The sequence below is a fragment of the Ranitomeya imitator genome, chromosome 8, assembly GCF_032444005.1.
Source record: "Ranitomeya imitator isolate aRanImi1 chromosome 8, aRanImi1.pri, whole genome shotgun sequence".
In the NCBI taxonomy this organism is placed as follows: Eukaryota; Metazoa; Chordata; class Amphibia; order Anura; family Dendrobatidae; genus Ranitomeya; species Ranitomeya imitator.
Genome location: NC_091289.1, coordinates 21,894,449 through 22,180,264, shown reverse-complemented (window position 1 = coordinate 22,180,264; position 285,816 = coordinate 21,894,449).

Genomic DNA, 285,816 nt, shown 5'->3' with positions numbered 1-285,816 from the left:
AAACCAGCCACGGGGGCGCCGAATCTCGAAAATCACCGCCGCGGCTGAAAAATCTCAAAAATCAGCCCCGGGGGTGCCGAATCTTGAAAATCACCGCCACGGCTGAAAAATCTGGAAAATCAGCCCCGGGGGTGCCGAATCTCGAAAATCACCGCCACGGCTGAAAAATCTCGAAAATCAGCCCCGGGGGTGCCGAATTTTGAAAATCACCGCCGCGGCTGAAAAATCTGGAAAATCAGCCCCGGGGGTGCCGAATCTCGAAAATCACCGCCACGGCTGAAAAATCTCGAAAATCAGCCCCGGGGGTGCCGAATCTCGAAAATCACCGCCACGGCTGAAAAATCTGGAAAATCAGACCTGGGGGTGCCAAATCACCGCCGCAGCTGAAAAATCTGGAAAATCAGCCCCGGGGGTGCCGAATCTCGAAAATCACCGCCGCGGCTGAAAAATCTCGAAAATCAGCCCCGGGGGTGCCGAATCTCGAAAATCACTGCCGCGGCTGAAAAATCTGGAAAATCAGCCCCGGGGGTGCCGAATCTCGAAAATCACTGCCGCGGCTGAAAAATCTGGAAAATCAGCCCCGGGGGTGCCAAATCTCGAAAATCACCGCCGCGGCTGAAAAAAAACTCTAAAATCAGCCCTGGGGGTGCCGAATCTCGAAAATCACCGTCGCCGCTGAAAAATCTGGAAAATCAGCCCCGGGGGTGCCGAATCTCGAAAATCACCGCCGCGCCTGAAAAATCTGGAAAATCAGCCCCGGGGGTGCCAAATCTCGAAAATCACCGCCACGGCTGAAAAATCTGGAAAATCAGCCCCGGGGGTGCCGAATCTCGAAAATCACCGACGCCGCTGAAAAATCTGGAAAATCAGCCCCGGGGGTGCCAAATCTCGAAAATCACCGTCGCCGCTGAAAAATCTGGAAAATCAGCCCCGGGGGTGACCAAATCCCGAAAATCACCGCCACGGCTGAAAAATCTCGAAAATCAGCCCCGGGGGTGCCGAATTTTGAAAATCACCGCCGCGGCTGAAAAATCTCGAAAATCAGCCCCGGGGGTGCCGAATCTCGAAAATCACTGCCGCGGCTGAAAAATCTGGAAAATCAGCCCCGGGGGTGCCAAATCTCGAAAATCACCGCCGCGGCTGGAAAATCAGCCCCGGGGGTGCCAAATCTCGAAAATCACCGCCACGGCTGAAAAATCTGGAAAATCAGCCCCGGGGGTGCCGAATCTCGAAAATCACCGACGCCGCTGAAAAATCTGGAAAATCAGCCCCGGGGGTGCCAAATCTCGAAAATCACCGTCGCCGCTGAAAAATCTGGAAAATCAGTCCCGGGGGTGCCGAATCTCGAAAATCACCGTCGCCGCTAAAAAATCTCGAAAATCAGCCCCGTAGGTGCCGAATATCGAAAATCACTGCCGCAGCTGAAAAATCTGGAAAATCAGCCCCGGGGGTGCCGAATCTCGAAAATCACCGCCGCCGCTGAAAAATCTCGAAAATCAGTCCCGGGGGTGCCGAATCTCGAAAATCACCGTCGCCACTGAAAAATCTCGAAAATCAGCCCCGGGGGTGCCGAATTTTGAAAATCACCGCCGCGGCTGAAAAATCTAGAAAATCAGCCCCGGGGGTGCCGAATCTCGAAAATCACCGCCACGGCTGAAAAATCTCGAAAATCAGCCCCGGGGGTGCCGAATTTTGAAAATCACCGCCGCGGCTGAAAAATCTCGAAAATCAGCCCCGGGGGTGCCAAATCTCGAAAATCACTGCCGCGGCTGAAAAATCTGGAAAATCAGCCTCGGGGGTGCCGAATCTCGAAAATCACCGCCGCCGCTGAAAAATCTCGAAAATCAGTCCCGGGGGTGCCGAATCTCAAAAATCACCGTCGCCACTGAAAAATCTGGAAAATCAGCCCCGCGGGTGCCGAATCTCGAAAATCACTGCCGCGGTTGAAAAATCTGGAAAATCAGCCCCGGGGTGCCAAATCACCGCCGCCGCTGAAAAATCTGGAAAATCAGCCCCGGGGGTGCCAAATCTCGAAAATCACCGCCGCGGCTGAAAAAAACTCTAAAATCAGCCCTGGGGGTGCCGAATCTCGAAAATCACCGTCGCCGCTGAAAAATCTGGAAAATCAGCCCCGGGGGCGCCGAATCTCGAAAATTACCGCCGTGGCTGAAAAATCTCGAAAATCAGCCCCGGGGGTGCCGAATTTCGAAAATCACCGCCGCGGCTGAAAAATCTTGAAAATCAGCCCCGGGGGTGCCGAATCTCGAAAATCACTGCCGCGGCTGAAAAATCTGGAAAATCAGCCCCGGGGGTGCCAAATCTCGAAAATCACCGCCGCGGCTGAAAAAAAACTCTAAAATCAGCCCTGGGGGTGCCGAATCTCGAAAATCACCGTCGCCGCTGAAAAATCTGGAAAATCAGCCCCGGGGGTGCCGAATCTCGAAAATCACTGCCGCGGCTGAAAAATCTGGAAAATCAGCCCCGGGGGTGCCAAATCTCGAAAATCACCGCCGCGGCTGAAAAAAAACTCTAAAATCAGCCCTGGGGGTGCCGAATCTCGAAAATCACCGTCGCCGCTGAAAAATCTGGAAAATCAGCCCCGGGGGTGCCGAATCTCGAAAATCACCGCCGCGGCTGAAAAATCTGGAAAATCAGCCCCAGGGGTGCCAAATCTCGAAAATCACCGCCGCGGCTGAAAAAAAACTCTAAAATCAGCCCTGGGGGTGCCGAATCTCGAAAATCACCGTCGCCGCTGAAAAATCTGGAAAATCAGCCCCGGGGGTGCCGAATCTTGAAAATCACCGCCACGGCTGAAAAATCTCGAAAATCAGCCCCGGGGGTGCCGAATCTCGAAAATCACCGCCACGGCTGAAAAATCTGGAAAATCAGCCCCGGGGGTGCCGAATCTCGAAAATCACCGTCGCCGCTGAAAAATCTGGAAAATCAGCCCCAGGGGTGCCGAATCTCGAAAATCACCGCCGCGGCTGAAAAATCTGGAAAATCAGCCCCGGGGGTGCCAAATCTCGAAAATCACCGCCGCGGCTGAAAAAAAACTCTAAAATCAGCCCTGGGGGTGCCGAATCTCGAAAATCACCGTCGCCGCTGAAAAATCTGGAAAATCAGCCCCGGGGGTGCCGAATCTTGAAAATCACCGCCACGGCTGAAAAATCTCGAAAATCAGCCCCGGGGGTGCCGAATCTCGAAAATCACCGCCACGGCTGAAAAATCTCGAAAATCAGCCCCGGGGGTGCCGAATTTTGAAAATCACCGCCGCGGCTGAAAAATCTCGAAAATCAGCCCCGGGGGTGCCGAATCTCGAAAATCACCGCCACGGCTGAAAAATCTCGAAAATCAGCCCCGGGGTGCCGAATTTCGAAAATCACCGCCACGGCTGAAAAATCTGGAAAACCAGCCACGGGGGCGCCGAATCTCGAAAATCACCGCCGCGGCTGAAAAATCTCAAAAATCAGCCCCGGGGGTGCCGAATCTTGAAAATCACCGCCACGGCTGAAAAATCTGGAAAATCAGCCCCGGGGGTGCCGAATCTCGAAAATCACCGCCACGGCTGAAAAATCTCGAAAATCAGCCCCGGGGGTGCCGAATCTCGAAAATCACCGCCACGGCTGAAAAATCTGGAAAATCAGACCCGGGGGTGCCGAATCTCGAAGATCACTGCCGCGGCTGAAAAATCTGGAAAATCAGCCCCGGGGGTGCCAAATCTCGAAAATCACCGCCGCGGCTGAAAAAAAACTCTAAAATCAGCCCTGGGGGTGCCGAATCTCGAAAATCACCGTCGCCGCTGAAAAATCTGGAAAATCAGCCCCGGGGGTGCCGAATCTCGAAAATCACCGCCGCGCCTGAAAAATCTGGAAAATCAGCCCCGGGGGTGCCAAATCTCGAAAATCACCGCCACGGCTGAAAAATCTGGAAAATCAGCCCCGGGGGTGCCGAATCTCGAAAATCACCGACGCCGCTGAAAAATCTGGAAAATCAGCCCCGGGGGTGCCAAATCTCGAAAATCACCGTCGCCGCTGAAAAATCTGGAAAATCAGCCCCGGGGGTGCCGAATCTCGAAAATCACCGCCACGGCTGAAAAATCTGGAAAATCAGCCCCGGGGGTGCCAAATCTCGAAAATCACCGCCACGGCTGAAAAATCTGGAAAATCAGCCCCGGGGGTGCCGAATCTCGAAAATCACCGACGCCGCTGAAAAATCTGGAAAATCAGCCCCGGGGGTGCCGAATTTCGAAAATCACCACCGCGGCTGAAAAATCTCGAAAATCAGCCCCAGGGGTGCCAAATCACCGCCGCAGCTGAAAAATCTGGAAAATCAGCCCCGGGGGTGCCGAATCTCGAAAATCACCGCCGCGCCTGAAAAATCTGGAAAATCAGCCCCGGGGGTGCCGAATCTCGAAAATCACCGCCGCGGCTGAAAAATCTCGAAAATCAGCCCCAGGGGTGCCGAATCTCGAAAATCACTGCCGCGGCTGAAAAATCTGGAAAATCAGCCCCGGGGGTGCCAAATCTCGAAAATCACCGCCGCGGCTGAAAAAAAACTCTAAAATCAGCCCTGGGGGTGCCGAATCTCGAAAATCACCGTCGCCGCTGAAAAATCTGGAAAATCAGCCCCGGGGGTGCCAAATCTCGAAAATCACCGCCGCGGCTGAAAAAAAACTCTAAAATCAGCCCTGGGGGTGCCGAATCTCGAAAATCACCGTCGCCGCTGAAAAATCTGGAAAATCAGCCCCGGGGGTGCCGAATCTCGAAAATCACCGCCGCGGCTGAAAAATCTGGAAAATCAGCCCCGGGGGTGCCAAATCTCGAAAATCACCGCCGCGGCTGAAAAAAAACTCTAAAATCAGCCCTGGGGGTGCCGAATCTCGAAAATCACCGTCGCCGCTGAAAAATCTGGAAAATCAGCCCCGGGGGTGCCGAATCTCGAAAATCACTGCCGCGGCTGAAAAATCTGGAAAATGAGCCCCGGGGGCACCGAATCTCGAAAATTACCGCCGTGGCTGAAAAATCTCGAAAATCAGCCCCGGGGGTGCCGAATTTCGAAAATCACCGCCACGGCTGAAAAATCTGGAAAACCAGCCACGGGGGCGCCGAATCTCGAAAATCACCGCCGCGGCTGAAAAATCTCGAAAATCAGCCCCGGGGGTGCCGAATCTTGAAAATCACCGCCACGGCTGAAAAATCTCGAAAATCAGCCCCGGGGGTGCCGAATCTCGAAAATCACCGCCACGGCTGAAAAATCTCGAAAATCAGCCCCGGGGGTGCCGAATTTTGAAAATCACCGCCGCGGCTGAAAAATCTCGAAAATCAGCCCCGGGGGTGCCGAATCTCGAAAATCACCGCCACGGCTGAAAAATCTCGAAAATCAGCCCCGGGGTGCCGAATTTCGAAAATCACCGCCACGGCTGAAAAATCTGGAAAACCAGCCACGGGGGCGCCGAATCTCGAAAATCACCGCCGCGGCTGAAAAATCTCAAAAATCAGCCCCGGGGGTGCCGAATCTTGAAAATCACCGCCACGGCTGAAAAATCTCGAAAATCAGCCCCGGGGGTGCCGAATCTCGAAAATCACCGCCACGGCTGAAAAATCTCGAAAATCAGCCCCGGGGGTGCCGAATTTTGAAAATCACCGCCGCGGCTGAAAAATCTCGAAAATCAGCCCCGGGGGTGCCGAATCTCGAAAATCACTGCCGCGGCTGAAAAATCTGGAAAATCAGCCCCGGGGGTGCCAAATCTCGAAAATCACCACCGCGGCTGAAAAATCTCGAAAATCAGCCCCAGGGGTGCCAAATCACCGCCACAGCTGAAAAATCTGGAAAATCAGCCCCGGGGGTGCCGAATCTCGAAAATCACCGCCGCGCCTGAAAAATCTGGAAAATCAGCCCCGGGGGTGACCAAATCCCGAAAATCACCGCCACGGCTGAAAAATCTCGAAAATCAGCCCCGGGGGTGCCGAATTTTGAAAATCACCGCCGCGGCTGAAAAATCTCGAAAATCAGCCCCGGGGGTGCCGAATCTCGAAAATCACTGCCGCGGCTGAAAAATCTGGAAAATCAGCCCCGGGGGTGCCAAATCTCGAAAATCACCGCCGCGGCTGAAAAAAAACTCTAAAATCAGCCCTGGGGGTGCCGAATCTCGAAAATCACCGTCGCCGCTGAAAAATCTGGAAAATCAGCCCCGGGGGTGCCAAATCTCGAAAATCACCGCCACGGCTGAAAAATCTGGAAAATCAGCCCCGGGGGTGCCGAATCTCGAAAATCACTGCCGCGGCTGAAAAATCTGGAAAATGAGCCCCGGGGGCGCCGAATCTCGAAAATTACCGCCGTGGCTGAAAAATCTGGAAAATCAGCCCCGGGGGTGCCGAATTTCGAAAATCACCGCCACGGCTGAAAAATCTGGAAAACCAGCCACGGGGGTGCCGAATATCGAAAATCACTGCCGCGGCTGAAAAATCTGGAAAATCAGTCCCGGGGGTGCCGAATCTCGAAAATCACCGTCGCCGCTAAAAAATCTCGAAAATCAGCCCCGTAGGTGCCGAATATCGAAAATCACTGCCGCAGCTGAAAAATCTGGAAAATCAGCCCCGGGGGTGCCGAATCTCGAAAATCACCGCCGCCGCTGAAAAATCTCGAAAATCAGTCCCGGGGGTGCCGAATCTCGAAAATCACCGTCGCCACTGAAAAATCTCGAAAATCAGCCCCGGGGGTGCCGAATTTTGAAAATCACCGCCGCGGCTGAAAAATCTAGAAAATCAGCCCCGGGGGTGCCGAATCTCGAAAATCACCGCCACGGCTGAAAAATCTCGAAAATCAGCCCCGGGGGTGCCGAATTTTGAAAATCACCGCCGCGGCTGAAAAATCTCGAAAATCAGCCCCGCGGGTGCCAAATCTCGAAAATCACTGCCGCGGCTGAAAAATCTGGAAAATCAGCCCCGGGGGTGCCGAATCTCGAAAATCACCGCCGCCGCTGAAAAATCTCGAAAATCAGTCCCGGGGGTGCCGAATCTCAAAAATCACCGTCGCCACTGAAAAATCTGGAAAATCAGCCCCGCGGGTGCCGAATCTTGAAAATCACTGCCGCGGTTGAAAAATCTGGAAAATCAGCCCCGGGGTGCCAAATCACCGCCGCCGCTGAAAAATCTGGAAAATCAGCCCCGGGGGTGCCAAATCTCGAAAATCACCGCCGCGGCTGAAAAAAACTCTAAAATCAGCCCTGGGGGTGCCGAATCTCGAAAATCACCGTCGCCGCTGAAAAATCTGGAAAATCAGCCCCGGGGGTGCCGAATTTCGAAAATCACCGCCGCGGCTGAAAAATCTTGAAAATCAGCCCCGGGGGTGCCGAATATCGAAAATCACTGCCGCGGCTGAAAAATCTCGAAAATCAGCCCCGGGGGTGCCGAATTTCGAAAATCACCGCCGCGGCTGAAAAATCTCGAAAATCAGCCCCGGGGGTGCCAAATATCGAAAATCACTGCCGCAGCTGAAAAATCTGGAAAATCAGTCCCGGGGGTGCCGAATCTCGAAAATCACTGTCGCCGCTAAAAAATCTCGAAAATCAGCCCCGTAGGTGCCGAATATCGAAAATCACTGCCGCGGTTGAAAAATCTGGAAAATCAGCCCCGGGGGTGCCAAATCACCGCCGCCGCTGAAAAATCTCGAAAATCAGCCCCGGGGGTGCCGAATCTCGAAAATCACCGCCGCCGCTGAAAAATCTCGAAAATCAGTCCCGGGGGTGCCGAATCTCGAAAATCACCGTCGCCGCTGAAAAATCTGGAAAATCAGCCCCGGGGGTGACCAAATCCCGAAAATCACCGCCACGGCTGAAAAATCTCGAAAATCAGCCCCGGGGGTGCCGAATTTTGAAAATCACCGCCGCGGCTGAAAAATCTCGAAAATCAGCCCCGGGGGTGCCGAATCTCGAAAATCACTGCCGCGGCTGAAAAATCTGGAAAATCAGCCCCGGGGGTGCCAAATCTCGAAAATCACCGCCGCGGCTGAAAAAAAACTCTAAAATCAGCCCTGGGGGTGCCGAATCTCGAAAATCACCGTCGCCGCTGAAAAATCTGGAAAATCAGCCCCGGGGGTGCCAAATCTCGAAAATCACCGCCACGGCTGAAAAATCTGGAAAATCAGCCCCGGGGGTGCCGAATCTCGAAAATCACTGCCGCGGCTGAAAAATCTGGAAAATGAGCCCCGGGGGCGCCGAATCTCGAAAATTACCGCCGTGGCTGAAAAATCTGGAAAATCAGCCCCGGGGGTGCCGAATTTCGAAAATCACCGCCACGGCTGAAAAATCTGGAAAACCAGCCACGGGGGTGCCGAATATCGAAAATCACTGCCGCGGCTGAAAAATCTGGAAAATCAGTCCCGGGGGTGCCGAATCTCGAAAATCACCGTCGCCGCTAAAAAATCTCGAAAATCAGCCCCGTAGGTGCCGAATATCGAAAATCACTGCCGCAGCTGAAAAATCTGGAAAATCAGCCCCGGGGGTGCCGAATCTCGAAAATCACCGCCGCCGCTGAAAAATCTCGAAAATCAGTCCCGGGGGTGCCGAATCTCGAAAATCACCGTCGCCACTGAAAAATCTCGAAAATCAGCCCCGGGGGTGCCGAATTTTGAAAATCACCGCCGCGGCTGAAAAATCTAGAAAATCAGCCCCGGGGGTGCCGAATCTCGAAAATCACCGCCACGGCTGAAAAATCTCGAAAATCAGCCCCGGGGGTGCCGAATTTTGAAAATCACCGCCGCGGCTGAAAAATCTCGAAAATCAGCCCCGCGGGTGCCAAATCTCGAAAATCACTGCCGCGGCTGAAAAATCTGGAAAATCAGCCCCGGGGGTGCCGAATCTCGAAAATCACCGCCGCCGCTGAAAAATCTCGAAAATCAGTCCCGGGGGTGCCGAATCTCAAAAATCACCGTCGCCACTGAAAAATCTGGAAAATCAGCCCCGCGGGTGCCGAATCTTGAAAATCACTGCCGCGGTTGAAAAATCTGGAAAATCAGCCCCGGGGTGCCAAATCACCGCCGCCGCTGAAAAATCTGGAAAATCAGCCCCGGGGGTGCCAAATCTCGAAAATCACCGCCGCGGCTGAAAAAAACTCTAAAATCAGCCCTGGGGGTGCCGAATCTCGAAAATCACCGTCGCCGCTGAAAAATCTGGAAAATCAGCCCCGGGGGTGCCGAATTTCGAAAATCACCGCCGCGGCTGAAAAATCTTGAAAATCAGCCCCGGGGGTGCCGAATATCGAAAATCACTGCCGCGGCTGAAAAATCTCGAAAATCAGCCCCGGGGGTGCCGAATTTCGAAAATCACCGCCGCGGCTGAAAAATCTCGAAAATCAGCCCCGGGGGTGCCGAATATCGAAAATCACTGCCGCAGCTGAAAAATCTGGAAAATCAGTCCCGGGGGTGCCGAATCTCGAAAATCACTGTCGCCGCTAAAAAATCTCGAAAATCAGCCCCGTAGGTGCCGAATATCGAAAATCACTGCCGCGGTTGAAAAATCTGGAAAATCAGCCCCGGGGGTGCCAAATCACCGCCGCCGCTGAAAAATCTCGAAAATCAGCCCCGGGGGTGCCGAATCTCGAAAATCACCGCCGCCGCTGAAAAATCTCGAAAATCAGTCCCGGGGGTGCCGAATCTCGAAAATCACCGTCGCCGCTGAAAAATCTGGAAAATCAGCCCCGGGGGTGCCGAATCTCGAAAATCACCGCCGCGCCTGAAAAATCTGGAAATCAGCCCCGGGGGTGCCGAATCTCGAAAATCACCGCCGCAGCTGAAAAATCTCGAAAATCAGCCCAGGGGGTGCCGAATTTTGAAAATCACCGCCGCGGCTGAAAAATCTCGAAAATCAGCCCCGGGGGTGCCGAATATCGAAAATCACTGCCGCGGCTGAAAAATCTGGAAAATCAGTCCCGGGGGTGCCGAATCTCGAAAATCACCGTCGCCGCTGAAAAATCTCGAAAATCAGCCCCGTAGGTGCCGAATATCGAAAATCACTGCCGCAGCTGAAAAATCTGGAAAATCAGCCCCGGGGGTGCCGAATCTCGAAAATCACTGCCGCGGTTGAAAAATCTGGAAAATCAGCCCCGGGGGTGCCAAATCACCGCCGCCGCTGAAAAATCTCGAAAATCAGCCCCGGGGGTGCCGAATCTCGAAAATCACCGCCATGGCTGAAAAAAACTCTGAAATCAGCCCCGGAGGTGCCGAATGTCGAAAATTACCGTCGCCGCTGAAAAATCTGGAAAATCAGACCCGGGGGTGACCAAATCCCGAAAATCACCGCCACGGCTGAAAAATCTCGAAAATCAGCCCCGGGGGTGCCGAATTTTGAAAATCACCGCCGCGGCTGAAAAATCTCGAAAATCAGCCCCGGGGGTGCCGAATCTCGAAAATCACTGCCGCGGCTGAAAAATCTGGAAAATCAGCCCCGGGGGTGCCAAATCTCGAAAATCACCGCCGCGGCTGAAAAAAAACTCTAAAATCAGCCCTGGGGGTGCCGAATCTCGAAAATCACCGTCGCCGCTGAAAAATCTGGAAAATCAGCCCCGGGGGTGCCAAATCTCGAAAATCACCGCCACGGCTGAAAAATCTGGAAAATCAGCCCCGGGGGTGCCGAATCTCGAAAATCACTGCCGCGGCTGAAAAATCTGGAAAATGAGCCCCGGGGGCGCCGAATCTCGAAAATTACCGCCGTGGCTGAAAAATCTGGAAAATCAGCCCCGGGGGTGCCGAATTTCGAAAATCACCGCCACGGCTGAAAAATCTGGAAAACCAGCCACGGGGGTGCCGAATATCGAAAATCACTGCCGCGGCTGAAAAATCTGGAAAATCAGTCCCGGGGGTGCCGAATCTCGAAAATCACCGTCGCCGCTAAAAAATCTCGAAAATCAGCCCCGTAGGTGCCGAATATCGAAAATCACTGCCGCAGCTGAAAAATCTGGAAAATCAGCCCCGGGGGTGCCGAATCTCGAAAATCACCGCCGCCGCTGAAAAATCTCGAAAATCAGTCCCGGGGGTGCCGAATCTCGAAAATCACCGTCGCCACTGAAAAATCTCGAAAATCAGCCCCGGGGGTGCCGAATTTTGAAAATCACCGCCGCGGCTGAAAAATCTAGAAAATCAGCCCCGGGGGTGCCGAATCTCGAAAATCACCGCCGCCGCTGAAAAATCTCGAAAATCAGTCCCGGGGGTGCCGAATCTCAAAAATCACCGTCGCCACTGAAAAATCTGGAAAATCAGCCCCGCGGGTGCCGAATCTTGAAAATCACTGCCGCGGTTGAAAAATCTGGAAAATCAGCCCCGGGGTGCCAAATCACCGCCGCCGCTGAAAAATCTGGAAAATCAGCCCCGGGGGTGCCAAATCTCGAAAATCACCGCCGCGGCTGAAAAAAACTCTAAAATCAGCCCTGGGGGTGCCGAATCTCGAAAATCACCGTCGCCGCTGAAAAATCTGGAAAATCAGCCCCGGGGGTGCCGAATTTCGAAAATCACCGCCGCGGCTGAAAAATCTTGAAAATCAGCCCCGGGGGTGCCGAATATCGAAAATCACTGCCGCGGCTGAAAAATCTCAAAAATCAGCCCCGGGGGTGCCGAATTTCGAAAATCACCGCCGCGGCTGAAAAATCTCGAAAATCAGCCCCGGGGGTGCCGAATATCGAAAATCACTGCCGCAGCTGAAAAATCTGGAAAATCAGTCCCGGGGGTGCCGAATCTCGAAAATCACTGTCGCCGCTAAAAAATCTCGAAAATCAGCCCCGTAGGTGCCGAATATCGAAAATCACTGCCGCAGCTGAAAAATCTGGAAAATCAGCCCCGGGGGTGCCGAATCTCGAAAATCACCGCCGCGCCTGAAAAATCTGGAAATCAGCCCCGGGGGTGCCGAATCTCGAAAATCACCGCCGCAGCTGAAAAATCTCGAAAATCAGCCCAGGGGGTGCCGAATTTTGAAAATCACCGCCGCGGCTGAAAAATCTCGAAAATCAGCCCCGGGGGTGCCGAATATCGAAAATCACTGCCGCGGCTGAAAAATCTGGAAAATCAGTCCCGGGGGTGCCGAATCTCGAAAATCACCGTCGCCGCTGAAAAATCTCGAAAATCAGCCCCGTAGGTGCCGAATATCGAAAATCACTGCCGCAGCTGAAAAATCTGGAAAATCAGCCCCGGGGGTGCCGAATCTCGAAAATCACCGCCGCCGCTGAAAAATCTCGAAAATCAGTCCCGGGGGTGCCGAATCTCGAAAATCACCATCGCCACTGAAAAATCTCGAAAATCAGCCCTGCGGGTGCCGAATCTCGAAAATCACTGCCGCGGTTGAAAAATCTGGAAAATCAGCCCCGGGGGTGCCAAATCACCGCCGCCGCTGAAAAATCTCGAAAATCAGCCCCGGGGGTGCCGAATCTCGAAAATCACCGCCATGGCTGAAAAAAACTCTGAAATCAGCCCCGGAGGTGCCGAATGTCGAAAATTACCGTCGCCGCTGAAAAATCTGGAAAATCAGACCCGGGGGTGCCAAATCACCGCCGCATCTGAAAAATCTTGAAAATCAGCCCCGGGGGTGCCGAATATCGAAAATCACTGCCGCGGCTGAAAAATCTCGAAAATCAGCCCCGGGGGTGCCGAATTTCGAAAATCACTGCCGCGGCTGAAAAATCTCGAAAATCAGCCCCGGGGGTGCCGAATATCGAAAATCACTGCCGCAGCTGAAAAATCTGGAAAATCAGTCCCGGGGGTGCCGAATCTCGAAAATCACTGTCGCCGCTAAAAAATCTCGAAAATCAGCCCCGTAGGTGCCGAATATCGAAAATCACTGCCGCGGTTGAAAAATCTGGAAAATCAGCCCCGGGGGTGCCAAATCACCGCCGCCGCTGAAAAATCTCGAAAATCAGCCCCGGGGGTGCCGAATCTCGAAAATCACCGCCGCCGCTGAAAAATCTCGAAAATCAGTCCCGGGGGTGCCGAATCTCGAAAATCACCGTCGCCGCTGAAAAATCTGGAAAATCAGCCCCGGGGGTGCCGAATCTCGAAAATCACCGCCGCGCCTGAAAAATCTGGAAATCAGCCCCGGGGGTGCCGAATCTCGAAAATCACCGCCGCAGCTGAAAAATCTCGAAAATCAGCCCAGGGGGTGCCGAATTTTGAAAATCACCGCCGCGGCTGAAAAATCTCGAAAATCAGCCCCGGGGGTGCCGAATATCGAAAATCACTGCCGCGGCTGAAAAATCTGGAAAATCAGTCCCGGGGGTGCCGAATCTCGAAAATCACCGTCGCCGCTGAAAAATCTCGAAAATCAGCCCCGTAGGTGCCGAATATCGAAAATCACTGCCGCAGCTGAAAAATCTGGAAAATCAGCCCCGGGGGTGCCGAATCTCGAAAATCACCGCCGCCGCTGAAAAATCTCGAAAATCAGTCCCGGGGGTGCCGAATCTCGAAAATCACCATCGCCACTGAAAAATCTGGAAAATCAGCCCCGCGGGTGCCGAATCTCGAAAATCACTGCCGCGGTTGAAAAATCTGGAAAATCAGCCCCGGGGGTGCCAAATCACCGCCGCCGCTGAAAAATCTCGAAAATCAGCCCCGGGGGTGCCGAATCTCGAAAATCACCGCCATGGCTGAAAAAAACTCTGAAATCAGCCCCGGAGGTGCCGAATGTCGAAAATTACCGTCGCCGCTGAAAAATCTGGAAAATCAGACCCGGGGGTGACCAAATCCCGAAAATCACCGCCACGGCTGAAAAATCTCGAAAATCAGCCCCGGGGGTGCCGAATTTTGAAAATCACCGCCGCGGCTGAAAAATCTCGAAAATCAGCCCCGGGGGTGCCGAATCTCGAAAATCACTGCCGCGGCTGAAAAATCTGGAAAATCAGCCCCGGGGGTGCCAAATCTCGAAAATCACCGCCGCGGCTGAAAAAAAACTCTAAAATCAGCCCTGGGGGTGCCGAATCTCGAAAATCACCGTCGCCGCTGAAAAATCTGGAAAATCAGCCCCGGGGGTGCCAAATCTCGAAAATCACCGCCACGGCTGAAAAATCTGGAAAATCAGCCCCGGGGGTGCCGAATCTCGAAAATCACTGCCGCGGCTGAAAAATCTGGAAAATGAGCCCCGGGGGCGCCGAATCTCGAAAATTACCGCCGTGGCTGAAAAATCTGGAAAATCAGCCCCGGGGGTGCCGAATTTCGAAAATCACCGCCACGGCTGAAAAATCTGGAAAACCAGCCACGGGGGTGCCGAATATCGAAAATCACTGCCGCGGCTGAAAAATCTGGAAAATCAGTCCCGGGGGTGCCGAATCTCGAAAATCACCGTCGCCGCTAAAAAATCTCGAAAATCAGCCCCGTAGGTGCCGAATATCGAAAATCACTGCCGCAGCTGAAAAATCTGGAAAATCAGCCCCGGGGGTGCCGAATCTCGAAAATCACCGCCGCCGCTGAAAAATCTCGAAAATCAGTCCCGGGGGTGCCGAATCTCGAAAATCACCGTCGCCACTGAAAAATCTCGAAAATCAGCCCCGGGGGTGCCGAATTTTGAAAATCACCGCCGCGGCTGAAAAATCTAGAAAATCAGCCCCGGGGGTGCCGAATCTCGAAAATCACCGCCACGGCTGAAAAATCTCGAAAATCAGCCCCGGGGGTGCCGAATTTTGAAAATCACCGCCGCGGCTGAAAAATCTCGAAAATCAGCCCCGCGGGTGCCAAATCTCGAAAATCACTGCCGCGGCTGAAAAATCTGGAAAATCAGCCCCGGGGGTGCCGAATCTCGAAAATCACCGCCGCCGCTGAAAAATCTCGAAAATCAGTCCCGGGGGTGCCGAATCTCAAAAATCACCGTCGCCACTGAAAAATCTGGAAAATCAGCCCCGCGGGTGCCGAATCTTGAAAATCACTGCCGCGGTTGAAAAATCTGGAAAATCAGCCCCGGGGTGCCAAATCACCGCCGCCGCTGAAAAATCTGGAAAATCAGCCCCGGGGGTGCCAAATCTCGAAAATCACCGCCGCGGCTGAAAAAAACTCTAAAATCAGCCCTGGGGGTGCCGAATCTCGAAAATCACCGTCGCCGCTGAAAAATCTGGAAAATCAGCCCCGGGGGTGCCGAATTTCGGAAATCACCGCCGCGGCTGAAAAATCTTGAAAATCAGCCCCGGGGGTGCCGAATATCAAAAATCACTGCCGCGGCTGAAAAATCTCAAAAATCAGCCCCGGGGGTGCCGAATTTCGAAAATCACCGCCGCGGCTGAAAAATCTCGAAAATCAGCCCCGGGGGTGCCGAATATCGAAAATCACTGCCGCAGCTGAAAAATCTGGAAAATCAGTCCCGGGGGTGCCGAATCTCGAAAATCACTGTCGCCGCTAAAAAATCTCGAAAATCAGCCCCGTAGGTGCCGAATATCGAAAATCACTGCCGCAGCTGAAAAATCTGGAAAATCAGCCCCGGGGGTGCCGAATCTCGAAAATCACCGCCGCGCCTGAAAAATCTGGAAATCAGCCCCGGGGGTGCCGAATCTCGAAAATCACCGCCGCAGCTGAAAAATCTCGAAAATCAGCCCAGGGGGTGCCGAATTTTGAAAATCACCGCCGCGGCTGAAAAATCTCGAAAATCAGCCCCGGGGGTGCCGAATATCGAAAATCACTGCCGCGGCTGAAAAATCTGGAAAATCAGTCCCGGGGGTGCCGAATCTCGAAAATCACCGTCGCCGCTGAAAAATCTCGAAAATCAGCCCCGTAGGTGCCGAATATCGAAAATCACTGCCGCAGCTGAAAAATCTGGAAAATCAGCCCCGGGGGTGCCGAATCTCGAAAATCACCGCCGCCGCTGAAAAATCTCGAAAATCAGTCCCGGGGGTGCCGAATCTCGAAAATCACCATCGCCACTGAAAAATCTCGAAAATCAGCCCTGCGGGTGCCGAATCTCGAAAATCACTGCCGCGGTTGAAAAATCTGGAAAATCAGCCCCGGGGGTGCCAAATCACCGCCGCCGCTGAAAAATCTCGAAAATCAGCCCCGGGGGTGCCGAATCTCGAAAATCACCGCCATGGCTGAAAAAAACTCTGAAATCAGCCCCGGAGGTGCCGAATGTCGAAAATTACCGTCGCCGCTGAAAAATCTGGAAAATCAGACCCGGGGGTGCCAAATCACCGCCGCATCTGAAAAATCTGGAAAATCAGCCCCGGGGGTGCCGAATCTTGAAAATCACCGCCACGGCTGAAAAATCTCGAAAATCAGCCCCGGGGGTGCCGAATCTTGAAAATCACCGCCACGGCTGAAAAATCTCGAAAATCAGCCCCGGGGGTGCCGAATCTCGAAAATCACCGCCACGGCTGAAAAATCTCGAAAATCAGCCCCGGGGGTGCCGAATCTCGAAAATCACCGCCACGGCTGAAAAATCTGGAAAATCAGACCCGGGGTGCCAAATCACCGCCGCAGCTGAAAAATCTGGAAAATCAGCCCCGGGGGTGCCGAATCTCGAAAACCACCGCCGCAGCTGAAAAATCTGGAAAATCAGCCCCGGGAGTGCCGAATCTCGAAAATCACCACCGCGGCTGAAAAATCTCGAAAATCAGCCCCAGGGGTGCCAAATCACCGCCGCAGCTGAAAAATCTGGAAAATCAGCCCCGGGTGTGCCGAATCTCGAAAATCACCGCCGCGCCTGAAAAATCTGGAAAATCAGCCCCGGGGGTGACCAAATCTCGAAAATCACCGCCACGGCTGAAAAATCTCGAAAATCAGCCCTGGGGGTGCCGAATTTTGAAAATCACCGCCGCGGCTGAAAAATCTCGAAAATCAGCCCCGGGGGTGCCGAATCTCGAAAATCACTGCCGCGGCTGAAAAATCTGGAAAATCAGCCCCGGGGGTGCCAAATCTCGAAAATCACCGCCGCGGCTGAAAAAAACTCTAAAATCAGCCCTGGGGGTGCCGAATCTCGAAAATCACCGTCGCCGCTGGAAAATCTGGAAAATCAGCCCCGGGGGTGCCAAATCTCGAAAATCACCGCCACGGCTGAAAAATCTGGAAAATCAGCCCCGGGGGTGCCGAATCTCAAAAATCACCGACGCCGCTGAAAAATCTGGAAAATCAGCCCCGGGGGCACCGAATCTCGAAAATTACCGCCGTGGCTGAAAAATCTCGAAAATCAGCCCCGGGGGCGCCGAATCTCGAAAATTACCGCCGTGGCTGAAAAATCTCGAAAATCAGCCCCGGGGGTGCCGAATCTCGAAAATCACCGCCACGGCTGAAAAATCTGGAAAATCAGACCCGGGGTGCCAAATCACCGCCGCAGCTGAAAATTCTGGAAAATCAGCCCCGGGGGTGCCGAATCTCGAAAACCACCGCCGCAGCTGAAAAATCTGGAAAATCAGCCCCGGGAGTGCCGAATCTCGAAAATCACCACCGCGGCTGAAAAATCTCGAAAATCAGCCCCAGGGGTGCCAAATCACCGCCGCAGCTGAAAAATCTGGAAAATCAGCCCCGGGTGTGCCGAATCTCGAAAATCACCGCCGCGCCTGAAAAATCTGGAAAATCAGCCCCGGGGGTGACCAAATCTCGAAAATCACCGCCACGGCTGAAAAATCTCGAAAATCAGCCCCGGGGGTGCCGAATTTTGAAAATCACCGCCGCGCCTGAAAAATCTGGAAAATCAGCCCAGGGGGTGCCGAATCTCAAAAATCACCGACGCCGCTGAAAAATCTGGAAAATCAGCCCCGGGGGTGCCAAATCTCGAAAATCACCGTCGCCGCTGAAAAATCTGGAAATTCAGCCCCGGGGGTGCCGAATCTCGAAAATCACTGCCGCGGCTGAAAAATCTGGAAAATGAGCCCCGGGGGCACCGAATCTCGAAAATTACCGCCGTGGCTGAAAAATCTCGAAAATCAGCCCCGGGGGTGCCAAATCACCGCCGCAGCTGAAAAATCTGGAAAATCAGCCCCGGGTGTGCCGAATCTCGAAAATCACCGCCGCGCCTGAAAAATCTGGAAAATCAGCCCCGGGGGTGCCGAATCTCAAAAATCACCGACGCCGCTGAAAAATCTGGAAAATCAGCCCCGGGGGTGCCAAATCTCGAAAATCACCGTCGCCGCTGAAAAATCTGGAAATTCAGCCCCGGGGGTGCCGAATCTCGAAAATCACCGCCATGGCTGAAAAAAACTCTGAAATCAGCCCCGGAGGTGCCGAATGTCGAAAATTACCGTCGCCGCTGAAAAATCTGGAAAATCAGACCCGGGGGTGCCAAATCACCGCCGCATCTGAAAAATCTGGAAAATCAGCCCCGGGGGTGCCGAATCTTGAAAATCACCGCCACGGCTGAAAAATCTCGAAAATCAGCCCCGGGGGTGCCGAATCTTGAAAATCACCGCCACGGCTGAAAAATCTCGAAAATCAGCCCCGGGGGTGCCGAATCTCGAAAATCACCGCCACGGCTGAAAAATCTCGAAAATCAGCCCCGGGGGTGCCGAATCTCGAAAATCACCGCCACGGCTGAAAAATCTGGAAAATCAGACCCGGGGTGCCAAATCACCGCCGCAGCTGAAAAATCTGGAAAATCAGCCGCGGGGGTGCCGAATCTCGAAAACCACCGCCGCAGCTGAAAAATCTGGAAAATCAGCCCCGGGAGTGCCGAATCTCGAAAATCACCACTGCGGCTGAAAAATCTCGAAAATCAGCCCCAGGGGTGCCAAATCACCGCCGCAGCTGAAAAATCTGGAAAATCAGCCCCGGGTGTGCCGAATCTCGAAAATCACCGCCGCGCCTGAAAAATCTGGAAAATCAGCCCCGGGGGTGCCGAATCTCAAAAATCACCGACGCCGCTGAAAAATCTGGAAAATCAGCCCCGGGGGTGCCAAATCTCGAAAATCACCGTCGCCGCTGAAAAATCTGGAAATTCAGCCCCGGGGGTGCTGAATCTCGAAAATCACTGCCGCGGCTGAAAAATCTGGAAAATGAGCCCCGGGGGCACCGAATCTCGAAAATTACCGCCGTGGCTGAAAAATCTGGAAAATCAGCCCCGGGGGTGCCGAATCTCGAAAATCACCGCCACGGCTGAAAAATCTGGAAAATCAGACCCGGGGTGCCAAATCACCGCCGCAGCTGAAAAATCTGGAAAATCAGCCCCGGGGGTGCCGAATCTCGAAAACCACCGCCGCAGCTGAAAAATCTGGAAAATCAGCCCCGGGAGTTCCGAATCTCGAAAATCACCACCGCGGCTGAAAAATCTCGAAAATCAGCCCCAGGGGTGCCAAATCACCGCCGCAGCTGAAAAATCTGGAAAATCAGCCCCGGGTGTGCCGAATCTCGAAAATCACCGCCGCGCCTGAAAAATCTGGAAAATCAGCCCCGGGGGTGACCAAATCTCGAAAATCACTGCCACGGCTGAAAAATCTCGAAAATCAGCCCCGGGGGTGCCGAATTTTGAAAATCACCGCCGCGGCTGAAAAATCTGGAAAATCAGCCCCGGGGGTGCCAAATCTCGAAAATCACCGCCACGGCTGAAAAATCTGGAAAATCAGCCCCGGGGGTGCCGAATCTCAAAAATCACCGATGCCGCTGAAAAATCTGGAAAATCAGCCACGGGGGTGCCAAATCTCGAAAATCACCGTCGCCGCTGAAAAATCTGGAAATTCAGCCCCGGGGGTGCCGAATCTCGAAAATCACTGCCGCGGCTTAAAAATCTGGAAAATGAGCCCCGGGGGCACCGAATCTCGAAAATTACCGCCGTGGCTGAAAAATCTCGAAAATCAGCCCCGGGGGTGCCGAATTTCGAAAATCACCGCCACGGCTGAAAAATCTGGAAAACCAGCCACGGGGGCGCCGAATCTCGAAAATCACCGCCGCGGCTGAAAAATCTCGAAAATCAGCCCCGGTGGTGCCGAATCTCGAAAATCACTGCCGCGGCTGAAAAATCTGGAAAATCAGCCCCGGGGGTGCCAAATCTCGAAAATCACCACCACGGCTGAAAAATCTCGAAAATCAGCCCCAGGGGTGCCAAATCACCGCCGCAGCTGAAAAATCTGGAAAATCAGCCCCGGGGGTGCCGAATCTCGAAAATCACCGCCGCGCCTGAAAAATCTGGAAAATCAGCCCCGGGGGTGACCAAATCTCGAAAATCACCGCCACGGCTGAAAAATCTCGAAAATCAGCCCCGGGGGTGCCGAATTTTGAAAATCACCGCCGCGGCTGAAAAATCTCGAAAATCAGCCCCGGGGGTGCCGAATCTCGAAAATCACTGCCGCGGCTGAAAAATCTGGAAAATCAGCCCCGGCGGTGCCGAATCTCGAAAATCACCGTCGCCGCTGAAAAATCTGGAAAATCAGCCCCGGGGGTGCCGAATCTCGAAAATCACCGCCGCGCCTGAAAAATCTGGAAATCAGCCCCAGGGGTGCCGAATCTCGAAAATCACCGTCGCCACTGAAAAATTTGGAAAATCAGCCCCGCGGGTGCCGAATCTCGAAAATCACTGCCGCGGTTGAAAAATCTGGAAAATGAGCCCCGGGGGCACCGAATCTCGAAAATTACCGCCGTGGCTGAAAAATCTCGAAAATCAGCCCCGGGGGTGCCGAATTTCGAAAATCACCGCCACGGCTGAAAAATCTGGAAAACCAGCCACGGGGGCGCCGAATCTCGAAAATCACCGCCGCGGCTGAAAAATCTCGAAAATCAGCCCCGGGGGTGCCGAATCTTGAAAATCACCGCCACGGCTGAAAAATCTCGAAAATCAGCCCCGGGGGTGCCGAATCTCGAAAATCACCGCCACGGCTGAAAAATCTCGAAAATCAGCCCCGGGGGTGCCGAATTTTGAAAATCACCGCCGCGGCTGAAAAATCTCGAAAATCAGCCCCGGGGGTGCCGAATCTCGAAAATCACTGCCGCGGCTGAAAAATCTGGAAAATCAGCCCCGGGGGTGCCAAATCTCGAAAATCACCACCGCGGCTGAAAAATCTCGAAAATCAGCCCCAGGGGTGCCAAATCACCGCCGCAGCTGAAAAATCTGGAAAATCAGCCCCGGGGGTGCCGAATCTCGAAAATCACCGCCGCGCCTGAAAAATCTGGAAAATCAGCCCCGGGGGTGACCAAATCTCGAAAATCACCGCCACGGCTGAAAAATCTCGAAAATCAGCCCCGGGGGTGCCGAATTTTGAAAATCACCGCCGCGGCTGAAAAATCTCGAAAATCAGCCCCGGGGGTGCCGAATCTCGAAAATCACTGCCGCGGCTGAAAAATCTGGAAAATCAGCCCCGGGGGTGCCAAATCTCGAAAATCACCGCCGCGGCTGAAAAAAAACTCTAAAATCAGCCCTGGGGGTGCCGAATCTCGAAAATCACCGTCGCCGCTGAAAAATCTGGAAAATCAGCCCCGGGGGTGCCAAATCTCGAAAATCACCGCCACGGCTGAAAAATCTGGAAAATCAGCCCCGGGGGTGCCGAATCTCGAAAATCACTGCCGCGGCTGAAAAATCTGGAAAATGAGCCCCGGGGGCGCCGAATCTCGAAAATTACCGCCGTGGCTGAAAAATCTCGAAAATCAGCCCCGGGGGTGCCGAATTTCGAAAATCACCGCCACGGCTGAAAAATCTGGAAAACCAGCCACGGGGGTGCCGAATATCGAAAATCACTGCCGCGGCTGAAAAATCTCGAAAATCAGTCCCGGGGGTGCCGAATCTCGAAAATCACCGTCGCCACTGAAAAATCTGGAAAATCAGCCCCGCGGGTGCCGAATCTCGAAAATCACTGCCGCGGTTGAAAAATCTGGAAAATCAGCCCCGGGGGTGCCAAATCACCGCCGCCGCTGAAAAATCTCGAAAATCAGCCCCGGGGGTGCCGAATCTCGAAAATCACCGCCATGGCTGAAAAAAACTCTGAAATCAGCCCCGGAGGTGCCGAATGTCGAAAATTACCGTCGCCGCTGAAAAATCTGGAAAATCAGACCCGGGGGTGCCAAATCACCGCCGCATCTGAAAAATCTGGAAAATCAGCCCCGGGGGTGCCGAATCTTGAAAATCACCGCCACGGCTGAAAAATCTCGAAAATCAGCCCCGGGGGTGCCGAATCTTGAAAATCACCGCCACGGCTGAAAAATCTCAAAAATCAGCCCCGGGGGTGCCGAATCTCGAAAATCACCGCCACGGCTGAAAAATCTCGAAAATCAGCCCCGGGGGTGCCGAATCTCGAAAATCACCGCCACGGCTGAAAAATCTGGAAAATCAGACCCGGGGTGCCAAATCACTGCCGCAGCTGAAAAATCTGGAAAATCAGCCCCGGGGGTGCCGAATCTCGAAAACCACCGCCGCAGCTGAAAAATCTGGAAAATCAGCCCCGGGAGTGCCGAATCTCGAAAATCACCACCGCGGCTGAAAAATCTCGAAAATCAGCCCCAGGGGTGCCAAATCACCGCCGCAGCTGAAAAATCTGGAAAATCAGCCCCGGGTGTGCCGAATCTCGAAAATCACCGCCGCGCCTGAAAAATCTGGAAAATCAGCCCCGGGGGTGCCGAATCTCAAAAATCACCGACGCCGCTGAAAAATCTGGAAAATCAGCCCCGGGGGTGCCGAATCTCAAAAATCACCGTCGCCGCTGAAAAATCTGGAAATTCAGCCCGGGGGTGCCGAATCTCGAAAATCACTGCCGCGGCTGAAAAATCTGGAAAATCAGCCCCGGGGGCACAGAATCTCGAAAATTACCGCCGTGGCTGAAAAATCTCGAAAATCAGCCCCGGGGGTGCCGAATCTCGAAAATCACCGCCACGGCTGAAAAATCTGGAAAATCAGACCCGGGGTGCCAAATCACCGCCGCAGCTGAAAAATCTGGAAAATCAGCCCCGGGGGTGCCGAATCTCGAAAACCACCGCCGCAGCTGAAAAATCTGGAAAATCAGCCCCGGGAGTTCCGAATCTCGAAAATCACCACCGCGGCTGAAAAATCTCGAAAATCAGCCCCGGGGGTGCCGAATCTCGAAAATCACCGCCACGGCTGAAAAATCTGGAAAACCAGCCACGGGGGCGCCGAATCTCGAAAATCACCGCCGCGGCTGAAAAATCTCGAAAATCAGCCCCGGGGGTGCCGAATCTTGAAAATCACCGCCACGGCTGAAAAATCTGGAAAATCAGCCCCGGGGGTGCCGAATCTCGAAAATCACCGCCACGGCTGAAAAATCTCGAAAATCAGCCCCGGGGGTGCCGAATCACCGCCGCAGCTGAAAAATCTGGAAAATCAGCCCCGGGGGTGCCGAATCTCGAAAACCACCGCCGCAGCTGAAAAATCTCGAAAATCAGCCCCGGGAGTGCCGAATCTCGAAAATCACCGCCGCGGCTGAAAAATCTCGAAAATCAGCCCCAGGGGTGCCAAATCACCGCCGCAGCTGAAAAATCTGGAAAATCAGCCCCGGGGGTGCCGAATCTCGAAAATCACCGCCGCGCCTGAAAAATCTGGAAAATCAGCCCCGGGGGTGCCGAATCTCGAAAATCACCGCCACGGCTAAAAAATCTCGAAAATCAGCCCGGGGGTGCCGAATATCGAAAATCACCGTCGCCGCTGAAAAATCTCGAAAATCAGCCCGGGGGTGCCGAATCTCGAAAATCACCGTCGCCGCTGAAAAATCTCGAAAATCAGCCCCGGGGGTGCCGAATATCGAAAATCACTGCCGCGGCTGAAAAATCTGGAAAATCAGCCCCGGGGGTGCCGAATCTCGAAAATCACCATCGCCGCTGAAAAATCTGGAAAATCAGCCCCGGGGGTGCCGAATCTTGAAAATCACCGCCGCCGCTGAAAAATCTCGAAAATCAGTCCCGGGGGTGCCGAATCTCGAAAATCACCGCCATGGCTGAAAAAAACTCTGAAATCAGCCCCGGAGGTGCCGAATGTCGAAAATTACCGTCGCCGCTGAAAAATCTGGAAAATCAGACCCGGGGGTGCCAAATCACCGCCGCATCTGAAAAATCTGGAAAATCAGCCCCGGGGGTGCCGAATCTTGAAAATCACCGCCACGGCTGAAAAATCTCGAAAATCAGCCCCGGGGGTGCCGAATCTTGAAAATCACCGCCACGGCTGAAAAATCTCGAAAATCAGCCCCGGGGGTGCCGAATCTCGAAAATCACCGCCACGGCTGAAAAATCTCGAAAATCAGCCCCGGGGGTGCCGAATCTCGAAAATCACCGCCACGGCTGAAAAATCTGGAAAATCAGACCCGGGGTGCCAAATCACCGCCGCAGCTGAAAAATCTGGAAAATCAGCCCCGGGGGTGCCGAATCTCGAAAACCACCGCCGCAGCTGAAAAATCTGGAAAATCAGCCCCGGGAGTGCCGAATCTCGAAAATCACCACCGCGGCTGAAAAATCTCGAAAATCAGCCCCAGGGGTGCCAAATCACCGCCGCAGCTGAAAAATCTGGAAAATCAGCCCCGGGTGTGCCGAATCTCGAAAATCACCGCCGCGCCTGAAAAATCTGGAAAATCAGCCCCGGGGGTGACCAAATCTCGAAAATCACCGCCACGGCTGAAAAATCTCGAAAATCAGCCCTGGGGGTGCCGAATTTTGAAAATCACCGCCGCGGCTGAAAAATCTCGAAAATCAGCCCCGGGGGTGCCGAATCTCGAAAATCACTGCCGCGGCTGAAAAATCTGGAAAATCAGCCCCGGGGGTGCCAAATCTCGAAAATCACCGCCGCGGCTGAAAAAAACTCTAAAATCAGCCCTGGGGGTGCCGAATCTCGAAAATCACCGTCGCCGCTGAAAAATCTGGAAAATCAGCCCCGGGGGTGCCAAATCTCGAAAATCACCGCCACGGCTGAAAAATCTGGAAAATCAGCCCCGGGGGTGCCGAATCTCAAAAATCACCGACGCCGCTGAAAAATCTGGAAAATCAGCCCCGGGGGCACCGAATCTCGAAAATTACCGCCGTGGCTGAAAAATCTCGAAAATCAGCCCCGGGGGCGCCGAATCTCGAAAACCACCGCCGCAGCTGAAAAATCTGGAAAATCAGCCCCGGGAGTGCCGAATCTCGAAAATCACCACCGCGGCTGAAAAATCTCGAAAATCAGCCCCAGGGGTGCCAAATCACCGCCGCAGCTGAAAAATCTGGAAAATCAGCCCCGGGTGTGCCGAATCTCGAAAATCACCGCCGCGCCTGAAAAATCTGGAAAATCAGCCCCGGGGGTGACCAAATCTCGAAAATCACCGCCACGGCTGAAAAATCTCGAAAATCAGCCCCGGGGGTGCCGAATTTTGAAAATCACCGCCGCGGCTGAAAAATCTCGAAAATCAGCCCCGGGGGTGCCGAATCTCGAAAATCACTGCCGCGGCTGAAAAATCTGGAAAATCAGCCCCGGGGGTGCCAAATCTCGAAAATCACCGCCGCGGCTGAAAAAAACTCTAAAATCAGCCCTGGGGGTGCCGAATCTCGAAAATCACCGTCGCCGCTGAAAAATCTGGAAAATCAGCCCCGGGGGTGCCAAATCTCGAAAATCACCGCCACGGCTGAAAAATCTGGAAAATCAGCCCCGGGGGTGCCGAATCTCAAAAATCACCGATGCCGCTGAAAAATCTGGAAAATCAGCCCCGGGGGTGCCAAATCTCGAAAATCACTGCCGCGGCTTAAAAATCTGGAAAATGAGCCCCGGGGGCACCGAATCTCGAAAATTACCGCCGTGGCTGAAAAATCTCGAAAATCAGCCCCGGGGGTGCCGAATTTCGAAAATCACCGCCACGGCTGAAAAATCTGGAAAACCAGCCACGGGGGCGCCGAATCTCGAAAATCACTGCCGCGGCTGAAAAATCTGGAAAATCAGCCCCGGGGGTGCCAAATCTCGAAAATCACCACCGCGGCTGAAAAATCTCGAAAATCAGCCCCAGGGGTGCCAAATCACCGCCGCAGCTGAAAAATCTGGAAAATCAGCCCCGGGGGTGCCGAATCTCGAAAATCACCGCCGCGCCTGAAAAATCTGGAAAATCAGCCCCGGGGGTGACCAAATCTCGAAAATCACCGCCACGGCTGAAAAATCTCGAAAATCAGCCCCGGGGGTGCCGAATTTTGAAAATCACCGCCGCGGCTGAAAAATCTCGAAAATCAGCCCCGGGGGTGCCGAATCTCGAAAATCACCGTCGCCGCTGAAAAATCTCGAAAATCAGCCCCGGGGGTGCCGAATCTCGAAAATCACCGCCGCGCCTGAAAAATCTGGAAAATCAGCCCCGGGGGTGACCAAATCTCGAAAATCACCGCCACGGCTGAAAAATCTCGAAAATCAGCCCCGGGGGTGCCGAATTTTGAAAATCACCGCCGCGGCTGAAAAATCTCGAAAATCAGCCCCGGGGGTGCCGAATCTCGAAAATCACCGTCGCCACTGAAAAATCTGGAAAATCAGCCCCGCGGGTGCCGAATCTCGAAAATCACTGCCGCGGTTGAAAAATCTGGAAAATCAGCCCTGGGGGTGACGAATCTTGAAAATCACTGCCGCGGCTGAAAAATCTGGAAAATCAGCCCCGGGGGTGCTGAATCTTGAAAATCACTGCCGCGGCTGAAAAATCTGGAAAATCAGCCCCGGGGGTGCCAAATCACCGCCGCCGCTGAAAAATCTCGAAAATCAGCCCCGGGGGTGCCGAATCTCGAAAATCACCGCCATGGCTGAAAAAAACTCTGAAATCAGCCCCGGAAGTGCCGAATGTCGAAAATTACCGTCGCCGCTGAAAAATCTGGAAAATCAGACCCGGGGGTGCCAAATCACCGCCGCAGCTGAAAAATCTGGAAAATCAGCCCCGGGGGTGCCGAATCTTGAAAATCACCGCCACGGCTGAAAAATCTCGAAAATCAGCCCCGGGGGTGCCGAATCTTGAAAATCACCGCCGCGGCTGAAAAATCTCGAAAATCAGCCCCGGGGGTGCCGAATCTCGAAAATCACCGCCACGGCTGAAAAATCTGGAAAATCAGCCCCGGGGGTGCCGAATCTCAAAAATCACCGATGCCGCTGAAAAATCTGGAAAATCAGCCCCGGGGGTGCCAAATCTCGAAAATCACTGCCGCGGCTTAAAAATCTGGAAAATGAGCCCCGGGGGCACCGAATCTCGAAAATTACCGCCGTGGCTGAAAAATCTCGAAAATCAGCCCCGGGGGTGCCGAATTTCGAAAATCACCGCCACGGCTGAAAAATCTGGAAAACCAGCCACGGGGGCGCCGAATCTCGAAAATCACTGCCGCGGCTGAAAAATCTGGAAAATCAGCCCCGGGGGTGCCAAATCTCGAAAATCACCACCGCGGCTGAAAAATCTCGAAAATCAGCCCCAGGGGTGCCAAATCACCGCCGCAGCTGAAAAATCTGGAAAATCAGCCCCGGGGGTGCCGAATCTCGAAAATCACCGCCGCGCCTGAAAAATCTGGAAAATCAGCCCCGGGGGTGACCAAATCTCGAAAATCACCGCCACGGCTGAAAAATCTCGAAAATCAGCCCCGGGGGTGCCGAATTTTGAAAATCACCGCCGCGGCTGAAAAATCTCGAAAATCAGCCCCGGGGGTGCCGAATCTCGAAAATCACCGTCGCCGCTGAAAAATCTCGAAAATCAGCCCCGGGGGTGCCGAATCTCGAAAATCACCGCCGCGCCTGAAAAATCTGGAAAATCAGCCCCGGGGGTGACCAAATCTCGAAAATCACCGCCACGGCTGAAAAATCTCGAAAATCAGCCCCGGGGGTGCCGAATTTTGAAAATCACCGCCGCGGCTGAAAAATCTCGAAAATCAGCCCCGGGGGTGCCGAATCTCGAAAATCACCGTCGCCACTGAAAAATCTGGAAAATCAGCCCCGCGGGTGCCGAATCTCGAAAATCACTGCCGCGGTTGAAAAATCTGGAAAATCAGCCCTGGGGGTGACGAATCTTGAAAATCACTGCCGCGGCTGAAAAATCTGGAAAATCAGCCCCGGGGGTGCTGAATCTTGAAAATCACTGCCGCGGCTGAAAAATCTGGAAAATCAGCCCCGGGGGTGCCAAATCACCGCCGCCGCTGAAAAATCTCGAAAATCAGCCCCGGGGGTGCCGAATCTCGAAAATCACCGCCATGGCTGAAAAAAACTCTGAAATCAGCCCCGGAAGTGCCGAATGTCGAAAATTACCGTCGCCGCTGAAAAATCTGGAAAATCAGACCCGGGGGTGCCAAATCACCGCCGCAGCTGAAAAATCTGGAAAATCAGCCCCGGGGGTGCCGAATCTTGAAAATCACCGCCACGGCTGAAAAATCTCGAAAATCAGCCCCGGGGGTGCCGAATCTTGAAAATCACCGCCGCGGCTGAAAAATCTCGAAAATCAGCCCCGGGGGTGCCGAATCTCGAAAATCACCGCCACGGCTGAAAAATCTCAAAGATCAGCCCCGGGGGTGCCAAATCACCGTCGCCGCTGAAAAATCTGGAAAATCAGCCCCGGGGGTGCCAAATCTCGAAAATCACCGCCACGGCTGAAAAATCTGGAAAATCAGCCCCGGGGTGCCGAATCTCGAAAATCACCGACGCCGCTGAAAAATCTGGAAAATCAGCCCCGGGGGTGCCAAATCTCGAAAATCACCGCCACGGCTGAAAAATCTGGAAAATCAGCCCCGGGGGTGCCGAATCTCGAAAATCACCGACGCCGCTGAAAAATCTGGAAAATCAGCCCCGGGGGTGCCAAATCTCGAAAATCACCGTCGCCGCTGAAAAATCTGGAAAATCAGCCCCGGGGGTGCCGAATCTCGAAAATCACTGCCGCGGCTGAAAAATCTGGAAAATGAGCCCCGGGGGCGCCGAATCTCGAAAATTTCCGCCGTGGCTGAAAAATCTCGAAAATCAGCCCCGGGGGTGCCGAACTTCGAAAATCACCGCCACGGCTGAAAAATCTGGAAAACCAGCCACGGGGGCGCCAAATCTCGAAAATCACCGCCGCGGCTGAAAAATCTCGAAAATCAGCCTCGGGGGTGCCGAATCTTGAAAATCACCGCCACGGCTGAAAAATCTCGAAAATCAGCCTCGGGGGTGCCGAATCTCGAAAATCACCGCCACGGCTGAAAAATCTCGAAAATCAGCCCCGGGGGTGCCGAATCTCGAAAATCACCGCCACGGCTGAAAAATCTGGAAAATCAGACCCGGGGGTGCCAAATCACCGCCGCAGCTGAAAAATCTGGAAAATCAGCCCCGGGGGTGCCGAATCTCGAAAATCACCACCGCGGCTGAAAAATCTCGAAAATCAGCCCCAGGGGTGCCAAATCACCGCCGCAGCTGAAAAATCTGGAAAATCAGCCCCGGGGGTGCCGAATCTCGAAAATCACCGCCGCGCCTGAAAAATCTGGAAAATCAGCCCCGGGGGTGCCGAATCTCGAAAATCACCGCCGCGGCTGAAAAATCTCGAAAATCAGCCTCGGGGGTGCCGAATCTCGAAAATCACCGCCACGGCTGAAAAATCTCGAAAATCAGCCCGGGTGCCGAATCTCGAAAATCACCGCCGCGGCTGAAAAATCTCGAAAATCAGCCCCGGGGGTGCCAAATCTCGAAAATCACCGCCGCGGCTGAAAAAAACTCTAAAATCAGCCCTGGGGGTGCCGAATCTCGAAAATCACCGTCGCCGCTGAAAAATCTGGAAAATCAGCCCCGGGGGTGCCGAATCTCTAAAATCACCGCCGCGCCTGAAAAATCTGGAAAATCAGCCCCGGGGGTGCCAAATCTCGAAAATCACCGCCACGGCTGAAAAATCTGGAAAATCAGCCCCGGGGGTGCCGAATCTCGAAAATCACCGACGCCGCTGAAAAATCTGGAAAATCAGACCCGGGGGTGCCAAATCACCGCCGCATCTGAAAAATCTGGAAAATCAGCCCCGGGGGTGCCGAATCTTGAAAATCACCGCCACGGCTGAAAAATCTCGAAAATCAGCCCCGGGGGTGCCGAATCTTGAAAATCACCGCCACGGCTGAAAAATCTCAAAAATCAGCCCCGGGGGTGCCGAATCTCGAAAATCACCGCCACGGCTGAAAAATCTCGAAAATCAGCCCCGGGGGTGCCGAATCTCGAAAATCACCGCCACGGCTGAAAAATCTGGAAAATCAGACCCGGGGTGCCAAATCACTGCCGCAGCTGAAAAATCTGGAAAATCAGCCCCGGGGGTGCCGAATCTCGAAAACCACCGCCGCAGCTGAAAAATCTGGAAAATCAGCCCCGGGAGTGCCGAATCTCGAAAATCACCACCGCGGCTGAAAAATCTCGAAAATCAGCCCCAGGGGTGCCAAATCACCGCCGCAGCTGAAAAATCTGGAAAATCAGCCCCGGGTGTGCCGAATCTCGAAAATCACCGCCGCGCCTGAAAAATCTGGAAAATCAGCCCCGGGGGTGCCGAATCTCAAAAATCACCGACGCCGCTGAAAAATCTGGAAAATCAGCCCCGGGGGTGCCGAATCTCAAAAATCACCGTCGCCGCTGAAAAATCTGGAAATTCAGCCCGGGGGTGCCGAATCTCGAAAATCACTGCCGCGGCTGAAAAATCTGGAAAATCAGCCCCGGGGGCACCGAATCTCGAAAATTACCGCCGTGGCTGAAAAATCTCGAAAATCAGCCCCGGGGGTGCCGAATCTCGAAAATCACCGCCACGGCTGAAAAATCTGGAAAATCAGACCCGGGGTGCCAAATCACCGCCGCAGCTGAAAAATCTGGAAAATCAGCCCCGGGGGTGCCGAATCTCGAAAACCACCGCCGCAGCTGAAAAATCTGGAAAATCAGCCCCGGGAGTTCCGAATCTCGAAAATCACCACCGCGGCTGAAAAATCTCGAAAATCAGCCCCGGGGGTGCCGAATCTCGAAAATCACCGCCACGGCTGAAAAATCTGGAAAACCAGCCACGGGGGCGCCGAATCTCGAAAATCACCGCCGCGGCTGAAAAATCTCGAAAATCAGCCCCGGGGGTGCCGAATCTTGAAAATCACCGCCACGGCTGAAAAATCTGGAAAATCAGCCCCGGGGGTGCCGAATCTCGAAAATCACCGCCACGGCTGAAAAATCTCGAAAATCAGCCCCGGGGGTGCCGAATCACCGCCGCAGCTGAAAAATCTGGAAAATCAGCCCCGGGGGTGCCGAATCTCGAAAACCACCGCCGCAGCTGAAAAATCTCGAAAATCAGCCCCGGGAGTGCCGAATCTCGAAAATCACCGCCGCGGCTGAAAAATCTCGAAAATCAGCCCCAGGGGTGCCAAATCACCGCCGCAGCTGAAAAATCTGGAAAATCAGCCCCGGGGGTGCCGAATCTCGAAAATCACCGCCGCGCCTGAAAAATCTGGAAAATCAGCCCCGGGGGTGCCGAATCTCGAAAATCACCGCCACGGCTAAAAAATCTCGAAAATCAGCCCGGGGGTGCCGAATATCGAAAATCACTGCCGCGGCTGAAAAATCTGGAAAAACAGTCCCGGGGGTGCCGAATCTCGAAAATCACCGTCGCCGCTGAAAAATCTCGAAAATCAGCCCCGGGGGTGCCGAATATCGAAAATCACTGCCGCGGCTGAAAAATCTGGAAAATCAGCCCCGGGGGTGCCGAATCTCGAAAATCACCATCGCCGCTGAAAAATCTGGAAAATCAGCCCCGGGGGTGCCGAATCTTGAAAATCACCGCCGCCGCTGAAAAATCTCGAAAATCAGTCCCGGGGGTGCCGAATCTCGAAAATCACCGCCATGGCTGAAAAAAACTCTGAAATCAGCCCCGGAGGTGCCGAATGTCGAAAATTACCGTCGCCGCTGAAAAATCTGGAAAATCAGACCCGGGGGTGCCAAATCACCGCCGCATCTGAAAAATCTGGAAAATCAGCCCCGGGGGTGCCGAATCTTGAAAATCACCGCCACGGCTGAAAAATCTCGAAAATCAGCCCCGGGGGTGCCGAATCTTGAAAATCACCGCCACGGCTGAAAAATCTCGAAAATCAGCCCCGGGGGTGCCGAATCTCGAAAATCACCGCCACGGCTGAAAAATCTCGAAAATCAGCCCCGGGGGTGCCGAATCTCGAAAATCACCGCCACGGCTGAAAAATCTGGAAAATCAGACCCGGGGTGCCAAATCACCGCCGCAGCTGAAAAATCTGGAAAATCAGCCCCGGGGGTGCCGAATCTCGAAAACCACCGCCGCAGCTGAAAAATCTGGAAAATCAGCCCCGGGAGTGCCGAATCTCGAAAATCACCACCGCGGCTGAAAAATCTCGAAAATCAGCCCCAGGGGTGCCAAATCACCGCCGCAGCTGAAAAATCTGGAAAATCAGCCCCGGGTGTGCCGAATCTCGAAAATCACCGCCGCGCCTGAAAAATCTGGAAAATCAGCCCCGGGGGTGACCAAATCTCGAAAATCACCGCCACGGCTGAAAAATCTCGAAAATCAGCCCTGGGGGTGCCGAATTTTGAAAATCACCGCCGCGGCTGAAAAATCTCGAAAATCAGCCCCGGGGGTGCCGAATCTCGAAAATCACTGCCGCGGCTGAAAAATCTGGAAAATCAGCCCCGGGGGTGCCAAATCTCGAAAATCACCGCCGCGGCTGAAAAAAACTCTAAAATCAGCCCTGGGGGTGCCGAATCTCGAAAATCACCGTCGCCGCTGAAAAATCTGGAAAATCAGCCCCGGGGGTGCCAAATCTCGAAAATCACCGCCACGGCTGAAAAATCTGGAAAATCAGCCCCGGGGGTGCCGAATCTCAAAAATCACCGACGCCGCTGAAAAATCTGGAAAATCAGCCCCGGGGGCACCGAATCTCGAAAATTACCGCCGTGGCTGAAAAATCTCGAAAATCAGCCCCGGGGGTGCCGAATCTCGAAAATTACCGCCGTGGCTGAAAAATCTCGAAAATCAGCCCCGGGGGTGCCGAATCTCGAAAATCACCGCCACGGCTGAAAAATCTGGAAAATCAGACCCGGGGTGCCAAATCACCGCCGCAGCTGAAAATTCTGGAAAATCAGCCCCGGGGGTGCCGAATCTCGAAAACCACCGCCGCAGCTGAAAAATCTGGAAAATCAGCCCCGGGAGTGCCGAATCTCGAAAATCACCACCGCGGCTGAAAAATCTCGAAAATCAGCCCCAGGGGTGCCAAATCACCGCCGCAGCTGAAAAATCTGGAAAATCAGCCCCGGGTGTGCCGAATCTCGAAAATCACCGCCGCGCCTGAAAAATCTGGAAAATCAGCCCCGGGGGTGACCAAATCTCGAAAATCACCGCCACGGCTGAAAAATCTCGAAAATCAGCCCCGGGGGTGCCGAATTTTGAAAATCACCGCCGCGGCTGAAAAATCTCGAAAATCAGCCCCGGGGGTGCCGAATCTCGAAAATCACTGCCGCGGCTGAAAAATCTGGAAAATCAGCCCCGGGGGTGCCAAATCTCGAAAATCACCGCCGCGGCTGAAAAAAACTCTAAAATCAGCCCTGGGGGTGCCGAATCTCGAAAATCACCGTCGCCGCTGAAAAATCTGGAAAATCAGCCCCGGGGGTGCCAAATCTCGAAAATCACCGCCACGGCTGAAAAATCTGGAAAATCAGCCCCGGGGGTGCCGAATCTCAAAAATCACCGATGCCGCTGAAAAATCTGGAAAATCAGCCCCGGGGGTGCCAAATCTCGAAAATCACTGCCGCGGCTTAAAAATCTGGAAAATGAGCCCCGGGGGCACCGAATCTCGAAAATTACCGCCGTGGCTGAAAAATCTCGAAAATCAGCCCCGGGGGTGCCGAATTTCGAAAATCACCGCCACGGCTGAAAAATCTGGAAAACCAGCCACGGGGGCGCCGAATCTCGAAAATCACTGCCGCGGCTGAAAAATCTGGAAAATCAGCCCCGGGGGTGCCAAATCTCGAAAATCACCACCGCGGCTGAAAAATCTCGAAAATCAGCCCCAGGGGTGCCAAATCACCGCCGCAGCTGAAAAATCTGGAAAATCAGCCCCGGGGGTGCCGAATCTCGAAAATCACCGCCGCGCCTGAAAAATCTGGAAAATCAGCCCCGGGGGTGACCAAATCTCGAAAATCACCGCCACGGCTGAAAAATCTCGAAAATCAGCCCCGGGGGTGCCGAATTTTGAAAATCACCGCCGCGGCTGAAAAATCTCGAAAATCAGCCCCGGGGGTGCCGAATCTCGAAAATCACCGTCGCCGCTGAAAAATCTCGAAAATCAGCCCCGGGGGTGCCGAATCTCGAAAATCACCGCCGCGCCTGAAAAATCTGGAAAATCAGCCCCGGGGGTGACCAAATCTCGAAAATCACCGCCACGGCTGAAAAATCTCGAAAATCAGCCCCGGGGGTGCCGAATTTTGAAAATCACCGCCGCGGCTGAAAAATCTCGAAAATCAGCCCCGGGGGTGCCGAATCTCGAAAATCACCGTCGCCACTGAAAAATCTGGAAAATCAGCCCCGCGGGTGCCGAATCTCGAAAATCACTGCCGCGGTTGAAAAATCTGGAAAATCAGCCCTGGGGGTGACGAATCTTGAAAATCACTGCCGCGGCTGAAAAATCTGGAAAATCAGCCCCGGGGGTGCTGAATCTTGAAAATCACTGCCGCGGCTGAAAAATCTGGAAAATCAGCCCCGGGGGTGCCAAATCACCGCCGCCGCTGAAAAATCTCGAAAATCAGCCCCGGGGGTGCCGAATCTCGAAAATCACCGCCATGGCTGAAAAAAACTCTGAAATCAGCCCCGGAAGTGCCGAATGTCGAAAATTACCGTCGCCGCTGAAAAATCTGGAAAATCAGACCCGGGGGTGCCAAATCACCGCCGCAGCTGAAAAATCTGGAAAATCAGCCCCGGGGGTGCCGAATCTTGAAAATCACCGCCGCGGCTGAAAAATCTCGAAAATCAGCCCCGGGGGTGCCGAATCTCGAAAATCACCGCCACGGCTGAAAAATCTGGAAAATCAGCCCCGGGGGTGCCGAATCTCAAAAATCACCGATGCCGCTGAAAAATCTGGAAAATCAGCCCCGGGGGTGCCAAATCTCGAAAATCACTGCCGCGGCTTAAAAATCTGGAAAATGAGCCCCGGGGGCACCGAATCTCGAAAATTACCGCCGTGGCTGAAAAATCTCGAAAATCAGCCCCGGGGGTGCCGAATTTCGAAAATCACCGCCACGGCTGAAAAATCTGGAAAACCAGCCACGGGGGCGCCGAATCTCGAAAATCACTGCCGCGGCTGAAAAATCTGGAAAATCAGCCCCGGGGGTGCCAAATCTCGAAAATCACCACCGCGGCTGAAAAATCTCGAAAATCAGCCCCAGGGGTGCCAAATCACCGCCGCAGCTGAAAAATCTGGAAAATCAGCCCCGGGGGTGCCGAATCTCGAAAATCACCGCCGCGCCTGAAAAATCTGGAAAATCAGCCCCGGGGGTGACCAAATCTCGAAAATCACCGCCACGGCTGAAAAATCTCGAAAATCAGCCCCGGGGGTGCCGAATTTTGAAAATCACCGCCGCGGCTGAAAAATCTCGAAAATCAGCCCCGGGGGTGCCGAATCTCGAAAATCACCGTCGCCGCTGAAAAATCTCGAAAATCAGCCCCGGGGGTGCCGAATCTCGAAAATCACCGCCGCGCCTGAAAAATCTGGAAAATCAGCCCCGGGGGTGACCAAATCTCGAAAATCACCGCCACGGCTGAAAAATCTCGAAAATCAGCCCCGGGGGTGCCGAATTTTGAAAATCACCGCCGCGGCTGAAAAATCTCGAAAATCAGCCCCGGGGGTGCCGAATCTCGAAAATCACCGTCGCCACTGAAAAATCTGGAAAATCAGCCCCGCGGGTGCCGAATCTCGAAAATCACTGCCGCGGTTGAAAAATCTGGAAAATCAGCCCTGGGGGTGACGAATCTTGAAAATCACTGCCGCGGCTGAAAAATCTGGAAAATCAGCCCCGGGGGTGCTGAATCTTGAAAATCACTGCCGCGGCTGAAAAATCTGGAAAATCAGCCCCGGGGGTGCCAAATCACCGCCGCCGCTGAAAAATCTCGAAAATCAGCCCCGGGGGTGCCGAATCTCGAAAATCACCGCCATGGCTGAAAAAAACTCTGAAATCAGCCCCGGAAGTGCCGAATGTCGAAAATTACCGTCGCCGCTGAAAAATCTGGAAAATCAGACCCGGGGGTGCCAAATCACCGCCGCAGCTGAAAAATCTGGAAAATCAGCCCCGGGGGTGCCGAATCTTGAAAATCACCGCCACGGCTGAAAAATCTCGAAAATCAGCCCCGGGGGTGCCGAATCTTGAAAATCACCGCCGCGGCTGAAAAATCTCGAAAATCAGCCCCGGGGGTGCCGAATCTCGAAAATCACCGCCACGGCTGAAAAATCTCAAAGATCAGCCCCGGGGGTGCCGAATCTCGAAAATCACCGCCACGGCTGAAAAATATCGAAAATCAGCCCCGGGGGTGCCGAATCTCGAAAATCACCGCCACGGCTGAAAAATCTGGAAAATCAGACCCGGGGGTGCCAAATCACCGCCGCAGCTGAAAAATCTGGAAAATCAGCCCCGGGGGTGCCAAATCTCGAAAACCACCGCCGCAGCTGAAAAATCTTGAAAATCAGCCCCAGGGGTGCCAAATCACCGCCGCAGCTGAAAAATCTGGAAAATCAGCCCCGGGGGTGACCAAATCTCGAAAATCACCGCCACGGCTGAAAAATCTCGAAAATCAGCCCCGGGGGTGCCGAATTTTGAAAATCACCGCCGCGGCGGAAAAATCTCGAAAATCAGCCCCGGGGGTGCCGAATCTCGAAAATCACCGTCGCCGCTGAAAAATCTGGAAAATCAGCCCCGGGGGTGCCAAATCTCGAAAATCACCGCCACGGCTGAAAAATCTGGAAAATCAGCCCCGGGGTGCCGAATCTCGAAAATCACCGACGCCGCTGAAAAATCTGGAAAATCAGCCCCGGGGGTGCCAAATCTCGAAAATCACCGCCACGGCTGAAAAATCTGGAAAATCAGCCCCGGGGGTGCCGAATCTCGAAAATCACCGACGCCGCTGAAAAATCTGGAAAATCAGCCCCGGGGGTGCCAAATCTCGAAAATCACCGTCGCCGCTGAAAAATCTGGAAAATCAGCCCCGGGGGTGCCGAATCTCGAAAATCACTGCCGCGGCTGAAAAATCTGGAAAATGAGCCCCGGGGGCGCCGAATCTCGAAAATTTCCGCCGTGGCTGAAAAATCTCGAAAATCAGCCCCGGGGGTGCCGAACTTCGAAAATCACCGCCACGGCTGAAAAATCTGGAAAACCAGCCACGGGGGCGCCAAATCTCGAAAATCACCGCCGCGGCTGAAAAATCTCGAAAATCAGCCCCGGGGGTGCCGAATCTTGAAAATCACCGCCACGGCTGAAAAATCTCGAAAATCAGCCTCGGGGGTGCCGAATCTCGAAAATCACCGCCACGGCTGAAAAATCTCGAAAATCAGCCCCGGGGGTGCCGAATCTCGAAAATCACCGCCACGGCTGAAAAATCTCGAAAATCAGCCCCGGGGGTGCCGAATCTCGAAAATCACCGCCACGGCTGAAAAATCTGGAAAATCAGACCCGGGGGTGCCAAATCACCGCCGCAGCTGAAAAATCTGGAAAATCAGCCCCGGGGGTGCCGAATCTCGAAAATCACCACCGCGGCTGAAAAATCTCGAAAATCAGCCCCAGGGGTGCCAAATCACCGCCGCAGCTGAAAAATCTGGAAAATCAGCCCCGGGGGTGCCGAATCTCGAAAATCACCGCCGCGCCTGAAAAATCTGGAAAATCAGCCCCGGGGTGCCGAATCTCGAAAATCACCGACGCCGCTGAAAAATCTGGAAAATCAGCCCCGGGGGTGCCAAATCTCGAAAATCACCGCCACGGCTGAAAAATCTGGAAAATCAGCCCCGGGGGTGCCGAATCTCGAAAATCACCGACGCCGCTGAAAAATCTGGAAAATCAGCCCCGGGGGTGCCAAATCTCGAAAATCACCGTCGCCGCTGAAAAATCTGGAAAATCAGCCCCGGGGGTGCCGAATCTCGAAAATCACTGCCGCGGCTGAAAAATCTGGAAAATGAGCCCCGGGGGCGCCGAATCTCGAAAATTTCCGCCGTGGCTGAAAAATCTCGAAAATCAGCCCCGGGGGTGCCGAACTTCGAAAATCACCGCCACGGCTGAAAAATCTGGAAAACCAGCCACGGGGGCGCCAAATCTCGAAAATCACCGCCGCGGCTGAAAAATCTCGAAAATCAGCCCCGGGGGTGCCGAATCTTGAAAATCACCGCCACGGCTGAAAAATCTCGAAAATCAGCCTCGGGGGTGCCGAATCTCGAAAATCACCGCCACGGCTGAAAAATCTCGAAAATCAGCCCCGGGGGTGCCGAATCTCGAAAATCACCGCCACGGCTGAAAAATCTCGAAAATCAGCCCCGGGGGTGCCGAATCTCGAAAATCACCGCCACGGCTGAAAAATCTGGAAAATCAGACCCGGGGGTGCCAAATCACCGCCGCAGCTGAAAAATCTGGAAAATCAGCCCCGGGGGTGCCGAATCTCGAAAATCACCACCGCGGCTGAAAAATCTCGAAAATCAGCCCCAGGGGTGCCAAATCACCGCCGCAGCTGAAAAATCTGGAAAATCAGCCCCGGGGGTGCCGAATCTCGAAAATCACCGCCGCGCCTGAAAAATCTGGAAAATCAGCCCCGGGGGTGCCGAATCTCGAAAATCACCGCCGCGGCTGAAAAATCTCGAAAATCAGCCTCGGGGGTGCCGAATCTCGAAAATCACCGCCACGGCTGAAAAATCTCGAAAATCAGCCCGGGTGCCGAATCTCGAAAATCACCGCCGCGGCTGAAAAATCTCGAAAATCAGCCCCGGGGGTGCCAAATCTCGAAAATCACCGCCGCGGCTGAAAAAAAACTCTAAAATCAGCCCTGGGGGTGCCGAATCTCGAAAATCACCGTCGCCGCTGAAAAATCTGGAAAATCAGCCCCGGGGGTGCCGAATCTCTAAAATCACCGCCGCGCCTGAAAAATCTGGAAAATCAGCCCCGGGGGTGCCAAATCTCGAAAATCACCGCCACGGCTGAAAAATCTGGAAAATCAGCCCCGGGGGTGCCGAATCTCGAAAATCACCGACGCCGCTGAAAAATCTGGAAAATCAGCCCCGGGGGTGCCAAATCTCGAAAATCACCGTCGCCGCTGAAAAATCTGGAAAATCAGCCCCGGGGGTGCCGAATCTCGAAAATCACCGCCGCGCCTGAAAAATCTGGAAAATCAGCCCCGGGGGTGCCAAATCTCGAAAATCACCGCCACGGCTGAAAAATCTGGAAAATCAGCCCCGGGGGTGCCGAATCTCGAAAATCACCGACGCCACTGAAAAATCTGGAAAATCAGCCCCGGGGGTGCCAAATCTCGAAAATCACCGTCGCCGCTGAAAAATCTCGAAAATCAGCCCCGGGGGTGCCGAATCTTGAAAATCATCGCCGCGGCTGAAAAATCTCGAAAATCAGCCCCGGGGGTGCCGAATCTTGAAAATCACCGCCACGGCTGAAAAATCTCGAAAATCAGCCCCGGGGGTGCCAAATCTCGAAAATCACCGCCACGGCTGAAAAATCTGGAAAATCAGCCCCGGGGGTGCCGAATCTCGAAAATCACCGACGCCACTGAAAAATCTGGAAAATCAGCCCCGGGGGTGCCAAATCTCGAAAATCACCGTCGCCGCTGAAAAATCTCGAAAATCAGCCCCGGGGGTGCCGAATCTTGAAAATCATCGCCGCGGCTGAAAAATCTCGAAAATCAGCCCCGGGGGTGCCGAATCTTGAAAATCACCGCCACGGCTGAAAAATCTCGAAAATCAGCCCCGGGGGTGCCAAATCTCGAAAACCACCGCCGCAGCTGAAAAATCTCGAAAATCAGCCCCAGGGGTGCCAAATCACCGCCGCAGCTGAAAAATCTGGAAAATCAGCCCCGGGGGTGCCGAATTTCGAAAATCACTGCCGCGGCTGAAAAATCTGGAAAATGAGCCCCGGGGGCGCCGAATCTCGAAAATTACCGCCGTGGCTGAAAAATCTCGAAAATCAGCCCCGGGGGTGCCGAATTTCGAAAATCACCGCCACGGCTGAAAAATCTGGAAAACCAGCCACGGGGGCGCCGAATCTCGAAAATCACCGCCGCGGCAGAAAAATCTCGAAAATCAGCCCCGGGGGTGCCGAATCTTGAAAATCACCGCCACGGCTGAAAAATCTCGAAAATCAGCCCCGGGGGTGCCGAATCTTGAAAATCACCGCCACGGCTGAAAAATCTCGAAAATCAGCCCCGGGGGTGCCGAATCTCGAAAATCAACGCCGCCGCTGAAAAATCTCGAAAATCAGCCCCGGGGGTGCCGAATTTTGAAAATCACCGCCGCAGCTGAAAAATCTCGAAAATCAGCCCCGGGGGTGCCGAATCTCGAAAATCACTGCCGCGGCTGAAAAATCTGGAAAATCAGCCCCGGGGGTGCCAAATCTCGAAAATCACCGCCGCGGCTGAAAAAAACTCTAAAATCAGCCCCGGGGGTGCCGAATTTTGAAAATCACCACCGCGGCTGAAAAATCTGGAAAATCAGCCCCGGGGGTGCCGAATCTCGAAAATCACCGACGCCGCTGAAAAATCTGGAAAATCAGCCCCGGGGGTGCCGAATCTCGAAAATCACCGCCGCGCCTGAAAAATCTGGAAAATCAGCCCCGGGGGCGCCGAATCTCAAAAATTACCGCCGTGGCTGAAAAATCTCGAAAATCAGCCCCGGGGGTGCCGAATTTCGAAAATCACCGCCACGGCTGAAAAATCTGGAAAACCAGCCACGGGGGCGCCGAATCTCGAAAATCACCGCCGCGGCTGAAAAATCTCAAAAATCAGCCCCGGGGGTGCCGAATCTTGAAAATCACCGCCACGGCTGAAAAATCTCGAAAATCAGCCCCGGGGGTGCCGAATCTTGAAAATCACCGCCACGGCTGAAAAATCTCGAAAATCAGCCCCGGGGGTGCCGAATCTCGAAAATCACCGCCACGGCTGAAAAATCTCGAAAATCAGCCCCGGGGGTGCCGAATCTCGAAAATCACCGCCACGGCTGAAAAATCTGGAAAATCAGCCCCGGGGGTGCCGAATCTCGAAAATCACCACCGCGGCTGAAAAATCTCGAAAATCAGCCCCAGGGGTGCCAAATCACCGCCGCAGCTGAAAAATCTGGAAAATCAGCCCCGGGGGTGCCGAATCTCGAAAATCACCGCCGCGCCTGAAAAATCTGGAAAATCAGCCCCGGGGGTGCCAAATCTCGAAAATCACCGCCACGGCTGAAAAATCTGGAAAATCAGCCCCGGGGGTGCCGAATCTCGAAAATCACCGACGCCACTGAAAAATCTGGAAAATCAGCCCCGGGGGTGCCAAATCTCGAAAATCACCGTCGCCGCTGAAAAAACTCGAAAATCAGCCCCGGGGGTGCCGAATCTTGAAAATCATCGCCGCGGCTGAAAAATCTCGAAAATCAGCCCCGGGGGTGCCGAATCTTGAAAATCACCGCCACGGCTGAAAAATCTCAAAAATCAGCCCCGGGGGTGCCAAATCTCGAAAACCACCGCTGCAGCTGAAAAATCTCGAAAATCAGCCCCAGGGGTGCCAAATCACCGCCGCAGCTGAAAAATCTGGAAAATCAGCCCCGGGGGTGCCGAATCTCGAAAATCACCGCCGCGCCTGAAAAATCTGGAAAATCAGCCCCGGGGGTGCCGAATCTCGAAAATCACCGCCACGGCTGAAAAATCTCGAAAATCAGCCCCGGGGGTGCCGAATTTTGAAAATCACCGCCGCGGCTGAAAAATCTCGAAAATCAGCCCCGGGGGTGCCGAATCTCGAAAATCACTGACGCGGCTGAAAAATCTGGAAAATCAGCCCCGGGGGTGCCAAATCTCGAAAATCACCGCCGCGGCTGAAAAAAACTCTAAAATCAGCCCTGGGGGTGCCGAATCTCGAAAATCACCGTCGCCGCTGAAAAATCTGGAAAATCAGCCCCGGGGGTGCCGAATCTCGAAAATCACCGCCGCGCCTGAAAAATCTGGAAAATCAGCCCCGGGGGTGCCAAATCTCGAAAATCACCGCCACGGCTGAAAAATCTGGAAAATCAGCCCCGGGGGTGCCGAATCTCGAAAATCACCGACGCCGCTGAAAAATCTGGAAAATCAGCCCCGGGGGTGCCGAATCTCGAAAATCACCGCCGCGCCTGAAAAATCTGGAAAATCAGCCCCGGGGGTGCCAAATCTCGAAAATCACCGCCACGGCTGAAAAATCTGGAAAATCAGCCCCGGGGGTGCCGAATCTCTAAAATCACCGCCGCGCCTGAAAAATCTGGAAAATCAGCCCCGGGGGTGCCAAATCTCGAAAATCACCGCCACGGCTGAAAAATCTGGAAAATCAGCCCCGGGGGTGCCGAATCTCGAAAATCACCGACGCCGCTGAAAAATCTGGAAAATCAGCCCCGGGGGTGCCAAATCTCGAAAATCACCGTCGCCGCTGAAAAATCTGGAAAATCAGCCCCGGGGGTGCCGAATCTCGAAAATCACCGCCGCGCCTGAAAAATCTGGAAAATCAGCCCCGGGGGTGCCAAATCTCGAAAATCACCGCCACGGCTGAAAAATCTGGAAAATCAGCCCCGGGGGTGCCAAATCTCGAAAATCACCGTCGCCGCTGAAAAATCTCGAAAATCAGCCCCGGGGGTGCCGAATCTTGAAAATCATCGCCGCGGCTGAAAAATCTCGAAAATCAGCCCCGGGGGTGCCGAATCTTGAAAATCACCGCCACGGCTGAAAAATCTCGAAAATCAGCCCCGGGGGTGCCAAATCTCGAAAACCACCGCCGCAGCTGAAAAATCTCGAAAATCAGCCCCAGGGGTGCCAAATCACCGCCGCAGCTGAAAAATCTGGAAAATCAGCCCCGGGTGTGCCGAATCTCGAAAATCACCACCGCGCCTGAAAAATCTGGAAAATCAGCCCCGGGGGTGCCGAATCTCGAAAATCACCGACACGGCTGAAAAATCTCGAAAATCAGCCCCGGGGGTGCCGAATTTTGAAAATCACCGCCGCGGCTGAAAAATCTCGAAAATCAGCCCCGGGGGTGCCGAATCTCGAAAATCACTGCCGCGGCTGAAAAATCTGGAAAATCAGCCCCGGGGGTGCCAAATCTCGAAAATCACCGCCGCGGCTGAAAAAAACTCTAAAATCAGCCCTGGGGGTGCCGAATCTCGAAAATCACCGTCGCCGCTGAAAAATCTGGAAAATCAGCCCCGGGGGTGCCGAATCTCGAAAATCACCGCCGCGCCTGAAAAATCTGGAAAATCAGCCCCGGGGGTGCCAAATCTCGAAAATCACCGCCACGGCTGAAAAATCTGGAAAATCAGCCCCGGGGGTGCCGAATCTCGAAAATCACCGACGCCGCTGAAAAATCTGGAAAATCAGCCCCGGGGGTGCCGAATTTCGAAAATCACTGCCGCGGCTGAAAAATCTGGAAAATGAGCCCCGGGGGCGCCGAATCTCGAAAATTACCGCCGTGGCTGAAAAATCTCGAAAATCAGCCCCGGGGGTGCCGAATTTCGAAAATCACCGCCACGGCTGAAAAATCTGGAAAACCAGCCACAGGGGCGCCGAATCTCGAAAATCACCGCCGCGGCAGAAAAATCTCGAAAATCAGCCCCGGGGGTGCCGAATCTTGAAAATCACCGCCACGGCTGAAAAATCTCGAAAATCAGCCCCGGGGGTGCCGAATTTTGAAAATCACCGCCACGGCTGAAAAATCTCGAAAATCAGCCCCGGGGGTGCCGAATCTCGAAAATCACCGCCGCGGCAGAAAAATCTCGAAAATCAGCCCCGGGGGTGCCGAATCTTGAAAATCACCGCCACGGCTGAAAAATCTCGAAAATCAGCCCCGGGGGTGCCGAATTTTGAAAATCACCGCCGCGGCTGAAAAATCTCGAAAATCAGCCCCGGGTGTGCCGAATCTCGAAAATCACTGCCGCGGCTGAAAAATCTGGAAAATCAGCCCCGGGGGTGCCAAATCTCGAAAATCACCGCCGCGGCTGAAAAAAACTCTAAAATCAGCCCCGGGGGTGCCGAATTTTGAAAATCACCGCCGCGGCTGAAAAATCTGGAAAATCAGCCCCGGGGGTGCCGAATCTCGAAAATCACCGACGCCGCTGAAAAATCTGGAAAATCAGCCCCGGGGGTGCCGAATCTCGAAAATCACCGCCGCGCCTGAAAAATCTGGAAAATCAGCCCCGGGGGCGCCGAATCTCAAAAATTACCGCCGTGGCTGAAAAATCTCGAAAATCAGCCCCGGGGGTGCCGAATTTCGAAAATCACCGCCACGGCTGAAAAATCTGGAAAACCAGCCACGGGGGCGCCGAATCTCGAAAATCACCGCCGCGGCTGAAAAATCTCGAAAATCAGCCCCGGGGGTGCCGAATCTTGAAAATCACCGCCACGGCTGAAAAATCTCGAAAATCAGCCCCGGGGGTGCCGAATCTTGAAAATCACCGCCACGGCTGAAAAATCTCGAAAATCAGCCCCGGGGGTGCCGAATCTCGAAAATCACCGCCACGGCTGAAAAATCTCGAAAATCAGCCCCGGGGGTGCCGAATCTCGAAAATCACCGCCACGGCTGAAAAATCTGGAAAATCAGACCCGGGGGTGCCAAATCACCGCCGCAGCTGAAAAATCTGGAAAATCAGCCCCGGGGGTGCCGAATCTCGAAAATCACCACCGCGGCTGAAAAATCTCGAAAATCAGCCCCAGGGGTGCCAAATCACCGCCGCAGCTGAAAAATCTGGAAAATCAGCCCCGGGGGTGCCGAATCTCGAAAATCACCGCCGCGCCTGAAAAATCTGGAAAATCAGCCCCGGGGGTGCCGAATCTCGAAAATCACCGCCGCGGCTGAAAAATCTCGAAAATCAGCCTCGGGGGTGCCGAATCTCGAAAATCACCGCCACGGCTGAAAAATCTCGAAAATCAGCCCCGGGGGTGCCGAATCTCGAAAACCACCGCCGCAGCTGAAAAATCTGGAAAATCAGCCCCGGGAGTGCCGAATCTCGAAAATCACCACCGCGGCTGAAAAATCTCGAAAATCAGCCCCAGGGGTGCCAAATCACCGCCGCAGCTGAAAAATCTGGAAAATCAGCCCCGGGGGTGCCGAATCTCGAAAATCACCGCCGCGCCTGAAAAATCTGGAAAATCAGCCCCGGGGGTGCCGAATCTCGAAAATCACCGCCGCGGCTGAAAAATCTCGAAAATCAGCCCCGGGGGTGCCGAATCTCGAAAATCACTGCCGCGGCTGAAAAATCTGGAAAATCAGCCCCGGGGGTGCCAAATCTCGAAAATCACCGCCGCGGCTGAAAAAAAAACTCTAAAATCAGCCCTGGGGGTGCCGAATCTCGAAAATCACCGTCGCCGCTGAAAAATCTGGAAAATCAGCCCCGGGGGTGCCGAATCTCGAAAATCACCGCCGCGCCTGAAAAATCTGGAAAATCAACCCCGGGGGTGCCAAATCTCGAAAATCACCGCCATGGCTGAAAAATCTGGAAAATCAGCCCCGGGGGTCCCGAATCTCGAAAATCACCGACGCCGCTGAAAAATCTGGAAAATCAGCCCCGGGGGTGCCAAATCTCGAAAATCACCGTCGCCGCTGAAAAATCTGGAAAATCAGCCCCGGGGGTGCCGAATCTCGAAAATCACCGCCGCGCCTGAAAAATCTGGAAAATCAGCCCCGGGGGTGCCAAATCTCGAAAATCACCGCCACGGCTGAAAAATCTGGAAAATCAGCCCCGGGGGTGCCGAATCTCGAAAATCACCGACGCCGCTGAAAAATCTGGAAAATCAGCCCCGGGGGTGCCAAATCTCGAAAATCACCGTCGCCGCTGAAAAATCTCGAAAATCAGCCCCGGGGGTGCCGAATTTCGAAAATCACCACCGCGGCTGAAAAATCTCGAAAATCAGCCCCAGGGGTGCCAAATCACCGCCGCAGCTGAAAAATCTGGAAAATCAGCCCCGGGGGTGCCGAATCTCGAAAATTACCGCCGCGCCTGAAAAATCTGGAAAATCAGCCCCGGGGGTGCCGAATCTCGAAAATCACCGCCGCGGCTGAAAAATCTCGAAAATCAGCCCCGGGGGTGCCGAATCTCGAAAATCACTGCCGCGGCTGAAAAATCTGGAAAATCAGCCCCGGGGGTGCCAAATCTCGAAAATCACCGCCGCGGCTGAAAAAAAACTCTAAAATCAGCCCTGGGGGTGCCGAATCTCGAAAATCACCGTCGCCGCTGAAAAATCTGGAAAATCAGCCCCGGGGGTGCCGAATCTCTAAAATCACCGCCGCGCCTGAAAAATCTGGAAAATCAGCCCCGGGGGTGCCAAATCTCGAAAATCACCGCCACGGCTGAAAAATCTGGAAAATCAGCCCCGGGGGTGCCGAATCTCGAAAATCACCGACGCCGCTGAAAAATCTGGAAAATCAGCCCCGGGGGTGCCAAATCTCGAAAATCACCGTCGCCGCTGAAAAATCTGGAAAATCAGCCCCGGGGGTGCCGAATCTCGAAAATCACCACCGCGCCTTTAAAATCTGGAAAATCAGCCCCGGGGGTGCCAAATCTCGAAAATCACCGCCACGGCTGAAAAATCTGGAAAATCAGCCCCGGGGGTGCCGAATCTCGAAAATCACCGACGCCACTGAAAAATCTGGAAAATCAGCCCCGGGGGTGCCAAATCTCGAAAATCACCGTCGCCGCTGAAAAATCTCGAAAATCAGCCCCGGAGGTGCCGAATCTTGAAAATCATCGCCGCGGCTGAAAAATCTCGAAAATCAGCCCCGGGGGTGCCGAATCTTGAAAATCACCGCCACGGCTGAAAAATCTCGAAAATCAGCCCCGGGGGTGCCAAATCTCGAAAACCACCGCCGCAGCTGAAAAATCTCGAAAATCAGCCCCAGGGGTGCCAAATCACCGCCGCAGCTGAAAAATCTGGAAAATCAGCCCCGGGGGTGCCGAATCTCGAAAATCACCGCCGCGCCTGAAAAATCTGGAAAATCAGCCCCGGGGGTGCCGAATCTCGAAAATCACCGCCACGGCTGAAAAATCTCGAAAATCAGCCCCGGGGGTGCCGAATTTTGAAAATCACCGCCGCGGCTGAAAAATCTCGAAAATCAGCCCCGGGGGTGCCGAATCTCGAAAATCACTGCCGCGGCTGAAAAATCTGGAAAATCAGCCCCGGGGGTGCCAAATCTCGAAAATCACCGCCGCGGCTGAAAAAAACTCTAAAATCAGCCCTGGGGGTGCCGAATCTCGAAAATCACCGTCGCCGCTGAAAAATCTGGAAAATCAGCCCCGGGGGTGCCGAATCTCGAAAATCACCGCCGCGCCTGAAAAATCTGGAAAATCAGCCCCGGGGGTGCCAAATCTCGAAAATCACCGCCACGGCTGAAAAATCTGGAAAATCAGCCCCGGGGGTGCCGAATCTCGAAAATCACCGACGCCGCTGAAAAATCTGGAAAATCAGCCCCGGGGGTGCCGAATTTCGAAAATCACTGCCGCGGCTGAAAAATCTGGAAAATGAGCCCCGGGGGCGCCGAATCTCGAAAATTACCGCCGTGGCTGAAAAATCTCGAAAATCAGCCCCGGGGGTGCCGAATTTCGAAAATCACCGCCACGGCTGAAAAATCTGGAAAACCAGCCACGGGGGCGCCGAATCTCGAAAATCACCGCCGCGGCAGAAAAATCTCGAAAATCAGCCCCGGGGGTGCCGAATCTTGAAAATCACCGCCACGGCTGAAAAATCTCGAAAATCAGCCCCGGGGGTGCCGAATCTTGAAAATCACCGCCACGGCTGAAAAATCTCGAAAATCAGCCCCGGGGGTGCCGAATCTCGAAAATCAACGCCGCGGCTGAAAAATCTCGAAAATCAGCCCCGGGGGTGCCGAATTTTGAAAATCACCGCCGCGGCTGAAAAATCTGGAAAATCAGCCCCGGGGGTGCCGAATCTCGAAAATCACCGTCGCGGCTGAAAAAAAACTCTAAAATCAGCCCTGGGGGTGCCGAATCTCGAAAATCACCGTCGCCGCTGAAAAATCTGGAAAATCAGCCCCGGGGGTGCCGAATCTCTAAAATCACCGCCGCGCCTGAAAAATCTGGAAAATCAGCCCCGGGGGTGCCAAATCTCGAAAATCACCGCCACGGCTGAAAAATCTGGAAAATCAGCCCCGGGGGTGCCGAATCTCGAAAATCACCGACGCCGCTGAAAAATCTGGAAAATCAGCCCCGGGGGTGCCAAATCTCGAAAATCACCGTCGCCGCTGAAAAATCTGGAAAATCAGCCCCGGGGGTGCCGAATCTCGAAAATCACCACCGCGCCTTTAAAATCTGGAAAATCAGCCCCGGGGGTGCCAAATCTCGAAAATCACCGCCACGGCTGAAAAATCTGGAAAATCAGCCCCGGGGGTGCCGAATCTCGAAAATCACCGACGCCACTGAAAAATCTGGAAAATCAGCCCCGGGGGTGCCAAATCTCGAAAATCACCGTCGCCGCTGAAAAATCTCGAAAATCAGCCCCGGAGGTGCCGAATCTTGAAAATCATCGCCGCGGCTGAAAAATCTCGAAAATCAGCCCCGGGGGTGCCGAATCTTGAAAATCACCGCCACGGCTGAAAAATCTCGAAAATCAGCCCCGGGGGTGCCAAATCTCGAAAACCACCGCCGCAGCTGAAAAATCTCGAAAATCAGCCCCAGGGGTGCCAAATCACCGCCGCAGCTGAAAAATCTGGAAAATCAGCCCCGGGGGTGCCGAATCTCGAAAATCACCGCCGCGCCTGAAAAATCTGGAAAATCAGCCCCGGGGGTGCCGAATCTCGAAAATCACCGCCACGGCTGAAAAATCTCGAAAATCAGCCCCGGGGGTGCCGAATTTTGAAAATCACCGCCGCGGCTGAAAAATCTCGAAAATCAGCCCCGGGGGTGCCGAATCTCGAAAATCACTGCCGCGGCTGAAAAATCTGGAAAATCAGCCCCGGGGGTGCCAAATCTCGAAAATCACCGCCGCGGCTGAAAAAAACTCTAAAATCAGCCCTGGGGGTGCCGAATCTCGAAAATCACCGTCGCCGCTGAAAAATCTGGAAAATCAGCCCCGGGGGTGCCGAATCTCGAAAATCACCGCCGCGCCTGAAAAATCTGGAAAATCAGCCCCGGGGGTGCCAAATCTCGAAAATCACCGCCACGGCTGAAAAATCTGGAAAATCAGCCCCGGGGGTGCCGAATCTCGAAAATCACCGACGCCGCTGAAAAATCTGGAAAATCAGCCCCGGGGGTGCCGAATTTCGAAAATCACTGCCGCGGCTGAAAAATCTGGAAAATGAGCCCCGGGGGCGCCGAATCTCGAAAATTACCGCCGTGGCTGAAAAATCTCGAAAATCAGCCCCGGGGGTGCCGAATTTCGAAAATCACCGCCACGGCTGAAAAATCTGGAAAACCAGCCACGGGGGCGCCGAATCTCGAAAATCACCGCCGCGGCAGAAAAATCTCGAAAATCAGCCCCGGGGGTGCCGAATCTTGAAAATCACCGCCACGGCTGAAAAATCTCGAAAATCAGCCCCGGGGGTGCCGAATCTTGAAAATCACCGCCACGGCTGAAAAATCTCGAAAATCAGCCCCGGGGGTGCCGAATCTCGAAAATCAACGCCGCGGCTGAAAAATCTCGAAAATCAGCCCCGGGGGTGCCGAATTTTGAAAATCACCGCCGCGGCTGAAAAATCTCGAAAATCAGCCCCGGGGGTGCCGAATCTCGAAAATCACTGCCGCGGCTGAAAAATCTGGAAAATCAGCCCCGGGGGTGCCAAATCTCGAAAATCACCGCCGCGGCTGAAAAAAACTCTAAAATCAGCCCCGGGGGTGCCGAATTTTGAAAATCACCGCCGCGGCTGAAAAATCTCGAAAATCAGCCCCGGGGGTGCCGAATCTCGAAAATCACCGACGCCGCTGAAAAATCTGGAAAATCAGCCCCGGGGGTGCCGAATCTCGAAAATCACCGCCGCGCCTGAAAAATCTGGAAAATCAGCCCCGGGGGCGCCGAATCTCAAAAATTACCGCCGTGGCTGAAAAATCTCGAAAATCAGCCCCGGGGGTGCCGAATTTCGAAAATCACCGCCACGGCTGAAAAATCTGGAAAACCAGCCACGGGGGCGCCGAATCTCGAAAATCACCGCCGCGGCTGAAAAATCTCGAAAATCAGCCCCGGGGGTGCCGAATCTTGAAAATCACCGCCACGGCTGAAAAATCTCGAAAATCAGCCCCGGGGGTGCCGAATCTTGAAAATCACCGCCACGGCTGAAAAATCTCGAAAATCAGCCCCGGGGGTGCCGAATCTCGAAAATCACCGCCGCGGCTGAAAAATCTCGAAAATCAGCCCCGGGGGTGCCGAATCTCGAAAATCACCGCCACGGCTGAAAAATCTCGAAAATCAGCCCCGGGGGTGCCGAATCTCGAAAATCACCGCCACAGCTGAAAAATATCGAAAATCAGCCCCGGGAGTGCCGAATCTCGAAAATCACCGCCACGGCTGAAAAATCTGGAAAATCAGACCCGGGGGTGCCAAATCACCGCCGCAGCTGAAAAATCTGGAAAATCAGCCCCGGGGGTGCCAAATCTCGAAAACCACCGCCGCAGCTGAAAAATCTGGAAAATCTGCCCCGGGAGTGCCGAATCTCGAAAATCACCACCGCGGCTGAAAAATCTCGAAAATCAGCCCCAGGGGTGCCAAATCACCGCCGCAGCTGAAAAATCTGGAAAATCAGCCCCGGGGGTGCCGAATCTCGAAAATCACCGCCGCGCCTGAAAAATCTGGAAAATCAGCCCCGGGGGTGACCAAATCTCGAAAATCACCGCCACGGCTGAAAAATCTCGACAATCAGCCCCGGGGGTGCCGAATTTTGAAAATCACCGCCGCGGCTGAAAAATCTCGAAAATCAGCCCCGGGGGTGCCGAATCTCGAAAATCACCGTCGACGCTGAAAAATCTGGAAAATCAGCCCCGGGGGTGCCAAATCTCGAAAATCACCGCCACGGCTGAAAAATCTGGAAAATCAGCCCCGGGGGTGCCAAATCTCGAAAATCACCGCCACGGCTGAAAAATCTGGAAAATCAGCCCCGGGGGTGCCGAATCTCGAAAATCACCGACGCCGCTGAAAAATCTGGAAAATCAGCCCCGGGGGTGCCAAATCTCAAAAATCACCGTCGCCGCTGAAAAATCTGGAAAATCAGCCCCGGGGGTGCCGAATCTCGAAAATCACTGCCGCGGCTGAAAAATCTGGAAAATGAGCCCCGGGGGCGCCGAATCTCGAAAATTTCCGCCGTGGCTGAAAAATCTCGAAAATCAGCCCCGGGGGTGCCGAATTTCGAAAATCACCGCCACGGCTGAAAAATCTGGAAAACCAGCCACGGGGGCGCCAAATCTCGAAAATCACCGCCGCGGCTGAAAAATCTCGAAAATCAGCCCCGGGGGTGCCGAATCTTGAAAATCACCGCCACGGCTGAAAAATCTCGAAAATCAGCCTCGGGGGTGCCGAATCTCGAAAATCACCGCCACGGCTGAAAAATCTCGAAAATCAGCCCCGGGGGTGCCGAATCTCGAAAATCACCGCCACGGCTGAAAAATCTCGAAAATCAGCCCCGGGGGTGCCGAATCTCGAAAATCACCGCCACGGCTGAAAAATCTGGAAAATCAGACCCGGGGGTGCCAAATCACCGCCGCAGCTGAAAAATCTGGAAAATCAGCCCCGGGGGTGCCGAATCTCGATAACCACCGCCGCAGCTGAAAAATCTCGAAAATCAGCCCCGGGGGTGCCGAATCTTGAAAATCACCGCCACGGCTGAAAAATCTCGAAAATCAGCCTCGGGGGTGCCGAATCTCGAAAATCACCGCCACGGCTGAAAAATCTCGAAAATCAGCCCCGGGGGTGCCGAATCTCGAAAATCACCGCCACGGCTAAAAAATCTCGAAAATCAGCCCCGGGGGTGCCGAATCTCGAAAATCACCGCCACGGCTGAAAAATCTGGAAAATCAGACCCGGGGGTGCCAAATCACCGCCGCAGCTGAAAAATCTGGAAAATCAGCCCCGGGGGTGCCGAATCTCGAAAACCACCGCCGCAGCTGAAAAATCTGGAAAATCAGCCCCGGGAGTGCCGAATCTCGAAAATCACCACCGCGGCTGAAAAATCTCGAAAATCAGCCCCAGGGGTGCCAAATCACCGCCGCAGCTGAAAAATCTGGAAAATCAGCCCCGGGGGTGCCGAATCTCGAAAATCACCGCCGCGCCTGAAAAATCTGGAAAATCAGCCCCGGGGGTGCCGAATCTCGAAAATCACTGCCGCGGCTGAAAAATCTGGAAAATCAGCCCCGGGGGTGCCAAATCTCGAAAATCACCGCCGCGGCTGAAAAAAAACTCTAAAATCAGCCCTGGGGTTGCCGAATCTCGAAAATCACCGTCGCCGCTGAAAAATCTGGAAAATCAGCCCCGGGGGTGCCGAATCTCGAAAATCACCGCCGCGCCTGAAAAATCTGGAAAATCAGCCCCGGGGGTGCCAAATCTCGAAAATCACCGCCACGGCTGAAAAATCTGGAAAATCAGCCCCGGGGGTGCCGAATCTCGAAAATCACCGACGCCGCTGAAAAATCTGGAAAATCAGCCCCGGGGGTGCCAAATCTCGAAAATCACCGTCGCCGCTGAAAAATCTCGAAAATCAGCCCCGGGGGTGCCGAATTTCGAAAATCACCACCGCGGCTGAAAAATCTCGAAAATCAGCCCCAGGGGTGCCAAATCACCGCCGCAGCTGAAAAATCTGGAAAATCAGCCCCGGGGGTGCCGAATCTCGAAAATCACCACCGCGCCTGAAAAATCTGGAAAATCAGCCCCGGGGGTGCCAAATCTCGAAAATCACCGCCACGGCTGAAAAATCTGGAAAATCAGCCCCGGGGGTGCCGAATCTCGAAAATCACCGACGCCGCTGAAAAATCTGGAAAATCAGCCCCGGGGGTGCCAAATCTCGAAAATCACCGTCGCCGCTGAAAAATCTCGAAAATCAGCCCCGGGGGTGCCGAATTTCGAAAATCACCGCCACGGCTGAAAAATCTGGAAAACCAGCCACGGGGTCGCCGAATCTCGAAAATCACCGCCGCGGCTGAAAAATCTCGAAAATCAGCCCCGGGGGTGCCGAATCTTGAAAATCATCGCCGCGGCTGAAAAATCTCGAAAATCAGCCCCGGGGGTGCCGAATCTTGAAAATCACCGCCGCGGCTGAAAAAAAACTCTATAATCAGCCCTGGGGGTGCCGAATCTCGAAAATCACCGCCGTGGCTGAAAAATCTCGAAAATCAGCCCCGGGGGTGCCGAATTTCGAAAATCACCACCGCGGCTGAAAAAAACTCTAAAATCAGCCCTGGGGGTGCCGAATCTCGAAAATCACCGTCGCCGCTGAAAAATCTGGAAAATCAGCCCCGAGGGTGCCGAATCTCGAAAATCACCGCCGCGCCTGAAAAATCTGGAAAATCAGCCCCGGGGGTGCCAAATCTCGAAAATCACCGCCACGGCTGAAAAATCTGGAAAATCAGCCCCGGGGGTGCCGAATCTCGAAAATCACCGACGCCGCTGAAACATCTGGAAAATCAGCCCCGGGGGTGCCGAATTTCGAAAATCACTGCCGCGGCTGAAAAATCTGGAAAATGAGCCCCGGGGGCGCCGAATCTCGAAAATCACCGCCACGGCTGAAAAATCTCGAAAATCAGCCCCGGGGGTGCCGAATCTCGAAAATCAACGCCGCGGCTGAAAAATCTGGAAAATCAGCCCCGGGGGTGCCGAATTTTGAAAATCACCGCCGCGGCTGAAAAATCTCGAAAATCAGCCCCGGGGGTGCCGAATCTCGAAAATCACTGCCGCGGCTGAAAAATCTGGAAAATCAGCCCCGGGGGTGCCAAATCTCGAAAATCACCGCCACGGCTGAAAAAAACTCTAAAATCAGCCCTAGGGGTGCTGAATCTCGAAAATCACCGACGCCGCTGAAAAATCAGGAAAATCAGCCCCGGGGGTGCCGAATCTCGAAAACCACCGCCGCAAGCTGAAAAATCTGGAAAATCAGCCCCGGGGGCGCCGAATCTCGAAAATTACCGCCGTGGCTGAAAAATCTCGAAAATCAGCCCCAGGGGTGCCAAATCACCGCCGCAGCTGAAAAATCTGGAAAATCAGCCCCGGGGGTGCCGAATCTCGAAAATCACCGCCGCGGCTGAAAAATCTCGAAAATCAGCCCCGGGGGTGCCGAATCTCGAAAATCACTGCCGCGGCTGAAAAATCTGGAAAATCAGCCCCGGGGGTGCCAAATCTCGAAAATCACCGCCGCGGCTGAAAAAAACTCTAAAATCAGCCCTGGGGGTGCCGAATCTCGAAAATCACCGTCGCCGCTGAAAAATCTGGAAAATCAGCCCCGGGGGTGCCGAATCTCGAAAATCACCGCCGCGCCTGAAAAATCTGGAAAATCAGCCCCGGGGGTGCCAAATCTCGAAAATCACCGCCACGGCTGAAAAATCTGGAAAATCAGCCCCGGGGGTGCCGAATCTCGAAAATCACCGACGCCGCTGAAAAATCTGGAAAATCAGCCCCGGGGGTGCCAAATCTCGAAAATCACCGTCGCCGCTGAAAAATCTGGAAAATCAGCCCCGGGGGTGCCAAATCTCGAAAATCACCGCCACGGCTGAAAAATCTGGAAAATCAGCCCCGGGGGTGCCGAATCTCGAAAATCACCGACGCCGCTGAAAAATCTGGAAAAATCAGCCCCGGGGGTGCTAAATCTCGAAAATCACCGTCGCCGCTGAAAAATCTCGAAAATCAGCCCCGGGGGTGCCGAATTTCGAAAATCACCACTGCGGCTGAAAAATCTCGAAAATCAGCCCCAGGGGTGCCAAATCACCGCCGCAGCTGAAAAATCTGGAAAATCAGCCCCGGGGGTGCCGAATCTCGAAAATCACCGCCGCGCCTGAAAAATCTGGAAAATCAGCCCCGGGGGTGCCGAATCTCGAAAATCACCGCCGCGGCTGAAAAATCTCGAAAATCAGCCCCGGGGGTGCCGAATCTCGAAAATCACCGTCGCCGCTGAAAAATCTGGAAAATCAGCCCCGGGGGTGCCGAATCTCGAAAATCACCGCCGCGCCTGAAAAATCTGGAAAATCAGCCCCGGGGGTGCCAAATCTCGAAAATCACCGCCACGGCTGAAAAATCTGGAAAATCAGCCCCGGGGGTGCCGAATCTCGAAAATCACCGACGCCGCTGAAAAATCTGGAAAATCAGCCCCGGGGGTGCCAAATCTCGAAAATCACCGTCGCCGCTGAAAAATCTGGAAAATCAGCCCCGGGGGTGCCGAATCTCGAAAATCACCGCCGCGCCTGAAAAATCTGGAAAATCAGCCCCGGGGGTGCCAAATCTCGAAAATCACCGCCGCGGCTGAAAAATCTCGAAAATCAGCCCCGGGGGTGCCAAATCTCGAAAATCACCGTCGCCGCTGAAAAATCTGGAAAATCAGCCCCGGGGGTGCCGAATCTCGAAAATCACCGCCGTGCCTGAAAAATCTGGAAAATCAGCCCCGGGGGTGCCAAATCTCGAAAATCACCGCCACGGCTGAAAAATCTGGAAAATCAGCCCCGGGGGTGCCGAATCTCGAAAATCACCGACGCCGCTGAAAAATCTGGAAAATCAGCCCCGGGGGTGCCGAATCTCGAAAATCACCGCCGTGCCTGAAAAATCTGGAAAATCAGCCCCGGGGGTGCCAAATCTCGAAAATCACCGCCACGGCTGAAAAATCTGGAAAATCAGCCCCGGGGGTGCCGAATCTCGAAAATCACCGCCGCGCCTGAAAAATCTGGAAAATCAGCCCCGGGGGTGCAAAATCTCGAAAATCATCGCCACGGCTGAAAAATCTGGAAAATCAGCCCCGGGGGTGCCGAATCTCGAAAATCACCGACGCCGCTGAAAAATCTGGAAAATCAGCCCCGGGGGTGCCAAATCTCGAAAATCACCGTCGCCGCTGAAAAATCTGGAAAATCAGCCCCGGGGGTGCCGAATCTCGAAAATCACCGCCGTGCCTGAAAAATCTGGAAAATCAGCCCCGGGGGTGCCAAATCTCGAAAATCACCGCCACGGCTGAAAAATCTGGAAAATCAGCCCCGGGGGTGCCGAATTTCGAAAATCACCGCCACGGCTGAAAAATCTGGAAAACCAGCCACGGGGGTGCCGAATCTCGAAAATCACCGCCGCGGCTGAAAAATCTCGAAAATCAGCCCCGAGGGTGCCGAATCTTGAAAATCACCGCCACGGCTGAAAAATCTCGAAAATCAGCCCCGGGGGTGCCGAATCTTGAAAATCACCGCCACGGCTGAAAAATCTCGAAAATCAGCCCCGGGGGTGCCGAATCTCGAAAATCAACGCCGCGGCTGAAAAATCTCGAAAATCAGCCCCGGGGGTGCCGAATTTTGAAAATCACCGCCGCGGCTGAAAAATCTCGAAAATCAGCCCCGGGGGTGCCGAATCTCGAAAATCACTGCCGCGGCTGAAAAATCTGGAAAATCAGCCCCGGGGGTGCCAAATCTCGAAAATCACCGCCGCGGCTGAAAAAAACTCTAAAATCAGCCCTGGGGGTGCCGAATCTCGAAAATCACCGATGCCGCTGAAAAATCTGGAAAATCAGCCCCGGGGGTGCCGAATCTCGAAAATCACCGCCGCGCCTGAAAAATCTGGAAAATCAGCCTCGGGGGTGCCAAATCTCGAAAATCACCGCCCCGGCTGAAAAATCTGGAAAATCAGCCCCGGGGGTGCCGAATCTCGAAAATCACCGACGCCGCTGAAAAATCTGGAAAATCAGCCCCGGGGGTGCCAAATCTCGAAAATCACCGTCGCCGCTGAAAAATCTGGAAAATGAGCCCCGGGGGCGCCGAATCTCGAAAATTACCGCCGTGGCTGAAAAATCTCGAAAATCAGCCCCGGGGGTGCCGAATTTCGAAAATCACCGCCACGGCTGAAAAATCTCGAAAATCAGCCCCGGGGGTGCCGAATCTTGAAAATCACCGCCACGGCTGAAAAATCTCGAAAATCAGCCCCGGGGGTGCCGAATCTCGAAAATCACCGCCGCGGCTGAAAAATCTCGAAAATCAGCCCCAGGGGGGGTGCCAAATCACCGCCGCAGCTGAAAAATCTGGAAAATCAGCCCCGGGGGTGCCGAATCTCGAAAATCACCGCCACGGCTGAAAAATCTCGAAAATCAGCCCCGGGGGTGCCGAATCTCGAAAATCACCGCCGCGGCTGAAAAATCTCGAAAATCAGCCCCAGGGGTGCCAAATCACCGCCGCAGCTGAAAAATCTGGAAAATCAGCCCCGGGGGTGCCGAATCTCGAAAATCACCGCCACGGCTGAAAAATCTGGAAAATCAGACCCGGGGGTGCCGAATTTTGAAAATCACCGCCGCGGCTGAAAAATCTCGAAAATCAGCCCCGGGGGTGCCGAATCTCGAAAATCACCGTCGCCGCTGAAAAATCTGGAAAATCAGCCCTGGGGGTGCCGAATCTCGAAAATCACCGACGCAGCTGAAAAATCTGGAAAATCAGCCCCGGGGGTGCCAAATCTCGAAAATCACCGCCACGGCTGAAAAATCTGGAAAATCAGCCCCGGGGGTGCCGAATCTCGAAAATCACCGACGCCGCTGAAAAATCTGGAAAATCAGCCCCGGGGGTGCCGAATCTCGAAAATCACTGCCGCGGCTGAAAAATCTGGAAAATGAGCCCCGGGGGCGCCGAATCTCGAAAATTTCCGCCGTGGCTGAAAAATCTTGAAAATCAGCCCCGGGGGTGCCGAATTTCGAAAATCACCGCCACGGCTGAAAAATCTGGAAAACCAGCCACGGGGGCGCCAAATCTCGAAAATCACCGCCGCGGCTGAAAAATCTCGAAAATCAGCCCCGGGGGTGCCGAATCTTGAAAATCACCGCCACGGCTGAAAAATCTCGAAAATCAGCCTCGGGGGTGCCGAATCTCGAAAATCACCGCCGCGCCTGAAAAATCTGGAAAATCAGCCCCGGGGGTGCCGAATCTCGAAAATCACTGCCGCGGCTGAAAAATCTGGAAAATCAGCCCCGGGGGTGCCAAATCTCGAAAATCACCGCCGCGGCTGAAAAAAAACTCTAAAATCAGCCCTGGGGGTGCCGAATCTCGAAAATCACCGTCGCCGCTGAAAAATCTGGAAAATCAGCCCCGGGGGTGCCGAATCTCGAAAATCACCGCCGCGCCTGAAAAATCTGGAAAATCAGCCCCGGGGGTGCCAAATCTCGAAAATCACCGCCACGGCTGAAAAATCTGGAAAATCAGCCCCGGGGGTGCCGAATCTCGAAAATCACCGACGCCGCTGAAAAATCTGGAAAATCAGCCCCGGGGGTGCCAAATCTCGAAAATCACCGTCGCCGCTGAAAAATCTGGAAAATCAGCCCCGGGGGTGCCGAATCTCGAAAATCACCGCCGCGCCTGAAAAATCTGGAAAATCAGCCCCGGGGGTGCCAAATCTCGAAAATCACCGCCACGGCTGAAAAATCTGGAAAATCAGCCCCGGGGGTGCCAAATCTCGAAAATCACCGTCGCCGCTGTAAAATCTCGAAAATCAGCCCCGGGGGTGCCAAATCTCGAAAATCACCGTCGCCGCTGAAAAATCTCGAAAATCAGCCCCGGGGGTGCCGAATTTCGAAAATCACCACCGCGGCTGAAAAATCTCGAAAATCAGCCCCAGGGGTGCCAAATCACCGCCGCAGCTGAAAAATCTGGAAAACCAGCCACGGGGGCGCCGAATCTCGAAAATCACCGCCGCGGCTGAAAAATCTCGAAAATCAGCCCCGGGGGTGCCTAATCTTGAAAATCATCGCCGCGGCTGAAAAATCTCGAAAATCAGCCCCGGGGGTGCCGAATCTTGAAAATCACCGCCACGGCTGAAAAATCTCGAAAATCAGCCCCGGGGGTGCCGAATCTCGAAAACCACCGCCGCAGCTGAAAAATCTCGAAAATCAGCCCCAGGGGTGCCAAATCACCGCCGCAGCTGAAAAATCTGGAAAATCAGCCCCGGGGGTGCCAAATCTCGAAAATCACCGCCGCGCCTGAAAAATCTGGAAAATCAGCCCCGGGGGTGCCGAATCTCGAAAATCACCGCCACGGCTGAAAAATCTCGAAAATCAGCCCCGGGGGTGCCGAATTTTGAAAATCACCGCCGCGGCTGAAAAATCTCGAAAATCAGCCCCGGGGGTGCCGAATCTTGAAAATCATCGCCGCGGCTGAAAAATCTCGAAAATCAGCCCCGGGGGTGCCGAATCTTGAAAATCACCGCCACGGCTGAAAAATCTCGAAAATCAGCCCCGGGGGTGCCGAATCTCGAAAACCACCGCCGCAGCTGAAAAATCTCGAAAATCAGCCCCAGGGGTGCCAAATCACCGCCGCAGCTGAAAAATCTGGAAAATCAGCCCCGGGGGTGCCAAATCTCGAAAATCACCGCCACGGCTGAAAAATCTCGAAAATCAGCCCCGGGGGTGCCGAATTTTGAAAATCACCGCCGCGGCTGAAAAATCTCGAAAATCAGCCCCGGGGGTGCCGAATCTCGAAAATCACTGCCGCGGCTGAAAAATCTGGAAAATCAGCCCCGCGGGTGCCAAATCTCGAAAATCACCGCCGCGGCTGAAAAAAACTCTAAAATCAGCCCTGGGGGTGCCGAATCTCGAAAATCACCGTCGCCGCTGAAAAATCTGGAAAATCAGCCCCGGGGGTGCCAAATCTCGAAAATCACCGCCGCGCCTGAAAAATCTGGAAAATCAGCCCCGGGGGTGCCAAATCTCGAAAATCACCGCCACGGCTGAAAAATCTGGAAAATCAGCCCCGGGGGTGCCGAATCTCGAAAATCACCGACGCCGCTGAAAAATCTGGAAAATCAGCCCCGGGGGTGCCGAATTTCGAAAATCACTGCCGCGGCTGAAAAATCTGGAAAATGAGCCCCGGGGGCGCCGAATCTCGAAAATTACCGCCGTGGCTGAAAAATCTCGAAAATCAGCCCCGGGGGTGCCGAATCTCGAAAATCACTGCCGCGGCTGAAAAATCTGGAAAATCAGCCCCGGGGGTGCCAAATCTCGAAAATCACCGCCGCGGCTGAAAAAAACTCTAAAATCAGCCCTGGGGGTGCCGAATCTCGAAAATCACCGACGCCGCTGAAAAATCTGGAAAATCAGCCCCGGGGGTGCCGAATCTCGAAAATCACCGCCGCGCCTGAAAAATCTGGAAAATCAGCCCCGGGGGTGCCAAATCTCGAAAATCACCGCCACGGCTGAAAAATCTGGAAAATCAGCCCCGGGGGTGCCGAATCTCGAAAATCACCGCCGCGCCTGAAAAATCTGGAAAATCAGCCCCGGGGGTGCCGAATCTCGAAAATCACCGACGCCGCTGAAAAATCTGGAAAATCAGCCCCGGGGGTGCCGAATCTCGAAAATCACCGCCGCGCCTGAAAAATCTGGAAAATCAGCCCCGGGGGTGCCAAATCTCGAAAATCACCGTCGCCGCTGAAAAATCTGGAAAATCAGCCCCGGGGGTGCCGAATCTCGAAAATCACCGCCGCGCCTGAAAAATCTGGAAAATCAGCCCCGGGGGTGCCAAATCTCGAAAATCACCGCCACGGCTGAAAAATCTGGAAAATCAGCCCCGGGGGTGCCAAATCTCGAAAATCACCGTCGCCGCTGTAAAATCTCGAAAATCAGCCCCGGGGGTGCCAAATCTCGAAAATCACCGTCGCCGCTGAAAAATCTCGAAAATCAGCCCCGGGGGTGCCGAATTTCGAAAATCACCACCGCGGCTGAAAAATCTCGAAAATCAGCCCCAGGGGTGCCAAATCACCGCCGCAGCTGAAAAATCTGGAAAACCAGCCACGGGGGCGCCGAATCTCGAAAATCACCGCCGCGGCTGAAAAATCTCGAAAATCAGCCCCGGGGGTGCCTAATCTTGAAAATCATCGCCGCGGCTGAAAAATCTCGAAAATCAGCCCCGGGGGTGCCGAATCTTGAAAATCACCGCCACGGCTGAAAAATCTCGAAAATCAGCCCCGGGGGTGCCGAATCTCGAAAACCACCGCCGCAGCTGAAAAATCTCGAAAATCAGCCCCAGGGGTGCCAAATCACCGCCGCAGCTGAAAAATCTGGAAAATCAGCCCCGGGGGTGCCAAATCTCGAAAATCACCGCCGCGCCTGAAAAATCTGGAAAATCAGCCCCGGGGGTGCCGAATTTTGAAAATCACCGCCGCGGCTGAAAAATCTCGAAAATCAGCCCCGGGGGTGCCGAATCTCGAAAATCATCGCCGCGGCTGAAAAATCTCGAAAATCAGCCCCGGGGGTGCCGAATCTCGAAAATCACCGCCACGGCTGAAAAATCTCGAAAATCAGCCCCGGGGGTGCCGAATTTTGAAAATCACCGCCGCGGCTGAAAAATCTCGAAAATCAGCCCCGGGGGTGCCGAATCTTGAAAATCATCGCCGCGGCTGAAAAATCTCGAAAATCAGCCCCGGGGGTGCCGAATCTTGAAAATCACCGCCACGGCTGAAAAATCTCGAAAATCAGCCCCGGGGGTGCCGAATCTCGAAAACCACCGCCGCAGCTGAAAAATCTCGAAAATCAGCCCCAGGGGTGCCAAATCACCGCCGCAGCTGAAAAATCTGGAAAATCAGCCCCGGGGGTGCCAAATCTCGAAAATCACCGCCACGGCTGAAAAATCTCGAAAATCAGCCCCGGGGGTGCCGAATTTTGAAAATCACCGCCGCGGCTGAAAAATCTCGAAAATCAGCCCCGGGGGTGCCGAATCTCGAAAATCACTGCCGCGGCTGAAAAATCTGGAAAATCAGCCCCGCGGGTGCCAAATCTCGAAAATCACCGCCGCGGCTGAAAAAAACTCTAAAATCAGCCCTGGGGGTGCCGAATCTCGAAAATCACCGACGCCGCTGAAAAATCTGGAAAATCAGCCCCGGGGGTGCCGAATCTCGAAAATCACCGCCGCGCCTGAAAAATCTGGAAAATCAGCCCCGGGGGTGCCGAATTTCGAAAATCACCGCCACGGCTGAAAAATCTGGAAAACCAGCCACGGGGGCGCCGAATCTCGAAAATCACCGCCGCGGCTGAAAAATCTCGAAAATCAGCCCCGGGGGTGCCGAATCTTGAAAATCACCGCCACGGCTGAAAAATCTCGAAAATCAGCCCCGGGGGTGCCGAATCTTGATAATCACCGCCACGGCTGAAAAATCTCGAAAATCAGCCCCGGGGGTGCCGAATCTCGAAAATCACCGCCACGGCTGAAAAATATCGAAAATCAGCCCCGGGGGTGCCGAATCTCGAAAATCACCGCCACGGCTGAAAAATCTGGAAAATCAGACCCGGGGGTGCCAAATCACCGCCGCAGCTGAAAAATCTGGAAAATCAGCCCCGGGGGTGCCAAATCTCGAAAACCACCGCCGCAGCTGAAAAATCTGGAAAATCAGCCCCGGGAGTGCCGAATCTCGAAAATCACCGCCGCAGCTGAAAAAAACTCTGAAATCAGCCCCGGAGGTGCCGAATCTCGAAAATTACCGCCGTGGCTGAAAAATCTCGAAAATCAGCCCCGGGGGTGCCGAATTTCGAAAATCACCGCCACGGCTGAAAAATCTGGAAAACCAGCCACGGGGGCGCCGAATCTCGAAAATCACCGCCGCGGCTGAAAAATCTCGAAAATCAGCCCCGGGGGTGCCGAATCTTGAAAATCACCGCCACGGCTGAAAAATCTCGAAAATCAGCCCCGGGGTGCCGAATCTTGATAATCACCGCCACGGCTGAAAAATCTCGAAAATCAGCCCCGGGGGTGCCGAATCTCGAAAATCACCGCCACGGCTGAAAAATATCGAAAATCAGCCCCGGGGGTGCCGAATCTCGAAAATCACCGCCACGGCTGAAAAATCTGGAAAATCAGACCCGGGGGTGCCAAATCACCGCCGCAGCTGAAAAATCTGGAAAATCAGCCCCGGGGGTGCCAAATCTCGAAAACCACCGCCGCAGCTGAAAAATCTGGAAAATCAGCCCCGGGAGTGCCGAATCTCGAAAATCACCGCCGCAGCTGAAAAAAACTCTGAAATCAGCCCCGGAGGTGCCGAATCTCGAAAATCACCGCCGCGGCTGAAAAATCTGGAAAATCAGCCCCGGGGGTGCCGAATCTCGAAAATCACCGCCACGGCTGAAAAATCTGGAAAATCAGCCCCGGGGGTGCCGAATCTCGAAAATCACCGCCACGGCTGAAAAATCTCGAAAATCAGCCCCGGGGGTGCCGAATCTTGAAAATCACCGCCGCGGCTGAAAAATCTCGAAAATCAGCCCCGGGGGTGCCGAATCTCGAAAATCACCGCCACGGCTGAAAAATCTGGAAAATCAGACCCCCCGTGCCAAATCACCGCCGCAGCTGAAAAATCTGGAAAATCAGCCCCGGGGGTGCCGAATCTCGAAAATCACCGCCACGGCTGAAGAATCTGGAAAATCAGCCCCGGGAGTGCCGAATCTCGAAAATCACCGCCGCGGCTGAAAAATCTCGAAAATCAGCCCATGGGGTGCCAAATCACCGCCGCAGCTGAAAAATCTGGAAAATCAGCCCCGGGGGTGCCGAGTTCCGAAAATCACCGCCGCAGCTGAAAAATCTGGAAAATCAACCCCGGGGGTGCCGAATCTCGAAAATCACCGCCACAGCTGAAAAAAACTCTAAAATCAGCCCCGGAGGTGCCGAATGTCGAAAATCACCGTCGCCGCTGAAAAATCTGGAAAATCAGCCCCGGGGGTGCCAAATCTCGAAAATCACCGCCGCGCCTGAAAAATCTCGAAAATCAGCCCAGGGGGTGCCGAATTTTGAAAATCACCGCCACGGCTGAAAAATCTGGAAAATCAGCCCCGGGGGTGCCGAATCTCGAAAATCACCGACGCCGCTGAAAAATCTGGAAAATCAGCCCCGGGGGTGCCAAATCTCAAAAATCACCGCCGCGGCTGAAAAATCTCGAAAATCAGCCCCGGGGGTGCCGAATCTTGAAAATCACCGCCACGGCTGAAAAATCTCGAAAATCAGCCCCGGGGGTGCCGAATTTTGAAAATCACCGCCGCGCCTGAAAAATCTCGAAAATCAGCCCCGGGGGTGCCGAATCTCGAAAATCACTGCCGCGGCTGAAAAATCTGGAAAATCAGCCCCGCGGGTGCCAAATCTCGAAAATCACCGCCGCGGCTGAAAAAAAACTCTAAAATCAGCCCTGGGGGTGCCGAATCTCGAAAATCACCGTCGCCGCTGAAAAATCTGGAAAATCAGCCCCGGGGGTGCCAAATCTCGAAAATCACCGCCGCGCCTGAAAAATCTGGAAAATCAGCCCCGGGGGTGCCAAATCTCGAAAATCACCGCCACGGCTGAAAAATCTGGAAAATCAGCCCCGGGGGTGCCGAATCTCGAAAATCACCGACGCCGCTGAAAAATCTGGAAAATCAGCCCCGGGGGTGCCGAATTTCGAAAATCACTGCCGCGGCTGAAAAATCTGGAAAATGAGCCCCGGGGGCGCCGAATCTCGAAAATTACCGCCGTGGCTGAAAAATCTCGAAAATCAGCCCCGGGGGTGCCGAATCTCGAAAATCACTGCCGCGGCTGAAAAATCTGGAAAATCAGCCCCGGGGGTGCCAAATCTCGAAAATCACTGCCGCGGCTGAAAAAAACTCTAAAATCAGCCCTGGGGGTGCCGAATCTCGAAAATCACCGCCGCGCCTGAAAAATCTGGAAAATCAGCCCCGGGGGTGCCAAATCTCGAAAATCACCGCCACGGCTGAAAAATCTGGAAAATCAGCCCCGGGGGTGCCGAATTTCGAAAATCACCGACGCCGCTGAAAAATCTGGAAAATCAGCCCCGGGGGTGCCAAATCTCGAAAATCACCGTCGCCGCTGAAAAATCTGGAAAATCAACCCCGGGGGTGCCGAATCTCGAAAATCACTGCCGCGGCTGAAAAATCTGGAAAATGAGCCCCGGGGGCGCCGAATCTCGAAAATTACCGCCGTGGCTGAAAAATCTCGAAAATCAGCCCCGGGGGTGCCGAATTTCGAAAATCACCGCCACGGCTGAAAAATCTGGAAAACCAGCCACGGGGGCGCCGAATCTCGAAAATCACCGCCGCGGCTGAAAAATCTCGAAAATCAGCCCCGGGGGTGCCGAATCTTGAAAATCACCGCCACGGCTGAAAAATCTCGAAAATCAGCCCCGGGGGTGCCGAATCTTGATAATCACCGCCACGGCTGAAAAATCTCGAAAATCAGCCCCGGGGGTGCCGAATCTCGAAAATCACCGCCACGGCTGAAAAATATCGAAAATCAGCCCCGGGGGTGCCGAATCTCGAAAATCACCGCCACGGCTGAAAAATCTGGAAAATCAGACCCGGGGGTGCCAAATCACCGCCGCAGCTGAAAAATCTGGAAAATCAGCCCCGGGGGTGCCAAATCTCGAAAACCACCGCCGCAGCTGAAAAAAACTCTGAAATCAGCCCCGGAGGTGCCGAATCTCGAAAATTACCGCCGTGGCTGAAAAATCTCGAAAATCAGCCCCGGGGGTGCCGAATTTCGAAAATCACCGCCACGGCTGAAAAATCTGGAAAACCAGCCACGGGGGCGCCGAATCTCGAAAATCACCGCCGCGGCTGAAAAATCTCGAAAATCAGCCCCGGGGGTGCCGAATCTTGAAAATCACCGCCACGGCTGAAAAATCTCGAAAATCAGCCTCGGGGGTGCCGAATCTTGATAATCACCGCCACGGCTGAAAAATCTCGAAAATAAGCCCCGGGGGTGCCGAATCTCGAAAATCACCGCCACGGCTGAAAAATATCGAAAATCAGCCCCGGGGGTGTCGAATCTCGAAAATCACCGCCACGGCTGAAAAATCTGGAAAATCAGACCCGGGGGTGCCGAATCTTGAAAATCACCGCCACGGCTGAAAAATCTCGAAAATCAGCCCCGGGGGTGCCGAATCTTGATAATCACCGCCACGGCTGAAAAATCTCGAAAATCAGCCCCGGGGGTGCCGAATCTCGAAAATCACCGCCACGGCTGAAAAATATCGAAAATCAGCCCCGGGGGTGCCGAATCTCGAAAATCACCGCCACGGCTGAAAAATCTCGAAAATCAGCCCCGGGGGTGCCGAATCTTGATAATCACCGCCACGGCTGAAAAATATCGAAAATCAGCCCCGGGGGTGCCGAATCTCGAAAATCACCGCCACGGCTGAAAAATCTGGAAAATCAGACCCGGGGGTGCCAAATCACCGCCGCAGCTGAAAAATCTGGAAAATGAGCCCCGGGGGCGCCGAATCTCGAAAATTACCGCCGTGGCTGAAAAATCTCGAAAATCAGCCCCGGGGGTGCCGAATTTCGAAAATCACCGCCACGGCTGAAACATCTGGAAAACCAGCCACGGGGGCGCCGAATCTCGAAAATCACCGCCGCGGCTGAAAAATCTCGAAAATCAGCCCCGGGGGTGCCGAATCTTGAAAATCACCGCCACGGCTGAAAAATCTCGAAAATCAGCCCCGGGGGTGCCGAATCTTGATAATCACCGCCACGGCTGAAAAATCTCGAAAATCAGCCCCGGGGGTGCCGAATCTCGAAAATCACCGCCACGGCTGAAAAATCTGGAAAATCAGACCCGGGGGTGCCAAATCACCGCCGCAGCTGAAAAATCTGGAAAATCAGCCCCGGGGGTGCCAAATCTCGAAAACCACCGCCGCAGCTGAAAAATCTGGAAAATCAGCCCCGGGAGTGCCGAATCTCGAAAATCACCGCCGCAGCTGAAAAAAACTCTGAAATCAGCCCCGGAGGTGCCGAATCTCGAAAATTACCGCCGTGGCTGAAAAATCTCGAAAATCAGCCCCGGGGGTGCCGAATCTTGATAATCACCGCCACGGCTGAAAAATCTCGAAAATCAGCCCCGGGGGTGCCGAATCTCGAAAATCACCGCCACGGCTGAAAAATATCGAAAATCAGCCCCGGGGGTGCCGAATCTCGAAAATCACCGCCACGGCTGAAAAATCTGGAAAATCAGACCCGGGGGTGCCAAATCACCGCCGCAGCTGAAAAATCTGGAAAATCAGCCCCGGGGGTGCCAAATCTCGAAAACCACCGCCGCAGCTGAAAAATCTGGAAAATCAGCCCCGGGAGTGCCGAATCTCGAAAATCACCGCCGCAGCTGAAAAAAACTCTGAAATCAGCCCCGGAGGTGCCGAATCTCGAAAATCACCGCCGCGGCTGAAAAATCTGGAAAATCAGCCCCGGGGGTGCCGAATCTCGAAAATCACCGCCACGGCTGAAAAATCTGGAAAATCAGCCCCGGGGGTGCCGAATCTCGAAAATCACCGCCACGGCTGAAAAATCTCGAAAATCAGCCCCGGGGGTGCCGAATCTTGAAAATCACCGCCGCGGCTGAAAAATCTCGAAAATCAGCTCCGGGGGTGCCAAATCACCGCCGCAGCTGAAAAATCTGGAAAATCAGCCCCGGGGGTGCCGAATCTCGAAAATCACCGCCACGGCTGAAGAATCTGGAAAATCAGCCCCGGGAGTGCCGAATCTCGAAAATCACCGCCGCGGCTGAAAAATCTCGAAAATCAGCCCATGGGGTGCCAAATCACCGCCGCAGCTGAAAAATCTGGAAAATCAGCCCCGGGGGTGCCGAGTTCCGAAAATCACCGCCGCAGCTGAAAAATCTGGAAAATCAACCCCGGGGGTGCCGAATCTCGAAAATCACCGCCACAGCTGAAAAAAACTCTAAAATCAGCCCCGGAGGTGCCGAATGTCGAAAATCACCGTCGCCGCTGAAAAATCTGGAAAATCAGCCCCGGGGGTGCCAAATCTCGAAAATCACCGCCGCGCCTGAAAAATCTCGAAAATCAGCCCAGGGGGTGCCGAATTTTGAAAATCACCGCCACGGCTGAAAAATCTGGAAAATCAGCCCCGGGGGTGCCGAATCTCGAAAATCACCGACGCCGCTGAAAAATCTGGAAAATCAGCCCCGGGGGTGCCGAATCTCGAAAATCACCGCCGCGCCTGAAAAATCTGGAAAATCAGCCCCGGGGGTGCCAAATCTCGAAAATCACCGCCACGGCTGAAAAATCTGGAAAATCAGCCGCGGGGGTGCTGAATCTCGAAAATCACTGACGCCGCTGAAAAATCTGGAAAATCAGCCCCGGGGGTGCCAAATCTCGAAAATCACCGTCGCCGCTGAAAAATCTCGAAAATCAGCCCCGGGGGTGCCGAATTTCGAAAATCACCGCCACGGCTGAAAAATCTGGAAAACCAGCCACGGGAGCGCCGAATCTCGAAAATCACCGCCGCGGCTGAAAAATCTCGAAAATCAGCCCCGGGGGTGCCGAATCTTGAAAATCATCGCTGCGGCTGAAAAATCTCGAAAATCAGCCCCGGGGGTGCCGAATCTTGAAAATCACCGCCACGGCTGAAAAATCTGGAAAACCAGCCACGGGGGCGCCGAATCTCGAAAATCACCGCCGCGGCTGAAAAATCTCGAAAATCAGCCCCGGGGGTGCCGAATCTTGAAAATCACCGCCACGGCTGAAAAATCTCGAAAATCAGCCCCGGGGGTGCCGAATCTTGATAATCACCGCCACGGCTGAAAAATCTCGAAAATCAGCCCCGGGGGTGCCGAATCTCGAAAATCACCGCCACGGCTGAAAAATATCGAAAATCAGCCCCGGGGGTGCCGAATCTCGAAAATCACCGCCACGGCTGAAAAATCTGGAAAATCAGACCCGGGGGTGCCAAATCACCGCCGCAGCTGAAAAATCTGGAAAATCAGCCCCGGGGGTGCCAAATCTCGAAAATCACCGCCGCGGCTGAAAAATCTCGAAAATCAGCCCCGGGGGTGCCGAATCTTGAAAATCACCGCCACGGCTGAAAAATCTCGAAAATCAGCCCCGGGGGTGCCGAATCTTGATAATCACCGCCACGGCTGAAAAATCTCGAAAATCAGCCCCGGGGGTGCCGAATCTCGAAAATCACCGCCACGGCTGAAAAATATCGAAAATCAGCCCCGGGGGTGCCGAATCTCGAAAATCACCGCCACGGCTGAAAAATCTGGAAAATCAGACCCGGGGGTGCCAAATCACCGCCGCAGCTGAAAAATCTGGAAAATCAGCCCCGGGGGTGCCAAATCTCGAAAACCACCGCCGCAGCTGAAAAATCTGGAAAATCAGCCCCGGGAGTGCCGAATCTCGAAAATCACCGCCGCAGCTGAAAAAAACTCTGAAATCAGCCCCGGAGGTGCCGAATCTCGAAAATTACCGCCGTGGCTGAAAAATCTCGAAAATCAGCCCCGGGGGTGCCGAATTTCGAAAATCACCGCCACGGCTGAAAAATCTGGAAAACCAGCCACGGGGGCGCCGAATCTCGAAAATCACCGCCGCGGCTGAAAAATCTCGAAAATCAGCCCCGGGGGTGCCGAATCTTGATAATCACCGCCACGGCTGAAAAATCTCGAAAATCAGCCCCGGGGGTGCCGAATCTTGATAATCACCGCCACGGCTGAAAAATCTCGAAAATCAGCCCCGGGGGTGCCGAATCTCGAAAATCACCGCCACGGCTGAAAAATATCGAAAATCAGCCCCGGGGGTGCCGAATCTCGAAAATCACCGCCACGGCTGAAAAATCTGGAAAATCAGACCCGGGGGTGCCAAATCACCGCCGCAGCTGAAAAATCTGGAAAATCAGCCCCGGGGGTGCCAAATCTCGAAAACCACCGCCGCAGCTGAAAAATCTGGAAAATCAGCCCCGGGAGTGCCGAATCTCGAAAATCACCGCCGCAGCTGAAAAAAACTCTGAAATCAGCCCCGGAGGTGCCGAATCTCGAAAATCACCGCCGCGGCTGAAAAATCTGGAAAATCAGCCCCGGGGGTGCCGAATCTCGAAAATCACCGCCACGGCTGAAAAATCTGGAAAATCAGCCCCGGGGGGGCCGAATCTCGAAAATCACCGCCACGGCTGAAAAATCTCGAAAATCAGCCCCGGGGGTGCCGAATCTTGAAAATCACCGCCGCGGCTGAAAAATCTCGAAAATCAGCCCCGGGGGTGCCGAATCTCGAAAATCACCGCCACGGCTGAAAAATCTGGAAAATCAGACCCGGGGGTGCCAAATCACCGCCGCAGCTGAAAAATCTGGAAAATCAGCCCCGGGGGTGCCGAATCTCGAAAATCACCGCCACGGCTGAAGAATCTGGAAAATCAGCCCCGGGAGTGCCGAATCTCGAAAATCACCGCCGCGGCTGAAAAATCTCGAAAATCAGCCCATGGGGTGCCAAATCACCGCCGCAGCTGAAAAATCTGGAAAATCAGCCCCGGGGGTGCCGAGTTCCGAAAATCACCGCCGCAGCTGAAAAATCTGGAAAATCAACCCCGGGGGTGCCGAATCTCGAAAATCACCGCCACAGCTGAAAAAAACTCTAAAATCAGCCCCGGAGGTGCCGAATGTCGAAAATCACCGTCGCCGCTGAAAAATCTGGAAAATCAGCCCCGGGGGTGCCAAATCTCGAAAATCACCGCCGCGCCTGAAAAATCTCGAAAATCAGCCCCGGGGGTGCCGAATTTTGAAAATCACCGCCACGGCTGAAAAATCTGGAAAACCAGCCACGGGGGCGCCGAATCTCGAAAATCACCGCCGCGGCTGAAAAATCTCGAAAATCAGCCCCGGGGGTGCCGAATCTTGATAATCACCGCCACGGCTGAAAAATCTCGAAAATCAGCCCCGGGGGTGCCGAATCTTGATAATCACCGCCACGGCTGAAAAATCTCGAAAATCAGCCCCGGGGGTGCCGAATCTCGAAAATCACCGCCACGGCTGAAAAATATCGAAAATCAGCCCCGGGGGTGCCGAATCTCGAAAATCACCGCCACGGCTGAAAAATCTGGAAAATCAGACCCGGGGGTGCCAAATCACCGCCGCAGCTGAAAAATCTGGAAAATCAGCCCCGGGGGTGCCAAATCTCGAAAACCACCGCCGCAGCTGAAAAATCTGGAAAATCAGCCCCGGGAGTGCCGAATCTCGAAAATCACCGCCGCAGCTGAAAAAAACTCTGAAATCAGCCCCGGAGGTGCCGAATCTCGAAAATCACCGCCGCGGCTGAAAAATCTGGAAAATCAGCCCCGGGGGTGCCGAATCTCGAAAATCACCGCCACGGCTGAAAAATCTGGAAAATCAGCCCCGGGGGGGCCGAATCTCGAAAATCACCGCCACGGCTGAAAAATCTCGAAAATCAGCCCCGGGGGTGCCGAATCTTGAAAATCACCGCCGCGGCTGAAAAATCTCGAAAATCAGCCCCGGGGGTGCCGAATCTCGAAAATCACCGCCACGGCTGAAAAATCTGGAAAATCAGACCCGGGGGTGCCAAATCACCGCCGCAGCTGAAAAATCTGGAAAATCAGCCCCGGGGGTGCCGAATCTCGAAAATCACCGCCACGGCTGAAGAATCTGGAAAATCAGCCCCGGGAGTGCCGAATCTCGAAAATCACCGCCGCGGCTGAAAAATCTCGAAAATCAGCCCATGGGGTGCCAAATCACCGCCGCAGCTGAAAAATCTGGAAAATCAGCCCCGGGGGTGCCGAGTTCCGAAAATCACCGCCGCAGCTGAAAAATCTGGAAAATCAACCCCGGGGGTGCCGAATCTCGAAAATCACCGCCACAGCTGAAAAAAACTCTAAAATCAGCCCCGGAGGTGCCGAATGTCGAAAATCACCGTCGCCGCTGAAAAATCTGGAAAATCAGCCCCGGGGGTGCCAAATCTCGAAAATCACCGCCGCGCCTGAAAAATCTCGAAAATCAGCCCAGGGGGTGCCGAATTTTGAAAATCACCGCCACGGCTGAAAAATCTGGAAAATCAGCCCCGGGGGTGCCGAATCTCGAAAATCACCGACGCCGCTGAAAAATCTGGAAAATCAGCCCCGGGGGTGCCAAATCTCGAAAATCACCGTCGCCGCTGAAAAATCTCGAAAATCAGCCCCGGGGGTGCCGAATTTCGAAAATCACCGCCACGGCTGAAAAATCTGGAAAACCAGCCACGGGGGCGCCGAATCTCGAAAATCACCGCCGCGGCTGAAAAATCTCGAAAATCAGCCCCGGGGGTGCCGAATCTTGAAAATCATCGCCGCGGCTGAAAAATCTCGAAAATCAGCCCCGGGGGTGCCGAATCTTGAAAATCACCGCCACGGCTGAAAAATCTCGAAAATCAGCCCCGGGGGTGCCGAATCTCGAAAACCACCGCCGCAGCTGAAAAATCTCGAAAATCAGCCCCAGGGGTGCCAAATCACCGCCGCAGCTGAAAAATCTGGAAAATCAGCCCCGGGGGTGCCGAATCTCGAAAATCACCGCCGCGCCTGAAAAATCTGGAAAATCAGCCCCGGGGGTGCCGAATCTCGAAAATCACCGCCACGGCTGAAAAATCTCGAAAATCAGCCCCGGGGGTGCCGAATTTTGAAAATCACCGCCGCGGCTGAAAAATCTCGAAAATCAGCCCCGGGGGTGCCGAATCTCGAAAATCACTGCCGCGGCTGAAAAATCTGGAAAATCAGCCCCGGGGGTGCCAAATCTCGAAAATCACCGCCGCGGCTGAAAAAAACTCTAAAATCAGCCCTGGGGGTGCCGAATCTCGAAAATCACCGTCGCCGCTGAAAAATCTGGAAAATCAGCCCCGGGGGTGCCGAATTTCGAAAATCACCGCCACGGCTGAAAAATCTGGAAAACCAGCCACGGGGGTGCCGAATCTCGAAAATCACCGCCACGGCTGAAAAATCTCGAAAATCAGCCCCGGGGGTGCCGAATCTCGAAAACCACCGCCGCAGCTGAAAAATCTCGAAAATCAGCCCCAGGGGTGCCAAATCACCGCCGCAGCTGAAAAATCTGGAAAATCAGCCCCGGGGGTGCCAAATCTCGAAAATCACCGCCACGGCTGAAAAATCTCGAAAATCAGCCCCGGGGGTGCCGAATTTTGAAAATCACCGCCGCGGCTGAAAAATCTCGAAAATCAGCCCCGGGGGTGCCGAATCTCGAAAATCACTGCCGCGGCTGAAAAATCTGGAAAATCAGCCCCGCGGGTGCCAAATCTCGAAAATCACCGCCGCGGCTGAAAAAAACTCTAAAATCAGCCCTGGGGGTGCCGAATCTCGAAAATCACCGTCGCCGCTGAAAAATCTGGAAAATCAGCCCCGGGGGTGCCAAATCTCGAAAATCACCGCCGCGCCTGAAAAATCTGGAAAATCAGCCCCGGGGGTGCCAAATCTCGAAAATCACCGCCACGGCTGAAAAATCTGGAAAATCAGCCCCGGGGGTGCCGAATCTCGAAAATCACCGACGCCGCTGAAAAATCTGGAAAATCAGCCCCGGGGGTGCCGAATTTCGAAAATCACTGCCGCGGCTGAAAAATCTGGAAAATGAGCCCCGGGGGCGCCGAATCTCGAAAATTACCGCCGTGGCTGAAAAAAACTCTAAAATCAGCCCTGGGGGTGCCGAATCTCGAAAATCACCGACGCCGCTGAAAAATCTGGAAAATCAGCCCCGGGGGTGCCGAATCTCGAAAATCACCGCCGCGCCTGAAAAATCTGGAAAATCAGCCCCGGGGGTGCCAAATCTCGAAAATCACCGTCGCCGCTGAAAAATCTGGAAAATCAGCCCCGGGGGTGCCGAATTTCGAAAATCACCGACGCCGCTGAAAAATCTGGAAAATCAGCCCCGGGGGTGCCAAATCTCGAAAATCACCGACGCCGCTGAAAAATCTGGAAAATCAGCCCCGGGGGTGCCAAATCTCGAAAATCACCGTCGCCGCTGAAAAATCTGGAAAATCAACCCCGGGGGTGCCGAATCTCGAAAATCACTGCCGCGGCTGAAAAATCTGGAAAATGAGCCCCGGGGGCGCCGAATCTCGAAAATTACCGCCGTGGCTGAAAAATCTCGAAAATCAGCCCCGGGGGTGCCGAATTTCGAAAATCACCGCCACGGCTGAAAAATCTGGAAAACCAGCCACGGGGGCGCCGAATCTCGAAAATCACCGCCGCGGCTGAAAAATCTCGAAAATCAGCCCCGGGGGTGCCGAATCTTGAAAATCACCGCCACGGCTGAAAAATCTCGAAAATCAGCCCCGGGGGTGCCGAATCTTGATAATCACCGCCACGGCTGAAAAATCTCGAAAATCAGCCCCGGGGGTGCCGAATCTCGAAAATCACCGCCACGGCTGAAAAATATCGAAAATCAGCCCCGGGGGTGCCGAATCTCGAAAATCACCGCCACGGCTGAAAAATCTGGAAAATCAGACCCGGGGGTGCCAAATCACCGCCGCAGCTGAAAAATCTGGAAAATCAGCCCCGGGGGTGCCAAATCTCGAAAACCACCGCCGCAGCTGAAAAATCTGGAAAATCAGCCCCGGGAGTGCCGAATCTCGAAAATCACCGCCGCAGCTGAAAAAAACTCTGAAATCAGCCCCGGAGGTGCCGAATCTCGAAAATTACCGCCGTGGCTGAAAAATCTCGAAAATCAGCCCCGGGGGTGCCGAATTTCGAAAATCACCGCCACGGCTGAAAAATCTGGAAAACCAGCCACGGGGGCGCCGAATCTCGAAAATCACCGCCGCGGCTGAAAAATCTCGAAAATCAGCCCCGGGGGTGCCGAATCTTGAAAATCACCGCCACGGCTGAAAAATCTCGAAAATCAGCCCCGGGGGTGCCGAATCTTTATAATCACCGCCACGGCTGAAAAATCTCGAAAATCAGCCCCGGGGGTGCCGAATCTCGAAAATCACCGCCACGGCTGAAAAATCTCGAAAATCAGCCCCGGGGGTGCCGAATCTCGAAAATCACCGCCACGGCTGAAAAATATCGAAAATCAGCCCCGGGGGTGCCGAATCTCGAAAATCACCGCCACGGCTGAAAAATCTGGAAAATCAGAGCCGGGGGTGCCAAATCACCGCCGCAGCTGAAAAATCTGGAAAATCAGCCCCGGGGGTGCCAAATCTCGAAAACCACCGCCGCAGCTGAAAAATCTGGAAAATCAGCCCCGGGAGTGCCGAATCTCGAAAATCACCGCCGCAGCTGAAAAAAACTCTGAAATCAGCCCCGGAGGTGCCGAATCTCGAAAATCACCGCCGCGGCTGAAAAATCTGGAAAATCAGCCCCGGGGGTGCCGAATCTCGAAAATCACCGCCACGGCTGAAAAATCTGGAAAATCAGCCCCGGGGGTGCCGAATCTCGAAAATCACCGCCACGGCTGAAAAATCTCGAAAATCAGCCCCGGGGGTGCCGAATCTTGAAAATCACCGCCGCGGCTGAAAAATCTCGAAAATCAGCCCCGGGGGTGCCGAATCTCGAAAATCACCGCCACGGCTGAAAAATCTGGAAAATCAGACCCGGGGGTGCCAAATCACCGCCGCAGCTGAAAAATCTGGAAAATCAGCCCCGGGGGTGCCGAATCTCGAAAATCACCGCCACGGCTGAAGAATCTGGAAAATCAGCCCCGGGAGTGCCGAATCTCGAAAATCACCGCCGCGGCTGAAAAATCTCGAAAATCAGCCCATGGGGTGCCAAATCACCGCCGCAGCTGAAAAATCTGGAAAATCAGCCCCGGGGGTGCCGAGTTCCGAAAATCACCGCCGCAGCTGAAAAATCTGGAAAATCAACCCCGGGGGTGCCGAATCTCGAAAATCACCGCCACAGCTGAAAAAAACTCTAAAATCAGCCCCGGAGGTGCCGAATGTCGAAAATCACCGTCGCCGCTGAAAAATCTGGAAAATCAGCCCCGGGGGTGCCAAATCTCGAAAATCACCGCCGCGCCTGAAAAATCTCGAAAATCAGCCCAGGGGGTGCCGAATTTTGAAAATCACCGCCACGGCTGAAAAATCTGGAAAATCAGCCCCGGGGGTGCCGAATCTCGAAAATCACCGACGCCGCTGAAAAATCTGGAAAATCAGCCCCGGGGGTGCCAAATCTCGAAAATCACCGTCGCCGCTGAAAAATCTGGAAAATCAGCCCCGGGGGTGCCGAATCTCGAAAATCACCGCCGCGCCTGAAAAATCTGGAAAATCAGCCCCGGGGGTGCCAAATCTCGAAAATCACCGCCACGGCTGAAAAATCTGGAAAATCAGCCCCGGGGGTGCCGAATCTCGAAAATCACCGACGCCGCTGAAAAATCTGGAAAATCAGCCCCGGGGGTGCCAAATCTCGAAAATCACCGTCGCCGCTGAAAAATCTCGAAAATCAGCCCCGGGGGTGCCGAATTTCGAAAATCACCGCCACGGCTGAAAAATCTGGAAAACCAGCCACGGGGGCGCCGAATCTCGAAAATCACCGCCGCGGCTGAAAAATCTCGAAAATCAGCCCCGGGGGTGCCGAATCTTGAAAATCATCGCCGCGGCTGAAAAATCTCGAAAATCAGCCCCGGGGGTGCCGAATCTTGAAAATCACCGCCACGGCTGAAAAATCTCGAAAATCAGCCCCGGGGGTGCCGAATCTCGAAAACCACCGCCGCAGCTGAAAAATCTCGAAAATCAGCCCCAGGGGTGCCAAATCACCGCCGCAGCTGAAAAATCTGGAAAATCAGCCCCGGGGGTGCCGAATCTCGAAAATCACCGCCGCGCCTGAAAAATCTGGAAAATCAGCCCCGGGGGTGCCGAATCTCGAAAATCACCGCCACGGCTGAAAAATCTCGAAAATCAGCCCCGGGGGTGCCGAATTTTGAAAATCACCGCCGCGGCTGAAAAATCTCGAAAATCAGCCCCGGGGGTGCCGAATCTCGAAAATCACTGCCGCGGCTGAAAAATCTGGAAAATCAGCCCCGGGGGTGCCAAATCTCGAAAATCACCGCCGCGGCTGAAAAAAACTCTAAAATCAGCCCTGGGGGTGCCGAATCTCGAAAATCACCGTCGCCGCTGAAAAATCTGGAAAATCAGCCCCGGGGGTGCCGAATTTCGAAAATCACCGCCACGGCTGAAAAATCTGGAAAACCAGCCACGGGGGTGCCGAATCTCGAAAATCACCGCCGCGGCTGAAAAATCTCGAAAATCAGCCCCGGGGGTGCCGAATCTTGAAAATCACCGCCGCGGCTGAAAAATCTCGAAAATCAGCCCCGGGGGTGCCGAATCTTGAAAATCACCGCCACGGCTGAAAAATCTCGAAAATCAGCCCCGGGGGTGCCGAATCTCGAAAATCAACGCCGCGGCTGAAAAATCTCGAAAATCAGCCCCGGGGGTGCCGAATTTTGAAAATCACCGCCGCGGCTGAAAAATCTCGAAAATCAGCACCGGGGGTGCCGAATCTCGAAAATCACTGCCGCGGCTGAAAAATCTGGAAAATCAGCCCCGGGGGTGCCAAATCTCGAAAATCACCGCCGCGGCTGAAAAAAACTCTAAAATCAGCCCTGGGGGTGCCGAATCTCGAAAATCACCGACGCCGCTGAAAAATCTGGAAAATCAGCCCCGGGGGTGCCGAATCTCGAAAATCACCGCCGCGCCTGAAAAATCTGGAAAATCAGCCCCGGGGGTGCCAAATCTCGAAAATCACCGCCACGGCTGAAAAATCTGGAAAATCAGCCCCGGGGGTGCCGAATCTCGAAAATCACCGACGCCGCTGAAAAATCTGGAAAATCAGCCCCGGGGGTGCCAAATCTCGAAAATCACCGTCGCCGCTGAAAAATCTGGAAAATCAGACCCGGGGGTGCCAAATCTCGAAAATCACTGCCGCGGCTGAAAAATCTCGAAAATCAGCCCCGGGGGTGCCGAATTTCGAAAATCACCGCCACGGCTGAAAAATCTGGAAAACCAGCCACGGGGGCGCCGAATCTCGAAAATCACCGCCGCGGCTGAAAAATCTCGAAAATCAGCCCCGGGGGTGCCGAATCTTGAAAATCACCGCCACGGCTGAAAAATCTCGAAAATCAGCCCCGGGGGTGCCGAATCTTGAAAATCACCGCCACGGCTGAAAAATCTCGAAAATCAGCCCCGGGGGTGCCGAATCTCGAAAATCACCGCCGCGGCTGAAAAATCTCGAAAATCAGCCCCGGGGGTGCCGAATCTCGAAAATCACCGCCGCGGCTGAAAAATCTCGAAAATCAGCCCCGGGGGTGCCGAATCTCGAAAATCACCGACGCCGCTGAAAAATCTGGAAAATCAGCCCCGGGGGTGCCGAATTTCGAAAATCACTACCGCGGCTGAAAAATCTGGAAAATGAGCCCCGGGGCGCCGAATCTCGAAAATTACCGCCGTGGCTGAAAAATCTCGAAAATCAGCCCCGGGGGTGCCGAATTTCGAAAATCACCGCCACGGCTGAAAAATCTGGAAAACCAGCCACGGGGGCGCCGAATCTCGAAAATCACCGCCGCGGCTGAAAAATCTGGAAAATCAGCCCCGGGGGTGCCGAATCTTGAAAATCACCGCCACGGCTGAAAAATCTCGAAAATCAGCCCCGGGGGTGCCGAATCTTGAAAATCACCGCCACGGCTGAAAAATCTCGAAAATCAGCCCCGGGGGTGCCGAATCTCGAAAATCAACGCCGCGGCTGAAAAATCTCGAAAATCAGCCCCGGGGGTGCCGAATTTTGAAAATCACCGCCGCGGCTGAAAAATCTCGAAAATCAGCCCCGGGGGTGCCGAATCTCGAAAATCACTGCCGCGGCTGAAAAATCTGGAAAATCAGCCCCGGGGGTGCCAAATCTCGAAAATCACCGCCGCGTCTGAAAAAAACTCTAAAATCAGCCCTGGGGGTGCCGAATCTCGAAAATCACTGACGCCGCTGAAAAATCTGGAAAATCAGCCCCGGGGGTGCCGAATCTCGAAAATCACCGCCGCGCCTGAAAAATCTGGAAAATCAGCCCCGGGGGTGCCGAATCTCGAAAATCACTGACGCCGCTGAAAAATCTGGAAAATCAGCCCCGGGGGTGCCAAATCTCGAAAATCACCGTCGCCGCTGAAAAATCTGGAAAATCAACCCCGGGGGTGCCGAATCTCGAAAATCACCGCCACGGCTGAAAAATCTGGAAAATCAGCCCCGGGGGTGCCGAATCTCGAAAATCACCGACGCCGCTGAAAAATCTGGAAAATCAGCCCCGGGGGTGCCAAATCTCGAAAATCACCGTCGCCGCTGAAAAATCTGGAAAATGAGCCCCGGGGGCGCCGAATCTCGAAAATTACCGCCGTGGCTGAAAAATCTCGAAAATCAGCCCCGGGGGTGCCGAATTTCGAAAATCACCGCCACGGCTGAAAAATCTGGAAAACCAGCCACGGGGGCGCCGAATTTCGAAAATCACCGCCGCGGCTGAAAAATCTCGAAAATCAGCCCCGGGGGTGCCGAATCTTGAAAATCACCGCCACGGCTGAAAAATCTCGAAAATCAGCCCCGGGGGTGCCGAATCTTGAAAATCACCGCCACGGCTGAAAAATCTCGAAAATCAGCCCCGGGGGTGCCGAATCTCGAAAATCACCGCCGCGGCTGAAAAATCTCGAAAATCAGCCCCAGGAGTGCCAAATCACCGCCGCAGCTGAAAAATCTGGAAAATCAGCCCCGGGGGTGCCGAATCTCGAAAATCACCGCCACGGCTGAAAAATCTCGAAAATCAGCCCCGGGGGTGCCGAATTTTGAAAATCACCGCCGCGGCTGAAAAATCTCGAAAATCAGCCCCGGGGGTGCCGAATCTCGAAAATCACCGTCGCCGCTGAAAAATCTGGAAAATCAGCCCCGGGGGTGCCGAATCTCGAAAATCACCGACGCAGCTGAAAAATCTGGAAAATCAGCCCCGGGGGTGCCGAATCTCGAAAATCACCGTCGCCGCTGAAAAATCTGGAAAATCAGCCCCGGGGGTGCCGAATCTCGAAAATCACCGACGCCGCTGAAAAATCTGGAAAATCAGCCCCGGGGGCGCCGAATCTCGAAAATTTCCGCCGTGGCTGAAAAATCTTGAAAATCAGCCCCGGGGGTGCCGAATTTCGAAAATCACCGCCACGGCTGAAAAATCTGGAAAACCAGCCACGGGGGCGCCAAATGTCGAAAATCACCGCCGCGGCTGAAAAATCTCGAAAATCAGCCCCGGGGGTGCCGAATCTTGGAAATCACCGCCACGGCTGAAAAATCTCGAAAATCAGCCTCGGGGGTGCCGAATCTCGAAAATCACCGCCACGGCTGAAAAATCTCGAAAATCAGCCCCGGGGGTGCCGAATCTCGAAAATCACCGCCACGGCTGAAAAATCTGGAAAATCAGACCCGGGGGTGCCAAATCACCGCCGCAGCTGAAAAATCTGGAAAATCAGCCCCGGGGGTGCCGAATCTCGAAAACCACCGCCGCAGCTGAAAAATCTGGAAAATCAGCCCCGGGAGTGCCGAATCTCGAAAATCACCACCGCGGCTGAAAAATCTCGAAAATCAGCCCCAGGGGTGCCAAATCACCGCCGCAGCTGAAAAATCTGGAAAATCAGCCCCGGGGGTGCCGAATCTCGAAAATCACCGCCGCGCCTGAAAAATCTGGAAAATCAGCCCCGGGGGTGCCGAATCTCGAAAATCACTGCCGCGGCTGAAAAATCTGGAAAATCAGCCCCGGGGGTGCCAAATCTCGAAAATCACCGCCGCGGCTGAAAAAAAACTCTAAAATCAGCCCTGGGGGTGCCGAATCTCGAAAATCACCGTCGCCGCTGAAAAATCTGGAAAATCAGCCCCGGGGGTGCCGAATCTCGAAAATCACCGCCGCGCCTGAAAAATCTGGAAAATCAGCCCCGGGGGTGCCGAATCTTGAAAATCACCGCCACGGCTGAAAAATCTCGAAAATCAGCCCCGGGGGTGCCGAATCTCGAAAACCACCGCCGCAGCTGAAAAATCTCGAAAATCAGCCCCAGGGGTGCCAAATCACCGCCGCAGCTGAAAAATCTGGAAAATCAGCCCCGGGGGTGCCAAATCTCGAAAATCACCGCCGCGCCTGAAAAATCTGGAAAATCAGCCCCGGGGGTGCCGAATCTCGAAAATCACCGCCACGGCTGAAAAATCTCGAAAATCAGCCCCGGGGGTGCCGAATTTTGAAAATCACTGCCGCGGCTGAAAAATCTCGAAAATCAGCCCCGGGGGTGCCAAATCACCGCCGCAGCTGAAAAATCTGGAAAATCAGCCCCGGGGGTGCCAAATCTCGAAAATCACCGCCGCGCCTGAAAAATCTGGAAAATCAGCCCCGGGGGTGCCGAATCTCGAAAATCACCGCCACGGGTGAAAAATCTCGAAAATCAGCCCCGGGGGTGCCGAATTTTGAAAATCACCGCCGCGGCTGAAAAATCTCGAAAATCAGCCCCGGGGGTGCCGAATCTCGAAAATCACTGCCGCGGCTGAAAAATCTGGAAAATCAGCCCCGCGGGTGCCAAATCTCGAAAATCACCGCCGCGGCTGAAAAAAACTCTAAAATCAGCCCTGGGGGTGCCGAATCTCGAAAATCACCGTCGCCGCTGAAAAATCTGGAAAATCAGCCCCGGGGGTGCCGAATCTCGAAAATCACCGCCGCGCCTGAAAAATCTGGAAAATCAGCCCCGGGGGTGCCAAATCTCGAAAATCACCGCCACGGCTGAAAAATCTGGAAAATCAGCCCCGGGGGTGCCGAATCTCGAAAATCACCGACGCCGCTGTAAAATCTGGAAAATCAGCCCCGGGGGTGCCGAATTTCGAAAATCACTGCCGCGGCTGAAAAATCTGGAAAATGAGCCCCGGGGGGCGCCGAATCTCGAAAATTACCGCCGTGGCTGAAAAATCTCGAAAATCAGCCCCGGGGGTGCCGAATTTCGAAAATCACCGCCACGACTGAAAAATCTGGAAAACCAGCCACGGGGGCGCCGAATCTCGAAAAACACCGCCACTGCTGAAAAATCTCGAAAATCAGTCCCGGGGGTGCCGAATCTCGAAAATCACCATCGCCGCTGAAAAATCTCGAAAATCAGCCCCGGGGGTGCCGAATATCGAAAATCACTGCCGCGGCTGAAAAATCTGGAAAATCAGCCCCGGGGGTGCCGAATCTCGAAAAACACCGCCACGGCTGAAAAATCTCGAAAATCAGCCCCGGGGGTGCCGAATCTCGAAAATCACCGCCGCAGCTGAAAAATCTGGAAAATCAGTTATGGGGGTGCCGAATCTCGAAAAACACCGCCACTGCTGAAAAATCTCGAAAATCAGCCCTGGGGGTGCCAAATCTCGAAAATCACCGCCGCGACTGAAAAATCTGGAAAATCAGCCCCGGGGGTGCCGAATCTCGAAAATCACCGCCACGGCTGAAAAATCTCGAAAATCAGCCCCGGGGGTGCCGAATCTTGAAAATCACCGCCGCAGCTGAAAAATCTGGAAAATCAGCCATGGGGGTGCCGAATCTCGAAAAACACCGCCACTGCTGAAAAATCTCGAAAATCAGCCCCGGGGGTGCCGAATCTCGAAAATCACCATCGCCGCTGAAAAATCTCGAAAATCAGCCCCGGGGGTGCCGAATATCGAAAATCACTGCCGCGGCTGAAAAATCTGGAAAATCAGCCCCGGGGGTGCCGAATCTCGAAAAACACCGCCACGGCTGAAAAATCTCGAAAATCAGCCCCGGGGGTGCCAAATCTCGAAAATCACCGCCACGGCTGAAAAATCTGGAAAATCAGCCCCGGGGGTGCCGAATCTCGAAAATCACCGACGCCGCTGTAAAATCTGGAAAATCAGCCCCGGGGGTGCCGAATTTCGAAAATCACTGCCGCGGCTGAAAAATCTGGAAAATGAGCCCCGGGGGGCGCCGAATCTCGAAAATTACCGCCGTGGCTGAAAAATCTCGAAAATCAGCCCCGGGGGTGCCGAATTTCGAAAATCACCGCCACGACTGAAAAATCTGGAAAACCAGCCACGGGGGCGCCGAATCTCGAAAAACACCGCCACTGCTGAAAAATCTCGAAAATCAGTCCCGGGGGTGCCGAATCTCGAAAATCACCATCGCCGCTGAAAAATCTCGAAAATCAGCCCCGGGGGTGCCGAATATCGAAAATCACTGCCGCGGCTGAAAAATCTGGAAAATCAGCCCCGGGGGTGCCGAATCTCGAAAAACACCGCCACGGCTGAAAAATCTCGAAAATCAGCCCCGGGGGTGCCGAATCTCGAAAATCACCGCCGCAGCTGAAAAATCTGGAAAATCAGTTATGGGGGTGCCGAATCTCGAAAAACACCGCCACTGCTGAAAAATCTCGAAAATCAGCCCTGGGGGTGCCAAATCTCGAAAATCACCGCCGCGACTGAAAAATCTGGAAAATCAGCCCCGGGGGTGCCGAATCTCGAAAATCACCGCCACGGCTGAAAAATCTCGAAAATCAGCCCCGGGGGTGCCGAATCTTGAAAATCACCGCCGCAGCTGAAAAATCTGGAAAATCAGCCATGGGGGTGCCGAATCTCGAAAAACACCGCCACTGCTGAAAAATCTCGAAAATCAGCCCCGGGGGTGCCGAATCTCGAAAATCACCATCGCCGCTGAAAAATCTCGAAAATCAGCCCCGGGGGTGCCGAATATCGAAAATCACTGCCGCGGCTGAAAAATCTGGAAAATCAGCCCCGGGGGTGCCGAATCTCGAAAAACACCGCCACGGCTGAAAAATCTCGAAAATCAGCCCCGGGGGTGCCGAATCTCGAAAATCACCGCCGCAGCTGAAAAATCTGGAAAATCAGTCCCGGGGGTGCCGAATCTCGAAAATCACCATCGCCGCTGAAAAATCTCGAAAATCAGCCCCGGGGGTGCCGAATATCGAAAATCACTGCCGCGGCTGAAAAATCTGGAAAATCAGCCCCGGGGGTGCCGAATCTCGAAAAACACCGCCACGGCTGAAAAATCTCGAAAATCAGCCCCGGGGGTGCCGAATCTCGAAAATCACCGCCGCAGCTGAAAAATCTGGAAAATCAGCCCCGGGGGTGCCGAATCTCGAAAATCACCGCCACGGCTGAAGAATCTCGAAAATCAGCCCCGGGGGTGCCGAATCTTGAAAATCACCGCCGCGGCTGAAAAATCTGGAAAATCAGCCCCGGGGGTGCCGAATCTCGAAAATCACCGCCACGGCTGAAAAATCTCGAAAATCAGCCCCGGGGGTGCCGAATCTCGAAAATCACCGACGCAGCTGAAAAATCTGGAAAATCAGCCCCGGGGGTGCCAAATCTCGAAAATCACCGCCACGGCTGAAAAATCTGGAAAATCAGCCCCGGGGGTGCCAAATCTCGAAAATCACCGACGCCGCTGAAAAATCTGGAAAATCAGCCCCGGGGGTGCCAAATCTCGAAAATCACCATCGCCGCTGAAAAATCTGGAAAATCAGCCCCGGGGGTGCCGAATCTCGAAAATCACTGCCGCGGCTGAAAAATCTGGAAAATGAGCCCCGGGGGCGCCGAATCTCGAAAATTTCCGCCGTGGCTGAAAAATCTTGAAAATCAGCCCCGGGGGTGCCGAATTTCGAAAATCACCGCCACGGCTGAAAAATCTGGAAAACCAGCCACGGGGGCGCCAAATTTCGAAAATCACCGCCGCGGCTGAAAAATCTCGAAAATCAGCCCCGGGGGTGCCGAATCTTGAAAATCACCGCCACGGCTGAAAAATCTCGAAAATCAGCCTCGGGGGTGCCGAATCTCGAAAATCACCGCCACGGCTGAAAAATCTCGAAAATCAGCCCCGGGGGTGCCGAATCTCGAAAATCACCGCCACGGCTGAAAAATCTCGAAAATCAGCCCCGGGGGTGCCGAATCTCGAAAATCACCGCCACGGCTGAAAAATCTGGAAAATCAGACCCGGGGGTGCCAAATCACCGCCGCAGCTGAAAAATCTGGAAAATCAGCCCCGGGGGTGCCGAATCTTGAAAATCACTGCCGCGGCTGAAAAATCTGGAAAATGAGCCCCGGGGGCGCCGAATCTCGAAAATTACCGCCGTGGCTGAAAAATCTCGAAAATCAGCCCCGGGGGTGCCGAATTTCGAAAATCACCGCCACGACTGAAAAATCTGGAAAACCAGCCACGGGGGCGCCGAATCTCGAAAAACACCGCCACTGCTGAAAAATCTCGAAAATCAGTCCCGGGGGTGCCGAATCTCGAAAATCACCATCGCCGCTGAAAAATCTCGAAAATCAGCCCCGGGGGTGCCGAATATCGAAAATCACTGCCGCGGCTGAAAAATCTGGAAAATCAGCCCCGGGGGTGCCGAATCTCGAAAAACACCGCCACGGCTGAAAAATCTCGAAAATCAGCCCCGGGGGTGCCGAATCTCGAAAATCACCGCCGCAGCTGAAAAATCTGGAAAATCAGCCATGGGGGTGCCGAATCTCGAAAAACACCGCCACTGCTGAAAAATCTCGAAAATCAGCCCTGGGGGTGCCAAATCTCGAAAATCACCGCCGCGACTGAAAAATCTGGAAAATCAGCCCCGGGGGTGCCGAATCTCGAAAATCACCGCCACGGCTGAAAAATCTCGAAAATCAGCCCCGGGGGTGCCGAATCTTGAAAATCACCGCCGCAGCTGAAAAATCTGGAAAATCAGCCATGGGGGTGCCGAATCTCGAAAAACACCGCCACTGCTGAAAAATCTCGAAAATCAGCCCCGGGGGTGCCGAATCTCGAAAATCACCATCGCCGCTGAAAAATCTCGAAAATCAGCCCCGGGGGTGCCGAATATCGAAAATCACTGCCGCGGCTGAAAAATCTCGAAAATCAGCCCCGGGGGTGCCGAATCTCGAAAAACACCGCCACGGCTGAAAAATCTCGAAAATCAGCCCCGGGGGTGCCGAATCTCGAAAATCACCGCCGCAGCTGAAAAATCTGGAAAATCAGCCCCGGGGGTGCCGAATCTCGAAAATCACCGCCACGGCTGAAGAATCTCGAAAATCAGCCCCGGGGGTGCCGAATCTTGAAAATCACCGCCGCGGCTGAAAAATCTGGAAAATCAGCCCCGGGGGTGCCGAATCTCGAAAATCACCGCCACGGCTGAAAAATCTCGAAAATCAGCCCCGGGGGTGCCGAATCTCGAAAATCACCGACGCAGCTGAAAAATCTGGAAAATCAGCCCCGGGGGTGCCAAATCTCGAAAATCACCGCCACGGCTGAAAAATCTGGAAAATCAGCCCCGGGGGTGCCAAATCTCGAAAATCACCGACGCCGCTGAAAAATCTGGAAAATCAGCCCCGGGGGTGCCAAATCTCGAAAATCACCATCGCCGCTGAAAAATCTGGAAAATCAGCCCCGGGGGTGCCGAATCTCGAAAATCACTGCCGCGGCTGAAAAATCTGGAAAATGAGCCCCGGGGGCGCCGAATCTCGAAAATTTCCGCCGTGGCTGAAAAATCTTGAAAATCAGCCCCGGGGGTGCCGAATTTCGAAAATCACCGCCACGGCTGAAAAATCTGGAAAACCAGCCACGGGGGCGCCAAATCTCGAAAATCACCGCCGCGGCTGAAAAATCTCGAAAATCAGCCCCGGGGGTGCCGAATCTTGAAAATCACCGCCACGGCTGAAAAATCTCGAAAATCAGCCTCGGGGGTGCCGAATCTCGAAAATCACCGCCACGGCTGAAAAATCTCGAAAATCAGCCCCGGGGGTGCCGAATCTCGAAAATCACCGCCACAGCTGAAAAATCTCGAAAATCAGCCCCGGGGGTGCCGAATCTCGAAAATCACCGCCACGGCTGAAAAATCTGGAAAATCAGACCCGGGGGTGCCAAATCACCGCCGCAGCTGAAAAATCTGGAAAATCAGCCCCGGGGGTGCCGAATCTCGAAAACCACCGCCGCAGCTGAAAAATCTGGAAAATCAGCCCCGGGAGTGCCGAATCTCGAAAATCACCACCGCGGCTGAAAAATCTCGAAAATCAGCCCCAGGGGTGCCAAATCACCGCCGCAGCTGAAAAATCTGGAAAATCAGCCCCGGGGGTGCCGAATCTCGAAAATCACCGCCGCGCCTGAAAAATCTGGAAAATCAGCCCCGGGGGTGCCGAATCTCGAAAATCACCGCCGCGGCTGAAAAATCTCGAAAATCAGCCCCGTGGGTGCCGAATCTCGAAAATCACTGCCGCGGCTGAAAAATCTGGAAAATCAGCCCCGGGGGTGCCAAATCTCGAAAATCACCGCCGCGGCTGAAAAAAAACTCTAAAATCAGCCCTGGGGGTGCCGAATCTCGAAAATCACCGTCGCCGCTTAAAAATCTGGAAAATCAGCCCCGGGGGTGCCGAATCTCGAAAATCACCGCCGCGCCTGAAAAATCTGAAAAATCAGCCCCGGGGGTGCCAAATCTCGAAAATCACCGCCACGGCTGAAAAATCTGGAAAATCAGCCCCGGGGGTGCCGAATCTCGAAAATCACCGACGCCGCTGAAAAATCTGGAAAATCAGCCCCGGGGGTGCCAAATCTCGAAAATCACCGTCGCCGCTGAAAAATCTGGAAAATCAGCCCCGGGGGTGCCGAATCTCGAAAATCACCGCCGCGCCTGAAAAATCTGGAAAATCAGCCCCGGGGGTGCCAAATCTCGAAAATCACCGCCACGGCTGAAAAATCTGGAAAATCAGCCCCGGGGGTGCCGAATCTCGAAAATCACCGACGCCGCTGAAAAATCTGGAAAATCAGCCCCGGGGGTGCCAAATCTCGAAAATCACCGTCGCCGCTGAAAAATCTCGAAAATCAGCCCCGGGGGTGCCGAATTTCGAAAATCACCACCGCGGCTGAAAAATCTCGAAAATCAGCCCCAGGGGTGCCAAATCACCGCCGCAGCTGAAAAAACTGGAAAACCAGCCACGGGGGCGCCGAATCTCGAAAATCACCGCCGCCGCTGAAAAATCTCGAAAATCAGCCCCGGGGGTGCCGAATCTTGAAAATCACCGCCACGGCTGAAAAATCTCGAAAATCAGCCCCGGGGGTGCCGAATCTCGAAAACCACCGCCGCAGCTGAAAAATCTCGAAAATCAGCCCCAGGGGTGCCAAATCACCGCCGCAGCTGAAAAAACTGGAAAACCAGCCACGGGGGTGCCGAATCTCGAAAATCACCGCCGCGCCTGAAAAATCTGGAAAATCAGCCCCGGGGGTGCCGAATCTCGAAAATCACCGCCGCGGCTGAAAAATCTCGAAAATCAGCCCCGTGGGTGCCGAATCTCGAAAATCACTGCCGCGGCTGAAAAATCTGGAAAATCAGCCCCGGGGGTGCCAAATCTCGAAAATCACCGCCGCGGCTGAAAAAAACCTCTAAAATCAGCCCTGGGGGTGCCGAATCTCGAAAATCACCGTCGCCGCTTAAAAATCTGGAAAATCAGCCCCGGGGGTGCCGAATCTCGAAAATCACCGCCGCGCCTGAAAAATCTGAAAAATCAGCCCCGGGGGTGCCAAATCTCGAAAATCACCGCTACGGCTGAAAAATCTGGAAAATCAGCCCCGGGGGTGCCGAATCTCGAAAATCACCGACGCCGCTGAAAAATCTGGAAAATCAGCCCCGGGGGTGCCAAATCTCGAAAATCACCGTCGCCGCTGAAAAATCTGGAAAATCAGCCCCGGGGGTGCCGAATCTCGAAAATCACCGCCGCGCCTGAAAAATCTGGAAAATCAGCCCCGGGGGTGCCAAATCTCGAAAATCACCGCCACGGCTGAAAAATCTGGAAAATCAGCCCCGGGGGTGCCGAATCTCGAAAATCACCGACGCCGCTGAAAAATCTGGAAAATCAGCCCCGGGGGTGCCAAATCTCGAAAATCACCGTCGCCGCTGAAAAATCTCGAAAATCAGCCCCGGGGGTGCCGAATTTCGAAAATCACCACCGCGGCTGAAAAATCTCGAAAATCAGCCCCAGGGGTGCCAAATCACCGCCGCAGCTGAAAAATCTGGAAAACCAGCCACGGGGGCGCCGAATCTTGAAAATCACCGCCGCGGCTGAAAAATCTCGAAAATCAGCCCCGGGGGTGCCGAATCTTGAAAATCACCGCCACGGCTGAAAAATCTCGAAAATCAGCCCCGGGGGTGCCGAATCTCGAAAACCACCGCCGCAGCTGAAAAATCTCGAAAATCAGCCCCAGGGGTGCCAAATCACCGCCGCAGCTGAAAAATCTGGAAAATCAGCCCCGGGGGTGCCAAATCTCGAAAATCACCGCCGCGCCTGAAAAATCTGGAAAATCAGCCCCGGGGGTGCCGAATCTCGAAAATCACCGACGCCGCTGAAAAATCTGGAAAATCAGCCCCGGGGGTGCCAAATCTCGAAAATCACCGTCGCCGCTGAAAAATCTCGAAAATCAGCCCCGGGGGTGCCGAATTTCGAAAATCACCACCGCGGCTGAAAAATCTCGAAAATCAGCCCCAGGGGTGCCAAATCACCGCCGCAGCTGAAAAATCTGGAAAACCAGCCACGGGGGCGCCGAATCTCGAAAATCACCGCCGCGGCTGAAAAATCTCGAAAATCAGCCCCGGGGGTGCCGAATCTTGAAAATCACCGCCACGGCTGAAAAATCTCGAAAATCAGCCCCGGGGGTGCCGAATCTCGAAAACCACCGCCGCAGCTGAAAAATCTCGAAAATCAGCCCCAGGGGTGCCAAATCACCGCCGCAGCTGAAAAATCTGGAAAATCAGCCCCGGGGGTGCCAAATCTTGAAAATCACCGCCGCGCCTGAAAAATCTGGAAAATCAGCCCCGGGGGTGCCGAATCTCGAAAATCACCGCCACGGCTGAAAAATCTCGAAAATCAGCCCCGGGGGTGCCGAATTTTGAAAATCACCGCCGCGGCTGAAAAATCTCGAAAATCAGCCCCGGGGGTGCCGAATCTCGAAAATCACTGCCGCGGCTGAAAAATCTGGAAAATCAGCCCCGCGGGTGCCAAGTCTCGAAAATCACCGCCGCGGCTGAAAAAAACTCTAAAATCAGCCCTGGGGGTGCCGAATCTCGAAAATCACCGTCGCCGCTGAAAAATCTGGAAAATCAGCCCCGGGGGTGCCGAATCTCGAAAATCACCGCCGCGCCTGAAAAATCTGGAAAATCAGCCCCGGGGGTGCCAAATCTCGAAAATCACCGCCACGGCTGAAAAATCTGGAAAATCAGCCCCGGGGGTGCCGAATCTCGAAAATCACCGACGCCGCTGTAAAATCTGGAAAATCAGCCCCGGGGGTGCCGAATTTCGAAAATCACTGCCGCGGCTCAAAAATCTGGAAAATGAGCCCCGGGGGCGCCGAATCTCGAAAATTACCGCCGTGGCTGAAAAATCTCGAAAATCAGCCCCGGGGGTGCCGAATTTCGAAAATCACCGCCACGGCTGAAAAATCTGGAAAACCAGCCACGGGGGCGCCGAATCTCGAAAATCACCGCCGCGGCTGAAAAATCTCGAAAATCAGCCCCGGGGGTGCCGAATCTTGAAAATCACCGCCACGGCTGAAAAATCTCGAAAATCAGCCCCGGGGGTGCCGAATCTTGAAAATCACCGCCACGGCTGAAAAATCTCGAAAATCAGCCCCGGGGGTGCCGAATCCCGAAAATCAACGCCGCGGCTGAAAAATCTCGAAAATCAGCCCCGGGGGTGCCGAATTTTGAAAATCACCGCCGCGGCTGAAAAATCTCGAAAATCAGCCCCGGGGGTGCCGAATCTCGAAAATCACTGCCGCGGCTGAAAAATCTGGAAAATCAGCCCCGGGGGTGCCAAATCTCGAAAATCACCGCCGCGGCTGAAAAAAACTCTAAAATCAGCCCTGGGGGTGCCGAATCTCGAAAATCACCGACGCCGCTGAAAAATCTGGAAAATCAGCCCCGGGGGTGCCGAATCTCGAAAATCACCGCCGCGCCTGAAAAATCTGGAAAATCAGCCCCGGGGGTGCCAAATCTCGAAAATCACCGCCGCGGCTGAAAAAAACTCTAAAATCAGCCCTGGGGGTGCCGAATCTCGAAAATCACCGACGCCGCTGAAAAATCTGGAAAATCAGCCCCGGGGGTGCCGAATCTCGAAAATCACCGCCGCGCCTGAAAAATCTGGAAAATCAGCCCCGGGGGTGCCAAATCTCGAAAATCACCGCCACGGCTGAAAAATCTGGAAAATCAGCCCCGGGGGTGCCGAATTTCGAAAATCACCGACGCCGCTGAAAAATCTGGAAAATCAGCCCCGGGGGTGCCAAATCTCGAAAATCACCGCCACGGCTGAAAAATCTGGAAAATCAGACCCGGGGGTGCCAAATCACCGCCGCAGCTGAAAAATCTGGAAAATCAGCCCCGGGGGTGCCAAATCTCGAAAACCACCGCCGCAGCTGAAAAATCTGGAAAATCAGCCCCGGAGGTGCCGAATGTCGAAAATCACCGTCGCCGCTGAAAAATCTGGAAAATCAGCCCCGGGGGTGCCAAATCTCGAAAATCACCGCCGCGCCTGAAAAATCTCGAAAATCAGCCCAGGGGGTGCCGAATTTTGAAAATCACCGCCACGGCTGAAAAATCTCGAAAATCAGCCCCGGGGGTGCCGAATCTTGATAATCACCGCCACGGCTGAAAAATCTCGAAAATCAGCCCCGGGGGTGCCGAATCCCGAAAATCAACGCCGCGGCTGAAAAATCTCGAAAATCAGCCCCGGGGGTGCCGAATTTTGAAAATCACCGCCGCGGCTGAAAAATCTCGAAAATCAGCCCCGGGGGTGCCGAATCTCGAAAATCACTGCCGCGGCTGAAAAATCTGGAAAATCAGCCCCGGGGGTGCCAAATCTCGAAAATCACCGCCGCGGCTGAAAAAAACTCTAAAATCAGCCCTGGGGGTGCCGAATCTCGAAAATCACCGACGCCGCTGAAAAATCTGGAAAATCAGCCCCGGGGGTGCCGAATCTCGAAAATCACCGCCGCGCCTGAAAAATCTGGAAAATCAGCCCCGGGGGTGCCAAATCTCGAAAATCACCGCCGCGGCTGAAAAAAACTCTAAAATCAGCCCTGGGGGTGCCGAATCTCGAAAATCACCGACGCCGCTGAAAAATCTGGAAAATCAGCCCCGGGGGTGCCGAATCTCGAAAATCACCGCCGCGCCTGAAAAATCTGGAAAATCAGCCCCGGGGGTGCCAAATCTCGAAAATCACCGCCTCGGCTGAAAAATCTGGAAAATCAGCCCCGGGGGTGCCGAATTTCGAAAATCACCGACGCCGCTGAAAAATCTGGAAAATCAGCCCCGGGGGTGCCAAATCTCGAAAATCACCGTCGCCGCTGAAAAATCTGGAAAATCAACCCCGGGGGTGCCGAATCTCGAAAATCACTGCCGCGGCTGAAAAATCTGGAAAATGAGCCCCGGGGGCGCCGAATCTCGAAAATTACCGCCGTGGCTGAAAAATCTCGAAAATCAGCCCCGGGGGTGCCGAATCTTGAAAATCACCGCCACGGCTGAAAAATCTCGAAAATCAGCCCCGGGGGTGCCGAATCTTGATAATCACCGCCACGGCTGAAAAATCTCGAAAATCAGCCCCGGGGGTGCCGAATCTCGAAAATCACCGCCGCGGCTGAAAAATCTCGAAAATCAGCCCCGGGGGTGCCGAATCTCGAAAATCACCGCCACGGCTGAAAAATCTCGAAAATCAGCCCCGGGGGTGCCGAATCTCGAAAATCACCGCCACGGCTGAAAAATATCGAAAATCAGCCCCGGGGGTGCCGAATCTCGAAAATCACCGCCACGGCTGAAAAATCTGGAAAATCAGACCCGGGGGTGCCAAATCACCGCCGCAGCTGAAAAATCTGGAAAATCAGCCCCGGGGGTGCCAAATCTCGAAAACCACCGCCGCAGCTGAAAAATCTGGAAAATCAGCCCCGGAGGTGCCGAATGTCGAAAATCACCGTCGCCGCTGAAAAATCTGGAAAATCAGCCCCGGGGGTGCCAAATCTCGAAAATCACCGCCGCGCCTGAAAAATCTCGAAAATCAGCCCAGGGGGTGCCGAATTTTGAAAATCACCGCCGCGGCTGAAAAATCTGGAAAATCAGTCCCGGGGGTGCCGAATCTCGAAAATCACCGTCGCCGCTGAAAAATCTCGAAAATCAGCCCCGTAGGTGCCGAATATCGAAAATCACTGCCGCGGCTGAAAAATCTGGAAAATCAGCCCCGGGGGTGCCGAATCTCGAAAATCACCGCCGCCGCTGAAAAATCTCGAAAATCAGTCCCGGGGGTGCCGAATCTCGAAAATCACCGTCGCCACTGAAAAATCTGGAAAATCAGCCCCGGGGGTGCCGAATCTCGAAAATCACTGCCGCGGCTGAAAAATCTGGAAAATCAGCCCCGGGGGTGCCGAATCTCGAAAATCACCGCCGCGCCTGAAAAATCTGGAAATCAGCCCCGGGGGTGCCGAATCTCGAAAATCACCATCGCCACTGAAAAATCTGGAAAATCAGCCCCGCGGGTGCCGAATCTCGAAAATCACTGCCGCGGTTGAAAAATCTGGAAAATCAGCCCCGGGGGTGCCGAATCTTGAAAATTACTGCCGCGGCTGAAAAATCTGGAAAATCAGCCCCGGGGGTGCCAAATCACCGCCGCCGCTGAAAAATCTCGAAAATCAGCCCCGGGGGTGCCGAATCTCGAAAATCACCGCCATGGCTGAAAAAAACTCTGAAATCAGCCCCGGAGGTGCTGAATGTCGAAAATTACCGTCGCCGCTGAAAAATCTGGAAAATCAGCCCCGGGGGTGCCGAATCTTGAAAATCACCGCCACGGCTGAAAAATCTCGAAAATCAGCCCCGGGGGTGCCGAATCTTGAAAATCACCGACACGGCTGAAAAATCTCGAAAATCAGCCCCGGGGGTGCCGAATCTCGAAAATCACCGCCACGGCTGAAAAATCTGGAAAATCAGACCCGGGGGTGCCAAATCACCGCCGCAGCTGAAAAATCTGGAAAATCAGCCCCGGGGGTGCCGAATCTCGAAAATCACCGCCACGGCTGAAGAATCTGGAAAATCAGCCCCGGGAGTGCCGAATCTCGAAAATCACCGCCGCGGCTGAAAAATCTCGAAAATCAGCCCATGGGGTGCCAAATCACCGCCGCAGCTGAAAAATCTGGAAAATCAGCCCCGGGGGTGCCGAGTTCCGAAAATCACCGCCGCAGCTGAAAAATCTGGAAAATCAACCCCGGGGGTGCCGAATCTCGAAAATCACCGCCGCAGCTGAAAAAAACTCTAAAATCAGCCCCGGAGGTGCCGAATGTCGAAAATCACCGTCGCCGCTGAAAAATCTGGAAAATCAGCCCCGGGGGTGCCAAATCTCGAAAATCACCGCCGCGCCTGAAAAATCTCGAAAATCAGCCCAGGGGGTGCCGAATTTTGAAAATCACCGCCGCGGCTGAAAAATCTCGAAAATCAGCCCCGGGGGTGCCGAATATCAAAAATCACTGCCGCGGCTGAAAAATCTGGAAATACAGTCCCGGGGGTGCCGAATCTCGAAAATCACCGTCGCCGCTGAAAAATCTCGAAAATCAGCCCCGGGGGTGCCGAATATCGAAAATCACTGCCGCGGCTGAAAAATCTGGAAAATCAGCCCCGGGGGTGCCGAATCTCGAAAATCACCGTCGCCGCTGAAAAATCTGGAAAATCAGCCCAGGGGGTGCCGAATTTTGAAAATCACCGCCGCGGCTGAAAAATCTCGAAAATCAGCCCCGGGGGTGCCGAATATCAAAAATCACTGCCGCGGCTGAAAAATCTGGAAAATCAGTCCCGGGGGTGCCGAATCTCGAAAATCACCGTCGCCGCTGAAAAATCTCGAAAATCAGCCCCGTAGGTGCCGAATATAGAAAATCACTGCCGCGGCTGAAAAATCTGGAAAATCAGCCCCGGGGGTGCCGAATCTCGAAAATCACCGCCGCCGCTGAAAAATCTCGAAAATCAGTCCCGGGGGTGCCGAATCTCGAAAATCACCGTCGCCACTGAAAAATCTGGAAAATCAGCCCCGGGGGTGCCGAATCTCGAAAATCACTGCCGCGGCTGAAAAATCTGGAAAATCAGCCCCGGGGGTGCCGAATCTCGAAAATCACCGCCGCGCCTGAAAAATCTGGAAATCAGCCCCGGGGGTGCCGAATCTCGAAAATCACCATCGCCACTGAAAAATCTGGAAACTCAGCCCCGTGGGTGCCGAATCTCGAAAATCACTGCCGCGGTTGAAAAATCTGGAAAATCAGCCCCGGGGGTGCCAAATCACCGCCGCCACTGAAAAATCTCGAAAATCAGCCCCGGGGGTGCCGAATCTCGAAAATCACCGCCATGGCTGAAAAAAACTCTGAAATCAGCCCCGGAGGTGCCGAATGTCGAAAATTACCGCCGCAGCTGAAAAATCTGGAAAATCAGCCCCGGGGGTGCCGAATCTTGAAAATCACCGCCACGGCTGAAAAATCTCGAAAATCAGCCCCGGGGGTGCCGAATCTTGAAAATCACCGCCACGGCTGAAAAATCTGGAAAATCAGCCCCGGGGGTGCCAAATCTCGAAAATCACCGTCGCCGCTGAAAAATCTGGAAAATCAACCCCGGGGGTGCCGAATCTCGAAAATCACTGCCGCGGCTGAAAAATCTGGAAAATCAGCCCCGGGGGTGCCGAATATCAAAAATCACTGCCGCGGCTGAAAAATCTGGAAATACAGTCCCGGGGGTGCCGAATCTCGAAAATCACCGTCGCCGCTGAAAAATCTCGAAAATCAGCCCCGGGGGTGCCGCATATCGAAAATCACTGCCGCGGCTGAAAAATCTGGAAAATCAGCCCCGGGGGTGCCGAATCTCGAAAATCACCGTCGTCGCTGAAAAATCTGGAAAATCAGCCCAGGGGGTGCCGAATTTTGAAAATCACCGCCGCGGCTGAAAAATCTCGAAAATCAGCCCCGGGGGTGCCGAATATCGAAAATCACTGCCGCGGCTGAAAAATCTGGAAAATCAGTCCCGGGGGTGCCGAATCTCGAAAATCACCGTCGCCGCTGAAAAATCTCGAAAATCAGCCCCGTAGGTGCCGAATATCGAAAATCACTGCCGCGGCTGAAAAATCTGGAAAATCAGCCCCGGTGGTGCCGAATCTCGAAAATCACCGCCGCCGCTGAAAAATCTCAAAAATCAGTCCTGGGGGTGCCGAATCTCGAAAATCACCGTCGCCACTGAAAAATCTGGAAAATCAGCCCCGGGGGTGCCGAATCTCGAAAATCACTGCCGCGGCTGAAAAATCTGGAAAATCAGCCCCGGGGGTGCCGAATCTCGAAAATCACCGCCGCGCCTGAAAAATCTGGAAATCAGCCCCGGGGGTGCCGAATCTCGAAAATCACCATCGCCACTGAAAAATCTGGAAAATCAGCCCCGTGGGTGCCGAATCTCGAAAATCACTGCCGCGGTTGAAAAATCTGGAAAATCAGCCCCGGGGGTGCCAAATCACCGCCGCCGCTGAAAAATCTCGAAAATCAGCCCCGGGGGTGCCGAATCTCGAAAATCACCGCCATGGCTGAAAAAAACTCTGAAATCAGCCCCGGAGGTGCCGAATGTCGAAAATTACCGTCGCCGCTGAAAAATCTGGAAAATCAGACCCGGGGGTGCCAAATCACCGCCGCAGCTGAAAAATCTGGAAAATCAGCCCCGGGGGTGCCGAATCTTGAAAATCACCGCCACGGCTGAAAAATCTCGAAAATCAGCCCCGGGGGTGCCGAATCTCGAAAACCACCGCCGCAGCTGAAAAATCTGGAAAATCAGCCCCGGGAGTGCCGAATCTCGAAAATCACCACCGCGGCTGAAAAATCTCGAAAATCAGCCCCAGGGGTGCCAAATCACCGCCGCAGCTGAAAAATCTGGAAAATCAGCCCCGGGGGTGCCGAATCTCGAAAATCACCGCCGCGCCTGAAAAATCTGGAAAATCAGCCCCGGGGGTGACCAAATCTCGAAAATCAGCCCCGGGGGTGCCGAATCTCGAAAATCACCGTCGCCACTGAAAAATCTGGAAAATCAGCCCCGCGGGTGCCGAATCTCGAAAATCACTGCCGCGGTTGAAAAATCTGGAAAATCAGCCCCGGGGGTGCCGAATCTTGAAAATTACTGCCGCGCTGAAAAATCTGGAAAATCAGCCCCGGGGGTGCCAAATCACCGCCGCCGCTGAAAAATCTCGAAAATCAGCCCCGGGGGTGCCGAATCTCGAAAATCACCGCCATGGCTGAAAAAAACTCTGAAATCAGCCCCGGAGGTGCCGAATGTCGAAAATTACCGTCGCCGCTGAAAAATCTGGAAAATCAGACCCAGGGGTGCCAAATCACCGCCGCAGCTGAAAAATCTGGAAAATCAGCCCCGGGGGTGCCGAATCTTGAAAATCACCGCCACGGCTGAAAAATCTCGAAAATCAGCCCCGGGGGTGCCGAATCTTGAAAATCACCGCCACGGCTGAAAAATCTCAAAAATCAGCCCCGGGGGTGCCGAATCTCGAAAATCACCGCCACGGCTGAAAAATCTCGAAAATCAGCCCCGGGGGTGCCGAATCTCGAAAATCACCGCCACGGCTGAAAAATCTCGAAAATCAGCCCCGGGGGTGCCGAATCTCGAAAATCACCGCCACGGCTGAAAAATCTGGAAAATCAGACCCGGGGGTGCCAAATCACCGCCGCAGCTGAAAAATCTGGAAAATCAGCCCCGGGGGTGCCAAATCTCGAAAACCACCGCCGCAGCTGAAAAATCTGGAAAATCAGCCCCGGGAGTGCCGAATCTCGAAAATCACCACCGCAGCTGAAAAATCTCGAAAATCAGCCCCAGGGGTGCCAAATCACCGCCGCAGCTGAAAAATCTGGAAAATCAGCCCCGGGGGTGCCGAATCTCGAAAATCACCGCCGCGCCTGAAAAATCTGGAAAATCAGCCCCGGGGGTGACCAAATCTCAAAAATCACCGCCACGGCTGAAAAATCTCGAAAATCAGCCCCGGGGGTGCCGAATTTTGAAAATCACCGCCGCGGCTGAAAAATCTCGAAAATCAGCCCCGGGGGTGCCGAATCTCGAAAATCACCGTCGCCGCTGAAAAATCTGGAAAATCAGCCCCGGGGGTGCCAAATCTCGAAAATCACCGCCACGGCTGAAAAATCTGGAAAATCAGCCCCGGGGGTGCCGAATCTCGAAAATCACCGTCGCCGCTGAAAAATCTGGAAAATCAGCCCCGGGGGTGCCAAATCTCGAAAATCACCGCCACGGCTGAAAAATCTGGAAAATCAGCCCCGGGGGTGCCGAATCTCGAAAATCACCGACGCCGCTGAAAAATCTGGAAAATCAGCCCCGGGGGTGCCAAATCTCGAAAATCACCGCCACGGCTGAAAAATCTGAAAAATCAGCCCCGGGGGTGCCAAATCTCGAAAATCACTGCCGCGGCTGAAAAATCTGGAAAACCAGCCACGGGGGCGCCAAATCTCGAAAATCACCGCCGCGGCTGAAAAATCTCGAAAATCAGCCTCGGGGGTGCCGAATCTCGAAAATCACCGCCACGGCTGAAAAATCTCGAAAATCAGCCCCGGGGGTGCCGAATCTCGAAAATCACCGCCACGGCTGAAAAATCTCGAAAATCAGCCCCGGGGGTGCCGAATCTCGAAAATCACCGCCACGGCTGAAAAATCTGGAAAATCAGACCCGGGGGTGCCAAATCACCGCCGCAGCTGAAAAATCTGGAAAATCAGCCCCGGGGGTGCCGAATCTCGAAAACCACCGCCGCAGCTGAAAAATCTGGAAAATCAGCCCCGGGAGTGCCGAATCTCGAAAATCACCACCGCGGCTGAAAAATCTCGAAAATCAGCCCCAGGGGTGCCAAATCACCGCCGCAGCTGAAAAATCTGGAAAATCAGCCCCGGGGGTGCCGAATCTCGAAAATCACCGCCGCGCCTGAAAAATCTGGAAAATCAGCCCCGGGGGTGCCGAATCTCGAAAATCACCGCCGCGGCTGAAAAATCTCGAAAATCAGCCCCGGGGGTGCCGAATCTCGAAAATCACTGCCGCGGCTGAAAAATCTGGAAAATCAGCCCCGGGGGTGCCAAATCTCGAAAATCACCGCCGCGGCTGAAAAAAAACTCTAAAATCAGCCCTGGGGGTGCCGAATCTCGAAAATCACCGTCGCCGCTGAAAAATCTGGAAAATCAGCCCCGGGGGTGCCGAATCTCGAAAATCACCGCCGCGCCTGAAAAATCTGGAAAATCAGCCCCGGGGGTGCCAAATCTCGAAAATCACCGCCACGGCTGAAAAATCTGGAAAATCAGCCCCGGGGGTGCCGAATCTCGAAAATCACCGACGCCGCTGAAAAATCTGGAAAATCAGCCCCGGGGGTGCCAAATCTCGAAAATCACCGTCGCCGCTGAAAAATCTGGAAAATCAGCCCCGGGGGTGCCGAATCTCGAAAATCACCGCCGCGCCTGAAAAATCTGGAAAATCAACCCCGGGGGTGCCAAATCTCGAAAATCACCGCCACGGCTGAAAAATCTGGAAAATCAGCCCCGGGGGTGCCGAATCTCGAAAATCACCGCCACGGCTGAAAAATCTGGAAAACCAGCCACGGGGGCGCCGAATCTCGAAAATCACCGCCGCGGCTGAAAAATCTCGAAAATCAGCCCCGGGGGTGCCGAATCTTGAAAATCACCGCCACCGCTGAAAAATCTCGAAAATCAGCCCCGGGGGTGCCGAATCTCGAAAACCACCGCCGCAGCTGAAAAATCTCGAAAATCAGCCCCAGGGGTGCCAAATCACCGCCGCAGCTGAAAAATCTGGAAAATCAGCCCCGGGGGTGCCGAATCTCGAAAATCACCGCCGCGCCTGAAAAATCTGGAAAATCAGCCCCGGGGGTGCCGAGTCTCGAAAATCACCGCCACGGCTGAAAAATCTCGAAAATCAGCCCCGGGGGTGCCGAATTTTGAAAATCACCGCCGCGGCTGAAAAATCTCGAAAATCAGCCCCGGGGGTGCCGAATCTCGAAAATCACTGCCGCGGCTGAAAAATCTGGAAAATCAGCCCCGGGGGTGCCGAATCTCGAAAATCACCGACGCCGCTGAAAAATCTGGAAAATCAGCCCTGGGGGTGCCGAATTTCGAAAATCACTGCCGCGGCTGAAAAATCTGGAAAATGAGCCCCGGGGGTGCCGAATCTCGAAAATCACCGCCGTGGCTGAAAAATCTCGAAAATCAGCCCCGGGGGTGCCGAATTTCGAAAATCACCGCCACGGCTGAAAAATCTGGAAAACCAGCCACGGGGGCGCCGAATCTCGAAAATCACCGCCGCGGCTGAAAAATCTCGAAAATCAGCCCCGGGGGTGCCGAATCTTGAAAATCACCGCCACGGCTGAAAAATCTCGAAAATCAGCCCCGGGGGTGCCGAATCTTGAAAATCACCGCCACGGCTGAAAAATCTCGAAAATCAGCCCCGGGGGTGCCGAATCTCGAAAATCAACGCCGCGGCTGAAAAATCTCGAAAATCAGCCCCGGGGGTGCCGAATTTTGAAAATCACTGCCGCGGCTGAAAAATCTCGAAAATCAGCCCCGGGGGTGCCGAATCTCGAAAATCAATGCCGCGGCTGAAAAATCTGGAAAATCAGCCCCGGGGGTGCCGAATCTCGAAAATCACCGACGCCGCTGAAAAATCTGGAAAATCAGCCCCGGGGGTGCCGAATCTCGAAAATCACCGTCGCCGCTGAAAAATCTGGAAAATCAGCCCCGGGAGTGCCGAATCTCGAAAATCACTGCCGCGGCTGAAAAATCTGGAAAATGAGCCCCGGGGGCGCCGAATCTCGAAAATTACCGCCGTGGCTGAAAAATCTCGAAAATCAGCCCCGGGGGTGCCGAATTTCGAAAATCACCGCCACGGCTGAAAAATCTGGAAAACCAGCCACGGGGGCGCCGAATCTCGAAAATCACCGCCACGGCTGAAAAAAACTCTAAAATCAGCCCTGGGGGTGCCGAATCTCGAAAATCACCGTCGCCGCTGAAAAATCTGGAAAATCAGCCCCGGGGGTGCCGAATCTCGAAAATCACCGCCGCGCCTGAAAAATCTGGAAAATCAGCCCCGGGGGTGCCAAATCTCGAAAATCACCGCCACGGCTGAAAAATCTGGAAAATCAGCCCCGGGGGTGCCGAATCTCGAAAATCACTGATTCCGCTGAAAAATCTGGAAAATCAGCCCCGGGGGTGCCGAATTTCGAAAATCACCGCCGCGGCTGAAAAATCTCGAAAATCAGCCCCGGGGGTGCCGATTCTCGAAAATCACTGCCGCGGCTGAAAAATCTGGAAAATCAGCCCCGCGGGTGCCAAATCTCGAAAATCACCGCCGCGGCTGAAAAAAACTCTAAAATCAGCCCTGGGGGTGCCGAATCTCGAAAATCACCATCGCCGCTGAAAAATCTGGAAAATCAGCCCCGGGGGTGCCGAATCTCGAAAATCACCGCCGCGCCTGAAAAATCTGGAAAATCAGCCCCGGGGGTGCCGAATCTTGAAAATCACCGCCACGGCTGAAAAATCTCGAAAATCAGCCCCGGGGGTGCCGAATCTTGAAAATCACCGCCACGGCTGAAAAATCTCGAAAATCAGCCCCGGGGTGCCGAATCTCGAAAATCAACGCCGCGGCTGAAAAATCTCGAAAATCAGCCCCGGGGGTGCCGAATTTTGAAAATCACCGCCGCGGCTGAAAAATCTCGAAAATCAGCCCCGGGGGTGCCGAATCTCGAAAATCAACGCCGCGGCTGAAAAATCTGGAAAATCAGCCCCGGGGGTGCCGAATCTCGAAAATCACCGACGCTGCTGAAAAATCTGGAAAATCAGCCCCGGGGGTGCCGAATCTCGAAAATCACCGTCGCCGCTGAAAAATCTGGAAAATCAGCCCCGGGAGTGCCGAATCTCGAAAATCACTGCCGCGGCTGAAAAATCTGGAAAATGAGCCCCGGGGGCGCCGAATCTCGAAAATTACCGCCGTGGCTGAAAAATCTCGAAAATCAGCCCCGGGGGTGCCGAATTTCGAAAATCACCGCCACGGCTGAAAAATCTGGAAAACCAGCCACGTGGGCGCCGAATCTCGAAAATCACCGCCACGGCTGAAAAAAACTCTAAAATCAGCCCTGGGGGTGCCGAATCTCGAAAATCACCGTCGCCGCTGAAAAATCTGGAAAATCAGCCCCGGGGGTGCCGAATCTCGAAAATCACCGCCGCGCCTGAAAAATCTGGAAAATCAGCCCCGGGGGTGCCAAATCTCGAAAATCACCGCCACGGCTGAAAAATCTGGAAAATCAGCCCCGGGGGTGCCGAATCTCGAAAATCACCGACGCCGCTGAAAAATCTGGAAAATCAGCCCCGGGGGTGCCGAATTTCGAAATTCACTGCCGCGGCTGAAAAATCTGGAAAATGAGCCCCGGGGGCGCCGAATCTCGAAAATTACCGCCGTGGCTGAAAAATCTGGAAAATCAGCCCCAGGGGTGCCGAATTTTGAAAATCACCGCCGCGGCTGAAAAATCTCGAAAATCAGCCCCGGGGGTGCCGAATCTCGAAAATCACTGCCGCGGCTGAAAAATCTGGAAAATCAGCCCCGCGGGTGCCAAATCTCGAAAATCACCGCCGCGGCTGAAAAAAACTCTAAAATCAGCCCTGGGGGTGCCGAATCTCGAAAATCACCATCGCCGCTGAAAAATCTGGAAAATCAGCCCCGGGGGTGCCGAATCTCGAAAATCACCGCCGCGGCTGAAAAATCTCAAAAATCAGCTCCGGGGGTGCCAAATCACCGCCGCCGCTGAAAAATCTCGAAAATCAGCCCCGGGGGTGCCGAATCTCGAAAAATCACCGCCGCGGCTGAAAAATCTCGAAAATCAGCCCCGGGGGTGACGAATCTTGAAAATCACCGCCGCGGCTGAAAAATCTCGAAAATCAGCCCCGGGGGTGCCGAATCTCGAAAATCACCACCGCAGCTGAAAAAAACTCTGAAATCAGCCCTGGAGGTGCCGAATCTCGAAAATCACCGTCGCCGCAGAAAAATCTGGAAAATCAGCCCTGGGGGTGCCAAATCTCGAAAATCACCGCCGCGACTGAAAAATCTGGAAAATCAGCCCCGGGGGTGCCGAATCTCGAAAATCACCGCCACGGCTGAAAAATCTCGAAAATCAGCCCCGGGGGTGCCGAATCTTGAAAATCACCGCCGCAGCTGAAAAATCTGGAAAATCAGCCATGGGGGTGCCGAATCTCGAAAAACACCGCCACTGCTGAAAAATCTCGAAAATCAGCCCTGGGGGTGCCGAATCTCGAAAATCACCGTCGCCGCTGAAAAATCTCGAAAATCAGCCCCGGGGGTGCCGAATATCGAAAATCACTGCCGCGGCTGAAAAATCTGGAAAATCAGCCCCGGGGGTGCCGAATCTCGAAAAACACCGCCACGGCTGAAAAATCTCGAAAATCAGCCCCGGGGGTGCCGATACTCGAAAATCACCGCCGCAGCTGAAAAATCTGGAAAATCAGCCCCGGGGGTGCCGAATCTCGAAAATCACCGCCACGGCTGAAAAATCTCGAAAATCAGCCCCGGAGTTGCCGAATCTCGAAAATCACCGCCACGGCTGAAAAATCTCGAAAATCAGCCCCGGGGGTGCCGAATCTTGAAAATCACCGCCGCGGCTGAAAAATCTGGAAAATCAGCCCCGGGGGTGCCGAATCTCGAAAATCACCGCCACGGCTGAAAAATCTCGAAAATCAGCCCCGGGTGTGCCGAATCTTGAAAATCACCGCCGCGGCTGAAAAATCTGGAAAATCAGCCCCGGGGGTGCCGAATCTCGAAAATCACCGCCACGGCTGAAGAATCTGGAAAATCAGCCCCGGGAGTGCCGAATCTCGAAAATCACCGCCGCAGCTGAAAAAAACTCTAAAATCAGCTCCGGAGGTGCCGAATGTCGAAAATCACCGTCGCCGCTGAAAAATCTGGAAAATCAGCCCCGGGGGTGCCAAATCTCGAAAATCACCGCCGCGCCTGAAAAATCTCGAAAATCAGCCCAGGGGGTGCCGAATTTTGAAAATCACCGCCGCGGCTGAAAAATCTCGAAAATCAGCCCCGGGGGTGCCAAATATCGAAAATCACTGCCGCGGCTGAAAAATCTGGAAAATCAGCCCCGGGGGTGCCGAATCTCGAAAATCACCGCCGCCGCTGAAAAATCTCGAAACTCAGTCCCGGGGGTGCCGAATCTCGAAAATCACCGTCGCCGCTGAAAAATCTGGAAAATCAGCCCCGGGGGTGCCGAATCTCGAAAATCACCGCCACGGCTGAAAAATCTCGAAAATCAGCCCCGGGGGTGCCGAATCTCGAAAATAACCGCCACGGCTGAAAAATCTGGAACATCAGACCCGGGGGTGCCAAATCACCGCCGCAGCTGAAAAATCTGGAAATCAGCCCCGGGGGTGCCGAATCTCGAAAATCACCGTCGCCGCTGAAAAATCTCGAAAATCAGCCCAGGGGGTGCCGAATTTTGAAAATCACCGTCGCGGCTGAAAAATCTGGAAAATCAGTCCCGGGGGTGCCGAATCTCGAAAATCACCGTCGCCGCTGAAAAATCTCGAAAATCAGCCCCGTAGGTGCCGAATATCGAAAATCACTGCCGCGGCTGAAAAATCTGGAAAATCAGCCCCGGGGGTGCCGAATCTCGAAAATCACCGCCGCCGCTGAAAAATCTCGAAAATCAGTCCCGGGGGTGCCGAATCTCGAAAATCACCGTCGCCACTGAAAAATCTGGAAAATCAGCCCCGGGGGTGCCGAATCTCGAAAATCACTGCCGCGGTTGAAAAATCTGGAAAATCAGCCCCGGGGGTGCCAAATCACCGCCGCCGCTGAAAAATCTCGAAAATCAGCCCCGGGGGTGCCGAATCTCGAAAATCACCGCCATGGCTGAAAAAAACTCTGAACTCTGAAATCAGCCCCAGGGGTGCCAAATCACCGCCGCCGCTGAAAAATCTCGAAAATCAGCCCCGGGGGTGCCGAATCTCGAAAATCACCGCCATGGCTGAAAAAAACTCTGAAATCAGCCCCAGGGGTGCCGAATGTCGAAAATTACCGTCGCCGCTGAAAAATCTGGAAAATCAAACCCGGGGGTGCCAAATCACCGCCGCAGCTGAAAAATCTGGAAAATCAGCCCCGGGGGTGCCGAATCTTGAAAATCACCGCCACGGCTGAAAAATCTCGAAAATCAGCCCCGGGGGTGCCGAATCTCGAAAATCACCGCCACGGCTGAAAAATCTCGAAAATCAGCCCCGGGGGTGCCGAATCTCGAAAATCACCGCCACGGCTGAAAAATCTGGAAAATCAGACCCGGGGGTGCCAAATCACCGCCGCAGCTGAAAAATCTGGAAAATCAGCCCCGGGGGTGCCGAATCTCGAAAACCACCGCCGCAGCTGAAAAATCTCGAAAATCAGCCCCGGGAGTGCCGAATCTCGAAAATCACCGCCGCAGCTGAAAAATCTCGAAAATCAGCCCCGGGGGTGCCAAATCACCGCCGCAGCTGAAAAATCTGGAAAATCAGCCCCGGGGGTGCCGAATCTCAAAAATCACCGCCGCGCCTGAAAAATCTGGAAAATCAGCCCCGGGGGTGCCGAATCTCGACAACCACCGCCGCGGCTGAAAAATCTCGAAAATCAGCCCCGGGGGTGCCGAATCTCGAAAATCACTGCCGCGGCTGAAAAATCTGGAAAATCAGCCCCGGGGGTGCCAAATCTCGAGAATCACCGCCGCGGCTGAAAAAAACTCTAAAATCAGCAGTGGGGGTGCCGAATCTCGAAAATCACCGTCGCCGCTGAAAAGTCTGGAAAATCAGCCCCGGGGGTGCCGAATCTCGAAAATCACCGCCGCGCCTGAAAAATCTGGAAAATCAGCCCCGGGGGTGCCAAATCTCGAAAATCACCACCACGGCTGAAAAATCTGGAAAATCAGCCCCGGGGGTGCCGAATCTCGAAAATCACCGACGCCGCTGAAAAATCTGGAAAATCAGCCCCGGGGGTGCCGAATCTCGACAACCACCGCCGCGGCTGAAAAATCTCGAAAATCAGCCCCGGGGGTGCCGAATCTCGAAAATCACTGCCGCGGCTGAAAAATCTGGAAAATCAGCCCCGGGGGTGCCAAATCTCGAGAATCACCGCCGCGGCTGAAAAAAACTCTAAAATCAGCAGTGGGGGTGCCGAATCTCGAAAATCACCGTCGCCGCTGAAAAGTCTGGAAAATCAGCCCCGGGGGTGCCGAATCTCGAAAATCACCGCCGCGCCTGAAAAATCTGGAAAATCAGCCCCGGGGGTGCCAAATCTCGAAAATCACCACCACGGCTGAAAAATCTGGAAAATCAGCCCCGGGGGTGCCGAATCTCGAAAATCACCGACGCCGCTGAAAAATCTGGAAAATCAGCCCCGGGGGTGCCAAATCTCGAAAATCACCGTCGCCGCTGAAAAATCTGGAAAATCAGCCCCGGGGGCGCCGAATCTCGAAAATTACCCCCGTGGCTGAAAAATCTCGAAAATCAGCCCCGGGGGTGCCGAATCTTGAAAATCACCGCCACGGCTGAAAAATCTGGAAAATCAGCCCCGGGGGTGCCAAATCTCGAAAATCACCACCACGGCTGAAAAATCTGGAAAATCAGCCCCGGGGGTGCCGAATCTCGAAAATCACCGACGCCGCTGAAAAATCTGGAAAATCAGCCCCGGGGGTGCCGAATCTCGACAACCACCGCCGCGGCTGACAAATCTCGAAAATCAGCCCCGGGGGTGCCGAATCTCGAAAATCACTGCCGCGGCTGAAAAATCTGGAAAATCAGCCCCGGGGGTGCCAAATCTCGAGAATCACCGCCGCGGCTGAAAAAAACTCTAAAATCAGCAGTGGGGGTGCCGAATCTCGAAAATCACCGTCGCCGCTGAAAAGTCTGGAAAATCAGCCCCGGGGGTGCCGAATCTCGAAAATCACCGCCGCGCCTGAAAAATCTGGAAAATCAGCCCCGGGGGTGCCAAATCTCGAAAATCACCACCACGGCTGAAAAATCTGGAAAATCAGCCCCGGGGGTGCCGAATCTCGAAAATCACCGACGCCGCTGAAAAATCTGGAAAATCAGCCCCGGGGGTGCCAAATCTCGAAAATCACCGTCGCCGCTGAAAAATCTGGAAAATCAGCCCCGGGGGCGCCGAATCTCGAAAATTACCCCCGTGGCTGAAAAATCTCGAAAATCAGCCCCGGGGGTGCCGAATCTTGAAAATCACCGCCACGGCTGAAAAATCTGGAAAATCAGCCCCGGGGGTGCCGAATCTCGAAAATCACCGCCACGGCTGAAAAATCTCGAAAATCAGCCCCGGGGGTGCCGAATCACCGCCGCAGCTGAAAAATCTGGAAAATCAGCCCCGGGGGTGCCGAATCTCGAAAACCACCGCCGCAGCTGAAAAATCTCGAAAATCAGCCCCGGGAGTGCCGAATCTCGAAAATCAGCGCCGCGGCTGAAAAATCTCGAAAATCAGCCCCAGGGGTGCCAAATCACCGCCGCAGCTGAAAAATCTGGAAAATCAGCCCCGGGGGTGCCGAATCTCGAAAATCACCACCGCGCCTGAAAAATCTGGAAAATCAGCCCCGGGGGTGCCGAATCTCGAAAATCACCGCCACAGCTGAAAAATCTCGAAAATCAGCCCCGGGGGTGCCGAATTTCGAAAATCACCGCCACGGCTGAAAAATCTGGAAAACCAGCCACGGGGGCGCCAAATCTCGAAAATCACCGCCGCGGCTGAAAAATCTCGAAAATCAGCCCCGGGGGTGCCGAATCTTGAAAATCACCGCCACGGCTGAAAAATCTCGAAAATCAGCCCCGGGGGTGCCGAATCTCGAAAACCACCGCCGCAGCTGAAAAATCTGGAAAATCAGCCCCGGGGGTGCCGAATCTCGAAAATCACCGCCGCGCCTGAAAAATCTGGAAAATCAGCCCCGGGGGTGCCGAGTCTCGAAAATCACCGCCACGGCTGAAAAATCTCGAAAATCAGCCCCGGGGGTGCCGAATTTTGAAAATCACCACCGCGGCTGAAAAATCTCGAAAATCAGCCCCGGGGGTGCCGAATCTCGAAAATCACTGCCGCGGCTGAAAAATCTGGAAAATCAGCCCCGGGGGTGCCGAATCTCGAAAATCACCGCCGTGGCTGAAAAATCTCGAAAATCAGCCCCGGGGGTGCCGAATTTCGAAAATCACCGCCACGGCTGAAAAATCTGGAAAACCAGCCACGGGGGCGCCGAATCTCGAAAATCACCGCCGCGGCTGAAAAATCTCGAAAATCAGCCCCGGGGGTGCCGAATCTTGAAAATCACCGCCACGGCTGAAAAATCTCGAAAATCAGCCCAGGGGGTGCCAAATCTTGAAAATCACCGCTACGGCTGAAAAATCTCGAAAATCAGCCCCGGGGGTGCCGAATCTCGAAAATCAACGCCGCGGCTGAAAAATCTCGAAAATCAGCCCCGGGGGTGCCGAATTTTGAAAATCACCGCCGCGGCTGAAAAATCTCGAAAATCAGCCCCGGGGGTGCCGAATCCCGAAAATCAATGCCGCGGCTGAAAAATCTGGAAAATCAGCCCCGGGGGTGCCGAATCTCGAAAATCACCGACGCCGCTGAAAAATCTGGAAAATCAGCCTCGGGGGTGCCGAATCTCGAAAATCACCGTCGCCGCTGAAAAATCTGGAAAATCAGCCCCGGGAGTGCCGAATCTCGAAAATCACTGCCGCGGCTGAAAAATCTGGAAAATGAGCCCCGGGGGCGCCGAATCTCGAAAATTACCGCCGTGGCTGAAAAATCTCGAAAATCAGCCCCGGGGGTGCCGAATTTCGAAAATCACCGCCACGGCTGAAAAATCTGGAAAACCAGCCACGGGGGCGCCGAATCTCGAAAATCACCGCCACGGCTGAAAAAACTCTAAAATCAGCCCTGGGGGTGCCGAATCTCGAAAATCACCGTCGCCGCTGAAAAATCTGGAAAATCAGCCCCGGGGGTGCCGAATCTCGAAAATCACCGCCGCGCCTGAAAAATCTGGAAAATCAGCCCCGGGGGTGCCAAATCTCGAAAATCACCGCCACGGCTGAAAAATCTGGAAAATCAGCCCCGGGGGTGCCGAATCTCGAAAATCACCGACGCCGCTGAAAAATCTGGAAAATCAGCCCCGGGGGTGCCGAATTTCGAAAATCACTGCCGCGGCTGAAAAATCTGGAAAATGAGCCCCGGGGGCGCCAAATCTCGAAAATCACCGCCACGGCTGAAAAATCTGGAAAATCAGCCCCGGGGGTGCCGAATCTCGAAAATCACCGACGCCGCTGAAAAATCTGGAAAATCAGCCCCGGGGGTGCCGAATTTCGAAAATCACTGCCGCGGCTGAAAAATCTGGAAAATGAGCCCCGGGGGCGCCGAATCTCGAAAATTACCGCCGTGGCTGAAAAATCTGGAAAATCAGCCCCAGGGGTGCCGAATTTTGAAAATCACTGCCGCGGCTGAAAAATCTGGAAAATCAGCCCCGCGGGTGCCAAATCTCGAAAATCACCGCCGCGGCTGAAAAAAACTCTAAAATCAGCCCTGGGGGTGCCGAATCTCGAAAATCACCATCGCCGCTGAAAAATCTGGAAAATCAGCCCCGGGGGTGCCGAATCTCGAAAATCACCGCCGCGCCTGAAAAATCTGGAAAATCAGCCCCGGGGGTGCCAAATCTCGAAAATCACCGCCGCGGCTGAAAAATCTCGAAAATCAGCCCCGCGGCTGCCAAATTTCAAAAATCACCGCCGCGGCTGAAAAATCTCAAAAATCAGCTCCGGGGGTGCCAAATCACCGCCGCCGCTGAAAAATCTCGAAAATCAGCCCCGGGGGTGCCGAATCTCGAAAAATCACCGCCGCGGCTGAAAAATCTGGAAAATCAGCCCTGGGGGTGCTAAATCTCGAAAATCACCGCCGCGACTGAAAAATCTGGAAAATCAGCCCCGGGGGTGCCGAATCTCGAAAATCACCGCCACGGCTGAAAAATCTCGAAAATCAGCCCCGGGGGTGCCGAATCTTGAAAATCACCGCCGCAGCTGAAAAATCTGGAAAATCAGCCATGGGGGTGCCGAATCTCGAAAAACACCGCCACTGCTGAAAAATCTCGAAAATCAGCCCTGGGGGTGCCGTATCTCGAAAATCACCGTCGCCGCTGAAAAATCTCGAAAATCAGCCCTGGGGGTGCCGAATATCGAAAATCACTGCCGCGGCTGAAAAATCTGGAAAATCAGCCCCGGGGGTGCCGAATCTCGAAAATCACCGCCACGGCTGAAAAATCTCGAAAATCAGCCCCGGAGGTGCCGAATCTCGAAAATCACCGCCACGGCTGAAAAATCTCGAAAATCAGCCCCGGGGGTGCCGAATCTTGAAAATCACCGCCGCGGCTGAAAAATCTGGAAAATCAGCCCCGGGGGTGCCGAATCTCGAAAATCACCGCCACGGCTGAAAAATCTCGAAAATCAGCCCCGGGTGTGCCGAATCTTGAAAATCACCGCCGCGGCTGAAAAATCTGGAAAATCAGCCCCGGGGGTGCCGAATCTCGAAAATCACCGCCACGGCTGAAAAATCTGGAAAATCAGCCCCGGGGGTGCCGAATCTCGAAAATCACCGCCACGGCTGAAAAATCTCGAAAATCAGCCCCAGGGGTGCCGAATCTTGAAAATCACCGCCGCGGCTGAAAAATCTGGAAAATCAGACCCGGGGGTGCCAAATCTCGAAAATCACCGCCACGGCTGAAGAATCTGGAAAATCAGCCCCGGGAGTGCCGAATCTCGAAAATCACCGCCGCGGCTGAAAAATCTCGAAAATCAGCCCATGGGGTGCCAAATCACCGCCGCAGCTGAAAAATCTGGAAAATCAGCCCCGGGGGTGCCGAATCTCGAAAATCACCGCCGCAGCTGAAAAAAACTCTAAAATCAGCCCCGGAGGTGCCGAATGTCAAAAATCACCGTCGCCGCTGAAAAATCTGGAAAATCAGCCCCGGGGGTGCCAAATCTCGAAAATCACCGCCGCGCCTGAAAAATCTCGAAAATCAGCCCAGGGGGTGCCGAATTTTGAAAATCACCGCCGCGGCTGAAAAATCTCGAAAATCAGCCCCGGGGGTGCCGAATATCAAAAATCACTGCCGCGATTGAAAAATCTGGAAATACAGTCCCGGGGGTGCCGAATCTCGAAAATCACCGTCGCCGCTGAAAAATCTCGAAAATCAGCCCCGGGGGTGCCAAATATCGAAAATCACTGCCGCGGCTGAAAAATCTGGAAAATCAGCCCCGGGGGTGCCGAATCTCGAAAATCACCGCCGCCGCTGAAAAATCTCGAAACTCAGTCCCGGGGGTGCCGAATCTCGAAAATCACCGTCGCCGCTGAAAAATCTGGAAAATCAGCCCCGGGGGTGCCGAATCTCGAAAATCACCGCCACGGCTGAAAAATCTCGAAAATCAGCCCCGGGGGTGCCGAATCTCGAAAATAACCGCCACGGCTGAAAAATCTGGAAAATCAGACCCGGGGGTGCCAAATCACCGCCGCAGCTGAAAAATCTGGAAATCAGCCCCGGGGGTGCCGAATCTCGAAAATCACCGTCGCCGCTGAAAAATCTCGAAAATCAGCCCAGGGGGTGCCGAATTTTGAAAATCACCGCTGCGGCTGAAAAATCTCGAAAATCAGCCCCGGGGGTGCCGAATATCGAAAATCACTGCCGCGGCTGAAAAATCTGGAAAATCAGTCCCGGGGGTGCCGAATCTCGAAAATCACCGTCGCCGCTGAAAAATCTCGAAAATCAGCCCCGTAGGTGCCGAATATCGAAAATCACTGCCGCGGCTGAAAAATCTGGAAAATCAGCCCCGGGGGTGCCGAATCTCGAAAATCACCGCCGCCACTGAAAAATCTGGAAAATCAGCCCCGGGGGTGCCGAATCTCGAAAATCACTGCCGCGGTTGAAAAATCTGGAAAATCAGCCCCGGGGGTGACGAATCTTGAAAATCACTGCCGCGGCTGAAAAATCTGGAAAATCAGCCCCGGGGGTGCCGAATCTTGAAAATCACTGCCGCGGCTGAAAAATCTGGAAAATCAGCCCCGGGGGTGCCAAATCACCGCCGCCGCTGAAAAATCTCGAAAATCAGCCCCGGGGGTGCCGAATCTCGAAAATCACCGCCATGGCTGAAAAAAACTCTGAAATCAGCCCCAGGGGTGCCGAATGTCGAAAATTACCGTCGCCGCTGAAAAATCTGGAAAATCAAACCCGGGGGTGCCAAATCACCGCCGCAGCTGAAAAATCTGGAAAATCAGCCCCGGGGGTGCCGAATCTTGAAAATCACCGCCACGGCTGAAAAATCTCGAAAATCAGCCCCGGGGGTGCCGAATCTCGAAAATCACCGCCACGGCTGAAAAATCTCGAAAATCAGCCCCGGGGGTGCCGAATCTCGAAAATCACCGCCACGGCTGAAAAATCTGGAAAATCAGACCCGGGGGTGCCAAATCACCGCCGCAGCTGAAAAATCTGGAAAATCAGCCCCGGGGGTGCCGAATCTCGAAAACCACCGCCGCAGCTGAAAAATCTCGAAAATCTGCCCCGGGAGTTCCGAATCTCGAAAATCACCGCCGCAGCTGAAAAATCTCGAAAATCAGCCCCAGGGGTGCCAAATCACCGCCGCAGCTGAAAAATCTGGAAAATCAGCCCCGGGGGTGCCGAATCTCGAAAATCACCGCCACGGCTGAAAAATCTCGAAAATCAGCCCCGGGGGTGCCGAATTTTGAAAATCACCGCCGCGGCTGAAAAATCTCGAAAATCAGCCCCGGGGGTGCCGAATCTCGAAAATCACTGCCGCGGCTGAAAAATCTGGAAAATCAGCCCCGGGGGTGCCAAATCTCGAGAATCACCGCCGCGGCTGAAAAAAACTCTAAAATCAGCAGTGGGGGTGCCGAATCTCGAAAATCACCGTCGCCGCTGAAAAGTCTGGAAAATCAGCCCCGGGGGTGCCGAATCTCGAAAATCACCGCCACGGCTGAAAAATCTCGAAAATCAGCCCCGGGGGTGCCGAATTTTGAAAATCACCGCCGCGGCTGAAAAATCTCGAAAATCAGCCCCGGGGGTGCCGAATCTCGAAAATCACTGCCGCGGCTGAAAAATCTGGAAAATCAGCCCCGGGGGTGCCAAATCTCGAGAATCACCGCCGCGGCTGAAAAAAACTCTAAAATCAGCAGTGGGGGTGCCGAATCTCGAAAATCACCGTCGCCGCTGAAAAGTCTGGAAAATCAGCCCCGGGGGTGCCGAATCTCGAAAATCACCGCCACGGCTGAAAAATCTCGAAAATCAGCACCGGGGGTGCCGAATTTTGAAAATCACCGCCGCGGCTGAAAAATCTCGAAAATCAGCCCCGGGGGTGCCGAATCTCGAAAATCACTGCCGCGGCTGAAAAATCTGGAAAATCAGCCCCGGGGGTGCCAAATCTCGAGAATCACCGCCGCGGCTGAAAAAAACTCTAAAATCAGCAGTGGGGGTGCCGAATCTCGAAAATCACCGTCGCCGCTGAAAAGTCTGGAAAATCAGCCCCGGGGGTGCCGAATCTCGAAAATCACCGCCGCGCCTGAAAAATCTGGAAAATCAGCCCCGGGGGTGCCAAATCTCGAAAATCACCACCACGGCTGAAAAATCTGGAAAATCAGCCCCGGGGGTGCCGAATCTCGAAAATCACCGACGCCGCTGAAAAATCTGGAAAATCAGCCCCGGGGGTGCCAAATCTCGAAAATCACCGTCGCCGCTGAAAAATCTGGAAAATCAGCCCCGGGGGTGCCGAATCTCGAAAATCACTGCCGCGGCTGAAAAATCTGGAAAATGAGCCCCGGGGGCGCCGAATCTCGAAAATTACCCCCTTGGCTGAAAAATCTCGAAAATCAGCCCCGGGGGTGCCGAATCTCGAAAATCACCGCCACGGCTGAAAAATCTGGAAAACCAGCCCCGGGGGCGCCGAATCTTGAAAATCACCGCCACGGCTGAAAAATCTCGAAAATCAGCCCCGGGGGTGCCAAATCACCGCCGCCGCTGAAAAATCTCGAAAATCAGCCCCAGGGGGTGCCGAATCTCGAAAATCACCGTCGCCGCTGAAAAATCTGGAAAATCAGCCCCGGGGGTGCCGAATCTCGAAAATCACCGCCGCGACTGAAAAATCTGGAAAATCAGCCCCGGGGGTGCCGAATCTCGAAATTCACCGCCACGGCTGAAAAATCTGGAAAATCAGACCCGGGGGTGCCAAATCACCGCCGCAGCTGAAAAATCTGGAAAATCAGCCCCGGGGGTGCCGAATCTCGAAAACCACCGCCGCAGCTGAAAAATCTCGAAAATCAGCCCCGGGAGTGCCGAATCTCGAAAATCACCGCCGCGGCTGAAAAATCTCGAAAATCAGCCCCAGGGGTGCCAAATCACCGCCGCAGCTGAAAAATCTGGAAAATCAGCCCCGGGGGTGCCGAATCTCGAAAATCACCGCCGCGCCTGAAAAATCTGGAAAATCAGCCCCGGGGGTGCCGAATCTCGAAAATCATCGCCACGGCTGAAAAATCTCGAAAATCAGCCCCGGGGGTGCCGAATTTTGAAAATCACCGCCGCGGCTGAAAAATCTCGAAAATCAGCCCCGGGGGTGCCAAATCTCGAAAATCAGCCCCAGGGGTGCCAAATCACCGCCGCAGCTGAAAAATCTGGAAAATCAGCCCCGGGGGTGCCGAATCTCGAAAATCACCGCCGCGCCTGAAAAATCTGGAAAATCAGCCCCGGGGGTGCCGAATCTCGAAAATCATCGCCACGGCTGAAAAATCTCGAAAATCAGCCCCGGGGGTGCCGAATTTTGAAAATCACCGCCGCGGCTGAAAAATCTCGAAAATCAGCCCCGGGGGTGCCAAATCTCGAAAATCACTGCCGCGGCTGAAAAATCTGGAAAATCAGCCAAATCTCGAGAATCACCGCCGCGGCTGAAAAAAACTCTAAAATCAGCCCTGGGGGTGCCGAATCTCGAAAATTACCATCGCCGCTGAAAAGTCTGGAAAATCAGCCCCGGGGGTGCCGAATCTCGAAAATCACCGCCGCGCCTGAAAAATCTGGAAAATCAGCCCCGGGGGTGCCAAATCTCGAAAATCACTGCCACGGCTGAAAAATCTGGAAAATCAGCCCCGGGGGTGCCGAATCTCGAAAATCACCGACGCCGCTGAAAAATCTGGAAAATCAGCCCCGGGGGTGCCAAATCTCGAAAATCACCGTCGCCGCTGAAAAATCTGGAAAATCAGCCCCGGGGGTGCCGAATCTCGAAAATCACTGCCGCGGCTGAAAAATCTGGAAAATGAGCCCCGGGGGCGCCGAATCTCGAAAATTACCCCCGTGGCTGAAAAATCTCGAAAATCAGCCCCGGGGGTGCCGAATTTCGAAAATTACCCCCGTGGCTGAAAAATCTGGAAAATCAGCCCCGGGGGTGCCGAATCTCGAAAATCACCGCCGCGCCTGAAAAATCTGGAAATCAGCCCCGGGGGTGCCGAATCTCGAAAATCACCATCGCCACTGAAAAATCTGGAAAATCAGCCCCGTGGGTGCCGAATCTCGAAAATCACTGCCGCGGTTGAAAAATCTGGAAAATCAGCCCCGGGGGTGCCAAATCACCGCCGCCGCTGAAAAATCTCGAAAATCAGCCCCGGGGGTGCCGAATCTCGAAAATCACCGCCATGGCTGAAAAAAACTCTGAAATCAGCCCCGGAGGTGCCGAATGTCGAAAATTACCGTCGCCGCTGAAAAATCTGGAAAATCAGACCCGGGGGTGCCAAATCACCGCCGCAGCTGAAAAATCTGGAAAATCAGCCCCGGGGGTGCCGAATCTTGAAAATCACCGCCACGGCTGAAAAATCTCGAAAATCAGCCCCGGGGGTGCCGAATCTCGAAAACCACCGCCGCAGCTGAAAAATCTGGAAAATCAGCCCCGGGAGTGCCGAATCTCGAAAATCACCACCGCGGCTGAAAAATCTCGAAAATCAGCCCCAGGGGTGCCAAATCACCGCCGCAGCTGAAAAATCTGGAAAATCAGCCCCGGGGGTGCCGAATCTCGAAAATCACCGCCGCGCCTGAAAAATCTGGAAAATCAGCCCCGGGGGTGACCAAATCTCGAAAATCAGCCCCGGGGGTGCCGAATCTCGAAAATCACTGCCGCGGTTGAAAAATCTGGAAAATCAGCCCCGGGGGTGCCGAATCTTGAAAATTACTGCCGCGGCTGAAAAATCTGGAAAATCAGCCCCGGGGGTGACCAAATCTCGAAAATCAGCCCCGGGGGTGCCGAATCTCGAAAATCACTGCCGCGGTTGAAAAATCTGGAAAATCAGCCCCGGGGGTGCCGAATCTCGAAAATCACTGCCGCGGTTGAAAAATCTGGAAAATCAGCCCCGGGGGTGCCGAATCTTGAAAATTACTGCCGCGGCTGAAAAATCTCGAAAATCAGCCCCGGGGGTGCCGAATCTCGAAAATCACCGCCATGGCTGAAAAAAACTCTGAAATCAGCCCCGGAGGTGCCGAATGTCGAAAATTACCGTCGCCGCTGAAAAATCTGGAAAATCAGACCCAGGGGTGCCAAATCACCGCCGCAGCTGAAAAATCTGGAAAATCAGCCCCGGGGGTGCCGAATCTTGAAAATCACCGCCACGGCTGAAAAATCTCGAAAATCAGCCCCGGGGGTGCCGAATCTTGAAAATCACCGCCACGGCTGAAAAATCTCAAAAATCAGCCCCGGGGGTGCCGAATCTCGAAAATCACCGCCACGGCTGAAAAATCTCGAAAATCAGCCCCGGGGGTGCCGAATCTCGAAAATCACCGCCACGGCTGAAAAATCTCGAAAATCAGCCCCGGGGGTGCCGAATCTCGAAAATCACCGCCACGGCTGAAAAATCTGGAAAATCAGACCCGGGGGTGCCAAATCACAGCCGCAGCTGAAAAATCTGGAAAATCAGCCCCGGGGGTGCCAAATCTCGAAAACCACCGCCGCAGCTGAAAAATCTGGAAAATCAGCCCCGGGAGTGCCGAATCTCGAAAATCACCACCGCGGCTGAAAAATCTCGAAAATCAGCCCCAGGGGTGCCAAATCACCGCCGCAGCTGAAAAATCTGGAAAATCAGCCCCGGGGGTGCCGAATCTCGAAAATCACCGCCGCGCCTGAAAAATCTGGAAAATCAGCCCCGGGGGTGACCAAATCTCAAAAATCACCGCCACGGCTGAAAAATCTCGAAAATCAGCCCCGGGGGTGCCGAATTTTGAAAATCACCGCCGCGGCTGAAAAATCTCGAAAATCAGCCCCGGGGGTGCCGAATCTCGAAAATCACCGTCGCCGCTGAAAAATCTGGAAAATCAGCCCCGGGGGTGCCAAATCTCGAAAATCACCGCCACGGCTGAAAAATCTGGAAAATCAGCCCCGGGGGTGCCGAATCTCGAAAATCACCGTCGCCGCTGAAAAATCTGGAAAATCAGCCCCGGGGGTGCCAAATCTCGAAAATCACCGCCACGGCTGAAAAATCTGGAAAATCAGCCCCGGGGGTGCCGAATCTCGAAAATCACCGACGCCGCTGAAAAATCTGGAAAATCAGCCCCGGGGGTGCCAAATCTCGAAAATCACCGCCACGGCTGAAAAATCTGAAAAATCAGCCCCGGGGGTGCCAAATCTCGAAAATCACTGCCGCGGCTGAAAAATCTGGAAAACCAGCCACGGGGGCGCCAAATCTCGAAAATCACCGCCGCGGCTGAAAAATCTCGAAAATCAGCCTCGGGGGTGCCGAATCTCGAAAATCACCGCCACGGCTGAAAAATCTCGAAAATCAGCCCCGGGGGTGCCGAATCTCGAAAATCACCGCCACGGCTGAAAAATCTCGAAAATCAGCCCCGGGGGTGCCGAATCTCGAAAATCACCGCCACGGCTGAAAAATCTGGAAAATCAGACCCGGGGGTGCCAAATCACCGCCGCAGCTGAAAAATCTGGAAAATCAGCCCCGGGGGTGCCGAATCTCGAAAACCACCGCCGCAGCTGAAAAATCTGGAAAATCAGCCCCGGGAGTGCCGAATCTCGAAAATCACCACCGCGGCTGAAAAATCTCGAAAATCAGCCCCAGGGGTGCCAAATCACCGCCGCAGCTGAAAAATCTGGAAAATCAGCCCCGGGGGTGCCGAATCTCGAAAATCACCGCCGCGCCTGAAAAATCTGGAAAATCAGCCCCGGGGGTGCCGAATCTCGAAAATCACCGCCGCGGCTGAAAAATCTCGAAAATCAGCCCCGGGGGTGCCGAATCTCGAAAATCACTGCCGCGGCTGAAAAATCTGGAAAATCAGCCCCGGGGGTGCCAAATCTCGAAAATCACCGCCGCGGCTGAAAAAAAACTCTAAAATCAGCCCTGGGGGTGCCGAATCTCGAAAATCACCGTCGCCGCTGAAAAATCTGGAAAATCAGCCCCGGGGGTGCCGAATCTCGAAAATCACCGCCGCGCCTGAAAAATCTGGAAAATCAGCCCCGGGGGTGCCAAATCTCGAAAATCACCGCCACGGCTGAAAAATCTGGAAAATCAGCCCCGGGGGTGCCGAATCTCGAAAATCACCGACGCCGCTGAAAAATCTGGAAAATCAGCCCCGGGGGTGCCAAATCTCGAAAATCACCGTCGCCGCTGAAAAATCTGGAAAATCAGCCCCGGGGGTGCCGAATCTCGAAAATCACCGCCGCGCCTGAAAAATCTGGAAAATCAACCCCGGGGGTGCCAAATCTCGAAAATCACCGCCACGGCTGAAAAATCTGGAAAATCAGCCCCGGGGGTGCCGAATCTCGAAAATCACCGCCACGGCTGAAAAATCTGGAAAACCAGCCACGGGGGCGCCGAATCTCGAAAATCACCGCCGCGGCTGAAAAATCTCGAAAATCAGCCCCGGGGGTGCCGAATCTTGAAAATCACCGCCACCGCTGAAAAATCTCGAAAATCAGCCCCGGGGGTGCCGAATCTCGAAAACCACCGCCGCAGCTGAAAAATCTCGAAAATCAGCCCCAGGGGTGCCAAATCACCGCCGCAGCTGAAAAATCTGGAAAATCAGCCCCGGGGGTGCCGAATCTCGAAAATCACCGCCGCGCCTGAAAAATCTGGAAAATCAGCCCCGGGGGTGCCGAGTCTCGAAAATCACCGCCACGGCTGAAAAATCTCGAAAATCAGCCCCGGGGGTGCCGAATTTTGAAAATCACCGCCGCGGCTGAAAAATCTCGAAAATCAGCCCCGGGGGTGCCGAATCTCGAAAATCACTGCCGCGGCTGAAAAATCTGGAAAATCAGCCCCGGGGGTGCCGAATCTCGAAAATCACCGACGCCGCTGAAAAATCTGGAAAATCAGCCCTGGGGGTGCCGAATTTCGAAAATCACTGCCGCGGCTGAAAAATCTGGAAAATGAGCCCCGGGGGTGCCGAATCTCGAAAATCACCGCCGTGGCTGAAAAATCTCGAAAATCAGCCCCGGGGGTGCCGAATTTCGAAAATCACCGCCACGGCTGAAAAATCTGGAAAACCAGCCACGGGGGCGCCGAATCTCGAAAATCACCGCCGCGGCTGAAAAATCTCGAAAATCAGCCCCGGGGGTGCCGAATCTTGAAAATCACCGCCACGGCTGAAAAATCTCGAAAATCAGCCCCGGGGGTGCCGAATCTTGAAAATCACCGCCACGGCTGAAAAATCTCGAAAATCAGCCCCGGGGGTGCCGAATCTCGAAAATCAACGCCGCGGCTGAAAAATCTCGAAAATCAGCCCCGGGGGTGCCGAATTTTGAAAATCACCGCCGCGGCTGAAAAATCTCGAAAATCAGCCCCGGGGGTGCCGAATCTCGAAAATCAATGCCGCGGCTGAAAAATCTGGAAAATCAGCCCCGGGGGTGCCGAATCTCGAAAATCACCGACGCCGCTGAAAAATCTGGAAAATCAGCCCCGGGGGTGCCGAATCTCGAAAATCACCGTCGCCGCTGAAAAATCTGGAAAATCAGCCCCGGGAGTGCCGAATCTCGAAAATCACTGCCGCGGCTGAAAAATCTGGAAAATGAGCCCCGGGGGCGCCGAATCTCGAAAATTACCGCCGTGGCTGAAAAATCTCGAAAATCAGCCCCGGGGGTGCCGAATTTCGAAAATCACCGCCACGGCTGAAAAATCTGGAAAACCAGCCACGGGGGCGCCGAATCTCGAAAATCACCGCCACGGCTGAAAAAAACTCTAAAATCAGCCCTGGGGGTGCCGAATCTCGAAAATCACCGTCGCCGCTGAAAAATCTGGAAAATCAGCCCCGGGGGTGCCGAATCTCGAAAATCACCGCCGCGCCTGAAAAATCTGGAAAATCAGCCCCGGGGGTGCCAAATCTCGAAAATCACCGCCACGGCTGAAAAATCTGGAAAATCAGCCCCGGGGGTGCCGAATCTCGAAAATCACTGATTCCGCTGAAAAATCTGGAAAATCAGCCCCGGGGGTGCCGAATTTCGAAAATCACTGCCGCGGCTGAAAAATCTGGAAAATGAGCCCCGGGGGCGCCGAATCTCGAAAATTACCGCCGTGGCTGAAAAATCTGGAAAATCAGCCCCAGGGGTGCCGAATTTTGAAAATCACCGCCGCGGCTGAAAAATCTCGAAAATCAGCCCCGGGGGTGCCGAATCTCGAAAATCACTGCCGCGGCTGAAAAATCTGGAAAATCAGCCCCGCGGGTGCCAAATCTCGAAAATCACCGCCGCGGCTGAAAAAAACTCTAAAATCAGCCCTGGGGGTGCCGAATCTCGAAAATCACCATCGCCGCTGAAAAATCTGGAAAATCAGCCCCGGGGGTGCCGAATCTCGAAAATCACCGCCGCGCCTGAAAAATCTGGAAAATCAGCCCCGGGGGTGCCGAATCTTGAAAATCACCGCCACGGCTGAAAAATCTCGAAAATCAGCCCCGGGGGTGCCGAATCTTGAAAATCACCGCCACGGCTGAAAAATCTCGAAAATCAGCCCCGGGGTGCCGAATCTCGAAAATCAACGCCGCGGCTGAAAAATCTCGAAAATCAGCCCCGGGGGTGCCGAATTTTGAAAATCACCGCCGCGGCTGAAAAATCTCGAAAATCAGCCCCGGGGGTGCCGAATCTCGAAAATCAACGCCGCGGCTGAAAAATCTGGAAAATCAGCCCCGGGGGTGCCGAATCTCGAAAATCACCGACGCTGCTGAAAAATCTGGAAAATCAGCCCCGGGGGTGCCGAATCTCGAAAATCACCGTCGCCGCTGAAAAATCTGGAAAATCAGCCCCGGGAGTGCCGAATCTCGAAAATCACTGCCGCGGCTGAAAAATCTGGAAAATGAGCCCCGGGGGCGCCGAATCTCGAAAATTACCGCCGTGGCTGAAAAATCTCGAAAATCAGCCCCGGGGGTGCCGAATTTCGAAAATCACCGCCACGGCTGAAAAATCTGGAAAACCAGCCACGGGGGCGCCGAATCTCGAAAATCACCGCCACGGCTGAAAAAAACTCTAAAATCAGCCCTGGGGGTGCCGAATCTCGAAAATCACCGTCGCCGCTGAAAAATCTGGAAAATCAGCCCCGGGGGTGCCGAATCTCGAAAATCACCGCCGCGCCTGAAAAATCTGGAAAATCAGCCCCGGGGGTGCCAAATCTCGAAAATCACCGCCACGGCTGAAAAATCTGGAAAATCAGCCCCGGGGGTGCCGAATCTCGAAAATCACCGACGCCGCTGAAAAATCTGGAAAATCAGCCCCGGGGGTGCCGAATTTCGAAATTCACTGCCGCGGCTGAAAAATCTGGAAAATGAGCCCCGGGGGCGCCGAATCTCGAAAATTACCGCCGTGGCTGAAAAATCTGGAAAATCAGCCCCAGGGGTGCCGAATTTTGAAAATCACCGCCGCGGCTGAAAAATCTCGAAAATCAGCCCCGGGGGTGCCGAATCTCGAAAATCACTGCCGCGGCTGAAAAATCTGGAAAATCAGCCCCGCGGGTGCCAAATCTCGAAAATCACCGCCGCGGCTGAAAAAAACTCTAAAATCAGCCCTGGGGGTGCCGAATCTCGAAAATCACCATCGCCGCTGAAAAATCTGGAAAATCAGCCCCGGGGGTGCCGAATCTCGAAAATCACCGCCGCGGCTGAAAAATCTCAAAAATCAGCTCCGGGGGTGCCAAATCACCGCCGCCGCTGAAAAATCTCGAAAATCAGCCCCGGGGGTGCCGAATCTCGAAAAATCACCGCCGCGGCTGAAAAATCTCGAAAATCAGCCCCGGGGGTGACGAATCTTGAAAATCACCGCCGCGGCTGAAAAATCTCGAAAATCAGCCCCGGGGGTGCCGAATCTCGAAAATCACCACCGCAGCTGAAAAAAACTCTGAAATCAGCCCTGGAGGTGCCGAATCTCGAAAATCACCGTCGCCGCAGAAAAATCTGGAAAATCAGCCCTGGGGGTGCCAAATCTCGAAAATCACCGCCGCGACTGAAAAATCTGGAAAATCAGCCCCGGGGGTGCCGAATCTCGAAAATCACCGCCACGGCTGAAAAATCTCGAAAATCAGCCCCGGGGGTGCCGAATCTTGAAAATCACCGCCGCAGCTGAAAAATCTGGAAAATCAGCCATGGGGGTGCCGAATCTCGAAAAACACCGCCACTGCTGAAAAATCTCGAAAATCAGCCCTGGGGGTGCCGAATCTCGAAAATCACCGTCGCCGCTGAAAAATCTCGAAAATCAGCCCCGGGGGTGCCGAATATCGAAAATCACTGCCGCGGCTGAAAAATCTGGAAAATCAGCCCCGGGGGTGCCGAATCTCGAAAAACACCGCCACGGCTGAAAAATCTCGAAAATCAGCCCCGGGGGTGCCGATACTCGAAAATCACCGCCGCAGCTGAAAAATCTGGAAAATCAGCCCCGGGGGTGCCGAATCTCGAAAATCACCGCCACGGCTGAAAAATCTCGAAAATCAGCCCCGGAGTTGCCGAATCTCGAAAATCACCGCCACGGCTGAAAAATCTCGAAAATCAGCCCCGGGGGTGCCGAATCTTGAAAATCACCGCCGCGGCTGAAAAATCTGGAAAATCAGCCCCGGGGGTGCCGAATCTCGAAAATCACCGCCACGGCTGAAAAATCTCGAAAATCAGCCCCGGGTGTGCCGAATCTTGAAAATCACCGCCGCGGCTGAAAAATCTGGAAAATCAGCCCCGGGGGTGCCGAATCTCGAAAATCACCGCCACGGCTGAAGAATCTGGAAAATCAGCCCCGGGAGTGCCGAATCTCGAAAATCACCGCCGCAGCTGAAAAAAACTCTAAAATCAGCTCCGGAGGTGCCGAATGTCGAAAATCACCGTCGCCGCTGAAAAATCTGGAAAATCAGCCCCGGGGGTGCCAAATCTCGAAAATCACCGCCGCGCCTGAAAAATCTCGAAAATCAGCCCAGGGGGTGCCGAATTTTGAAAATCACCGCCGCGGCTGAAAAATCTCGAAAATCAGCCCCGGGGGTGCCAAATATCGAAAATCACTGCCGCGGCTGAAAAATCTGGAAAATCAGCCCCGGGGGTGCCGAATCTCGAAAATCACCGCCGCCGCTGAAAAATCTCGAAACTCAGTCCCGGGGGTGCCGAATCTCGAAAATCACCGTCGCCGCTGAAAAATCTGGAAAATCAGCCCCGGGGGTGCCGAATCTCGAAAATCACCGCCACGGCTGAAAAATCTCGAAAATCAGCCCCGGGGGTGCCGAATCTCGAAAATAACCGCCACGGCTGAAAAATCTGGAACATCAGACCCGGGGGTGCCAAATCACCGCCGCAGCTGAAAAATCTGGAAATCAGCCCCGGGGGTGCCGAATCTCGAAAATCACCGTCGCCGCTGAAAAATCTCGAAAATCAGCCCAGGGGGTGCCGAATTTTGAAAATCACCGTCGCGGCTGAAAAATCTCGAAAATCAGCCCCGGGGGTGCCGAATATCGAAAATCACTGCCGCGGCTGAAAAATCTGGAAAATCAGTCCCGGGGGTGCCGAATCTCGAAAATCACCGTCGCCGCTGAAAAATCTCGAAAATCAGCCCCGTAGGTGCCGAATATCGAAAATCACTGCCGCGGCTGAAAAATCTGGAAAATCAGCCCCGGGGGTGCCGAATCTCGAAAATCACCGCCGCCGCTGAAAAATCTCGAAAATCAGTCCCGGGGGTGCCGAATCTCGAAAATCACCGTCGCCACTGAAAAATCTGGAAAATCAGCCCCGGGGGTGCCGAATCTCGAAAATCACTGCCGCGGTTGAAAAATCTGGAAAATCAGCCCCGGGGGTGCCAAATCACCGCCGCCGCTGAAAAATCTCGAAAATCAGCCCCGGGGGTGCCGAATCTCGAAAATCACCGCCATGGCTGAAAAAAACTCTGAACTCTGAAATCAGCCCCAGGGGTGCCAAATCACCGCCGCCGCTGAAAAATCTCGAAAATCAGCCCCGGGGGTGCCGAATCTCGAAAATCACCGCCATGGCTGAAAAAAACTCTGAAATCAGCCCCAGGGGTGCCGAATGTCGAAAATTACCGTCGCCGCTGAAAAATCTGGAAAATCAAACCCGGGGGTGCCAAATCACCGCCGCAGCTGAAAAATCTGGAAAATCAGCCCCGGGGGTGCCGAATCTTGAAAATCACCGCCACGGCTGAAAAATCTCGAAAATCAGCCCCGGGGGTGCCGAATCTCGAAAATCACCGCCACGGCTGAAAAATCTCGAAAATCAGCCCCGGGGGTGCCGAATCTCGAAAATCACCGCCACGGCTGAAAAATCTGGAAAATCAGACCCGGGGGTGCCAAATCACCGCCGCAGCTGAAAAATCTGGAAAATCAGCCCCGGGGGTGCCGAATCTCGAAAACCACCGCCGCAGCTGAAAAATCTCGAAAATCAGCCCCGGGAGTGCCGAATCTCGAAAATCACCGCCGCAGCTGAAAAATCTCGAAAATCAGCCCCGGGGGTGCCAAATCACCGCCGCAGCTGAAAAATCTGGAAAATCAGCCCCGGGGGTGCCGAATCTCAAAAATCACCGCCGCGCCTGAAAAATCTGGAAAATCAGCCCCGGGGGTGCCGAATCTCGACAACCACCGCCGCGGCTGAAAAATCTCGAAAATCAGCCCCGGGGGTGCCGAATCTCGAAAATCACTGCCGCGGCTGAAAAATCTGGAAAATCAGCCCCGGGGGTGCCAAATCTCGAGAATCACCGCCGCGGCTGAAAAAAACTCTAAAATCAGCAGTGGGGGTGCCGAATCTCGAAAATCACCGTCGCCGCTGAAAAGTCTGGAAAATCAGCCCCGGGGGTGCCGAATCTCGAAAATCACCGCCGCGCCTGAAAAATCTGGAAAATCAGCCCCGGGGGTGCCAAATCTCGAAAATCACCACCACGGCTGAAAAATCTGGAAAATCAGCCCCGGGGGTGCCGAATCTCGAAAATCACCGACGCCGCTGAAAAATCTGGAAAATCAGCCCCGGGGGTGCCGAATCTCGACAACCACCGCCGCGGCTGAAAAATCTCGAAAATCAGCCCCGGGGGTGCCGAATCTCGAAAATCACTGCCGCGGCTGAAAAATCTGGAAAATCAGCCCCGGGGGTGCCAAATCTCGAGAATCACCGCCGCGGCTGAAAAAAACTCTAAAATCAGCAGTGGGGGTGCCGAATCTCGAAAATCACCGTCGCCGCTGAAAAGTCTGGAAAATCAGCCCCGGGGGTGCCGAATCTCGAAAATCACCGCCGCGCCTGAAAAATCTGGAAAATCAGCCCCGGGGGTGCCAAATCTCGAAAATCACCACCACGGCTGAAAAATCTGGAAAATCAGCCCCGGGGGTGCCGAATCTCGAAAATCACCGACGCCGCTGAAAAATCTGGAAAATCAGCCCCGGGGGTGCCAAATCTCGAAAATCACCGTCGCCGCTGAAAAATCTGGAAAATCAGCCCCGGGGGCGCCGAATCTCGAAAATTACCCCCGTGGCTGAAAAATCTCGAAAATCAGCCCCGGGGGTGCCGAATCTTGAAAATCACCGCCACGGCTGAAAAATCTGGAAAATCAGCCCCGGGGGTGCCAAATCTCGAAAATCACCACCACGGCTGAAAAATCTGGAAAATCAGCCCCGGGGGTGCCGAATCTCGAAAATCACCGACGCCGCTGAAAAATCTGGAAAATCAGCCCCGGGGGTGCCGAATCTCGACAACCACCGCCGCGGCTGAAAAATCTCGAAAATCAGCCCCGGGGGTGCCGAATCTCGAAAATCACTGCCGCGGCTGAAAAATCTGGAAAATCAGCCCCGGGGGTGCCAAATCTCGAGAATCACCGCCGCGGCTGAAAAAAACTCTAAAATCAGCAGTGGGGGTGCCGAATCTCGAAAATCACCGTCGCCGCTGAAAAGTCTGGAAAATCAGCCCCGGGGGTGCCGAATCTCGAAAATCACCGCCGCGCCTGAAAAATCTGGAAAATCAGCCCCGGGGGTGCCAAATCTCGAAAATCACCACCACGGCTGAAAAATCTGGAAAATCAGCCCCGGGGGTGCCGAATCTCGAAAATCACCGACGCCGCTGAAAAATCTGGAAAATCAGCCCCGGGGGTGCCAAATCTCGAAAATCACCGTCGCCGCTGAAAAATCTGGAAAATCAGCCCCGGGGGCGCCGAATCTCGAAAATTACCCCCGTGGCTGAAAAATCTCGAAAATCAGCCCCGGGGGTGCCGAATCTTGAAAATCACCGCCACGGCTGAAAAATCTGGAAAATCAGCCCCGGGGGTGCCGAATCTCGAAAATCACCGCCACGGCTGAAAAATCTCGAAAATCAGCCCCGGGGGTGCCGAATCACCGCCGCAGCTGAAAAATCTGGAAAATCAGCCCCGGGGGTGCCGAATCTCGAAAACCACCGCCGCAGCTGAAAAATCTCGAAAATCAGCCCCGGGAGTGCCGAATCTCGAAAATCAGCGCCGCGGCTGAAAAATCTCGAAAATCAGCCCCAGGGGTGCCAAATCACCGCCGCAGCTGAAAAATCTGGAAAATCAGCCCCGGGGGTGCCGAATCTCGAAAATCACCACCGCGCCTGAAAAATCTGGAAAATCAGCCCCGGGGGTGCCGAATCTCGAAAATCACCGCCACAGCTGAAAAATCTCGAAAATCAGCCCCGGGGGTGCCGAATTTCGAAAATCACCGCCACGGCTGAAAAATCTGGAAAACCAGCCACGGGGGCGCCAAATCTCGAAAATCACCGCCGCGGCTGAAAAATCTCGAAAATCAGCCCCGGGGGTGCCGAATCTTGAAAATCACCGCCACGGCTGAAAAATCTCGAAAATCAGCCCCGGGGGTGCCGAATCTCGAAAACCACCGCCGCAGCTGAAAAATCTGGAAAATCAGCCCCGGGGGTGCCGAATCTCGAAAATCACCGCCGCGCCTGAAAAATCTGGAAAATCAGCCCCGGGGGTGCCGAGTCTCGAAAATCACCGCCACGGCTGAAAAATCTCGAAAATCAGCCCCGGGGGTGCCGAATTTTGAAAATCACCACCGCGGCTGAAAAATCTCGAAAATCAGCCCCGGGGGTGCCGAATCTCGAAAATCACTGCCGCGGCTGAAAAATCTGGAAAATCAGCCCCGGGGGTGCCGAATCTCGAAAATCACCGCCGTGGCTGAAAAATCTCGAAAATCAGCCCCGGGGGTGCCGAATTTCGAAAATCACCGCCACGGCTGAAAAATCTGGAAAACCAGCCACGGGGGCGCCGAATCTCGAAAATCACCGCCGCGGCTGAAAAATCTCGAAAATCAGCCCCGGGGGTGCCGAATCTTGAAAATCACCGCCACGGCTGAAAAATCTCGAAAATCAGCCCAGGGGGTGCCGAATCTTGAAAATCACCGCTACGGCTGAAAAATCTCGAAAATCAGCCCCGGGGGTGCCGAATCTCGAAAATCAACGCCGCGGCTGAAAAATCTCGAAAATCAGCCCCGGGGGTGCCGAATTTTGAAAATCACCGCCGCGGCTGAAAAATCTCGAAAATCAGCCCCGGGGGTGCCGAATCCCGAAAATCAATGCCGCGGCTGAAAAATCTGGAAAATCAGCCCCGGGGGTGCCGAATCTCGAAAATCACCGACGCCGCTGAAAAATCTGGAAAATCAGCCCCGGGGGTGCCGAATCTCGAAAATCACCGTCGCCGCTGAAAAATCTGGAAAATCAGCCCCGGGAGTGCCGAATCTCGAAAATCACTGCCGCGGCTGAAAAATCTGGAAAATGAGCCCCGGGGGCGCCGAATCTCGAAAATTACCGCCGTGGCTGAAAAATCTCGAAAATCAGCCCCGGGGGTGCCGAATTTCGAAAATCACCGCCACGGCTGAAAAATCTGGAAAACCAGCCACGGGGGCGCCGAATCTCGAAAATCACCGCCACGGCTGAAAAAACTCTAAAATCAGCCCTGGGGGTGCCGAATCTCGAAAATCACCGTCGCCGCTGAAAAATCTGGAAAATCAGCCCCGGGGGTGCCGAATCTCGAAAATCACCGCCGCGCCTGAAAAATCTGGAAAATCAGCCCCGGGGGTGCCAAATCTCGAAAATCACCGCCACGGCTGAAAAATCTGGAAAATCAGCCCCGGGGGTGCCGAATCTCGAAAATCACCGACGCCGCTGAAAAATCTGGAAAATCAGCCCCGGGGGTGCCGAATTTCGAAAATCACTGCCGCGGCTGAAAAATCTGGAAAATGAGCCCCGGGGGCGCCAAATCTCGAAAATCACCGCCACGGCTGAAAAATCTGGAAAATCAGCCCCGGGGGTGCCGAATCTCGAAAATCACCGACGCCGCTGAAAAATCTGGAAAATCAGCCCCGGGGGTGCCGAATTTCGAAAATCACTGCCGCGGCTGAAAAATCTGGAAAATGAGCCCCGGGGGCGCCGAATCTCGAAAATTACCGCCGTGGCTGAAAAATCTGGAAAATCAGCCCCAGGGGTGCCGAATTTTGAAAATCACTGCCGCGGCTGAAAAATCTGGAAAATCAGCCCCGCGGGTGCCAAATCTCGAAAATCACCGCCGCGGCTGAAAAAAACTCTAAAATCAGCCCTGGGGGTGCCGAATCTCGAAAATCACCATCGCCGCTGAAAAATCTGGAAAATCAGCCCCGGGGGTGCCGAATCTCGAAAATCACCGCCGCGCCTGAAAAATCTGGAAAATCAGCCCCGGGGGTGCCAAATCACCGCCGCCGCTGAAAAATCTCGAAAATCAGCCCCGGGGGTGCCGAATCTCGAAAAATCACCGCTGCGGCTGAAAAATCTGGAAAATCAGCCCTGGGGGTGCTAAATCTCGAAAATCACCGCCGCGACTGAAAAATCTGGAAAATCAGCCCCGGGGGTGCCGAATCTCGAAAATCACCGCCACGGCTGAAAAATCTCGAAAATCAGCCCCGGGGGTGCCGAATCTTGAAAATCACCGCCGCAGCTGAAAAATCTGGAAAATCAGCCATGGGGGTGCCGAATCTCGAAAAACACCGCCACTGCTGAAAAATCTCGAAAATCAGCCCTGGGGGTGCCGTATCTCGAAAATCACCGTCGCCGCTGAAAAATCTCGAAAATCAGCCCTGGGGGTGCCGAATATCGAAAATCACTGCCGCGGCTGAAAAATCTGGAAAATCAGCCCCGGGGGTGCCGAATCTCGAAAATCACCGCCACGGCTGAAAAATCTCGAAAATCAGCCCCGGAGGTGCCGAATCTCGAAAATCACCGCCACGGCTGAAAAATCTCGAAAATCAGCCCCGGGGGTGGCGAATCTTGAAAATCACCGCCGCGGCTGAAAAATCTGGAAAATCAGCCCCGGGGGTGCCGAATCTCGAAAATCGCCGCCACGGCTGAAAAATCTCGAAAATCAGCCCCGGGTGTGCCGAATCTTGAAAATCACCGCCGCGGCTGAAAAATCTGGAAAATCAGCCCCGGGGGTGCCGAATCTCGAAAATCACCGCCACGGCTGAAAAATCTGGAAAATCAGCCCCGGGGGTGCCGAATCTCGAAAATCACCGCCACGGCTGAAAAATCTCGAAAATCAGCCCCAGGGGTGCCGAATCTTGAAAATCACCGCCGCGGCTGAAAAATCTGGAAAATCAGACCCGGGGGTGCCAAATCTCGAAAATCACCGCCACGGCTGAAGAATCTGGAAAATCAGCCCCGGGAGTGCCGAATCTCGAAAATCACCGCCGCGGCTGAAAAATCTCGAAAATCAGCCCATGGGGTGCCAAATCACCGCCGCAGCTGAAAAATCTGGAAAATCAGCCCCGGGGGTGCCGAATCTCGAAAATCACCGCCGCAGCTGAAAAAAACTCTAAAATCAGCCCCGGAGGTGCCGAATGTCAAAAATCACCGTCGCCGCTGAAAAATCTGGAAAATCAGCCCCGGGGGTGCCAAATCTCGAAAATCACCGCCGCGCCTGAAAAATCTCGAAAATCAGCCCAGGGGGTGCCGAATTTTGAAAATCACCGCCGCGGCTGAAAAATCTCGAAAATCAGCCCCGGGGGTGCCGAATATCAAAAATCACTGCCGCGATTGAAAAATCTGGAAATACAGTCCCGGGGGTGCCGAATCTCGAAAATCACCGTCGCCGCTGAAAAATCTCGAAAATCAGCCCCGGGGGTGCCAAATATCGAAAATCACTGCCGCGGCTGAAAAATCTGGAAAATCAGCCCCGGGGGTGCCGAATCTCGAAAATCACCGCCGCCGCTGAAAAATCTCGAAACTCAGTCCCGGGGGTGCCGAATCTCGAAAATCACCGTCGCCGCTGAAAAATCTGGAAAATCAGCCCCGGGGGTGCCGAATCTCGAAAATCACCGCCACGGCTGAAAAATCTCGAAAATCAGCCCCGGGGGTGCCGAATCTCGAAAATAACCGCCACGGCTGAAAAATCTGGAAAATCAGACCCGGGGGTGCCAAATCACCGCCGCAGCTGAAAAATCTGGAAATCAGCCCCGGGGGTGCCGAATCTCGAAAATCACCGTCGCCGCTGAAAAATCTCGAAAATCAGCCCAGGGGGTGCCGAATTTTGAAAATCACCGCTGCGGCTGAAAAATCTCGAAAATCAGCCCCGGGGGTGCCGAATATCGAAAATCACTGCCGCGGCTGAAAAATCTGGAAAATCAGTCCCGGGGGTGCCGAATCTCGAAAATCACCGTCGCCGCTGAAAAATCTCGAAAATCAGCCCCGTAGGTGCCGAATATCGAAAATCACTGCCGCGGCTGAAAAATCTGGAAAATCAGCCCCGGGGGTGCCGAATCTCGAAAATCACCGCCGCCACTGAAAAATCTGGAAAATCAGCCCCGGGGGTGCCGAATCTCGAAAATCACTGCCGCGGTTGAAAAATCTGGAAAATCAGCCCCGGGGGTGACGAATCTTGAAAATCACTGCCGCGGCTGAAAAATCTGGAAAATCAGCCCCGGGGGTGCCGAATCTTGAAAATCACTGCCGCGGCTGAAAAATCTGGAAAATCAGCCCCGGGGGTGCCAAATCACCGCCGCCGCTGAAAAATCTCGAAAATCAGCCCCGGGGGTGCCGAATCTCGAAAATCACCGCCATGGCTGAAAAAAACTCTGAAATCAGCCCCAGGGGTGCCGAATGTCGAAAATTACCGTCGCCGCTGAAAAATCTGGAAAATCAAACCCGGGGGTGCCAAATCACCGCCGCAGCTGAAAAATCTGGAAAATCAGCCCCGGGGGTGCCGAATCTTGAAAATCACCGCCACGGCTGAAAAATCTCGAAAATCAGCCCCGGGGGTGCCGAATCTCGAAAATCACCGCCACGGCTGAAAAATCTCGAAAATCAGCCCCGGGGGTGCCGAATCTCGAAAATCACCGCCACGGCTGAAAAATCTGGAAAATCAGACCCGGGGGTGCCAAATCACCGCCGCAGCTGAAAAATCTGGAAAATCAGCCCCGGGGGTGCCGAATCTCGAAAACCACCGCCGCAGCTGAAAAATCTCGAAAATCTGCCCCGGGAGTTCCGAATCTCGAAAATCACCGCCGCAGCTGAAAAATCTCGAAAATCAGCCCCAGGGGTGCCAAATCACCGCCGCAGCTGAAAAATCTGGAAAATCAGCCCCGGGGGTGCCGAATTTTGAAAATCACCGCCGCGGCTGAAAAATCTCGAAAATCAGCCCCGGGGGTGCCGAATCTCGAAAATCACTGCCGCGGCTGAAAAATCTGGAAAATCAGCCCCGGGGGTGCCAAATCTCGAGAATCACCGCCGCGGCTGAAAAAAACTCTAAAATCAGCAGTGGGGGTGCCGAATCTCGAAAATCACCGTCGCCGCTGAAAAGTCTGGAAAATCAGCCCCGGGGGTGCCGAATCTCGAAAATCACCGCCACGGCTGAAAAATCTCGAAAATCAGCCCCGGGGGTGCCGAATTTTGAAAATCACCGCCGCGGCTGAAAAATCTCGAAAATCAGCCCCGGGGGTGCCGAATCTCGAAAATCACTGCCGCGGCTGAAAAATCTGGAAAATCAGCCCCGGGGGTGCCAAATCTCGAGAATCACCGCCGCGGCTGAAAAAAACTCTAAAATCAGCAGTGGGGGTGCCGAATCTCGAAAATCACCGTCGCCGCTGAAAAGTCTGGAAAATCAGCCCCGGGGGTGCCGAATCTCGAAAATCACCGCCACGGCTGAAAAATCTTGAAAATCAGCACCGGGGGTGCCGAATTTTGAAAATCACCGCCGCGGCTGAAAAATCTCGAAAATCAGCCCCGGGGGTGCCGAATCTCGAAAATCACTGCCGCGGCTGAAAAATCTGGAAAATCAGCCCCGGGGGTGCCAAATCTCGAGAATCACCGCCGCGGCTGAAAAAAACTCTAAAATCAGCAGTGGGGGTGCCGAATCTCGAAAATCACCGTCGCCGCTGAAAAGTCTGGAAAATCAGCCCCGGGGGTGCCGAATCTCGAAAATCACCGCCGCGCCTGAAAAATCTGGAAAATCAGCCCCGGGGGTGCCAAATCTCGAAAATCACCACCACGGCTGAAAAATCTGGAAAATCAGCCCCGGGGGTGCCGAATCTCGAAAATCACCGACGCCGCTGAAAAATCTGGAAAATCAGCCCCGGGGGTGCCAAATCTCGAAAATCACCGTCGCCGCTGAAAAATCTGGAAAATCAGCCCCGGGGGTGCCGAATCTCGAAAATCACTGCCGCGGCTGAAAAATCTGGAAAATGAGCCCCGGGGGCGCCGAATCTCGAAAATTACCCCCTTGGCTGAAAAATCTCGAAAATCAGCCCCGGGGGTGCCGAATCTCGAAAATCACCGCCACGGCTGAAAAATCTGGAAAACCAGCCCCGGGGGCGCCGAATCTTGAAAATCACCGCCACGGCTGAAAAATCTCGAAAATCAGCCCCGGGGGTGCCAAATCACCGCCGCCGCTGAAAAATCTCGAAAATCAGCCCCAGGGGGTGCCGAATCTCGAAAATCACCGTCGCCGCTGAAAAATCTGGAAAATCAGCCCCGGGGGTGCCGAATCTCGAAAATCACCGCCGCGACTGAAAAATCTGGAAAATCAGCCCCGGGGGTGCCGAATCTCGAAATTCACCGCCACGGCTGAAAAATCTGGAAAATCAGACCCGGGGGTGCCAAATCACCGCCGCAGCTGAAAAATCTGGAAAATCAGCCCCGGGGGTGCCGAATCTCGAAAACCACCGCCGCAGCTGAAAAATCTCGAAAATCAGCCCCGGGAGTGCCGAATCTCGAAAATCACCGCCGCGGCTGAAAAATCTCGAAAATCAGCCCCAGGGGTGCCAAATCACCGCCGCAGCTGAAAAATCTGGAAAATCAGCCCCGGGGGTGCCGAATCTCGAAAATCACCGCCGCGCCTGAAAAATCTGGAAAATCAGCCCCGGGGGTGCCGAATCTCGAAAATCATCGCCACGGCTGAAAAATCTCGAAAATCAGCCCCGGGGGTGCCGAATTTTGAAAATCACCGCCGCGGCTGAAAAATCTCGAAAATCAGCCCCGGGGGTGCCAAATCTCGAAAATCAGCCCCAGGGGTGCCAAATCACCGCCGCAGCTGAAAAATCTGGAAAATCAGCCCCGGGGGTGCCGAATCTCGAAAATCACCGCCGCGCCTGAAAAATCTGGAAAATCAGCCCCGGGGGTGCCGAATCTCGAAAATCATCGCCACGGCTGAAAAATCTCGAAAATCAGCCCCGGGGGTGCCGAATTTTGAAAATCACCGCCGCGGCTGAAAAATCTCGAAAATCAGCCCCGGGGGTGCCAAATCTCGAAAATCACTGCCGCGGCTGAAAAATCTGGAAAATCAGCCAAATCTCGAGAATCACCGCCGCGGCTGAAAAAAACTCTAAAATCAGCCCTGGGGGTGCCGAATCTCGAAAATCACCGTCGCCGCTGAAAAGTCTGGAAAATCAGCCCCGGGGGTGTCGAATCTCGAAAATCACCGCCGCGCCTGAAAAATCTGGAAAATCAGCCCCGGGGGTGCCAAATCTCGAAAATCACTGCCACGGCTGAAAAATCTGGAAAATCAGCCCCGGGGGTGCCGAATCTCGAAAATCACCGACGCCGCTGAAAAATCTGGAAAATCAGCCCCGGGGGTGCCAAATCTCGAAAATCACCGTCGCCGCTGAAAAATCTGGAAAATCAGCCCCGGGGGTGCCGAATCTCGAAAATCACTGCCGCGGCTGAAAAATCTGGAAAATGAGCCCCGGGGGCGCCGAATCTCGAAAATTACCCCCGTGGCTGAAAAATCTCGAAAATCAGCCCCGGGGGTGCCGAATTTCGAAAATCACCGCCACGGCTGAAAAATCAGGAAAACCAGCCACGGGGGCGCCGAATCTCGAAAATCACCGCCGCGGCTGAAAAATCTCGAAAATCAGCCCCGGGGGTGCCGAATCTTGAAAATCACCGCCACGGCTGAAAAATCTGGAAAATCAGCCCCGGGGGTGCCGAATCTCGAAAATCACCGCCACGGCTGAAAAATCTCGAAAATCAGCCCCGGGGGTGCCGAATCACCGCCGCAGCTGAAAAATCTGGAAAATCAGCCCCGGGGGTGCCGAATCTCGAAAACCACCGCCGCAGCTGAAAAATCTCGAAAATCAGCCCCGGGAGTGCCGAATCTCGAAAATCAGCGCCGCGGCTGAAAAATCTCGAAAATCAGCCCCAGGGGTGCCAAATCACCGCCGCAGCTGAAAAATCTGGAAAATCAGCCCCGGGGGTGCCGAATCTCGAAAATCACCACCGCGCCTGAAAAATCTGGAAAATCAGCCCCGGGGGTGCCGAATCTCGAAAATCACCGCCACAGCTGAAAAATCTCGAAAATCAGCACCGGGGGTGCCGAATTTTGAAAATCACCGCCGCGGCTGAAAAATCTCGAAAATCAGCCCCGGGGGTGCCGAATCTCGAAAATCACCGCCGCGGCTGAAAAATCTGGAAAATCAGCCCCGGGGGTGCTGATTCTCGAAAATCACCGCCGCGACTGAAAAATCTGGAAAATCAGCCCCGGGGGTGCCGAATCTCGAAAATCACCGCCACGGCTGAAAAATCTCGAAAATCAGCCCCGGGGGTGCCGAATCTTGAAAATCAATGCCGCGGCTGAAAAATCTGGAAAATCAGCCCCGGGGGTGCCGAATCTTGAAAATCACCGCCGCGGCTGAAAAATCTCGAAAATCAGCCCCGGGGGTGCCGAATCTCGAAAATCACCGCCTCGGCTGAAAAATCTGGAAAATCAGACCCGGGGGTGCCAAATCACCGCCGCAGCTGAAAAATCTGGAAAATCAGCCCCGGGGGTGCCGAATCTCGAAAATCACCGCCACGGCTGAAGAATCTGGAAAATCAGCCCCGGGAGTGCCGAATCTCGAAAATCACCGCCGCGGCTGAAAAATCTAGAAAATCAGCCCATCGGGTGCCAAATCACCGCCGCAGCTGAAAAATCTGGAAAATCAGCCCCGGGGGTGCCGAGTTCCGAAAATCTCCGCCGCAGCTGAAAAATCTGGAAAATCAACCCCGAGGGTGCCGAATCTCGAAAATCACCGCCGCAGCTAAAAAAAACCTCTAAAATCAGCCCCGGAGGTGCCGAATGTCGAAAATCACCGTCGCCGCTGAAAAATCTGGAAAATCAGCCCCGGGGGTGCCAAATCTCGAAAATCACTGCCGCGCCTGAAAAATCTCGAAAATCAGCCCAGGGGGTGCCGAATTTTGAAAATCACCGCCGCGGCTGAAAAATCTCGAAAATCAGCCCCGGGGGTGCCGAATATCGAAAATCACTGCCGCGGCTGAAAAATCTGGAAAAACAGTCCCGGGGGTGCCGAATCTCGAAAATCACCGTCGCCGCTGAAAAATCTCGAAAATCAGCCCCGGGGGTGCCGAATATCGAAAATCACGGCCGCGGCTGAAAAATCTGGAAAATCAGCCCCGGGGGTGCCGAATCTCGAAAATCACCGTCGCCGCTGAAAAATCTGGAAAATCAGCCCCGGGGGTGCCGAATCTCGAAAATCACCGCCGCGCCTGAAAAATCTGGAAATCAGCCCCGGGGGTGCCGAATCTCGAAAATCACCGCCGCAGCTGAAAAATCTCGAAAATCAGCCCAGGGGGTGCCGAATTTTGAAAATCACCGCCGCGGCTGAAAAATCTCGAAAATCAGCCCCGGGGGTGCCGAATCTCGAAAATCACCGCCGCGGCTGAAAAATCTGGAAAATCAGCCCCGGGGGTGCTGATTCTCGAAAATCACCGCCGCGACTGAAAAATCTGGAAAATCAGCCCCGGGGGTGCCGAATCTCGAAAATCACCGCCACGGCTGAAAAATCTCGAAAATCAGCCCCGGGGGTGCCGAATCTTGAAAATCAATGCCGCGGCTGAAAAATCTGGAAAATCAGCCCCGGGGGTGCCGAATCTTGAAAATCACCGCCGCGGCTGAAAAATCTCGAAAATCAGCCCCGGGGGTGCCGAATCTCGAAAATCACCGCCTCGGCTGAAAAATCTGGAAAATCAGACCCGGGGGTGCCAAATCACCGCCGCAGCTGAAAAATCTGGAAAATCAGCCCCGGGGGTGCCGAATCTCGAAAATCACCGCCACGGCTGAAGAATCTGGAAAATCAGCCCCGGGAGTGCCGAATCTCGAAAATCACCGCCGCGGCTGAAAAATCTAGAAAATCAGCCCATCGGGTGCCAAATCACCGCCGCAGCTGAAAAATCTGGAAAATCAGCCCCGGGGGTGCCGAGTTCCGAAAATCTCCGCCGCAGCTGAAAAATCTGGAAAATCAACCCCGAGGGTGCCGAATCTCGAAAATCACCGCCGCAGCTAAAAAAAACCTCTAAAATCAGCCCCGGAGGTGCCGAATGTCGAAAATCACCGTCGCCGCTGAAAAATCTGGAAAATCAGCCCCGGGGGTGCCAAATCTCGAAAATCACTGCCGCGCCTGAAAAATCTCGAAAATCAGCCCAGGGGGTGCCGAATTTTGAAAATCACCGCCGCGGCTGAAAAATCTCGAAAATCAGCCCCGGGGGTGCCGAATATCGAAAATCACTGCCGCGGCTGAAAAATCTGGAAAAACAGTCCCGGGGGTGCCGAATCTCGAAAATCACCGTCGCCGCTGAAAAATCTCGAAAATCAGCCCCGGGGGTGCCGAATATCGAAAATCACGGCCGCGGCTGAAAAATCTGGAAAATCAGCCCCGGGGGTGCCGAATCTCGAAAATCACCGTCGCCGCTGAAAAATCTGGAAAATCAGCCCCGGGGGTGCCGAATCTCGAAAATCACCGCCGCGCCTGAAAAATCTGGAAATCAGCCCCGGGGGTGCCGAATCTCGAAAATCACCGCCGCAGCTGAAAAATCTCGAAAATCAGCCCAGGGGGTGCCGAATTTTGAAAATCACCGCCGCGGCTGAAAAATCTCTAAAATCAGCCCCGGGGGTGCCGAATATCGAAAATCACTGCCGCGGCTGAAAAATCTGGAAAATCAGTCCCGGGGGTGCCGAATCTCGAAAATCACCGTCGCCGCTGAAAAATCTCGAAAATCAGTCCCGGGGGTGCCGAATCTCGAAAATCACCGTCGCCACTGAAAAATCTGGAAAATCAGCCCCGGGGGTGCCGAATCTCGAAAATCACTGCCGCGGTTGAAAAATCTGGAAAATCAGCCCCGGGGGTGACGAATCTTGAAAATCACTGCCGCGGCAGAAAAATCTGGAAAATCAGCCCCGGGGGTGCCGAATCTTGAAAATCACTGTCGCGGCTGAAAAATCTGGAAAATCAGCCCCGGGGGTGCCAAATCACCGTCGCCGCTGAAAAATCTCGAAAATCAGCCCCGGGGGTGCCGAATCTCGAAAATCACCGCCATGGCTGAAAAAAACTCTGAAATCAGCCCCGGGGGTGCCGAATGTCGAAAATTACCGTCGCCGCTGAAAAATCTGGAAAATCAGACCCGGGGGTGCCAAATCACCGCCGCAGCTGAAAAATCTGGAAAATCAGCCCCGGGGGTGCCGAATCTCGAAAACCACCGCCGCGGCTGAACAATCTCGAAAATCAGCCCCGGGAGTGCCGAATCTCGAAAATCACCGCCGCGGCTGAAAAATCTCGAAAATCAGCCCCAGGGGTGCCAAATCACCGCCGCAGCTGAAAAATCTGGAAAATCAGCCCCGGGGGTGCCGAATCTCGAAAATCACCGCCGCGCCTGAAAAATCGGGAAAATCAGCCCCGGGGGTGCCGAATCTCGAAAATCACCACCACGGCTGAAAAATCTCGAAAATCAGCCCCGGGGGTGCCGAATTTTGAAAATCACCGCCGCGACTGAAAAATCTCGAAAATCAGCCCCGGGGGTGCCGAATCTCGAAAATCACTGCCGCGGCTGAAAAATCTGGAAAATCAGCCCCGGGGGTGCCAAATCTCGAGAATCACCGCCGCGGCTGAAAAAAACTCTAAAATCAGCCCTGGGGGTGCCGAATCTCAAAAATCACCGTCGCCGCTGAAAAGTCTGGAAAATCAGCCCCGGGGGTGCCAAATCTCGAAAATCACCGCCACGGCTGAAAAATCTGGAAAATCAGCCCCGGGGGTGCCGAATCTCGAAAATCACCGACGCCGCTGAAAAATCTGGAAAATCAGCCCCGGGGGTGCCAAATCTCGAAAATCACCGTCGCCGCTGAAAAATCTGGAAAATCAGCCCCGGGGGTGCCGAATCTCGAAAATCACCGCCACGGCTGAAAAATCTGGAAAACCAGCCACGGGGGCGCCGAATCTCGAAAATCACCGCCGCGGCTGAAAAATCTCGAAAATCAGCCCCGGGGGTGCCGAATCTTGAAAATCACCGCCACGGCTGAAAAATCTGGAAAATCAGCCCCGGGGGTGCCGAATCTCGAAAATCACCGCCACGGCTGAAAAATCTCGAAAATCAGCCCCGGGGGTGCCGAATCACCGCCGCAGCTGAAAAATCTGGAAAATCAGCCCCGGGGGTGCCGAATCTCGAAAACCACCGCCGCAGCTGAAAAATCTCGAAAATCAGCCCCGGGAGTGCCGAATCTCGAAAATCACCGCCGCGGCTGAAAAATCTGGAAAATCAGCCCCGGGGGTGCCGAATCTCGAAAATCACTGCCGCGGTTGAAAAATCTGGAAAATCAGCCCCGGGGGTGACGAATCTTGAAAATTACTGCCGCGGCAGAAAAATCTGGAAAATCAGCCCCGGGGGTGCCGAATCTTGAAAATCACCGCCATGGCTGAAAAAAACTCTGAAATCAGCCCCGGGGGTGCCGAATGTCGAAAATTACCGTCGCCGCTGAAAAATCTGGAAAATCAGACCCGGGGGTGCCAAATCACTGCCGCAGCTGAAAAATCTGGAAAATCAGCCCCGGGGGTGCCGAATCTCGAAAACCACCGCCGCGGCTGAAAAATCTCGAAAATCAGCCCCGGGAGTGCCGAATCTCGAAAATCACCGCCGCGGCTGAAAAATCTCGAAAATCAGCCCCAGGGGTGCCAAATCACCGCCGCAGCTGAAAAATCTGGAAAATCAGCCCCGGGGGTGCCGAATCTCGAAAATCACCGCCGCGCCTGAAAAATCTGGAAAATCAGCCCCGGGGGTGCCGAATCTCGAAAATCACCACCACGGCTGAAAAATCTCGAAAATCAGCCCCGGGGGTGCCGAATTTTGAAAATCACCGCCGCGGCTGAAAAATCTCGAAAATCAGCCCCGGGGGTGCCGAATCTCGAAAATCACTGCCGCGGCTGAAAAATCTGGAAAATCAGCCCCGGGGGTGCCAAATCTCGAGAATCACCGCCGCGGCTGAAAAAAACTCTAAAATCAGCCCTGGGGGTGCCGAATCTCGAAAATCACCGTCGCCGCTGAAAAGTCTGGAAAATCAGCCCCGGGGGTGCCAAATCTCGAAAATCACCGCCACGGCTGAAAAATCTGGAAAATCAGCCCCGGGGGTGCCGAATCTCGAAAATCACCGACGCCGCTGAAAAATCTGGAAAATCAGCCCCGGGGGTGCCAAATCTCGAAAATCACCGTCGCCGCTGAAAAATCTGGAAAATCAGCCTCGGGGGTGCCGAATCTCGAAAATCACCGCCACGGCTGAAAAATCTGGAAAACCAGCCACGGGGGCGCCGAATCTCGAAAATCACCGCCGCGGCTGAAAAATCTCGAAAATCAGCCCCGGGGGTGCCGAATCTTGAAAATCACCGCCACGGCTGAAAAATCTGGAAAATCAGCCCCGGGGGTGCCGAATCTCGAAAATCACCGCCACGGCTGAAAAATCTCGAAAATCAGCCCCGGGGGTGCCGAATCACCGCCGCAGCTGAAAAATCTGGAAAATCAGCCCCGGGGGTGCCGAATCTCGAAAACCACCGCCGCAGCTGAAAAATCTGGAAAATCAGCCCCGGGGGTGCCGAATCTTGAAAATCACTGTCGCGGCTGAAAAATCTGGAAAATCAGCCCCGGGGGTGCCAAATCACCGTCGCCGCTGAAAAATCTCGAAAATCAGCCCCGGGGGTGCCGAATCTCGAAAATCACCGCCATGGCTGAAAAAAACTCTGAAATCAGCCCCGGGGGTGCCGAATTTTGAAAATCACCGCCGCGACTGAAAAATCTCGAAAATCAGCCCCGGGGGTGCCGAATCTCGAAAATCACTGCCGCGGCTGAAAAATCTGGAAAATCAGCCCCGGGGGTGCCAAATCTCGAGAATCACCGCCGCGGCTGAAAAAAACTCTAAAATCAGCCCTGGGGGTGCCGAATCTCAAAAATCACCGTCGCCGCTGAAAAGTCTGGAAAATCAGCCCCGGGGGTGCCAAATCTCGAAAATCACCGCCACGGCTGAAAAATCTGGAAAATCAGCCCCGGGGGTGCCGAATCTCGAAAATCACCGACGCCGCTGAAAAATCTGGAAAATCAGCCCCGGGGGTGCCAAATCTCGAAAATCACCGTCGCCGCTGAAAAATCTGGAAAATCAGCCCCGGGGGTGCCGAATCTCGAAAATCACCGCCACGGCTGAAAAATCTGGAAAACCAGCCACGGGGGCGCCGAATCTCGAAAATCACCGCCGCGGCTGAAAAATCTCGAAAATCAGCCCCGGGGGTGCCGAATCTTGAAAATCACCGCCACGGCTGAAAAATCTGGAAAATCAGCCCCGGGGGTGCCGAATCTCGAAAATCACCGCCACGGCTGAAAAATCTCGAAAATCAGCCCCGGGGGTGACGAATCTTGAAAATCACCGCCGCGGCTGAAAAATCTCGAAAATTAGCCCCGGGGGTGCCAAATCACCGCCGCGGCTGAAAAATCTCGAAAATCAGCCCCGGAGGTGCCGAATCTCGAAAATCACCGTCGCCGCTGAAAAATCTGGAAAATCAGCCCTGGGGGTGCCGAATCTCGAAAATCACCGCCGCGACTGAAAAATCTGGAAAATCAGCCCCGGGGGTGACGAATCTTGAAAATCACCGCCGCAGCTGAAAAATCTGGAAAATCAGCCCCGGGGGTGCCGAATCTCGAAAATCACCGCCACGGCTGAAAAACCTGGAAAATCAGCCCCGGGGGTGCCGAATCTCGAAAATCACCGCCACGGCTGAAAAATCTCGAAAATCAGCCACTGGGGTGCCGAATCTTGAAAATCACCGCCGCGGCTGAAAAATCTGGAAAATCAGCCATGGGGGTGCCGAATCTCGAAAAACACCGCCACGGCTGAAAAATCTCGAAAATCAGCCCCGGGGGTGCCGAATCTTGAAAATCACCGCCGCAGCTGAAAAATCTGGAAAATCAGCCCCGGGGGTGCCGAATCTCGAAAATCACCGCCGCGGCTGAAAAATCTGGAAAATCAGCCCCGGGGGTGCCGAGTTCCGAAAATCACCGCCGCAGTTGAAAAATCTGGAAAATCAGCCCCGGGGGTGCCGAATCTTGAAAATCACCGCCACGGCTGAAAAATCTCGAAAATCAGCCCCGGGGGTGCCGAATCTCGAAAATCACCCTCGCCGCTGAAAAAAACTCTGAAATCAGCCCCGGAGGTGCCGAATCTCGAAAATCACCGCCACGGCTGAAAAATCTCGAAAATCAGCCCTGGGGGTGCCGAATCTCGAAAATCATCGCCGCGGCTGAAAAATCTCGAAAATCAGCCCCGGGGGTGCCGAATCTTGAAAATCACCGCCACGGCTGAAAAATCTCGAAAATCAGCCCCGGGGGTGCCGAATCTTGAAAATCACCGCCACGGCTGAAAAATCTCGAAAATCATCCCCGGGGGTGCCAAAATCACTGCCGCCGCTGAAAAATCTCGAAAATCAGCCCCGGGGGTGCCGAATCTCAAAAAATCACCGCCGCGGCTGAAAAATCTGGAAAATCAGCCCCGGGGGTGCCGAATCTCGAAAATCACCGCCACGGCTGAAAAATCTCGAAAATCAGCCCCGGGGGTGACGAATCTTGAAAATCACCGCCGCGGCTGAAAAATCTCGAAAATTAGCCCCGGGGGTGCCAAATCACCGCCGCGGCTGAAAAATCTCGAAAATCAGCCCCGGGGGTGCCGAATCTCGAAAATCACCACCGCAGCTGAAAAAAACTCTGAAATCAGCCCCGGAGGTGCCGAATCTCGAAAATCACCGTCGCCGCTGAAAAATCTGGAAAATCAGCCCTGGGGGTGCCGAATCTCGAAAATCACCGCCGCGACTGAAAAATCTGGAAAATCAGCCCCGGGGGTGCCGAATCTCGAAAATCACCGCCACGGCTGAAAAATCTCGAAAATCAGCCCCGGGCGTGCCGAATCTTGAAAATCACCGCCGCAGCTGAAAAATCTGGAAAATCAGCCCCGGGGGTGCCGAATCTCGAAAATCACCGCCACGGCTGAAAAACCTGGAAAATCAGCCCCGGGGGTGCCGAATCTCGAAAATCACCGCCACGGCTGAAAAATCTCGAAAATCAGCCACTGGGGTGCCGAATCTTGAAAATCACCGACGCGGCTGAAAAATCTGGAAAATCAGCCATGGGGGTGCCGAATCTCGAAAAACACCGCCACGGCTGAAAAATCTCGAAAATCAGCCCCGGGGGTGCCGAATCTTGAAAATCACCGCCGCGGCTGAAAAATCTCGAAAATCAGCCCCGGGGGTGCCGAATCTCGAAAATCACCGCCGCGGCTGAAAAATCTCGAAAATCAGACCCGGGGATGCCAAATCACCGCCGCAGCTGAAAAATCTGGAAGATCAGCCCCGGGGGTGCCGAATCTCGAAAATCACCGCCACGGCTGAAAAACCTGGAAAATCAGCCCCGGGGGTGCCGAATCTCGAAAATCACCGCCACGGCTGAAAAATCTCGAAGATCAGCCACTGGGGTGCCGAATCTTGAAAATCACCGCCGCGGCTGAAAAATCTGGAAAATCAGCCATGGGGGTGCCGAATCTCGAAAAACACCGCCACGGCTGAAAAATCTCGAAAATCAGCCCCGGGGGTGCCGAATCTTGAAAATCACCGCCGCGGCTGAAAAATCTCGAAAATCAGCCCCGGGAGTGCCGAATCTCGAAAATCACCGCCGCAGCTGAAAAATCTGGAAAATCAGCCCCGGGGGTGCCGAGTTCCGAAAATCACCGCCGCAGCTGAAAAATCTGGAAAATCAACCCCGGAGGTGCCGAATCTCGAAAATCACCGCCGCGGCTGAAAAATCTCGAAAATCAGCCCCGGGGGTGCCGAATCTTGAAAATCACCGCCACGGCTGAAAAATCTCGAAAATCAGCCCCGGGGGTGCCGAATCTCGAAAATCACCGCCGCGGCTGAAAAATCTCGAAAATCAGCCCCGGGGGTGCCGAATCTTGAAAATCACCGCCACGGCTGAAAAATCTCGAAAATCAGCCACTGGGGTGCCGAATCTTGAAAATCACCGCCGCGGCTGAAAAATCTGGAAAATCAGCCATGGGGGTGCCGAATCTCGAAAAACACCGCCACGGCTGAAAAATCTCGAAAATCAGCCCCGGGGGTGCCGAATCTTGAAAATCACCGCCGCGGCTGAAAAATCTCGAAAATCAGCCCCGGGAGTGCCGAATCTCGAAAATCACCGCCGCAGCTGAAAAATCTGGAAAATCAGCCCCGGGGGTGCCGAGTTCCGAAAATCACCGCCGCAGCTGAAAAATCTGGAAAATCAACCCCGGGGGTGCCGAATCTCGAAAATCACCGCCGCGGCTGAAAAATCTCGAAAATCAGCCCCGGGGGTGCCGAATCTTGAAAATCACCGCCACGGCTGAAAAATCTCGAAAATCAGCCCCGGGGGTGCCGAATCTCGAAAATCATCGCCGCGGCTGAAAAATCTCGAAAATCAGCCCCGCGGCTGCCAAATTTCAAAAATCACCGCCGCGGCTGAAATATCTGGAAAATCAACCCCGGGGGTGCCGAATCTCGAAAATCACCGCCGTAGCTGAAAAAAACTCTAAAATCAGCCCCGGAGGTGCCGAATCTCGAAAATCACCGCCGCGGCTGAAAAATCTCGAAAATCAGCCCCTGGGGTGCCGAATCTCGAAAATCACCGCCGCGGCTGAAAAATCTCGAAAATCAGCCCCGGGGGTGCCGAATCTCGAAAATCACCGTCGCCGCTGAAAAATCTGGAAAATCAGCCCCGTGGTTGCCGAATCTCGAAAATCACCGCCACGGCTGAAAAATCTCGAAAATCAGCCCCGGGGGTGCCGAATCTCGAAAATCACCGCCACGGCTGAAAAATCTCGAAAATCAGCCCCGGGGGTGCCGAATCTCGAAAATCACCGCCGCGGCTGCCAAATCTCAAACATCACCGCCGCGGCTGAAAAATCTCGAAAATCAGCCCCGGGGGTGCCGAATCTCGAAAATCACCGCCGCGGCTGAAAAAAACTCTGAAATCAGCCCCGGAGGTGCCAAATCTCGAAAATCCCCGCCACGGCTGAAATATCTGGAAAATCAGCCCCGGGGGTGCCGAATTTCGAAAATCACCGCCACGGCTGAAAAATCTCGAAAATCAGCCCCGGGGGTGCCGAATCTTGAAAATCACCGCCACGGCTGAAAAATCTCGAAAATCAGCCCAGGGGGTGCCGAATCTCGAAAATCACCACCGCGGCTGAAAAATCTCGAAAATCAGCCCCGCGGCAGCCAAATTTCAAAAATCACCGCCGCGGCTGAAAAATCTCGAAAATCAGCCCCGGGGGTGCCGAATCTCGAAAATCACCGTCGCCGCTGAAAAATCTGGAAAATCAGCCCCGTGGTTGCCGAATCTCGAAAATCACCGCCACGGCTGAAAAATCTCGAAAATCAGCCCCGGGGGTGCCGAATCTCGAAAATCACCGCCACGGCTGAAAAATCTCGAAAATCAGCCCCGGGGGTGCCGAATCTCGGAAATCACCGCCGCGGCTGCCAAATCTCAAACATCACCGCCGCGGCTGAAAAATCTCGAAAATCAGCCCCGGGGGTGCCGAATCTCGAAAATCACCGCCGCGGCTGAAAAAAACTCTGAAATCAGCCCCGGGGGTGCCGAATTTCGAAAATCACCGCCACGGCTGAAAAATCTCGAAAATCAGCCCCGGGGGTGCCGAATCTTGAAAATCACCGCCACGGCTGAAAAATCTCGAAAATCAGCCCAGGGGGTGCCGAATCTCGAAAATCACCACCGCGGCTGAAAAATCTCGAAAATCAGCCCCGCGGCAGCCAAATTTCAAAAATCACCGCCGCGGCTGAAAAATCTCGAAAATCAGCCCCGGGGGTGCCAAATCACCGCCGCCGCTGAAAAATCTCGAAAATCAGCCCCGGGGGTGCCGAATCTCGAAAAATCACCGCCGCGGCTGAAAAATCTGGAAAATCAGCCCCTGGGGTGCCGAATCTCGAAAATCACAGACGCCGCTGAAAAATCTGGAAAATCAGCCCCGGGGGTGCCAAATCTCGAAAATCACCGTCGCCGCTGAAAAATCTGGAAAATCAGCCCCGGGGGTGCCGAATCTCGAAAATCACCGCCACGGCTGAAAAATCTGGAAAACCAGCCACGGGGGCGCCGAATCTCGAAAATCACCGCCGCGGCTGAAAAATCTCGAAAATCAGCCCCGGGGGTGCCGAATCTCGAAAATCACCGCCGCAGCTGAAAAAAACTCTGAAATCAGCCCCGGAGGTGCCGAATCTCGAAAATCACCGTCGCCGCTGAAAAATCTGGAAAATCAGCCCCGGGGGTGCCGAATCTCGAAAATCACCGCCGCGACTGAAAAATCTGGAAAATCAGCTCCGGGGGTGCCGAATCTCGAAAAATCACCGCCGCGGCTGAAAAATCTCGAAAATCAGCCCCGGGGGTGCCGAATCTCGAAAATCACCGCCGCAGCTGAAAAAAACTCTGAAATCAGCCACGGAGGTGACGAATCTCGAAAATCACCGTCGCTGCTGAAAAATCTCGAAAATCAGTCCCGGGGGTGCCGAATCTCGAAAATCACCGTCGCCGCTGAAAAATCTGGAAAATCAGCTCCGGGGGTGCCGAATCTTGAAAATCACTGCCGCTGCTGAAAAATCTGGAAACTCAGCCCCGGGGGTGCCAAATCACCGCCGCCGCTGAAAAATCTCGAAAATCAGCCCCGGGGGTGCCGAATCTCGAAAATCACCGCCATGGCTGAAAAAAACTCTGAAATCAGCCCCGGGGGTGCCGAATGTCGAAAATTACCGTCGCCGCTGAAAAATCTGGAAAATCAGACCCGGGGGTGCCAAATCACCGCCGCAGCTGAAAAATCTGGAAAATCAGCCCCGGGGGTGCCGAATCTTGAAAATCACCGCCACGGCTGAAAAATCTCGAAAATCAGCCCCGGGGTTGCCGAATCTTGAAAATCACCGCCACGGCTGAAAAATCTCGAAAATCAGCCCCGGGGGTGCCGAATTTCGAAAATCACCGCCACGGCTGAAAAATCTGGAAAACCAGCCCCGGGGGCGCCGAATCTTGAAAATCACCGCCACGGCTGAAAAATCTCGAAAATCAGCCCCGGGGGTGCCAAATCACCGCCGCCGCTGAAAAATCTCGAAAATCAGCCCCGGGGGTGCCGAATCTCGAAAAATCACCGCCGCGGCTGAAAAATCTGGAAAATCAGCCCCGGGGGTGCCGAATCTCGAAAATCACCGCCACGGCTGAAAAATGTCAAAAATCAGCCCCGGGGGTGCCGAATTTCGAAAATCACCGCCGCAGCTGAAAAAAACTCTGAAATCAGCCCCGGAGGTGCCGAATCTCGAAAATCACCGTCGCCGCTGAAAAATCTGGAAAATCAGCCCCGGGGGTGCCGAATCTCGAAAATCACCGCCGCGACTGAAAAATCTGGAAAATCAGCCCCGGGGGTGCCGAATCTCGAAAATCACCGCCACGGCTGAAAAATCTCGAAAATCAGCCCCGGGGGTGCCGAATCTTGAAAATCACCGCCGCGGCTGAAAAATCTGGAAAATCAGCCCCGGGGGTGCCGAATCTTGAAAATCACCGCCGCGGCTGAAAAATCTGGAAAATCAGCCCCGGGGGTGCCGAATCTCGAAAATCACCGCCACAGCTGAAAAATCTGGAAAATCAGCCCCGGGGGTGCCGAATCTCGAAAATCACCGCCACGGCTGAAAAATCTCGAAAATCAGCCCCGGGGGTGCCGAATCTTGAAAATCACCGCCGCGGCTGAAAAATCTGGAAAATCAGCCATGGGGGTGCCAAATCTCGAAAAACACCGCCACGGCTGAAAAATCTCGAAAATCAGCCCCGGGGGTGCCGAATCTTGAAAATCACCGCCGCGCCTGTAAAATCTCGAAAATCAGCCCCGGGGGTGCCGAATCTCGAAAATCACCGCCACGGCTGAAAAATCTGGAAAATCAGACCCGGGGGTGCCAAATCACCGCCGCAGCTGAAAAATCTGGAAAATCAGCCCCGGGGGTGCCGAATCTCGAAAATCACCGCCACGGCTGAAGAATCTGGAAAATCAGCCCCGGGAGTGCCGAATCTCGAACATCACCGCCGCGGCTGAAAAACCTCGAAAATCAGCCCATGGGGTGCCAAATCACCGCCGCAGCTGAAAAATCTGGAAAATCAGCCCCGGGGGTGCCGAGTTCCGAAAATCACCGCCGCAGCTGAAAAATCTGGAAAATCAACCCCGGGGGTGCCGAATCTCGAAAATCACCGCCGCAGCTGAAAAAAACTCTAAAATCAGCCCCGGAGGTGCCGAATCTCGAAAATCACCGTCGCCGCTGAAAAATCTGGAAAATCAGCCCCGGGGGTGCCGAATATCGAAAATCACCACCGCGCCTGAAAAATCTCGAAAATCAGCCCAGGGGGTGCCGAATATCGAAAATCACTGCCGCGGCTGAAAAATCTGGAAAATCAGTCCCGGGGGTGCCGAATCTCGAAAATCACCATCGCCGCTGAAAAATCTGGAAAATCAGCCCCGGGGGTGCTGAATCTCGAAAATCACCGTCGCGCCTGAAAAATCTGGAAATCAGCCCCGGGGGTGCCGAATCTCGAAAATCACCGCCGCAGCTGAAAAATCTCGAAAATCAGCCCAGGGGGTGCCGAATTTTGAAAATCACCGCCGCGGCTGAAAAATCTCGAAAATCAGCCCCGGGGGTGCCGAATATCGAAAATCACTGCCGCGGCTGAAAAATCTGGAAAATCAGTCCCGGGGGTGCCGAATCTCGAAAATCACCGTCGCCGCTGAAAAATCTCGAAAATCAGCCCCGTAGGTGCCGAATATCGAAAATCACTGCCGCGGCTGAAAAATCTCGAAAATCAGCCCCGGGGGTGCCGAATCTCGAAAATCACCGCCGCGGCTGAAAAATCTCGAAAATCAGCCCCGGGGGTGCCGAATCTCGAAAATCACCGCCGCAGCTGAAAAAAACTCTGAAATCAGCCCCGGAGGTGCCGAATCTCGAAAATCACCGTCGCCGCTGAAAAATCTGGAAAATCAGCCCCGGGGGTGCCGAATCTCGAAAATCACCGCCGCGACTGAAAAATCTGGAAAATCAGCACCGGGGGTGCCGAATCTCGAAAAATCACCGCCGCGGCTGAAAAATCTCGAAAATCAGCCCCGGGGGTGCCGAATCTCGAAAATCACCGTCGCAGCTGAAAAAAACTCTGAAATCAGCCACGGAGGTGACGAATCTCGAAAATCACCGTCGCCGCTGAAAAATCTCGTAAATCAGTCCCGGGGGTGCCGAATCTCGAAAATCACCGTCGCCGCTGAAAAATCTGGAAAATCAGCTCCGGGGTTGCCGAATCTCGAAAATCACCGCCGCGGTTGAAAAATCTGGAAAATCAGCCCCGGGGGTGCCGAATCTTGAAAATCACTGCCGCAGCTGAAAAATCTGGAAAATCAGCCCCGGGGGTGCCGAATCTTGAAAATCACTGCCGCTGCTGAAAAATCTGGAAACTCAGCCCCGGGGGTGCCAAATCGCCGCCGCTGAAAAATCTCCAAAATCAACCCCGGGGGTGCCGAATCTCGAAAATCACCGCCACGGCTGAAAAATCTGGAAAACCAGCCCCGGGGGCGCCGAATCTTGAAAATCACCGCCACGGCTGAAAAATCTCGAAAATCAGCCCCGGGGGTGCCGAATCTCGAAAAATCACCGCCGCGGCTGAAAAATCTGGAAAATCAGCCCCGGGGGTGCCGAATCTCGAAAATCACCGCCACGGCTGAAAAATGTCAAAAATCAGCCCCGGGGGTGCCGAATCTCGAAAATCACCGCCGCAGCTGAAAAAAACTCTGAAATCAGCCCCGGAGGTGCCGAATCTCGAAAATCACCGTCGCCGCTGAAAAATCTGGAAAATCAGCCCCGGGGGTGCCGAATCTCGAAAATCACCGCCGCGACTGAAAAATCTGGAAAATCAGCCCCGGGGGTGCCGAATCTCGAAAATCACCGCCACGGCTGAAAAATCTCGAAAATCAGCCCCGGGGGTGCCGAATCTTGAAAATCACCGCCGCAGCTGAAAAATCTGGAAAATCAGCCCCGGGGGTGCCGAATCTCGAAAATCACCGCCACAGCTGAAAAATCTGGAAAATCAGCCCCGGGGGTGCCGAATCTCGAAAATCACCGCCACGGCTGAAAAATCTCGAAAATCAGCCCCGGGGGTGCCGAATCTTGAAAATCACCGCCGCGGCTGAAAAATCTGGAAAATCAGCCATGGGGGTGCCGAATCTCGAAAAACACCGCCACGGCTGAAAAATCTCGAAAATCAGCCCCGGGGGTGCCGAATCTTGAAAATCACCGCCGCGCCTGAAAAATCTCGAAAATCAGCCCCGGGGGTGCCGAATCTCAAAAATCACCGCCACGGCTGAAAAATCTGGAAAATCAGACCCGGGGGTGCCAAATCACCGCCGCAGCTGAAAAAACTGGAAAATCAGCCCCGGGGGTGCCGAATCTCGAAAATCACCGCCACGGCTGAAGAATCTGGAAAATCAGCCCCGGGAGTGCCGAATCTCGAACATCACCGCCGCGGCTGAAAAACCTCGAAAATCAGCCCATGGGGTGCCAAATCACCGCCGCAGCTGAAAAATCTGGAAAATCAGCCCCGGGGGTGCCGAGTTCCGAAAATCACCGCCGCCGCTGAAAAATCTGGAAAATCAGCCCCGGGGGTGCCGAATATCGAAAATCACCACCGCGTCTGAAAAATCTCGAAAATCAGCCCAGGGGGTGCCGAATATCGAAAATCACTGCCGCGGCTGAAAAATCTGGAAAATCAGTCCCGGGGGTGCCGAATCTCGAAAATCACCATCGCCGCTGAAAAATCTGGAAAATCAGCCCCGGGGGTGCTGAATCTCGAAAATCACCGTCGCGCCTGAAAAATCTGGAAATCAGCCCCGGGGGTGCCGAATCTCGAAAATCACCGCCGCAGCTGAAAAATCTCGAAAATCAGCCCAGGGGGTGCCGAATTTTGAAAATCACCGCCGCGGCTGAAAAATCTCGAAAATCAGCCCCGGGGGTGCCGAATATCGAAAATCACTGCCGCGGCTGAAAAATCTGGAAAATCAGTCCCGGGGGTGCCGAATCTCGAAAATCACCGTCGCCGCTGAAAAATCTCGAAAATCAGCCCCGTAGGTGCCGAATATCGAAAATCACTGCCGCGGCTGAAAAATCTCGAAAATCAGCCCCGGGGGTGCCGAATCTTGAAAATCACCGCCACCGCTGAAAAATCTCGAAAATCAGTCCCGGGGGTGCCGAATCTCGAAAATCACTGTCGCCGCTGAAAAATCTGGAAAATCAGCCCCGGGGGTGCCGAATCTCGAAAATCACCGCCGCGGTTGAAAAATCTGGAAAATCAGCCCCGGGGGTGCCGAATCTTGAAAATCACTGCCGCGGCTGAAAAATCTGGAAAATCAGCCCCGGGGGTGCCGAATCTTGAAAATCACTGCCGCGGCTGAAAAATCTGGAAAATCAGCCCCGGGGGTGCCAAATCACCGCCGCCGCTGAAAAATCTCGAAAATCAGCCCCGGGGGTGCCGAATCTCGAAAATCACCGCCATGACTGAAAAAAACTCTGAAATCAGCCCCGGGGGTGCCGAATGTCGAAAATTACCATTGCCGCTGAAAAACCTGGAAAATCAGACCCGGGGGTGCCAAATCACCGCCGCAGCTGAAAAATCTGGAAAATCAGCCCCGGGGGTGCCGAATCTTGAAAATCACCGCCACGGTTGAAAAATCTCGAAAATCAGCCCCAGGGGTGCCGAATCTTGAAAATCACCGCCACGGCTGAAAAATCTCGAAAATCAGCCCCGGGGGTGCCGAATCTCGAAAATCACCGCCGCGCCTGAAAAATCTGGAAAATCAGCCCCGGGGGTGCCGAATCTCGAAAATCACCGCCACGGCTGAAAAATCTCGAAAATCAGCCCCGGGGGTGCCGAATTTTGAAAATCACCGCCGCGGCTGAAAAAAACTCTAAAATCAGCCCTGGGGGTGCCGAATCTCGAAAATCACCGTCGCCGCTGAAAAATCTGGAAAATCAGCCCCGGGGGTGCCGAATCTCGAAAATCACCGCCATGACTGAAAAAAACTCTGAAATCAGCCCCGGGGGTGCCGAATGTCGAAAATTACCGTTGCCGCTGAAAAATCTGGAAAATCAGACCCGGGGGTGCCAAATCACCGCCGCAGCTGAAAAATCTGGAAAATCAGCCCCGGGGGTGCCGAATCTTGAAAATCACCGCCACGGTTGAAAAATCTCGAAAATCAGCCCCAGGGGTGCCGAATCTTGAAAATCACCGCCACGGCTGAAAAATCTCGAAAATCAGCCCCGGGGGTGCCGAATCTCGAAAATCACCGCCGCGCCTGAAAAATCTGGAAAATCAGCCCCGGGGGTGCCGAATCTCGAAAATCACCGCCGCGCCTGAAAAATCTGGAAAATCAGCCCCGGGGGTGCCGAATCTCAAAAATCACCGTCGCCGCTGAAAAATCTCGAAAATCAGCCCCGTAGGTGCCGAATATCGAAAATCACTGCCGCGGCTAAAAAATCTCGAAAATCAGCCCCGGGGGTGCCGAATCTCGAAAATCACCGCCGCCGCTGAAAAATCTCGAAAATCAGTCCCGGGGGTGCCGAATCTCGAAAATCACCGTCGCCGCTGAAAAATCTGGAAAATCAGCCCCGGGGGTGCCGAATCTCGAAAATCACCGCCGCGGTTGAAAAATCTGGAAAATCAGCCCCGGGGGTGCCGAATCTTGAAAATCACTGCCGCGGCTGAAAAATCTGGAAAATCAGCCCCGGGGGTGCCAAATCACCGCCGCCGCTGAAAAATCTCGAAAATCAGCCCCGGGGGTGCCGAATCTCGAAAATCACCGCCATGACTGAAAAAAACTCTGAAATCAGCCCCGGGGGTGCCGAATGTCGAAAATTACCGTCGCCGCTGAAAAATCTGGAAAATCAGACCCGGGGGTGCCAAATCACCGCCGCAGCTGAAAAATCTGGAAAATCAGCCCCGGGGGTGCCGAATCTTGAAAATCACCGCCACGGCTGAAAAATCTCGAAAATCAGCCCCAGGGGTGCCGAATCTTGAAAATCACCGCCACGGCTGAAAAATCTCGAAAATCAGCCCCGGGGGTGCCGAATATCGAAAATCACCGTCGCCGCTGAAAAATCTGGAAAATCAGCCCCGGGGGTGCCGAATATCGAAAATCACCACCGCGCCTGAAAAATCTCGAAAATCAGCCCAGGGGGTGCCGAATATCGAAAATCACTGCCGCGGCTGAAAAATCTGGAAAATCAGTCCCGGGGGTGCCGAATCTCGAAAATCACCATCGCCGCTGAAAAATCTGGAAAATCAGCCCCGGGGGTGCTGAATCTCGAAAATCACCGTCGCGCCTGAAAAATCTGGAAATCAGCCCCGGGGGTGCCGAATCTCGAAAATCACCGCCGCAGCTGAAAAATCTCGAAAATCAGCCCAGGGGGTGCCGAATTTTGAAAATCACCGCCGCGGCTGAAAAATCTCGAAAATCAGCCCCGGGGGTGCCGAATATCGAAAATCACTGCCGCGGCTGAAAAATCTGGAAAATCAGTCCCGGGGGTGCCGAATCTCGAAAATCACCGTCGCCGCTGAAAAATCTCGAAAATCAGCCCCGTAGGTGCCGAATATCGAAAATCACTGCCGCGGCTGAAAAATCTCGAAAATCAGCCCCGGGGGTGCCGAATCTCGAAAATCACCGCCGCCGCTGAAAAATCTCGAAAATCAGTCCCGGGGGTGCCGAATCTCGAAAATCACCGTCGCCGCTGAAAAATCTGGAAAATCAGCCCCGGGGGTGCCGAATCTCGAAAATCACCGCCGCGGTTGAAAAATCTGGAAAATCAGCCCCGGGGGTGCCGAATCTTGAAAATCACTGCCGCGGCTGAAAAATCTGGAAAATCAGCCCCGGGGGTGCCGAATCTTGAAAATCACTGCCGCGGCTGAAAAATCTGGAAAATCAGCCCCAGGGGTGCCAAATCACCGTCGCCGCTGAAAAATCTGGAAAATCAGCCCCGGGGGTGCCGAATCTCGAAAATCACCGCCATGACTGAAAAAAACTCTGAAATCAGCCCCGGGGGTGCCGAATGTCGAAAATTACCGTTGCCGCTGAAAAATCTGGAAAATCAGACCCGGGGGTGCCATATCACCGCCGCAGCTGAAAAATCTGGAAAATCAGCCCCGGGGGTGCCGAATCTTGAAAATCACCGCCACGGTTGAAAAATCTCGAAAATCAGCCCCAGGGGTGCCGAATCTTGAAAATCACCGCCACGGCTGAAAAATCTCGAAAATCAGCCCCGGGGGTGCCGAATCTCGAAAATCACCGCCGCGCCTGAAAAATCTGGAAAATCAGCCCCGGGGGTGCCGAATCTCGAAAATCACCGCCACGGCTGAAAAATCTCGAAAATCAGCCCCGGGGGTGCCGAATTTTGAAAATCACCGCCGCGGCTGAAAAAAACTCTAAAATCAGCCCTGGGGGTGCCGAATCTCGAAAATCACCGTCGCCGCTGAAAAATCCGGAAAATCAGCCCCGGGGGTGCCGAATCTCGAAAATCACCGCCGCGCCTGAAAAATCTGGAAAATCAGCCCCGGGGGTGCCGAATCTCGAAAATCACCGTCGCCGCTGAAAAATCTGGAAAATCAGCCCCGTAGGTGCCGAATATCGAAAATCACTGCCGCGGCTAAAAAATCTCGAAAATCAGCCCCGGGGGTGCCGAATCTCGAAAATCACCGCCGCCGCTGAAAAATCTCGAAAATCAGTCCCGGGGGTGCCGAATCTCGAAAATCACCGTCGCCGCTGAAAAATCTGGAAAATCAGCCCCGGGGGTGCCGAATCTCGAAAATCACCGCCGCGGTTGAAAAATCTGGAAAATCAGCCCCGGGGGTGCCGAATCTTGAAAATCACTGCCGCGGCTGAAAAATCTGGAAAATCAGCCCCGGGGGTGCCAAATCACCGCCGCCGCTGAAAAATCTCGAAAATCAGCCCCGGGGGTGCCGAATCTCGAAAATCACCGCCATGACTGAAAAAAACTCTGAAATCAGCCCCGGGGGTGCCGAATGTCGAAAATTACCGTCGCCGCTGAAAAATCTGGAAAATCAGACCCGGGGGTGCCAAATCACCGCCGCAGCTGAAAAATCTGGAAAATCAGCCCCGGGGGTGCCGAATCTTGAAAATCACCGCCACGGCTGAAAAATCTCGAAAATCAGCCCCAGGGGTGCCGAATCTTGAAAATCACCGCCACGGCTGAAAAATCTCGAAAATCAGCCCCGGGGGTGCCGAATATCGAAAATCACCGTCGCCGCTGAAAAATCTGGAAAATCAGCCCCGGGGGTGCCGAATATCGAAAATCACCACCGCGCCTGAAAAATCTCGAAAATCAGCCCAGGGGGTGCCGAATATCGAAAATCACTGCCGCGGCTGAAAAATCTGGAAAATCAGTCCCGGGGGTGCCGAATCTCGAAAATCACCATCGCCGCTGAAAAATCTGGAAAATCAGCCCCGGGGGTGCTGAATCTCGAAAATCACCGTCGCGCCTGAAAAATCTGGAAATCAGCCCCGGGGGTGCCGAATCTCGAAAATCACCGCCGCAGCTGAAAAATCTCGAAAATCAGCCCAGGGGGTGCCGAATTTTGAAAATCACCGCCGCGGCTGAAAAATCTCGAAAATCAGCCCCGGGGGTGCCGAATATCGAAAATCACTGCCGCGGCTGAAAAATCTGGAAAATCAGTCCCGGGGGTGCCGAATCTCGAAAATCACCGTCGCCGCTGAAAAATCTCGAAAATCAGCCCCGTAGGTGCCGAATATCGAAAATCACTGCCGCGGCTGAAAAATCTCGAAAATCAGCCCCGGGGGTGCCGAATCTCGAAAATCACCGCCGCCGCTGAAAAATCTCGAAAATCAGTCCCGGGGGTGCCGAATCTCGAAAATCACCGTCGCCGCTGAAAAATCTGGAAAATCAGCCCCGGGGGTGCCGAATCTCGAAAATCACCGCCGCGGTTGAAAAATCTGGAAAATCAGCCCCGGGGGTGACGAATCTTGAAAATCACTGCCGCGGCTGAAAAATCTGGAAAATCAGCCCCGGGGGTGCCGAATCTCGAAAATCACCGCCATGACTGAAAAAAACTCTGAAATCAGCCCCGGGGGTGCCGAATGTCGAAAATTACCGTTGCCGCTGAAAAATCTGGAAAATCAGACCCGGGGGTGCCATATCACCGCCGCAGCTGAAAAATCTGGAAAATCAGCCCCGGGGGTGCCGAATCTTGAAAATCACCGCCACGGTTGAAAAATCTCGAAAATCAGCCCCAGGGGTGCCGAATCTTGAAAATCACCGCCACGGCTGAAAAATCTCGAAAATCAGCCCCGGGGGTGCCGAATCTCGAAAATCACCGCCGCGCCTGAAAAATCTCGAAAATCAGCCCCGGGGGTGCCGAATCTCGAAAATCACCGTCGCCACTGAAAAATCTCGAAAATCAGCCCCGTAGGTGCCGAATATCAAAAATCACTGCCGCGGCTAAAAAATCTCGAAAATCAGCCCCGGGGGTGCCGAATCTCGAAAATCACCGCCGCCGCTGAAAAATCTCGAAAATCAGTCCCGGGGGTGCCGAATCTCGAAAATCACCGTCGCCGCTGAAAAATCTGGAAAATCAGCCCCGGGGGTGCCGAATCTTGAAAATCACTGCCGCGGCTGAAAAATCTGGAAAATCAGCCCCGGGGGTGCCAAATCACCGCCGCCGCTGAAAAATCTCGAAAATCAGCCCCGGGGGTGCCGAATCTCGAAAATCACCGCCATGACTGAAAAAAACTCTGAAATCAGCCCCGGGGGTGCCGAATGTCGAAAATTACCGTCGCCGCTGAAAAATCTGGAAAATCAGACCCGGGGGTGCCAAATCACCGCCGCAGCTGAAAAATCTGGAAAATCAGCCCCGGGGGTGCCGAATCTCGAAAACCACCGCCGCAGCTGAAAAATCTCGAAAATCAGCCCCGGGAGTGCCGAATCTCGAAAATCACCGCCGCGGCTGAAAAATCTCGAAAATCAGCCCCAGGGGTGCCGAATCTTGAAAATCACCGCCACGGCTGAAAAATCTCGAAAATCAGCCCCGGGGGTGCCGAATCTCGAAAATCACCGCCACGGCTGAAAAATCTCGAAAATCAGCCCCGGGGGTGCCGAATCCCGAAAATCACCGCCACGGCTGAAAAATCTGGAAAATCAGACCCGGGGGTGCCAAATCTCGAAAATCACCGCCGCGCCTGAAAAATCTGGAAAATCAGCCCCGGGGGTGCCGAATTTTGAAATTCACCGCCGCGACTGAAAAATCTCGAAAATCAGCCCTGGGGGTGCAGAATCTCGAAAATCACCGCCACGGCTGAAAAATCTCGAAAATCAGCCCCAGGGGTGCCGAATCTCGAAAATCACCGCCATGGCTGAAAAAAACTCTGAAGTCAGCCCCGGGGGTGCCGAATGTCGAAAATAACCGTCGCCGCTGAAAAATCTGGAAAATCAGACCCGGGGGTGCCAAATCACCGCCGCAGCTGAAAAATCTGGAAAATCAGCCCCGGGGGTGCCGAATCTCGAAAACCACCGCCGCAGCTGAAAAATCTCGAAAATCAGCCCCGGGAGTGCCGAATCTCGAAAATCACCGCCGCGGCTGAAAAATCTCGAAAATCAGCCCCAGGGGTGCCAAATCACCGCCGCAGCTGAAAAATCTGGAAAATCAGCCCCGGGGGTGCCGAATCTCGAAAATCACCGCCGCGCCTGAAAAATCTGGAAAATCAGCCCCGGGGGTGCCGAATCTCGAAAATCACCGCCACGGCTGAAAAATCTCGAAAATCAGCCCCGGGGGTGCCGAATCTCGAAAATCACTGCCGCGGCTGAAAAATCTGGAAAATGAGCCCCGGGGGTGCCGAATCTCGAAAATCACCGCCGCCGCTGAAAAATCTCGAAAATCAGTCCCGGGGGTGCCGAATCTCGAAAATCACCGTCGCCGCTGAAAAATCTGGAAAATCAGCCCCGGGGGTGCCGAATCTTGAAAATCACTGCCGCGGCTGAAAAATCTGGAAAATCAGCCCCGGGGGTGCCAAATCACCGCCGCCGCTGAAAAATCTCGAAAATCAGCCCCGGGGGTGCCGAATCTCGAAAATCACCGCCATGACTGAAAAAAACTCTGAAATCAGCCCCGGGGGTGCCGAATGTCGAAAATTACCGTCGCCGCTGAAAAATCTGGAAAATCAGACCCGGGGGTGCCAAATCACCGCCGCAGCTGAAAAATCTGGAAAATCAGCCCCGGGGGTGCCGAATCTTGAAAATCACCGCCACGGCTGAAAAATCTCGAAAATCAGCCCCAGGGGTGCCGAATCTTGAAAATCACCGCCACGGCTGAAAAATCTCGAAAATCAGCCCCGGGGGTGCCGAATCTCGAAAATCACCGCCACGGCTGAAAAATCTCGAAAATCAGCCCCGGGGGTGCCGAATCCCGAAAATCACCGCCACGGCTGAAAAATCTGGAAAATCAGACCCGGGGGTGCCAAATCTCGAAAATCACCGCCGCGCCTGAAAAATCTGGAAAATCAGCCCCGGGGGTGCCGAATTTTGAAATTCACCGCCGCGACTGAAAAATCTCGAAAATCAGCCCTGGGGGTGCAGAATCTCGAAAATCACCGCCACGGCTGAAAAATCTCGAAAATCAGCCCCAGGGGTGCCGAATCTCGAAAATCACCGCCACGGCTGAAAAATCTGGAAAATCAGACCCGGGGGTGCCGAATCTCGAAAATCACCGCCGCGCCTGAAAAATCTGGAAATCAGCCTCGGGGGTGCCGAATCTCGAAAATCACCGCCGCAGCTGAAAAATCTCGAAAATCAGCCCAGGGGGTGCCGAATTTTGAAAATCACCGCCGCGGCTGAAAAATCTCGAAAATCAGCCCCGGGGGTGCCGAATATCGAAAATCACTGCCGCGGCTGAAAAATCTGGAAAATCAGTCCCAGGGGTGCCGAATCTCGAAAATCACCGTCGCCGCTGAAAAATCTTGAAAATCAGCCCCGTAGGTGCCGAATATCGAAAATCACTGCCGCGGCTGAAAAATCTGGAAAATCAGCCCCGGGGGTGCCGAATCTCGAAAATCACCGCCGCCGCTGAAAAATCTCGAAAATCAGTCCCGGGGGTGCCGAATCTCGAAAATCACCGTCGCCACTGAAAAATCTGGAAAATCAGCCCCGGGGGTGCCGAATCTCGAAAATCACTGCCGCGGTTGAAAAATCTGGAAAATCAGCCCCGGGGGTGACGAATCTTGAAAATCACTGCCGCGGCTGAAAAATCTGGAAAATCAGCCCCGGGGGTGCCAAATCACCGCCGCCGCTGAAAAATCTCGAAAATCAGCCCCGGGGGTGCCGAATCTCGAAAATCACCGCCATGGCTGAAAAAAACTCTGAAGTCAGCCCCGGGGGTGCCGAATGTCGAAAATAACCGTCGCCGCTGAAAAATCTGGAAAATCAGACCCGGGGGTGCCAAATCACCGCCGCAGCTGAAAAATCTGGAAAATCAGCCCCGGGGGTGCCGAATCTCGAAAACCACCGCCGCAGCTGAAAAATCTCGAAAATCAGCCCCGGGAGTGCCGAATCTCGAAAATCACCGCCGCGGCTGAAAAATCTCGAAAATCAGCCCCAGGGGTGCCAAATCACCGCCGCAGCTGAAAAATCTGGAAAATCAGCCCCGGGGGTGCCGAATCTCGAAAATCACCGCCGCGCCTGAAAAATCTGGAAAATCAGCCCCGGGGGTGCCGAATCTCGAAAATCACCGCCACGGCTGAAAAATCTCGAAAATCAGCCCCGGGGGTGCCGAATCTCGAAAATCACTGCCGCGGCTGAAAAATCTGGAAAATGAGCCCCGGGGGCGCCGAATCTCGAAAATTACCCCCGTGGCTGAAAAATCTCGAAAATCAGCCCCGGGGGTGCCGAATTTCGAAAATCACCGCCACGGCTGAAAAATCTGGAAAACCAGCCACGGGGGCGCCGAATCTCGAAAATCACCGCCGCGGCTGAAAAATCTCGAAAATCAGCCCCGGGGGTGCCGAATCACCGCCGCAGCTGAAAAATCTGGAAAATCAGCCCCGGGGGTGCCGAATCTCGAAAACCACCGCCGCAGCTAAAAAATCTCGAAAATCAGCCCCGGGAGTGCCGAATCTCGAAAATCACCGCCGCAGCTGAAAAATCTGGAAAATCAGCCCCGGGGGTGCCGAATCTCGAAAATCACCGCCACGGCTGAAAAATCTCGAAAATCAGCCCCGGGGGTGCCGAATTTTGAAAATCACCGCCGCGGCTGAAAAAAACTCTAAAATCAGCCCTGGGGGTGCCGAATCTCGAAAATCACCGTCGCCGCTGAAAAATCTGGAAAATCAGCCCCGGGGGTGCCGAATCTCGAAAATCACCGCCGCGCCTGAAAAATCTGGAAAATCAGCCCCGGGGGTGCCGAATCTCGAAAATCACCGTCGCCGCTGAAAAATCTCGAAAATCAGCCCCGTAGGTGGCGAATATCGAAAATCACTGCCGCGGCTAAAAAATCTCGAAAATCAGCCCCGGGGGTGCCGAATCTCGAAAATCACCGCCGCCGCTGAAAAATCTCGAAAATCAGTCCCGGGGGTGCCGAATCTCGAAAATCACCGTCGCCGCTGAAAAATCTGGAAAATCAGCCCCGGGGGTGCCGAATCTCGAAAATCACCGCCGCGGTTGAAAAATCTGGAAAATCAGCCCCGGGGGTGCCGAATCTTGAAAATCACTGCCGCGGCTGAAAAATCTGGAAAATCAGCCCCGGGGGTGCCAAATCACCGCCGCCGCTGAAAAATCTCGAAAATCAGCCCCGGGGGTGCCGAATCTCGAAAATCACCGCCATGACTGAAAAAAACTCTGAAATCAGCCCCGGGGGTGCCGAATGTCGAAAATTACCGTCGCCGCTGAAAAATCTGGAAAATCAGACTCGGGGGTGCCAAATCACCGCCGCAGCTGAAAAATCTGGAAAATCAGCCCCGGGGGTGCCGAATCTTGAAAATCACCGCCACGGCTGAAAAATCTCGAAAATCAGCCCCAGGGGTGCCGAATCTTGAAAATCACCGCCACGGCTGAAAAATCTCGAAAATCAGCCCCGGGGGTGCCGAATCTCGAAAATCACCGCCACGGCTGAAAAATCTCGAAAATCAGCCCCGGGGGTGCCGAATCCCGAAAATCACCGCCACGGCTGAAAAATCTGGAAAATCAGACCCGGGGGTGCCAAATCTCGAAAATCACCGCCGCGCCTGAAAAATCTGGAAAATCAGCCCCGGGGGTGCCGAATTTTGAAATTCACCGCCGCGACTGAAAAATCTCGAAAATCAGCCCTGGGGGTGCAGAATCTCGAAAATCACCGCCACGGCTGAAAAATCTCGAAAATCAGCCCCAGGGGTGCCGAATCTCGAAAATCACCGCCACGGCTGAAAAATCTGGAAAATCAGACCCGGGGGTGCCGAATCTCGAAAATCACCGCCGCGCCTGAAAAATCTGGAAATCAGCCTCGGGGGTGCCGAATCTCGAAAATCACCGCCGCAGCTGAAAAATCTCGAAAATCAGCCCAGGGGGTGCCGAATTTTGAAAATCACCGCCGCGGCTGAAAAATCTCGAAAATCAGCCCCGGGGGTGCCGAATATCGAAAATCACTGCCGCGGCTGAAAAATCTGGAAAATCAGTCCCGGGGGTGCCGAATCTCGAAAATCACCGTCGCCGCTGAAAAATCTTGAAAATCAGCCCCGTAGGTGCCGAATATCGAAAATCACTGCCGCGGCTGAAAAATCTGGAAAATCAGCCCCGGGGGTGCCGAATCTCGAAAATCACCGCCGCCGCTGAAAAATCTCGAAAATCAGTCCCGGGGGTGCCGAATCTCGAAAATCACCGTCGCCACTGAAAAATCTGGGAAATCAGCCCCGGGGGTGCCGAATCTCGAAAATCACTGCCGCGGTTGAAAAATCTGGAAAATCAGCCCCGGGGGTGACGAATCTTGAAAATCACTGCCGCGGCTGAAAAATCTGGAAAATCAGCCCCGGGGGTGCCGAATCTTGAAAATCACTGCCGCGGCTGAAAAATCTGGAAAATCAGCCCCGGGGGTGCCAAATCACCGCCGCCGCTGAAAAATCTCGAAAATCAGCCCCGGGGGTGCCGAATCTCGAAAATCACCGCCATGGCTGAAAAAAACTCTGAAGTCAGCCCCGGGGGTGCCGAATGTCGAAAATTACCGTCGCCGCTGAAAAATCTGGAAAATCAGACCCGGGGGTGCCAAATCACCGCCGCAGCTGAAAAATCTGGAAAATCAGCCCCGGGGGTGCCGAATCTCGAAAACCACCGCCGCAGCGGAAAAATCTCGAAAATCAGCCCCGGGAGTGCCGAATCTCGAAAATCAGCCCCAGGGGTGCCAAATCACCGCCGCAGCTGAAAAATCTGGAAAATCAGCCCCGGGGGTGCCGAATCTCGAAAATCACCGCCGCGCCTGAAAAATCTGGAAAATCAGCCCCGGGGGTGCCGAATCTCGAAAATCACCGCCACGGCTGAAAAATCTCGAAAATCAGCCCAGGGGGTGCCGAATTTTGAAAATCACCGCCGCGGCTGAAAAATCTCGAAAATCAGCCCCGGGGGTGCCGAATCTCGAAAATCACTGCCGCGGCTGAAAAATCTGGAAAATCAGCCCCGGGGGTGCCAAATCTCGAGAATCACCGCCGCGGCTGAAAAAAACTCTAAAATCAGCCCTGGGGGTGCCGAATCTCGAAAATCACCGTCGCCGCTGAAAAGTCTGGAAAATCAGCCCCAGGGGTGCCGAATCTCGAAAATCACCGCCGCGCCTGAAAAATCTGGAAAATCAGCCCCGGGGGTGCCGAATCTCGAAAATCACCGACGCCGCTGAAAAATCTGGAAAATCAGCCCCGGGGGTGCCAAATCTCGAAAATCACCGTCGCCGCTGAAAAATCTGGAAAATCAGCCCCGGGGGTGCCGAATCTCGAAAATCACTGCAGCGGCTGAAAAATCTGGAAAATGAGCCCCGGGGGCGCCGAATCTCGAAAATTACCCCCGTGGCTGAAAAATCTCGAAAATCACCGCCACGGCTGAAAAATCTGGAAAACCAGCCACGGGGGCGCCGAATCTCGAAAATCACCGCCGCGGCTGAAAAATCTCGAAAATCAGCCCCGGGGGTGCCGAATCTTGAAAATCACCGCCACGGCTGAAAAATCTGGAAAATCAGCCCCCGGGGTGCCGAATCACCGCCGCAGCTGAAAAATCTGGAAAATCAGCCCCGGGGGTGCCGAATCTCGAAAACCACCGCCGCAGCTAAAAAATCTCGAAAATCAGCCCCGGGAGTGCCGAATCTCGAAAATCACCGCCGCGGCTGAAAAATCTCGAAAATCAGCCCCAGGGGTGCCAAATCACCGCCGCAGCTGAAAAATCTGGAAAATCAGCCCCGGGGGTGCCGAATCTCGAAAATCACCGCCGCGCCTGAAAAATCTGGAAAATCAGCCCCTGGGGTGTCGAATCTCGAAAATCACCGCCACGGCTGAAAAATCTCAAAAATCAGCCCCGGGGGTGCCGAATTTTGAAAATCACCGCCGCGGCTGAAAAATCTCAAAAATCAGCCCCGGGGGTGCCGAATCTCGAAAATCACTGCCGCGGCTGAAAAATCTGGAAAATGAGCCCCGGGGGCGCCGAATCTCGAAAATTACCGCCGTGGCTGAAAAATCTCGAAAATCAGCCCCGGGGGTGCCGAATTTCGAAAATCACCGCCACGGCTGAAAAATCTGGAAAACCAGCCACGGGGGCGCTGAATCTCGAAAATCACCGCCGCGGCTGAAAAATCTCGAAAATCAGCCCCGGGGGTGCCGAATTTTGAAAATCACCGCCACGGCTGAAAAATCTGGAAAATCAGCCCCGGGGGTGCCGAATCTTGAAAATCACCGCCACGGCTGAAAAATCTCGAAAATCAGCCCCGGGGGTGCCGAATCTCGAAAAATCACCGCCGCGGCTGAAAAATCTGGAAAATCAGCCCCGGGGGTGCCGAATCTCGAAAATCACCGCCACGGCTGAAAAATCTCGAAAATCAGCCCCGGGGGTGACGAATCTTGAAAATCACCGCCGCGGCTGAAAAATCTCGAAAATTAGCCCCGGGGGTGCCAAATCACCGCCGCGGCTGAAAAATCTCGAAAATCAGCCACGGGGGCGCCGAATCTCGAAAATCACCGCCGCGGCTGAAAAATCTCGAAAATCAGCCCCGGGGGTGCCGAATCTTGAAAATCACCGCCACGGCTGAAAAATCTCGAAAATCAGCCCCGGGGGTGCCGAATCTCGAAAATCACCACCGCAGCTGAAAAAAACTCTGAAATCAGCCCCGGAGGTGCCGAATCTCGAAAATCACCGTCGCTGCTGAAAAATCTGGAAAACAAGCCCCGGGGGTGCCGAATCTCGAAAATCACCGCCGCGACTGAAAAATCTGGAAAATCAGCCCCGGGGGTGCCGAATCTCGAAAATCACCGCCACGGCTGAAAAATCTGGAAAATCAGCCCCGGGGGTGCCGAATCTCGAAAATCACCGCCACGGCTGAAAAATCTCGAAAATCAGCCCCGGGGGTGCCGAATCTTGAAAATCACCGCCGCAGCTGAAACATTTGGAAAATCAGCCTTGGGGGTGCCGAGTTCCGAAAATCACCGCCGCAGCTGAAAAATCTGGAAAATCAGCCCCGGGGGTGCCGAATCTCGAAAATCACCGCCGCGACTGAAAAATCTGGAAAATCAGCCCCGGGGGTGCCGAATCTCGAAAATCACCGCCGCGGCTGAAAAATCTCGAAAATCAGCCCCGGGGGTGCCGAATCTTGAAAATCACCGCCACGGCTGAAAAATCTCGAAAATCAGCCCCGGGGGTGCCGAATCTCGAAAATCACCCTCGCCGCTGAAAAAAACTCTGAAATCAGCCCCGGAGGTGCCGAATCTCGAAAATCACCGTCGCCGCTGAAAAATCTGGAAAATCAGCCCTGGGGGTGCCGAATATCAAAAATCACCGCCGCGGCTGAAAAATCTTGAAAATCAGCCCCGGGGGTGCCGAATGTTGAAAATCACCGCCACGGCTGAAAAATCTCGAAAATCAGCCCCGGGGGTGCCGAATCTCGAAAATCATCGCCGCGGCTGAAAAATCTCGAAAATCAGCCCCGCGGCTGCCAAATTTCAAAAATCACCGCCGCGGCTGAAAAATCTGGAAAATCAACCCCGGGGGTGCCGAATCTCGAAAATCACCGCCGTAGCTGAAAAAAACTCTAAAATCAGCCCCGGAGGTGCCGAATCTCGAAAATCACCGTCGCCGCTGAAAAATCTGGAAAATCAGCCCCGGGGGTGCCGAATCTCGAAAATCACCGCCGCGCCTGAAAAATCTGGAAATCAGCCCCGGGGGTGCCGAATCTCGAAAATCACCGCCGCGGCTGAAAAATCTCGAAAATCAGCCCCGGGGGTGCCGAATCTTGAAAATCACCGCCACGGCTGAAAAATCTCGAAAATCAGCCCCGGGGGTGCCGAATCTCGAAAATCACCCTCGCCGCTGAAAAAAACTCTGAAATCAGCCCCGGAGGTGCCGAATCTCGAAAATCACCGTCGCCGCTGAAAAATCTGGAAAATCAGCCCTGGGGGTGCCGAATATCAAAAATCACCGCCGCGGCTGAAAAATCTTGAAAATCAGCCCCGGGGGTGCCGAATCTTGAAAATCACCGCCACGGCTGAAAAATCTCGAAAATCAGCCCCGGGGGTGCCGAATCTCGAAAATCATCGCCGCGGCTGAAAAATCTCGAAAATCAGCCCCGCGGCTGCCAAATTTCAAAAATCACCGCCGCGGCTGAAAAATCTCGAAAATCAGCCCCGGGGGTACCGAATCTCGAAAATCACCGCCGTGGCTGAAAAAAACTCTGAAATCAGCCCCGGGGGTGCCGAATCTCGAAAATCACCGTCGCCGCTGAAAAATCTGGAAAATCAGCCCCGTGGTTGCCGAATCTCGAAAATCACCGCCACGGCTGAAAAATCTCGAAAATCAGCCCCGGGGGTGCCGAATCTCGAAAATCACCGCCACGGCTGAAAAATCTCGAAAATCAGCCCCGGGGGTGCCGAATCTCGAAAATCACCGCCGCGGCTGCCAAATCTCAAACATCACCGCCGCGGCTGAAAAATCTCGAAAATTAGCCCCGGGGGTGCCAAATCACCGCCGCGGCTGAAAAATCTCGAAAATCAGCCCCGGGGGTGCCGAATCTCGAAAATCACCGCCGCGGCTGAAAAAAACTCTGAAATCAGCCCCGGAGGTGCCGAATCTCGAAAATCACCGTCGCCGCTGAAAAATCTGGAAAATCAGCCCCGTGGGTGCCAAATCTCGAAAATCACCGCCACGGCTGAAAAATCTGGAAAATCAGCCCCGGGGGTGCCAAATCTCGAAAATCACCGACGCCGCTGAAAAATCTCGAAAATCAGCCCCGGGGGTGCCAAATCTCGAAAATCACCGCCACGGCTGAAAAATCTGGAATATCAGCCCCGGGGGTGCCGAGTCTCGAAAATCACCGCCGCAGCTGAAAAATCTCGAAAATCAGCCCCGGGGGTGCCAAATCTCGAAAATCCCCGCCACGGCTGAAAAATCTGGAAAATCAGCCCCCGGGGGTGCCGAATCTCGAAAATCACCGACGCCGCTGAAAAATCTGGTAAATCAGCCCCGGGGGTGCCGAATCTCGAAAATCACCGTCGCCGCTGAAAAATCTGGAAAATCAGCCCCGGGGGTAGCTAATCTCGAAAATCACTGCTGCGGCTGAAAAATCTGGAAAATGAGCCCCGGGGGCGCCGAATCTCGAAAAATACCGCCGTGGCTGAAAAATCTCGAAAATCAGCCCCGGGGGTACCGAATTTCGAAAATCACCGCCACGGCTGAAAAATCTCGAAAATCAGCCCTGGGGGTGCCGAATCTTGAAAATCACCGCCACGGCTGAAAAATCTCGAAAATCAGCCCAGGGGGTGCCGAATCTCGAAAATCACCACCGCGGCTGAAAAATCTCGAAAATCAGCCCCGGGGGTGCCAAATCACGGCCGCTGCTGAAAAATCTCGAAAATCAGCCCCGAGGGTGCCGAATCTCGAAAATCACCGTCGCCGCTGAAAAATCTGGAAAATCAGCCCCGGGGGTGCCGAATCTCGAAAATCACCGCCACGACTGAAAAATCTGGAAAATCAGCCCCGGGGGTGCCGAATCTCGAAAAATCACCGCCGCGGCTGAAAAATCTCGAAAATCAGCCCCGGGGGTGCCGAATCTCGAAAATCACCGCCGCAGCTGAAAAAAACTCTGAAATCAGCCACGGAGGTGCCGAATCTCGAAAATCACCGTCGCCGCTGAAAAATCTCGAAAATCAGTCCCGGGGGTGCCGAATCTCGAAAATCTCCGTCGCCGCTGAAAAATCTGGAAAATCAGCTCCGGGGGTGCCGAATCTCGAAAATCACCGCCGCGGTTGAAAAATCTGGAAAATCAGCCCCGGGGGTGCCAAATCACGGCCGCTGCTGAAAAATCTCGAAAATCAGCCCCGAGGGTGCCGAATCTCGAAAATCACCGTCGCCGCTGAAAAATCTTGAAAATCAGCCCCGTAGGTGCCGAATATCGAAAATCACTGCCGCGGCTGAAAAATCTGGAAAATCAGCCCGGGGGTGCCGAATCTCGAAAATCACCGTCGCCACTGAAAAATCTGGGAAATCAGCCCCGGGGGTGCCGAATCTCGAAAATCACTGCCGCGGTTGAAAAATCTGGAAAATCAGCCCCGGGGGTGACGAATCTTGAAAATCACTGCCGCGGCTGAAAAATCTGGAAAATCAACCCCGGGGGTGCCGAATCTTGAAAATCACTGCCGCGGCTGAAAAATCTGGAAAATCAGCCCCGGGGGTGCCAAATCACCGCCGCCGCTGAAAAATCTCGAAAATCAGCCCCGGGGGTGCCGAATCTCGAAAATCACCGCCATGGCTGAAAAAAACTCTGAAGTCAGCCCCGGGGGTGCCGAATGTCGAAAATTACCGTCGCCGCTGAAAAATCTGGAAAATCAGACCCGGGGGTGCCAAATCACCGCCGCAGCTGAAAAATCTGGAAAATCAGCCCCGGGGGTGCCGAATCTCGAAAACCACCGCCGCAGCTGAAAAATCTCGAAAATCAGCCCCGGGAGTGCCGAATCTCGAAAATCACCGCCGCGGCTGAAAAATCTCGAAAATCAGCCCCAGGGGTGCCAAATCACCGCCGCAGCTGAAAAATCTGGAAAATCAGCCCCGGGGGTGCCGAATCTCGAAAATCACCGCCGCGCCTGAAAAATCTGGAAAATCAGCCCCGGGGGTGCCGAATCTTGAAAATCACCGCCACGGCTGAAAAATCTCGAAAATCAGCCCCGGGGGTGCCGAATCTCGAAAATCACCACCGCAGCTGAAAAAAACTCTGAAATCAGCCCCGGAGGTGCCGAATCTCGAAAATCACCGTCGCCGCTGAAAAATCTGGAAAACAAGCCCCGGGGGTGCCGAATCTCGAAAATCACCGCCGCGACTGAAAAATCTGGAAAATCAGCCCCGGGGGTGCCGAATCTCGAAAATCACCGCCACGGCTGAAAAATCTGGAAAATCAGCCCCGGGGGTGCCGAATCTCGAAAATCACCGCCACGGCTGAAAAATCTCGAAAATCAGCCCCGGGGGTGCCGAATCTTGAAAATCACCGCCGCAGCTGAAACATTTGGAAAATCAGCCTTGGGGGTGCCGAGTTCCGAAAATCACCGCCGCAGCTGAAAAATCTGGAAAATCAGCCCCGGGGGTGCCGAATCTCGAAAATCACCGCCGCGACTGAAAAATCTGGAAAATCAGCCCCGGGGGTGCCGAATCTCGAAAATCACCGCCGCGGCTGAAAAATCTCGAAAATCAGCCCCGGGGGTGCCGAATCTTGAAAATCACCGCCACGGCTGAAAAATCTCGAAAATCAGCCCCGGGGGTGCCGAATCTCGAAAATCACCCTCGCCGCTGAAAAAAACTCTGAAATCAGCCCCGGAGGTGCCGAATCTCGAAAATCACCGTCGCCGCTGAAAAATCTGGAAAATCAGCCCTGGGGGTGCCGAATATCAAAAATCACCGCCGCGGCTGAAAAATCTCGAAAATCAGCCCCGGGGGTGCCGAATCTCGAAAATCATCGCCGCGGCTGAAAAATCTCGAAAATCAGCCCCGCGGCTGCCAAATTTCAAAAATCACCGCCGCGGCTGAAAAATCTGGAAAATCAACCCCGGGGGTGCCGAATCTCGAAAATCACCGCCGTAGCTGAAAAAAACTCTAAAATCAGCCCCGGAGGTGCCGAATCTCGAAAATCACCGTCGCCGCTGAAAAATCTGGAAAATCAGCCCCGGGGGTGCCGAATCTCGAAAATCACCGCCGCGCCTGAAAAATCTGGAAATCAGCCCCGGGGGTGCCGAATCTCGAAAATCACCGCCGCGGCTGAAAAATCTCGAAAATCAGCCCCGGGGGTGCCGAATCTTGAAAATCACCGCCACGGCTGAAAAATCTCGAAAATCAGCCCCGGGGGTGCCGAATCTCGAAAATCACCCTCGCCGCTGAAAAAAACTCTGAAATCAGCCCCGGAGGTGCCGAATCTCGAAAATCACCGTCGCCGCTGAAAAATCTGGAAAATCAGCCCTGGGGGTGCCGAATATCAAAAATCACCGCCGCGGCTGAAAAATCTTGAAAATCAGCCCCGGGGGTGCCGAATCTTGAAAATCACCGCCACGGCTGAAAAATCTCGAAAATCAGCCCCGGGGGTGCCGAATCTCGAAAATCATCGCCGCGGCTGAAAAATCTCGAAAATCAGCCCCGCGGCTGCCAAATTTCAAAAATCACCGCCGCGGCTGAAAAATCTCGAAAATCAGCCCCGGGGGTACCGAATCTCGAAAATCACCGCCGTGGCTGAAAAAAACTCTGAAATCAGCCCCGGGGGTGCCGAATCTCGAAAATCACCGTCGCCGCTGAAAAATCTGGAAAATCAGCCCCGTGGTTGCCGAATCTCGAAAATCACCGCCACGGCTGAAAAATCTCGAAAATCAGCCCCGGGGGTGCCGAATCTCGAAAATCACCGCCACGGCTGAAAAATCTCGAAAATCAGCCCCGGGGGTGCCGAATCTCGAAAATCACCGCCGCGGCTGCCAAATCTCAAACATCACCGCCGCGGCTGAAAAATCTCGAAAATTAGCCCCGGGGGTGCCAAATCACCGCCGCGGCTGAAAAATCTCGAAAATCAGCCCCGGGGGTGCCGAATCTCGAAAATCACCGCCGCGGCTGAAAAAAACTCTGAAATCAGCCCCGGAGGTGCCGAATCTCGAAAATCACCGTCGCCGCTGAAAAATCTGGAAAATCAGCCCCGTGGGTGCCAAATCTCGAAAATCACCGCCACGGCTGAAAAATCTGGAAAATCAGCCCCGGGGGTGCCAAATCTCGAAAATCACCGACGCCGCTGAAAAATCTCAAAAATCAGCCCCGGGGGTGCCAAATCTCGAAAATCACCGCCACGGCTGAAAAATCTGGAATATCAGCCCCGGGGGTGCCGAGTCTCGAAAATCACCGCCGCAGCTGAAAAATCTCGAAAATCAGCCCCGGGGGTGCCAAATCTCGAAAATCCCCGCCACGGCTGAAAAATCTGGAAAATCAGCCCCCGGGGGTGCCGAATCTCGAAAATCACCGACGCCGCTGAAAAATCTGGTAAATCAGCCCCGGGGGTGCCGAATCTCGAAAATCACCGTCGCCGCTGAAAAATCTGGAAAATCAGCCCCGGGGGTAGCTAATCTCGAAAATCACTGCTGCGGCTGAAAAATCTGGAAAATGAGCCCCGGGGGCGCCGAATCTCGAAAAATACCGCCGTGGCTGAAAAATCTCGAAAATCAGCCCCGGGGGTGCCGAATTTCGAAAATCACCGCCACGGCTGAAAAATCTCGAAAATCAGCCCTGGGGGTGCCGAATCTTGAAAATCACCGCCACGGCTGAAAAATCTCGAAAATCAGCCCAGGGGGTGCCGAATCTCGAAAATCACCACCGCGGCTGAAAAATCTCGAAAATCAGCCCTGCGGCAGCCAAATTTCAAAAATCACCGCCGCGGCTGAAAAATCTCGAAAATCAGCCCCGGGGGTGCCAAATCACGGCCGCTGCTGAAAAATCTCGAAAATCAGCCCCGAGGGTGCCGAATCTCGAAAATCACCGTCGCCGCTGAAAAATCTGGAAAATCAGCCCCGGGGGTGCCGAATCTCGAAAATCACCGCCACGACTGAAAAATCTGGAAAATCAGCCCCGGGGGTGCCGAATCTCGAAAAATCACCGCCGCGGCTGAAAAATCTCAAAAATCAGCCCCGGGGGTGCCGAATCTCGAAAATCACCGCCGCAGCTGAAAAAAACTCTGAAATCAGCCACGGAGGTGCCGAATCTCGAAAATCACCGTCGCCGCTGAAAAATCTCGAAAATCAGTCCCGGGGGTGCCGAATCTCGAAAATCTCCGTCGCCGCTGAAAAATCTGGAAAATCAGCTCCGGGGGTGCCGAATCTCGAAAATCACCGCCGCGGTTGAAAAATCTGGAAAATCAGCCCCGGGGGTGCCGAATCTTGAAAATCACTGCCGCAGCTGAAAAATCTGGAAAATCAGCCCCGGGGGTGCCGAATCTTGAAAATCACTGCCGCTGCTGAAAAATCTGGAAACTCAGCCCCGGGGGTGCCAAATCACCGCCTCCGCTGAAAAATCTCGAAAATCAGCCCCGGGGGTGCCGAATCTCGAAAATCACCGCCATGGCTGAAAAAAACTCTGAAATCAGCCCCGGGGGTGCCGAATCTTGAAAATCACTGCCGCTGCTGAAAAATCTGGAAAATCAGACCCGGGGGTGCCAAATCACCGCCGCAGCTGAAAATCTGGAAAATCAGCCCCGGGGGTGCCGAATCTTGAAAATCACCGCCACAGCTGAAAAATCTCGAAAATCAGCCCCGGGGGTGCCGAATCTTGAAAATCACCGCCACGGCTGAAAAATCTCGAAAATCAGCCCCGTGGGTGCCGAATTTCGAAAATCACCGCCACGGCTGAAAAATCTGGAAAACCAGCCCCGGGGGCGCTGAATCTTGAAAATCACCGCCACGGCTGAAAAATCTCGAAAATCAGCCCCGGGGGTGCCAAATCACCGCCGCCGCTGAAAAATCTGGAAAATCAGCCCCGGGGGTGCCGAATCTCGAAAATCACTGCCGCGGTTGAAAAATCTGGAAAATCAGCCCCGGGGGTGACGAATCTTGAAAATCACTGCCGCGGCTGAAAAATCTGGAAAATCAGCCCCGGGGGTGCCGAATCTTGAAAATCACTGCCGCGGCTGAAAAATCTGGAAAATCAGCCCCGGGGGTGCCAAATCACCGCCGCCGCTGAAAAATCTCGAAAATCAGCCCCGGGGGTGCCGAATCTCGAAAATCACCGCCATGGCTGAAAAAAACTCTGAAGTCAACCCCGGGGGTGCCGAATGTCGAAAATTACCGTCGCCGCTGAAAAATCTGGAAAATCAGACCCGGGGGTGCCAAATCACCGCCGCAGCTGAAAAATCTGGAAAATCAGCCCCGGGGGTGCCGAATCTCGAAAACCACCGCCGCAGCTGAAAAATCTCGAAAATCAGCCCCGGGAGTGCCGAATCTCGAAAATCACCGCCGCGGCTGAAAAATCTCGAAAATCAGCCCCAGGGGTGCCAAATCACCGCCGCAGCTGAAAAATCTGGAAAATCAGCCCCGGGGGTGCCGAATCTCGAAAATCACCGCCGCGCCTGAAAAATCTGGAAAATCAGCCCCGGGGGTGCCGAATCTCGAAAATCACCGCCACGGCTGAAAAATCTCGAAAATCAGCCCCGGGGGTGCCGAATTTTGAAAATCACCGCCGCGGCTGAAAAATCTCGAAAATCAGCCCCGGGGGTGCCGAATCTCGAAAATCACTGCCGCGGCTGAAAAATCTGGAAAATCAGCCCCGGGGGTGCCAAATCTCGAAAATCACTGCCACGGCCGAAAAATCTGGAAAATCAGCCCCGGGGGTGCCGAATCTCGAAAATCACCGACGCCGCTGAAAAATCTGGAAAATCAGCCCCGGGGGTGCCAAATCTCGAAAATCACCGTCGCCGCTGAAAAATCTGGAAAATCAGCCCCGGGGGTGCCGAATCTCGAAAATCACTGCCGCGGCTGAAAAATCTGGAAAATGAGCCCCGGGGGCGCCGAATCTCGAAAATTACCCCCGTGGCTGAAAAATCTCGAAAATCAGCCCCGGGGGTGCCGAATTTCGAAAATCACCGCCACGGCTGAAAAATCTGGAAAACCAGCCACGGGGGCGCCGAATCTCGAAAATCACCGCCGCGGCTGAAAAATCTCGAAAATCAGCCCCGGGGGTGCCGAATCTTGAAAATCACCGCCACGGCTAAAAAATATGGAAAATCAGCCCCCGGGGTGCCGAATCACCGCCGCAGCTGAAAAATCTGGAAAATCAGCCCCGGGGGTGCCGAATCTCGAAAACCACCGCCGCAGCTAAAAAATCTCGAAAATCAGCCCCGGGAGTGCCGAATCTCGAAAATCACCGCCGCGGCTGAAAAATCTCGAAAATCAGCCCCAGGGGTGCCAAATCACCGCCGCAGCTGAAAAATCTGGAAAATCAGCCCCGGGGGTGCCGAATCTCGAAAATCACCGCCGCGCCTGAAAAATCTGGAAAATCAGCCCCGGGGGTGCCGAATCTCGAAAATCACCGCCACGGCTGAAAAATCTCAAAAATCAGCCCCGGGGGTGCCGAATTTTGAAAATCACCGCCGCGGCTGAAAAATCTCAAAAATCAGCCCCGGGGGTGCCGAATCTCGAAAATCACTGCCGCGGCTGAAAAATCTGGAAAATGAGCCCCGGGGGCGCCGAATCCCGAAAATTACCGCCGTGGCTGAAAAATCTCGAAAATCAGCCCCGGGGGTGCCGAATTTCGAAAATCACCGCCACGGCTGAAAAATCTGGAAAACCAGCCACGGGGGCGCCGAATCTCGAAAATCACCGCCGCGGCTGAAAAATCTCGAAAATCAGCCCCGGGGGTGCCGAATCTTGAAAATCACCGCCACGGCTGAAAAATCTCGAAAATCAGCCCCGGGGGTGCCGAATCTTGAAAATCACCGCCACGGCTGAAAAATCTCGAAAATCAGCCCCGGGGGTGCCGAATCTCGAAAAATCACAGCCGCGGCTGAAAAATCTGGAAAATCAGCCCCGGGGGTGCCGAATCTCGAAAATCACCGCCACGGCTGAAAAATCTCGAAAATCAGCCCCGGGGGTGACGAATCTTGAAAATCACCGCCGCGGCTGAAAAATCTCGAAAATTAGCCCCGGGGGTGCCAAATCACCGCCGCGGCTGAAAAATCTCGAAAATCAGCCACGGGGGCGCGGAATCTCGAAAATCACCGCCGCGGCTGAAAAATCTCGAAAATCAGCCCCGGGGGTGCCGAATCTTGAAAATCACCGCCACGGCTGAAAAATCTCGAAAATCAGCCCCGGGGGTGCCGAATCTTGAAAATCACCGCCACGGCTGAAAAATCTCGAAAATCAGCCCCGGGGGTGCCGAATCTCGAAAATCACCACCGCAGCTGAAAAAAACTCTGAAATCAGCCCCGGAGGTGCCGAATCTCGAAAATCACCGACGCCGCTGAAAAATCTGGAAAACCAGCCCCGGGGGTGCCGAATCTCGAAAATCACCGCCGCGACTGAAAAATCTGGAAAATCAGCCCCGGGGGTGCCGAATCTCGAAAATCACCGCCACGGCTGAAAAATCTGGAAAATCAGCCCCGGGGGTGCCGAATCTCGAAAATCACCGCCACGGCTGAAAAATCTCGAAAATCAGCCCCGGGGGTGCCGAATCTTGAAAATCACCGCCGCAGCTGAAACATTTGGAAAATCAGCCTTGGGGGTGCCGAGTTCCAAAAATCACCGCCGCAGCTGAAAAATCTGGAAAATCAACCCCGGGGGTGCCGAATCTCGAAAATCACCGCCGCGGCTGAAAAATCTCGAAAATCAGCCCCGGGGGTGCCGAATCTTGAAAATCACCGCCACGGCTGAAAAATCTCGAAAATCAGCCCCGGGGGTGCCGAATCTCGAAAATCACCCTCGCCGCTGAAAAAAACTCTGAAATCAGCCCCGGAGGTGCCGAATCTCGAAAATCACCGTCGCCGCTGAAAAATCTGGAAAATCAGCCCTGGGGGTGCCGAATATCAAAAATCACCGCCGCGGCTGAAAAATCTTGAAAATCAGCCCCGGGGGTGCCGAATGTTGAAAATCACCGCCACGGCTGAAAAATCTCGAAAATCAGCCCCGGGGGTGCCGAATCTCGAAAATCATCGCCGCGGCTGAAAAATCTCGAAAATCAGCCCCGCGGCTGCCAAATTTAAAAAATCACCGCCGCGGCTGAAAAATCTGGAAAATCAACCCCGGGGGTGCCGAATCTCGAAAATCACCGCTGTAGCTGAAAAAAACTCTAAAATCAGCCCCGGAGGTGCCGAATCTCGAAAATCACCGTCGCCGCTGAAAAATCTGGAAAATCAGCCCCGGGGGTGCCGAATCTCGAAAATCACCGCCGCGCCTGAAAAATCTGGAAATCAGCCCCGGGGGTGCCGAATCTCGAAAATCACCGCCGCGGCTGAAAAATCTCGAAAATCAGCCCCGGGGGTGCCGAATCTTGAAAATCACCGCCACGGCTGAAAAATCTCGAAAATCAGCCCCGGGGGTGCCGAATCTCGAAAATCACCCTCGCCGCTGAAAAAAACTCTGAAATCAGCCCCGGAGGTGCCGAATCTCGAAAATCACCGTCGCCGCTGAAAAATCTGGAAAATCAGCCCTGGGGGTGCCGAATATCAAAAATCACCGCCGCGGCTGAAAAATCTTGAAAATCAGCCCCAGGGGTGCCGAATCTTGAAAATCACCGCCACGGCTGAAAAATCTCGAAAATCAGCCCCGGGGGTGCCGAATCTCGAAAATCATCGCCGCGGCTGAAAAATCTCGAAAATCAGCCCCGCGGCTGCCAAATTTCAAAAATCACCGCCGCGGCTGAAAAATCTCGAAAATCAGCCCCGGGGGTACCGAATCTCGAAAATCACCGCCGTGGCTGAAAAAAACTCTGAAATCAGCCCCGGGGGTGCCGAATCTCGAAAATCACCGTCGCCGCTGAAAAATCTGGAAAATCAGCCCCGTGGTTGCCGAATCTCGAAAATCACCGCCACGGCTGAAAAATCTCGAAAATCAGCCCCGGGGGTGCCGAATCTCGAAAATCACCGCCACGGCTGAAAAATCTCGAAAATCAGCCCCGGGGGTGCCGAATCTCGAAAATCACCGCCGCGGCTGCCAAATCTCAAACATCACCGCCGCGGCTGAAAAATCTCGAAAATTAGCCCCGGGGGTGCCAAATCACCGCCGCGGCTGAAAAATCTCGAAAATCAGCCCCGGGGGTGCCGAATCTCGAAAATCACCGCCGCGGCTGAAAAAAACTCTGAAATCAGCCCCGGAGGTGCCGAATCTCGAAAATCACCGTCGCCGCTGAAAAATCTGGAAAATCAGCCCCGTGGGTGCCAAATCTCGAAAATCACCGCCACGGCTGAAAAATCTGGAAAATCAGCCCCGGGGGTGCCAAATCTCGAAAATCACCGACGCCGCTGAAAAATCTCGAAAATCAGCCCCGGGGGTGCCAAATCTCGAAAATCACCGCCAAGGCTGAAAAATATGGAATATCAGCCCCGGGGGTGCCGAGTCTCGAAAATCACCGCCGCAGCTGAAAAATCTCGAAAATCAGCCCCGGGGGTGCCAAATCTCGAAAATCCCCGCCACGGCTGAAAAATCTGGAAAATCAGCCCCGGGGGTGCCGAATCTCGAAAATCACCGACGCCGCTGAAAAATCTGGTAAATTAGCCCCGGGGGTGCCGAATCTCGAAAATCACCGTCGCCGCTGAAAAATCTGGAAAATCAGCCCCGTGGGTGCCAAATCTCGAAAATCACCGCCACGGCTGAAAAATCTGGAAAATCAGCCCCGGGGGTGCCAAATCTCGAAAATCACCGACGCCGCTGAAAAATCTCGAAAATCAGCCCCGGGGGTGCCAAATCTCGAAAATCACCGCCAAGGCTGAAAAATATGGAATATCAGCCCCGGGGGTGCCGAGTCTCGAAAATCACCGCCGCAGCTGAAAAATCTCGAAAATCAGCCCCGGGGGTGCCAAATCTCGAAAATCCCCGCCACGGCTGAAAAATCTGGAAAATCAGCCCCGGGGGTGCCGAATCTCGAAAATCACCGACGCCGCTGAAAAATCTGGTAAATTAGCCCCGGGGGTGCCGAATCTCGAAAATCACCGTCGCCGCTGAAAAATCTGGAAAATCAGCCCCGGGGGTAGCTAATCTCGAAAATCACTGCTGCGGCTGAAAAATCTGGAAAATGAGCCCCGGGGGCGCCGAATCTCGAAAAATACCGCCGTGGCTGAAAAATCTCGAAAATCAGCCCCGGGGGTGCCGAATTTCGAAAATCACCGCCACGGCTGAAAAATCTCGAAAATCAGCCCCGGGGGTGCCGAATCTTGAAAATCACCGCCACGGCTGAAAAATCTCGAAAATCAGCCCAGGGGGTGCCGAATCTCGAAAATCACCACCGCGGCTGAAAAATCTCGAAAATCAGCCCCGCGGCAGCCAAATTTCAAAAATCACCGCCGCGGCTGAAAAATCTCGAAAATCAGCCCCGGGGGTGCCAAATCACGGCCGCTGCTGAAAAATCTCGAAAATCAGCCCCGAGGGTGCCGAATCTCGAAAATCACCGTCGCCGCTGAAAAATCTGGAAAATCAGCCCCGGGGGTGCCGAATCTCGAAAATCACCGCCACGACTGAAAAATCTGGAAAATCAGCCCCGGGGGTGCCGAATCTCGAAAAATCACCGCCGCGGCTGAAAAATCTCGAAAATCAGCCCCGGGGGTGCCGAATCTCGAAAATCACCGCCGCAGCTGAAAAAAACTCTGAAATCAGCCACGGAGGTGCCGAATCTCGAAAATCACCGTCGCCGCTGAAAAATCTCGAAAATCAGTCCCGGGGGTGCCGAATCTCGAAAATCTCCGTCGCCGCTGAAAAATCTGGAAAATCAGCTCCGGGGGTGCCGAATCTCGAAAATCACCGCCGCGGTTGAAAAATCTGGAAAATCAGCCCCGGGGGTGCCGAATCTTGAAAATCACTGCCGCAGCTGAAAAATCTGGAAAATCAGCCCCGGGGGTGCCGAATCTTGAAAATCACTGCCGCTGCTGAAAAATCTGGAAACTCAGCCCCGGGGGTGCCAAATCACCGCCTCCGCTGAAAAATCTCGAAAATCAGCCCCGGGGGGGCCGAATCTCGAAAATCACCGCCATGGCTGAAAAAAACTCTGAAATCAGCCCCGGGGGTGCCGAATGTCGAAAATTACCGTCGCTGCTGAAAAATCTGGAAAATCAGACCCGGGGGTGCCAAATCACCGCCGCAGCTGAAAATCTGGAAAATCAGCCCCGGGGGTGCCGAATCTTGAAAATCACCGCCACAGCTGAAAAATCTCGAAAATCAGCCCCGGGGGTGCCGAATCTTGAAAATCACCGCCACGGCTGAAAAATCTCGAAAATCAGCCCCGTGGGTGCCGAATTTCGAAAATCACCGCCACGGCTGAAAAATCTGGAAAACCAGCCCCGGGGGCGCCGAATCTTGAAAATCACCGCCACGGCTGAAAAATCTCGAAAATCAGCCCCGGGGGTGCCAAATCACCGCCGCCGCTGAAAAATCTCGAAAATCAGCCCCGGGGGTGCCGAATCTCGAAAATCACCGTCGCCGCTGAAAAATCTGGAAAATCAGCCCCGGGGGTGCCGAATCTCGAAAATCACCGCCGCGACTGAAAAATCTGGAAAATCAGCCCCGGGGGTGCCGAATCTCGAAATTCACCGCCACGGCTGAAAAATCTGGAAAATCAGACCCGGGGGTGCCAAATCACCGCCGCAGCTGAAAAATCTGGAAAATCAGCCCCGGGGGTGCCGAATCTCGAAAACCACCGCCGCAGCTGAAAAATCTCGAAAATCAGCCCCGGGAGTGCCGAATCTCGAAAATCACCGCCGCGGCTGAAAAATCTCGAAAATCAGCCCCAGGGGTGCCAAATCACCGCCGCAGCTGAAAAATCTGGAAAATCAGCCCCGGGGGTGCCGAATCTCGAAAATCACCGCCGCGCCTGAAAAATCTGGAAAATCAGCCCCGGGGGTGCCGAATCTCGAAAATCATCGCCACGGCTGAAAAATCTCGAAAATCAGCCCCGGGGGTGCCGAATTTTGAAAATCACCGCCGCGGCTGAAAAATCTGGAAAATCAGCCCCGGGGGTGCCGAATCTCGAAAATCATCGCCACGGCTGAAAAATCTCGAAAATCAGCCCTGGGGGTGCCGAATCTCGAAAATCACCGTCGCCGCTGAAAAGTCTGGAAAATCAGCCCCGGGGGTGCCGAATCTCGAAAATCACCGCCGCGCCTGAAAAATCTGGAAAATCAGCCCCGGGGGTGCCAAATCTCGAAAATCACTGCCACGGCTGAAAAATCTGGAAAATCAGCCCCGGGGGTGCCGAATCTCGAAAATCACAGACGCCGCTGAAAAATCTGGAAAATCAGCCCCGGGGGTGCCAAATCTCGAAAATCACCGTCGCCGCTGAAAAATCTGGAAAATCAGCCCCGGGGGTGCCGAATCTCGAAAATCACTGCCGCGGCTGAAAAATCTGGAAAATGAGCCCCGGGGGCGCCGAATCTCGAAAATTACCCCCGTGGCTGAAAAATCTCGAAAATCAGCCCCGGGGGTGCCGAATTTCGAAAATCACCGCCACGGCTGAAAAATCAGGAAAACCAGCCACGGGGGCGCCGAATCTCGAAAATCACCGCCGCGGCTGAAAAATCTCGAAAATCAGCCCCGGGGGTGCCGAATCTTGAAAATCACCGCCACGGCTGAAAAATCTGGAAAATCAGCCCCGGGGGTGCCGAATCTCGAAAATCACCGCCACGGCTGAAAAATCTCGAAAATCAGCCCCGGGGGTGCCGAATCACCGCCGCAGCTGAAAAATCTGGAAAATCAGCCCCGGGGGTGCCGAATCTCGAAAACCACCGCCGCAGCTGAAAAATCTCGAAAATCAGCCCCGGGAGTGCCGAATCTCGAAAATCACCGCCGCGGCTGAAAAATCTCGAAAATCAGCCCCAGGGGTGCCAAATCACCGCCGCAGCTGAAAAATCTGGAAAATCAGCCCCGGGGGTGCCGAATCTCGAAAATCACCGCCGCGCCTGAAAAATCTGGAAAATCAGCCCCGGGGGTGCCGAATCTCGAAAATCACCGCCACGGCTGAAAAATCTCAAAAATCAGCCCCGGGGGTGCCGAATTTTGAAAATCACCGCCGCGGCTGAAAAATCTCGAAAATCAGCCCCGGGGGTGCCGAATCTCGAAAATTTCCGTCGCTGCTGAAAAATCTGGAAAATCAGACCCGGGGGTGCCAAATCACCGCCGCAGCTGAAAAATCTGGAAAATCAGCCCCGGGGGTGCCGAATCTTGAAAATCACCGCCACGGCTGAAAAATCTCGAAAATCAGCCCCGGGGGTGCCGAATCTTGAAAATCACCGCCACGGCTGAAAAATCTGGAAAACCAGCCCCGGGGGCGCCGAATCTCGAAAATCACCGCCACGGCTGAAAAATCTCGAAAATCAGCCCCGGGGGTGCCAAATCACCGCCGCCGCTGAAAAATCTGGAAAATCAGCCCCGGGGGTGCCGAATCTCGAAAAATCACCGCCGCGGCTGAAAAATCTGGAAAATCAGCCCCGGGGGTGCCGAATCTCGAAAATCACCGCCACTGCTGAAAAATGTCAAAAATCAGCCCCGGGGGTGCCGAATCTCGAAAATCACCGCCGCAGCTGAAAAAAACTCTGAAATCAGCCCCGGAGGTGCCGAATCTCGAAAATCACCGCCGCGACTGAAAAATCTGGAAAATCAGCCCCGGGGGTGCCGAATCTCGAAATTCACCGCCACGGCTGAAAAATCTGGAAAATCAGACCCGGGGGTGCCAAATCACCGCCGCAGCTGAAAAATCTGGAAAATCAGCCCCGGGGGTGCCGAATCTCGAAAACCACCGCCGCAGCTGAAAAATCTCGAAAATCAGCCCCGGGAGTGCCGAATCTCGAAAATCACCGCCGCGGCTGAAAAATCTCGAAAATCAGCCCCAGGGGTGCCAAATCACCGCCGCAGCTGAAAAATCTGGAAAATCAGCCCCGGGGGTGCCGAATCTCGAAAATCACCGCCGCGCCTGAAAAATCTGGAAAATCAGCCCCGGGGGTGCCGAATCTCGAAAATCATCGCCACGGCTGAAAAATCTCGAAAATCAGCCCCGGGGGTGCCGAATTTTGAAAATCACCGCCGCGGCTGAAAAATCTCGAAAATCAGCCCCGGGGGTGCCGAATTTCGAAAATCACTGCCGCGGCTGAAAAATCTGGAAAATCAGCCCCGGGGGTGCCAAATCTCGAGAATCACCGCCGCGGCTGAAAAAAACTCTAAAATCAGCCCTGGGGGTGCCAAATCTCGAAAATCACCGTCGCCGCTGAAAAGTCTGGAAAATCAGCCCCGGGGTGCCGAATCTCGAAAATCACCGCCGCGCCTGAAAAATCTGGAAAATCAGCCCCGGGGGTGCCAAATCTCGAAAATCACTGCCACGGCTGAAAAATCTGGAAAATGAGCCCCGGGGGCGTCGAATCTCGAAAATTACCCCCGTGGCTGAAAAATCTCGAAAATCAGCCCCGGGGGTGCCGAATTTCGAAAATCACCGCCACGGCTGAAAAATCTGGAAAACCAGCCACGGGGGCGCCGAATCTCGAAAATCACCGCCGCGGCTGAAAAATCTCGAAAATCAGCCCCGGGGGTGCCGAATCTTGAAAATCACCGCCACGGCTGAAAAATCTGGAAAATCAGCCCCGGGGGTGCCGAATCTCGAAAATCACCGCCACGGCTGAAAAATCTCGAAAATCAGCCCCGGGGGTGCCGAATCACCGCCGCAGCTGAAAAATCTGGAAAATCAGCCCCGGGGGTGCCGAATCTCGAAAACCACCGCCGCAGCTGAAAAATCTCGAAAATCAGCCCCGGGAGTGCCGAATCTCGAAAATCACCGCCGCGGCTGAAAAATCTCGAAAATCAGCCCCAGGGGTGCCAAATCACCGCCGCAGTTGAAAAATCTGGAAAATCAGCCCCGGGGGTGCCGAATCTCGAAAATCACCGCCGCGCCTGAAAAATCTGGAAAATCAGCCCCGGGGGTGCCGAATCTCGAAAATCACCGCCACGGCTGAAAAATCTCAAAAATCAGCCCCGGGGGTGCCGAATTTTGAAAATCACCGCCGCGGCTGAAAAATCTCGAAAATCAGCCCCGGGGGTGCCGAATCTCGAAAATCACTGCCGCGGCTGAAAAATCTGGAAAATGAGCCCCGGGGGCGCCGAATCTCGAAAATTACCGCCGTGGCTGAAAAATCTCGAAAATCAGCCCCGGGGGTGCCGAATCTTGAAAATCACCGCCACGGCTGAAAAATCTGGAAAATCAGCCCCGGGGGTGCCGAATCTCGAAAATCACCGCCACGGCTGAAAAATCTCGAAAATCAGCCCCGGGGGTGACGAATCTTGAAAATCACCGCCGCGGCTGAAAAATCTCGAAAATTAGCCCCGGGGGTGCCAAATCACCGCCGCGGCTGAAAAATCTCGAAAATCAGCCCCGGGGGTGCCGAATCTCGAAAATCACCACCGCAGCTGAAAAAAACTCTGAAATCAGCCCCGGAGGTGCCGAATCTCGAAAATCACCGTCGCCGCTGAAAAATCTGGAAAATCAGCCCTGGGGGTGCCGAATCTCGAAAATCACCGCCGCGACTGAAAAATCTGGAAAATCAGCCCCGGGGGTGCCGAATCTCGAAAATCACCGCCACGGCTGAAAAATCTGGAAAATCAGCACCGGGGGTGCCGAATCTCAAAAATCACCGCCACGGCTGAAAAATCTCGAAAATCAGCCCCGGGGGTGCCGAATCTTGAAAATCACCGCCGCAGCTGAAAAATCTGGAAAATCAGCCCCGGGGGTGCCGAATCTCGAAAATCACCGCCACGGCTGAAAAATCTGGAAAATCAGCCCCGGGGGTGCCGAATCTCGAAAATCACCGCCACGGCTGAAAAATCTGGAAAATCAGCACCGGGGGTGCCGAATCTCAAAAATCACCGCCACGGCTGAAAAATCTCGAAAATCAGCCCCGGGGGTGCCGAATCTTGAAAATCACCGCCGCAGCTGAAAAATCTGGAAAATCAGCCCCGGGGGTGCCGAATCTCGAAAATCACCGCCACGGCTGAAAAACCTGGAAAATCAGCCCCGGGGGTGCCGAATCTCGAAAATCACCGCCACGGCTGAAAAATCTCGAAAATCAGCCACTGGGGTGCTGAATCTTGAAAATCACCGCCGCGGCTGAAAAATCTGGAAAATCAGCCATGGGGGTGCCGAATCTCGAAAAACACCGCCACGGCTGAAAAATCTCGAAAATCAGCCCCGGGGGTGCCAAATCTTGAAAATCACCGCCGCGGCTGAAAAATCTTGAAAATCAGCCCCGGGGGTGCCGAATCTCGAAAATCACCGCCGCGGCTGAAAAATCTCGAAAATCAGACCCGGGGATGCCAAATCACCGCCGCAGCTGAAAAATCTGGAAGATCAGCCCCGGGGGTGCCGAATCTCGAAAATCACCGCCACGGCTGAAGAATCTGGAAAATCAGCCCCGGGAGTGCCGAATCTCGAAAATCACCGCCGCAGCTGAAAAATCTGGAAAATCAGCCCCGGGGGTGCCGAGTTCCGAAAATCACCGCCGCAGCTGAAAAATCTGGAAAATCAACCCCGGGGGTGTCGAATCTCGAAAATCACCGCCGCGGCTGAAAAATCTCGAAAATCAGCCCCGGGGGTGCCGAATCTTGAAAATCACCGCCACGGCTGAAAAATCTCGAAAATCAGCCCCGGGGGTGCCGAATCTCGAAAATCACCCTCGCCGCTGAAAAAAACTCTGAAATCAGCCCCGGAGGTGCCGAATCTCGAAAATCACCGTCGCCGCTGAAAAATCTGGAAAATCAGCCCCGGGGATGCCAAATCACCGCCGCAGCTGAAAAATCTGGAAGATCAGCCCCGGGGGTGCCGAATCTCGAAAATCACCGCCACGGCTGAAGAATCTGGAAAATCAGCCCCGGGAGTGCCGAATCTTGAAAATCACCGCCGCAGCTGAAAAATCTGGAAAATCAGCCCCGGGGGTGCCGAGTTCCGAAAATCACCGCCGCAGCTGAAAAATCTGGAAAATCAACCCCGGGGGTGCCGAATCTCGAAAATCACCGCCGCGGCTGAAAAATCTCGAAAATCAGCCCCGGGGGTGCCGAATCTTGAAAATCACCGCCACGGCTGAAAAATCTCGAAAATCAGCCCCGGGGGTGCCGAATCTCGAAAATCACCCTCGCCGCTGAAAAAAACTCTGAAATCAGCCCCGGAGGTGCCGAATCTCGAAAATCACCGTCGCCGCTGAAAAATCTGGAAAATCAGCCCTGGGGGTGCCGAATATCAAAAATCACCGCTGCGGCTGAAAAATCTCGAAAATCAGCCCCGGGGGTGCCGAATCTCAAAAATCATCGCCGCGGCTGAAAAATCTCGAAAATCAGCCCCGCGGCTGCCAAATTTCAAAAATCACCGCCGCGGCTGAAAAATCTGGAAAATCAACCCCGGGGGTGCCGAATCTCGAAAATCACCGCCGTAGCTGAAAAAAACTCTAAAATCAGCCCCGGAGGTGCCGAATCTCGAAAATCACCGTCGCCGCTGAAAAATCTGGAAAATCAGCCCCGGGGGTGCCGAATCTCGAAAATCACCGCCGCGCCTGAAAAATCTGGAAATCAGCCCCGGGGGGTGCCGAATCTCGAAAATCACCGCCGCGGCTGAAAAATCTCGAAAATCAGCCCCGGGTGTGCCGAATCTTGAAAATCACCGCCACGGCTGAAAAATCTCGAAAATCAGCCCCGGGGGTGCCGAATCTCGAAAATCACCCTCGCCGCTGAAAAAAACTCTGAAATCAGCCCCGGAGGTGCCGAATCTCGAAAATCACCGTCGCCGCTGAAAAATCTGGAAAATCAGCCCTGGGGGTGCCGAATATCAAAAATCACCGCCGCGGCTGAAAAATCTTGAAAATCAGCCCCGGGGGTGCCGAATCTCGAAAATCACCGCCGCGGCTGAAAAATCTCGAAAATCAGCCCCGGGGGTGCCGAATCTCGAAAATCACCGCCGTGGCTGAAAAAAAACTCTGAAATCAGCCCCGGGGGTGCCGAATCTCGAAAATCACCGTCGCCGCTGAAAAATCTGGAAAATCAGCCCCGTGGTTGCCGAATCTCGAAAATCACCGCCACGGCTGAAAAATCTCGAAAATCAGCCCCGGGGGTGCCGAATCTCGAAAATCACCGCCACGGCTGAAAAATCTCGAAAATCAGCCCCGGGGGTGCCGAATCTCGAAATTCACCGCCACGGCTGAAAAATCTGGAAAATCAGACCCGGGGGTGCCAAATCACCGCCGCAGCTGAAAAATCTGGAAAATCAGCCCCGGGGGTGCCGAATCTTGAAAATCACCGCCACGGCTGAAAAATCTCGAAAATCAGCCCCGGGGGTGCCGAATCTTGAAAATCACCGCCACGGCTGAAAAATCTCGAAAATCAGCCCCGGGGGTGCCGAATTTCGAAAATCACCGCCACGGCTGAAAAATCTGGAAAACCAGCCCCGGGGGCGCCGAATCTTGAAAATCACCGCCACGGCTGAAAAATCTCGAAAATCAGCCCCGGGGGTGCCAAATCACCGCCGCCGCTGAAAAATCTCGAAAATCAGCCCCGGGGGTGCCGAATCTCGAAAAATCACCGCCGCGGCTGAAAAATCTGGAAAATCAGCCCCGGGGGTGCCGAATTTCGAAAATCACCGCCACGGCTGAAAAATCTGGAAAACCAGCCACGGGGGCGCCGAATCTCGAAAATCACCGCCGCGGCTGAAAAATCTCGAAAATCAGCCCCGGGGGTGCCGAATCTTGAAAATCACCGCCACGGCTGAAAAATCTCGAAAATCAGCCCCGGGGGTGCCGAATCTCGAAAATCACCACCGCAGCTGAAAAAAACTCTGAAATCAGCCCCGGAGGTGCCGAATCTCGAAAATCACCGTCGCCGCTGAAAAATCTGGAAAATCAGCCCTGGGGGTGCCGAATCTCGAAAATCACCGCCGCGACTGAAAAATCTGGAAAATCAGCCCCGGGGGTGCCGAATCTCGAAAATCACCGCCACGGCTGAAAAATCTGGAAAATCAGCCCCGGGGGTGCCGAATCTCAAAAATCACCGCCACGGCTGAAAAATCTCGAAAATCAGCCCCGGGGGTGCCGAATCTTGAAAATCACCGCCGCAGCTGAAAAATCTGGAAAATCAGCCCCGGGGGTGCCGAATCTCGAAAATCACCGCCACGGCTGAAAAACCTGGAAAATCAGCCCCGGGGGTGCCGAATCTCGAAAATCACCGCCACGGCTGAAAAATCTCGAAAATCAGCCACTGGGGTGCTGAATCTTGAAAATCACCGCCGCGGCTGAAAAATCTGGAAAATCAGCCATGGGGGTGCCGAATCTCGAAAAACACCGCCACGGCTGAAAAATCTCGAAAATCAGCCCCGGGGGTGCCAAATCTTGAAAATCACCGCCGCGGCTGAAAAATCTCGAAAATCAGCCCCGGGGGTGCCGAATCTCGAAAATCACCGCCGCGGCTGAAAAATCTCGAAAATCAGACCCGGGGATGCCAAATCACCGCCGCAGCTGAAAAATCTGGAAGATCAGTCCCGGGGGTGCCGAATCTCGAAAATCACCGCCACGGCTGAAGAATCTGGAAAATCAGCCCCGGGAGTGCCGAATCTCGAAAATCACCGCCGCAGCTGAAAAATCTGGAAAATCAGCCCCGGGGGTGCCGAGTTCCGAAAATCACCGCCGCAGCTGAAAAATCTGGAAAATCAGCCCCGGGGGTGCCGAATCTTGAAAATCACCGCCACGGCTGAAAAATCTCGAAAATCAGCCCCGGGGGTGCCGAATCTTGAAAATCACCGCCACGGCTGAAAAATCTCGAAAATCAGCCCCGGGGGTGCCGAATTTCGAAAATCACCGCCACGGCTGAAAAATCTGGAAAACCAGCCCCGGGGGCGCCGAATCTTGAAAATCACCGCCACGGCTGAAAAATCTCGAAAATCAGCCCCGGGGGTGCCAAATCACCGCCGCCGCTGAAAAATCTCGAAAATCAGCCCCGGGGGTGCCGAATCTCGAAAAATCACCGCCGCGGCTGAAAAATCTGGAAAATCAGCCCCGGGGGTGCCGAATTTCGAAAATCACCGCCACGGCTGAAAAATCTGGAAAACCAGCCACGGGGGCGCCGAATCTCGAAAATCACCGCCGCGGCTGAAAAATCTCGAAAATCAGCCCCGGGGGTGCCGAATCTTGAAAATCACCGCCACGGCTGAAAAATCTCGAAAATCAGCCCCGGGGGTGCCGAATCTTGAAAATCACCACCACGGCTGAAAAATCTCGAAAATCAGCCCCGGGGGTGCCGAATCTCGAAAAATCACCGCCGCGGCTGAAAAATCTGGAAAATCAGCCCCGGGGGTGCCGAATCTCGAAAATCACCGCCACGGCTGAAAAATCTCGAAAATCAGCCCCGGGGGTGACGAATCTTGAAAATCACCGCCGCGGCTGAAAAATCTCGAAAATTAGCCCCGGGGGTGCCAAATCACCGCCGCGGCTGAAAAATCTCGAAAATCAGCCCCGGGGGTGCCGAATCTCGAAAATCACCACCGCAGCTGAAAAAAACTCTGAAATCAGCCCCGGAGGTGCCGAATCTCGAAAATCACCGTCGCCGCTGAAAAATCTGGAAAATCAGACCCGGGGGTGCCGAATCTTGAAAATCACCGCCACGGCTGAAAAATCTCGAAAATCAGCCCCGGGGGTGCCGAATCTTGAAAATCACCACCACGGCTGAAAAATCTCGAAAATCAGCCCCGGGGGTGCCGAATCTCGAAAAATCACCGCCGCGGCTGAAAAATCTGGAAAATCAGCCCCGGGGGTGCCGAATCTCGAAAATCACCGCCACGGCTGAAAAATCTCGAAAATCAGCCCCGGGGGTGCCGAATCTCGAAAAATCACCGCCGCGGCTGAAAAATCTGGAAAATCAGCCCCGGGGGTGCCGAATTTCGAAAATCACCGCCACGGCTGAAAAATCTGGAAAACCAGCCACGGGGGCGCCGAATCTCGAAAATCACCGCCGCGGCTGAAAAATCTCGAAAATCAGCCCCGGGGGTGCCGAATCTTGAAAATCACCGCCGCGGCTGAAAAATCTCGAAAATCAGCCCCGGGGGTGCCGAATCTTGAAAATCACCACCACGGCTGAAAAATCTCGAAAATCAGCCCCGGGGGTGCCGAATCTCGAAAAATCACCGCCGCGGCTGAAAAATCTGGAAAATCAGCCCCGGGGGTGCCGAATCTCGAAAATCACCGCCACGGCTGAAAAATCTCGAAAATCAGCCCCGGGGGTGACGAATCTTGAAAATCACCGCCGCGGCTGAAAAATCTCGAAAATTAGCCCCGGGGGTGCCAAATCACCGCCGCGGCTGAAAAATCTCGAAAATCAGCCCCGGGGGTGCCGAATCTCGAAAATCACCACCGCAGCTGAAAAAAACTCTGAAATCAGCCCCGGAGGTGCCGAATCTCGAAAATCACCGTCGCCGCTGAAAAATCTGGAAAATCAGCCCTGGGGGTGCCGAATCTCGAAAATCACCGCCGCGACTGAAAAATCTGGAAAATCAGCCCCGGGGGTGCCGAATCTCGAAAATCACCGCCACGGCTGAAAAATCTGGAAAATCAGCCCCGGGGGTGCCGAATCTCGAAAATCACCGCCACGGCTGAAAAATCTCGAAAATCAGCCCCGGGGGTGCCGAATCTTGAAAATCACCGCCGCAGCTGAAAAATCTGGAAAATCAGCCCCGGGGGTGCCGAATCTCGAAAATCACCGCCACGGCTGAAAAACCTGGAAAATCAGCCCCGGGGGTGCCGAATCTCGAAAATCACCGCCACGGCTGAAAAATCTCGAAAATCAGCCACTGGGGTGCCGAATCTTGAAAATCACCGCCGCGGCTAAAAAATCTGGAAAATCAGCCATGGGGGTGCCGAATCTTGAAAAACACCGCCACGGCTGAAAAATCTCGAAAATCAGCCCCGGGGGTTGCGAATCTTGAAAATCACCGCCGCGGCTGAAAAATCTCGAAAATCAGCCCCGGGGGTGCCGAATCTCGAAAATCACCGCCGCGGCTGAAAAATCTCGAAAATCAGACCCGGGGATGCCAAATCACCGCCGCAGCTGAAAAATCTGGAAGATCAGCCCCGGGGGTGCCGAATCTCGAAAATCACCGCCACGGCTGAAGAATCTGGAAAATCAGCCCCGGGAGTGCCGAATCTCGAAAATCACCGCCGCAGCTGAAAAATCTGGAAAATCAGCCCCGGGGGGTGCCGAGTTCCGAAAATCACCGCCGCAGCTGAAAAATCTGGAAAATCAACCCCGGGGGTGCCGAATCTCGAAAATCACCGCCGCGGCTGAAAAATCTCGAAAATCAGCCCCGGGGGTGCCGAATCTTGAAAATCACCGCCACGGCTGAAAAATCTCGAAAATCAGCCCCGGGGGTGCCGAATCTCGAAAATCACCCTCGCCGCTGAAAAAAAACTCTGAAATCAGCCCCGGAGGTGCCGAATCTCGAAAATCACCGTCGCCGCTGAAAAATCTGGAAAATCAGCCCTGGGGGTGCCGAATATCAAAAATCACCGCCGCGGCTGAAAAATCTTGAAAATCAGCCCCGGGGGTGCCGAATCTTGAAAATCACCGCCACGGCTGAAAAATCTGGAAAATCAACCCCGGGGGTGCCGAATCTCGAAAATCACCGCCGTAGCTGAAAAAAAACTCTAAAATCAGCCCCGGAGGTGCCGAATCTCGAAAATCACCGTCGCCGCTGAAAAATCTGGAAAATCAGCCCCGGGGGTGCCGAATCTCGAAAATCACCGCCGCGCCTGAAAAATCTGGAAATCAGCCCCGGGGGGTGCCGAATCTCAAAAATCACCGCCGCGGCTGAAAAATCTCGAAAATCAGCCCCGGGGGTGCCGAATCTTGAAAATCACCGCCACGGCTGAAAAATCTCGAAAATCAGCCCCGGGGGTGCCGAATCTCGAAAATCACCCTCGCCGCTGAAAAAAACTCTGAAATCAGCCCCGGAGGTGCCGAATCTCGAAAATCACCGTCGCCGCTGAAAAATCTGGAAAATCAGCCCTGGGGGTGCCGAATATCAAAAATCACCGCCGCGGCTGAAAAATCTTGAAAATCAGCCCCGGGGGTGCCGAATCTTGAAAATCACCGCCACGGCTGAAAAATCTCGAAAATCAGCCCCGGGGGTGCCGAATCTCGAAAATCATCGCCGCGGCTGAAAAATCTCGAAAATCAGCCCCGCGGCTGCCAAATTTCAAAAATCACCGCCGCGGCTGAAAAATCTCGAAAATCAGCCCCGGGGGTGCCGAATCTCGAAAATCACCGCCGTGGCTGAAAAATCTCGAAAATCAGCCCCGGGGGTGCCGAATCTCGAAATTCACCGCCACGGCTGAAAAATCTGGAAAATCAGACCCGGGGGTGCCAAATCACCGCCGCAGCTGAAAAATCTGGAAAATCAGCCCCGGGGGTGCCGAATCTTGAAAATCACCGCCACGGCTGAAAAATCTCGAAAATCAGCCCCGGGGGTGCCGAATCTCGAAAATCACCCTCGCCGCTGAAAAAAACTCTGAAATCAGCCCCGGAGGTGCCGAATCTCGAAAATCACCGTCGCCGCTGAAAAATCTGGAAAATCAGCCCTGGGGGTGCCGAATATCAAAAATCACCGCCGCGGCTGAAAAATCTTGAAAATCAGCCCCGGGGGTGCTGAATCTTGAAAATCACCGCCACGGCTGAAAAATCTCGAAAATCAGCCCCGCGGCTGCCAAATTTCAAAAATCACCGCCACGGCTGAAAAATCTGGAAAATCAGCCCCGGGGGTGCCGAATCTTGAAAATCACCGCCACGGCTGAAAAATCTCGAAAATCAGCCCCGGGGGTGCCGAATCTTGAAAATCACCGCCACGGCTGAAAAATCTCGAAAATCAGCCCCGGGGGTGCCGAATCTTGAAAATCACCGCCACGGCTGAAAAATCTGGAAAACCAGCCCCGGGGGCGCCGAATCTTGAAAATCACCGCCACGGCTGAAAAATCTCGAAAATCAGCCCCGGGGGTGCCAAATCACCGCCGCCGCTGAAAAATCTGGAAAATCAGCCCCGGGGGTGCCGAATCTCGAAAATCACCGCCACGGCTGAAAAATGTCAAAAATCAGCCCCGGGGGTGCCGAATCTCGAAAATCACCGCCGCAGCTGAAAAAAACTCTGAAATCAGCCCCGGAGGTGCCGAATCTCGAAAATCACCGTCGCCGCTGAAAAATCTGGAAAATCAGCCCCGGGGGTGCCGAATCTCGAAAATCACCGCCGCGACTGAAAAATCTGGAAAATCAGCCCCGGGGGTGCCGAATCTCGAAATTCACCGCCACGGCTGAAAAATCTGGAAAATCAGACCTGGGGGTGCCAAATCACCGCCGCAGCTGAAAAATCTGGAAAATCAGCCCCAGGGGTGCCGAATCTCGAAAACCACCGCCGCAGCTGAAAAATCTCGAAAATCAGCCCCGGGAGTGCCGAATCTCGAAAATCACCGCTGCGGCTGAAAAATCTCGAAAATCAGCCCCAGGGGTGCCAAATCACCGCCGCAGCTGAAAAATCTGGAAAATCAGCCCCGGGGGTGCCGAATCTCGAAAATCACCGCCGCGCCTGAAAAATCGGGAAAATCAGCCCCGGGGGTGCCGAATCTCGAAAATCACTGCCACGGCTGAAAAATCTCGAAAATCAGCCCCGGGGGTGCCGAATTTTGAAAATCACCGCCGCGGCTGAAAAATCTCGAAAATCAGCCCCGGGGGTGCCGAATCTCGAAAATCACTGCCGCGGCTGAAAAATCTGGAAAATCAGCCCCGGGGGTGCCAAATCTCGAGAATCACCGCCGCGGCTGAAAAAAACTCTAAAATCAGCCCTGGCGGTGCCGAATCTCGAAAATCACCGTCGCCGCTGAAAAGTCTGGAAAATCAGCCCCGGGGGTGCCGAATCTCGAAAATCACCGCCGCGCCTGAAAAATCTGGAAAATCAGCCCCGGGGGTGCCAAATCTCGAAAATCACCGTCGCCGCTGAAAAATCTGGAAAATCAGCCCCGGGGGCGCCGAATCTCGAAAATTACCCCCGTGGCTGAAAAATCTCGAAAATCAGCCCCGGGGGTGCCGAATTTCGAAAATCACCGCCACGGCTGAAAAATCTGGAAAACCAGCCACGGGGGCGCCGAATCTCGAAAATCACCGCCGCAGCTGAAAAATCTCGAAAATCAGCCCCGGGGGTGCCGAATCTTGAAAATCACCGCCACGGCTGAAAAATCTGGAAAATCAGCCCCGGGGGTGCCGAATCTCGAAAATCACCGCCACGGCTAAAAAATCTCGAAAATCAGCCCCGGGGGTGCCGAATCACCGCCGCAGCTGAAAAATCTGGAAAATCAGCCCCGGGGGTGCCGAATCTCGAAAACCACCGCCGCAGCTGAAAAATCTCGAAAATCACCCCCGGGAGTGCCGAATCTCGAAAATCACCGCCGCGGCTGAAAAATCTCGAAAATCAGCCCCAGGGGTGCCAAATCACCGCCGCAGCTGAAAAATCTGGAAAATCAGCCCCGGGGGTGCCGAATCTCAAAAATCACCGCCGCGCCTGAAAAATCTGGAAAATCAGCCCCGGGGGTGCCGAATCTCGAAAATCACCGCCACGGCTGAAAAATCTCAAAAATCAGCCCCGGGGGTGCCGAATTTTGAAAATCACCGCCGCGGCTGAAAAATCTCAAAAATCAGCCCCGGGGGTGCCGAATCTCGAAAATCACTGCCGCGGCTGAAAAATCTGGAAAATGAGCCCCGGGGGCGCCGAATCTCGAAAATTACCGCCGTGGCTGAAAAATCTCGAAAATCAGCCCCGGGGGTGACGAATCTTGAAAATCACCGCCGCGGCTGAAAAATCTCGAAAATTAGCCCCGGGGGTGCCAAATCACCGCCGCGGCTGAAAAATCTCGAAAATCAGCCCCGGGGGTGCCGAATCTCGAAAATCACCACCGCAGCTGAAAAAAACTCTGAAATCAGCCCCGGAGGTGCTGAATCTCGAAAATCACCGTCGCCGCTGAAAAATCTGGAAAATCAGCCCTGGGGGTGCCGAATCTCGAAAATCACCGCCGCGACTGAAAAATCTGGAAAATCAGCCCCGGGGGGGTGCCGAATCTCGAAAATCACCGCCACGGCTGAAAAATCTGGAAAATCAGCCCCGGGGGTGCCGAATGTCGAAAATCACCGCCACGGCTGAAAAATCTCGAAAATCAGCCCCGGGGGTGCCGAATCTTGAAAATCACCGCCGCGGCTGAAAAATCTGGAAAATCAGCCATGGGGGTGCTGAATCTCGAAAATCACCGTCGCCGCTGAAAAATCTGGAAAATCAGCCCTGGGGGTGCCGAATCTCGAAAATCACCGCCGCGACTGAAAAATCTGGAAAATCAGCCCCGGGGGGGTGCCGAATCTCGAAAATCACCGCCACGGCTGAAAAATCTGGAAAATCAGCCCCGGGGGTGCCGAATGTCGAAAATCACCGCCACGGCTGAAAAATCTCGAAAATCAGCCCCGGGGGTGCCGAATCTTGAAAATCACCGCCGCGGCTGAAAAATCTGGAAAATCAGCCATGGGGGTGCCGAATCTCGAAAAACACCGCCACGGCTGAAAAATCTCGAAAATCAGCCCCGGGGGTGCCGAAACTCGAAAATCACCGCCGCGGCTGAAAAATCTCGAAAATCAGACCCGGGGATGCCAAATCACCGCCGCAGCTGAAAAATCTGGAAGATCAGCCCCGGGGGTGCCGAATCTCGAAAATCACCGCCACGGCTGAAGAATCTGGAAAATCAGCCCCGGGAGTGCCGAATCTCGAAAATCACCGCCGCAGCTGAAAAATCTGGAAAATCAGCCCCGGGGGTGCCGAGTTCCGAAAATCACCGCCGCAGCTGAAAAATCTGGAAAATCAACCCCGGGGGTGCCGAATCTCGAAAATCACCGCCGCGGCTGAAAAATCTCGAAAATCAGCCCCGGGGGTGCCGAATCTTGAAAATCACCGCCACGGCTGAAAAATCTCGAAAATCAGCCCCGGGGGTGCCGAATCTCGAAAATCACCCTCGCCGCTGAAAAAAACTCTGAAATCAGCCCCGGAGGTGCCGAATCTCGAAAATCACCGTCGCCGCTGAAAAATCTGGAAAATCAGCCCTGGGGGTGCCGAATATCAAAAATCACCGCCGCGGCTGAAAAATCTTGAAAATCAGCCCCGGGGGTGCCGAATCTTGAAAATCACCGCCACGGCTGAAAAATCTCGAAAATCAGCCCCGGGGGTGCCGAATCTCGAAAATCATCGCCGCGGCTGAAAAATCTCGAAAATCAGCCCCGCGGCTGCCAAATTTCAAAAATCACCGCCGCGGCTGAAAAATCTGGAAAATCAACCCCGGGGGTGCCGAATCTCGAAAATCACCGCCGTAGCTGAAAAAAACTCTAAAATCAGCCCCGGAGGTGCCGAATCTCGAAAATCACCGCCGCGCCTGAAAAATCTGGAAATCAGCCCCGGGGGTGCCGAATCTCGAAAATCACCGCCGCGGCTGAAAAATCTCGAAAATCAGCCCCGGGGGTGCCGAATCTTGAAAATCACCGCCACGGCTGAAAAATCTCGAAAATCAGCCCCGGGGGTGCCGAATCTCGAAAATCACCCTCGCCGCTGAAAAAAACTCTGAAATCAGCCCCGGAGGTGCCGAATCTCGAAAATCACCGTCGCCGCTGAAAAATCTGGAAAATCAGCCGTGGGGGTGCCGAATATCAAAAATCACCGCCGCGGCTGAAAAATCTTGAAAATCAGCCCCGGGGGTGCCGAATCTTGAAAATCACCGCCACGGCTGAAAAATCTCGAAAATCAGCCCCGGGGGTGCCGAATCTCGAAAATCATCGCCGCGGCTGAAAAATCTCGAAAATCAGCCCCGCGGCTGCCAAATTTCAAAAATCACCGCCGCGGCTGAAAAATCTCGAAAATCAGCCCCGGGGGTGCCGAATCTCGAAAATTACCGCCGTGGCTGAAAAAAACTCTGAAATCAGCCCCGGGGGTGCCGAATCTCGAAAATCACCGTCGCCGCTGAAAAATCTGGAAAATCAGCCCCGTGGTTGCCGAATCTCGTAAATCACCGCCACGGCTGAAAAATCTCGAAAATCAGCCCCGGGGGTGCCGAATCTCGAAAATCACCGCCGCGGCTGCCAAATCTCAAACATCACCGCCGCGGCTGAAAAATCTCGAAAATCAGCCCCGGGGGTGCCGAATCTCGAAAATCACCGTCGCCGCTGAAAAATCTGGAAAATCAGCCCCGTGGTTGCCGAATCTCGAAAATCACCGCCACAGCTGAAAAATCTCGAAAATCAGCCCCGGGGGTGCCGAATCTCGAAAATCACCGCCGCGGCTGCCAAATCTCAAACATCACCGCCACGGCTGAAAAATCTCGAAAATTAGCCCCGGGGGTGCCAAATCACCGCCGCGGCTGAAAAATCTCGAAAATCAGCCCCGGGGGTGCCGAATCTCGAAAATCACCGCCGCGGCTGAAAAAAACTCTGAAATCAGCCCCGGAGGTGCCAAATCTCGAAAATCACCACCACGGCTGAAAAATCTGGAATATCAGCCCCGGGGGTGCCGAGTCTCGAAAATCACCGCCGCAGCTGAAAAATCTCGAAAATCAGCCCCGGGGGTGCCAAATCTCGAAAATCCCCGCCACGGCTGAAAAATCTGGAAAATCAGCCACGGGGGTGCCGAATCTCGAAAATCACCGACGCCGCTGAAAAATCTGGTAAATCAGCCCCGGGGGTGCCGAATCTCGAAAATCACCGTCGCCGCTGAAAAATCTGGAAAATCAGCCCCGGGGGTGCCGAATCTTGAAAATCACTGCCACGGCTGAAAAATCTCGAAAATCAGCCCAGGGGGTGCCGAATCTCGAAAATCACCACCGCGGCTGAAAAATCTCGAAAATCAGCCCCGCGGCAGCCAAATTTCAAAAATCACCGCCGCGGCTGAAAAATCTCGAAAATCAGCCCCGGGGGTGCCAAATCACCGCCGCCGCTGAAAAATCTCGAAAATCAGCCCCGGGGGTGCCGAATCTCGAAAATCACCGACGCCGCTGAAAAATCTGGAAAATCAGACCCGGGGATGCCAAATCACCGCCGCAGCTGAAAAATCTGGAAGATCAGCCCCGGGGGTTGCGAATCTTGAAAATCACCGCCGCGGCTGAAAAATCTCGAAAATCAGCCCCGGGGGTTGCGAATCTTGAAAATCACCGCCGCGGCTGAAAAATCTCGAAAATCAGCCCCGGGGGTGCCGAATCTCGAAAATCACCGCCGCGGCTGAAAAATCTCGAAAATCAGACCCGGGGATGCCAAATCACCGCCGCAGCTGAAAAATCTGGAAGATCAGCCCCGGGGGTGCCGAATCTCGAAAATCACCGCCACGGCTGAAGAATCTGGAAAATCAGCCCCGGGAGTGCCGAATCTCGAAAATCACCGCCGCAGCTGAAAAATCTGGAAAATCAGCCCCGGGGGGTGCCGAGTTCCGAAAATCACCGCCGCAGCTGAAAAATCTGGAAAATCAACCCCGGGGGTGCCGAATCTCGAAAATCACCGCCGCGGCTGAAAAATCTCGAAAATCAGCCCCGGGGGTGCCGAATCTTGAAAATCACCGCCACGGCTGAAAAATCTCGAAAATCAGCCCCGGGGGTGCCGAATCTCGAAAATCACCCTCGCCGCTGAAAAAAAACTCTGAAATCAGCCCCGGAGGTGCCGAATCTCGAAAATCACCGTCGCCGCTGAAAAATCTGGAAAATCAGCCCTGGGGGTGCCGAATATCAAAAATCACCGCCGCGGCTGAAAAATCTTGAAAATCAGCCCCGGGGGTGCCGAATCTTGAAAATCACCGCCACGGCTGAAAAATCTGGAAAATCAACCCCGGGGGTGCCGAATCTCGAAAATCACCGCCGTAGCTGAAAAAAAACTCTAAAATCAGCCCCGGAGGTGCCGAATCTCGAAAATCACCGTCGCCGCTGAAAAATCTGGAAAATCAGCCCCGGGGGTGCCGAATCTCGAAAATCACCGCCGCGCCTGAAAAATCTGGAAATCAGCCCCGGGGGGTGCCGAATCTCAAAAATCACCGCCGCGGCTGAAAAATCTCGAAAATCAGCCCCGGGGGTGCCGAATCTTGAAAATCACCGCCACGGCTGAAAAATCTCGAAAATCAGCCCCGGGGGTGCCGAATCTCGAAAATCACCCTCGCCGCTGAAAAAAACTCTGAAATCAGCCCCGGAGGTGCCGAATCTCGAAAATCACCGTCGCCGCTGAAAAATCTGGAAAATCAGCCCTGGGGGTGCCGAATATCAAAAATCACCGCCGCGGCTGAAAAATCTTGAAAATCAGCCCCGGGGGTGCCGAATCTTGAAAATCACCGCCACGGCTGAAAAATCTCGAAAATCAGCCCCGGGGGTGCCGAATCTCGAAAATCATCGCCGCGGCTGAAAAATCTCGAAAATCAGCCCCGCGGCTGCCAAATTTCAAAAATCACCGCCGCGGCTGAAAAATCTCGAAAATCAGCCCCGGGGGTGCCGAATCTCGAAAATCACCGCCGTGGCTGAAAAATCTCGAAAATCAGCCCCGGGGGTGCCGAATCTCGAAATTCACCGCCACGGCTGAAAAATCTGGAAAATCAGACCCGGGGGTGCCAAATCACCGCCGCAGCTGAAAAATCTGGAAAATCAGCCCCGGGGGTGCCGAATCTTGAAAATCACCGCCACGGCTGAAAAATCTCGAAAATCAGCCCCGGGGGTGCCGAATCTCGAAAATCACCCTCGCCGCTGAAAAAAACTCTGAAATCAGCCCCGGAGGTGCCGAATCTCGAAAATCACCGTCGCCGCTGAAAAATCTGGAAAATCAGCCCTGGGGGTGCCGAATATCAAAAATCACCGCCGCGGCTGAAAAATCTTGAAAATCAGCCCCGGGGGTGCTGAATCTTGAAAATCACCGCCACGGCTGAAAAATCTCGAAAATCAGCCCCGCGGCTGCCAAATTTCAAAAATCACCGCCACGGCTGAAAAATCTGGAAAATCAGCCCCGGGGGTGCCGAATCTTGAAAATCACCGCCACGGCTGAAAAATCTCGAAAATCAGCCCCGGGGGTGCCGAATCTTGAAAATCACCGCCACGGCTGAAAAATCTCGAAAATCAGCCCCGGGGGTGCCGAATCTTGAAAATCACCGCCACGGCTGAAAAATCTGGAAAACCAGCCCCGGGGGCGCCGAATCTTGAAAATCACCGCCACGGCTGAAAAATCTCGAAAATCAGCCCCGGGGGTGCCAAATCACCGCCGCCGCTGAAAAATCTGGAAAATCAGCCCCGGGGGTGCCGAATCTCGAAAATCACCGCCACGGCTGAAAAATGTCAAAAATCAGCCCCGGGGGTGCCGAATCTCGAAAATCACCGCCGCAGCTGAAAAAAACTCTGAAATCAGCCCCGGAGGTGCCGAATCTCGAAAATCAGCCCCGGGGGTGCCGAATCTTGAAAATCACCGCCACGGCTGAAAAATCTCGAAAATCAGCCCCGGGGGTGCCGAATCTCGAAAATCACCCTCGCCGCTGAAAAAAACTCTGAAATCAGCCCCGGAGGTGCCGAATCTCGAAAATCACCGTCGCCGCTGAAAAATCTGGAAAATCAGCCGTGGGGGTGCCGAATATCAAAAATCACCGCCGCGGCTGAAAAATCTTGAAAATCAGCCCCGGGGGTGCCGAATCTTGAAAATCACCGCCACGGCTGAAAAATCTCGAAAATCAGCCCCGGGGGTGCCAAATTTCAAAAATCACCGCCGCGGCTGAAAAATCTGGAAAATCAACCCCGGGGGTGCCGAATCTCGAAAATCACCGCCGTAGCTGAAAAAAACTCTAAAATCAGCCCCGGAGGTGCCGAATCTCGAAAATCACCGCCGCGCCTGAAAAATCTGGAAATCAGCCCCGGGGGTGCCGAATCTCGAAAATCACCGCCGCGGCTGAAAAATCTCGAAAATCAGCCCCGGGGGTGCCGAATCTTGAAAATCACCGCCACGGCTGAAAAATCTCGAAAATCAGCCCCGGGGGTGCCGAATCTCGAAAATCACCCTCGCCGCTGAAAAAAACTCTGAAATCAGCCCCGGAGGTGCCGAATCTCGAAAATCACCGTCGCCGCTGAAAAATCTGGAAAATCAGCCGTGGGGGTGCCGAATATCAAAAATCACCGCCGCGGCTGAAAAATCTTGAAAATCAGCCCCGGGGGTGCCGAATCTTGAAAATCACCGCCACGGCTGAAAAATCTCGAAAATCAGCCCCGGGGGTGCCGAATCTCGAAAATCATCGCCGCGGCTGAAAAATCTCGAAAATCAGCCCCGCGGCTGCCAAATTTCAAAAATCACCGCCGCGGCTGAAAAATCTCGAAAATCAGCCCCGGGGGTGCCGAATCTCGAAAATTACCGCCGTGGCTGAAAAAAACTCTGAAATCAGCCCCGGGGGTGCCGAATCTCGAAAATCACCGTCGCCGCTGAAAAATCTGGAAAATCAGCCCCGTGGTTGCCGAATCTCGTAAATCACCGCCACGGCTGAAAAATCTCGAAAATCAGCCCCGGGGGTGCCGAATCTCGAAAATCACCGCCGCGGCTGCCAAATCTCAAACATCACCGCCGCGGCTGAAAAATCTCGAAAATCAGCCCCGGGGGTGCCGAATCTCGAAAATCACCGTCGCCGCTGAAAAATCTGGAAAATCAGCCCCGTGGTTGCCGAATCTCGAAAATCACCGCCACAGCTGAAAAATCTCGAAAATCAGCCCCGGGGGTGCCGAATCTCGAAAATCACCGCCGCGGCTGCCAAATCTCAAACATCACCGCCACGGCTGAAAAATCTCGAAAATTAGCCCCGGGGGTGCCAAATCACCGCCGCGGCTGAAAAATCTCGAAAATCAGCCCCGGGGGTGCCGAATCTCGAAAATCACCGCCGCGGCTGAAAAAAACTCTGAAATCAGCCCCGGAGGTGCCAAATCTCGAAAATCACCACCACGGCTGAAAAATCTGGAATATCAGCCCCGGGGGTGCCGAGTCTCGAAAATCACCGCCGCAGCTGAAAAATCTCGAAAATCAGCCCCGGGGGTGCCAAATCTCGAAAATCCCCGCCACGGCTGAAAAATCTGGAAAATCAGCCACGGGGGTGCCGAATCTCGAAAATCACCGACGCCGCTGAAAAATCTGGTAAATCAGCCCCGGGGGTGCCGAATCTCGAAAATCACCGTCGCCGCTGAAAAATCTGGAAAATCAGCCCCGGGGGTGCCGAATCTTGAAAATCACTGCCACGGCTGAAAAATCTCGAAAATCAGCCCAGGGGGTGCCGAATCTCGAAAATCACCACCGCGGCTGAAAAATCTCGAAAATCAGCCCCGCGGCAGCCAAATTTCAAAAATCACCGCCGCGGCTGAAAAATCTCGAAAATCAGCCCCGGGGGTGCCAAATCACCGCCGCCGCTGAAAAATCTCGAAAATCAGCCCCGGGGGTGCCGAATCTCGAAAATCACCGACGCCGCTGAAAAATCTGGAAAATCAGACCCGGGGATGCCAAATCACCGCCGCAGCTGAAAAATCTGGAAGATCAGCCCCGGGGGTTGCGAATCTTGAAAATCACCGCCGCGGCTGAAAAATCTCGAAAATCAGCCCCGGGGGTTGCGAATCTTGAAAATCACCGCCGCGGCTGAAAAATCTCGAAAATCAGCCCCGGGGGTTGCGAATCTTGAAAATCACCGCCGCGGCTGAAAAATCTCGAAAATCAGCCCCGGGGGTGCCGAATCTCGAAAATCACCGCCGCGGCTGAAAAATCTCGAAAATCAGACCCGGGGATGCCAAATCACCGCCGCAGCTGAAAAATCTGGAAGATCAGCCCCGGGGGTGCCGAATCTCGAAAATCACCGCCACGGCTGAAGAATCTGGAAAATCAGCCCCGGGAGTGCCGAATCTCGAAAATCACCGCCGCAGCTGAAAAATCTGGAAAATCAGCCCCGGGGGGTGCCGAGTTCCGAAAATCACCGCCGCAGCTGAAAAATCTGGAAAATCAACCCCGGGGGTGCCGAATCTCGAAAATCACCGCCGCGGCTGAAAAATCTCGAAAATCAGCCCCGGGGGTGCCGAATCTTGAAAATCACCGCCACGGCTGAAAAATCTCGAAAATCAGCCCCGGGGGTGCCGAATCTCGAAAATCACCCTCGCCGCTGAAAAAAAACTCTGAAATCAGCCCCGGAGGTGCCGAATCTCGAAAATCACCGTCGCCGCTGAAAAATCTGGAAAATCAGCCCTGGGGGTGCCGAATATCAAAAATCACCGCCGCGGCTGAAAAATCTTGAAAATCAGCCCCGGGGGTGCCGAATCTTGAAAATCACCGCCACGGCTGAAAAATCTGGAAAATCAACCCCGGGGGTGCCGAATCTCGAAAATCACCGCCGTAGCTGAAAAAAAACTCTAAAATCAGCCCCGGAGGTGCCGAATCTCGAAAATCACCGTCGCCGCTGAAAAATCTGGAAAATCAGCCCCGGGGGTGCCGAATCTCGAAAATCACCGCCGCGCCTGAAAAATCTGGAAATCAGCCCCGGGGGGTGCCGAATCTCAAAAATCACCGCCGCGGCTGAAAAATCTCGAAAATCAGCCCCGGGGGTGCCGAATCTTGAAAATCACCGCCACGGCTGAAAAATCTCGAAAATCAGCCCCGGGGGTGCCGAATCTCGAAAATCACCCTCGCCGCTGAAAAAAACTCTGAAATCAGCCCCGGAGGTGCCGAATCTCGAAAATCACCGTCGCCGCTGAAAAATCTGGAAAATCAGCCCTGGGGGTGCCGAATATCAAAAATCACCGCCGCGGCTGAAAAATCTTGAAAATCAGCCCCGGGGGTGCCGAATCTTGAAAATCACCGCCACGGCTGAAAAATCTCGAAAATCAGCCCCGGGGGTGCCGAATCTCGAAAATCATCGCCGCGGCTGAAAAATCTCGAAAATCAGCCCCGCGGCTGCCAAATTTCAAAAATCACCGCCGCGGCTGAAAAATCTCGAAAATCAGCCCCGGGGGTGCCGAATCTCGAAAATCACCGCCGTGGCTGAAAAATCTCGAAAATCAGCCCCGGGGGTGCCGAATCTCGAAATTCACCGCCACGGCTGAAAAATCTGGAAAATCAGACCCGGGGGTGCCAAATCACCGCCGCAGCTGAAAAATCTGGAAAATCAGCCCCGGGGGTGCCGAATCTTGAAAATCACCGCCACGGCTGAAAAATCTCGAAAATCAGCCCCGGGGGTGCCGAATCTCGAAAATCACCCTCGCCGCTGAAAAAAACTCTGAAATCAGCCCCGGAGGTGCCGAATCTCGAAAATCACCGTCGCCGCTGAAAAATCTGGAAAATCAGCCCTGGGGGTGCCGAATATCAAAAATCACCGCCGCGGCTGAAAAATCTTGAAAATCAGCCCCGGGGGTGCTGAATCTTGAAAATCACCGCCACGGCTGAAAAATCTCGAAAATCAGCCCCGCGGCTGCCAAATTTCAAAAATCACCGCCACGGCTGAAAAATCTGGAAAATCAGCCCCGGGGGTGCCGAATCTTGAAAATCACCGCCACGGCTGAAAAATCTCGAAAATCAGCCCCGGGGGTGCCGAATCTTGAAAATCACCGCCACGGCTGAAAAATCTCGAAAATCAGCCCCGGGGGTGCCGAATCTTGAAAATCACCGCCACGGCTGAAAAATCTGGAAAACCAGCCCCGGGGGCGCCGAATCTTGAAAATCACCGCCACGGCTGAAAAATCTCGAAAATCAGCCCCGGGGGTGCCAAATCACCGCCGCCGCTGAAAAATCTGGAAAATCAGCCCCGGGGGTGCCGAATCTCGAAAATCACCGCCACGGCTGAAAAATGTCAAAAATCAGCCCCGGGGGTGCCGAATCTCGAAAATCACCGCCGCAGCTGAAAAAAACTCTGAAATCAGCCCCGGAGGTGCCGAATCTCGAAAATCACCGTCGCCGCTGAAAAATCTGGAAAATCAGCCCCGGGGGTGCCGAATCTCGAAAATCACCGCCGCGACTGAAAAATCTGGAAAATCAGCCCCGGGGGTGCCGAATCTCGAAATTCACCGCCACGGCTGAAAAATCTGGAAAATCAGACCTGGGGGTGCCAAATCACCGCCGCAGCTGAAAAATCTGGAAAATCAGCCCCAGGGGTGCCGAATCTCGAAAACCACCGCCGCAGCTGAAAAATCTCGAAAATCAGCCCCGGGAGTGCCGAATCTCGAAAATCACCGCTGCGGCTGAAAAATCTCGAAAATCAGCCCCAGGGGTGCCAAATCACCGCCGCAGCTGAAAAATCTGGAAAATCAGCCCCGGGGGTGCCGAATCTCGAAAATCACCGCCGCGCCTGAAAAATCGGGAAAATCAGCCCCGGGGGTGCCGAATCTCGAAAATCACTGCCACGGCTGAAAAATCTCGAAAATCAGCCCCGGGGGTGCCGAATTTTGAAAATCACCGCCGCGGCTGAAAAATCTCGAAAATCAGCCCCGGGGGTGCCGAATCTCGAAAATCACTGCCGCGGCTGAAAAATCTGGAAAATCAGCCCCGGGGGTGCCAAATCTCGAGAATCACCGCCGCGGCTGAAAAAAACTCTAAAATCAGCCCTGGCGGTGCCGAATCTCGAAAATCACCGTCGCCGCTGAAAAGTCTGGAAAATCAGCCCCGGGGGTGCCGAATCTCGAAAATCACCGCCGCGCCTGAAAAATCTGGAAAATCAGCCCCGGGGGTGCCAAATCTCGAAAATCACCGTCGCCGCTGAAAAATCTGGAAAATCAGCCCCGGGGGCGCCGAATCTCGAAAATTACCCCCGTGGCTGAAAAATCTCGAAAATCAGCCCCGGGGGTGCCGAATTTCGAAAATCACCGCCACGGCTGAAAAATCTGGAAAACCAGCCACGGGGGCGCCGAATCTCGAAAATCACCGCCGCAGCTGAAAAATCTCGAAAATCAGCCCCGGGGGTGCCGAATCTTGAAAATCACCGCCACGGCTGAAAAATCTGGAAAATCAGCCCCGGGGGTGCCGAATCTCGAAAATCACCGCCACGGCTAAAAAATCTCGAAAATCAGCCCCGGGGGTGCCGAATCACCGCCGCAGCTGAAAAATCTGGAAAATCAGCCCCGGGGGTGCCGAATCTCGAAAACCACCGCCGCAGCTGAAAAATCTCGAAAATCACCCCCGGGAGTGCCGAATCTCGAAAATCACCGCCGCGGCTGAAAAATCTCGAAAATCAGCCCCAGGGGTGCCAAATCACCGCCGCAGCTGAAAAATCTGGAAAATCAGCCCCGGGGGTGCCGAATCTCAAAAATCACCGCCGCGCCTGAAAAATCTGGAAAATCAGCCCCGGGGGTGCCGAATCTCGAAAATCACCGCCACGGCTGAAAAATCTCAAAAATCAGCCCCGGGGGTGCCGAATTTTGAAAATCACCGCCGCGGCTGAAAAATCTCAAAAATCAGCCCCGGGGGTGCCGAATCTCGAAAATCACTGCCGCGGCTGAAAAATCTGGAAAATGAGCCCCGGGGGCGCCGAATCTCGAAAATTACCGCCGTGGCTGAAAAATCTCGAAAATCAGCCCCGGGGGTGACGAATCTTGAAAATCACCGCCGCGGCTGAAAAATCTCGAAAATTAGCCCCGGGGGTGCCAAATCACCGCCGCGGCTGAAAAATCTCGAAAATCAGCCCCGGGGGTGCCGAATCTCGAAAATCACCACCGCAGCTGAAAAAAACTCTGAAATCAGCCCCGGAGGTGCTGAATCTCGAAAATCACCGTCGCCGCTGAAAAATCTGGAAAATCAGCCCCGGGGGCGCCGAATCTCGAAAATTACCCCCGTGGCTGAAAAATCTCGAAAATCAGCCCCGGGGGTGCCGAATTTCGAAAATCACCGCCACGGCTGAAAAATCTGGAAAACCAGCCACGGGGGCGCCGAATCTCGAAAATCACCGCCGCAGCTGAAAAATCTCGAAAATCAGCCCCGGGGGTGCCGAATCTTGAAAATCACCGCCACGGCTGAAAAATCTGGAAAATCAGCCCCGGGGGTGCCGAATCTCGAAAATCACCGCCACGGCTAAAAAATCTCGAAAATCAGCCCCGGGGGTGCCGAATCACCGCCGCAGCTGAAAAATCTGGAAAATCAGCCCCGGGGGTGCCGAATCTCGAAAACCACCGCCGCAGCTGAAAAATCTCGAAAATCACCCCCGGGAGTGCCGAATCTCGAAAATCACCGCCGCGGCTGAAAAATCTCGAAAATCAGCCCCAGGGGTGCCAAATCACCGCCGCAGCTGAAAAATCTGGAAAATCAGCCCCGGGGGTGCCGAATCTCAAAAATCACCGCCGCGCCTGAAAAATCTGGAAAATCAGCCCCGGGGGTGCCGAATCTCGAAAATCACCGCCACGGCTGAAAAATCTCAAAAATCAGCCCCGGGGGTGCCGAATTTTGAAAATCACCGCCGCGGCTGAAAAATCTCAAAAATCAGCCCCGGGGGTGCCGAATCTCGAAAATCACTGCCGCGGCTGAAAAATCTGGAAAATGAGCCCCGGGGGCGCCGAATCTCGAAAATTACCGCCGTGGCTGAAAAATCTCGAAAATCAGCCCCGGGGGTGACGAATCTTGAAAATCACCGCCGCGGCTGAAAAATCTCGAAAATTAGCCCCGGGGGTGCCAAATCACCGCCGCGGCTGAAAAATCTCGAAAATCAGCCCCGGGGGTGCCGAATCTCGAAAATCACCACCGCAGCTGAAAAAAACTCTGAAATCAGCCCCGGAGGTGCTGAATCTCGAAAATCACCGTCGCCGCTGAAAAATCTGGAAAATCAGCCCTGGGGGTGCCGAATCTCGAAAATCACCGCCGCGACTGAAAAATCTGGAAAATCAGCCCCGGGGGGGTGCCGAATCTCGAAAATCACCGCCACGGCTGAAAAATCTGGAAAATCAGCCCCGGGGGTGCCGAATGTCGAAAATCACCGCCACGGCTGAAAAATCTCGAAAATCAGCCCCGGGGGTGCCGAATCTTGAAAATCACCGCCGCGGCTGAAAAATCTGGAAAATCAGCCATGGGGGTGCTGAATCTCGAAAATCACCGTCGCCGCTGAAAAATCTGGAAAATCAGCCCTGGGGGTGCCGAATCTCGAAAATCACCGCCGCGACTGAAAAATCTGGAAAATCAGCCCCGGGGGGGTGCCGAATCTCGAAAATCACCGCCACGGCTGAAAAATCTGGAAAATCAGCCCCGGGGGTGCCGAATGTCGAAAATCACCGCCACGGCTGAAAAATCTCGAAAATCAGCCCCGGGGGTGCCGAATCTTGAAAATCACCGCCGCGGCTGAAAAATCTGGAAAATCAGCCATGGGGGTGCCGAATCTCGAAAAACACCGCCACGGCTGAAAAATCTCGAAAATCAGCCCCGGGGGTGCCGAAACTCGAAAATCACCGCCGCGGCTGAAAAATCTCGAAAATCAGACCCGGGGATGCCAAATCACCGCCGCAGCTGAAAAATCTGGAAGATCAGCCCCGGGGGTGCCGAATCTCGAAAATCACCGCCACGGCTGAAGAATCTGGAAAATCAGCCCCGGGAGTGCCGAATCTCGAAAATCACCGCCGCAGCTGAAAAATCTGGAAAATCAGCCCCGGGGGTGCCGAGTTCCGAAAATCACCGCCGCAGCTGAAAAATCTGGAAAATCAACCCCGGGGGTGCCGAATCTCGAAAATCACCGCCGCGGCTGAAAAATCTCGAAAATCAGCCCCGGGGGTGCCGAATCTTGAAAATCACCGCCACGGCTGAAAAATCTCGAAAATCAGCCCCGGGGGTGCCGAATCTCGAAAATCACCCTCGCCGCTGAAAAAAACTCTGAAATCAGCCCCGGAGGTGCCGAATCTCGAAAATCACCGTCGCCGCTGAAAAATCTGGAAAATCAGCCCTGGGGGTGCCGAATATCAAAAATCACCGCCGCGGCTGAAAAATCTTGAAAATCAGCCCCGGGGGTGCCGAATCTTGAAAATCACCGCCACGGCTGAAAAATCTCGAAAATCAGCCCCGGGGGTGCCGAATCTCGAAAATCATCGCCGCGGCTGAAAAATCTCGAAAATCAGCCCCGCGGCTGCCAAATTTCAAAAATCACCGCCGCGGCTGAAAAATCTCGAAAATCAACCCCGGGGGTGCCGAATCTCGAAAATCACCGCCGTAGCTGAAAAAAACTCTAAAATCAGCCCCGGAGGTGCCGAATCTCGAAAATCACCGCCGCGCCTGAAAAATCTGGAAATCAGCCCCGGGGGTGCCGAATCTCGAAAATCACCGCCGCGGCTGAAAAATCTCGAAAATCAGCCCCGGGGGTGCCGAATCTTGAAAATCACCGCCACGGCTGAAAAATCTCGAAAATCAGCCCCGGGGGTGCCGAATCTCGAAAATCACCCTCGCCGCTGAAAAAAACTCTGAAATCAGCCCCGGAGGTGCCGAATCTCGAAAATCACCGTCGCCGCTGAAAAATCTGGAAAATCAGCCGTGGGGGTGCCGAATATCAAAAATCACCGCCGCGGCTGAAAAATCTTGAAAATCAGCCCCGGGGGTGCCGAATCTTGAAAATCACCGCCACGGCTGAAAAATCTCGAAAATCAGCCCCGGGGGTGCCGAATCTCGAAAATCATCGCCGCGGCTGAAAAATCTCGAAAATCAGCCCCGCGGCTGCCAAATTTCAAAAATCACCGCCGCGGCTGAAAAATCTCGAAAATCAGCCCCGGGGGTGCCGAATCTCGAAAATTACCGCCGTGGCTGAAAAAAACTCTGAAATCAGCCCCGGGGGTGCCGAATCTCGAAAATCACCGTCGCCGCTGAAAAATCTGGAAAATCAGCCCCGTGGTTGCCGAATCTCGTAAATCACCGCCACGGCTGAAAAATCTCGAAAATCAGCCCCGGGGGTGCCGAATCTCGAAAATCACCGCCGCGGCTGCCAAATCTCAAACATCACCGCCGCGGCTGAAAAATCTCGAAAATCAGCCCCGGGGGTGCCGAATCTCGAAAATCACCGTCGCCGCTGAAAAATCTGGAAAATCAGCCCCGTGGTTGCCGAATCTCGAAAATCACCGCCACAGCTGAAAAATCTCGAAAATCAGCCCCGGGGGTGCCGAATCTCGAAAATCACCGCCGCGGCTGCCAAATCTCAAACATCACCGCCACGGCTGAAAAATCTCGAAAATTAGCCCCGGGGGTGCCAAATCACCGCCGCGGCTGAAAAATCTCGAAAATCAGCCCCGGGGGTGCCGAATCTCGAAAATCACCGCCGCGGCTGAAAAAAACTCTGAAATCAGCCCCGGAGGTGCCAAATCTCGAAAATCACCACCACGGCTGAAAAATCTGGAATATCAGCCCCGGGGGTGCCGAGTCTCGAAAATCACCGCCGCAGCTGAAAAATCTCGAAAATCAGCCCCGGGGGTGCCAAATCTCGAAAATCCCCGCCACGGCTGAAAAATCTGGAAAATCAGCCACGGGGGTGCCGAATCTCGAAAATCACCGACGCCGCTGAAAAATCTGGTAAATCAGCCCCGGGGGTGCCGAATCTCGAAAATCACCGTCGCCGCTGAAAAATCTGGAAAATCAGCCCCGGGGGTGCCGAATCTTGAAAATCACTGCCACGGCTGAAAAATCTCGAAAATCAGCCCAGGGGGTGCCGAATCTCGAAAATCACCACCGCGGCTGAAAAATCTCGAAAATCAGCCCCGCGGCAGCCAAATTTCAAAAATCACCGCCGCGGCTGAAAAATCTCGAAAATCAGCCCCGGGGGTGCCAAATCACCGCCGCCGCTGAAAAATCTCGAAAATCAGCCCCGGGGGTGCCGAATCTCGAAAATCACCGACGCCGCTGAAAAATCTGGAAAATCAGCCCCGGGGGTGCCAAATCTCGAAAATCACCGTCGCCGCTGAAAAATCTGGAAAATCAGCCCCGGGGGTGCCGAATCTCGAAAATCACCGCCACGGCTGAAAAATCTGGAAAACCAGCCACGGGGGCGCCGAATCTCGAAAATCACCGCCGCGGCTGAAAAATCTCGAAAATCAGCCCCGGGGGTGCCGAATCTCGAAAAATCACCGCCGCGGCTGAAAAATCTCGAAAATCAGCCCCGGGGGTGCCGAATCTCGAAAATCACCGCCGCAGCTGAAAAATCTCGAAAATCAGTCCCGGGGGTGCCGAATCTCGAAAATCACCGTCGCCGCTGAAAAATCTGGAAAATCAGCCCCGGGGGTGCCGAATCTCGAAAATCACCGCCGCGACTGAAAAATCTGGAAAATCAGCCCCGGGGGTGCCGAATCTCGAAAAATCACCGCCGCGGCTGAAAAATCTCGAAAATCAGCCCCGGGGGTGCCGAATCTCGAAAATCACCGCCGCAGCTGAAAAAAACTCTGAAATCAGCCACAGAGGTGCCTAATCTCGAAAATCACCGTCGCCGCTGAAAAATCTCGAAAATCAGTCCCGGGGGTGCCGAATCTCGAAAATCACCGTCGCCGCGGAAAAATCTGGAAAATCAGCTCCGGGGGTGCCGAATCTCGAAAATCACCGCCGCGGTTGAAAAATCTGGAAAATCAGCCCCGGGGGTGCCGAATCTTGAAAATCACTGCCGCAGCTGAAAAATCTGGAAAATCAGCCCCGGGGGTGCCGAATCTTGTAAATCACTGCCGCTGCTGAAAAATCTGGAAACTCAGCCCCGGGGGTGCCAAATCACCGCCGCCGCTGAAAAATCTCGAAAATCAGCCCCGGGGGTGCCGAATCTCGAAAATCACCGCCATGGCTGAAAAATCTTGAAAATCAGCCCCGGGGGTGCCGAAGTTTGAAAATCACCGCCACGGCTGAAAAATCTCGAAAATCAGCCCCGGGGGTGCCAAATCACCGCCGCCGCTGAAAAATCTCGAAAATCAGCCTCGGGGGTGCCGAATCTTGAAAATCTCCGCCGCGGCTGAAAAATCTGGAAAATCAGCCATGGGGGTGCCGAATCTCGAAAAACACCGCCACGGCTGAAAAATCTCGAAAATCAGCCCCAGGGGTGCCGAATCTTGAAAATCACCGCCGCGGCTGAAAAATCTCGAAAATCAGCCCCGGGGGTGCCGAATCTCGAAAATCACCGCCACGGCTGAAAAATCTGGAAAATCAGACCCGGGGGTGCCAAATCACCGCCGCAGCTGAAAAATCTGGAAAATCAGCCCCGGGGGTGCCGAATCTCGAAAATCACCGCCACGGCTGAAGAATCTGGAAAATCAGCCCCGGGAGTGCCGAATCTCGAAAATCACCGCCACGGCTGAAAAACCTCGAAAATCAGCCCATGGGGTGCCAAATCACCGCCGCAGCTGAAAAATCTGGAAAATCAGCCCCGGGGGTGCCGAGTTCCGAAAATCACCGCCGCAGCTGAAAAATCTGGAAAATCAACCCCGGGGGTGCCGAATCTCGAAAATCACCGCCGCAGCTGAAAAAAACTCTAAAATCAGCCCCGGAGGTGCCGAATCTCGAAAATCACCGTCGCCGCTGAAAAATCTGGAAAATCAGCCCCGGGGGTGCCGAATATCGAAAATCACCGCCGCGCCTGAAAAATCACGAAAATCAGCCCAGGGGGTGCCGAATCTCGAAAATCACCGCCGCCGCTGAAAAATCTCGAAAATCAGTCCCGGGGGTGCCGAATCTCGAAAATCACCATCGCCGCTGAAAAATCTGGAAAATCAGCCCCGGGGGTGCTGAATCTCGAAAATAACTGTCGCGCCTGAAAAATCTGTAAATCAGCCCCGGGGGTGCCGAATCTCGAAAATCACCGCCGCAGCTGAAAAATCTCGAAAATCAGCCCAGGGGGTGCCGAATTTTGAAAATCACCGCCGCGGCTGAAAAATCTCGAAAATCAGCCCCGGGGGTGCCGAATATCGAAAATCACTGCCGCGGCTGAAAAATCTGGAAAATCAGTCCCGGGGGTGCCGAATCTCGAAAATCACCGTCGCCGCTGAAAAATCTCGAAAATCAGCCCCGTAGGTGCCGAATATCGAAAATCAATGCCGCAGCTGAAAAATCTCGAAAATCAGCCCCAGGGGTGCCGAATCTCGAAAATCACCGCCGCCGCTGAAAAATCTCAAAAATCAGTCCTGGGGGTGCCGAATCTCGAAAATCACCGTCGCCGCTGAAAAATCTGGAAAATCAGCCCCGGGGGTGCCGAATCTCGAAAATCACCGCCGCGGTTGAAAAATCTGGAAAATCAGCCCCGGGGGTGCCGAATCTTGAAAATCACTGCCGCGGCTGAAAAATCTGGAATATCAGCCCCGGGGGTGCCGAATCTTGAAAATCACTGCCGCGGCTGAAAAATCTGGAAAATCAGCCCCGGGGGTGCCAAATCACCGCCGCCGCTGAAAAATCTCGAAAATCAGCCCCGGGGGTGCCGAATCTCGAAAATCACCGCCATGACTGAAAAAAAACTCTGAAATCAGCCCCGGGGGTGCCGAATGTCGAAAATTACCGTCGCCGCTGAAAAATCTGGAAAATCAGACCCGGGGGTGCCAAATCACCGCCGCAGCTGAAAAATCTGGAAAATCAGCCCCGGGGGTGCCGAATCTTGAAAATCACCGCCACGGTTGAAATATCTCGAAAATCAGCCCCGGGGGTGCCGAATCTCGAAAATCACCGCCACGGCTGAAAAATCTCGAAAATCAGCCCCGGGGGTGCCGAATCTCGAAAATCACCGCCACGGCTGAAAAATCTCGAAAATCAGCCCCGGGGGTGCCGAATCTCGAAAATCACCGCCACGGCTGAAAAATCTGGAAAATCAGACCCGGGGGTGCCAAATCTCGAAAATCACCGCCGCGCCTGAAAAATCTGGAAAATCAGCCCCGGGGGTGCCGAATTTTGAAAATCACCGCCGCGGCTGAAAAATCTCGAAAATCAGCCCCGGGGGTGCCGAATCTCGAAAATCACCGCCGCGCCTGAAAAATCTGGAAAATCAGACCCGGGGGTGCCAAATCACCGCCGCAGCTGAAAAATCTGGAAAATCAGCCCCGGGGGTGCCGAATCTCGAAAACCACCGCCGCAGCTGAAAAATCTCGAAAATCAGCCCCGGGAGTGCCGAATCTCGAAAATCACCGCCGCAGCTGAAAAAAACTCTAAAATCAGCCCCGGGGTGCCGAATCTCGAAAATCACCGCCGCACCTGAAAAATCTGGAAAATCAGCCCCGGGGGTGCCGAATCTCGAAAATCACCGCCACGGCTGAAAAATCTCAAAAATCAGCCCCGGGGGTGCCGAATTTTGAAAATCACCGCCGCGGCTGAAAAAAACTCTAAAATCAGCCCTGGGGGTGCCGAATCTCAAAAATCACCGTCGCCGCTGAAAAATCTGGAAAATCAGCCCCGGGGGTGCCGAATCTCGAAAATCACCGCCGCGCCTGAAAAATCTGGAAAATCAGCCCCGGGGGTGCCGAATCTCGAAAATCACCGTCGCCGCTGAAAAATCTCGAAAATCAGCCCCGTAGGTGCCGAATATCGAAAATCACTGCCGCGGCTGAAAAATCTGGAAAATCAGTCCCGGGGGTGCCGAATCTCGAAAATCACCGTCGCCGCTGAAAAATCTCGAAAATCAGCCCCGTGGGTGCCGAATATCGAAAATCACTGCCGCGGCTGAAAAATCTCGAAAATCAGCCCCGGGGGTGCCGAATCTCGAAAATCACCGCCGCGGTTGAAAAATCTGGAAAATCAGCCCCGGGGGTGCCGAATCTTGAAAATCACTGCCGCGGCTGAAAAATCTGGAAAATCAGCCCCGGGGGTGCCGAATCTTGAAAATCACTGCCGCGGCTGAAAAATCTGGAAAATCAGCCCCGGGGGTGCCAAATCACCGCCGCCGCTGAAAAATCTTGAAAATCAGCCCCGGGGGTGCCGAATCTCGAAAATCACCGCCATGACTGAAAAAAACTCTGAAATCAGCCCCGGGGGTGCCGAATGTCGAAAATTACCGTCGCCGCTGAAAAATCTGGAAAATCAGACCCGGGGGTGCCAAATCACCGCAGCAGCTGAAAAATCTGGAAAATCAGCCCCGGGGGTGCCGAATCTTGAAAATCACCGCCACGGCTGAAAAATCTCGAAAATCAGCCCCGGGGGTGCCGAATCTCGAAAATCACCGCCACGGCTGAAAAATCTCGAAAATCAGCCCCGGGGGTGCCGAATCTCGAAAATCACCGCCACGGCTGAAAAATCTGGAAAATCAGACCCGGGGTGCCAAATCTCGAAAATCACCGCCGCGCCCGAAAAATCTGGAAAATCAGCCCCGGGGGTGCCGAAGTTTGAAAATCACCGCCGCGGCTGAAAAATCTCGAAAATCAGCCCCGGGGGTGCCGAATCTCGAAAATCACCGCCGCACCTGAAAAATCTGGAAAATCAGACCCGGGGGTGCCAAATCACCGCCGCAGCTGAAAAATCTGGAAAATCAGCCCCGGGGGTGCCGAATCTCGAAAACCACCGCCGCAGCTGAAAAATCTCAAAAATCAGCCCCGGGAGTGCCGAATCTCGAAAATCACCGCCGCAGCTGAAAAAAACTCTAAAATCAGCCCCGGGGGTGCCGAATCTTGAAAATCACCGCCGCGCCTGAAAAATCTGGAAAATCAGCCCCGGGGGTGCCAAATCTCGAAAATCACCGCCACGGCTGAAAAATCTGGAAAATCAGCCCCGGGGGTGCCGAATCTCGAAAATCACCGACGCCGCTGAAAAATCTGGAAAATCAGCCTCGGGGGTGCCAAATCTGGAAAATCACCGTCGCCGCTGAAAAATCTGGAAAATCAGCCCCGGGGGTGCCGAATCTCGAAAATCACTGCCGCGGCTGAAAAATCTGGAAAATGAGCCCCGGGGGCGCCGAATCTCGAAAATTACCGCCGTGACTGAAAAATCTCGAAAATCAGCCCCGGGGGTGCCGAATTTCGAAAATCACCGCCACGGCTGAAAAATCTGGAAAACCAGCCACGGGGGCGCCGAATCTCAAAAATCACCGCCGCGGCTGAAAAATCTCGAAAATCAGCCCCGGGGGTGCCGAATCTTGAAAATCACCGCCACGGCTGAAAAATCTCGAAAATCAGCCCCGGGGGTGCCGAATCTTGAAAATCACCGCCACGGCTGAAAAATCTCGAAAATCAGCCCCGGGGGTGCCGAATCTCGAAAATCACCGCCGCGGCTGAAAAATCTCGAAAATCAGCCCCGCGGCTGCCAAATTTCAAAAATCACCGCCACGGCTGAAAAATCTCGAAAATCAGCCCCGGGGGTGCCGAATCTCGAAAATCACCGCCGCAGCTGAAAAAAACTCGAAAATCAGCCCCGGGAGTGCCAAATCACCGCCGCCGCTGAAAAATCTCGAAAATCAGCCCCGGGGGTGCCGAATCTCGAAAAATCACCGCCGCGGCTGAAAAATCTGGAAAATCAGCCCCGGGGGTGCCGAATCTCGAAAATCACCGCCACGGCTGAAAAATCTCGAAAATCAGCCCCGGGGGTGCCGAATCTCGAAAATCACCGCCACGGCTGAAAAATCTCGAAAATCAGCCCCGGGGGTGCCGAATCTTGAAAATCACCGCCGCGGCTGAAAAATCTCAAAAATCAGCCCCGGGGGTGCCGAATCTCGAAAATCACCACCGCAGCTGAAAAAAACTCTGAAATCAGCCCCGGAGGTGCCGAATCTCGAAAATCACCGTCGCCGCTGAAAAATCTGGAAAATCAGCCCTGGGGGTGCCGAATCTCGAAAATCACCGCCACGGCTGAAAAATCTCGAAAATCAGCCCCGGGGGTGCCGAATCTCGAAAATCACCGCCGCAGCTGAAAAAAACTCTAAAATCAGCCCCGGAGGTGCCGAATCTCGAAAATCACCGTCGCCGCTGAAAAATCTGGAAAATCAGCCCCGGGGGTGACCGAATCTCGAAAATCACCGCCGCAGCTGAAAAATCTCGAAAATCAGCCCAGGGGGTGCCGAATTTTGAAAATCACCGCCGCGGCTGAAAAATCTCGAAAATCAGCCCTAGGGGTGCCGAATATCGAAAATCACTGCCGCGGCTGAAAAATCTGGAAAATCAGTCCCGGGGCTGCCGAATCTCGAAAATCACCGTCACCGCTGAAAAATCTGGAAAATCAGCCCCGGGGGTGCCGAATATCGAAAATCACTGCCGCGGCTGAAAAATCTGGAAAATCAGCCCCGGGGTGCCGAATCTCGAAAATCACCGCCGCCGCTGAAAAATCTCGAAAATCAGTCCCGGGGGTGCCGAATCTCGAAAATCACCGTCGCCGCTGAAAAATCTGGAAAATCAGCCCCGGGGGTGCCGAATCTCGAAAATCACCGCCGCGCCTGAAACATCTGGAAATCAGCCCCGGGGGTGCCGAATTTTGAAAATCACCGCCACGGCTGAAAAATCTCGAAAATCAGCCCCGGGGGTGCCGAATCTTGAAAATCACCGCCACGGCTGAAAAATCTCGAAAATCAGCCCCGGGGGTGCCGAATCTCGAAAATCACCGCCGCGGCTGAAAAATCTCGAAAATCAGCCCCGCGGCTGCCAAATTTCAAAAATCACCGTCGCCGCTGAAAAATCTCGAAAATCAGCCCCGTAGGTGCCGAATATCGAAAATCACTGCCGCGGCTGAAAAATCTGGAAAATCAGTCCCGGGGGTGCCGAATCTCGAAAATCACCGTCGCCGCTGAAGAATCTCGAAAATCAGCCCCGTAGGTGCCGAATATCGAAAATCACTGCCGCGGCTGAAAAATCTCGAAAATCAGCCCCGGGGGTGCCGAATCTCGAAAATCACCGCCGCCGCTGAAAAATCTCGAAAATCAGCCCCGGGGGTGCCGAATCTCGAAAATCACCGCCATGACTGAAAAAAACTCTGAAATCAGCCCCGGGGGTGCCGAATGTCGAAAATTACCGTCGCCGCTGAAAAATCTGGAAAATCAGACCCGGGGGTGCCAAATCACTGCAGCAGCTGAAAAATCTGGAAAATCAGCCCCGGGGGTGCCGAATCTTGAAAATCACCGCCACGGCTGAAAAATCTCGAAAATCAGCCCCAGGGGTGCCGAATCTTGAAAATCACCGCCACGGCTGAAAAATCTCGAAAATCAGCCCCGGGGGTGCCGAATCTCGAAAATCACCGCCACGGCTGAAAAATCTCGAAAATCAGCCCCGGGGGTGCCGAATCTCGAAAATCACCGCCACGGCTGAAAAATCTGGAAAATCAGACCCGGGGTGCCAAATCTCGAAAATCACCGCCGCGCCTGAAAAATCTGGAAAATCAGCCCCGGGGGTGCCGAATTTTGAAAATCACCGCCGCGGCTGAAAAATCTCGAAAATCAGCCCCGGGGGTGCCGAATCTCGAAAATCACCGCCGCACCTGAAAAATCTGGAAAATCAGACCCGGGGGTGCCAAATCACCGCCGCAGCTGAAAAATCTGGAAAATCAGCCCCGGGGGTGCCGAATCTTGAAAATCACCGCCACGGCTGAAAAATCTCGAAAATCAGCCCCGGGGGTGCCGAATCTTGAAAATCACCGCCACGGCTGAAAAATCTCGAAAATCAGCCCCGTGGGTGCCGAATTTCGAAAATCACCGCCACGGCTGAAAAATCTGGAAAACCAGCCCCGGGGGCGCCGAATCTTGAAAATCACCGCCACGGCTGAAAAATCTCGAAAATCAGCCCCGGGGGTGCCAAATCACCGCCGCCGCTGAAAAATCTCGAAAATCAGCCCCGGGGGTGCCGAATATCGAAAATCACTGCCGCGGCTGAAAAATCTGGAAAATCAGCCCCGGGGGTGCCGAATCTCGAAAATCACCGCCGCCGCTGAAAAATCTCGAAAATCAGTCCCGGGGGTGCCGAATCTCGAAAATCACCGTCGCCACTGAAAAATCTGGAAAATCAGCCCCGGGGGTGCCGAATCTCGAAAATCACTGCCGCGGTTGAAAAATCTGGAAAATCAGCCCCGGGGGTGACGAATCTTGAAAATCACTGCCGCGGCTGAAAAATCTGGAAAATCAGCCCCGGGGGTGCCGAATCTTGAAAATCACTGCCGCGGCTGAAAAATCTGGAAAATCAGCCCCGGGGGTGCCAAATCACCGCCGCCGCTGAAAAATCTCGAAAATCAGCCCCGGGGGTGCCGAATCTCGAAAATCACCGCCATGGCTGAAAAAAACTCTGAAGTCAGCCCCGGGGGTGCCGAATGTCGAAAATTACCGTCGCCGCTGAAAAATCTGGAAAATCAGACCCGGGGGTGCCAAATCACCGCCGCAGCTGAAAAATCTGGAAAATCAGCCCCGGGGGTGCCGAATCTCGAAAACCACCGCCGCAGCTGAAAAATCTCGAAAATCAGCCCCGGGAGTGCCGAATCTCGAAAATCACCGCCGCGGCTGAAAAATCTCGAAAATCAGCCCCAGGGGTGCCAAATCACCGCCGCAGCTGAAAAATCTGGAAAATCAGCCCCGGGGGTGCCGAATCTCGAAAATCACCGCCGCGCCTGAAAAATCTGGAAAATCAGCCCCGGGGGTGCCGAATCTCGAAAATCACCGCCGCAGCTGAAAAATCTGGAAAATCAGCCCCGGGGGTGCCGAATCTCGAAAACCACCGCCGCAGCTAAAAAATCTCGAAAATCAGCCCCGGGAGTGCCGAATCTCGAAAATCACCGCCGCGGCTGAAAAATCTCGAAAATCAGCCCCAGGGGTGCCAAATCACCGCCGCAGCTGAAAAATCTGGAAAATCAGCCCCGGGGGTGCCGAATCTCGAAAATCACCGCCGCGCCTGAAAAATCTGGAAAATCAGCCCCGGGGGTGCCGAATCTCGAAAATCACCGCCACGGCTGAAAAATCTCAAAAATCAGCCCCGGGGGTGCCGAATTTTGAAAATCACCGCCGCGGCTGAAAAATCTCAAAAATCAGCCCCGGGGGTGCCGAATCTCGAAAATCACTGCCGCAGCTGAAAAATCTGGAAAATGAGCCCCGGGGGCGCCGAATCTCGAAAATTACCGCCGTGGCTGAAAAATCTCGAAAATCAGCCCCGGGGGTGCCGAATTTCGAAAATCACCGCCACGGCTGAAAAATCTGGAAAACCAGCCACGGGTGCGCCGAATCTCGAAAATCACCGCCGCGGCTGAAAAATCTCGAAAATCAGCCCCGGGGGTGCCGAATCTTGAAAATCACCGCCACGGCTGAAAAATCTCGAAAATCAGCCCCGGGGGTGCCGAATCTTGAAAATCACCGCCACGGCTGAAAAATCTCGAAAATCAGCCCCGGGGGTGCCGAATCTCGAAAAATCACCGCCGCGGCTGAAAAATCTGGAAAATCAGCCCCGGGGGTGCCGAATCTCGAAAATCACCGCCACGGCTGAAAAATCTCGAAAATCAGCCCCGGGGGTGACGAATCTTGAAAATCACCGCCGCGGCTGAAAAATCTCGAAAATTAGCCCCGGGGGTGCCAAATCACCGCCGCGGCTGAAAAATCTCGAAAATCAGCCCCGGGGGTGCCAAATCTCGAAAATCACCACCGCAGCTGAAAAAAACTCTGAAATCAGCCCCGGAGGTGCCGAATCTCGAAAATCACCGTCGCCGCTGAAAAATCTGGAAAACCAGCCCCGGGGGTGCCGAATCTCGAAAATCACCGCCGCGACTGAAAAATCTGGAAAATCAGCCCCGGGGGTGCCGAATCTCGAAAATCACCGCCACGGCTGAAAAATCTGGAAAATCAGCCCCGGGGGTGCCGAATCTCGAAAATCACCGCCACGGCTGAAAAATCTCGAAAATCAGCCCCGGGGGTGCCGAATCTTGAAAATCACCGCCGCAGCTGAAACATTTGGAAAATCAGCCTTGGGGGTGCCGAGTTCCGAAAATCACCGCCGCAGCTGAAAAATCTGGAAAATCAACCCCGGGGGTGCCGAATCTCGAAAATCACCGCCGCGGCTGAAAAATCTCGAAAATCAGCCCCGGGGGTGCCGAATCTTGAAAATCACCGCCACGGCTGAAAAATCTCGAAAATCAGCCCCGGGGGTGCCGAATCTCGAAAATCACCCTCGCCGCTGAAAAAAACTCTGAAATCAGCCCCGGAGGTGCCGAATCTCGAAAATCACCGTCGCCGCTGAAAAATCTGGAAAATCAGCCCTGGGGGTGCCGAATATCAAAAATCACCGCCGCGGCTGAAAAATCTTGAAAATCAGCCCCGGGGGTGCCGAATGTTGAAAATCACCGCCACGGCTGAAAAATCTCGAAAATCAGCCCCGGGGGTGCCGAATCTCGAAATCATCGCCGCGGCTGAAAAATCTCGAAAATCAGCCCCGCGGCTGCCAAATTTCAAAAATCACCGCCGCGGCTGAAAAATCTGGAAAATCAACCCCGAGGGTGCCGAATCTCGAAAATCACCGCCGTAGCTGAAAAAAACTCTAAAATCAGCCCCGGAGGTGCCGAATCTCGAAAATCACCGTCGCCGCTGAAAAATCTGGAAAATCAGCCCCGGGGGTGCCGAATCTCGAAAATCACCGCCGCGCCTGAAAAATCTGGAAATCAGCCCCGGGGGTGCCGAATCTCGAAAATCACTGCCGCGGCTGAAAAATCTCGAAAATCAGCCCCGGGGGTGCCGAATCTTGAAAATCACCGCCACGGCTGAAAAATCTCGAAAATCAGCCCCGGGGGTGCCGAATCTCGAAAATCACCCTCGCCGCTGAAAAAAACTCTGAAATCAGCCCCGGAGGTGCCGAATCTCGAAAATCACCGTCGCCGCTGAAAAATCTGGAAAATCAGCCCTGGGGGTGCCGAATATCAAAAATCACCGCCGCGGCTGAAAAATCTTGAAAATCAGCCCCGGGGGTGCCGAATCTTGAAAATCACCGCCACGGCTGAAAAATCTCGAAAATCAGCCCCGGGGGTGCCGAATCTCGAAAATCATCGCCGCGGCTGAAAAATCTCGAAAATCAGCCCCGCGGCTGCCAAATTTCAAAAATCACCGCCGCGGCTGAAAAATCTCGAAAATCAACCCCGAGGGTGCCGAATCTCGAAAATCACCGCCGTAGCTGAAAAAAACTCTAAAATCAGCCCCGGAGGTGCCGAATCTCGAAAATCACCGTCGCCGCTGAAAAATCTGGAAAATCAGCCCCGGGGGTGCCGAATCTCGAAAATCACCGCCGCGCCTGAAAAATCTGGAAATCAGCCCCGGGGGTGCCGAATCTCGAAAATCACTGCCGCGGCTGAAAAATCTCGAAAATCAGCCCCGGGGGTGCCGAATCTTGAAAATCACCGCCACGGCTGAAAAATCTGGAAAATCAGCCCCGGGGGTGCCGAATCTCGAAAATCACCCTCGCCGCTGAAAAAAACTCTGAAATCAGCCCCGGAGGTGCCGAATCTCGAAAATCACCGTCGCCGCTGAAAAATCTGGAAAATCAGCCCTGGGGGTGCCGAATATCAAAAATCACCGCCGCGGCTGAAAAATCTTGAAAATCAGCCCCGGGGGTGCCGAATCTTGAAAATCACCGCCACGGCTGAAAAATCTCGAAAATCAGCCCCGGGGGTGCCGAATCTCGAAAATCATCGCCGCGGCTGAAAAATCTCGAAAATCAGCCCCGCGGCTGCCAAATTTCAAAAATCACCGCCGCGGCTGAAAAATCTCAAAAATCAGCCCCGGGGGTACCGAATCTCGAAAATCACCGCCGTGGCTGAAAAAAACTCTGAAATCAGCCCCGGGGGTGCCGAATCTCGAAAATCACCGTCGCCGCTGAAAAATCTGGAAAATCAGCCCCGGGGGTGCCGAATCTCGAAAATCACCGCCGCGGCTGCCAAATCTCAAACATCACCGCCGCGGCTGAAAAATCTCGAAAATTAGCCCCGGGGGTGCCAAATCACCGCCGCGGCTGAAAAATCTCGAAAATCAGCCCCGGGGGTGCCGAATCTCGAAAATCACCGCCGCGGCTGAAAAAAACTCTGAAATCAGCCCCGGAGGTGCCGAATCTCGAAAATCACCGTCGCCGCTGAAAAATCTGGAAAATCAGCCCCGTGGGTGCCAAATCTCGAAAATCACCGCCACGGCTGAAAAATCTCGAAAATCAGCCCCGGGGGTGCCAAATCTCGAAAATCACCGACGCCGCTGAAAAATCTCGAAAATCAGCCCCGGGGGTGCCAAATCTCGAAAATCACCGCCACGGCTGAAAAATCTGGAATATCAGCCCCGGGGGTGCCGAGTCTCGAAAATCACCGCCGCAGCTGAAAAATCTCGAAAATCAGCCCCGGGGGTGCCAAATCTCGAAAATCCCCGCCACGGCTGAAAAATCTGGAAAATCAGCCCCGGGGGTGCCGAATCTCGAAAATCACCGACGCCGCTGAAAAATCTGGTAAATCAGCCCCGGGGGTGCCGAATCTCGAAAATCACCGTCGCCGCTGAAAAATCTGGAAAATCAGCCCCGGGGGTAGCTAATCTCGAAAATCACTGCTGCGGCTGAAAAATCTGGAAAATGAGCCCCGGGGGCGCCGAATCTCGAAAAATACCGCCGTGGCTGAAAAATCTCGAAAATCAGCCCCGGGGGTGCCGAATTTCGAAAATCACCGCCACGGCTGAAAAATCTCGAAAATCAGCCCCGGGGGTGCCGAATCTTGAAAATCACCGCCACGGCTGAAAAATCTCGAAAATCAGCCCAGGGGGTGCCGAATCTCGAAAATCACCACCGCGGCTGAAAAATCTCGAAAATCAGCCCCGCGGCAGCCAAATTTCAAAAATCACCGCCGCGGCTGAAAAATCTCGAAAATCAGCCCCGGGGGTGCCAAATCACGGCCGCTGCTGAAAAATCTCGAAAATCAGCCCCGAGGGTGCCGAATCTCGAAAATCACCGTCGCCGCTGAAAAATCTGGAAAATCAGCCCCGGGGGTGCCGAATCTCGAAAATCACCGCCACGACTGAAAAATCTGGAAAATCAGCCCCGGGGGTGCCGAATCTCGAAAAATCACCGCCGCGGCTGAAAAATCTCGAAAATCAGCCCCGGGGGTGCCGAATCTCGAAAATCACCGCCGCAGCTGAAAAAAACTCTGAAATCAGCCACGGAGGTGCCGAATCTCGAAAATCACCGTCGCCGCTGAAAAATCTCGAAAATCAGTCCCGGGGGTGCCGAATCTCGAAAATCTCCGTCGCCGCTGAAAAATCTGGAAAATCAGCTCCGGGGGTGCCGAATCTCGAAAATCACCGCCGCGGTTGAAAAATCTGGAAAATCAGCCCCGGGGGTGCCGAATCTTGAAAATCACTGCCGCAGCTGAAAAATCTGGAAAATCAGCCCCGGGGGTGCCGAATCTTGAAAATCACTGCCGCTGCTGAAAAATCTGGAAACTCAGCCCCGGGGGTGCCAAATCACCGCCTCCGCTGAAAAATCTCGAAAATCAGCCCCGGGGGTGCCGAATCTCGAAAATCACCGCCATGGCTGAAAAAAACTCTGAAATCAGCCCCGGGGGTGCCGAATGTCGAAAATTACCGTCGCTGCTGAAAAATCTGGAAAATCAGACCCGGGGGTGCCAAATCACCGCCGCAGCTGAAAATCTGGAAAATCAGCCCCGGGGGTGCCGAATCTTGAAAATCACCGCCACAGCTGAAAAATCTCGAAAATCAGCCCCGGGGGTGCCGAATCTTGAAAATCACCGCCACGGCTGAAAAATCTCGAAAATCAGCCCCGTGGGTGCCGAATTTCGAAAATCACCGCCACGGCTGAAAAATCTCGAAAATCAGCCCCGGGGGTGCCAAATCACCGCCGCCGCTGAAAAATCTCGAAAATCAGCCCCGGGGGTGCCGAATCTCGAAAAATCACCGCCGCGGCTGAAAAATCTGGAAAATCAGCCCCGGGGGTGCCGAATCTCAAAAATCACCGCCACGGCTGAAAAATGTCAAAAATCAGCCCCGGGGGTGCCGAATCTCGAAAATCACCGCCGCAGCTGAAAAAAACTCTGAAATCAGCCCCGGAGGTGCCGAATCTCGAAAATCACCGTCGCCGCTGAAAAATCTGGAAAATCAGCCCCGGGGGTGCCGAATCTCGAAAATCACCGCCGCGACTGAAAAATCTGGAAAATCAGCCCCGGGGGTGCCGAATCTCGAAAACCACCGCCGCAGCTGAAAAATCTCGAAAATCAGCCCCGGGAGTGCCGAATCTCGAAAATCACCGCCGCGGCTGAAAAATCTCGAAAATCAGCCCCAGGGGTGCCAAATCACCGCCGCAGCTGAAAAATCTGGAAAATCAGCCCCGGGGGTGCCGAATCTCGAAAATCACCGCCGCGCCTGAAAAATCTGGAAAATCAGCCCCGGGGGTGCCGAATCTCGAAAATCATCGCCACGGCTGAAAAATCTCGAAAATCAGCCCCGGGGGTGCCGAATTTTGAAAATCACCGCCGCGGCTGAAAAATCTCGAAAATCAGCCCCGGGGGTGCCAAATCTCGAAAATCACTGCTGCGGCTGAAAAATCTGGAAAATCAGCCAAATCTCGAAAATCACTGCCACGGCTGAAAAATCTGGAAAATCAGCCCCGGGGGTGCCGGATCTCGAAAATCACCGACGCCGCTGAAAAATCTGGAAAATCAGCCCCGGGGGTGCCAAATCTCGAAAATCACCGTCGCCGCTGAAAAATCTGGAAAATCAGCCCCGGGGGTGCCGAATCTCGAAAATCACTGCCGCGGCTGAAAAATCTGGAAAATGAGCCCCGGGGGCGCCGAATCTCGAAAATTACCCCCGTGGCTGAAAAATCTCGAAAATCAGCCCCGGGGGTGCCGAATTTCGAAAATCACCGCCACGGCTGAAAAATCAGGAAAACCAGCCACGGGGGCGCCGAATCTCGAAAATCACCGCCGCGGCTGAAAAATCTCGAAAATCAGCCCCAGGGGTGCCGAATCTTGAAAATCACCGCCACGGCTGAAAAATCTGGAAAATCAGCCCCGGGGGTGCCGAATCTCGAAAATCACCGCCACGGCTGAAAAATCTCGAAAATCAGCCCCGGGGGTGCCGAATCACCGCCGCAGCTGAAAAATCTGGAAAATCAGCCCCGGGGGTGCCGAATCTCGAAAACCACCGCCGCAGCTGAAAAATCTCGAAAATCAGCCCCGGGAGTGCCGAATCTCGAAAATCACCGCCGCGGCTGAAAAATCTCGAAAATCAGCCCCAGGGGTGCCAAATCACCGCCGCAGCTGAAAAATCTGGAAAATCAGCCCCGGGGGTGCCGAATCTCGAAAATCACCGCCGCGCCTGAAAAATCTGGAAAATCAGCCCCGGGGGTGCCGAATCTCGAAAATCACCGCCACGGCTGAAAAATCTCAAAAATCAGCCCCGGGGGTGCCGAATTTTGAAAATCACCGCCGCGGCTGAAAAATCTCGAAAATCAGCCCCGGGGGTGCCGAATCTCGAAAATTTCCGTCGCTGCTGAAAAATCTGGAAAATCAGACCCGGGGGTGCCAAATCACCGCCGCAGCTGAAAAATCTGGAAAATCAGCCCCGGGGGTGCCGAATCTTGAAAATCACCGCCACGGCTGAAAAATCTCGAAAATCAGCCCCGGGGGTGCCGAATCTTGAAAATCACCGCCACGGCTGAAAAATCTGGAAAACCAGCCCCGGGGGCGCCGAATCTTGAAAATCACCGCCACGGCTGAAAAATCTCGAAAATCAGCCCCGGGGGTGCCAAAGCACCGCCGCCGCTGAAAAATCTGGAAAATCAGCCCCGGGGGTGCCGAATCTTGAAAATCACCGCCGCAGCTGAAAAATCTGGAAAATCAGCCCCGGGGGTGCCGAATCTCGAAAATCACCGCCACGGCTGAAAAACCTGGAAAATCAGCCCCGGGGGTGCCGAATCTCGAAAATCACCGCCACGGCTGAAAAATCTCGAAAATCAGCCACTGGGGTGCTGAATCTTGAAAATCACCGCCGCGGCTGAAAAATCTGGAAAATCAGCCATGGGGGTGCCGAATCTCGAAAAACACCGCCACGGCTGAAAAATCTCGAAAATCAGCCCCGGGGGTGCCAAATCTTGAAAATCACCGCCGCGGCTGAAAAATCTCGAAAATCAGCCCCGGGGGTGCCGAATCTCGAAAATCACCGCCGCGGCTGAAACATCTCGAAAATCAGACCCGGGGATGCCAAATCACCGCCGCAGCTGAAAAATCTGGAAGATCAGCCCCGGGGGTGCCGAATCTCGAAAATCACCGCCACGGCTGAAGAATCTGGAAAATCAGCCCCGGGAGTGCCGAATCTCGAAAATCACCGCCGCAGCTGAAAAATCTGGAAAATCAGCCCCGGGGGTGCCGAGTTCCGAAAATCACCGCCGCAGCTGAAAAATCTGGAAAATCAACCCCGGGGGTGCCGAATCTCGAAAATCACCGCCGCGGCTGAAAAATCTCGAAAATCAGCCCCGGGGGTGCCGAATCTTGAAAATCACCGCCACGGCTGAAAAATCTCGAAAATCAGCCCCGGGGGTGCCGAATCTCGAAAATCACCCTCGCCGCTGAAAAAAACTCTGAAATCAGCCCCGGAGGTGCCGAATCTCGAAAATCACCGTCGCCGCTGAAAAATCTGGAAAATCAGCCCCGGGGATGCCAAATCACCGCCGCAGCTGAAAAATCTGGAAGATCAGCCCCGGGGGTGCCGAATCTCGAAAATCACCGCCACGGCTGAAGATTCTGGAAAATCAGCCCCGGGAGTGCCGAATCTCGAAAATCACCGCCGCAGCTGAAAAATCTGGAAAATCAGCCCCGGGGGTGCCGAGTTCCGAAAATCACCGCCGCAGCTGAAAAATCTGGAAAATCAACCCCGGGGGTGCCGAATCTCGAAAATCACCGCCGCGGCTGAAAAATCTCGAAAATCAGCCCCGGGGGTGCCGAATCTTGAAAATCACCGCCACGGCTGAAAAATCTCGAAAATCAGCCCCGGGGGTGCCAAATCTCGAAAATCACCCTCGCCGCTGAAAAAAACTCTGAAATCAGCCCCGGAGGTGCCGAATCTCGAAAATCACCGTCGCCGCTGAAAAATCTGGAAAATCAGCCCTGGGGGTGCCGAATATCAAAAATCACCGCCGCGGCTGAAAAATCTCGAAAATCAGCCCCGGGGGTGCCGAATCTCGAAAATCACCGCCACGGCTGAAGAATCTGGAAAATCAGCCCCGGGAGTGCCGAATCTCGAAAATCACCGCCGCAGCTGAAAAATCTGGAAAATCAGCCCCGGGGGTGCCGAGTTCCGAAAATCACCGCCGCAGCTGAAAAATCTGGAAAATCAACCCCGGGGGTGCCGAATCTCGAAAATCACCGCCGCGGCTGAAAAATCTCGAAAATCAGCCCCGGGGGTGCCGAATCTTGAAAATCACCGCCACGGCTGAAAAATCTCGAAAATCAGCCCCGGGGGTGCCGAATCTCGAAAATCACCCTCGCCGCTGAAAAAAACTCTGAAATCAGCCCCGGAGGTGCCGAATCTCGAAAATCACCGTCGCCGCTGAAAAATCTGGAAAATCAGCCCCGGGGATGCCAAATCACCGCCGCAGCTGAAAAATCTGGAAGATCAGCCCCGGGGGTGCCGAATCTCGAAAATCACCGCCACGGCTGAAGAATCTGGAAAATCAGCCCCGGGAGTGCCGAATCTCGAAAATCACCGCCGCAGCTGAAAAATCTGGAAAATCAGCCCCGGGGGTGCCGAGTTCCGAAAATCACCGCCGCAGCTGAAAAATCTGGAAAATCAACCCCGGGGGTGCCGAATCTCGAAAATCACCGCCGCGGCTGAAAAATCTCGAAAATCAGCCCCGGGGGTGCCGAATCTTGAAAATCACCGCCACGGCTGAAAAATCTCGAAAATCAGCCCCGTGGGGTGCCAAATCTCGAAAATCACCCTCGCCGCTGAAAAAAACTCTGAAATCAGCCCCGGAGGTGCCGAATCTCGAAAATCACCGTCGCCGCTGAAAAATCTGGAAAATCAGCCCTGGGGGTGCCGAATATCAAAAATCACCGCCGCGGCTGAAAAATCTCGAAAATCAGCCCCGGGGGTGCCGAATCTCAAAAATCACCGCCGCGGCTGAAAAATCTGGAAAATCAACCCCGGGGGTGCCGAATCTCGAAAATCACCGCCGTAGCTGAAAAAAACTCTAAAATCAGCCCCGGAGGTGCCGAATCTCGAAAATCACCGTCGCCGCTGAAAAATCTGGAAAATCAGCCCCGGGGGTGCCGAATCTCGAAAATCACCGCCGCGCCTGAAAAATCTGGAAATCAGCCCCGGGGGGTGCCGAATCTCGAAAATCACCGCCGCGGCTGAAAAATCTCGAAAATCAGCCCCGGGTGTGCCGAATCTTGAAAATCACCGCCACGGCTGAAAAATCTCGAAAATCAGCCCCGGGGGTGCCGAATCTCAAAAATCACCGCCGCGGCTGAAAAATCTGGAAAATCAACCCCGGGGGTGCCGAATCTCGAAAATCACCGCCGTAGCTGAAAAAAACTCTAAAATCAGCCCCGGAGGTGCCGAATCTCGAAAATCACCGTCGCCGCTGAAAAATCTGGAAAATCAGCCCCGGGGGTGCCGAATATCAAAAATCACCGCCGCGGCTGAAAAATCTTGAAAATCAGCCCCGGGGGTGCCGAATCTCGAAAATCACCGCCGCGGCTGAAAAATCTCGAAAATCAGCCCCGGGGGTGCCGAATCTCGAAAATCACCGCCGTGGCTGAAAAAAAACTCTGAAATCAGCCCCGGGGGTGCCGAATCTCGAAAATCACCGTCGCCGCTGAAAAATCTGGAAAATCAGCCCCGTGGTTGCCGAATCTCGAAAATCACCGCCACGGCTGAAAAATCTCGAAAATCAGCCCCGGGGGTGCCGAATCTCGAAAATCACCGCCACGGCTGAAAAATCTCGAAAATCAGCCCCGGGGGTGCCGAATCTCGAAATTCACCGCCACGGCTGAAAAATCTGGAAAATCAGACCCGGGGGTGCCAAATCACCGCCGCAGCTGAAAAATCTGGAAAATCAGCCCTGGGGGTGCCGAATATCAAAAATCACCGCCGCGGCTGAAAAATCTCGAAAATCAGCCCCGGGGGTGCCGAATCTCAAAAATCACCGCCGTAGCTGAAAAAAACACTAAAATCAGCCCCGGAGGTGCCGAATCTCGAAAATCACCGTCGCCGCTGAAAAATCTGGAAAATCAGCCCCGGGGGTGCCGAATCTCGAAAATCACCGCCGCGCCTGAAAAATCTGGAAATCAGCCCCGGGGGGTGCCGAATCTCGAAAATCACCGCCGCGGCTGAAAAATCTCGAAAATCAGCCCCGGGTGTGCCGAATCTTGAAAATCACCGCCACGGCTGAAAAATCTCGAAAATCAGCCCCGGGGGTGCCGAATCTCAAAAATCACCGCCGCGGCTGAAAAATCTGGAAAATCAACCCCGGGGGTGCCGAATCTCGAAAATCACCGCCGTGGCTGAAAAAAAACTCTGAAATCAGCCCCGGGGGTGCCGAATCTCGAAAATCACCGTCGCCGCTGAAAAATCTGGAAAATCAGCCCCGTGGTTGCCGAATCTCGAAAATCACCGCCACGGCTGAAAAATCTCGAAAATCAGCCCCGGGGGTGCCGAATCTCGAAAATCACCGCCACGGCTGAAAAATCTCGAAAATCAGCCCCGGGGGTGCCGAATCTCGAAATTCACCGCCACGGCTGAAAAATCTGGAAAATCAGACCCGGGGGTGCCAAATCTTGAAAATCACCGCCACGGCTGAAAAATCTCGAAAATCAGCCCCGGGGGTGCCGAATCTTGAAAATCACCGCCACGGCTGAAAAATCTCGAAAATCAGCCCCGGGGGTGCCGAATTTCGAAAATCACCGCCACGGCTGAAAAATCTGGAAAACCAGCCCCGGGGGCGCCGAATCTTGAAAATCACCGCCACGGCTGAAAAATCTCGAAAATCAGCCCCGGGGGTGCCAAATCACCGCCGCCGCTGAAAAATCTCGAAAATCAGCCCCGGGGGTGCCGAATCTCGAAAAATCACCGCCGCGGCTGAAAAATCTGGAAAATCAGCCCCGGGGGTGCCGAATTTCGAAAATCACCGCCACGGCTGAAAAATCTGGAAAACCAGCCACGGGGGCGCCGAATCTCGAAAATCACCGCCGCGGCTGAAAAATCTCGAAAATCAGCCCCGGGGGTGCCGAATCTTGAAAATCACCGCCACGGCTGAAAAATCTCGAAAATCAGCCCCGGGGGTGCCGAATCTCGAAAATCACCACCGCAGCTGAAAAAAACTCTGAAATCAGCCCCGGAGGTGCCGAATCTCGAAAATCACCGTCGCCGCTGAAAAATCTGGAAAATCAGCCCTGGGGGTGCCGAATCTCGAAAATCACCGCCGCGACTGAAAAATCTGGAAAATCAGCCCCGGGGGTGCCGAATCTCGAAAATCACCGCCACGGCTGAAAAATCTGGAAAATCAGCCCCGGGGGTGCCGAATCTCAAAAATCACCGCCACGGCTGAAAAATCTCGAAAATCAGCCCCGGGGGTGCCGAATCTTGAAAATCACCGCCGCAGCTGAAAAATCTGGAAAATCAGCCCCGGGGGTGCCGAATCTCGAAAATCACCGCCACGGCTGAAAAACCTGGAAAATCAGCCCCGGGGGTGCCGAATCTCGAAAATCACCGCCACGGCTGAAAAATCTCGAAAATCAGCCACTGGGGTGCTGAATCTTGAAAATCACCGCCGCGGCTGAAAAATCTCGAAAATCAGCCCCGGGGGTGCCGAATCTCGAAAATCACCGCCGCGGCTGAAAAATCTCGAAAATCAGACCCGGGGATGCCAAATCACCGCCGCAGCTGAAAAATCTGGAAGATCAGCCCCGGGGGTGCCGAATCTCGAAAATCACCGCCACGGCTGAAGAATCTGGAAAATCAGCCCCGGGAGTGCCGAATCTCGAAAATCACCGCCGCAGCTGAAAAATCTGGAAAATCAGCCCCGGGGGTGCCGAGTTCCGAAAATCACCGCTGCAGCTGAAAAATCTGGAAAATCAACCCCGGGGGTGCCGAATCTCGAAAATCACCGCCGCGGCTGAAAAATCTCGAAAATCAGCCCCGGGGGTGCCGAATCTTGAAAATCACCGCCACGGCTGAAAAATCTCGAAAATCAGACCCGGGGATGCCAAATCACCGCCGCAGCTGAAAAATCTGGAAGATCAGCCCCGGGGGTGCCGAATCTCGAAAATCACCGCCACGGCTGAAGAATCTGGAAAATCAGCCCCGGGAGTGCCGAATCTCGAAAATCACCGCCGCAGCTGAAAAATCTGGAAAATCAGCCCCGGGGGTGCCGAGTTCCGAAAATCACCGCCGCAGCTGAAAAATCTGGAAAATCAACCCCGGGGGTGCCGAATCTTGAAAATCACCGCCACGGCTGAAAAATCTCGAAAATCAGCCCCGGGGGTGCCGAATCTCGAAAATCACCCTCGCCGCTGAAAAAAACTCTGAAATCAGCCCCGGAGGTGCCGAATCTCGAAAATCACCGTCGCCGCTGAAAAATCTGGAAAATCAGCCCTGGGGGTGCCGAATATCAAAAATCACCGCCGCGGCTGAAAAATCTCGAAAATCAGCCCCGGGGGTGCCGAATCTCGAAAATCACCCTCGCCGCTGAAAAAAACTCTGAAATCAGCCCCGGAGGTGCCGAATCTCGAAAATCACCGCCGCAGCTGAAAAATCTGGAAAATCAGCCCCGGGGGTGCCGAATCTCGAAAATCACCGCCACGGCTGAAAAATCTCGAAAATCAGCCCCGGGGGTGCCGAATCTTGAAAATCACCGCCACGGCTGAAAAATCTCGAAAATCAGCCCCGGGGGTGCCGAATCTCGAAAATCACCCTCGCCGCTGAAAAAAACTCTGAAATCAGCCCCGGAGGTGCCGAATCTCGAAAATCACCGTCGCCGCTGAAAAATCTGGAAAATCAGCCCTGGGGGTGCCGAATATCAAAAATCACCGCCGCGGCTGAAAAATCTCGAAAATCAGCCCCGGGGGTGCCGAATCTCAAAAATCATCGCCGCGGCTGAAAAATCTCGAAAATCAGCCCCGCGGCTGCCAAATTTCAAAAATCACCGCCGCGGCTGAAAAATCTGGAAAATCAACCCCGGGGGTGCCGAATCTCGAAAATCACCGCCGTAGCTGAAAAAAACTCTAAAATCAGCCCCGGAGGTGCCGAATCTCGAAAATCACCGTCGCCGCTGAAAAATCTGGAAAATCAGCCCCGGGGGTGCCGAATCTCGAAAATCACCGCCGCGCCTGAAAAATCTGGAAATCAGCCCCGGGGGGTGCCGAATCTCGAAAATCACCGCCGCGGCTGAAAAATCTCGAAAATCAGCCCCGGGTGTGCCGAATCTTGAAAATCACCGCCACGGCTGAAAAATCTCGAAAATCAGCCCCGGGGGTGCCGAATCTCAAAAATCACCGCCGCGGCTGAAAAATCTGGAAAATCAACCCCGGGGGTGCCGAATCTCGAAAATCACCGCCGTAGCTGAAAAAAACTCTAAAATCAGCCCCGGAGGTGCCGAATCTCGAAAATCACCGTCGCCGCTGAAAAATCTGGAAAATCAGCCCCGGGGGTGCCGAATATCAAAAATCACCGCCGCGGCTGAAAAATCTTGAAAATCAGCCCCGGGGGTGCCGAATCTCGAAAATCACCGCCGCGGCTGAAAAATCTCGAAAATCAGCCCCGGGGGTGCCGAATCTCGAAAATCACCGCCGTGGCTGAAAAAAAACTCTGAAATCAGCCCCGGGGTGCCGAATCTCGAAAATCACCGTCGCCGCTGAAAAATCTGGAAAATCAGCCCCGTGGTTGCCGAATCTCGAAAATCACCGCCACGGCTGAAAAATCTCGAAAATCAGCCCCGGGGGTGCCGAATCTCGAAAATCACCGCCACGGCTGAAAAATCTCGAAAATCAGCCCCGGGGGTGCCGAATCTCGAAATTCACCGCCACGGCTGAAAAATCTGGAAAATCAGACCCGGGGGTGCCAAATCACCGCCGCAGCTGAAAAATCTGGAAAATCAGCCCTGGGGGTGCCGAATATCAAAAATCACCGCCGCGGCTGAAAAATCTCGAAAATCAGCCCCGGGGGTGCCGAATCTCAAAAATCACCGCCGTAGCTGAAAAAAACTCTAAAATCAGCCCCGGAGGTGCCGAATCTCGAAAATCACCGTCGCCGCTGAAAAATCTGGAAAATCAGCCCCGGGGGTGCCGAATCTCGAAAATCACCGCCGCGCCTGAAAAATCTGGAAATCAGCCCCGGGGGGTGCCGAATCTCGAAAATCACCGCCGCGGCTGAAAAATCTCGAAAATCAGCCCCGGGTGTGCCGAATCTTGAAAATCACCGCCACGGCTGAAAAATCTCGAAAATCAGCCCCGGGGGTGCCGAATCTCAAAAATCACCGCCGCGGCTGAAAAATCTGGAAAATCAACCCCGGGGGTGCCGAATCTCGAAAATCACCGCCGTGGCTGAAAAAAAACTCTGAAATCAGCCCCGGGGGTGCCGAATCTCGAAAATCACCGTCGCCGCTGAAAAATCTGGAAAATCAGCCCCGTGGTTGCCGAATCTCGAAAATCACCGCCACGGCTGAAAAATCTCGAAAATCAGCCCCGGGGGTGCCGAATCTCGAAAATCACCGCCACGGCTGAAAAATCTCGAAAATCAGCCCCGGGGGTGCCGAATCTCGAAATTCACCGCCACGGCTGAAAAATCTGGAAAATCAGACCCGGGGGTGCCAAATCTTGAAAATCACCGCCACGGCTGAAAAATCTTGAAAATCAGCCCCGGGGGTGCCGAATCTTGAAAATCACCGCCACGGCTGAAAAATCTCGAAAATCAGCCCCGGGGGTGCCGAATTTCGAAAATCACCGCCACGGCTGAAAAATCTGGAAAACCAGCCCCGGGGGCGCCGAATCTTGAAAATCACCGCCACGGCTGAAAAATCTCGAAAATCAGCCCCGGGGGTGCCAAATCACCGCCGCCGCTGAAAAATCTCGAAAATCAGCCCCGGGGGTGCCGAATCTCGAAAAATCACCGCCGCGGCTGAAAAATCTGGAAAATCAGCCCCGGGGGTGCCGAATTTCGAAAATCACCGCCACGGCTGAAAAATCTGGAAAACCAGCCACGGGGGCGCCGAATCTCGAAAATCACCGCCGCGGCTGAAAAATCTCGAAAATCAGCCCCGGGGGTGCCGAATCTTGAAAATCACCGCCACGGCTGAAAAATCTCGAAAATCAGCCCCGGGGGTGCCGAATCTCGAAAATCACCACCGCAGCTGAAAAAAACTCTGAAATCAGCCCCGGAGGTGCCGAATCTCGAAAATCACCGTCGCCGCTGAAAAATCTGGAAAATCAGCCCTGGGGGTGCCGAATCTCGAAAATCACCGCCGCGACTGAAAAATCTGGAAAATCAGCCCCGGGGGTGCCGAATCTCGAAAATCACCGCCACGGCTGAAAAATCTGGAAAATCAGCCCCGGGGGTGCCGAATCTCAAAAATCACCGCCACGGCTGAAAAATCTCGAAAATCAGCCACTGGGGTGCTGAATCTTGAAAATCACCGCCACGGCTGAAAAATCTCGAAAATCAGCCCCGGGGGTGCCGAATCTCAAAAATCACCGCCACGGCTGAAGAATCTGGAAAATCAGACCCGGGAGTGCCGAATCTCGAAAATCACCGCCGCAGCTGAAAAATCTGGAAAATCAGCCCCGGGGGTGCCGAGTTCCGAAAATCACCGCCGCAGCTGAAAAATCTGGAAAATCAACCCCGGGGGTGCCGAATCTCGAAAATCACCGCCGCGGCTGAAAAATCTCGAAAATCAGCCCCGGGGGTGCCGAATCTTGAAAATCACCGCCACGGCTGAAAAATCTCGAAAATCAGACCCGGGGATGCCAAATCACCGCCGCAGCTGAAAAATCTGGAAGATCAGCCCCGGGGGTGCCGAATCTCGAAAATCACCGCCACGGCTGAAGAATCTGGAAAATCAGCCCCGGGAGTGCCGAATCTCGAAAATCACCGCCGCAGCTGAAAAATCTGGAAAATCAGCCCCGGGGGTGCCGAGTTCCGAAAATCACCGCCGCAGCTGAAAAATCTGGAAAATCAACCCCGGGGGTGCCGAATCTTGAAAATCACCGCCACGGCTGAAAAATCTCGAAAATCAGCCCCGGGGGTGCCGAATCTCGAAAATCACCCTCGCCGCTGAAAAAAACTCTGAAATCAGCCCCGGAGGTGCCGAATCTCGAAAATCACCGTCGCCGCTGAAAAATCTGGAAAATCAGCCCTGGGGGTGCCGAATATCAAAAATCACCGCCGCGGCTGAAAAATCTCGAAAATCAGCCCCGGGGGTGCCGAATCTCGAAAATCACCCTCGCCGCTGAAAAAAACTCTGAAATCAGCCCCGGAGGTGCCGAATCTCGAAAATCACCGCCGCAGCTGAAAAATCTGGAAAATCAGCCCCGGGGGTGCCGAATCTCGAAAATCACCGCCGCGGCTGAAAAATCTCGAAAATCAGCCCCGGGGGTGCCGAATCTTGAAAATCACCGCCACGGCTGAAAAATCTCGAAAATCAGCCCCGGGGGTGCCGAATCTCGAAAATCACCCTCGCCGCTGAAAAAAACTCTGAAATCAGCCCCGGAGGTGCCGAATCTCGAAAATCACCGTCGCCGCTGAAAAATCTGGAAAATCAGCCCTGGGGGTGCCGAATATCAAAAATCACCGCCGCGGCTGAAAAATCTCGAAAATCAGCCCCGGGGGTGCCGAATCTCAAAAATCATCGCCGCGGCTGAAAAATCTCGAAAATCAGCCCCGCGGCTGCCAAATTTCAAAAATCACCGCCGCGGCTGAAAAATCTGGAAAATCAACCCCGGGGGTGCCGAATCTCGAAAATCACCGCCGTAGCTGAAAAAAACTCTAAAATCAGCCCCGGAGGTGCCGAATCTCGAAAATCACCGTCGCCGCTGAAAAATCTGGAAAATCAGCCCCGGGGGTGCCGAATCTCGAAAATCACCGCCGCGCCTGAAAAATCTGGAAATCAGCCCCGGGGGGTGCCGAATCTCGAAAATCACCGCCGCGGCTGAAAAATCTCGAAAATCAGCCCCGGGTGTGCCGAATCTTGAAAATCACCGCCACGGCTGAAAAATCTCGAAAATCAGCCCCGGGGGTGCCGAATCTCGAAAATCACCCTCGCCGCTGAAAAAAACTCTGAAATCAGCCCCGGAGGTGCCGAATCTCGAAAATCACCGTCGCCGCTGAAAAATCTGGAAAATCAGCCCTGGGGGTGCCGAATATCAAAAATCACCGCCGCGGCTGAAAAATCTCGAAAATCAGCCCCGGGGGTGCCGAATCTCAAAAATCATCGCCGCGGCTGAAAAATCTCGAAAATCAGCCCCGCGGCTGCCAAATTTCAAAAATCACCGCCGCGGCTGAAAAATCTGGAAAATCAACCCCGGGGGTGCCGAATCTCGAAAATCACCGCCGTAGCTGAAAAAAACTCTAAAATCAGCCCCGGAGGTGCCGAATCTCGAAAATCACCGTCGCCGCTGAAAAATCTGGAAAATCAGCCCCGGGGGTGCCGAATCTCGAAAATCACCGCCGCGCCTGAAAAATCTGGAAATCAGCCCCGGGGGGTGCCGAATCTCGAAAATCACCGCCGCGGCTGAAAAATCTCGAAAATCAGCCCCGGGTGTGCCGAATCTTGAAAATCACCGCCACGGCTGAAAAATCTCGAAAATCAGCCCCGGGGGTGCCGAATCTCGAAAATCACCCTCGCCGCTGAAAAAAACTCTGAAATCAGCCCCGGAGGTGCCGAATCTCGAAAATCACCGTCGCCGCTGAAAAATCTGGAAAATCAGCCCTGGGGGTGCCGAATATCAAAAATCACCGCCGCGGCTGAAAAATCTTGAAAATCAGCCCCGGGGGTGCCGAATCTCGAAAATCACCGCCGCGGCTGAAAAATCTCGAAAATCAGCCCCGGGGGTGCCGAATCTCGAAAATCACCGCCGTGGCTGAAAAAAAACTCTGAAATCAGCCCCGGGGGTGCCGAATCTCGAAAATCACCGTCGCCGCTGAAAAATCTGGAAAATCAGCCCCGTGGTTGCCGAATCTCGAAAATCACCGCCCCGGCTGAAAAATCTCGAAAATCAGCCCCGGGGGTGCCGAATCTCGAAAATCACCGCCACGGCTGAAAAATCTCGAAAATCAGCCCCGGGGGTGCCGAATCTCGAAATTCACCGCCACGGCTGAAAAATCTGGAAAATCAGACCCGGGGGTGCCAAATCACCGCCGCAGCTGAAAAATCTGGAAAATCAGCCCCGGGGGTGCCGAATCTTGAAAATCACCGCCACGGCTGAAAAATCTCGAAAATCAGCCCCGGGGGTGCCGAATCTTGAAAATCACCGCCACGGCTGAAAAATCTCGAAAATCAGCCCCGGGGGTGCCGAATTTCGAAAATCACCGCCACGGCTGAAAAATCTGGAAAACCAGCCCCGGGGGCGCCGAATCTTGAAAATCACCGCCACGGCTGAAAAATCTCGAAAATCAGCCCCGGGGGTGCCAAATCACCGCCGCCGCTGAAAAATCTCGAAAATCAGCCCCGGGGGTGCCGAATTTCGAAAATCACCGCCACGGCTGAAAAATCTGGAAAACCAGCCCCGGGGGCGCCGAATCTTGAAAATCACCGCCACGGCTGAAAAATCTCGAAAATCAGCCCCGGGGGTGCCAAATCACCGCCGCCGCTGAAAAATCTCGAAAATCAGCCCCGGGGGTGCCGAATCTCGAAAAATCACCGCCGCGGCTGAAAAATCTGGAAAATCAGCCCCGGGGGTGCCGAATTTCGAAAATCACCGCCACGGCTGAAAAATCTGGAAAACCAGCCACGGGGGCGCCGAATCTCGAAAATCACCGCCGCGGCTGAAAAATCTCGAAAATCAGCCCCGGGGGTGCCGAATCTTGAAAATCGCCGCCACGGCTGAAAAATCTCGAAAATCAGCCCCGGGGGTGCCGAATCTTGAAAATCACCGCCACGGCTGAAAAATCTCGAAAATCAGCCCCGGGGGTGCCGAATCTCGAAAAATCACCGCCGCGGCTGAAAAATCTGGAAAATCAGCCCCGGGGGTGCCGAATCTCGAAAATCACCGCCACGGCTGAAAAATCTCGAAAATCAGCCCCGGGGGTGACGAATCTTGAAAATCACCGCCGCGGCTGAAAAATCTCAAAAATTAGCCCCGGGGGTGCCAAATCACCGCCGCGGCTGAAAAATCTCGAAAATCAGCCCCGGGGGTGCCGAATCTCGAAAATCACCACCGCAGCTGAAAAAAACTCTGAAATCAGCCCCGGAGGTGCGGAATCTCGAAAATCACCGTCGCCGCTGAAAAATCTGGAAAATCAGCCCTGGGGGTGCCGAATCTCGAAAATCACCGCCGCGACTGAAAAATCTGGAAAATCAGCCCCGGGGGTGCCGAATCTCGAAAATCACCGCCACGGCTGAAAAATCTGGAAAATCAGCCCCGGGGGTGCCGAATCTCGAAAATCACCGCCACGGCTGAAAAATCTCGAAAATCAGCCCCGGGGGTGCCGAATCTTGAAAATCACCGCCGCAGCTGAAAAATCTGGAAAATCAGCCCCGGGGGTGCCGAATCTCGAAAATCACCGCCACGGCTGAAAAACCTGGAAAATCAGCCCCGGGGGTGCCGAATCTCGAAAATCACCGCCACGGCTGAAAAATCTCGAAAATCAGCCACTGGGGTGCCGAATCTTGAAAATCACCGCCGCGGCTAAAAAATCTGGAAAATCAGCCATGGGGGTGCCGAATCTTGAAAAACACCGCCACGGCTGAAAAATCTCGAAAATCAGCCCCGGGGGTTGCGAATCTTGAAAATCACCGCCGCGGCTGAAAAATCTCGAAAATCAGCCCCGGGGGTGCCGAATCTCGAAAATCACCGCCGCGGCTGAAAAATCTCGAAAATCAGACCCGGGGATGCCAAATCACCGCCGCAGCTGAAAAATCTGGAAGATCAGCCCCGGGGGTGCCGAATCTCGAAAATCACCGCCACGGCTGAAGAATCTGGAAAATCAGCCCCGGGAGTGCCGAATCTCGAAAATCACCGCCGCAGCTGAAAAATCTGGAAAATCAGCCCCGGGGGGTGCCGAGTTCCGAAAATCACTGCCGCAGCTGAAAAATCTGGAAAATCAACCCCGGGGGTGCCGAATCTCGAAAATCACCGCCGCGGCTGAAAAATCTCGAAAATCAGCCCCGGGGGTGCCGAATCTTGAAAATCACCGCCACGGCTGAAAAATCTCGAAAATCAGCCCCGGGGGTGCCGAATCTCGAAAATCACCCTCGCCGCTGAAAAAAAACTCTGAAATCAGCCCCGGAGGTGCCGAATCTCGAAAATCACCGTCGCCGCTGAAAAATCTGGAAAATCAGCCCTGGGGGTGCCGAATATCAAAAATCACCGCCGCGGCTGAAAAATCTTGAAAATCAGCCCCGGGGGTGCCGAATCTTGAAAATCACCGCCACAGCTGAAAAATCTGGAAAATCAGCCCCGGGGGTGCCGAATCTCGAAAATCACCGCCGTAGCTGAAAAAAACTCTAAAATCAGCCCCGGAGGTGCCGAATCTCGAAAATCACCGTCGCCGCTGAAAAATCTGGAAAATCAGCCCCGGGGGTGCCGAATCTCGAAAATCACCGCCGCGCCTGAAAAATCTGGAAATCAGCCCCGGGGGGTGCCGAATCTCAAAAATCACCGCCGCGGCTGAAAAATCTCGAAAATCAGCCCCGGGGGTGCCGAATCTTGAAAATCACCGCCACGGCTGAAAAATCTCGAAAATCAGCCCCGGGGGTGCCGAATCTCGAAAATCACCCTCGCCGCTGAAAAAAACTCTGAAATCAGCCCCGGAGGTGCCGAATCTCGAAAATCACCGTCGCCGCTGAAAAATCTGGAAAATCAGCCCTGGGGGTGCCGAATATCAAAAATCACCGCCGCGGCTGAAAAATCTTGAAAATCAGCCCCGGGGGTGCCGAATCTTGAAAATCACCGCCACGGCTGAAAAATCTCGAAAATCAGCCCCGGGGGTGCCGAATCTCGAAAATCATCGCCGCGGCTGAAAAATCTCGAAAATCAGCCCCGCGGCTGCCAAATTTCAAAAATCACCGCCGCGGCTGAAAAATCTCGAAAATCAGCCCCGGGGGTGCCGAATCTCGAAAATCACCGCCGTGGCTGAAAAATCTCGAAAATCAGCCCCGGGGGTGCCGAATCTCGAAATTCACCGCCACGGCTGAAAAATCTGGAAAATCAGACCCGGGGGTGCCAAATCACCGCCGAAGCTGAAAAATCTCGAAAATCAGCCCCGGGGGTGCCGAATCTTGAAAATCACCGCCACGGCTGAAAAATCTCGAAAATCAGCCCCGGGGGTGCCGAATCTTGAAAATCACCGCCACGGCTGAAAAATCTCGAAAATCAGCCCCGGGGGTGCCGAATCTCGAAAATCACCCTCGCCGCTGAAAAAAACTCTGAAATCAGCCCCGGAGGTGCCGAATCTCGAAAATCACCGTCGCCGCTGAAAAATCTGGAAAATCAGCCCTGGGGGTGCCGAATATCAAAAATCACCGCCGCGGCTGAAAAATCTTGAAAATCAGCCCCGGGGGTGCCGAATCTTGAAAATCACCGCCACGGCTGAAAAATCTGGAAAATCAGCCCCGGGGGTGCCGAATCTCGAAAATCACCGCCGTAGCTGAAAAAAACTCTAAAATCAGCCCCGGAGGTGCCGAATCTCGAAAATCACCGTCGCCGCTGAAAAATCTGGAAAATCAGCCCCGGGGGTGCCGAATCTCGAAAATCACCGCCGCGCCTGAAAAATCTGGAAATCAGCCCCGGGGGGTGCCGAATCTCAAAAATCACCGCCGCGGCTGAAAAATCTCGAAAATCAGCCCCGGGGGTGCCGAATCTTGAAAATCACCGCCACGGCTGAAAAATCTCGAAAATCAGCCCCGGGGGTGCCGAATCTCGAAAATCACCCTCGCCGCTGAAAAAAACTCTGAAATCAGCCCCGGAGGTGCCGAATCTCGAAAATCACCGTCGCCGCTGAAAAATCTGGAAAATCAGCCCTGGGGGTGCCGAATATCAAAAATCACCGCCGCGGCTGAAAAATCTTGAAAATCAGCCCCGGGGGTGCCGAATCTTGAAAATCACCGCCACGGCTGAAAAATCTCGAAAATCAGCCCCGGGGGTGCCGAATCTCGAAAATCATCGCCGCGGCTGAAAAATCTCGAAAATCAGCCCCGCGGCTGCCAAATTTCAAAAATCACCGCCGCGGCTGAAAAATCTCGAAAATCAGCCCCGGGGGTGCCGAATCTCGAAAATCACCGCCGTGGCTGAAAAATCTCGAAAATCAGCCCCGGGGGTGCCGAATCTCGAAATTCACCGCCACGGCTGAAAAATCTGGAAAATCAGACCCGGGGGTGCCAAATCACCACCGAAGCTGAAAAATCTGGAAAATCAGCCCCGGGGGTGCCGAATCTTGAAAATCACCGCCACGGCTGAAAAATCTCGAAAATCAGCCCCGGGGGTGCCGAATCTTGAAAATCACCGCCACGGCTGAAAAATCTCGAAAATCAGCCCCGGGGGTGCCGAATCTCGAAAATCACCCTCGCCGCTGAAAAAAACTCTGAAATCAGCCCCGGAGGTGCCGAATCTCGAAAATCACCGTCGCCGCTGAAAAATCTGGAAAATCAGCCCTGGGGGTGCCGAATATCAAAAATCACCGCCGCGGCTGAAAAATCTTGAAAATCAGCCCCGGGGGTGCCGAATCTTGAAAATCACCGCCACGGCTGAAAAATCTCAAAAATCAGCCCCGCGGCTGCCAAATTTCAAAAATCACCGCCGCGGCTGAAAAATCTCGAAAATCAGCCCCGGGGGTGCCGAATCTCGAAAATCACCGCCGTGGCTGAAAAATCTCGAAAATCAGCCCCGGGGGTGCCGAATCTCGAAATTCACCGCCACGGCTGAAAAATCTGGAAAATCAGACCCGGGGGTGCCAAATCACCGCCGCAGCTGAAAAATCTGGAAAATCAGCCCCGGGGGTGCCGAATCTTGAAAATCACCGCCACGGCTGAAAAATCTCGAAAATCAGCCCCGGGGGTGCCGAATCTTGAAAATCACCGCCACGGCTGAAAAATCTCGAAAATCAGCCCCGGGGGTGCCGAATTTCGAAAATCACCGCCACGGCTGAAAAATCTGGAAAACCAGCCCCGGGGGCGCCGAATCTTGAAAATCACCGCCACGGCTGAAAAATCTCGAAAATCAGCCCCGGGGGTGCCAAATCACCGCCGCCGCTGAAAAATCTCGAAAATCAGCCCCGGGGGTGCCGAATCTCGAAAAATCACCGCCGCGGCTGAAAAATCTGGAAAATCAGCCCCGGGGGTGCCGAATCTCGAAAATCACCGCCACGGCTGAAAAATGTCAAAAATCAGCCCCGGGGGTGCCGAATCTCGAAAATCACCGCCGCAGCTGAAAAAAACTCTGAAATCAGCCCCGGAGGTGCCGAATCTCGAAAATCACCGTCGCCGCTGAAAAATCTGGAAAATCAGCCGAATCTCGAAAATCACCGCCGCGACTGAAAAATCTGGAAAATCAGCCTCGGGGGTGCCGAATCTCGAAATTCACCGCCACGGCTGAAAAATCTGGAAAATCAGACCCGGGGGTGCCAAATCACCGCCGCAGCTGAAAAATCTGGAAAATCAGCCCCAGGGGTGCCGAATCTCGAAAACCACCGCCGCAGCTGAAAAATCTCGAAAATCAGCCCCGGGAGTGCCGAATCTCGAAAATCACCGCTGCGGCTGAAAAATCTCGAAAATCAGCCCCAGGGGTGCCAAATCACCGCCGCAGCTGAAAAATCTGGAAAATCAGCCCCGGGGGTGCCGAATCTCGAAAATCACCGCCGCGCCTGAAAAATCGGGAAAATCAGCCCCGGGGGTGCCGAATCTCGAAAATCACTGCCACGGCTGAAAAATCTCGAAAATCAGCCCCGGGGGTGCCGAATTTTGAAAATCACCGCCGCGGCTGAAAAATCTCGAAAATCAGCCCCGGGGGTGCCGAATCTCGAAAATCACTGCCGCGGCTGAAAAATCTGGAAAATCAGCCCCGGGGGTGCCAAATCTCGAGAATCACCGCCGCGGCTGAAAAAAACTCTAAAATCAGCCCTGGGGGTGCCGAATCTCGAAAATCACCGTCGCCGTTGAAAAGTCTGGAAAATCAGCCCCGGGGGTGCCGAATCTCGAAAATCACCGCCGCGCCTGAAAAATCTGGAAAATCAGCCCCGGGGGTGCCAAATCTCGAAAATCACCGTCGCCGCTGAAAAATCTGGAAAATCAGCCCCGGGGGCGCCGAATCTCGAAAATTACCCCCGTGGCTGAAAAATCTCGAAAATCAGCCCCGGGGGTGCCGAATTTCGAAAATCACCGCCACGGCTGAAAAATCTGGAAAACCAGCCACGGGGGCGCCGAATCTCGAAAATCACCGCCGCAGCTGAAAAATCTCGAAAATCAGCCCCGGGGGTGCCGAATCTTGAAAATCACCGCCACGGCTGAAAAATCTGGAAAATCAGCCCCGGGGGTGCCGAATCTCGAAAATCACCGCCACGGCTAAAAAATCTCGAAAATCAGCCCCGGGGGTGCCGAATCACCGCCGCAGCTGAAAAATCTGGAAAATCAACCCCGGGGGTGCCGAATCTCGAAAACCACCGCCGCAGCTGAAAAATCTCGAAAATCACCCCCGGGAGTGCCGAATCTCGAAAATCACCGCCGCGGCTGAAAAATCTCGAAAATCAGCCCCAGGGGTGCCAAATCACCGCCGCAGCTGAAAAATCTGGAAAATCAGCCCCGGGGGTGCCGAATCTCGAAAATCACCGCCGCGCCTGAAAAATCTGGAAAATCAGCCCCGGGGGTGCCGAATCTCGAAAATCACCGCCACGGCTGAAAAATCTCAAAAATCAGCCCCGGGGGTGCCGAATTTTGAAAATCACCGCCACGGCTGAAAAATCTCGAAAATCAGCCCCGGGGGTGCCGAATCTCGAAAATCACTGCCGCGGCTGAAAAATCTGGAAAATGAGCCCCGGGGGCGCCGAATCTCGAAAATTACCGCCGTGGCTGAAAAATCTCGAAAATCAGCCCCGGGGGTGCCGAATTTCGAAAATCACCGCCACGCCTGAAAAATCTGGAAAACCAGCCACGGGGGCGCCGAATCTTGAAAATCACCGCCACGGCTGAAAAATCTCGAAAATCAGCCCCGGGGGTGCCGAATCTTGAAAATCACCGCCACGGCTGAAAAATCTCGAAAATCAGCCCCGGGGGTGCCGAATCTCAAAAAATCACCACCGCGGCTGAAAAATCTGGAAAATCAGCCCCGGGGGTGCCGAATCTCGAAAATCACCGCCACGGCTGAAAAATCTCGAAAATCAGCCCCGGGGGTGACGAATCTTGAAAATCACCGCTGCGGCTGAAAAATCTCGAAAATTAGCCCCGGGGGTGCCAAATCACCGCCGCGGCTGAAAAATCTCGAAAATCAGCCCCGGGGGTGCCGAATCTCGAAAATCACCACCGCAGCTGAAAAAAACTCTGAAATCAGCCCCGGAGGTGCCGAATCTCGAAAATCACCGTCGCCGCTGAAAAATCTGGAAAATCAGCCCTGGGGGTGCCGAATCTCGAAAATCACCGCCGCGACTGAAAAATCTGGAAAATCAGCCCCGGGGGGGTGCCGAATCTCGAAAATCACCGCCACGGCTGAAAAATCTGGAAAATCAGCCCCGGGGGTGCCGAATCTCGAAAATCACCGCCACGGCTGAAAAATCTCGAAAATCAGCCCCGGGGGTGCCGAATCTTGAAAATCACCGCCGCGGCTGAAAAATCTGGAAAATCAGCCATGGGGGTGCCGAATCTCGAAAAACACCGCCACGGCTGAAAAATCTCGAAAATCAGCCCCGGGGGTGCCGAATCTTGAAAATCACCGCCGCGGCTGAAAAATCTCGAAAATCAGCCCCGGGGGTGCCGAATCTCGAAAATCACCGCCGCGGCTGAAAGATCTCGAAAATCAGACCCGGGGATGCCAAATCACCGCCGCAGCTGAAAAATCTGGAAGATCAGCCCCGGGGGTGCCGAATCTCGAAAATCACCGCCACGGCTGAAGAATCTGGAAAATCAGCCCCGGGAGTGCCGAATCTCGAAAATCACCGCCGCAGCTGAAAAATCTGGAAAATCAGCCCCGGGGGTACCGAGTTCCGAAAATCACCGCCGCAGCTGAAAAATCTGGAAAATCAACCCCGGGGGTGCCGAATCTCGAAAATCACCGCCGCGGCTGAAAAATCTCGAAAATCAGCCCCGGGGGTGCCGAATCTTGAAAATCACCGCCACGGCTGAAAAATCTCGAAAATCAGCCCCGGGGGTGCCGAATCTCGAAAATCACCGTCGCCGCTGAAAAATCTCGAAAATCAGCCCCAGGGGTGCCGAATCTCGAAAATCATCGCCGCGGCTGAAAAATCTCGAAAATCAGCCCCGCGGCTGCCAAATTTCAAAAATCACCGCCGCGGCTGAAAAATCTGGAAAATCAACCCCGGGGGTGCCGAATCTCGAAAATCACCGCCGTAGCTGAAAAAAACTCTAAAATCAGCCCCGGAGGTGCCGAATCTCGAAAATCACCGTCGCCGCTGAAAAATCTGGAAAATCAGCCCCGGGGGTGCCGAATCTCGAAAATCACCCTCGCCGCTGAAAAAAACTCTGAAATCAGCCCCGGAGGTGCCGAATCTCGAAAATCACCGCCGCAGCTGAAAAATCTGGAAAATCAGCCCCGGGGGTGCCGAATCTCGAAAATCACCGCCACGGCTGAAAAATCTCGAAAATCAGCCCCGGGGGTGCCGAATCTTGAAAATCACCGCCACGGCTGAAAAATCTCGAAAATCAGCCCCGGGGGTGCCGAATCTCGAAAATCACCCTCGCCGCTGAAAAAAACTCTGAAATCAGCCCCGGAGGTGCCGAATCTCGAAAATCACCGTCGCCGCTGAAAAATCTGGAAAATCAGCCCTGGGGGTGCCGAATATCAAAAATCACCGCCGCGGCTGAAAAATCTCGAAAATCAGCCCCGGGGGTGCCGAATCTCAAAAATCATCGCCGCGGCTGAAAAATCTCGAAAATCAGCCCCGCGGCTGCCAAATTTCAAAAATCACCGCCGCGGCTGAAAAATCTGGAAAATCAACCCCGGGGGTGCCGAATCTCGAAAATCACCGCCGTAGCTGAAAAAAACTCTAAAATCAGCCCCGGAGGTGCCGAATCTCGAAAATCACCGTCGCCGCTGAAAAATCTGGAAAATCAGCCCCGGGGGTGCCGAATCTCGAAAATCACCGCCGCGCCTGAAAAATCTGGAAATCAGCCCCGGGGGGTGCCGAATCTCGAAAATCACCGCCGCGGCTGAAAAATCTCGAAAATCAGCCCCGGGTGTGCCGAATCTTGAAAATCACCGCCACGGCTGAAAAATCTCGAAAATCAGCCCCGGGGGTGCCGAATCTCAAAAATCACCGCCGCGGCTGAAAAATCTGGAAAATCAACCCCGGGGGTGCCGAATCTCGAAAATCACCGCCGTAGCTGAAAAAAACTCTAAAATCAGCCCCGGAGGTGCCGAATCTCGAAAATCACCGTCGCCGCTGAAAAATCTGGAAAATCAGCCCCGGGGGTGCCGAATATCAAAAATCACCGCCGCGGCTGAAAAATCTTGAAAATCAGCCCCGGGGGTGCCGAATCTCGAAAATCACCGCCGCGGCTGAAAAATCTCGAAAATCAGCCCCGGGGGTGCCGAATCTCGAAAATCACCGCCGTGGCTGAAAAAAAACTCTGAAATCAGCCCCGGGGTGCCGAATCTCGAAAATCACCGTCGCCGCTGAAAAATCTGGAAAATCAGCCCCGTGGTTGCCGAATCTCGAAAATCACCGCCACGGCTGAAAAATCTCGAAAATCAGCCCCGGGGGTGCCGAATCTCGAAAATCACCGCCACGGCTGAAAAATCTCGAAAATCAGCCCCGGGGGTGCCGAATCTTGAAAATCACCGCCACGGCTGAAAAATCTCGAAAATCAGCCCCGGGGGTGCCGAATCTCGAAAATCACCGCCGCGGCTGAAAAATCTGGAAAATCAACCCCGGGGGTGCCGAATCTCGAAAATCACCGCCGTAGCTGAAAAAAACTCTAAAATCAGCCCCGGAGGTGCCGAATCTCGAAAATCACCGTCGCCGCTGAAAAATCTGGAAAATCAGACCCGGGGGTGCCAAATTTCAAAAATCACCGCCGCGGCTGAAAAATCTGGAAAATCAACCCCGGGGGTGCCGAATCTCGAAAATCACCGCCGTAGCTGAAAAAAACTCTAAAATCAGCCCCGGAGGTGCCGAATCTCGAAAATCACCGTCGCCGCTGAAAAATCTGGAAAATCAGACCCGGGGGTGCCAAATCACCGCCGCAGCTGAAAAATCTGGAAAATCAGCCCTGGGGGTGCCGAATATCAAAAATCACCGCCGCGGCTGAAAAATCTCGAAAATCAGCCCCGGGGGTGCCGAATCTCAAAAATCACCGCCGTAGCTGAAAAAAACTCTAAAATCAGCCCCGGAGGTGCCGAATCTCGAAAATCACCGTCGCCGCTGAAAAATCTGGAAAATCAGCCCCGGGGGTGCCGAATCTCGAAAATCACCGCCGCGCCTGAAAAATCTGGAAATCAGCCCCGGGGGGTGCCGAATCTCGAAAATCACCGCCGCGGCTGAAAAATCTCGAAAATCAGCCCCGGGTGTGCCGAATCTTGAAAATCACCGCCACGGCTGAAAAATCTCGAAAATCAGCCCCGGGGGTGCCGAATCTCAAAAATCACCGCCGCGGCTGAAAAATCTGGAAAATCAACCCCGGGGGTGCCGAATCTCGAAAATCACCGCCGTGGCTGAAAAAAAACTCTGAAATCAGCCCCGGGGGTGCCGAATCTCGAAAATCACCGTCGCCGCTGAAAAATCTGGAAAATCAGCCCCGTGGTTGCCGAATCTCGAAAATCACCGCCACGGCTGAAAAATCTCGAAAATCAGCCCCGGGGGTGCCGAATCTCGAAAATCACCGCCACGGCTGAAAAATCTCGAAAATCAGCCCCGGGGGTGCCGAATCTCGAAATTCACCGCCACGGCTGAAAAATCTGGAAAATCAGACCCGGGGGTGCCAAATCTTGAAAATCACCGCCACGGCTGAAAAATCTCGAAAATCAGCCCCGGGGGTGCCGAATCTTGAAAATCACCGCCACGGCTGAAAAATCTCGAAAATCAGCCCCGGGGGTGCCGAATTTCGAAAATCACCGCCACGGCTGAAAAATCTGGAAAACCAGCCCCGGGGGCGCCGAATCTTGAAAATCACCGCCACGGCTGAAAAATCTCGAAAATCAGCCCCGGGGGTGCCAAATCACCGCCGCCGCTGAAAAATCTCGAAAATCAGCCCCGGGGGTGCCGAATCTCGAAAAATCACCGCCGCGGCTGAAAAATCTGGAAAATCAGCCCCGGGGGTGCCGAATTTCGAAAATCACCGCCACGGCTGAAAAATCTGGAAAACCAGCCACGGGGGCGCCGAATCTCGAAAATCACCGCCGCGGCTGAAAAATCTCGAAAATCAGCCCCGGGGGTGCCGAATCTTGAAAATCACCGCCACGGCTGAAAAATCTCGAAAATCAGCCCCGGGGGTGCCGAATCTCGAAAATCACCACCGCAGCTGAAAAAAACTCTGAAATCAGCCCCGGAGGTGCCGAATCTCGAAAATCACCGTCGCCGCTGAAAAATCTGGAAAATCAGCCCTGGGGGTGCCGAATCTCGAAAATCACCGCCGCGACTGAAAAATCTGGAAAATCAGCCCCGGGGGTGCCGAATCTCGAAAATCACCGCCACGGCTGAAAAATCTGGAAAATCAGCCCCGGGGGTGCCGAATCTCAAAAATCACCGCCACGGCTGAAAAATCTCGAAAATCAGCCCCGGGGGTGCCGAATCTTGAAAATCACCGCCGCAGCTGAAAAATCTGGAAAATCAGCCCCGGGGGTGCCGAATCTCGAAAATCACCGCCACGGCTGAAAAACCTGGAAAATCAGCCCCGGGGGTGCCGAATCTCGAAAATCACCGCCACGGCTGAAAAATCTCGAAAATCAGCCACTGGGGTGCTGAATCTTGAAAATCACCGCCGCGGCTGAAAAATCTCGAAAATCAGCCCCGGGGGTGCCGAATCTCGAAAATCACCGCCGCGGCTGAAAAATCTCGAAAATCAGACCCGGGGATGCCAAATCACCGCCGCAGCTGAAAAATCTGGAAGATCAGCCCCGGGGGTGCCGAATCTCAAAAATCACCGCCACGGCTGAAGAATCTGGAAAATCAGCCCCGGGAGTGCCGAATCTCGAAAATCACCGCCGCAGCTGAAAAATCTGGAAAATCAGCCCCGGGGGTGCCGAGTTCCGAAAATCACCGCCGCAGCTGAAAAATCTGGAAAATCAACCCCGGGGGTGCCGAATCTCGAAAATCACCGCCGCGGCTGAAAAATCTCGAAAATCAGCCCCGGGGGTGCCGAATCTTGAAAATCACCGCCACGGCTGAAAAATCTCGAAAATCAGACCCGGGGATGCCAAATCACCGCCGCAGCTGAAAAATCTGGAAGATCAGCCCCGGGGGTGCCGAATCTCGAAAATCACCGCCACGGCTGAAGAATCTGGAAAATCAGCCCCGGGAGTGCCGAATCTCGAAAATCACCGCCGCAGCTGAAAAATCTGGAAAATCAGCCCCGGGGGTGCCGAGTTCCGAAAATCACCGCCGCAGCTGAAAAATCTGGAAAATCAACCCCGGGGGTGCCGAATCTTGAAAATCACCGCCACGGCTGAAAAATCTCGAAAATCAGCCCCGGGGGTGCCGAATCTCGAAAATCACCCTCGCCGCTGAAAAAAACTCTGAAATCAGCCCCGGAGGTGCCGAATCTCGAAAATCACCGTCGCCGCTGAAAAATCTGGAAAATCAGCCCTGGGGGTGCCGAATATCAAAAATCACCGCCGCGGCTGAAAAATCTCGAAAATCAGCCCCGGGGGTGCCGAATCTCGAAAATCACCCTCGCCGCTGAAAAAAACTCTGAAATCAGCCCCGGAGGTGCCGAATCTCGAAAATCACCGCCGCAGCTGAAAAATCTGGAAAATCAGCCCCGGGGGTGCCGAATCTCGAAAATCACCGCCGCGGCTGAAAAATCTCGAAAATCAGCCCCGGGGGTGCCGAATCTTGAAAATCACCGCCACGGCTGAAAAATCTCGAAAATCAGCCCCGGGGGTGCCGAATCTCGAAAATCACCCTCGCCGCTGAAAAAAACTCTGAAATCAGCCCCGGAGGTGCCGAATCTCGAAAATCACCGTCGCCGCTGAAAAATCTGGAAAATCAGCCCTGGGGGTGCCGAATATCAAAAATCACCGCCGCGGCTGAAAAATCTCGAAAATCAGCCCCGGGGGTGCCGAATCTCAAAAATCATCGCCGCGGCTGAAAAATCTCGAAAATCAGCCCCGCGGCTGCCAAATTTCAAAAATCACCGCCGCGGCTGAAAAATCTGGAAAATCAACCCCGGGGGTGCCGAATCTCGAAAATCACCGCCGTAGCTGAAAAAAACTCTAAAATCAGCCCCGGAGGTGCCGAATCTCGAAAATCACCGTCGCCGCTGAAAAATCTGGAAAATCAGCCCCGGGGGTGCCGAATCTCGAAAATCACCGCCGCGCCTGAAAAATCTGGAAATCAGCCCCGGGGGGTGCCGAATCTCGAAAATCACCGCCGCGGCTGAAAAATCTCGAAAATCAGCCCCGGGTGTGCCGAATCTTGAAAATCACCGCCACGGCTGAAAAATCTCGAAAATCAGCCCCGGGGGTGCCGAATCTCGAAAATCACCCTCGCCGCTGAAAAAAACTCTGAAATCAGCCCCGGAGGTGCCGAATCTCGAAAATCACCGTCGCCGCTGAAAAATCTGGAAAATCAGCCCTGGGGGTGCCGAATATCAAAAATCACCGCCGCGGCTGAAAAATCTCGAAAATCAGCCCCGGGGGTGCCGAATCTCAAAAATCATCGCCGCGGCTGAAAAATCTCGAAAATCAGCCCCGCGGCTGCCAAATTTCAAAAATCACCGCCGCGGCTGAAAAATCTGGAAAATCAACCCCGGGGGTGCCGAATCTCGAAAATCACCGCCGTAGCTGAAAAAAACTCTAAAATCAGCCCCGGAGGTGCCGAATCTCGAAAATCACCGTCGCCGCTGAAAAATCTGGAAAATCAGCCCCGGGGGTGCCGAATCTCGAAAATCACCGCCGCGCCTGAAAAATCTGGAAATCAGCCCCGGGGGGTGCCGAATCTCGAAAATCACCGCCGCGGCTGAAAAATCTCGAAAATCAGCCCCGGGTGTGCCGAATCTTGAAAATCACCGCCACGGCTGAAAAATCTCGAAAATCAGCCCCGGGGGTGCCGAATCTCGAAAATCACCCTCGCCGCTGAAAAAAACTCTGAAATCAGCCCCGGAGGTGCCGAATCTCGAAAATCACCGTCGCCGCTGAAAAATCTGGAAAATCAGCCCTGGGGGTGCCGAATATCAAAAATCACCGCCGCGGCTGAAAAATCTCGAAAATCAGCCCCGGGGGTGCCGAATCTCAAAAATCATCGCCGCGGCTGAAAAATCTCGAAAATCAGCCCCGCGGCTGCCAAATTTCAAAAATCACCGCCGCGGCTGAAAAATCTGGAAAATCAACCCCGGGGGTGCCGAATCTCGAAAATCACCGCCGTAGCTGAAAAAAACTCTAAAATCAGCCCCGGAGGTGCCGAATCTCGAAAATCACCGTCGCCGCTGAAAAATCTGGAAAATCAGCCCCGGGGGTGCCGAATCTCGAAAATCACCGCCGCGCCTGAAAAATCTGGAAATCAGCCCCGGGGGGTGCCGAATCTCGAAAATCACCGCCGCGGCTGAAAAATCTCGAAAATCAGCCCCGGGTGTGCCGAATCTTGAAAATCACCGCCACGGCTGAAAAATCTCGAAAATCAGCCCCGGGGGTGCCAAATCTCGAAAATCACCCTCGCCGCTGAAAAAAACTCTGAAATCAGCCCCGGAGGTGCCGAATCTCGAAAATCACCGTCGCCGCTGAAAAATCTGGAAAATCAGCCCTGGGGGTGCCGAATATCAAAAATCACCGCCGCGGCTGAAAAATCTTGAAAATCAGCCCCGGGGGTGCCGAATCTCGAAAATCACCGCCGCGGCTGAAAAATCTCGAAAATCAGCCCCGGGGGTGCCGAATCTCGAAAATCACCGCCGTGGCTGAAAAAAAACTCTGAAATCAGCCCCGGGGGTGCCGAATCTCGAAAATCACCGTCGCCGCTGAAAAATCTGGAAAATCAGCCCCGTGGTTGCCGAATCTCGAAAATCACCGCCCCGGCTGAAAAATCTCGAAAATCAGCCCCGGGGGTGCCGAATCTCGAAAATCACCGCCACGGCTGAAAAATCTCGAAAATCAGCCCCGGGGGTGCCGAATCTCGAAATTCACCGCCACGGCTGAAAAATCTGGAAAATCAGACCCGGGGGTGCCAAATCACCGCCGCAGCTGAAAAATCTGGAAAATCAGCCCCGGGGGTGCCGAATCTTGAAAATCACCGCCACGGCTGAAAAATCTCGAAAATCAGCCCCGGGGGTGCCGAATCTTGAAAATCACCGCCACGGCTGAAAAATCTCGAAAATCAGCCCCGGGGGTGCCGAATTTCGAAAATCACCGCCACGGCTGAAAAATCTGGAAAACCAGCCCCGGGGGCGCCGAATCTTGAAAATCACCGCCACGGCTGAAAAATCTCGAAAATCAGCCCCGGGGGTGCCAAATCACCGCCGCCGCTGAAAAATCTCGAAAATCAGCCCCGGGGGTGCCGAATCTCGAAAAATCACCGCCGCGGCTGAAAAATCTGGAAAATCAGCCCCGGGGGTGCCGAATTTCGAAAATCACCGCCACGGCTGAAAAATCTGGAAAACCAGCCACGGGGGCGCCGAATCTCGAAAATCACCGCCGCGGCTGAAAAATCTCGAAAATCAGCCCCGGGGGTGCCGAATCTTGAAAATCGCCGCCACGGCTGAAAAATCTCGAAAATCAGCCCCGGGGGTGCCGAATCTTGAAAATCACCGCCACGGCTGAAAAATCTCGAAAATCAGCCCCGGGGGTGCCGAATCTCGAAAAATCACCGCCGCGGCTGAAAAATCTGGAAAATCAGCCCCGGGGGTGCCGAATCTCGAAAATCACCGCCACGGCTGAAAAATCTCGAAAATCAGCCCCGGGGGTGACGAATCTTGAAAATCACCGCCGCGGCTGAAAAATCTCAAAAATTAGCCCCGGGGGTGCCAAATCACCGCCGCGGCTGAAAAATCTCGAAAATCAGCCCCGGGGGTGCCGAATCTCGAAAATCACCACCGCAGCTGAAAAAAACTCTGAAATCAGCCCCGGAGGTGCGGAATCTCGAAAATCACCGTCGCCGCTGAAAAATCTGGAAAATCAGCCCTGGGGGTGCCGAATCTCGAAAATCACCGCCGCGACTGAAAAATCTGGAAAATCAGCCCCGGGGGTGCCGAATCTCGAAAATCACCGCCACGGCTGAAAAATCTGGAAAATCAGCCCCGGGGGTGCCGAATCTCGAAAATCACCGCCACGGCTGAAAAATCTCGAAAATCAGCCCCGGGGGTGCCGAATCTTGAAAATCACCGCCGCAGCTGAAAAATCTGGAAAATCAGCCCCGGGGGTGCCGAATCTCGAAAATCACCGCCACGGCTGAAAAACCTGGAAAATCAGCCCCGGGGGTGCCGAATCTCGAAAATCACCGCCACGGCTGAAAAATCTCGAAAATCAGCCACTGGGGTGCCGAATCTTGAAAATCACCGCCGCGGCTAAAAAATCTGGAAAATCAGCCATGGGGGTGCCGAATCTTGAAAAACACCGCCACGGCTGAAAAATCTCGAAAATCAGCCCCGGGGGTTGCGAATCTTGAAAATCACCGCCGCGGCTGAAAAATCTCGAAAATCAGCCCCGGGGGTGCCGAATCTCGAAAATCACCGCCGCGGCTGAAAAATCTCGAAAATCAGACCCGGGGATGCCAAATCACCGCCGCAGCTGAAAAATCTGGAAGATCAGCCCCGGGGGTGCCGAATCTCGAAAATCACCGCCACGGCTGAAGAATCTGGAAAATCAGCCCCGGGAGTGCCGAATCTCGAAAATCACCGCCGCAGCTGAAAAATCTGGAAAATCAGCCCCGGGGGGTGCCGAGTTCCGAAAATCACTGCCGCAGCTGAAAAATCTGGAAAATCAACCCCGGGGGTGCCGAATCTCGAAAATCACCGCCGCGGCTGAAAAATCTCGAAAATCAGCCCCGGGGGTGCCGAATCTTGAAAATCACCGCCACGGCTGAAAAATCTCGAAAATCAGCCCCGGGGGTGCCGAATCTCGAAAATCACCCTCGCCGCTGAAAAAAAACTCTGAAATCAGCCCCGGAGGTGCCGAATCTCGAAAATCACCGTCGCCGCTGAAAAATCTGGAAAATCAGCCCTGGGGGTGCCGAATATCAAAAATCACCGCCGCGGCTGAAAAATCTTGAAAATCAGCCCCGGGGGTGCCGAATCTTGAAAATCACCGCCACAGCTGAAAAATCTGGAAAATCAGCCCCGGGGGTGCCGAATCTCGAAAATCACCGCCGTAGCTGAAAAAAACTCTAAAATCAGCCCCGGAGGTGCCGAATCTCGAAAATCACCGTCGCCGCTGAAAAATCTGGAAAATCAGCCCCGGGGGTGCCGAATCTCGAAAATCACCGCCGCGCCTGAAAAATCTGGAAATCAGCCCCGGGGGGTGCCGAATCTCAAAAATCACCGCCGCGGCTGAAAAATCTCGAAAATCAGCCCCGGGGGTGCCGAATCTTGAAAATCACCGCCACGGCTGAAAAATCTCGAAAATCAGCCCCGGGGGTGCCGAATCTCGAAAATCACCCTCGCCGCTGAAAAAAACTCTGAAATCAGCCCCGGAGGTGCCGAATCTCGAAAATCACCGTCGCCGCTGAAAAATCTGGAAAATCAGCCCTGGGGGTGCCGAATATCAAAAATCACCGCCGCGGCTGAAAAATCTTGAAAATCAGCCCCGGGGGTGCCGAATCTTGAAAATCACCGCCACGGCTGAAAAATCTCGAAAATCAGCCCCGGGGGTGCCGAATCTCGAAAATCATCGCCGCGGCTGAAAAATCTCGAAAATCAGCCCCGCGGCTGCCAAATTTCAAAAATCACCGCCGCGGCTGAAAAATCTCGAAAATCAGCCCCGGGGGTGCCGAATCTCGAAAATCACCGCCGTGGCTGAAAAATCTCGAAAATCAGCCCCGGGGGTGCCGAATCTCGAAATTCACCGCCACGGCTGAAAAATCTGGAAAATCAGACCCGGGGGTGCCAAATCACCGCCGAAGCTGAAAAATCTCGAAAATCAGCCCCGGGGGTGCCGAATCTTGAAAATCACCGCCACGGCTGAAAAATCTCGAAAATCAGCCCCGGGGGTGCCGAATCTTGAAAATCACCGCCACGGCTGAAAAATCTCGAAAATCAGCCCCGGGGGTGCCGAATCTCGAAAATCACCCTCGCCGCTGAAAAAAACTCTGAAATCAGCCCCGGAGGTGCCGAATCTCGAAAATCACCGTCGCCGCTGAAAAATCTGGAAAATCAGCCCTGGGGGTGTCGAATATCAAAAATCACCGCCGCGGCTGAAAAATCTTGAAAATCAGCCCCGGGGGTGCCGAATCTTGAAAATCACCGCCACGGCTGAAAAATCTGGAAAATCAGCCCCGGGGGTGCCGAATCTCGAAAATCACCGCCGTAGCTGAAAAAAACTCTAAAATCAGCCCCGGAGGTGCCGAATCTCGAAAATCACCGTCGCCGCTGAAAAATCTGGAAAATCAGCCCCGGGGGTGCCGAATCTCGAAAATCACCGCCGCGCCTGAAAAATCTGGAAATCAGCCCCGGGGGGTGCCGAATCTCAAAAATCACCGCCGCGGCTGAAAAATCTCGAAAATCAGCCCCGGGGGTGCCGAATCTTGAAAATCACCGCCACGGCTGAAAAATCTCGAAAATCAGCCCCGGGGGTGCCGAATCTCGAAAATCACCCTCGCCGCTGAAAAAAACTCTGAAATCAGCCCCGGAGGTGCCGAATCTCGAAAATCACCGTCGCCGCTGAAAAATCTGGAAAATCAGCCCTGGGGGTGCCGAATATCAAAAATCACCGCCGCGGCTGAAAAATCTTGAAAATCAGCCCCGGGGGTGCCGAATCTTGAAAATCACCGCCACGGCTGAAAAATCTCGAAAATCAGCCCCGGGGGTGCCGAATCTCGAAAATCATCGCCGCGGCTGAAAAATCTCGAAAATCAGCCCCGCGGCTGCCAAATTTCAAAAATCACCGCCGCGGCTGAAAAATCTCGAAAATCAGCCCCGGGGGTGCCGAATCTCGAAAATCACCGCCGTGGCTGAAAAATCTCGAAAATCAGCCCCGGGGGTGCCGAATCTCGAAATTCACCGCCACGGCTGAAAAATCTGGAAAATCAGACCCGGGGGTGCCAAATCACCACCGAAGCTGAAAAATCTGGAAAATCAGCCCCGGGGGTGCCGAATCTTGAAAATCACCGCCACGGCTGAAAAATCTCGAAAATCAGCCCCGGGGGTGCCGAATCTTGAAAATCACCGCCACGGCTGAAAAATCTCGAAAATCAGCCCCGGGGGTGCCGAATCTCGAAAATCACCCTCGCCGCTGAAAAAAACTCTGAAATCAGCCCCGGAGGTGCCGAATCTCGAAAATCACCGTCGCCGCTGAAAAATCTGGAAAATCAGCCCTGGGGGTGCCGAATATCAAAAATCACCGCCGCGGCTGAAAAATCTTGAAAATCAGCCCCGGGGGTGCCGAATCTTGAAAATCACCGCCACGGCTGAAAAATCTCAAAAATCAGCCCCGCGGCTGCCAAATTTCAAAAATCACCGCCGCGGCTGAAAAATCTCGAAAATCAGCCCCGGGGGTGCCGAATCTCGAAAATCACCGCCGTGGCTGAAAAATCTCGAAAATCAGCCCCGGGGGTGCCGAATCTCGAAATTCACCGCCACGGCTGAAAAATCTGGAAAATCAGACCCGGGGGTGCCAAATCACCGCCGCAGCTGAAAAATCTGGAAAATCAGCCCCGGGGGTGCCGAATCTTGAAAATCACCGCCACGGCTGAAAAATCTCGAAAATCAGCCCCGGGGGTGCCGAATCTTGAAAATCACCGCCACGGCTGAAAAATCTCGAAAATCAGCCCCGGGGGTGCCGAATTTCGAAAATCACCGCCACGGCTGAAAAATCTGGAAAACCAGCCCCGGGGGCGCCGAATCTTGAAAATCACCGCCACGGCTGAAAAATCTCGAAAATCAGCCCCGGGGGTGCCAAATCACCGCCGCCGCTGAAAAATCTCGAAAATCAGCCCCGGGGGTGCCGAATCTCGAAAAATCACCGCCGCGGCTGAAAAATCTGGAAAATCAGCCCCGGGGGTGCCGAATCTCGAAAATCACCGCCACGGCTGAAAAATGTCAAAAATCAGCCCCGGGGGTGCCGAATCTCGAAAATCACCGCCGCAGCTGAAAAAAACTCTGAAATCAGCCCCGGAGGTGCCGAATCTCGAAAATCACCGTCGCCGCTGAAAAATCTGGAAAATCAGCCGAATCTCGAAAATCACCGCCGCGACTGAAAAATCTGGAAAATCAGCCTCGGGGGTGCCGAATCTCGAAATTCACCGCCACGGCTGAAAAATCTGGAAAATCAGACCCGGGGGTGCCAAATCACCGCCGCAGCTGAAAAATCTGGAAAATCAGCCCCAGGGGTGCCGAATCTCGAAAACCACCGCCGCAGCTGAAAAATCTCGAAAATCAGCCCCGGGAGTGCCGAATCTCGAAAATCACCGCTGCGGCTGAAAAATCTCGAAAATCAGCCCCAGGGGTGCCAAATCACCGCCGCAGCTGAAAAATCTGGAAAATCAGCCCCGGGGGTGCCGAATCTCGAAAATCACCGCCGCGCCTGAAAAATCGGGAAAAATCAGCCCCGGGGGTGCCGAATCTCGAAAATCACTGCCACGGCTGAAAAATCTCGAAAATCAGCCCCGGGGGTGCCGAATTTTGAAAATCACCGCCGCGGCTGAAAAATCTCGAAAATCAGCCCCGGGGGTGCCGAATCTCGAAAATCACTGCCGCGGCTGAAAAATCTGGAAAATCAGCCCCGGGGGTGCCAAATCTCGAGAATCACCGCCGCGGCTGAAAAAAACTCTAAAATCAGCCCTGGGGGTGCCGAATCTCGAAAATCACCGTCGCCGTTGAAAAGTCTGGAAAATCAGCCCCGGGGGTGCCGAATCTCGAAAATCACCGCCGCGCCTGAAAAATCTGGAAAATCAGCCCCGGGGGTGCCAAATCTCGAAAATCACCGTCGCCGCTGAAAAATCTGGAAAATCAGCCCCGGGGGCGCCGAATCTCGAAAATTACCCCCGTGGCTGAAAAATCTCGAAAATCAGCCCCGGGGGTGCCGAATTTCGAAAATCACCGCCACGGCTGAAAAATCTGGAAAACCAGCCACGGGGGCGCCGAATCTCGAAAATCACCGCCGCAGCTGAAAAATCTCGAAAATCAGCCCCGGGGGTGCCGAATCTTGAAAATCACCGCCACGGCTGAAAAATCTGGAAAATCAGCCCCGGGGGTGCCGAATCTCGAAAATCACCGCCACGGCTAAAAAATCTCGAAAATCAGCCCCGGGGGTGCCGAATCACCGCCGCAGCTGAAAAATCTGGAAAATCAGCCCCGGGGGTGCCGAATCTCGAAAACCACCGCCGCAGCTGAAAAATCTCGAAAATCACCCCCGGGAGTGCCGAATCTCGAAAATCACCGCCGCGGCTGAAAAATCTCGAAAATCAGCCCCAGGGGTGCCAAATCACCGCCGCAGCTGAAAAATCTGGAAAATCAGCCCCGGGGGTGCCGAATCTCGAAAATCACCGCCGCGCCTGAAAAATCTGGAAAATCAGCCCCGGGGGTGCCGAATCTCGAAAATCACCGCCACGGCTGAAAAATCTCAAAAATCAGCCCCGGGGGTGCCGAATTTTGAAAATCACCGCCGCGGCTGAAAAATCTCGAAAATCAGCCCCGGGGGTGCCGAATCTCGAAAATCACTGCCGCGGCTGAAAAATCTGGAAAATGAGCCCCGGGGGCGCCGAATCTCGAAAATTACCGCCGTGGCTGAAAAATCTCGAAAATCAGCCCCGGGGGTGCCGAATTTCGAAAATCACCGCCACGCCTGAAAAATCTGGAAAACCAGCCACGGGGGCGCCGAATCTTGAAAATCACCGCCACGGCTGAAAAATCTCGAAAATCAGCCCCGGGGGTGCCGAATCTTGAAAATCACCGCCACGGCTGAAAAATCTCGAAAATCAGCCCCGGGGGTGCCGAATCTCAAAAAATCACCACCGCGGCTGAAAAATCTGGAAAATCAGCCCCGGGGGTGCCGAATCTCGAAAATCACCGCCACGGCTGAAAAATCTCGAAAATCAGCCCCGGGGGTGACGAATCTTGAAAATCACCGCCGCGGCTGAAAAATCTCGAAAATTAGCCCCGGGGGTGCCAAATCACCGCCGCGGCTGAAAAATCTCGAAAATCAGCCCCGGGGGTGCCGAATCTCGAAAATCACCACCGCAGCTGAAAAAAACTCTGAAATCAGCCCCGGAGGTGCCGAATCTCGAAAATCACCGTCGCCGCTGAAAAATCTGGAAAATCAGCCCTGGGGGTGCCGAATCTCGAAAATCACCGCCGCGACTGAAAAATCTGGAAAATCAGCCCCGGGGGGGTGCCGAATCTCGAAAATCACCGCCACGGCTGAAAAATCTGGAAAATCAGCCCCGGGGGTGCCGAATCTCGAAAATCACCGCCACGGCTGAAAAATCTCGAAAATCAGCCCCGGGGGTGCCGAATCTTGAAAATCACCGCCGCGGCTGAAAAATCTGGAAAATCAGCCATGGGGGTGCCGAATCTCGAAAAACACCGCCACGGCTGAAAAATCTCGAAAATCAGCCCCGGGGGTGCCGAATCTTGAAAATCACCGCCGCGGCTGAAAAATCTCGAAAATCAGCCCCGGGGGTGCCGAATCTCGAAAATCACCGCCGCGGCTGAAAGATCTCGAAAATCAGACCCGGGGATGCCAAATCACCGCCGCAGCTGAAAAATCTGGAAGATCAGCCCCGGGGGTGCCGAATCTCGAAAATCACCGCCACGGCTGAAGAATCTGGAAAATCAGCCCCGGGAGTGCCGAATCTCGAAAATCACCGCCGCAGCTGAAAAATCTGGAAAATCAGCCCCGGGGGTACCGAGTTCCGAAAATCACCGCCGCAGCTGAAAAATCTGGAAAATCAACCCCGGGGGTGCCGAATCTCGAAAATCACCGCCGCGGCTGAAAAATCTCGAAAATCAGCCCCGGGGGTGCCGAATCTTGAAAATCACCGCCACGGCTGAAAAATCTCGAAAATCAGCCCCGGGGGTGCCGAATCTCGAAAATCACCGTCGCCGCTGAAAAATCTCGAAAATCAGCCCCAGGGGTGCCGAATCTCGAAAATCATCGCCGCGGCTGAAAAATCTCGAAAATCAGCCCCGCGGCTGCCAAATTTCAAAAATCACCGCCGCGGCTGAAAAATCTGGAAAATCAACCCCGGGGGTGCCGAATCTCGAAAATCACCGCCGTAGCTGAAAAAAACTCTAAAATCAGCCCCGGAGGTGCCGAATCTCGAAAATCACCGTCGCCGCTGAAAAATCTGGAAAATCAGCCCCGGGGGTGCCGAATCTCGAAAATCACCGCCGCGCCTGAAAAATCTGGAAATCAGCCCCGGGGGTGCCGAATCTTGAAAATCACCGCCACGGCTGAAAAATCTCGAAAATCAGCCCCGGGGGTGCCGAATCTCGAAAATCACCCTCGCCGCTGAAAAAAACTCTGAAATCAGCCCCGGAGGTGCCGAATCTCGAAAATCACCGTCGCCGCTGAAAAATCTGGAAAATCAGCCCTGGGGGTGCCGAATATCAAAAATCACCGCCGCGGCTGAAAAATCTTGAAAATCAGCCCCGGGGGTGCCGAATCTTGAAAATCACCGCCACGGCTGAAAAATCTCGAAAATCAGCCCCGGGGGTGCCGAATCTCGAAAATCATCGCCGCGGCTGAAAAATCTCGAAAATCAGCCCCGCGGCTGCCAAATTTCAAAAATCACCGCCGCGGCTGAAAAATCTCGAAAATCAGCCCCGGGGGTGCCGAATCTCGAAAATCACCGCCGTGGCTGAAAAAAACTCTGAAATCAGCCCCGGGGGTGCCGAATCTCGAAAATCACCGTCGCCGCTGAAAAATCTGGAAAATCAGCCCCGTGGTTGCCGAATCTCGTAAATCACCGCCACGGCTGAAAAATCTCGAAAATCAGCCCCGGGGGTGCCGAATCTCGAAAATCACCGCCACAGCTGAAAAATCTCGAAAATCAGCCCCGGGGGTGCCGAATCTCGAAAATCACCGCCGCGGCTGCCAAATCTCAAACATCACCGCCGCGGCTGAAAAATCTCGAAAATTAGCCCCGGGGGTGCCAAATCACCGCCGCGGCTGAAAAATCTCGAAAATCAGCCCCGGGGGTGCCGAATCTCGAAAATCACCGCCGCGGCTGAAAAAAACTCTGAAATCAGCCCCGGAGGTGCCAAATCTCGAAAATCACCGCCACGGCTGAAAAATCTGGAATATCAGCCCCGGGGGTGCCGAGTCTCGAAAATCACCGCCGCAGCTGAAAAATCTCGAAAATCAGCCCCGGGGGTGCCAAATCTCGAAAATCCCCGCCACGGCTGAAAAATCTGGAAAATCAGCCACGGGGGTGCCGAATCTCGAAAATCACCGACGCCGCTGAAAAATCTGGTAAATCAGCCCCGGGGGTGCCGAATCTCGAAAATCACCGTCGCCGCTGAAAAATCTGGAAAATCAGCCCCGGGGGTAGCTAATCTCGAAAATCACTGCCGCGGCTGAAAAATCTGGAAAATGAGCCCCGGGGGCGCCGAATCTCGAAAAATACCGCCGTGGCTGAAAAATCTCGAAAATCAGCCCGGGGGTGCCGAATTTAGAAAATCACCGCCACGGCTGAAAAATCTCGAAAATCAGCCCAGGGGGTGCCGAATCTCGAAAATCACCACCGCGGCTGAAAAATCTCGAAAATCAGCCCCGCGGCAGCCAAATTTCAAAAATCACCGCCGCGGCTGAAAAATCTCGAAAATCAGCCCCGGGGGTGCCAAATCACCGCCGCCGCTGAAAAATCTCGAAAATCAGCCCCGGGGGTGCCGAATCTCGAAAATCACCGCCGCGGCTGAAAAATCTCGAAAATCAGCCCCGGGGGTGCCGAATCTCGAAAATCACCGCCGCAGCTGAAAAAAACTCTGAAATCAGCCACAGAGGTGCCTAATCTCGAAAATCACCGTCGCCGCTGAAAAATCTCGAAAATCAGTCCCGGGGGTGCCGAATCTCGAAAATCACCGTCGCCGCTGAAAAATCTGGAAAATCAGCTCCGGGGGTGCCGAATCTCGAAAATCACAGCCGCGGTTGAAAAATCTGGAAAATCAGCCCCGGGGGTGCCGAATCTTGAAAATCACTGCCGCAGCTGAAAAATCTGGAAAATCAGCCCCGGGGGTGCCGAATCTTGAAAATCACTGCCGCTGCTGAAAAATCTGGAAACTCAGCCCCGGGGGTGCCAAATCACCGCCTCCGCTGAAAAATCTCGAAAATCAGCCCCGGGGGTGCCGAATCTCGAAAATCACCGCCATGGCTGAAAAAACCTCTGAAATCAGCCCCGGGGGTGCCGAATGTCGAAAATTACCGTCGCCGCTGAAAAATCTGGAAAATCAGACCCGGGGGTGCCAAATCACCGCCGCAGCTGAAAAATCTGGAAAATCAGCCCCGGGGGTGCCGAATCTTGAAAATCACCGCCACGGCTGAAAAATCTCGAAAATCAGCCCCGGGGGTGCCGAATCTTGAAAATCACCGCCACGGCTGAAAAATCTCGAAAATCAGCCCCGGGGGTGCCGAATTTCGAAAATCACCACCACGGCTGAAAAATCTGGAAAATCAGCCCCGGGGGTGCCAAATCACCGCCGCCGCTGAAAAATCTCGAAAATCAGCCTCGGGGGTGCCGAATCTTGAAAATCTCCGCCGCGGCTGAAAAATCTGGAAAATCAGCCATGGGGGTGCCGAATCTCGAAAAACACCGCCACGGCTGAAAAATCTCGAAAATCAGCCCCGGGGGTGCCGAATCTTGAAAATCACCGCCGCGGCTGAAAAATCTCGAAAATCAGCCCCGGGGGTGCCGAATCTCGAAAATCACCGCCACGGCTGAAAAATCTGGAAAATCAGACCCGGGGGTGCCAAATCACCGCCGCAGCTGAAAAATCTGGAAAATCAGCCCCGGGGGTGCCGAATCTCGAAAATCACCGCCGCGGCTGAAAAACCTCGAAAATCAGCCCATGGGGTGCCAAATCACCGCCGCAGCTGAAAAATCTGGAAAATCAGCCCCGGGGGTGCCGAGTTCCGAAAATCACCGCCGCAGCTGAAAAATCTGGAAAATCAACCCCGGGGGTGCCGAATCTCGAAAATCACCGCCGCAGCTGAAAAAAACTCTAAAATCAGCCCCGGAGGTGCCGAATCTCGAAAATCACCGTCGCCGCTGAAAAATCTGGAAAATCAGCCCCGGGGGTGCCGAATATCGAAAATCACTGCCGCGGCTGAAAAATCTGGAAAATCAGTCCCGGGGGTGCCGAATCTCGAAAATCACCGTCGCCGCTGAAAAATCTCGAAAATCAGCCCCGTAGGTGCCGAATATCGAAAATCAATGCCGCAGCTGAAAAATCTCGAAAATCAGCCCCAGGGGTGCCGAATCTCGAAAATCACCGCCGCCGCTGAAAAATCTCAAAAATCAGTCCCGGGGGTGCCGAATCTCGAAAATCACCGTCGCCGCTGAAAAATCTGGAAAATCAGCCCCGGGGGTGCCGAATCTCGAAAATCACCGCCGCGGTTGAAAAATCTGGAAAATCAGCCCCGGGGGTGCCGAATCTTGAAAATCACTGCCGCGGCTGAAAAATCTGGAAAATCAGCCCCGGGGGTGCCGAATCTTGAAAATCACTGCCGCGGCTGAAAAATCTGGAAAATCAGCCCCGGGGGTGCCAAATCACCGCCGCCGCTGAAAAATCTCGAAAATCAGCCCCGGGGGTGCCGAATCTCGAAAATCACCGCCATGACTGAAAAAAAACTCTGAAATCAGCCCCGGGGGTGCCGAATGTCGAAAATTACCGTCGCCGCTGAAAAATCTGGAAAATCAGACCCGGGGGTGCCAAATCACCGCCGCAGCTGAAAAATCTGGAAAATCAGCCCCGGGGGTGCCGAATCTTGAAAATCACCGCCACGGTTGAAATATCTCGAAAATCAGCCCCGGGGGTGCCGAATCTCGAAAATCACCGCCACGGCTGAAAAATCTCGAAAATCAGCCCCGGGGGTGCCGAATCTCGAAAATCACCGCCACGGCTGAAAAATCTCGAATATCAGCCCCGGGGGTGCCGAATCTCGAAAATCACCGCCACGGCTGAAAAATCTGGAAAATCAGACCCGGGGGTGCCAAATCTCGAAAATCACCGCCGCGCCTGAAAAATCTGGAAAATCAGCCCCGGGGGTGCCGAATTTTGAAAATCACCGCCGCGGCTGAAAAATCTCGAAAATCAGCCCCGGGGGTGCCGAATCTCGAAAATCACCGCCGCGCCTGAAAAATCTGGAAAATCAGACCCGGGGGTGCCAAATCACCGCCGCAGCTGAAAAATCTGGAAAATCAGCCCCGGGGGTGCCGAATCTCGAAAACCACCGCCGCAGCTGAAAAATCTCGAAAATCAGCCCCGGGAGTGCCGAATCTCGAAAATCACCGCCGCAGCTGAAAAAAACTCTAAAATCAGCCCCGGGGTGCCGAATCTCGAAAATCACTGCCGCGGCTGAAAAATCTGGAAAATCAGTCCCGGGGGTGCCGAATCTCGAAAATCACCGTCGCAGCTGAAAAATCTCGAAAATCAGCCCCGGGAGTGCCGAATCTCGAAAATCACCGCCGCAGCTGAAAAAAACTCGAAAATCAGCCCCGGGGGTGCCGAATATCGAAAATCACTGCCGCGGCTGAAAAATCTGGAAAATCAGTCCCGGGGGTGCCGAATCTCGAAAATCACCGTCGCCGCTGAAAAATCTCGAAAATCAGCCCCGTAGGTGCCGAATATCGAAAATCAATGCCGCAGCTGAAAAATCTCGAAAATCAGCCCCAGGGGTGCCGAATCTCGAAAATCACCGCCGCCGCTGAAAAATCTCAAAAATCAGTCCCGGGGGTGCCGAATCTCGAAAATCACCGTCGCCGCTGAAAAATCTGGAAAATCAGCCCCGGGGGTGCCGAATCTCGAAAATCACCGCCGCGGTTGAAAAATCTGGAAAATCAGCCCCGGGGGTGCCGAATCTTGAAAATCACTGCCGCGGCTGAAAAATCTGGAAAATCAGCCCCGGGGGTGCCGAATCTTGAAAATCACTGCCGCGGCTGAAAAATCTGGAAAATCAGCCCCGGGGGTGCCAAATCACCGCCGCCGCTGAAAAATCTCGAAAATCAGCCCCGGGGGTGCCGAATCTCGAAAATCACCGCCATGACTGAAAAAAAACTCTGAAATCAGCCCCGGGGGTGCCGAATGTCGAAAATTACCGTCGCCGCTGAAAAATCTGGAAAATCAGACCCGGGGGTGCCAAATCACCGCCGCAGCTGAAAAATCTGGAAAATCAGCCCCGGGGGTGCCGAATCTTGAAAATCACCGCCACGGTTGAAATATCTCGAAAATCAGCCCCGGGGGTGCCGAATCTCGAAAATCACCGCCACGGCTGAAAAATCTCGAAAATCAGCCCCGGGGGTGCCGAATCTCGAAAATCACCGCCACGGCTGAAAAATCTCGAATATCAGCCCCGGGGGTGCCGAATCTCGAAAATCACCACCACGGCTGAAAAATCTGGAAAATCAGACCCGGGGGTGCCAAATCTCGAAAATCACCGCCGCGCCTGAAAAATCTGGAAAATCAGCCCCGGGGGTGCCGAATTTTGAAAATCACCGCCGCGGCTGAAAAATCTCGAAAATCAGCCCCGGGGGTGCCGAATCTCGAAAATCACCGCCGCGCCTGAAAAATCTGGAAAATCAGACCCGGGGGTGCCAAATCACCGCCGCAGCTGAAAAATCTGGAAAATCAGCCCCGGGGGTGCCGAATCTCGAAAACCACCGCCGCAGCTGAAAAATCTCGAAAATCAGCCCCGGGAGTGCCGAATCTCGAAAATCACCGCCGCAGCTGAAAAAAACTCTAAAATCAGCCCCGGGGTGCCGAATCTCGAAAATCACCGCCGCACCTGAAAAATCTGGAAAATCAGCCCCGGGGGTGCCGAATCTCGAAAATCACCGCCACGGCTGAAAAATCTCAAAAATCAGCCCCGGGGGTGCCGAATTTTGAAAATCACCGCCGCGGCTGAAAAAAACTCTAAAATCAGCCCTGGGGGTGCCGAATCTCAAAAATCACCGTCGCCGCTGAAAAATCTGGAAAATCAGCCCCGGGGGTGCCGAATCTCGAAAATCACCGCCGCGCCTGAAAAATCTGGAAAATCAGCCCCGGGGGTGCCGAATCTCGAAAATCACCGTCGCCGCTGAAAAATCTCGAAAATCAGCCCCGTAGGTGCCGAATATCGAAAATCACTGCCGCGGCTGAAAAATCTGGAAAATCAGTCCCGGGGGTGCCGAATCTCGAAAATCACCGTCGCCGCTGAAAAATCTCGAAAATCAGCCCCGTGGGTGCCGAATATCGAAAATCACTGCCGCGGCTGAAAAATCTCGAAAATCAGCCCCGGGGGTGCCGAATCTCGAAAATCACCGCCGCGGTTGAAAAATCTGGAAAATCAGCCCCGGGGGTGCCGAATCTTGAAAATCACTGCCGCGGCTGAAAAATCTGGAAAATCAGCCCCGGGGGTGCCGAATCTTGAAAATCACTGCCGCGGCTGAAAAATCTGGAAAATCAGCCCCGGGGGTGCCAAATCACCGCCGCCGCTGAAAAATCTTGAAAATCAGCCCCGGGGGTGCCGAATCTCGAAAATCACCGCCATGACTGAAAAAAACTCTGAAATCAGCCCCGGGGGTGCCGAATGTCGAAAATTACCGTCGCCGCTGAAAAATCTGGAAAATCAGACCCGGGGGTGCCAAATCACCGCAGCAGCTGAAAAATCTGGAAAATCAGCCCCGGGGGTGCCGAATCTTGAAAATCACCGCCACGGCTGAAAAATCTCGAAAATCAGCCCCAGGGGTGCCGAATCTCGAAAATCACCGCCACGGCTGAAAAATCTCGAAAATCAGCCCCGGGGGTGCCGAATCTCGAAAATCACCGCCACGGCTGAAAAATCTGGAAAATCAGACCCGGGGTGCCAAATCTCGAAAATCACCGCCGCGCCTGAAAAATCTGGAAAATCAGCCCCGGGGGTGCCGAATTTTGAAAATCACCGCCGCGGCTGAAAAATCTCGAAAATCAGCCCCGGGGGTGCCGAATCTCGAAAATCACCGCCGCACCTGAAAAATCTGGAAAATCAGACCCGGGGGTGCCAAATCACCGCCGCAGCTGAAAAATCTGGAAAATCAGCCCCGGGGGTGCCGAATCTCGAAAACCACCGCCGCAGCTGAAAAATCTCAAAAATCAGCCCCGGGAGTGCCGAATCTCGAAAATCACCGCCGCAGCTGAAAAAAACTCTAAAATCAGCCCCGGGGGTGCCGAATCTTGAAAATCACCGCCGCGCCTGAAAAATCTGGAAAATCAGCCCCGGGGGTGCCAAATCTCGAAAATCACCGCCACGGCTGAAAAATCTGGAAAATCAGCCCCGGGGGTGCCGAATCTCGAAAATCACCGACGCCGCTGAAAAATCTGGAAAATCTGCCTCGGGGGTGCCTAATCTGGAAAATAACCGTCGCCGCTGAAAAATCTGGAAAATCAGCCCCGGGGGTGCCGAATTTCGAAAATCACCGCCACGGCTGAAAAATCTGGAAAACCAGCCACGGGGGCGCCGAATCTCAAAAATCACCGCCGCGGCTGAAAAATCTCGAAAATCAGCCCCGGGGGTGCCGAATCTTGAAAATCACCGCCACGGCTGAAAAATCTCGAAAATCAGCGCCGGGGGTGCCGAATCTTGAAAATCACCGCCACGGCTGAAAAATCTCGAAAATCAGCCCCGGGGGTGCCGAATCTCGAAAATCACCGCCGCGGCTGAAAAATCTCGAAAATCAGCCCCGCGGCTGCCAAATTTCAAAAATCACCGCCGCGGCTGAAAAATCTCGAAAATCAGCCCCGGGAGTGCCAAATGACCGCCGCTGAAAAATCTCGAAAATCAGCCCCGGGGGTGCCGAATCTCGAAAAATCACCGCCGCGGCTGAAAAATCTGGAAAATCAGCCCCGGGGGTGCCGAATCTCGAAAATCACCGCCACGGCTGAAAAATCTCAAAAATCAGCCCCGGGGGTGCCGAATCTCGAAAATCACCGCCACGGCTGAAAAATCTCGAAAATCAGCCCCGGGGGTGCCGAATCTTGAAAATCACCGCCGCGGCTGAAAAATCTCAAAAATCAGCCCCGGGGGTGCCGAATCTCGAAAATCACCACCGCAGCTGAAAAAAACTCTGAAATCAGCCCCGGAGGTGCCGAATCTCGAAAATCACCGCCACGGCTGAAAAATCTCGAAAATCAGCCCCGGGGGTGCCGAATCTCGAAAATCACCGCCGCAGCTGAAAAAAACTCTAAAATCAGCCCCGGAGGTGCCGAATCTCGAAAATCACCGTCGCCGCTGAAAAATCTGGAAAATCAGCCCCGGGGGTGACCGAATCTCGAAAATCAACGCCGCGCCTGAAAAATCTGGAAATCAGCCCCGGGGGTGCCGAATCTCGAAAATCACCGCCGCAGCTGAAAAATCTCGAAAATCAGCCCAGGGGGTGCCGAATTTTGAAAATCACCGCCGCGGCTGAAAAATCTCGAAAATCAGCCCTAGGGGTGCCGAATATCGAAAATCACTGCCGCGGCTGAAAAATCTGGAAAATCAGTCCCGGGGCTGCCGAATCTCGAAAATCACCGTCGCCGCTGAAAAATCTGGAAAATCAGCCCCGGGGGTGCCGAATATCGAAAATCACTGCCGCGGCTGAAAAATCTGGAAAATCAGCCCCGGGGTGCCGAATCTCGAAAATCACCGCCGCCGCTGAAAAATCTCGAAAATCAGTCCCGGGGGTGCCGAATCTCGAAAATCACCGTCGCCGCTGAAAAATCTGGAAAATCAGCCCCGGGGGTGCCGAATCTCGAAAATCACCGCCGCGGTTGAAAAATCTGGAAAATCAGCCCCGGGGGTGCCGAATCTTGAAAATCACTGCCGCGGCTGAAAAATCTGGAAAATCAGCCCCGGGGGTGCCGAATCTTGAAAATCACCGCCGCGGCTGAAAAATCTGGAAAATCAGCCCCGGGGGTGCCGAATCTCGAAAATCACCGCCACGGCTGAAAAATCTCGAAAATCAGCCCCGGGGGTGCCGAATTTTGAAAATCACCGCCGCGGCTGAAAAAAACTCTAAAATCAGCCCTGGGGGTGCCGAATCTCGAAAATCACCGTCGCCGCTGAAAAATCTGAAAAATCAGCCCCGGGGGTGCCAAATCACCGCTGCCGCTGAAAAATCTCGAAAATCAGCCCCGGGGGTGCCGAATCTCGAAAAATCACCGCCGCGGCTGAAAAATCTGGAAAATCAGCCCTGGGGGTGCCGAATCTCGAAAATCACCGCCACGGCTGAAAAATCTCGAAAATCAGCCCCGGGGGTGCCGAATCTCGAAAATCACCGCCACGGCTGAAAAATCTCGAAAATCAGCCCCGGGGGTGCCGAATCTTGAAAATCACCGCCGCGGCTGAAAAATCTCAAAAATCAGCCCCGGGGGTGCCGAATCTCGAAAATCACCACCGCAGCTGAAAAAAACTCTGAAATCAGCCCCGGAGGTGCCGAATCTCGAAAATCACCGTCGCCGCTGAAAAATCTGGAAAATCAGCCCTGGGGGTGCCGAATCTCGAAAATCACCGCCACGGCTGAAAAATCTCGAAAATCAGCCCCGGGGGTGCCGAATCTTGAAAATCTCCGCCGCGGCTGAAAAATCTGGAAAATCAGCCCCGGGGGTGCCGAATCTCGAAAATCACCGCCACGGCTGAAGAATCTGGAAAATCAGCCCCGGGAGTGCCGAATCTCGAAAATCACCGCCACGGCTGAAAAATCTGGAAAATCAGCCCTGGGGGTGCCGAATCTCGAAAATCACCGCCGCAGCTGAAAAATCTGGAAAATCAGCCCCGGGGGTGCCGAGTTCCGAAAATCACCGCCGCAGCTGAAAAATCTGGAAAATCAACCCCGGGGGTGCCGAATCTCGAAAATCACCGCCGCAGCTGAAAAAAACTCTAAAATCAGCCCCGGAGGTGCCGAATCTCGAAAATCACCGTCGCCGCTGAAAAATCTGGAAAATCAGCCCCGGGGGTGACCGAATCTCGAAAATCACCGCCGCGCCTGAAAAATCTGGAAATCAGCCCCGGGGGTGCCGAATCTCGAAAATCACCGCCGCAGCTGAAAAATCTCGAAAATCAGCCCAGGCGGTGCCGAATTTTGAAAATCACCGCCGCGGCTGAAAAATCTCGAAAATCAGCCCTAGGGGTGCCGAATATCGAAAATCACTGCCGCGGCTGAAAAATCTGGAAAATCAGTCCCGGGGCTGCCGAATCTCGAAAATCACCGTCGCCGCTGAAAAATCTGGAAAATCAGCCCCGGGGGTGCCGAATATCGAAAATCACTGCCGCGGCTGAAAAATCTGGAAAATCAGCCCCGGGGTGCCGAATCTCGAAAATCAGAGCCGCGGCTGAAAAATCTGGAAAATCAGCCCCGGGGGTGCCAAATCACCGCCGCCGCTGAAAAATCTTGAAAATCAGCCCCGGGGGTGCCGAATCTCGAAAATCACCGCCATGACTGAAAAAAACTCTGAAATCAGCCCCGGGGGTGCCGAATGTCGAAAATTACCGTCGCCGCTGAAAAATCTGGAAAATCAGACCCGGGGGTGCCAAATCACTGCAGCAGCTGAAAAATCTGGAAAATCAGCCCCGGGGGTGCCGAATCTTGAAAATCACCGCCACGGCTGAAAAATCTCGAAAATCAGCCCCAGGGGTGCCGAATCTTGAAAATCACCGCCACGGCTGAAAAATCTGGAAAATCAGCCCCGGGGGTGCCGAATCTTGAAAATCACCGCCGCGGCTGAAAAATCTCAAAAATCAGCCCCGGGGGTGCCGAATCTCGAAAATCACCACCGCAGCTGAAAAAAACTCTGAAATCAGCCCCGGAGGTGCCGAATCTCGAAAATCACCGTCGCCGCTGAAAAATCTGGAAAATCAGCCCTGGGGGTGCCGAATCTCGAAAATCACCGCCACGGCTGAAAAATCTCGAAAATCAGCCCCGGGGGTGCCGAATCTTGAAAATCTCCGCCGCGGCTGAAAAATCTGGAAAATCAGCCCCGGGGGTGCCGAATCTCGAAAATCACCGCCACGGCTGAAGAATCTGGAAAATCAGCCCCGGGAGTGCCGAATCTCGAAAATCACCGCCACGGCTGAAAAATCTGGAAAATCAGCCCTGGGGGTGCCGAATCTCGAAAATCACCGCCGCAGCTGAAAAATCTGGAAAATCAGCCCCGGGGGTGCCGAGTTCCGAAAATCACCGCCGCAGCTGAAAAATCTGGAAAATCAACCCCGGGGGTGCCGAATCTCGAAAATCACCGCCGCAGCTGAAAAAAACTCTAAAATCAGCCCCGGAGGTGCCGAATCTCGAAAATCACCGTCGCCGCTGAAAAATCTGGAAAATCAGCCCCGGGGGTGACCGAATCTCGAAAATCACCGCCGCGCCTGAAAAATCTGGAAATCAGCCCCGGGGGTGCCGAATCTCGAAAATCACCGCCGCAGCTGAAAAATCTCGAAAATCAGCCCAGGCGGTGCCGAATTTTGAAAATCACCGCCGCGGCTGAAAAATCTCGAAAATCAGCCCTAGGGGTGCCGAATATCGAAAATCACTGCCGCGGCTGAAAAATCTGGAAAATCAGTCCCGGGGCTGCCGAATCTCGAAAATCACCGTCGCCGCTGAAAAATCTGGAAAATCAGCCCCGGGGGTGCCGAATATCGAAAATCACTGCCGCGGCTGAAAAATCTGGAAAATCAGCCCCGGGGTGCCGAATCTCGAAAATCAGAGCCGCGGCTGAAAAATCTGGAAAATCAGCCCCGGGGGTGCCAAATCACCGCCGCCGCTGAAAAATCTTGAAAATCAGCCCCGGGGGTGCCGAATCTCGAAAATCACCGCCATGACTGAAAAAAACTCTGAAATCAGCCCCGGGGGTGCCGAATGTCGAAAATTACCGTCGCCGCTGAAAAATCTGGAAAATCAGACCCGGGGGTGCCAAATCACTGCAGCAGCTGAAAAATCTGGAAAATCAGCCCCGGGGGTGCCGAATTTTGAAAATCACCGCCACGGCTGAAAAATCTCGAAAATCAGCCCCAGGGGTGCCGAATCTTGAAAATCACCGCCACGGCTGAAAAATCTGGAAAATCAGCCCCGGGGGTGCCGAATCTCGAAAATCACCGCCACGGCTGAAAAATCTCGAAAATCAGCCCCGGGGGTGCCGAATCTCGAAAATCACCGCCACGGCTGAAAAATCTGGAAAATCAGACCCGGGGTGCCAAATCTCGAAAATCACCGCCGCGCCTGAAAAATCTGGAAAATCAGCCCCGGGGGTGCCGAATTTTGAAAATCACCGCCGCGGCTGAAAAATCTCGAAAATCAGCCCCGGGGGTGCCGAATCTCGAAAATCACCGCCGCACCTGAAAAATCTGGAAAATCAGACCCGGGGGTGCCAAATCACCGCCGCAGCTGAAAAATCTGGAAAATCAGCCCCGGGGGTGCCGAATCTCGAAAACCACCTCCGCAGCTGAAAAATCTCAAAAATCAGCCCCGGGAGTGCCGAATCTCGAAAATCACCGCCGCAGCTGAAAAAAACTCTAAAATCAGCCCCGGGGGTGCCGAATCTTGAAAATCACCGCCGCGGCTGAAAAATCTGGAAAATCAGCCCCGGGGGTGCCGAATCTCGAAAATCACCGCCACGGCTGAAAAATCTCGAAAATCAGCCCCGGGGGTGCCGAATTTTGAAAATCACCGCCGCGGCTGAAAAAAACTCTAAAATCAGCCCTGGGGGTGCCGAATCTCGAAAATCACCGTCGCCGCTGAAAAATCTGAAAAATCAGCCCCGGGGGTGCCGAATCTCGAAAAATCACCGCCGCGGCTGAAAAATCTGGAAAATCAGCCCTGGGGGTGCCGAATCTCGAAAATCACCGCCACGGCTGAAAAATCTCGAAAATCAGCCCCGGGGGTGCCGAATCTCGAAAATCACCGCCACGGCTGAAAAATCTCGAAAATCAGCCCCGGGGGTGCCGAATCTTGAAAATCACCGCCGCGGCTGAAAAATTTCAAAAATCAGCCCCGGGGGTGCCGAATCTCGAAAATCACCACCGCAGCTGAAAAAAACTCTGAAATCAGCCCCGGAGGTGCCGAATCTCGAAAATCACCGTCGCCGCTGAAAAATCTGGAAAATCAGCCCTGGGGGTGCCGAATCTCGAAAATCACCGCCACGGCTGAAAAATCTCGAAAATCAGCCCCGGGGGTGCCGAATCTCGAAAATCACCGCCGCAGCTGAAAAAAACTCTAAAATCAGCCCCGGAGGTGCCGAATCTCGAAAATCACCGTCGCCGCTGAAAAATCTGGAAAATCAGCCCCGGGGGTGACCGAATCTCGAAAATCACCGCCGCGCCTGAAAAATCTGGAAATCAGCCCCGGGGGTGCCGAATCTCGAAAATCACCGCCGCAGCTGAAAAATCTCGAAAATCAGCCCAGGGGGTGCCGAATTTTGAAAATCACCGCCGCGGCTGAAAAATCTCGAAAATCAGCCCTAGGGGTGCCGAATATCGAAAATCACTGTCGCGGCTGAAAAATCTGGAAAATCAGTCCCGGGGCTGCCGAATCTCGAAAATCACCGTCGCCGCTGAAAAATCTGGAAAATCAGCCCCGGGGGTGCCGAATATCGAAAATCACTGCCGCGGCTGAAAAATCTGGAAAATCAACCCCGGGGGTGCCGAATCTCGAAAATCACCGCCGCCACTGAAAAATCTCGAAAATCAGTCCCGGGGGTGCCGAATCTCGAAAATCACCGTCGCCGCTGAAAAATCTGGAAAATCAGCCCCGGGGGTGCCGAATCTCGAAAATCACCGCCGCGCCTGAAACATCTGGAAATCAGCCCCGGGGGTGCCGAATTTTGAAAATCACCGCCGCGGCTGAAAAATCTCGAAAATCAACCCCGGGGGTGCCGAATCTTGAAAATCACCGCCACGGCTGAAAAATCTCGAAAATCAGCCCCGGGGGTGCCGAATCTCGAAAATCACCGCCGCGGCTGAAAAATCTCGAAAATCAGCCCCGCGGCTGCCAAATTTCAAAAATCACCGCCGCGGCTGAAAAATCTCGAAAATCAGCCCCGGGGGTGCCAAATCACCGCTGCCGCTGAAAAATCTCGAAAATCAGCCCCGGGGGTGCCGAATCTCGAAAAATCACCGCCGCGGCTGAAAAATCTGGAAAATCAGCCCCGGGGGTGCCGAATCTCGAAAATCACCGCCACGGCTGAAAAATCTCGAAAATCAGCCCCGGGGGTGCCGAATCTCGAAAATCACCGCCACGGCTGAAAAATCTCGAAAATCAGCCCCGGGGGTGCCGAATCTTGAAAATCACCGCCGCGGCTGAAAAATCTCAAAAATCAGCCCCTGGGGTGCCGAATCTCGAAAATCACCACCGCAGCTGAAAAAAACTCTGAAATCAGCCCCGGAGGTGCCGAATCTCGAAAATCACCGTCGCCGCTGAAAAATCTGGAAAATCAGCCCTGGGGGTGCCGAATCTTGAAAATCACCGCCACGGCTGAAAAATCTCGAAAATCAGCCCCGGGGGTGCCGAATCTTGAAAATCACCGCCGCGGCTGAAAAATCTGGAAAATCAGCCACGGGGGTGCCGAATCTCGAAAATCACCGCCACGGCTGAAGAATCTGGAAAATCAGCCCCGGGAGTGCCGAATCTCGAAAATCACCGCCGCGGCTGAAAAATCTCCAAAATCAGCCCATGGGGTGCCAAATCACCGCCGCAGCTGAAAAATCTGGAAAATCAGCCCCGGGGTGCCGAGTTCCGAAAATCACCGCCGCAGCTGAAAAATCTGGAAAATCAACCCCGGGGGTGCCGAATCTCGAAAATCACCGCCGCAGCTGAAAAAAACTCTAAAATCAGCCCCGGAGGTGCCGAATCTCGAAAATCACCGCCGCGCCTGAAAAATCTGGAAATCAGCCCCGGGGGTGCCGAATCTCGAAAATCACCGCCGCAGCTGAAAAATCTCGAAAATCAGCCCAGGCGGTGCCGAATTTTGAAAATCACCGCCGCGGCTGAAAAATCTCGAAAATCAGCCCTAGGGGTGCCGAAAATCGAAAATCACTGCCGCGGCTGAAAAATCTGGAAAATCAGTCCCGGGGCTGCCGAATCTCGAAAATCACCGTCGCCGCTGAAAAATCTGGAAAATCAGCCCCGGGGGTGCCGAATATCGAAAATCACTGCCGTGGCTGAAAAATCTGGAAAATCAGCCCCGGGGTGCCGAATCTCGAAAATCACCGCCGCCGCTGAAAAATCTGGAAAATCAGCCCCGGGGGTGCCGAATCTCGAAAATCACCGCCGCGCCTGAAACATCTGGAAATCAGCCCCGGGGATGCCGAATCTCGAAAATCACCGCCGCAGCTGAAAAATCTCGAAAATCAGTCCCGGGGGTGCCGAATCTCGAAAATCACCGTCGCCGCTGAAAAATCTGGAAAATCAGCCCCGGGGGTGCCGAATCTCGAAAATCACCGCCGCGGTTGAAAAATCTGGAAAATCAGCCCCAGAGGTGCCGAATCTTGAAAATCACTGCCGCGGCTGAAAAATCTGGAAAATCAGCCCCGGGGGTGCCGAATCTCGAAAATCACCGCCGCCGCTGAAAAATCTCGAAAATCAGTCCCGGGGGTGCCGAATCTCGAAAATCACCGCCGCGGTTGAAAAATCTGGAAAATCAGCCCCAGAGGTGCCGAATCTTGAAAATCACTGCCGCGGCTGAAAAATCTGGAAAATCAGCCCCGGGGGTGCCGAATCTCGAAAATCACCGCCGCGGCTGAAAAATCTGGAAAATCAGCCCCGGGGGTGCCAAATCACCGCCGCCGCTGAAAAATCTCGAAAATCAGCCCTGGGGGTGCCGAATCTCGAAAATCACCGCCATGGCTGAAAAAAACTCTGAAATCAGCCCCGGGGGTGCCAAATGTCGAAAATTACCGTCGCCGCTGAAAAATCTGGAAAATCAGACCCGGGGGTGCCAAATCACCGCCGCAGCTGAAAAATCTGGAAAATCAGCCCCGGGGGTGCCGAATCTTGAAAATCACCGCCACGGCTGAAAAATCTCGAAAATCAGCCCCGGGGGTGCCGAATCTTGATAATCACCGCCACGGCTGAAAAATCTCGAAAATCAGCCCCGGGGGTGCCGAATCTCAAAAATCACCGCCACGGCTGAAAAATCTCGAAAATCAGCCCCGGGGGTGCCGAATCTCGAAAATCACCGCCACGGCTGAAAAATCTGGAAAATCAGACCCGGGGGTGCCAAATCACCGCCGCAGCTGAAAAATCTGGAAAATCAGCCCCGGGGGTGCCGAATCTCGAAAACCACCGCCGCAGCTGAAAAATCTGGAAAATCAGCCCCGGGGGTGCCGAATCTCGAAAATCACCGCCGCAGCTGAAAAATCTGGAAAATCAGCCCCGGGGGTGCCAAATCTCAAAAATCACCGTCGCCGCTGAAAAATCTGGAAAATCAGCCCCGGAGGTGCCGAATCTCGAAAATCACCGCCGCGCCTGAAAAATCTGGAAAATCAGCCCCGGGGGTGCCGAATCTCGAAAATCACCGCCACGGCTGAAAAATCTCGAAAATCAGCCCCGGGGGTGCCGAATTTTGAAAATCACCGCCGCGGCTGAAAAATCTCGAAAATCAGCCCCGGGGGTGCCGAATCTCAAAAATCACTGCCGCGGCTGAAAAATCTGGAAAATCAGCCCCGGGGGTGCCAAATCTCGAAAATCACCGCCACGGCTGAAAAATCTGGAAAATCAGCCCCGGGGGTGCCGAATCTTGAAAATCACCGACGCCGCTGAAAAATTTGGAAAATGAGCCCCGGGGGCGCCGAATCTCGAAAATTACCGCCGTGGCTGAAAAATCTCGAAAATCAGCCCCGGGGGTGCCGAATTTCGAAAATCACCGCCACGGCTGAAAAATCTGGAAAACCAGCCTCGGGGTCGCTGAATCTCGAAAATCACCGCCGCGGCTGAAATATCTCGAAAATCAGCCCCGGGGGTGCCGAATCTTGAAAATCACCGCCACGGCTGAAAAATCTCGAAAATCAGCCCCGGGGGTGCCGAATCTCGAAAATCACCGCCACGGCTGAAAAATCTCGAAAATCAGCCCCGGGGGTGCCGAATCTTGAAAATCACCGCCGCGGCTGAAAAATCTCAAAAATCAGCCCCGGGGGTGCCGAATCTCGAAAATCACCACCGCAGCTGAAAAAAACTCTGAAATCAGCCCCGGAGGTGCCGAATCTCGAAAATCACCGTCGCCGCTGAAAAATCTGGAAAATCAGCCCTGGGGGTGCCGAATCTCGAAAATCACCGCCACGGCTGAAAAATCTCGAAAATCAGCCCCGGGGGTGCCGAATCTCGAAAATCACCGCCGCAGCTGAAAAAAACTCTAAAATCAGCCCCGGAGGTGCCGAATCTCGAAAATCATCGTCGCCGCTGAAAAATCTGGAAAATCAGCCCCGGGGGTGACCGAATCTCGAAAATCACCGCCGCGCCTGAAAAATCTGGAAATCAGCCCCGGGGGTGCCGAATCTCGAAAATCACCGCCGCAGCTGAAAAATCTCGAAAATCAGCCCAGGGGGTGCCGAATTTTGAAAATCACCGCCGCGGCTGAAAAATCTCGAAAATCAGCCCTAGGGGTGCCGAATATCGAAAATCACTGCCGCGGCTGAAAAATCTGGAAAATCAGTCCCGGGGCTGCCGAATCTCGAAAATCACCGTCGCCGCTGAAAAATCTGGAAAATCAGCCCCGGGGGTGCCGAATATCGAAAATCACTGCCGCGGCTGAAAAATCTGGAAAATCAACCCCGGGGGTGCCGAATCTCGAAAATCACCGCCGCCGCTGAAAAATCTCGAAAATCAGTCCCGGGGGTGCCGAATCTCGAAAATCACCGTCGCCGCTGAAAAATCTGGAAAATCAGCCCCGGGGGTGCCGAATCTCGAAAATCACCGCCGCGCCTGAAACATCTGGAAATCAGCCCCGGGGGTGCCGAATTTTGAAAATCACCGCCACGGCTGAAAAATCTCGAAAATCAACCCCGGGGGTGCCGAATCTTGAAAATCACCGCCACGGCTGAAAAATCTCGAAAATCAGCCCCAGGGGTGCCGAATCTCGAAAATCACCGCCGCGGCTGAAAAATCTCGAAAATCAGCCCCGCGGCTGCCAAATTTCAAAAATCACCGCCGCGGCTGAAAAATCTCGAAAATCAGCCCCGGGGGTGCCAAATCACCGCTGCCGCTGAAAAATCTCGAAAATCAGCCCCGGGGGTGCCGAATCTCGAAAAATCACCGCCGCGGCTGAAAAATCTGGAAAATCAGCCCCGGGGGTGCCGAATCTCGAAAATCACCGCCACGGCTGAAAAATCTCGAAAATCAGCCCCGGGGGTGCCGAATCTCGAAAATCACCGCCACGGCTGAAAAATCTCGAAAATCAGCCCCGGGGGTGCCGAATCTTGAAAATCACCGCCGCGGCTGAAAAATCTCAAAAATCAGCCCCTGGGGTGCCGAATCTCGAAAATCACCACCGCAGCTGAAAAAAACTCTGAAATCAGCCCCGGAGGTGCCGAATCTCGAAAATCACCGTCGCCGCTGAAAAATCTGGAAAATCAGCCCTGGGGGTGCCGAATCTTGAAAATCACCGCCACGGCTGAAAAATCTCGAAAATCAGCCCCGGGGGTGCCGAATCTTGAAAATCACCGCCGCGGCTGAAAAATCTGGAAAATCAGCCACGGGGGTGCCGAATCTCGAAAATCACCGCCACGGCTGAAGAATCTGGAAAATCAGCCCCGGGAGTGCCGAATCTCGAAAATCACCGCCGCGGCTGAAAAATCTCCAAAATCAGCCCATGGGGTGCCAAATCACCGCCGCAGCTGAAAAATCTGGAAAATCAGCCCCGAGGTGCCGAGTTCCGAAAATCACCGCCACGGCTGAAAAATCTCGAAAATCAGCCCCGGGGGTGCCGAATCTCGAAAATCACCGCCGCAGCTGAAAAATCTCGAAAATCAGCCCAGGGGGTGCCGAATTTTGAAAATCACCGCCGCGGCTGAAAAATCTCGAAAATCAGCCCCGGGGGTGCCGAATATCGAAAATCACTGCCGCGGCTGAAAAATCTGGAAAATCAGCCCCGGGGGTGCCGAATCTCGAAAATCACCGTCGCCGCTGAAAAATCTGGAAAATCAGCCCCGGGGGTGCCGAATCTCGAAAATCACCGCCGCGGTTGAAAAATCTGGAAAATCAGCCCCAGAGGTGCCGAATCTTGAAAATCACTGCCGCGGCTGAAAAATCTGGAAAATCAGCCCCGGGGGTGCCGAATATCGAAAATCACTGCCGCGGCTGAAAAATCTGGAAAATCAGCCCCGGGGGTGCCGAATCTCGAAAATCACCGTCGCCGCTGAAAAATCTGGAAAATCAGCCCCGGGGGTGCCGAATCTCGAAAATCACCGCCGCGGTTGAAAAATCTGGAAAATCAGCCCCAGAGGTGCCGAATCTTGAAAATCACTGCCGCGGCTGAAAAATCTGGAAAATCAGCCCCGGGGGTGCCGAATCTCGAAAATCACCGCCGCCGCTGAAAAATCTCGAAAATCAGTCCCGGGGGTGCCGAATCTCGAAAATCACCGTCGCCGCTGAAAAATCTGGAAAATCAGCCCCGGGGGTGCCGAATCTCGAAAATCACCGCCGCGGTTGAAAAATCTGGAAAATCAGCCCCAGAGGTGCCGAATCTTGAAAATCACTGCCGCGGCTGAAAAATCTGGAAAATCAGCCCCGGGGGTGCCGAATCTCGAAAATCACCGCCGCGGCTGAAAAATCTGGAAAATCAGCCCCGGGGGTGCCAAATCACCGCCGCCGCTGAAAAATCTCGAAAATCAGCCCCGGGGGTGCCGAATCTCGAAAATCACCGCCATGGCTGAAAAAAACTCTGAAATCAGCCCCGGGGGTGCCAAATGTCGAAAATTACCGTCGCCGCTGAAAAATCTGGAAAATCAGACCCGGGGGTGCCAAATCACCGCCGCAGCTGAAAAATCTGGAAAATCAGCCCCGGGGGTGCCGAATCTTGAAAATCACCGCCACGGCTGAAAAATCTCGAAAATCAGCCCCGGGGGTGCCGAATCTTGATAATCACCGCCACGGCTGAAAAATCTCGAAAATCAGCCCCGGGGGTGCCGAATCTCAAAAATCACCGCCACGGCTGAAATATCTCGAAAATCAGCCCCGGGGGTGCCGAATCTCGAAAATCACCGCCACGGCTGAAAAATCTGGAAAATCAGACCCGGGGGTGCCAAATCACCGCCGCAGCTGAAAAATCTGGAAAATCAGCCCCGGGGGTGCCGAATCTCGAAAACCACCGCCGCAGCTGAAAAATCTGGAAAATCAGCCCCGGGGGTGCCGAATCTCGAAAATCACCGCCGCAGCTGAAAAATCTGGAAAATCAGCCCCGGGGGTGCCAAATCTCAAAAATCACCGTCGCCGCTGAAAAATCTGGAAAATCAGCCCCGGAGGTGCCGAATCTCGAAAATCACCGCCGCGCCTGAAAAATCTGGAAAATCAGCCCCGGGGGTGCCGAATCTCGAAAATCACCGCCACGGCTGAAAAATCTCGAAAATCAGCCCCGGGGGTGCCGAATTTCGAAAATCACCGCCACGGCTGAAAAATCTGGAAAACCAGCCTCGGGGTCGCTGAATCTCGAAAATCACCGCCGCGGCTGAAATATCTCGAAAATCAGCCCCGGGGGTGCCGAATCTCGAAAATCACCGCCGCGGCTGAAAAATCTCGAAAATCAGCCCCGCGGCTGCCAAATTTCAAAAATCACCGCCGCGGCTGAAAAATCTCGAAAATCAGCCCCGGGAGTGCCAAATCACCGCCGCCGCTGAAAAATCTCGAAAATCAGCCCCGGGGGTGCCGAATCTCGAAAAATCACCGCCGCGGCTGAAAAATCTGGAAAATCAGCCCCGGGGGTGCCGAATCTCGAAAATCACCGCCACGGCTGAAAAATCTCGAAAATCAGCCCCGGGGGTGCCGAATCTCGAAAATCACCGCCACGGCTGAAAAATCTCGAAAATCAGCCCCGGGGGTGCCGAATCTTGAAAATCACCGCCGCGGCTGAAAAATCTCAAAAATCAGCCCCGGGGGTGCCGAATCTCGAAAATCACCACCGCAGCTGAAAAAAACTCTGAAATCAGCCCCGGAGGTGCCGAATCTTGAAAATCACCGCCACGGCTGAAAAATCTCGAAAATCAGCCCCGGGGGTGCCGAATCTCGAAAATCACCGCCGCGGCTGAAAAATCTCGAAAATCAGCCCCGCGGCTGCCAAATTTCAAAAATCACCGCCGCGGCTGAAAAATCTCGAAAATCAGCCCCGGGAGTGCCAAATCACCGCCGCCGCTGAAAAATCTCGAAAATCAGCCCCGGGGGTGCCGAATCTCGAAAAATCACCGCCGCGGCTGAAAAATCTGGAAAATCAGTCCCGGGGGTGCCGAATCTCGAAAATCACCGCCACGGCTGAAAAATCTCGAAAATCAGCCCCGGGGGTGCCGAATCTTGAAAATCACCGCCGCGGCTGAAAAATCTCGAAAATCAGCCCCGGGGGTGCCGAATCTCGAAAAATCACCGCCGCGGCTGAAAAATCTGGAAAATCAGTCCCGGGGGTGCCGAATCTCGAAAATCACCGCCACGGCTGAAAAATCTCGAAAATCAGCCCCGGGGGTGCCGAATCTTGAAAATCACCGCCGCGGCTGAAAAATCTCAAAAATCAGCCCCGGGGGTGCCGAATCTCGAAAATCACCACCGCAGCTGAAAAAAACTCTGAAATCAGCCCCGGAGGTGCCGAATCTCGAAAATCACCGTCGCCGCTGAAAAATCTGGAAAATCAGCCCTGGGGGTGCCGAATCTCGAAAATCACCGCCACGGCTGAAAAATCTCGAAAATCAGCCCCGGGGGTGCCGAATCTCGAAAATCACCGCCGCAGCTGAAAAAAACTCTAAAATCAGCCCCGGAGGTGCCGAATCTCGAAAATCACCGTCGCCGCTGAAAAATCTGGAAAATCAGCCCCGGGGGTGACCGAATCTCGAAAATCACCGCCGCGCCTGAAAAATCTGGAAATCAGCCCCGGGGGTGCCGAATCTCGAAAATCACCGCCGCAGCTGAAAAATCTCGAAAATCAGCCCAGGGGGTGCCGAATTTTGAAAATCACCGCCGCGGCTGAAAAATCTCGAAAATCAGCCCTAGGGGTGCCGAATATCGAAAATCACTGCCGCGGCTGAAAAATCTGGAAAATCAGTCCCGGGGCTGCCGAATCTCGAAAATCACCGTCGCCGCTGAAAAATCTGGAAAATCAGCCCCGGGGGTGCCGAATATCGAAAATCACTGCCGCGGCTGAAAAATCTGGAAAATCAACCCCGGGGGTGCCGAATCTCGAAAATCACCGCCGCCGCTGAAAAATCTCGAAAATCAGTCCCGGGGGTGCCGAATCTCGAAAATCACCGTCGCCGCTGAAAAATCTGGAAAATCAGCCCCGGGGGAGCCGAATCTCGAAAATCACCGCCGCGCCTGAAACATCTGGAAATCAGCCCCGGGGGTGCCGAATTTTGAAAATCACCGCCACGGCTGAAAAATCTCGAAAATCAACCCCGGGGGTGCCGAATCTTGAAAATCACCGCCACGGCTGAAAAATCTCGAAAATCAGCCCCGGGGGTGCCGAATCTCGAAAATCACCGCCGCGGCTGAAAAATCTCGAAAATCAGCCCCGCGGCTGCCAAATTTCAAAAATCACCGCCGCGGCTGAAAAATCTCGAAAATCAGCCCCGGGGGTGCCAAATCACCGCTGCCGCTGAAAAATCTCGAAAATCAGCCCCGGGGGTGCCGAATCTCGAAAAATCACCGCCGCGGCTGAAAAATCTGGAAAATCAGCCCCGGGGGTGCCGAATCTCGAAAATCACCGCCACGGCTGAAAAATCTCGAAAATCAGCCCCGGGGGTGCCGAATCTCGAAAATCACCGCCACGGCTGAAAAATCTCGAAAATCAGCCCCGGGGGTGCCGAATCTTGAAAATCACCGCCGCGGCTGAAAAATCTCAAAAATCAGCCCCTGGGGTGCCGAATCTCGAAAATCACCACCGCAGCTGAAAAAAACTCTGAAATCAGCCCCGGAGGTGCCGAATCTCGAAAATCACCGTCGCCGCTGAAAAATCTGGAAAATCAGCCCTGGGGGTGCCGAATCTTGAAAATCACCGCCACGGCTGAAAAATCTCGAAAATCAGCCCCGGGGGTGCCGAATCTTGAAAATCACCGCCGCGGCTGAAAAATCTGGAAAATCAGCCACGGGGGTGCCGAATCTCGAAAATCACCGCCACGGCTGAAGAATCTGGAAAATCAGCCCCGGGAGTGCCGAATCTCGAAAATCACCGCCGCTGCTGAAAAATCTCCAAAATCAGCCCATGGGGTGCCAAATCACCGCCGCAGCTGAAAAATCTGGAAAATCAGCCCCGGGGTGCCGAGTTCCGAAAATCACCGCCGCAGCTGAAAAATCTGGAAAATCAACCCCGGGGGTGCCGAATCTCGAAAATCACCGCCGCAGCTGAAAAAAACTCTAAAATCAGCCCCGGAGGTGCCGAATCTCGAAAATCACCGTCGCCGCTGAAAAATCTGGAAAATCAGCCCCGGGGGTGACCGAATCTCGAAAATCACCGCCGCGCCTCAAAAAACTGGAAATCAGCCCCGGGGGTGCCGAATCTCGAAAATCACCGCCGCAGCTGAAAAATCTCGAAAATCAGCCCAGGCGGTGCCGAATTTTGAAAATCACTGCCGCGGCTGAAAAATCTGGAAAATCAGCCCCGGGGGTGCCGAATCTCGAAAATCACCGCCGCCGCTGAAAAATCTCGAAAATCAGTCCCGGGGGTGCCGAATCTCGAAAATCACCGTCGCCGCTGAAAAATCTGGAAAATCAGCCCCGGGGGTGCCGAATCTCGAAAATCACCGCCGCGGTTGAAAAATCTGGAAAATCAGCCCCAGAGGTGCCGAATCTTGAAAATCACTGCCGCGGCTGAAAAATCTGGAAAATCAGCCCCGGGGGTGCCGAATCTCGAAAATCACCGCCGCGGCTGAAAAATCTGGAAAATCAGCCCCGGGGGTGCCAAATCACCGCCGCCGCTGAAAAATCTCGAAAATCAGCCCCGGGGGTGCCGAATCTCGAAAATCACCGCCATGGCTGAAAAAAACTCTGAAATCAGCCCCGGGGGTGCCAAATGTCGAAAATTACCGTCGCCGCTGAAAAATCTGGAAAATCAGACCCGGGGGTGCCAAATCACCGCCGCAGCTGAAAAATCTGGAAAATCAGCCCCGGGGGTGCCGAATCTTGAAAATCACCGCCACGGCTGAAAAATCTCGAAAATCAGCCCCGGGGGTGCCGAATTTTGATAATCACCGCCACGGCTGAAAAATCTCGAAAATCAGCCCCGGGGGTGCCGAATCTCAAAAATCACCGCCACGGCTGAAAAATCTCGAAAATCAGCCCCGGGGGTGCCGAATCTCGAAAATCACCGCCACGGCTGAAAAATCTGGAAAATCAGACCCGGGGGTGCCAAATCACCGCCGCAGCTGAAAAATCTGGAAAATCAGCCCCGGGGGTGCCGAATCTCGAAAACCACCGCCGCAGCTGAAAAATCTGGAAAATCAGCCCCGGGGGTGCCGAATCTCGAAAATCACCGCCGCAGCTGAAAAATCTGGAAAATCAGCCCCGGGGGTGCCAAATCTCAAAAATCACCGTCGCCGCTGAAAAATCTGGAAAATCAGACCCCGGAGGTGCCGAATCTCGAAAATCACCGCCGCGCCTGAAAAATCTGGAAAATCAGCCCCGGGGGTGCCGAATCTCGAAAATCACCGCCACGGCTGAAAAATCTCGAAAATCAGCCCCGGGGGTGCCGAATTTTGAAAATCACCGCCGCGGCTGAAAAATCTCGAAAATCAGCCCCGGGGGTGCCGAATCTCAAAAATCACTGCCGCGGCTGAAAAATCTGGAAAATCAGCCCCGGGGGTGCCAAATCTCGAAAATCACCGCCACGGCTGAAAAATCTGGAAAATCAGCCCCGGGGGTGCCGAATCTTGAAAATCACCGACGCCGCTGAAAAATTTGGAAAATGAGCCCCGGGGGCGCCGAATCTCGAAAATTACCGCCGTGGCTGAAAAATCTCGAAAATCAGCCCCGGGGGTGCCGAATTTCGAAAATCACCGCCACGGCTGAAAAATCTGGAAAACCAGCCTCGGGGTCGCTGAATCTCGAAAATCACCGCCGCGGCTGAAATATCTCGAAAATCAGCCCCGGGGGTGCCGAATCTTGAAAATCACCGCCACGGCTGAAAAATCTCGAAAATCAGCCCCGGGGGTGCCG